Source organism: Plectropomus leopardus, chromosome 5, assembly GCF_026936395.1.
Source record: "Plectropomus leopardus strain MGB_pleo_1.0 chromosome 5, ASM2693639v1, whole genome shotgun sequence".
In the NCBI taxonomy this organism is placed as follows: Eukaryota; Metazoa; Chordata; class Actinopteri; order Perciformes; family Serranidae; genus Plectropomus; species Plectropomus leopardus.
In genome coordinates this window covers 15,234,834-15,461,745 of record NC_142180.1, presented here as the reverse complement: position 1 = coordinate 15,461,745, position 226,912 = coordinate 15,234,834, and the positions used below count along the sequence as shown (strand labels likewise).

General features: G+C 40.3%; 7 protein-coding genes across 16 annotated transcripts; 4 read left to right on the top strand and 3 right to left on the bottom strand.

The window, feature by feature from the left end:
* Positions 1 to 753: 753 nt before the first annotated feature.
* Positions 754 to 16,313, bottom strand: tdrd5 (tudor domain containing 5). 2 transcript variants are annotated; one of them, XM_042483693.2, is made up of 18 exons: positions 16,155 to 16,313; positions 14,641 to 14,884; positions 14,266 to 14,477; positions 12,525 to 12,831; positions 12,042 to 12,211; positions 11,660 to 11,743; positions 11,439 to 11,495; positions 9,611 to 9,773; positions 9,385 to 9,437; positions 8,884 to 9,098; positions 7,581 to 7,790; positions 7,380 to 7,446; positions 6,929 to 7,129; positions 5,684 to 5,818; positions 4,056 to 4,121; positions 3,545 to 3,730; positions 3,241 to 3,421; positions 754 to 930 (listed from the first exon to the last, which is right to left on the bottom strand). In XM_042483693.2, the coding sequence occupies exons 2-18, from the start codon at positions 14,882 to 14,884 to the stop codon at positions 863 to 865; spliced, it is 2,619 nt and encodes an 872-aa protein (XP_042339627.2). In that variant the 5' UTR covers positions 16,155 to 16,313; the 3' UTR covers positions 754 to 862. The 2 variants fall into 2 exon arrangements, with proteins under 2 accessions (XP_042339627.2, XP_042339630.2); XM_042483696.2 differs by lacking the exon at positions 4,056 to 4,121.
* Positions 16,314 to 18,913: 2,600 nt separating this feature from the next.
* On the top strand, positions 18,914 to 24,317 carry nphs2 (NPHS2 stomatin family member, podocin). The gene is made up of 7 exons (XM_042484218.2): positions 18,914 to 19,406; positions 20,164 to 20,267; positions 20,767 to 20,839; positions 21,913 to 21,995; positions 22,296 to 22,555; positions 23,360 to 23,438; positions 23,941 to 24,317. The coding sequence occupies exons 1-7, from the start codon at positions 19,082 to 19,084 to the stop codon at positions 24,148 to 24,150; spliced, it is 1,134 nt and encodes a 377-aa protein (XP_042340152.2). The 5' UTR covers positions 18,914 to 19,081; the 3' UTR covers positions 24,151 to 24,317.
* A 141-nt stretch (positions 24,318 to 24,458) lies between these two features.
* axdnd1 (axonemal dynein light chain domain containing 1) lies at positions 24,459 to 38,658 on the bottom strand. 2 transcript variants are annotated; one of them, XM_042483968.2, is made up of 26 exons: positions 38,430 to 38,658; positions 36,582 to 36,739; positions 36,393 to 36,496; positions 35,855 to 35,948; positions 35,048 to 35,133; positions 34,888 to 34,944; positions 34,544 to 34,652; positions 34,246 to 34,367; positions 33,694 to 33,834; positions 33,408 to 33,512; positions 32,846 to 32,966; positions 31,806 to 31,907; positions 31,529 to 31,695; positions 31,255 to 31,324; positions 29,661 to 29,895; positions 29,084 to 29,300; positions 28,495 to 28,588; positions 28,045 to 28,235; positions 27,675 to 27,765; positions 27,274 to 27,417; positions 26,928 to 27,002; positions 26,215 to 26,256; positions 25,669 to 25,770; positions 25,459 to 25,547; positions 24,969 to 25,108; positions 24,459 to 24,871 (listed from the first exon to the last, which is right to left on the bottom strand). In XM_042483968.2, exons 1-26 carry the CDS (start codon positions 38,497 to 38,499, stop codon positions 24,759 to 24,761), a joined length of 3,039 nt encoding a protein of 1,012 aa, XP_042339902.2. In that variant the 5' UTR covers positions 38,500 to 38,658; the 3' UTR covers positions 24,459 to 24,758. The 2 variants fall into 2 exon arrangements, with proteins under 2 accessions (XP_042339902.2, XP_087933715.1); XM_088077589.1 differs by having other exon boundaries at positions 36,582 to 36,733.
* Positions 38,659 to 39,998: 1,340 nt separating this feature from the next.
* On the top strand, positions 39,999 to 68,224 carry crb1 (crumbs cell polarity complex component 1). 4 transcript variants are annotated; one of them, XM_088077586.1, is made up of 13 exons: positions 39,999 to 40,218; positions 44,470 to 44,709; positions 45,571 to 45,766; positions 45,930 to 46,069; positions 47,157 to 47,336; positions 49,799 to 50,764; positions 51,946 to 52,496; positions 52,669 to 52,834; positions 55,131 to 56,076; positions 56,751 to 56,795; positions 57,471 to 57,593; positions 59,904 to 60,030; positions 65,805 to 68,224. In XM_088077586.1, exons 1-13 carry the CDS (start codon positions 40,149 to 40,151, stop codon positions 66,021 to 66,023), a joined length of 3,969 nt encoding a protein of 1,322 aa, XP_087933712.1. In that variant the 5' UTR covers positions 39,999 to 40,148; the 3' UTR covers positions 66,024 to 68,224. The 4 variants fall into 4 exon arrangements, with proteins under 4 accessions (XP_087933712.1, XP_042339898.2, XP_087933714.1 ...); XM_042483964.2 differs by lacking the exon at positions 65,805 to 68,224 and adding an exon at positions 65,433 to 65,695; XM_088077588.1 differs by lacking the exons at positions 39,999 to 40,218; positions 44,470 to 44,709; positions 45,571 to 45,766; positions 45,930 to 46,069; positions 47,157 to 47,336 and adding an exon at positions 48,608 to 48,769.
* Positions 68,225 to 68,272: 48 nt separating this feature from the next.
* dennd1b (DENN/MADD domain containing 1B) lies at positions 68,273 to 188,147 on the bottom strand. 2 transcript variants are annotated; one of them, XM_042515126.2, is made up of 23 exons: positions 187,862 to 188,147; positions 187,166 to 187,230; positions 162,048 to 162,091; positions 139,972 to 140,021; positions 138,814 to 138,933; positions 133,514 to 133,583; positions 131,681 to 131,761; positions 130,321 to 130,380; positions 126,560 to 126,613; positions 125,861 to 125,971; positions 117,037 to 117,137; positions 114,843 to 114,888; positions 113,131 to 113,232; positions 102,369 to 102,494; positions 95,302 to 95,403; positions 87,769 to 87,859; positions 86,230 to 86,270; positions 84,832 to 84,867; positions 84,326 to 84,382; positions 82,929 to 83,018; positions 74,872 to 74,957; positions 74,247 to 74,469; positions 68,273 to 73,348 (listed from the first exon to the last, which is right to left on the bottom strand). In XM_042515126.2, exons 1-23 carry the CDS (start codon positions 187,876 to 187,878, stop codon positions 72,500 to 72,502), a joined length of 2,622 nt encoding a protein of 873 aa, XP_042371060.2. In that variant the 5' UTR covers positions 187,879 to 188,147; the 3' UTR covers positions 68,273 to 72,499. The 2 variants fall into 2 exon arrangements, with proteins under 2 accessions (XP_042371060.2, XP_042371066.2); XM_042515132.2 differs by lacking the exon at positions 130,321 to 130,380 and having other exon boundaries at positions 187,862 to 188,146.
* Positions 188,148 to 191,740: 3,593 nt separating this feature from the next.
* On the top strand, positions 191,741 to 201,024 carry c5h1orf53 (chromosome 5 C1orf53 homolog). The gene is made up of 3 exons (XM_042481861.2): positions 191,741 to 192,209; positions 195,526 to 195,627; positions 198,925 to 201,024. Exons 1-3 carry the CDS (start codon positions 191,940 to 191,942, stop codon positions 198,994 to 198,996), a joined length of 444 nt encoding a protein of 147 aa, XP_042337795.1. The 5' UTR covers positions 191,741 to 191,939; the 3' UTR covers positions 198,997 to 201,024.
* Positions 201,025 to 205,333: 4,309 nt separating this feature from the next.
* On the top strand, positions 205,334 to 220,193 carry lhx9 (LIM homeobox 9). 4 transcript variants are annotated; one of them, XM_088077584.1, is made up of 6 exons: positions 205,334 to 205,726; positions 209,237 to 209,475; positions 210,417 to 210,619; positions 211,687 to 212,045; positions 215,809 to 216,011; positions 216,647 to 218,819. In XM_088077584.1, the coding sequence occupies exons 2-6, from the start codon at positions 209,296 to 209,298 to the stop codon at positions 216,899 to 216,901; spliced, it is 1,200 nt and encodes a 399-aa protein (XP_087933710.1). In that variant the 5' UTR covers positions 205,334 to 205,726; positions 209,237 to 209,295; the 3' UTR covers positions 216,902 to 218,819. The 4 variants fall into 4 exon arrangements, with proteins under 4 accessions (XP_087933710.1, XP_042340159.1, XP_042340158.1 ...); XM_042484225.2 differs by lacking the exon at positions 205,334 to 205,726 and having other exon boundaries at positions 208,103 to 209,475; positions 211,690 to 212,045; XM_042484224.2 differs by lacking the exon at positions 205,334 to 205,726 and having other exon boundaries at positions 208,109 to 209,475.
* Positions 220,194 to 226,912: the final 6,719 nt, after the last annotated feature.

Sequence of the window (226,912 nt, the reverse complement as noted above, 5' to 3'; positions counted from 1 at the left end):
TAAACAAGAGAAGTTTGAGTGACTCAGCAGGATGAGGCAAAGTATAGATTCATTGTCTGAAAGTTACACTGACATTGTCCTGAAGAGGTAAGTAGAACCAGAGAGAAGGAGAAGCACTACAGCTGCAGCATTACTCAACCAACAACACTGAAATCACAAAGCTAACCTGGCTAACAACATCATAAAGACACTCAAAGCTTCATTTGAAAACCTCAATAGAGGCTTTGAAAATGATATTCTGTTCAGCCCTAAGATCCACTGATGCAAAGGAAAAAAAACAAGAACCATCCACTACTATAACCTACTACCAAGACTCATATGACACAAGCAAAATACTAAAATATTCTACTAAATAAGATTTATTTTTTCAAAATAAAATTACATTTGTCATGACTTTCTGTAATTTTCATTTTAACAGTATTTCGAAAATGTTTTAACCCGTCCAGAACAACAATACTAGTATGTTTAAGGGAATTTAACCATTTAACAAATCGCAGACATTTTGATGGCACTTCACACAACATAAAAAGGTTTTTAAAACAAAAAGCATTAATTATCAAAATTTAAGAAAGAGCAGCCATCAACTGTTAAGAAAGTGCTACAATCACATCAATATCAAACTATCAAACAGAGCCTAACATACAATTTAACTAATCGATACTAGATTAATATTCACTTCTTATTAAAATGCTTTTAGTACTTTCACCAAGTCAGTAAATAAGTCAAGTGCTTAAGGGGAAATTATTCCAAAACTGGAAGGGTTGTGATATTTTATTAGAAGTAGAAGTTATTAGGGAATGTTCCTTCCTTTGGATTTTGACTCATTCAGGCCACTGGATTGGTGGATGGATGCGGTGGAGACCTACCTGGCCCCAAACAGAGGAAACAGCATGCCAGAGTTTCGCAGGTGGAGTGGGGAAACTGGTAGCGCTGGGCAACAGAATAAACACATAATATCAACATGAGACACAACTATTAAGCAACAACTATTACTGTTAAGGGTGTTCACTACATGTATAAAGACATCTTTACTTGAAAGTGAACTCACAATACTAAATCACCACAATCATTAAACACATGAGTAGCTTTTAGCAGTGATCTCCTCACTGGTGACTGAGAGCACTGTCAGCTCAACTGTGACTCACAGCACGCTACGTCCTCGTTACAGGCAGAAAGACAGAAAATGCCAGAGAGAAAAAAATCACAATCTGGTAAGTCAGTTGTAAATAAGTGGCTGTTGAGCTATTAACCTCATCTGCAGTGCTGTTGTATTCATTATTCATTCATCTATTATCCATAACCACTTATCCTATGTTAACACCCATGACAAAATGTCCATGACTGTTCAAAATGTATAACACAAAGATTGCTCCATCTAAAAAATGCAGTGCAATTTAAAAGTACTATTAGGTACCACAACTTTGAAATTCATTAGCCTAGATGTTATATTAGATTGTCACAACATTATTTTTTTATCTTATTTAAACTGATGATTCAGACATAATTCTAGCTCGCCCCCATACATGAAGGGAGAGATGAACGCAGGAGAAAATAAAGAAAGGTACTTGATTATAAACAAAACATCACACATCGGCACAAGAGAAAATATATATGCTGTTACAGTGAGGAAGATTTTCCACAAAAGATTAATGTAACAGTTCCATTACACACAACAAAATTCCAAGACTTTTCCAAAACCATCAAGAATTTTACCAATGCCATTAGTTTCCCAGGCCTGTAAAACCGCATTGGGCAAGACTCACAACACTCCCACTGTGATAAGTGGTCAGAGGTGTGCTCATCTGCACCCACACCTGTTCCAAGCACAATCTGAGTACATTCGATCATTAAAATAGCAAAGGAAGAACTCCAACTACTGGAGGTGATCAAAAGCAAGGTCTGCTGTATTAGGCTGCTCTTAAGGCTTCCAAGTTTTTTCTATAATTTTGAAAAAAAACAACAACTTTAAAATGGTCACTTCCAGGTTTGTTCATACTCTGAGATTCCACACTGTGTTTTCTCCTAGGAGCAGCTGAACAGGCTGAGTACTGACTCTTTAGTAACAAATAACAACAAAACTGTATGAGAAGATTCAAGAGAATCACGACAAGGGACAAAGTGCCAGCTTTGCTTTTGTGAGGCATTGTGTAATTTTTTTTCGAGTCATATTTCTGCAATGTCAGGTTTCTGAGGAAAGCCAGCATACAAGTCTAAGGGCATGCTGGAAAACAAAAACTAAAATGAGAAGGAAGTATGAAGGGGAAGAGTATTAATCGTCAGCAGATACAGACACACACTCAAACATCATATCTTCTAATCTGTCATGTACTTATTCTTGTTTCTATCTTGTGTTTTATCTGTATTTGTGCAGCTGTGTAAAGCACTTTGAAACGCTACAGTTCACAAAAGCGATTTGTGGATAAATCTGCCTTGACCCACTTTGTTTTGCTTTTTTCATTAACACTGTGTGAGCAGAGGCATGGTGGAGCAGCACTGTATCGATATCAGGACAAATGCAATGCAATGAAAGCAGCTTGTTGGGTCAAATAGCTCTGGTAACAGGTCTAATTGAATCCGTGTCAGGTTCTCAGTGCAGGTACATCCACCACTGCAAGCAGCAGGATGGAAATCAATACGTCCTCTCTGCAACCATGGACACAGTCTAATTTCATTGAAGGCTTCTCTGTCTCTCTGTGTACATGTGCAGGTTAATGAAGGTCACTGTAATCCTATTAGAAAATGAGAGTGTGTGCGCAAGCGAGGGTAAAAAGCCTTTGTATGTACATAAGGACTTTTACGACACCACATTACCTTTCTACGAATTGACGGAAATGATACTTCTCTTACAAATAAAGCTCAATGCGATGACTAAAAATCTAAAATAACCCGTTAGAGTTTCCTATTTCAATCTATGGTCTGATTTGTTTATAACGAGCAAGAATGATAAGAACAATGTTGTTGCTATTCAACAACAAATTCTCGTGAGAAAAACACATTTGCTGAAACAACTTAACACTAAGTCAAAGTGTGTCATCACTCTCCAATGAAGAGGTTAAGTGTTTATTTACACAAATCTGTTGCAGTTACTCACTTTGAATCTCAAGTTTTTAGCAGACTAAATTCTTTTGGTTGTGACTTATGTGTAGATCATGCAAGCTCTCAAGAAGTAACTCTGTGTGTGTGTGTGTGTGTGTGTGTGTGTGTGTGTGTGTGTGTGTGTGTGTGTGTGTGTGTGTGTACCCTGAGAGCAGTCATGGATTTGGCCCAGGTCAGAGGTGCGGAGGCTCAAGGTTCTCAGGATCGGAGGTGGCTTGACCAAAGAGGGGGCAGCGAGTCTGGACCGGTGCTGCCCCTCTTCTGGTGTCAGGCAGCAGGAGCTGGTCTGAATGCTGGATGCAGTTGGTGGAATCATGCTCAGAGTCTGAGAACAAAGTAAAGTTTCTTTAATAGACAAAAAAAAGACAACTATCACTTTTTAAGTGCTTTATGAAAACCATAAAGGGTGATTTCTCCTCCATAAAACCAAACAATGATATCTTCTCACTTTAAGATCAGCTTTACAGTGTGTTGGGGTTGTTTGGATCTGGATCAGATCTGGAGGGGCCAGAGGACTGGAGGTCGGACAGGAAGAGCTGGTAGGAGGTGATTTGTTGGTTGAGTCCCAGTCCAATTCACTGAAGCTGATAGTTTGATCCTTTAGGAGAGCATTGAACGGGTTGGCGTCCATTCCCTGAACAAGACAGCAACAAAGAAGATTTTAGTTTTGTCTGTCAACACTTTTTGGCAAAACAGAAAATCTCTTCACACATACAGACAAATAGCACTACTGGCTATCAACCATTTTACGACCTTTATCCTTTATTTAAATTAGGTGATGGAAATGGAAAAGCAGAGTGAATCAGCCAAAACTGCAGCTGTATTCCAAAGTTAAGTCCAGATAAACATTGATAAATCAGTCTTAAACCAATTAAGGCAAGGCTCCAGTTACATAAATGCTCATCTACTGTAGGCTTAAACTATTAATGTACATTGACATGAAATCGAGGTGGTCGTACCTGGATAAAGGCGCTGACCTCATTTTCCTCAATATACTCCAGGGCAGGCTGCTCTATGTCTTCAACCTGAGACACCAAGAAACTTCCTGTTTTCTACAGATTCATATCTCAATGACAAATCTAACTGCAAATCTTTGGTTGTACTTTCTGGATGTTGATTCATACTCCGACATGTACTACAGCAAGTGCAATTTACATCGCACATTTGTTAATATGGCATATTGTAAAGGATTTTAGCTGGTGGCATTTCATAACAATTACAAGGTATTTTACCTTAGCCTATATTGAAGTTTATTTACTGAAACAGATTATGACCATGTAAACTCAGACATTGTTCTAATGACTACAGGGTTTCTTCAAATAGCTGCCTCCATTACCATCAGAGGGGAATATTATTGAGATAAATATATTTAAAATTAAATTAAATAAAGCTTTAACCTTCAAGAAGAGGTCACATTTGTCAATGAAACTACTTCTTAGACCTTTATTTACTCTATAAATCGTAAAGATCAGCAATACAAAAGTTGCGCCTTGAGGATCTGTCAGATTTAGCAGGTGATGTTTGAGTAACGGCTCACATTCACATCAAAGTAATTATTCAGAGCAGCATGTTAAAATGTTGGGATGCAGAGAGAAAATGTTCTGAATAATGTTGAAGAGCACAGGCAGCACAGGCTGATGAAACGCTGTTTAAATTTGCTCAGGGGCATAAAAATTCATCAGCTGGACACATATTTCATACACAGCATGCCTCAAGTTAGCTTTAAGTTTCCCATTTGCCAGCTGGGATACAATTTCAATCGAGCTAGAAGCACATTAATGACATAACTATCTTTCAACTATCTCTAAAACGTGTACATAAGACAGCAGGGAAAGAACCACTGATTTAAGCTGGACTATCTGCTTCCTGTCTTTATGTTTATATAGACTAAATACAGCATACACCCAGATTTCAAAAACTGTTTTGAGTTCAGTTTCTTTTATCATGTCATTGTTGTGCCACTGTTGTTCAGTGTAGTTGCGTCCATGCTTCTAAAATAACATTTTTTATTACAGACACTGTGAAATCTCCTTTCCTCTATGCTTGGTTTAACAACCATCCACTCATTAACATAAGAGTGACACAATCTTGTAATCCAATATCCATTAAACAGCCCACTGATTGGCTGTCATCTTATTTATTGTCCAACAACAAGCTGTGACCTTCCAAACTGTGTGCCTATACATTAAGAAGCACTGGATTGGAACCCTCCCCTTTTGCCAAGAGGATGTGTGTGTGTATTTGATGTGAGTGTGTACACTCACAATGTGTGTGCGCGCGTCAGTGTGTGCTGAGGTTGTGTGGTGCTGCAGAGAGCCTGCAGCAGTGACAGTATGGCTGGTAAGATAACAGCTATGAACAGTGGAGAATAAAAGCTTTACACCAACATTAAAAGATTGAGTGAGAAAGAGGAAGTGAGTGAGGGCGGGGAGGGAAAGAAGAGACAAAAAGAGTGCACTCTTAGATAGGAAACAATTGAGACATAAAACTGCAAATCCACAAGAAATATTGAAGTAACCAAGTACTGAGATGATTGTTTTGTTTGGCTGTACTGCAACCTCAAAAATTGTGTGTGTGTCTAAAGTACCTTCGGTGAAGCTGACATGGACCGTTCACGTATGCTGGCTTGCTTTGGGGATAAAATGGCCACCTCCTCTACCTCTGGCAGGTCAACCATTCCCTCCCCCAGGTAGAGACTCACTGGACAGGGCTTGACACACAGCTGAGAGTACACAGGAAGTACACAACACAGGTTATTTATAAGCAGGTGTACAGATCAAGTACATGTATCAATATAAATAAGCTGTTTTTTAATACTTTTACCATGGCCATGTAAAAAATGTCTGTTATCATAGTTAGAAATGAACTCATACCTAACCTAAATCAAAAATATTAATGATAGCAACTATTATAACTTCCAGGCACATATCCAATACAGTGTTTTTAGCACAGTGGGTAAAAGTTCAAATGTATAAGATTTGGGGGAATATATGAGAAATGTAATATAAAATCATCATTTTGTTTACTTTGGTGTACCGTCACCTAAAAATAAGAGTCATTGCAGTTAGCAGCTCCTCTGCGACAAGCCAAACAGCATCAGAGAAATACTCATTTGTAAAAGAAGACTGGTTTTATCATGTTTTCTCCCAGTTTAAATCACCTTATCTGTCTGTTTTGGAAAGGAAGAGACCTCTGTAGATAATTTGGCTCCTGTTAAAAATCTCCTGAACAATAAACAATGAAGGAATCCTGTTTGAGAGTTCACATGTGGCACATGGGAGACGTTTCAGCTGGTTGCAATCTGCAATCTTTGCCACTAGATGTCACTAAATCCTAAACACTGCTCCTTTAACTCTCAACCACACAGATCGATCCTAGTTTGGTTTGCTGGTTTATCTTTAATTTACTTTCAAAGACACCTGAGGACCAATCAAAAACTGGTATTCATCACTGCCATGATATAAATAAGTTTGTCTGCATGTACCAATACCCACACTAGCATACTATTTATTATAGCAAAATAGATTTAGTATGCATTATAACTTAAGGGTTAAACTATATACAATGCAAAGTAACAACAGCAGAGCTCTTCAGGTTAATCTCTCTGCTCTGACAAACTCTGTGAATGGTGTTTGATCTCCATGGTAACAGATATATGAGCAAGAGGTTTTTTATGAAGAAGTAGTATGTCCCGATTGTTTTCATATTTCATGCAACAGTGCATACTATGAAAGGGCAGCTGCAATACCTACTGAAAGTGAAAAGAAATAGTATGCGATTCTGAACGCACCCTGAGAGTCAGAGAGTGTGAGAGTGTGCGTGTGTGTCTTACTGTTGCACTGGCTGCAGGGCTGCAAGCTTCCCCGTGGCCCTGGCTCAGCAGGACAGTGTGAATGTAGATATCAATATCAGTGTGTGTGTCACACAGGTAAAGCTGAAGCACATCTCCAGCGTAACAATCCAAAGCACCCACCAGGGTGCGGTCGGAGCATAGCTTCTGGAAAGAAGCCTTGGCCTCAGCAGTCCAGCTGCCCTGCAAGAGGCAAACCACAACACTCTCGCTCATACATCTCTTTCAAGTCAAAGGCCAATATATCATAGTATGATTAGTCTCAGTACAATGCAGGGTGATTTCATGAAGGAACATGAAATACTGTCTGCAGCACTACTATAATATCGGTGTTAGAAATAGACAGGCACTTGTCGTACTAACAAGAAGTTAGTTGAGGCCTTTGCAGGAGAGCTCACACTAAATATATGAGCACATATTGTATCAGACTCACATTGGTGGGTTTGATTCCAGCAAGTGATGATGGAACAGCTTGTGCTGGAAGAGCTGAGTAACATGACCTGATAAAACAGAGATGAACAGCAGAGAGCACAGCAAAAACTCACACACTGATCAGGTTAGCAGCAGTAGTGGTGGTACTAGATGGATTATTTAACTGTTTTTTTGTTTTTTTGTTTTTTTTAAATGCCCCTACTTTAGGAACTTGAGGTTGGCGCTCTGTACCACGGTCATATCTCCAAAGTCGATGTAATATACCTCCACCTGAGTGGGGCTGATGATCTGATGGATGACCACCCGGTAGAACCACATTCCTTTGGGTGACACGCAACAGACTTGACCTCGTCGTAGAAATTGCTTAGGCAGGCAATACTGCTCCGACACCTCAGGACAGGTGTAACATCGTCTGGAGGCGACAGAGAAAGAGTGGGGAAAAAATGAGAGACAGGATGTCATTGCTCATAGAGAATCACCAGGAAGCTTGATATGTAAATGTTTATGTTGAGACAGTACTGATTACATTTTGATGTTTTACAGCACAGCTTATTTCTATTATAGCAGTTTTATTTCTAGTTAAAAACTCTGTTTTAACTTCTTGTTGCACTAAAGACTGAATAACAAGGCTGAGTTTTTGGTATCTTATTTCACTTCTTTTTACTTAACGTCTAAAAAATACTGTGAAATGCATCAAGAGGAACTTAATTTGGGGGATAACATTTCAAAGATGTACACAATAAAAAGTTCTATTTTTCTTAACTCGTGTTGGTCAAGCTAAATGACTATTTATTTTGGTAAATGCAATGATGAACCCCATTTTTAGAAAAAATATAGATTTTTTTTAACCTTTTGAAACCTGAGCATATTGGCTTGATTTTTTTCAAAAACACGTGAAGGCAAAAATTGAGCAGCAAAAGAAAACTGCCCTAAAAATTGTCGAGAAACTAGTAAAAATTACAATTACCTAAAAAATCAGTTTAAAAACAATAAAACAAACACCCCCCAACACCAAAAAAAAACGAAATTTAAACTAAGAAAAGGAAATGACCTGGAGAAAGTGCTTCAGATGTATAATAATTCTGCACATAATTTATAGTATTTTTTTTCCTAGACCTTTTTCTTTAGGTTTCTTTTTAAACGATTTTCTCATTTCTTGCACTTCATGGAACATTTCTTACCAAGTTGCTCATTGCCTTTTTTTCCCATGATTTTGAAAGAAATCAAACCAATTAGGTCAGGGTTCAAAGGTTTAAATTCTTGTGAAAAGCGAGAGGAGCACTAGAAAAGTGATGTCGCCTCAGGTTTCAAAGGGTTAAATTCCCATCAGCTAAAGCAATATGGTTTGACAAAGTAAGAGCGTGCCGGGCGTGATGAAATGGTACATATTGAGAAACATTATGAACTGTATTACTAATTAACATGCAATTCAAAAGGGGAACCCTATTACTACAATAGCTACAAGAAGTGGCAGCACATTGAGCTGCCTCTAACATGTCCACCACCTCATCTCAATCATCATGTCCTCCATAGCCCGGGCCTCCTCACTCTCGCTGAAGCGGATGTAGAAATGTCCGGGCGTCTCCATGTGCTCCACTAGGACCTCTATCAGCTCTCGAGCACCATGGCGTGTTGGTGGTTTGACACGTTGGCTCTGCAAGGCATCCAAGGGTACTGCAGGGGAGCAATGCATCTGAATGGAAAGGTACGTCTGAGACATCTACAGGAGGACACATGAAAAGCAAAGTGAGAGTAGTGAATGGCACACAGCAGGTACATTACATATTATTTAGTATTATTCTGCAGCTCTGTTAAAGAGAACCAGCTGGGATACAAACAACAACAGTTTTCAGAGTTGTGAAACCTGCATTTATGGATAAAACTGACGTTTTACACAGATAGTGACACCTGCTTGTTAAGTGCAGTGAAAAAACAATCGTGAGTATCACTGGCTTCACACATGTGACGCTCTGATTAGCAATATGATGAAAAATGTGTCGTCTAACCGTTTCCTGGGTCTTGGAATTGCTACCGGTCTCCAGCTTTTCATTCTCATCATCTGCAGAAAAAAACAAACACTTAGCTGAAAGCCAGCGTTCCACAAGAGTGGTTATCTCAGACAACACCGTTTTACCGTTTTATTATAATAGGTCATTGATTAGAAAAGTGCAGACTCCATAAACACAATACATACATTAATCAGTGATTTACATGACTTTTATCTTAACACACCTGATTGTATACCGTCACTGTCCTGTATGTCCATGACTATCCAGTGTTGCCCATTTTCACCCACTACAGGTTTCAAATGGAAGATGTCACTCATGGCACTGACCAGTTCAGTGACACTGACGAAGCCACTCTGCAGCAACGGAATATCCTCACCAAACAGCCTCTGAAGAACAAAACCAAACACATCATTCATTATAAACAGAAGTGTAAAACAGCATAGCACTGAACTTGTTTAACATACAAAACCAACACATTGAAGCCAGTACTTATATTTAGCTGGTTCTTAAATTACTGAATTTTAATTCTCAAAATTGCAAGTTCTTAAGCTCCCAGCCCTGTGACCAATTTCTTAAGGATGCGTTCACAACTGACCTCTTTGGTTCGGTTAAAACAAACTCAGGTCTGTTAGCTTGGTTAGTGTGGTTCCTTTTGGCTGGTTTGAAAGCCGTCGATCAAACCCGTGTGTGAACCAAATAACTGAACCGAGACTGCCTGAAAAGGTGGGTCTCGCTCTACTTCCCAGCAGCCTCTGGTGCAGTTTGTTTGTGGTGTAAACGACCCAGCCATAGAATTTTATGAAAGCAGATAGGAGATTTTAGCAAATTTTCAAAAGCTTAACTACTACAAAATCTAACTGCTGATTGTGAAATCTGTCCCTGATCCAGGGTTTCCACACATTTTCATGGACAAACTTTCAAAACTTTTCCATGACGCTTCAAGGACCCATAATAATATATATTTTTTAAATTGTTGCCCCACTTGCCCAGTGTTTTTAAAACTTATCAGATTCAACCTGTTCAAACACAATTTCTTCTAACTGTCATACATCAAGGGAGAGAAGGTACCCTGGGAGAAAATTAAGAAAAGTACGCAATGGTTAACATCGACGCAAACAAGAGCTACGTTTCGTCAACAGCTATGGAAATAAAATTTGCCGCCATGTCACATTACATGGAAGATTATCCATGCAAAATTACTGTAACAATTTCATTACACACAACAAAATTCTAAGACTTTTCAAAACCTTCTTACAGATCCGGTACATTAATGGTTCTCTTACTGGTTGTTATCCTGGGTTTTAAGGAGAAAAGAAATCAAGCTAGAGGGTCGATAACGGTGCATTTCTCCTCCTGTATGTGATGCACTTTTGCTAGATGTTTTGAAAGCTTGCTCATGTTTCCCTCCTTACATGCAAAAGAGTTGTTGCACTTTTGTGTCGGCACAAACTCTTGTAAAGTATAACCAGAATTTGGAGCATTGTAACTGACAGCAGGGCTCCTGTGTGTGTGTGTGTGTGTGTGTGTGTGTGTGTGTGTGTGTGTGTGTGTGTGTGTGTGTGTGTGTGTGTGTGTGTGTGTGTGTGTGTCAGACAGAGTGGCAGTGCTGACCCCACCCCGCCCCTCGCACATGCTGCCATGCTCCGACAATCAGAGCTCTCCTCAAGATTGGATAGTGATAATGCATCACAGAAGAATGTCTTAATCTTACTGCAAAGTGGAAATGGAGACGGTGAGATAAGAACTGTACAAGATAACATTTACATAACCTAAATAAACAAGAAATACATTTTCTTAATTTCTGCGATACAGACAGCATAACTGTTCATGTTGGAGCTTATCAATATTGCAGCCTTTAATAATTCTGCCCCGGGGCCCATTTAATACCGGGTACCCATCCCAAGTCCAGACCAGAATTTAAATGCAACAATGTATCATTACTTAGTCTTGGTACAGACCTCATAAACCAAACTACAGATGCAACAGCACCTTAAACTCTCAAGTTACAGCGTGAAGGTGAACAGAAGAACTGCATGACTTTTTCTTTTTACCTTGTATTCAGCAGGTAGATCATGCACTGATAATCCTCCACTGCTCTGACACACAACCTGTAGAGAGCCATGAACACAAACATTTCTTTACAAGACCTGTCACCATATGTCTTGGTTTCCTTCTGTACCAAAAATAATTCTTGCCATGAACGCAAAGCTTATTAGAGTCTTGTGGTCACTACTGACAGAAGGTGTTTGCTTAAACTGGCAGGAAGTCTGACCGTTTGTAGCTTGTCCTTCAGCTCCTGACTAATGACGCCAGCGACTCCATTCTCCAAAATTCTCTGGCGAAGCTCCTCCTGCAGCTGAAGTACAATTTCAGCAGAAAGCTTACTACAAATAACTGTATACAAAATCATTCCTCTCACATTTCTTGATGATGTCATGCAGTGATATGGCAGTATTTGATGTATTTCTGCCAAGACATCTTAATGTGCCACAAAAATCCTTTCAGTTGTAGCTGCAACACAAAATTTTCTTACACTTAACACTGGATAGAGTACTGGATGATGTGTCTTTAAATAGGCGTGGTCTTGTATCCCCCCATTTCACATTCTTATGTCTTGCTCTAAAAAACAAGATGCAGGAACTATGTTTTCTTACCTTAAGGACACGATTCTCAAAGAGCCGACCATCCTGGCAGGGCTCTGGGTCCTCTTCCTGCTTCCTCTCAACCACATGTGGCCTGTTACTGACAGCCATTGTCTCTTTGTGAACAGGGTGCAAGGAAGTCTCAGTAGTGGGCTGGTTTTGAGAAGTCTGTGTCACTGGAACTTCAGTCAAGGTAAACCACAAAATTTAGAAAATTCAGACTAGTGCTAAAGATAACAACAATACTACAAAACACACGGCGCCCCTGCACACTTTGAACAGTGTGTTAGTTTGTCATGACTGATGTAATAACCCCATCAACATTTGGCCAGTACTTGCAACATGGGTGGAGTAAGTAGTTATTTAAAACTGAGTTCTCTCACATTTTCCTGGACAAATTTCAACAATTCTAATTATCTTTAACCCTTTCCCCACTTTCCCTATCAGTTGCTAGACAAATTCAAGCAAGCTGTTTAAAATGTTTAAATGCATCACCTGGAGGTATTGTTGGTGTCACAGCTCTGGTTTCTGCCCCTTTGGAGGCTGATTTGTCAGTTTTAGGCAAGTCTGACTTTATCTGCCCAGTCCTCCTCTGTGAGCTTAACGGTCTGAGCAGCTGCCTGGGCAGCATCCGATCCCTCAGGCTCAGGACTGAGCCCAGCCTGCTCTGCTGGATAATGATCAGGTCCGCCACTCCCTCCAGCATCTCTCCAGTGGAGTAGAAGCCGTAGTTGTGGACACGCAGCGGGTAGCCAAAGCAGCGCAGGAAGCTGGACTCCAGGTCAGACAACCTGAGTGGACCCTGGAAGAGTGGCCACGTGGTTACTTGAAACAAAACAACATTTTGCAAGTTTAGGGTTCTCACACCTATTTATGGACAGAATTCAAAACTCTTTCATGACTTTTCAAGGACCCATAATACAAATTTTCATGTTGGAAAAGCATATGCTTAATTGCGTCTCTGGCACTTCCCAGCCTGGTTACAGTGCAGCTACACCACATCACAACTTTACTTTTGTTGTCAGACACCTTTCACAAGTATTTTAACTTTCGAATCCCTAGCAAAGTGATTTGATTTCTTTTGGAAACATGGGGGGAAAAGTCAATGAAGAACTTGTAACTTTTCAATTTGAAAAATAATTTAATCATAAGATAGGGAAAATGTCTGGAAAACTACAGTATATTTATAATCATAATTACATATTGAAAAATATCTCACAGAGTTATATTTATTCATAAGCATTTTTTAAAAAGTCAATTTCTCTTTTGTTTTTTACATTCCTCTCCTTTGACTTTTTTTGCACAAATTTTCAGGTAATTTTCTTGGATTTTTTTTTTTTTTTTACTAATTTCTTGCTTATTTTTAAGTTATTTCTTCTCAGGTTGCTCATTGCCTTCTCTAAGTGTTTTGAAGGAAATCAAGCTGATTTGCTCAGGGTTTAAAGGGTTAAAGGGGAAGGCTCTGCAAATTTTTCATTTGTATCAAGCAGCAAATGAGTTGTTTGAGTTAATTTGCCTTATTTGACATCACACGTCCTTTGATGAATCAAACAATTTATCAAGCACCCTTAAGTCCATACATATTAATATATTATAAGTTCTGTCAACAGCTAACTTTAAGAAAATGAATTTTCTTTTATGTTTCATTACTTGGGAGGTTATCACTGGAAGATTACTGGAAGAAATTCCATGACATTTCCAAAACTTTCAATGATTTTTTTTTTTTTTTTTACATTTTCCAATACTTTTCCAAGCCTGGAAATGAGACTGCAAAATGTCATGACTCTTCCAGGTTTTCCATGATTGTGGGAACCCCGAGTAATGGAGCTACATGATTTTGTTAAAACAAATAGAAGAGTCGACTCTTCTTCTCTCAGTGCATTCAGTGCTTGGAGTTTTCTATTTATGCGTTTGAGCATGTAAACACTATATTCTAATTATGAGAAACCTGAATATGCAAGCTGAAGTACTCTAAAAAAGAAACTTAAAAAAAGAAAAGAAACTGGGGTATACATGCAGAATGTAAATAACCTAATTTTTCTGTGCATATGTAAACACCATATCCTGAATATGATCACAACCAGGAGAAACCTCAGAAATAGGTCATTTGTGTCCATGTGACCACAGTCTCTGATTCAGTAGGTCCTGTTTGAATAGCGCACTGCAAAACTCAAGTAAACAGTTTTGACATCATGAGGCTAAAAGCAAAACTTCCCAGGGTCCCTTCACGTCATACCTGTGAGAGCAGTATGCGGAGCTGTGCCCTCAGCTGGGCAGGGACAGCTGGAGGAGCCCGACCTCTTCTGGGAAGGTTAACAGGTGGAGGCAGGTAACGGTTGCGGGGTGAGAAGTAGCTGACACCTCCACTCCTGAACTTCTTGTCAGTTTTAGATATGCGCTGCTTAGCCACTAGCTCCTCAATGTTTCGGGTGCTATCGTCACTAACAGCTGCAATGGCAGACATACATAGGTGAGAGCATGATGTGTAAAAGGATTTTGACAGACAGATGTCTGAGAGGTGTTATGCATTAAATACTGCTGTGCTTTGGTTTATTTTACATCAATGCTAGATTGAGACAAATACATGTTCAAATGAAAACAAGGACCCTACCCTTTAAATATATGCTGCCATCGGGCCTGAAGTTAACTGACACCACGTCAGGCATCTCTTTCACCATATCCATGATGTGTCTGAAGCCCAGTTGTTTCAGGGGCAGGGGATGGCCCATCGTGGCAACATAGTCTCGCCTGAGCTGATCAGGGTCCAGGCCCAGTTTAGATGAAATGAGCAAGGAACGAATTTCCTTCTTTATCTTCTCCAAAGCATCTTGCTGGTTCATCTTGCCTGCTGACATCTGGAGAACATAGCAAGAGGAGAAATGGTACAAAACATACTGTCAGAGACTGTACTTTATTGAATAGAGTAAGGGGGTGACTGGGGTGTGACTTTGTTTGTTTCAATATGAAGTATGGGTGGGAATCACCTCAGACCCTATGATGCAACAGTATTACAACAGTTAACTCAAAAAACAACATTAATGCCTTTGCAAACATGTTGTAATACACTGAATATTGCCATTTCAGATACTGCGATATATTACCCTTTTCAGCTGCAAAATATTTCCCCAAAGTTAAACTTATGATAACATGCATTTCTCAGTCTGTTTATCTCACTTAAGTTAAGTTATTGCAGCAAATTGTATCCAATAGTCTGAAAAAGCAATAGATTCTAACACTGTTGTGAGCTATCAAAAGTTTAGTTTGTATTTGTATTATTGACAATCTATAATTAAAATCTATGCTATTGATCAAAAATTACCACACAAAAATATTGTGCATACAGTTTCTTGCTATGATAAATTGTGTTATTTTTAAAGAAAACATGCCTTCAAACCCAACTTATGGGTTCTGTGACTCAGAGTATTTAAAATAAATACAAAACACAACAATTTAAAGTTGAATGTCCCTCTCCTCAGTTCCTTAAAAATAACTCCCTCCACAGGGCTTAAAAGGTTATTTGAGGGGCCTCCCCTGTAATATCACCCCCCCATAAATGACCAACAGTCCCTAAATACATCCTTAACCCCAAACAGGTGGCTGAAACTACAAGGAGGAGAAATGCACAATAGTAACTCCACAATAGTAAAAATAAACTGACGAATTCTGTAATCTTGCACCTTAAATATCTTGAATAAGATTTTTTAAACCACAAAAGCACGTAGTCAAATTTGGCACTTGTATTCACCTTTAAAAAGCTGCAAATGCTGAGATGATCAAACCTCACTGTGCCATCTTTATTTGTTACCGCATGCTTGTAAAGTAGCAAGCATACTTAAAACTGCCATTAAAGGTAAAAAAGAAAAAAAAATCGTAAGATAACACACCTACACCATAAACACGAGTAACATTAGCTAGTGAAACTACCTTTGCGCTGCACAGACACGCGACGCAACTGTTGAATTAGCAAACGTAAACGTTAGCATCCGCCATGCAGAGCAGAAAACCTCCTGCAGCTAACGTTTAACCGCAGCTGCAATCCGAAATAAATTCATTCATAACTTAACACGGTCAAAACAGTCCTGTCTTGCTAAAATTGATCCAAGAGTATTGTGGATGCAATGTTACCTTAAGTCATAAAAATCTTTGCAGCATCCTCCCACGATATGTGGACCTTTGTTTCCTCCACACTCTCCACACCTGTTGCTACCACGCCGCCCTCCGTGCACGTTATTGAGTAACAAGCAGCTCAAGTAAGGTTTATGGGTTTTGTAAAAAAAAAAAAAAAAAAGGCAACAAAAATGAGCTTTGTTGTCAACAAGTACCTTATATGCAACCAAAACTTCTGCTCATGTGTAGCTTGCAATAAGTAAAAACGACCGTTTCATTGAGCCTCGCTAATAAGCTTGCACAGTGTCTTGCAGTTACCGTGACACCGCGAACACAGATCGTTTATTGCAAAAACAACGCTGACGATGTTAGGAAAAAAATAAACGAGCACGAAACTCGTTCACGTGAACTCTGGATTATTCTGATAAGCACAGCAGAATTGTGTATATAAAATGGACAATACGGCTAAAAATATGGTTTCCATATTTTCAGGACTTAAAATAAAGGCTGTACAACGGGATGAAAACACTTTAAAACCACTTTCAACTATTTCCAAGCTCTGACTCCACTGAAGAGACAGCAGCGCCCTCTGCTGTTTGTAAAGAGAAGTGAAAAAGCCCGCAGCACCGGGTATTTCCAGGCGGTCTCCCATCCACATACCTTTATTATACTGCCGAGATCAAAAGCTTTCAGGGTAGTATGGCTTTAAGTAGCCGAATTGTTACTTTTACAAACAGGCTTTTAAAGGGTGACGTAAGGTGTAATACATTTGTTATTCTGTTCATATTGGTAGCAACTATAGATTGTAAAAAATATTTTTAAAAATCTTACAAAAATTGAAAAGTAGCCTTAACGAACTGTTATTGGTCTTCACCTGCAAAATGTCACTCAAAATTAACATGAGGAGTTCAAAATAACCACAAAGAGACGCAGAAAGGCTGTAAAGAATACAAAAGGCATGCAAAAACACAAAGACATTTTTAAATTGAACGATGAAGAGAAACAAAATGACTACAGAGAGATTTAAATCAACCACAAAGTGAGGCAAAATGACAACAGAGACACAAAACGACCAATAAAATACACAAAATCACCTCAATAAGACACAAACAACTCCAAAGAGGCACAAAACTACAACAAGTACACACAAAGAGATGCAAAAAGACCACAATGGAATGCAAAGGAACTACAAAGAGACATTAAATAACAGCCACTGGACACAAAACGACTACAGAGACTCAAAACGACCTCAAGGAGAAAAAAAATTAGGAGACATAAAACAACCCCAAAAAACCCTGACACAAAATGATCTCAAAAAGTCACAAAACAACCACAAAGGGATGCAAAGGAACTGCAAAGATTCATAAAATACAAAATTAGGCAAAACAACCACAAGTAGAAATTACCATAGAGACACTCCAAACAACCACAAGGAGACACAAAATGACCAAAACAATATGCAAAATTACCTCAGAAGGACCTTATAACGGCTAAAAAAAAAAGAGACACAAAATCACAACATGTAACTCAACATTTGTGTGTGCATGTAAGTGAAATTAATTATTCAATATGTTACAATACGGTTCCCATATCCATGTGCCCAAATTTCAGGATAATGTTACTCTCAGTATTTAATAATGCACTCATACTGACATCTTCATATTGATACAAGTGCCATATTTACTCACACATTGAGCCGTGGCCCTCTAACCACCAGGAACTTGGCCCCCGGTTCAACCACAGTGTATTATCGGAAACCCTATAGGCACCGTTGCCTTTGCCTGGGTTTGCACACAATTAGACTCAGGACTTCCGTAGCAGAAAAACATCTAGGCCACATAATTAATTTTCAGTTTAATTAAGGATATATTCGGGAGGATACTTTGTGTCTTTTCCTGTAAAAACAGAGAAAAAAACTTCATCAGCTCTTTGGAAAGGAGAGGCCTGAGTCTGCACATTCCCACTGAAGATGCACCGTGACTCCCTGAGCTCCACTGACACAATGTGCTCCAGCAGTAATCTGAATTCTGGACCACAGACTTCTCAGGATGGCACTGGTTTTACAAGGGAGAAACAAAATCCATTCAAATGGACTAGAGCTATAAAGGTTTTTAATGCAATTAGTATGCATGTTTTATATTTTATATGACATGTACTTAAGTAGCATGTTCTATGCATGATTTAATGGCATACAATTAAAAATGTTCCCACAAGACACCCACTGGCATGCACCTTCACTTTCCAAAGCAATGATGTCAGTGATTTTATCAGGTCACATATAACTATATATAGTGTATGTGTTACCATGCTATATACCAAATGTAAGACCAAAATTTTGTTTTTCTACTTAGAAATGAGGAAATGCTCTGTTTATGTTTACTTTCTTAAGAGAAGAGATTAGGTTCAGTAAGGAGGACCAAAAATGTGGTACTACTGCCATTGTTTATACCCTTACAAAAGCTTTTGGGTAAGAATTAGCAAAGAATTATGCAAACAGACAATTGCTGAAATAAACTTATTTCAGCAACCCCTGGAAATTTGGATTTATGTCTTATAATGCCCTTCTGAATCTATGTAAAAGATCACTTGATGTTTTTTCACATTTCTCACTTATCATTTTCTTTTAATTTAGTTTGCTGCTTTGACAGCATATAGCCTGATTGAATATCACGCTCACAGAAGTTCACTGACCTTAAATTTGAGAAAGAGAGAGAGGGCGGCAAGTGGCACTCCCACTGCTGTCCTACTCCCACATTCCAACAGTCATCTATGTATTCTGTCTGAGACGGCAGCACCAGTGTCTCCATTTACAAACCTCCAGCCAGAGGAAGCAACTCATAGCATTAAAACTTGCAAAATGTCCTCCTGCCTCTCTGCTTTCACCCAAAAAGAGAACCGTCCACTAACCCACTGAGCAGGAACATCCAAAGAGAAGCATCACTCCTATGCTCTTTACTGCAGAGCCTCCAGCCAATATGGAGAAGGCCTCCAAAGTCCACTCCAGTCTTCCTCCGAGATCCAGAATGACGCCCAGGAAGGAGAGGGAGAGTGGAGCCTCTGTGCCTCCCAGAAGTCACCGACAAAGGCCATTGAAGGCATCATCAGTGAGGAAAGAGAGGCCACAGAAAGAGAAGCTGGAGTCAAATGAGGTGAAGGTAGAGCAGGACACAGAAGTGAAGGTGAAGTCCACCGTGGTGGACATAGACAGCGTGAGAGAGGAGGAGGTCAAGGAGGAGAACCTGGGGCTCCTGGAAGCAGCAGAGCAGGATGGTAAGTCGAGGGCATACATTTTACACGCAGTGAGGGGAGAGCTTAACAGTGATTTTACCAATGTTATGGATTGTTTTATGTCCTAGGGATGTAGACACTTGTGAAAGAATTACAGATAATTAACCCTCTAAAACCTGGGCACGTTGATTTGATTTCTATCAAAAGAAGGCACTGAGCAAATTAACTAGACATGGCCCAAAAATATTCTAATAATATTTTATAGTATTATAATAAATTACCTGGAAATAAGCAACAAAAGGTAAAAACAAACAAGAAAACTGACTACTTTTTCTTTAAGATAATTTTAAAATATTATTAAAATAAAAATAAAGTTTTCCTGACATTTTTCCCTAGTTTTTTTTTTTGGATACCTCATTTAAGAAAATAAATCAGGGCATTTTCTTATCACTGACTAATTCATTGCAGGTTTTCTTGCAGTTTTTGCAAAGTTGCTCATTGCCTTTTCCCATGTGAGAGAAATCAAACCAATCTGCTCCGATTTTTAAATGGTTAATGAAAGTCGTCTAAACTCAGCACAAAAGCAACTGATGTCAATCCAGGTTTCAAAGGGTTAAATAAATAGTAATGTAAATTCAGGCATGTGGAAAAAGAAATAAATTCATCCAGATTTTTTTCTTGATATTGATAAATCATAACTCATTGGCAGCTCTTATGAAAATGCTTAACTTTACTCTGAATTCTATTTTATCAGATCTTGGTTGTATTTCTTCATACTAAGTACTGTGGATCTCTGCAGGTCTGAAGCGCAAGAGCCTGGGAGTGTTTGAGTGGCTGCTGATGGTCTTCGTCTTTGCTCTGGTTCTCCTCTTCTTCCCACTTTCCATCTGGTTCTGTGTCAAAGTATGAACCACAGACCTAACAGAAACCAAAAACTGTTCAATGTTCGAATTATGAGTGAGATTCCTTGTAAATTTAATCAAAGGATTAAGATGAGTAAAACCAGCTAGGCACGTGTAGTTTGTGATGGAGATGTAAAAGATAGAGATTTTTATCATTTAATTTTAATCTCTGAATGGTCAAAACACTATTTCTACCTTTTCAACCTCAACAAGAAGTAAAATATTTGAAGAAATTAATGAATGTTGGGGAATCTTAGCATGAAAGTCAGCTATTTTTAATGTAGAGGTACTATTTTCACCTCATAGCCATTGTTTCATCTTGAGTCAAACACAGTAAAATTTGTCAATGCCCCACTACTGTCTGACTACACTGTTTGTTACTGAACAAAAGTACTGCATTAAAGATGGCATTCTGGTGTTGTATGTTAACTGGACACTTCAGCAAACATTGTCTTCTGCTCATATTTAGTGACTGATGCTTATCATTGTTTGACTGACAGGTGGTGAGGGAGCATGAGAGAGCTGTGATCTTTAGACTGGGTCATCTACTGCGTGGAAAACCCAGAGGACCAGGTTGTCACCAATTACTTTCATTTTTTTAGTGCAAAACAGTTAACTTGCGATTTCTGAGGTTGTGTGTCATTGTTTGAATTGCTGTTGGGTTTGCTTGGCAGGTGATCATCATACAGCTGAATCATGTAAAGTTTGGAAACCCAACAATTAGTTAAAATTGTGTTAGTCATCTGCATGCATTCTCTCATATAGTCATACAGTCTTAGGAAAATCATTTTTAATAAAACATACTTGTAATTAAAGGGGCAGTTCATCCCAAAATCTAAAAATACATAATTTACCTGAAGTGGTATTTATCACTCTAGATTGTTTTGGTGTGAGCTGCTGAGTGTTGGAGATATCAGCTCTAGAGTTGTCTGCCTCCTCATGTACATAATGGAACTAGAAGACACTAGGCTTGTGGTGCTCAAATCACCAAAAACACATTTGAAAAACTCAACAGATCTGTCTCTTTCCAGAAATCATGATGCAGTTACTCAAGACCTTGTTTTGAGTAGTTTCATGTGGGAAGTATTTTCTCTCCACTGAACTACACCCCCCAACTGGATCACCACACACAACAAAGTGTGCATCCACTTCTAGCTGACCTAGCACCACTGAGCCAACTAACGTTACAGCTCAGGTGAAGAGGACATCATTAATGTTTACATCTCGCACTGTCATGAGCCTCTTCCTTATGAGTACACGCACACTTCCTTCTGTGCAGTAACACAGTTAGAAGGTGCAGTCCAGTAGAAAGAAAATAGTTCCTACATAAAACTGCACACATCAAGGTATGTGGAATATCTTGAGTAAATAGGTCATGATTTATAGAAAGAGACATTGATGTTGATTTTTTTTGTGCTTTGAGCACCACAAGCAGAGTGCAACCTTGTTCATTATATTGAAGAGAAGGCAGAAATCTCTACAGATGATAGAGGTGTCAGAGATCTGAAACTCAAACCTAAACAATCTAGACAGATAAATAGGACTATGTGTAAATGAAAAATATGTATTTTTGATTTGGGGGTTAACAGTTAGTTTAATATGAAAACTCTGTCCTTAGATCAAACCCTTTTCCTCCCCCTCTCCAGGTCTTCTTTTCTACCTCCCAATCCTAGATGTGTGTCACAAGGTTGACATACGACTGAACATGCTGAAGATTCCTTCTCACACGGTACAGCACAGTAAAGCAAAACACTACTGACATATTCACATTCAACCTAATATGTAAAAATGTTAACTGTTAACTGTATATGCACCTTCCCTGCGCATACAGTACACCTTTCACAGTCCATAAAGAGATCAGACTTATTTGTCACTTCAACAGCAACAGAAGTTTAAATCTTTGTTAGTGTTTCTTAACCTTTTAGGATAGTGAGGAAATTAAACGCTACCCCCTGCTAAACTAATCTGTGAGACAGTGACAAGGCTTTAATTGCATTCAATTTGTGACTTCTCATATGCCTGTATGCAGGTGGTGACAAAGGACTTGGTGAGGCCGGAGCTGAGTGCAGTGTGTTATTACCAGATAGAGAACGTAGCTCTGTGCAGCACGGCTCTGTCCTGTTTGACCACAGTCCTGCAGACTGTGGTCCAAGCAGCAGTCAGAGAAATTCTTGCACAGCACACATTCAGCCACGTCCTGCTGCACAGGAGGAGGATTGGACTGCAGATACAAGCAGCGGTTGACTCTGTTGCTTGTCATTGGGGCATCAGGGTGGAGAGAGCAGACATGTAAGACTGAAGATAAAAAAAAAAACATTAATTGTGATTCCTCAGCTGCATCTGTATCTCAGTAAGTGTGTTTCAATTGAAGTCAAGGTTAAAACTCACATAACATCATGTGGCATCAATGCATTCTGGGAAGTGAAAGTTTAGGGCCCCATGTCCAGCAGACGGCCACCAAGAACGCTTCACATGTCCCAAAAGCAGAGGTCGGCGACCCTACACTCACTATGGAAGTGCATAGGCTCAGCAAATTATGCAAGGCCTCCCCCTTGTATCACAGCAGGTTTTGGTATTTACAACTTGAGTGAGAGGATTAAACCAAACTACCCCTCTGATCACAAAAAGAGAAAAAAAAACATCAGCGTGAAAGTGAAATGAGGGATCAGTAATCAGGCTAACTTCTGTAAACTGTTCTGTCTAATCAAATCTGCTTGGCCCCCCAAGGTTTAGGGCCGGCCCTGGTACAGTCTGATCTTGATGGCCCTCCTTCACTGGGTGACGACTTTTGATTGTTCAATATTAGTGCAAAAGGCACAATGGGGCGCTTTAAAAGTGAGGGCCTAACAGTATTACCTCATATTCACAGCTGATGCTTTAAATTGCTGAAAGAATCAAGATTTTTTTTTCTTTTTAAGATCTGATTTGTACAACACAATGGATTAGCAGTGCTCCTGAAAAAATGATTCACTTTCTGTGTGCAAATTCTTTTTCTTATAAAAGCTTTGATTTTTCCAGGTAAACAGCAAGAAGAATGTAGAGATTTGTGGTGTACTGTACTGCTGACCGGGCGTGTGTTTGATTTTCTGTCAGAGACGAGCTCAGTTTTCCTGTGGAGTTACAGCAGAGTCTGGCTGCTGAAGCTGAGGCCAAGAGACAACAGCAGGCCAAAGTGAGTAACTATATCCTATAAAATATATAAAACTATACTACCTTTTTAAAAATCAGATGTTTGTTTACTGTATCTTAATACTTGTTTTTGCATTTTAAATGTTCATGGTTAATGCATTTTCAGTTACCATTTCAGAAAGCGTATTATTATCAGCATTATTTGTAAAACTTGTGGAATGTAGGTAGAAAAACTTTAGTAAAGCCTCTGTGTACAATCAGAACATGTCTTTGGCTTAACTTAGTGGCAGTTTCAAAGACAGCAGCTGACAGCAAATAAAGCCAGTGGCTGATCTCTGTTCCTGAGCCTTCCAATACTCAATGCACTTTTGTTTCCATTTCCATTCTAATATTTTTTTCTGTATTTTCATCCCAGAGCGTGGCGTTGGTTTAGTATGCAGATCAATGCTTCTTCAGATCTGTAAAGTTAGGTTTACCTCTGCCAGGGGGATCATTTTTCTCAGTAGTATAAATACGTTTCCGACATCAGTCCGTCTCTTCATCAGGTCAAAGCAGCAGAAGGGGAGAGAGATGTCTGGGAGGGGTTCAGGGCCTCCCTCCGTCTCCTCCATCCTGCCCTGGTCCTTCCACTCCCTCCAGATCTCCTCAGCGTGACCCCTGACCTCTCATCCTTACCACCCCCTCCTCCTCCTGCTGTGGAGGGAGAAGGAGGGACGACAGAGGCGGAGCCAGACACAGACTCGCCAATGATGTGATAGACATGAAAGCTTATTATTGCTGAAAAGTTCATAATGAATTATTCCTAAACACCTAACAGAGGCAAATTAAAGCCAGTGATTCTCAGCTAACGGTTGAGTTTAATAGAGATTTTGATCATGCTAAAGAGTGTAACCTTGAGTTAAATGATTGTTGATTTAAGCATGATTTCAAATATGACTTAATTGTTTGGAGCTTTTGAATGTTTTACACTGGTGAGCTTTATCTATGGAGGATCTGAGAGCCTAAACTGAAGGATAAGTGAGTTTGTGTTGTATTTGAAAATAAATCTCCAAAGTTGAACTCATTTAAAAGTAACGTCTGCAGAAACTTTATTTTTTAAAGGCAACAAAAACTAATCTTCCTTAACTTGCGAGTCAAAAACACATTACAAGGTTAAACAAAACCACAACAAGCCAGCGTTGGTAATGCGTGCCAGAAGTCTTAATATCTTTGGGTGGTTTTCCTTTACTACTTTTAAACTGTGATGGAGTGCAGATGATGAATCTTGCTACGACTACGAAAATGCATGAAATACAAAACCCTATAAGTGATTTCAAATATAGCTTATAAACATAAAGTTATAACACCTCCTGATCACGTCAAATCACCGTTTCTTGGTCCTTTTGGTGCCACTTGTTTTGGTTTCAGCTGTGGTTTTCTTTGGGGCAGCTGGAGTTGTCACTGCTGGTGGGGAAAGTGGAGGTGTTTTCTTTTTCTCTGCAACACAAACAAATCCATGTACCACCCAAATGCGTTAATACTGTCTCTCTGTCTAAGTCAAAAGTTTATAGATTTTTTTTTGTTTAGTCTGTACCTTCACTACATTTGACCTCCAGACTGGGTTGACCCTGCAGTTGTCTCTCCAGGTTCTGAATCTTCTCCAGCGCTGCCTGCAGAGCTTCCTCAGCCTTCAGGGCTCGCTGCTCCACACTCTGGACCCGCAGCTCTGAGTCACTGACACACACACGGAGAGAAATTTGACCTGGATGTCCTTTTCACATCCACAATTCAGTAGAGGTCCACTCTCTATTTCTGAACAACTACAGAAACTCAGCTGATGTGTGGACATCCAACAAACTTATTTCCACAATGGGATTTTGCTGAATAAACTCCACTTGAATCTGCAAGTTGTAAAAGTTTCTTTTTGAGTAATTTTTGACAAAAAGGAAACAATTAATGGGAGACACAAAAAAGACAATAGCCAGCAAGTGTCATAAGAGGAGTCATGAAATAAAACAACAACATTGAGTTTAGGAGGACATAAAAAAACAGTGTTCCACTCAACAATAATAAAGTTAACCTACTGCAGTTCCTGCTGCAGCAATCCTACTGTGGTGAGATCACTAAAAGCTTTCTGGGCCTCATCTGTTGCTGGAGATATAACCAAATCAGTCTGATAGACAGACACAGAGACAGACACAGAGACAGACAGATGTCAGATAGACAGTTTGTTCAGTTCTATACACTGTGAAAGAATGCTAACACTGAAAAAGTGTGTAATTTAACTGTCTGACCCCGTTCAGGTAGACACTGCTCTCTCCCAGCTTTCTTTGTGTAATGTTTCCATCATAGCCAATCAGCTTCAGCACTGGAGTCTCACAAACCATTAGCTCCCCCTGCAGGTTAACAACATTAACAACAAAATCACTGTTCATTTTTTGCCAAATAGTGTGGTTAATACAGTACAAAAATGTGTAAAACAATCATGTTTCTTTTATAAGACTCTTTTGTAAAATTCCCTGTAATCCTGAAGAAATTATCTCATTTCTTCACACTGTTCTGTCTTCAATGCAGATCTCCAAATTCATAGATACTCCAAAGATTTCCTGATCTGAGGGAGCAGTCAATACAATTCAAAGAAATATATGTTTTGTAAATTGTGTCTTTTATCTCACAAACTAACTCTATAACATTCACATTGAACTATAGATGTCTGTGGTCACTGTTCCAGACTGCCCCAGGATTTTCAGAATATCAGATGAGATACCCTAAAATTATTTTTACCCTTATGTGTAGACAATAATTTAACTAAGTACACTTGATGGAAATTATATCGATACCTGAGAAGCCTCTTGTTGTGTTTCATGTCCTTCAGCAGTACACTGTGGAGACACAAGAGAATCATCACTGCCCTCATCATTAGAATCATGATTACTGTAACATTAATTTGGTTATTTCAATAAACAAATCCCAAATTATCATTATAATAAACTGTACTCCATGATTTTCAAACGAATGGGAAACAAACAGCTCTGGTCAGTAAATACAATTCCATTTAATGTCATTATTCAACCTACAACTTACAGTCATTTATACTGTGACAAGGCCATAAAATGTTTAAGCAAACATTCAACTGAAAATAGGATTAAAGATGTGGACAAAAGGTCCATCAATTTGTTAACTCACAATGAAAACCTGACTGCTCTAGGCCTAATTGCCTATTCAGTGAAATTTCAGAGGGCAGATATTGACTGAGACAGGAGTTCAAACTTGATCACCTGATCAAATAATAGACTGTCTAACTACTGCCTGTTGCCCTTTATCATCAATAGCATTCATGCCATTTCTCCTTTTTTAGCCTTTAACTCACTACAAAATGTTTGGATGTGTGAATGACCTCCACAGTGTGTCCAATAACAAGAGATGAGCTCCAAAACAAGTTTAGGGTTGTGTAGTCAAACTTTTTTCCATTTTCTAAAGAGCAATCTCACAGTAACATGGTATCATAAGTTTTTCACTTGTACTCCACAGCTGTTACAGTAATACGACTCACCTCTCTCAGTTCTGCCTCAGTCTCATCTTTGACCTCACTGTTTGCTGTAGGATCAGCTGAAACTTCCACGTTCACCTACACAAACACACACACACACGCAAAGTTTCTCATTCTTCTCACATTGACCTTGACTACAGTAAAATCTGATACAAACTCTCCTATTTTGTCGGCTCTACTTCACTGTAGCAAGAGCAACATGGCCAGTCACCTGACACCAGTTATTTCTTTAATAATAAAGACAAAACTACATGAAAATATATATTTTTTAAAATAAAATATAAAAAATAAAATAATAATAAAAATATAAGGTTTATCCATGTGGGTTGTATTAAAATGGACTCCTCACCAAAGGCTCCATGCTGTCTGCTGGAGAGACTGTGACATCACTGCTGGAAGCGGGGTTAGCCTGTCGGACAGGCAGCCCCACAGGACCACCTGTCACTCCAGAGAGCAGGATTAAACAGGTCTCCACCCAGTCACTGCACTCCGTCTGAGGACAGATAGTACAGATCCAGGTTTTTAAGGTTTATCTTACCCATGTATGTGACTGCAGTGTGTCTCCCTCTTCTGGAGCCTTGTAATAATTGAACACAACAAGCTGTTTGGTCTCAAAACTGAACATGATGCATCTCTTGATTTTTCTAGTGTATTTAAAGTAATGATTACTGGTGAAATGTAAACGTTTTCGGATCTGACGATAGCCCAGTTCCTTGCTTGTATCTAATTCTGTATCAGAACATTGTTTACCTGCAGCTTTTTGCACTCATTCATCTCATTTTCAACCTCAACTTCACGTGAGTTGTGCAGAATCCGCTCCTCCAGAATCAGCTTGCAAGATCTGGAGTCAAAAGCACACAATTCCTGATAAGTAAATCATAGAGAAAATCCCCCTCTGATGATCCTTTCAATCTTACACTAAACATACTTTAGCCAACATTCATTCCTATGTGATGTTAGTCAGTATGTGTGGTGTAAATAGGTTATCATCAAAATTCAGTTCAGTACTTGTGTGAGATAAAAAGGTGTACTTATTGTACTGTGCACTAATTGTGACTTACTCTGGTTAACAGCATATGCCTAACTGCAAATTGTAAAAACAAGTAAAAACTTCTGGTACCTGCTGATGTATGTAGAAAAAAAGTCCAGTTTCTCTGCCAGCATCTTAGCATCCTCATCCAGGGTCTGTACGGAGACATTTGTAATGTAGTAGTGTTCCTGTACTTGGTCGTTGTCCTCACCATGGTCAGGTACCATGAGGAGCAACAGATCCAACATCCAGCGGGTCTGAGCCATGTGAATAGAACTGGCCTGGTGGGAGAGGAAATACTAAAACTCAAAGGAAGCACCTTGTAATATTAAAGCAAACAAACACATTCATTAAAAATAATACAGCAAATCAAGTATTTGCTGTCACCTAAGAGACTTCCTGAAACATACGTGTTTGGCCATTTGGATGAATTGTCTGTATAATATCTGAGCATCACATTTATGCAGCTGATATGTTTGTTCCAAAACACTCGAGTGAACATTTTTGAAAATGTGTTGAGTGAACGTGGTTTGTACTGACCTGCTCACTGAGTCTCTGGTTCTCACCATCAGTGAAGTTCGTCAGGCTGCTTATGAACTCTTGCACTTTATCTAACACGTTTTCTGCTTCTCTACTATTTGAAGAAACAATCACACATAACAGAAACAGGAATTTCAGTATTGAGACATGTCATTTTAATTTCTAAGTTGTATTTTTCTATTACATTTTAGCACAAGCAATAAACACAGTGTGTTAATAAAGACATAAAATCTTAAAACTAAGATTGTAAAGAAAAAACTCCAACGAAAAACTTTTCCCAAACATATATCTAAAAGTTAGCCTCAATTTGCACGCATTAGTGAAAATTTGTTGCTGTGTTACTTTAAGACTTTCTCATAATATGTCACAGATCACAGTGTTTGTGAATCAGGAGTAAGCATAATAAAATATGCATATGTGAGTATACATAATAAAACATGTATACAATTGCTCCACAAACACACAGAATATCAAATTTTTCTTGCAGAACATTCAAAAGTTTTATCATGAGAGTATATTACAAACATATCAACAAAATGTTGATAAATGAGGCATATGTCTTTTCATTACATCCACTGTCAAAACTTACTATATGTCAGGTTTGTTTTTGTCCTTTTCATTCTCTGTCTGCATGCTGAAGACGTTCTGAGAGGCTTTTTCCGCCAAACTCTGCCAGTTTTGCAGTTCCTTCTCCAGCTTCAGCCCGTCAGAGACAGACATCATTTCTTGATGACCAATCACTGCACCAAGCTTGGAACCCCAGGACTCTATCAACCCACGCAGTGACGTGATCTGTCTGTGGATCCCTGAAACAGCATGACTAGAATCAGTTTCAACACATTAGTTATAACAAGAAACATTTCTTCTTATTTTGAACCATTAAAACAAGTAACAGATATATGGAGATTCTGTGGCTGTCTGGCTATAGCTTATGAGTGTGTACGTGTTTTTGTGTCAGGACCAAACACTGTGACGCTAACCAAAGTCCTGATTTTGCAGCTGTCATCAGTTCTGTTTCTTTGCACATTTCTATTCGGAGTACAGTCAAAGAAAAAAACTGAAGAAGCACCAAATGACAGTGAATACTGTACTTACCTGTCGGCCTCAGAATCATGGTTTCTTGATCTTTTTAAATTATTCAAAATTGTGCCTCTATCAGCTCTCACCTTTCTCTCCACTGACTTGTTCATCCAGCTGTTTGAGGAGCTCAGATAGGACGCTCTCCAGCTCTTGTAGGGCCCGCTGGCCTGCGGGGGGTTCACCATCAGAAGAGGGGTGTCTTCTGAACAGCTCAAGGCTCATATTTAGACATCTTTCCTGCACACGACCAAGCTCACCCAGTGTCTGCTGGCAGGAAAGAAGCTTGTCACCTTGGTAGCATTCACACTGGAGGGCCAATGTCTGCAGAGAAACAGAGTACAGAGGAGGACTTCAATATTAAAAAAAAAAACTCAGCTGCTGACTAGACATACTGTATGCCCCAAATATCCACTATCCACTACACATTTGGAATAGAATCTAATCTCAGACTGTCAAAATGTCCACTACCTACAACATAGACAGAAAAAAAATACCTTAAACATGCTGAAAAACTACTTTGTCCTGGTTTAAAGATTGTTTAAACATCAATTCTCAACTGAGACCTACACCAATTACTTTCATACTTATTTTTATAATTATAATTATAATTTTTTAACATACTGATTTTACCATAAAACTCACCCAGTAAATAACTGAAATATCTATAACTGTTTTTTGTATTACAAATTTTCTGAAAGTTTGTTGAAATATGCAAAAGATTAATTATCTAATTCAATTTGCACAGATTTCCTTTAAAAGCAGAGTCTTTAAAATAATTTTTGATATCTCTTTTTATCACTCCATAAATTAGAAAAAAAAATTAATCTTCACTATATTTCTAGAATAGGAATAAAACCTTAAATAAATCACCTTATGAATGATGTTTGAATGAATCCCTCTGTACAAAACCTTGAGAATATAAATGGGAATAAAACTGGAAAGGTTTGTGTATGTAAGTGCTACTGAAGTGGAAATTCCTGGCTCGGAGTATGGGGGAAAAAATAATTTTATAAAATTGCATTTCAATATTACATTTTTTAGACAAAAATAAAACACTACAGGTGAACAGGGCAAACATTTCTGCTAATAGATATCACCATGAAACTTCCCCAGTTGATTACTTACAGTTAGACATTTATTTTTTGTATTACAAGTTTTCTGAAATTTATGTGTTTAAATTTGCAAAAAAAGGCATTGTTGAACTTAATTTACAAAAATCTGGACTAAAATGAATAGTTTGGAGGAGGACAGCAATATAGTCCAAAATCTCAAACCAGTGCATTTAAAACTATGTTTTCTCCTGGGGTGTCTTGCCAATTTCCAATTGGTTTCAGACAGAGACACAGATGAGTAACGAGTGATCAGTGGTTGACTGATACGAGAAAGCCAAGATGAAAGGGACGGATGACAGCATGACATAGATGAGGAGCATCAGACATGACAAGTGATGGTAATAATGAGAGATTTGAAGCTGATCAGTTAGGTGAAAGTGAAAAGATGATGTGATTACATCAGAAACGTGACAGAGCTGAGACAGACACGATGACAATGAGACTTTTGTCAGAAATAAGAGACACAAGTGGAAGACAAAGGTGAGATACATCACATACATTCACAATAACACTGATGGGTAGGAGAAAAACATGCACACACACAGAGGAAGTAAATGTACTCTCTTACATTTGACCACTGCTTCAAATCAGCATGAATCTTTTCCAGAGATGCTTTCTCATATTTTGGGTCAGGACACCTTGAAAGAGAGTAAGAGCATCTTTGGTAGAGTACACACACAGATCAATCTTTTTCATTTGCTAATCATTGACACCACACCAGGTGTTGAGTGGGCTATTACGGTTTTCCAGAAAAACACATTATCTTAAACTGATAGCACTTTATACTAATGGATAATCATGTAACCTTACATAAACGCTTTGATATCTTAGCTCGGCCTTACTTGTTCTGTGTGGTGCAGAAGGCGAGCCACTTGGCGATGCCTTGCTGGATGGCACACATCTGTTCACACTGAGCATCCTCAGTCTTCTTCAGCTGGGACATGAAAGCAGTCAGCTGCTCTTTCCAGTAGGTAGAAAGCTCCATGATGACATTCAGCTCCTCCGTGTCCTACATTTTGATTGTCAAAGGCATAGTGTAAATGAACAATCAGGGATATATCTAAAGAGTCATCTAGGGCATTGAGTGTTTTTGCTATGAGCTAGGAACTGCATTATTACCTTCATAGTGAGGAAAAGGCTGCAGTGCTCGGCCGTCTTGAACCAGCTCTGCTCGATGATATGCAGCCGACTGATCTGCTGCAGCTTCTTCACACTGATCACCTGACAATCACAGAAAAATCAGATCCTTACAATGTCGATGAAGGTTCTCAGTCATCCAGGTCATGGTATTCATAAGTGCTGTTTCGTTGACAACTGGACTTGTTTTAGTTCCTTTCAAGGAACTGCAAGGCAACAAAACAAGGCAAGAAAGCAATGAGCAACTAAACAAGAAAGGGCCACAAAAGCAAGAAATGATTGAAAAGCTATGTAAAAATGTATTTGAAAATAACAAAAAATAAAAGTAAAGATAAGACAGAAGAAAGTGCTAAGTGATATGAATTTTTTTTCTGTAACATAATTTTAAATCTATAATTACCCGAGGGACATCTGCTGGAGCGAAACATGGTTATATTAATTTTATAAATACGTCTGTAGTAAGCTGAACAGTGAGCATGCGTTTCTCTCTTTGTTTATAAATTGCACCCTTCTCCGATGCACCTGTCATACACTCAGGTCTGTGGAGATTCTCTTCAGCAAATATCTAATTAAAAGAATTACGTTTATAGTTTTCTTGACATTTTCCCTGTTTTTCTGATAGAATAATCCCCCTAATTTTCATGTCATTTTTTGTCCTGTCAAGTCAGTAAATTTTATTTATAAAGCCTGGTATGACATACCATTTGCCTCAGAGGGCTTTACAGCATACAACATCCCTCTGTCTGTGGACTCTCAAAGCAGATAAGGAAAAACTCCCCCAAAAAGCCCTTTAATGGATCACCGTTAACTATTTTTTTTTTTTTTTGCAATTACAGAAATCAAACCAATTTTCTCAGGTGTCACGAGGTTTAAATGCTAGTGAAAGGAGACTGAATGCTACACAAGAATATTGATGTCAACCCAGGTGTTAAAGGGTTAATCAACTATTAATTATGCACACCACCCTCAAACATGCAAGATGAGTCGAATTGAAAGAAAAGACTAGATCCTGACTCACACACCTTGAGGGCGAGGCAGAGGGTAAGTTGACTCCAGCAGTCTTTCTCCTCAGTCATCTGCAGCAGCTGAGCCTCGAGGCGTCCCCTCTGCAGCTCATACAGCTCGTGGTAACCCTGGACCACACTGACAAGAGTACAAGGACCATTGTAGACAGAACACCTGGTCACATGTTGTACTTTTGCACTGTATGCTTACTGAACCTCTGTTGCATTTAGACTCCATCTCAGAGGACTTTTTGACTTAGACTTTTTGCTTCCTTGAAACACTAAAATATTTTGTGGTAATAATTAATGATATAATAACCACTACTGTGTACATTACAACATGGATGCACTGATAGCAGTACCTGATCTAGTGCATCTGTCAAAGTATCAAATAAATACTTTTACTGTGTTACTCATTTTTTGACGAAGACGCAAATAAATTTTGCATGAAATAAATCACTCATATCGACCAGAAATGTTTATAATGTTTACACTGGTGAATTTTGGAATGCACTAACTGACAAACACTTGGCTTTGACTGAATGAACAGTAGTTCAGTTCAGTCTTACCAGGGACTCACTCTGAATTGGTGTTACTCTGCTCGAGCGCCCCAGCCAGCTGCTGGTGAGCACGCTCTGCCTGCTGGGACACAAAGACATCATGGTCTCTGACTCTGACAAGTTCCCTGAGGATAAACACACACACAGAAATTAACACACTAATTTTTCATATTCATACATTGTAATCAGTGCTATTATTTAAATTTCCTGTGTTTATTATCTCCTGTATAAGCATGTTCTAGTACTTTACAGCTCAAAATCAATCCATTCATCATAACCCCACAGTCTCACACCTGACCTACATACGTGTTGAGCTGCTGGATGGAACTCTTGATGCGGTGGATCTCCTCAGTGAGCCGGCGGTCCAGAGCCCGCTGTGCCACTGCCTCAGTGTGCAGAGCCTTCAGGCAGCGGGGGATTCGCTCGAGCAGGGACTGGTAACGCTGTCTGGACACACAAACACATGAGCTGCTGCGAAATAGGCTTTCTGGGGTCATTACTGGAAAAGATTTTCTGATAATGGAAAATGTCTCTCAAACTTTCCGTCAAAATACATTTAAGAATTTACTTTAACTTAACTTTATTTCACATAAGGTGGTTTTAAGTCTTATGAAACTATCTGCCAAGTGGTGCCATGTAGTTTGAGAGAGGCTGAACTAAATTTGTTCTGTAAAAAAGGAAGGCATAATAAGCCTGAGCTTCAGCCTACACCATTTCGATTGGCTTAATCCCTCAATGTATTTTATTTGCTAAGAAGATCAAACTTCAATGTATTTTTTGTTAAGGGTAAAATGCTGATTGAAATGAACTTCTACGATTACTACTAGCAGTTACTGTCCTTATGTGTTGGCTGCTAACCTGAGTTTGGCAAGCAGCTGTCCTCTCTCAGCACAGCCCACGCTGACCTGCCTGATCAGTTCATGGAAAATAATGTTGTATATATTCTGCTCAACCTGCACCAGCTCCAGCAGACCCTCCATCTGTAAGACATTTGAATAAACTGTCTCTGAGAATATCCAAGCACTTTTGTTTTTATACACACATTTTAGCAAGAAGGAATGCACATAAATACCCAAATAGACGTAAAACATCAAACCCTGATGTGGCACCAATTTGTATTTTTCTCTGTGCATGAAGGCCTACTCCGTCTGCCTACCTGGGAGAGCTCAGTCAGCTCCTCTCTCCGCTGATCCACTCCAGCCTTCTCCAGCATGTCGTCCATTATCCTCATCAGCTGGAGCACTTCCTGTCTGCCACTGGGCCGCCTGGACACACAGATCATACATACAAATATGTACATCTACACATTCAAGTGTTTCCTGAACAACATTTATCTCTTATAATATCAGAACTTTGCCTACTTGATAGTACATAGTAGTATTCCTCCCTACCAGTAAGCTGTATCATTATTAGTAAGGCAAGGCAATTCTTCCAATGAAGACCACACCACTAAGCTTCATCTGTAAATTAAATTAAATTAAATAATATTTTTGAACTCACAGTGAAGGGAAGACCCGTAACTTCTGCTCATCATCCTGCAGCTGCACTGTGAATGCACTGAGGAAGAGAAGCAAAGTGAGAATCAATATAATTAATACTATAGTGTAAGAGTGCACAGTAAAGATGAGTAAAGTAGATGAACATAATGAGGCAGACTCACTCCTCAAAGAACTCGAGGCTCCGTAGCCCTTTGTGTTTGACAATGTGATATTCTTCTGGGATCAGACTTTCTGAGACACTTAAGTTCTGAAAGACAGACTGGCTGTGGTTATCACTTCACACTGTATAATTGTGTACATATATTGATAAATGGCAGCAAATGTGAATTTATAGTCAGCACTATTACAGTAAATCACAGCATTTGTAAGACAACTGTAAAATATTCTACTACTTCAAATGAAAAATGTATTTGAATCTTGGTTTGCCTTGCCTTTGGTAGAATGAACAATGAAGTACTATGGTTTTTGAGCTGAGATATCTTGTTTTTTTGTCACATCTGGTAGATTTTGTTGCATTGTAAAGCCTTGCTTTTGCTTTATACCACACATTATGCTGCTAAGAAAAAAAAACTGTCAGCAAAAAAGGCATATTATAAGGCCCTCCTTATTTTTGTGGTAAAGGGTTAAAAGGCCAGATAGTGAAACAGGGGCATGTTCAGTCTGAAAATGGTAGCTATGTCAGAGGTGTCAGCAGTGATTTGTACATAAATAAATGTCAAGCAGATCTTTACTTGTACTTACGTTTTTTAGTTTTTATTTTAAACTTGCTTTCACGATGTAAACATATGTTTCTCAGGTCAATTCTTTGTCCCCTTTGAACTGAACTGAACTAAACCCCACCATAACATAAGGGAATGCACTTGCATAACACAACAGGGTGTTCAGCGGACCACTGTTTTCGCTTAAATAAACATTAAGCTAAGTTTTGTTGAAGCTGAACACAGCCCAGGTCAGCTGAGGCACCTTACCTGTGTATCTCCAGTGCCACTTCTGTCAGTCAGTGGTGGGAGGGGTGTAGTCCTCCTCTGGGTCTCCATAGCATCACACAGGAACGAAATGTCCCTGTATGGGCACCGTCAAAACAGAAGAGAGAAAAAAAAAACACATTAAGTTTCTTTAGGTCATTTGCAGATTTTAGGAATCCAGATTTGAGATTTTTTGAGACATGAAAGGTTGCCCCGATATAAGATAAATATAATTATCTGATTAAAAATAAGTAACTTTATACAGAAACTAAAATTAGTTTGGTTTTAAAAGGTATCTGCTTATCATATTGCTAAACTGAATCCTAGCTGGCTTTGTATTAATCCTGTCCTCTGTTAGTGTCAAGAGTAAACATACATAAATGTGTTGCTGTAATCACTGAAAGAGTTTGTATATGAATGTTGTTGACTAGATAGCAAAACATCACTGACTGACATTCAGTTCAACTTAATCTTTGAAGAAACTACATTGTTGCAACAACATTGTTTAGGTTGTTGCATATGTGTTGATGGTTTAGCTCACCTGCCAGCTCCAGTCAAGGACGTTGGCTGCTCCAGAAAGAATTTGTATTTCTTTCGTCCAAGAGGGTGATGCCAAACAGCATCCGGCCGTCTGATTCCACAGCTCTGTAAACAAAGTCATCTTAGAAACACTTGTGTCAACTAATTTCAGCCACACAGAAATAACCATACAAAAAGGGCTTGAATGTACCTTGCAGTGCCGATGGTGTGCAGTGTGCCCGAGTGTGCTCCTGTTGCAGACAGTGGAGGTAAGGCTGACCAATAGTTCATCTGGGATGATGTGGTTGTTGACAGGAGGAAGTTGTTTCTTTCTGCTCTCTGCTGGGACTTGACAATTCAGTTCTGCCACTGAGAAAAAATCAAATCAAACAAACCTAGACTCTGACTTTGGTATGAGGGGATGGTATATTTGTATAGACCGTAGCTGTCCCACATTTTGATGTTTACATATTTTTCTTGCATCACACACAAGGAACAAGGATATATATGACAACATTTGTTTAGTTTATCAAAACTTGTAGGGAGGAAAGAGATATTGTGCATCAGATAGAATAGTATTATTTCAGCTGATAGAAGAGTATTTAGGTAATCTGAAAAGCAGTAAGTGATAGATGATGTGCACTGCATTTAAAACAAAGTGTGACTTATTAGTTTCCCCAAAGAAATACGTACTCATAGTTTTTTAAATTACACAAAATTAGTGTCATTAGTTAGTGTCAACATTAGTGTCACTAGTAACAAGGATTTTCTGAATGTTACAATTGAGCAATTGTTTTGTTGATAACTCACATTGCATTGGCTCCTTCAGTGGCGTTTTTAGGCCTGGGTGTCTGAGGCTTCAGCCCAGAGAGTTTTTTTTTGTTTGTTTTGTTTTTTTTAATCTGGATCTAAGTAGGCTGTATGTATATATGTTTTTATAAAAATAAGGATAGACTTAATAATATACTTTTTAAAAAAAAACCCTGGATGTCATAATATGTCATTTTATTTATGCATTAAAGCCTTCAAAAATGATAAAATACTGTTGATCAAAAACACAAGTTTTGTGTCGTCTGTGTTATTCAAGCAGTGCATTTTGTGTGACCGCCTGCCATTGAGAAAACGCACCAGTAATCCAGATAATGTTGCAGCAGTTAAAGGTGGTGCTCATTTTAAATATACTTCTACTACTTATACTTATGGGTATTTTTTAATTATATGTAGTCATTTAATAGTTGATTATATTGTCTATTATTGATCTAATTTTTCAAAGTAACTTAAGCCGACAAACGTGGTGGACTAAAAAGAACAATGTTGTGGAGTATTAAGTATAAAGTAGATTAAAATAGAAATACTCAAATGCAAGCGCCTCAAAATTCTCTAAATTTTAGTGATAGCCGTTGCAAAGTAATACTAATTACTCATTATTCCCCAATTTCTCAGTTTTTAGATCAATAAAGTATATCTATCTATCTATCTATCTAATTACCAACAGCTACTAATAATTTGTTATTCATCACAATTAATGATTAATCAAGAAAATAAAATACAAATATTAAAAAAACAGAAATGCTAGGGGTAAAAAAAGAAGCTAGAGTACATTTTTGAAAAGCATCAAAATAGGGCTTATTCATAAAATAAAATTCCTGGGGGAGGATACTCCAGAATGCCTTATAGAAGTCAGGGGTAGGCCCCCAAATCCTGAAACGCCTGTGGGCTCCATACATACATACATATAGTGAGATTTTTTTTAAATATGTTTTTTATGGTTAAGGGAGAGTCATACATTCCCCTCCAGTCACTCAGGGGGGCACAAGGAAATATAGCTTCTTCTTTTTTTTAGCACTGGGGAGGGTCAAAATGAAAAAAAAAAAGAGGAAGAAGTGAAATACCAGCCACCCACCTCCTCTGATAAATGAAGTACAGTCCCTTACTGTAATGTGTGAAAGTGCTGTGTTCTGTGGCAGTATGGGTAGCCTAATGCTTTCCTAACATTATCTCTTCTGGTTAAACTAACTGAGTACTGTAACGGTAAGCTAGTCTCTATCACTATCGTCACCTCTGGTGTCCAGTGCTCGCTCCGGCCTCGATGAACTTGGTGCTGAATTGGCTCTCATGGACGCAGACATCCTGGGCTCGCAGTGACGATGTTACAATAAGGTTTTGGCAAACAACTTCTGAAATTATGACGAAGTCATGTGGACGATAAGGTAGTTAATTTGCCGTAAAAACAAAACAAAAACAAACCGTCCCTTCCACTCTCCCCCAGGTTCAACTTCCTGGTTGCGTTGCCGTGGTAACGCCCAGCGCTTTCGGTGGACGCTGAAGTCTGTTAATTTTTATCAACTGGAGAGACACCTATACCTCTCGTTTTGCCTTTAGTCTGTAAATGTCTTGTTTTTAGCGTATAAATGACGCCCAAAGTATAAACAAATAATAATAATAAAGTAGTTAATTCGTAAAACAAAAAAATATATTTTATTCTATTCGAGTCCTATTTAAGAGATCATGTTTAGGCCTGCAGCATATATTTTTATAAATGAGGACACTGTCATGCTTAAGACAAACTCAAATCCTTTATGGATCTTTTAGCAAGTAACGTGTAATTTAATGTTCGACAGTGATTAATTCTATTAGCAGTTTAATGATTCAATAGTTTGGCTAGTTTATTGGTATTAACAGTTTGGTTTAAACAATCTAATATTTAAGTTTAGAAAAAAAATCCCACCATCACTTTCATCCTTAATGACAAAAGGAGACATTTTGATGTATTGATTTTTAGAGTTACATTCTTCAAACCAATAGCTCAATTTTAATAATAATAATAACAACTCCATTTCATACCACAAAAGGTAACTTATGTGCACAATAGCATATAGTAGGCATAACCATATTAGGCCTATATCAGACTTTGTACAGTTTTTTTTTTTTCAATTAGGCTACAAAAACTCCAACAAAGTAAACTTTTAAATATTCATTTTTGATTCAGGAACCTGGTAATTTCAGTGACTTCTATTCATTCTTAAGAATAAATCACTAATTGAGTTTTGATACATTTTTGGTACACATTTGTACATATTCGGATGTTGTGCTTTTTTTTTGTTTTGTTTGTTTTTTGTTTTGATTGTAGCCAGCATACAGACACAAACTGTAGCTGAATGTACTACACATTTAGAAACTTAAAGCTACTTAATGTTCACGTAGGCTAAATTATAATATTTGCATACTCTTAAATTCAAGGCCACCTTTAAGGGGCTTTCCAGAGCCCAGCCGCCAGCAATAACCACATTCATCCAAAATAGAAGCAAATGATAACCACATAGTGCTGTTTTTTCATTATTTATGCTATAGTTAAAAAGCAGGCTGTTTCCTCTCTTGAAAACAGTCACCTATGAGTCTTTAAAAAAAAAAAAAAAAAAAAAAAATTAGCTGCCTTTTCAGGGGCCCAGTCCTTTCTGTGGGCGGCCCTGCTCATAGGTACCCTACATCCTAACATCAGTTATCTTTCTGTCTGTGCAGTGCTCTAACTCCCTCCCATGTAATCCGTCACTGCTCGGTTCTGTATGGGAGGGTGTGTGCAGCCTGTTAAACGCCACGCTGTAGTCTTTTTTTTATGTGTGATGGAGGCTCTTGATGGTGCTTCATCCAGAGAAAAAGTGTGCATCAAGTGGATCTGGATTTGACAACAGATGAGTCGCAGGAGGCAGACGCAAGAGCAGAGAGCTCCGTGTATGACAGGACTTCAACGCAACGATCAGAATGGTTTCCTGTCACGATTATGGATTTAATTTACACTTTTAAATTACTTGCATGCACCGTTCTCATCTCATCACTGTCGGTGATAGAGGGTAAGTATCTGCTTCTTCTTCCGTGGCTCTAAGTTTAAGTTATTGTTTACATGTTTGTGATGCTACATGATCATCATACCCTGTCATAGTTAACTGTTAATCAGTGCTTTGTTATATATATGTATAGGATTAGATTCATGGGGCTATTTGCAGGGGACAACTTGCATGAGTAGTTGCTGCATCCCCTCATTTTGAAGATGCCTTCTTTCGCCTCTGCAATTTAAAACGTTTATTTTGTGAACACTTCACTGCAAAAGTTTCCTGAAACCTTGAAATGAATTAAAACAGAAGTAAACATTGACACCAGCTTCAGTCTTCTGATTTTGGCCATTTGGCTTGGATCTTAGCCACTCCATGCTTTGAATATTAATTAAGACCGTGAGAGCTGACATCATCGCCTGTAGTGATTACTAAATATTCTAGGACAAAAAGAAATCTCACAATGGGAGGCCGTGTAGTGACCCATGAGGGGGTGTGATGATTGGACAGTAGGGGGTGTCTGAACAAGAGATGGGACAAAAGGGGGGACGCACTATATGTTTCTGTGGCTCTACAAAACCCCTAACAATAACATGTCTTCTTATCACCACTGAAACAAACAGACAGACAGATACACCGGCAACATGCATCTGTCAGGTGCCCAACATGTGCCATTGGAGGGCCTCCAGATAGGGCCAAACAAAGACCCTCAGAAGTGATTTGCATATGAAAGAAGCCTTACATGCTGTGGGAGGGGATGTGTGGTTGGCTGGAGATGTGTCTCAAATAGGCTCTGAATCCTCTGAACTCTGCCTCAGGGGAATATTAAAAGACCAGTGGATTCCAAAAAAAGCAAATCTTAAAACAGACACCACCTGTCATGGTTTCCCTAAAAAAATGTATGGATGGTCTTTAGTGATTTTTCTCTCGATGTCATTGTTTCTGTAGACATAACATACACACTGCTGCAACATGTGCCTCTACTTTGGTCGGAATTTACCGCCTGATCCTCGCTGTAATGAGAGCTAACATAGGCATATGGTCAGAGCATCACCACCTCCATCACACCCCGTGACACTCGGGCTGTACCTCCAAGTCCAAGTCTAGACATGTTTAAGATGCTCCTGAAGACCCTGCTGACTGTCTGAAATTGGATGACCTCCACCAGTGACAGAAGATTGCTGCCTGAGTTGGTGAAGATGGAGCACCCAATATAATTGCGCTCTTCTACATCTTCATAGTCTGCACTCAGCCTGATTGTGCTCTTGAGTCATGATTACAGTTTGCGATTATCATCTGCAAGGAATATTATTGCAATATCTCTGTTCATATCAGTGTAGGAATATTTGTGGCTTCATAATGATGCTGAGTCTTTCTTTGTGCAAGAAACATTTTAGAGGATTTTTTGCAATGTGATCCATTCTGACTATTATCTAATAGGAGCAGCACTTGTTCATCTGATCTGAAGCCTCTTTTCGTTAGCGTCGTGTCTCTTTGGCCCCTCATGTACATTCCTGAGATTATGAGGATTGTTGCCTCTTAGCTGGTTGCATTTGTTCTGCCTGGAGTATGGCAGTTTTGAGATGCCTCATGGTAGCTTTTTGTCTTTGATGTGTTCTTGCCTATGTAAGAGCTGCAGGGGGCAAGTCTCAAGGTATATGATATATGATGAAGGAGGAGGAGTGAAGAAATCCATCATCATGGGATTGAGGTTTCTAAGAAGTTTGGTTTTGCAGTCACAGTGAAACTGTTTAAGTTTTTCTTAAATCTTCTTAAAATCACGAGCGCCGCCATACGATGTTCAAACCCACAAAAGTGAGTTTAAAGTTATCATATATGAAGGTAGATTTGGGCAGTAGCGCCCAAAGGCTAGTGATTAGAGGCTGATATTAGCCTACTGTCTTTCAGAGGTTGTGGCATGCTCTATTTTTAAGTTGGCGTGAAGGTAGTGGTATATTGTGAAACTATACAGTCTGAGGCATCCTTAGCTTGTCGGGAGGAACTAAATAATGCTCCAAATTTAGGTAAAATTTTTAGCAAGGTAACAACCGGTATGGCAGTTTAAAAAAGGCGTCAAGATATCTGAAGGAAAATTAGTTCTATGGCTACCCATGAGTTTCCACTTACCTTGAAAAGACTCAGTAAATGTTTTGTTCCTTACAATCAATGTACTTTTTCAAATCGCGAGGGTCCAGTGAAGGTAGTTTGAGCATCTGATCAGGACGCCTCCAAAATGTGACTCCCCTTAGAGGTTTTCTGTGCACTGCAGGGCAGACCCACAACAGACTGTGTGGCCTGGGATTGCCTGGGTGTCCCCCAAAAGGGGCTGGAGACTGTTGGCGAGAGGGACCTCTGGAGTACCTTGCTCAGCCTGCTGCCCTCATGACCTGACCCTGGATAAGAAAATGGATGGATGGACAATCAGTGATATTCTTCAGTTTAAATCTGTATATTAGTCTTGTTAAGAGAAAAAGGACAACTATCTTATTTGATCAGTTACTGACCTGACATGTATAGACACATAACACATTAAAATAGGACTGTTGTGAAACTCAAAATGTTAACTATACCTATTTTAGTCTATTCATATCAAACAATCATTAACATTAATTAAGAAAATAAGAAACCAAAGAATATCAGCTTGTGATGCCATAACTCTCCATGTTGACACTGTTTTCAACTTTACACTACAAGAGCATAAACACACTCCTGAAATTTAGTTCTGACTTTTAGTTTTGGTGCACCATCTCAAGAGAGATGTGACCTAAATTGTTTGTCATGTAGTATATTTCCATTAGATGTTATGACTCATTCATTAAAAAAAACAAAACAAAAAAAGTCATTGTTTTAAATGTTTTATTCAGTGTAAGCCTGACATAGCTTCAGTGTTAGAACTACCAGATGCAATTTGTAGAGGTGATATTGTCATATTGCATGTTTAAAAAAACTTGAAGAGAGGTTTAAGAAGTTTAAGATGTTACGGACATTTGCCCAAACTATTCTAAACATGCAGTTCATTTTTGAGATTTGAAAAATTAGCTGTCAGGATTATAGCCTGAGTTGGTGCTGCTATAATTTCCTTAAACATACTATTTTAAATGTAGTTCTAGACATATGAAGATTTTGAATAGTTCCTTTCATTCTTTAAAGGTTAAGTGTGTAGGATTTAGAGGGATATATTGGCAAAACCAAATATAATATAATAATTATACAAATTCTTGTTTGCATCCTTATGTTGTAATATGCATTCCTCACCAATAAATGCCTCTAAATCTCCCTAAATCTTATACACTGCTCCAATAAAGTTCAGATCTCTTGGGATAACACTGTTATGGTGCAGTAATGCTATATTTATGATGAAATGAGAGTCTTTGAAATATAATTTGGTTGATAAAATTTATGATCATGAAAAAGTAAACAAAAATTACAAAAAACTGTTGTATATTGTCACTTGGGTAAGGTTAACATGAACACTTCTACAAAGTCTTTAAATAGAAACAATGTTTTAGACACACAATGTGAGAATTACTGCTTTCTGTTTAGGTATGCAGCCTGTGCCTTGTCTAAAATGAGACATAAACCCAGAGCTCTGGCAGTATGGCCCTGCTGATTAAAATACACCATTAAGTGTAAAGGAGTGAATGCCTCAAATCATCGGTCGGATGCAATTACCATGGAAATAGATTGAACACTGAGGCCAAACAGCGGAATTGGTTACCATGGAAATCATCCATGACGCCTTGAGAGGCCCTTGAATTTAAAGTCCTTGTACTGACAGCTGCTAGACACAGCTAAACAGAAATAAAAGAGCTTCATGCCAGACGTGATCAAAGTAAATTAGCAATCAAGGCAATTTCTGCTCCATGGATGTATATTGATGCAAACTATTGTGGCTTGGGGGGAATAATGATGATGTTTCAACTGTATTTTCTGTGTAATAGTCACACAGTTTATTTGAAAGTTTGCCCTGCTGATGGGGAGCAACTTTTCAGATCTAACAATTAATAATTGGGGCATTTTTCATTACATTTTGCATTATTATAAATACAACAAGATGTTATAAAGTAAAATTTATTTTTGCACCAAAAGAATTTCAGTTGCAGCAAATTAGTCCTCTGATCCAAGACTACAAGAATGTATGTGAGAAGCAGCTTATTGAAAATATGTTTTGTATGAAATAGATAAATAAAAAATAAATATTTACCTGCTCAGCCTAAGAGCAGTGATGTTCTGTGATATCAATATTTTCATATTTTCCATTTCTGTCCAAAGGTGCATCATCTCCTGACCGGCTTCCTTCACTAGTGGACCGATGCTCTTCAAATCCCTGCAAAAATGGCGCTATCTGCAAAGTCAGAAAGGATGGTTACGCGTGCTTCTGTGTGCCGGGGTTCCAGGGTGCTCACTGTCAGATTGATGTGAATGAGTGTGTTTCACAGCCCTGCAGGAACGGGGCCACGTGTGTGGACAGAGTGGGCAGGTTCTCCTGTCTGTGTTCTCCTGGGTTAACTGGTGAGTAGGAAGAACAGTGCTGGGTCTCCAAAGTGTAGCTTTAGAGAAACATCACATCAGTTCAATCCCAGAGCAACAGATGGCTTTGTGACAAGAGATTTATGAGACCAAGGGACTGCTGCTATATAATGTATTCTTTACTATAATTTATTGATTGAACTGAATTTTTGTAATGTGTGTTCCATGTCACACGACTTGTATAGGCATCATGGATACGTAACCCTTTGAAACCTGGAATGACACTTTTCCTGTGCTGCATTTAGATGCCTTTCACAAGTTTTTAAACCATTGAGTCCTGAGCAATTGGTTTGATTTCTTTCAAAAGCATGGGATTGAAAAGGCAATGAGCAACTTGGCAATATACATCCTAGAGATAAGGAAAACTAGTAGATTTAGAAAACTATTGTTTTTCAAAGTTAGGGAAAATTTTCTCAAGAGCTTTATTTAAAATTGTCATAATTACATATTTGACATTATTGTTACAGAATTCTTATAATTTGAATAAAACTCAGGAATAGAGCAATTCAGAATTAATATCACACATACGTGTTTTGAGAGTAAATTTCGTGCCATAAATTGGTTAGAAGGGCGTGGGGGCATTTTACCCCATTGTACCCTACATTTTTACGAGTGCAGGGATACATGTGTTATATTGCAGGGCCAGAGATACATTTATTATATACAATATACTGTTTTTAAAATTGCAAACAGCTGCAGAAGCCTTTCTGTGAGATAAAAGAGCAATCCACACATGATCACAGCCAGTACACATGAAAGCTTTGAACATTTTTGCCCCCTGCCCTCACTCTGTGCAGCAGACCCACTCGCCCTCTGACATATGTTTTGCTTTGATGTTCACAGGGGACACTTGCGAGGTCCTGATTGACGAGTGTCAATCACAGCCATGTCTCAATGGCGGCAGTTGCCATGCCTACATCAGTGGCTTCACTTGCACCTGCCTGCCCGGTTTCCAAGGACACCGATGTGAAATCAATATTGATGAGTGCCAAGAGCAGCCGTGCCAGAATGGGGCTCTGTGTATAGATGGGGTGAACGAGTAAGTGGCCCAGCTCCAGTCACTGAAAATAAAAAAAAAAAAAACATGTTCTGCATTATGCAGATTCTTAAAAACTTTCAGTTTTTACACCTGTCAACACAGACTGGAGGAAATACTGTAAATAATCTCATTAATGTGATTTCTGCATTCTTGATTGCCTCAGCTACAGCTGTGACTGCTCTCACACAGCCTTCACTGGCAATCGCTGTGAGACACCACTGTCAGCATGCCACTCTGAACCCTGCTTCAACAGCGCCATCTGTCAGGACAACCAGGGTAACTACAGCTGTGACTGCTGGCCAGGTACATCAAGCTCTTTCTGGCTAAGTTTTCTTTGAATAGAATTGTATGTTTGAATTACAGGCTTTTAAAAGAGATTTTTTTATAAGTCAAGAGACACAGGTTTAGCAAGTAGAGAAGAGAGCAGATGGAAGCATGGGTGAGAGACGAGAAATCTGCAAACAGAGAATTAGACAACTGATGATGAAAGAGTGAGCAAACACAGAAGTATCCTTAAAGGTCCAGTGTGGAGGCTTTAGGGGGATATTTTGGCAGAAATTGAATATAATCTTATAAGTATGTTTCCTTTTGTTTATAATTGTTTTGTTTTTGTTACCTTTCAATGCTGTGGTGGCATAGGAAGCAGGTCCTTGTCCACAAAGATTACCTTGTTGCACTGCTATGTTTCAACAGTGGCCCAGAATGGACAAACCAAACACTGACTCCAAATAGAGACATTCATGTTCTCTTGTCATGAGACGAGCACCTCTGCAATGGGAGTGTCAGAAAAACACATTTTTCAAAAAAATGAAACTGCTTTATTCAGTGTTTTTTTTAGGTTTAAATCACCTGGTCGATTTGTTTTGGAGAGGACGAGACCTCTGCAGACCTTTAAGCTCCCAGTAAAAAACATTTTAACATCTGGATTTTAAGTTAGACAAAAGGTGAGCAGAGATTAGCAAGTGCTAAATTAGCAGCCTTTCTCCAACATACCCAAACAGCATCAGAAAAACGTTGATTTGTAACATGAAACTATTTTATTCAGCATTTTTACCAGATTAAATCACCTGGTTTGTTTGTTTTTGGGAGAAGGGGATATAACTTGTCTTATGGTAAAAACCTCTTGAACAATGAACACTGAAGGAATTGTCACCAGCAGAAGTTTCAGTTGGTTGTAATCTGCAACCTCACCACTAGACACCACTAAATCCCCCTAAATCTTAAACATTGGACTTTTAAAACAGCCACAGACTCCAACCATAATCAAGCTTACATTTCCAGGAAGCTAAACCAAAATTCTGACTCTTCCTCTTTGTCTACGTACTTAATATGCACTGTCAATCTTTTATATTATTCCCTTAAAAAACACTGTCTGACTTCCTCATTCCAGGGTTTGAGGGGCATCAGTGTGATATTGACATCAATGAGTGCGGCAGCAACCCCTGCATGAATGGAGGCCGCTGCATTGAGAGGTCGTGGCAGGCTCTTTATGGCAGCCAGCCTCTGCTGCCCGAACATTATGACCCGAAGCATGCTGCAGGCTTCATCTGCAGCTGTGTAGGAGCTACAGGTAATTTATTCTGACTAATAATTATGTCTCACATAGATCTGACAGTGAGTACAGTCAGGTGTCTGATCAGGGGAATGAGCAGTTTCTGACTGGAGCAACAGCAGGGTGAAAGGGTAAATTGAAAATAGAATGTTTTGTGATTACTTAAAATGTAGGCCTATAAATTTACTCTGCAAATTACATTTATTGATTATAGTAATATAGTCTACTTGCCAGCAAAGTCAGCCCGAAAATGTTGAGTACCCCCGAGTTTTATCTTATAAATGCATAGTTTGGGTCTCCAACATTAGGAAACTGCCGGATGCTAACTTGCATATGTTGGCCATTTTGCCTAATTTATCTTGTTTGTGTAAACAATCAATATAATCACATATACTGATGGTATTTCAGCCAGTGCTTGGCCAATTTGGACATTATCTGGTTGGTTTTAGGGTTTCTTTGAGGGTGATGAATCCATTTGCATAGTTAGCATCCAGCAGTTTCCTAATGTTGGGGACCCATACTATGCATTTATTACGTAAAACTGAAAAATGTAAGGTTGCTTAACCCTGTAAAACGTGGGCAACGTGAATTGATTTCTTTCAAAAACTCTAAGAAAACAATTAGCAACAAAAGAAGAAATTACCCCAAATTAGCGAGAGATTATTTTAAAAGTACAATAAAATAGCCTGAAAATTGGTGAAAAATAAAGAAATAAAATGACATGGAAAAGTGTTTAAAAATAATTCCATGAACATGATCTTAATTAATAATAATAGTATATAATAAATAATAATGGCAATTGTGATCATAAGTAGAATCAAAAGAAATTTCTGAATCTAATAATTTCTTGCAGTTTGTGGAACATTTCCTACAAAGTTGCTAAATCCCTCCTTTCCCATGTTTTTGGAAAAACACACACACACACACACACACACACACACACACACACACACCAAACTGCATAGGGTTCAAAGCTTGAAATACTGTCAAAGGCATTTGGAAACCGTACAAGCAAAGTGATGTTGCTCCAGGTTTCAAAGGGTTAACTGGAACCAATACCTCTTTCAGTTGCAAAATCAGAAAATCCTTGTTTTCCTGCTTACACAAGACTTGATCTAACAATGGAGGTAATACTGTGAGCTGCTGCCTGTCGAGAGTTGTGTTCTAAAAATTGACTCTCTGCCAGCTGCTGTGGCAGTGACTCAGTAAGGTGGCCAAATAGCATTAGTTTAATCCCTAGGATCTGCTTTGCCGGTCTCCTGACTGGAGCCACTCAGCCCTACGTTGTTGTAGAGAAGTAGACAAGGAGCAGATCTCTGCTGGGATGGTGCGCACACATACAAACTAATATGGTGCTGTTAGACAAATTTGGGGCTATCCTGGGGGAAAAAGTGACGGCATGATGTGGACACCCGCACCATGGATTTGGGGGATTTTGTTGCTTGGAACAGGTAATATTAGAAGACATTTTTGTGCTAATAGATATAATTATAGGTATTACATAATAGGTATTTGTAAGGATTTCCTGTGTTCTTGTGCCTTTTCTTTTACAAATATCCACCTGTTGTTGCAGCATTTTTCTACAGTAGTACTGTGTTCAAGTATAAAACCTGACTACTCGTTGCATTAATATTAGCTTTTAAATTTAACCATATGTCTACAGTACACATCTCAAATACTGATAATATCTATAGCAGGGGAACCCAAATCTTTTTGAATAGGGGCCAGAGTACATAATGTAAAAATGCCTGGGGGCCATCTGCTTCTTGCATCTTTTTATTATTGTCATTAAAAAAAAAAAAAAAAATTAGACAAATGGATTTTGCGCTGCGGAAATGCCTGTTGCTATGTAACTATCTGTTTGCTTGTTTGCTGTCTCTTTATGAAAACACGTTAGTTTTATCAGCGTAGTTTCTACTTGCACGTCTAGAAACTGTATTATAGTCCTGCCATCGTAAAATGAATGGAGAAAATGCGTAATGTTCTTGACTGATTATTGATCATTGATTATTATTATTATGCAGTGGGCTGCATGTAATATATTTTGAACAACAAGCCATAGGCCAGTTAAAATCAGTCCTTGGGCCACAACTGGCCCCAAGGGCGGACTCTGAATATTCCTGATCTACACAATTACACCACATTAAGACTTCCGACGGCAAACACAAGCAGACGGTGTTCAAAGGATAATACATGGACAAGTAGATGTTGGGTATACTGGTGTCTGGGTGGCGTTAACCATGACAAACATAATAGGACCTAGTACAGGTGTATGAATGTGGCTTGCTTGTAGTAAATTCCCAGCAGAGAAATGTATTGCTTTCAAGACCATTGAATAAGGAATAATGCAAACATTCCCTTTTCGGTGAGCAGAATAATTTAGAACAGTACAGAGTTTATATCTGCAATCACGTTTTTAAGTTCTCTTAAAAAGCAGCAACATAGTTTAAAAGTGTTTGTGTCTTGATTTTCTTCTGCAGGTTCCCTCTGCCAGGAGCTGATAAACCAGTGTGACCCCAGTCCCTGCCAGAATGGGGGGAGGTGTGAGAGCCACGTTGGAGGCTACACTTGCCACTGCCAGAAACAGAGTCACAATGGCTTCCTCTATGGAGGTGTAAACTGTGATGTGAGGCTAGTGGGCTGTGAGGGACATGACTGCCAGAACCAAGGCTCCTGCTCTCCTTTCTTGAAAGATGGGACTCACGGATACACCTGTTCCTGCTCACCTGGACACACTGGACCCCTTTGTAACACCCCCACCACCTTCTCCTTTGAACGCAGAGGCTACCTGCTGCTGCAAAGTCCATTAGTGGATGACGTGTTGTCCTGCAACATCACCCTCAGTTTCAAGACAACTCTGTCCAGAGCGTTGTTATTCCAGCAGAACAGCAGGGGGCATCTGCTGAGCCTGGAGCTGGACAATTGGCGGCTTCGTCTCACACTGAAGAAGGAGGCCTCTGCTGGGGCCGAAGCAGAAAGTCCAAGCCAGGTCCTGGAGCTTCCACACTATGTCACAGATGGAGAGTGGCATTCTGTTGAGGCTGTGCTCAGAAGCTGGACGCTCAGTCTGACGCTCTTGGATGATGCTGGGAGCTGTGGGAGCCAGTCATGCCACAATGTGGCCCAAGTCCAAGGCACCCTGGCCAGGCTGGTGTCACCTCCTCAGAACACTTACATTGGAGGAGTGCATCAGGACTCAAATGGCCGCAGCGAGGCCTCTCCACTTCCAGCATTCATTGGCTGCATGCGAGATGTGTTTGTGGATGGGCAGCTCGTTGTCCCTCAGGAATGGCTGAGCCACTCTGCTGTTAATGTGTCCCCTGGCTGCATCCACAGGGACCGCTGCCTGGACGTGCCTTGCCAAAACAGAGGACAGTGTGTTAACCTGTGGCAGAGCTACGAGTGCCGATGTCCGCGGCCTTATGAGGGGCAGGACTGCGAGGAGGGTATGCTTACAGCTGCGAAATGACAGACCACAGCAGGTGGTGAAATTGAACAGTCAAAAAACTGCAGGACAGTATAAAAACTCGAGAAAATGATTTTGGTTTTCTAAATTTACTAGTCCCGTCAAACAAAATGTTTAAGGAAAACTTTGAGAGAGCTAATCACCAAAAACAGATATAAGACTCACCAGAATCATTAAGCTTTAAAATAACTGGATTATTGAGATTGAATAAAAGACTATCAGATCATTCTCACCAAATTTATGTAGTGGGTAATTAGATAACATCCTCCATTGCTGATGTGTAACAGAAGATAAGGCTAATCAAACACCACAGTAAAGGACAGCAGCAGAGATCCTCTTATCTAACGCACTGGATTAAGGATATAAGGGATTCTATTTTGGAAATACACAGAACATGCAAGGGAACACCACTCAGTATTCAGACTGTTGATTGCTGTGATTAATACGTCAGAAAGAAAATGAATTAGAAAGTTGCATTTGTAAGTTTCCCCTGTAACCACTGAATATTTCCATTTTTCCATTCAGGATATCTATAGCCTCTTGAGTCCATCAAAGCAGATTACTAATTACATACACACAACATTCACTCACAGGAGCACAAATGCACACACTTGAAATATCTACACACACACACACACACACACGCACACACTGAAGCTTTCACAAGGTTCTTATATGACCTGCCCTACTCTGTGTGTCCTCTCTGCTTTATGTGTTCTCAATGTCCTGTGTGCTGTATAAGGTGACCTGCCCACAGTGGAAAGTGCTGACAGCGAACACAGAACATACAGAACATGCGGGCTGGTGGCTGCTTAGATTTCCTCCTCATGTGCCTGTTTTTATAGGGACATAGAAGATGCATAGCAGAGATCAGAAAATAGCCCCTTTTTTACATCCTTCTGCTAAAGAGAAAATCTGAATAAATAGTAATAAAGGTCTGATAGATTTGGAAGCATAAACTCTTTTTTGTAGTAGCTGGACACTGACATTAGATGCACCCCAGAGGGGTGCTAAGGGATCAGCTAAGGGATCGTTGGCCTGACAGACGTTAAAGACCCCTGCAATAATGTATGATAACCAAGCAGGACTGTTTTGAAGATGTTTTTCTGATTTTGACACCAAGCCATTTTTTGTGGTGTAATCTTGTTCACCTTTTTGCAGAACATGTGCCTGCACGCTTTGGGAACGATGACTCTCAGAGCTACGCTGTGTTCACTGTCACGGAAGATCTGGGTCCCAAGCTTTCCATCTCCCTCTTCCTGCGTACACGGAGGCAATATGGACTTCTCCTGGCGCTTCAGAACAGCAGCAGCGTGTACCTGCGCATGATGCTGGAGGATGGAAAGGTCACAGCTCAGCTGAATAACTTTGAGATCCTGAAGGGGCAGAGAGAGATCAATGACGGGGAAGTCCACTTTGTGAGTGTAGAGGTTGCGGAGGGTCATATGGCGCTGTACGTAGCAGCTCAAAAACAGAATGATGTGGAAGTCAGGACAGTCGATGTCCAAGATGGAGATACTGTGTATGTAGGAGGTCTGTTGGACAGCTTGGAGACTTCGGTGTCTGGTGGATATTTTAAAGGCTGTATCCAGGACCTGAGGATCAATGACAGGAGGCTACAGTTCTTTGGGTTGGACACTTCAGTGAGATCTTATCCTCTGCAGAACATGGGAGGAGTGACTGCTGGATGCTCCGGGGACAACGCTTGCAGTGTAAGTAAAATACACAGAGAGCTACTATTATTATTATTATTATTACTATTTGTTAACCTCTTATATTCAGCCCTTACTGACAGTGTCTCTCGTTAGTGTAGAGTTATATAGGGCATGCAGAAATGGATTAAAAAAAATTCTGCTGCCTATGTAATTAATGTGTGCTCCTCAGAGCAACCCTTGTCTAAACGGTGGGATGTGCTACTCCATGTGGGATGACTTCACCTGCACCTGCCCTCCCAGCACAGCAGGGCGGCGCTGTGAAGAGGTCAGGTGGTGCGAGCTGTCACCTTGTCCCGCAGACTCAGAGTGCAGGATGCTGAACCAGGGATATGAATGTAAGTGGCATCACAAGATTTCATCGATTAACAAGCAGAGATGTCAATGTGAGACATTTGAGACACTTACAGGTTGTTTCTCAAGTCATTTGAAACCAGTGAAGCCCAAATGAAATCACAAATATTCACTGGCAAATTGACAGTCATGCAGCAAGTCTTAAGGCTATGTTTAGACCAAACAGCAACCTCAGAGGCTGACAAACGAAGCCAATGCAAGAAAAGCCAAAAACATCTCCTTAAATGGCCACTTGACCATGAGGCTGGCTCCAAAAAAGCCACTTGATCACTATGTCAAAATGCCCAACCTTACAACAAAAATAAACATGTTTAAAATGTGGTACAAAAATGGTTTTGGTCTTTAAAGCTATTTTAAATAATCATGACAACTGTATATATAACTTTCCCTTTTAAATTTCATTAGTGTAGCTTAGTTTTGCATAACTAAGGCCATGGCTGCTTTGATTGACAAGCTGTCTGCTGTGGGCATGAGTCGGATCCTCCCTTCATGTACAAATATAGTCACCTTGGGCCACTTCTGGCTCCAAAAAATGCAACTAAACACACAACTGCCAAAATACAGAACTTTTAAAATGGCAGTCTACAAACCAGTTACGTGACATCACAGTTGCTACATCTGTTCATTGTACAGTTTATGGTTCAGATCAAAAATAGCTTTTTAAAAGCACTTGAACATCTCCCTTTAAAATTTGTGGAGTTTATTTCATAGTCAAGACAAAGTCCTGTCAGTACACAGGAATAATAATTAGATATTCAAGGTGTCCTGAGAAGGGTTCCCTGAGAAAGTAATTCTTATAACCATTTCATAAATGATATCATACCAGTTCTCCAAAGATGGGGTACCTGACTTAATCCATTTCTTTGTAATTACTTTACCAGCAGATACTCCCGGTTACATTTCAAGCTTTAATTCCATTTTCACCCGATTAAGATGGATCTTTTTTTCCATTTTGTTATTACACTTCCAGTGACTTCATGCTAATATTTAACAGCATCAATGACTTAAATTTTTTCCAAAGCAAACTTATGACGAAGTCACATTTGTCCTGTGTCATTAGTGATAATGTTTGTTGCCTATTCCCCTTGACATGGTTTCTTGATTGCATAAAAGCCCTTCAACACAGACACAGAGTTGTTTACTTCTTAGACTTACATGATATGTGTGTTAACTAATCTCTGACCTTATTTGTGGAATTGGTCATTATTGACTTAATTGGCAACCATGTAACGAGTGATACAACATGCCTGGTTATATGGCCTCAATCTGCCCTCACAGTTTACTCTATGTGCTCCGTAAAGCAGGATTGGCCTGAGGCCAGCTTATCCTTTTTTTGCTGGGATTAGTAATGATTTTCCTTGTTGCCCATCTGTCCTGTACGCCACCCTGTGTTCAATGATTAATTCATCGAGGATAGCTGCTCCTGACAGGTATTTCCGACATACGACCCCATGTTTTTGCCTAAAAGGATTGTAGTGTTATAAAACAGCAAAACACCATACTGTATTAATGCCTGTTGTTTTTATTATCTGCTGTTGCCTAATGCCTAGCATAACGAAAGAACTGTATCAAAAACTAGAATTAACACCTCGTAGTTGTCTGCCTCCGCAAAGCACTTAAGTGCACACAGTTTACATCCATTACTGTAAAAACATGGATGCTTCACACTCATCGTCAACCCGGCAGCACAGAGGATCTATACAATCAACACAGTTTTAAGGTGGACATCCAAGATTAGTGTTACCAATTCAGCATCTGACCAAATGTCGCAGTGAAGTTGACCTTTGACTTTTGGATATTCAATTTCATCCATTTATCATTTTATCCTTTCAGACATTTGTGTGAAATTTTGTCATAATTAGCATATGAATTCTTGAATTATGGCCAAAAACATGTTTTGTAAGGTCATATTGACTTTTTTCTTTGACTTCTTTCTTTGACCACCAAAATCTAATCAGTGCATCGTTGAGTCCAAGTGGATGTTTGTGCCAATTTTAAATTTTAAAAAAATTCCTCAAGGGGACATCACATTCACAAGAATGAGACAGAAGATCACATTGACCTTGACCTTTGACCTATGACCACAGAAATCTAATCAGTTCGTCGTTAAGTCAAAGTGGATGTTTGTGCGGTATTCCCTCAAGACATTCTTGAAATATTGCATTCGTGTGGGAATGACAAACAACCCAAGAACATAATGCCTGTGGCCATAGCTACCACCAGTACAGAAGAATGTGTAAATAAGAAAACACGACTGATGTTTTTTTTCTCATCTCTCAGGCTACTCCAATGCAACTTTCCTGGATGACAGCACTGTACTGTCCTACCGGGGAAATGGCGACATATCCCGCAATCTCACCAACCTCTCTCTAAACCTACGCACACGCAAGCGTAACGCAGCTATACTCCATGCAGAGAGGGGCTCAGCATTCATCACACTCTCCATCCAGGATGGTTTTCTCTTCATGGAGCTTCAGAGCACCACAGAAGACAACAGAGAGGAGGAGGAGGAGGGAGAGAAGGGTGTGTCTACAGTCAGTCTCAGCAGCAGGATGACTGTTAGCGATGGTGGGTGGCACAGCGTCCACCTCTTCATGGCAGCGCCGTGGGCACTAACATCCCGGTGGACTCTGGTGCTGGATGATGAAATAGAGGAAGCCAGCACTTCAAGGAGCCAAGGAGGCAACCTGGACTTCCTTCGGGAGGGCGTGGACATCTTCTTAGGGGGCCTGGCCCCTGATGCTGGGTGGTCCCTGACAGGGTGTCTGAGCACAGTAGAGCTGGGTGGTATTGCCCTGCCTTTTATAAACTCCTCTGATGTGAACTTCCCACGCCTCCAGGATGAGCAGTTCATCCTGACATCGCTGCAGCCACCGCTCCTCGGCTGCAGCGGGACCCCTGTGTGTGAGCCCAACCCCTGTCTGAATGGAGGGGAGTGCCAGGACCTCTTCAACACCTACAATTGCAGCTGCGCAGCGGGCTGGGCCGGGAGAAACTGTGGTTTCTCCACCAACACCTGCGCTTCCAGTCCCTGCATCCACGGCAACTGCAGCGTGAACGGGCTGACCTACGAGTGCACCTGTGAGTTTGGCTATGCAGGTGTGAACTGTGAAGAGGAAGTGGATATGTGTGAAAACCACCTCTGTGCCCATGGAGGCACCTGTCTGCATGGGCCGGACAGGTACGCCTGCCTCTGCCCCGAGAACTACACTGGACCACTTTGCAAGTAAGTTAAGGTGTTTGCTGGATAAACAGAAAAGTTGAATAGATAAAATAGCAACTTTCTGCTGAGTGCAAAAGGCTCGTGTGAAATACAAAAACAATGCCATAATAAATACTTCATGCCCCGAAGATGAGTTTGTGAACAGTTTTGAGAGCTTAGTTAGTTAGTTAACACAAAATGCACAAATAAATGCTCCAAATTGCACAAACAAGGGACCACACAACAACAAAAACAAAACCCTTCAATGTAAATGTCTCCACATCGCTGCCTCTGTTCAGCATTTCAACCACGCCTGCAGTGAGCGTCTCAGATGCTCCATTTCTATTCTAGTGTCAGCCAGAAAAGGCCTCAGTCTGCTGTGGTGTCTCACTACACACGGCTCTGTGGTTCAGCACCAGTTTCTTTCCCCTGTCATCTACCGTTTGCCTCGGAGAACCAGCAGGGGAACGCCTCCGAGCATTTATCCTGTAAACACACAGCCTCTTGCATATTGCCTCTTTTGCACAAGGAAAAAAAAACCTTTGCAAGTGTCTCGCTAAGACAAGCTGCACATCTCCCTTTACTGGGAACATCTACGCTGTAAAGTTTTCATCAAAATGACTTCTTTTTGTTTGTGTGTCTCTTGTTTGTGTCTCTCTCTGCCGCCTTTCCCCGTCTTTCCCTCTGTTCCTCTCCAGTGAACGCATTGAAGAGATTCCGTGGTACATTGTTGTCAGAAATGTGTAAGTTGTTTTTTTTTCTCTATTTCTCAGGTGTTCGCTATTTGTTTCCTGTTAGATATTTGTCTCTCAAATGTCATGTACGATGCTTTTTTTTTTTGTGCAACAAAATGCCAAGCAAAGCTAATATTAACGCTCCTTGTGACATTGTTTGTCTTAAAATGAGATACCCACTGTTGCAAATGAGTGACAGCTTTAGTTCAAAATGATTCCTGGCGTCTAAATTAAAACTTCACCCACCAAAAAGGTATGCTTTACAAAATAAAAAAGCCTGTATTTTGTAACCATTGAGAGATGAATTTGAAGTTGCCAACAGATTTTTTTTGGAACAGAGCTGCTGTGCTTCAGGCAAACAGGAGGTTATAGAGGCCACAGAGAAATGGCTGGCTTTTTCATTCCTGTACATGTGATTTGACCTCCTGCTGGTAAATAGTTGCCAGAGGTCTTTAATCTTATTATCCTGGTCCCCTCCTAAGCCTCTTTGTCTCCCCTGTGGGGAGCTGCAGGAAGCAGAACAATTCAGCTCCTGCCTGGCTGATCCTTCTGCTTCCGGCAGACGTCAAACTCTGCTGCACAAGGCCGGCTGAATGCCTCAATACCTCAGATGCTACCGCTTTAAATAAAACACAAACAATTCATGTATTTACCCTGGAACATGTCTCACTGTGTCCCTACCAGACGGCCGAAGCTGCCTGTTTCTGTGTGCGGCGATGACACCAGAAACTACACCTGCTTCAATGGAGGCAACTGCACTGACCGAGAGCTGTCCTGTGACTGTCCACCTGGCTTCATCGGACACCGGTAGGGAAGAAAAAGATATTCATATTTTAAATAAAGTCTGTAAATAAGTCAGATGGATCCAAAGCAGACTAAAAGACAACTCCTGATTCAACAATGGAGCAAATCATAAGAGGCTGTCCACACCAGGACAACTATAACAATGATGAACAATAATGTTATGAAACAACAGCAGTGCCAAGCACACACTGCACGCTCCAGCTTAGATGCACCATACATATGTGTTACGTTGTACTTTAGGTGACCCAAATCAGACCAGCAGGCAGGTGGTTCGTCCTGGTTTGACATCACTTTTCTTGTGCTGCTTTCAAAAGCTACAATAACCAATCAAATTTGTTTGATTTCTTTCAAAAACACAGGGGGGAAAGGCACTCACCAACTTGGCAAGAAACGTCTCATGAATGACTATATATATATATATATATATATATATATATATATATATATATATATATATATATATATATATATATATATATATATATATATATATATATATATATATATATATATTGATTGATTGACTATTTCAAATTATTTTACACAAAAAAGTATATCTTTTTTTAATTTTCTGTACTGTTTGGGGTCTTTTTCTTGCCTTCTCACCATGTTTTTACAAAAATCAAATCAGTTTGCTGAGGTATCAGAGGGTTTACAAAAGGTGAGCTTTAATCCTGGCAAAGTAGGCAGGTAAAACTCAAACTACAAAGAAACAAGAATCAAAACTAACCTGAAACCCATCCAGGATGACACGAGGAACACAGGAATTAATTTAGGGAGGAAATCCAAAACTGATCGCTAGAGACACGGCAGGAAACGGAGCAGGGGACGACATCATAACCACAGGGATGAACACAGTGATGAACACAGAAGAACTCGCAGGACAAAGGGAAAGACACTATTGATGGCACAAGACACAGCTGGAGAAGGTGGACACAGGCAAAAGGAGGGAAACACAGGGACTGGCTGACAACAAGGGTGTGGTAGGCACACAAGGTTGGAGCGAAAAAGAATGAGATGCTGAACAGGTGTGCAGGGAAGACTCTGACAACAGGGAAGGACTAATGAGGCTGATGTAAGACAGGTGTGACAGAAAACAGGCGGGAACGAGACAAAGGCAGGAAGTAACACATGACATGATACATGACGAGCAAATAAATCAGGAATCAGACTGATCATGATGAATGATACAAATGGATTATCACAAAAGCTATTTCCATTCATTTGTTACTGTCGTTGTTGTTATAGTTATGATGTGGACCATCGACTTGGGTTAGAACAACTTTTAAAATTATGTATTATGGGGAGACTGGGGACGATTGTAACATTTTTTGACAATCCTGTCTATCTCTTGCACATTACAAAGTAGGCAATGCTGTCCCAAAAAATAAATAAAGCAAAAGTAAGAAAATAGCCTTTCTCTGTGACCTCAAAATTATTATATCTTCCTATAAATTTTAAGAAAGTTAATAAAAGGAAAAGTCGGGGCGCCCAGTAGCCCAGTTGGTAGAGCAGGCACTCCATGTAGTCTACGTTCTCGGCGCAGTGGCTGCAGGTTCAATTCTGGCCATGGCCCTTTGCTGCATATCATACCCTCTCTCTTTCCCTTTCATGCTTAATCAATCCTGTCAAAAAAAAGCAAAAAGCCCCCCCAAAATCTTTAAAAAAAAAAAAATAAGAGGAGAAGTCATGGTGTCATATTTCATCATATCTTTGGGGTACAACACATGTGTAGTAAAATCCAGTCTGGGCTTTCTATATGAAAATGTTTATATGTAAATCGACTGCCATCCATGCAGGCACACCCAAAAAGTTCTGTCAGGTGGAGCACACCCAAGGAGTCCAAAAACAGAGCATCCAAAGAACATGTCAGTGGTCACCATCTGATTATTTCTGAGCATGGGTGTGAATGAGGTGATTCATATCTTGTCCCTGATTGGAGAATTTGAAATTGTTACAACCTTCCCCTGTTTCCTCTACACTAATGGATATAGTTATTGATATGAACGGCCCTGAGTCACACTTGCACTATATATTTGGCATCAGCTGCTTCATTCATACCTCACAGTCAGTGACTAACTTCCAATCACATTCATGGAGGTGCACAAGGTGGCCATTGAACTGACATAACTAACATCTAATGTTTATGTAAGTGTATTAAGAGGATAACATTTTCCCTACAGAGATGAGATTTTTTAAAAGTTTCCTCTAGAAGCAGAGCCTTTTTTTCTTCGAAAGGTGAAGCACTGTTATCTATAGGTGGTTACTTTCTTCAGACCAGTGTCTAACTAAGCTGTGATTCTGTGTCTGTAGGTGTGAGCAAGAAGTGGACGAGTGCAAGTCTAACCCCTGTCTGAACGGAGGCTACTGCCGCAACCTCATCAACAAGTTTGTGTGCGTATGCGACATGAGCTTCGCCGGGGACACGTGCCAGACGGACGTAAGCGACATTTACTTTTATGTGGCCGTGCTGCTGTGGCAGAACCTGTTTCAGCTGCTCTCCTACCTTATACTCAGGCTGGATGATGAGCCAGAGGTGGACTGGGGAGGCAACGACTGAATGTGTGTGTGCTGGTGTGTGTGCGTCTGCACTTGTCTTTGGGACTATCTGAGAAAGTGGGTGCAGAGTGGGGTTTGCAGGTTTGCCAGTGTATGTGTATGATTAATTGACTGATCTAAAAAAATGAGATTGACCGGTGGTTTCCCATACAGAGCACAGGGGATCAGAGATTGATGACAGCGAGCTGCACACATTAGGGTTTGCTCTAGGTTGATATCAAGTTAACGGTACCACAGAGCTGTTTCTGTGCCTTAAAATGATACTTTGGTCATCAGAAGCACCTTAATCAGTATAGTTATTTATATTATTTAATTTAATGTACATATATAAGTAGCCGTAGATCACAGATGCAATAATTTCTTGCAAAATCTACACAGAAAAAAATACTGTTTGGGGCTGCAACCAAAGCACATTTTCATGAATATAAATGTGATTCTTTGACTTTTATCTCTGAAATATTCTCAGGGACCAAAGCTATACGTTCAAACTGCTTGTTTTGATCATCCAATAGTCCAAAACTTTAATGAATGTATATAAAATCAGGGAATGGTTTCTTCATAAATTACTTAAAATAAAAGTAACTGATTAATCAAATAATCTTGGATAGTAACTGTAGTCTAAAGGGAAGGATAAAGCACTTTTCGATACAGTGGAGAACATTATAGAATCTGTGTTATTTATAATGTTTCTCATTGAAGATATCCTGTCAGTCTTGACTGAACTGAATTTTGGGAGCTTCGTACGGATGAGTGTGTGAACTATCAAAAACAGTGTTGTAGTTACAAAGGCACCTGGAGGGCCTGGAAGACGACAAGATGTCTTGCTTTGTTCTTGATGTGCGTTCAGAGCACTGTGGTGACTGAGTGACTGCTGACGCTTACTGCTGTGTGTTGTTTTGTACCAAAAGAAGAAGTTTCTGTCTCTAAACCTTCCTGAGTGAGGCAAAGATATTTTAAGCCTAAAATTCTCTGCAGCTCTGCTTGAACGGTACCTATCAACATTTGCATGCTGTTGTGGTCAACATTTCATAACCCTCTAATTCATCGTCTGTCTTTCATGGACTTGAGTGTGTTTTTGTCTGTCTTTTAGTCTCATTCTGCTGACTTCATGCTGGATGATCATGTATAACTTCTTCTTTGTCTGTTTTTCCTTCATCACATTCTCTCCTCATGTTCTGTCTCGGTTTAAATCCACTCTGTCTGTCTTTGGTGTTGTCAATAAAAAAAAACAACAACAATCTTATCAGCCTTTGTCTGTCTTCTGTCCTCCTTTCATCTCCCTCAACGTTTTTTTCTTTTCCAACACCACATATTTTGCTTTGCTTTCCAGTTTCTCCTCCATTTTCTCCTCTAGACAGCTGCTCTACAAATCCTTTCATTGATTTCCAAATGTGTGTATTAGTGTGTGTTTGTGTGTAACGAAGCAGGGGTCGAAGTCAGGTGGCTGCCGTGACACCAAACATAGACACTTGATCCGTCTTAACGAGATGTAGTGTGAGTAGATCCCTGAATAGTCAGAGTTCATAGACACACACTGAGCAAAGGCACAGTGCTACAGTATTTGCACAGTATTTGTCCATGTACTTATATGTGGTGTCAGTCAAAGACTATTTTGTCTTTGTTTGGGGTAGGAGCCAGTTTGGGGATGGCTGTTTTTTGTTTAAAGGGACAGTTTGCCCCAAAATCAAAAATACCCATTCAACCTCTTACCTGTAGCGTTATTTAACATTTTAGATTGTTGTGGTGTGAGTCGTCGACTGTTGGAGATATCGTCCATAGCGATGTCTGCTTTCTCTATATTATAATGGAACTAGATGTCACTAAATTTGTGGTTGTCAAAGAAACAGATAAAGACAGCACATTTGATTAACTCAAAAGAAATGTCTCTTCCCTGAAATCATGAGGCGGCGACTCAAGGTAAACCAAGGACCTTGTTGTGAGCATTTTCATGTTGGAAATATTTCTCTCGACTGAACTACACCTGCCTTGCGCACAGCACTGCGCAGGAGGCGTGACTCTACTGCTAGCTCACCTAGCACCTCTGAGCTAGCTAATGTTACAGCTCAGCCGAGGAGAACGCCATTAATGTTTGCATCTCAGGGAATGCCAATTACTCCAAAACCCCAATAATGTGAGAAATGTCCCATATCGGACTAAATGCCCGTTGTCCACAGCCCATTATCCCACTTTTCCAAACAGATCACTGTCCACCATTAGTTTTTTACCCACTATGTTAATGTCACGACCGGCCCCTCTCTGCTTCTGACTGGCTTGTACTTGTTGCCTTCACTGGTAGGATTGGTTAGGTGTAGGCTTGAGGGATGAGACTGGTAAGGGTTGGGATAAGAATATCATGGTATTGTGGGAGGGTGAGGCTGACTGATTACACCCGGTAAATCTTTAAAACGACAGGGAAAGTGTATTTTCAGAGTAATGGGCCTTTGGGCCATTTGTTTTTTGGAGTAAGTGTCAGACAAATGGGCTTTTGGCCCAATGGGACATTTTTCAGGATATTGGGGTTTCAGGACAATAACATGTTGAAACAAATGCATGGCACCTACATACATCTTGTGCTGTCAAGAGCAGGAGCCTCTTGTCCATTAGTACAGCTGAGTATAAAAAAGATTATGTAAAATTCTGTGGAAAGTTGATAATAAAGAGAAGGACTTTTATACTAAAAAGTCTGGAACTTTGAAAAGATGTCCACTTGATTAGTCTAACTCGGCTGGCAGAAGACTTAAGATGAGCAATGAATACATCTTTGCACAGATTGAGTGTTGTAGATTTTGACCGCTGCTTCTACGCTGGAAGCACATCAGGAAGGACTCTTTCCTGTAATGCTGAGCAGGGGGAATCAAACCCAGGAAACAGCAGGAAATCTAAAAGATATCTCTCAAGTCCAAAGAAACAGCAACTAACCAGTGCATGACCAAAACAAGGATCCAGCAAAGACTAATCTGAAAACCAGGACCTAAATACAAACCAGACTGATGAGGGGATGATGTGCAGGTGGGGAAAAAGGATGGAGAAGCTCAGGTGAGGGGAATAGGGTGATGAGGCAGAGGAACAGGCAGGGAGCTGATTGGCTGGGAAGAACTGAGGAGCAAGAGAGGACAAATGAGACTGATATAAGACAGGTGTGACAGAAAACAGGGAAGGAAGGGAATAAGGGCTGCGTTTGACCCAACAAAACATAGCAAAACATCCATTAAACAGAAGAAATAGCGGTAGCTTCAACACCCTGTTGTGTTATGCAGGCGCACTGACTTTTAATACGGTGGTGTTTATTTCAGTTTAGGTCAAGGGGCTATTTTGGCAAGAGAAACATATGTTTACATTCTAAAAGAAAATGTGAAATGTAAATAAAACATGTAAGTGCAATAAGTAAAGGACATTTATTTATAAACACATCGCTGCTGATTAGGTTAAACCTCTTACAGTCCCACCAAATGGAAGAAGACATACCTCAGAGCCAGTTTCACACATCGTTTAGAGGAAAGATGTCTGAAAACCATTATGAAAAAATGATGCAAAATGTTTTAAACATTGAACGTGCCCCTAGTGAGAAAGCTGTAGTCCTTGTACTAGTGAGGGACAGGTGAAACCAATCAGGGCGGGGCAGACAATCACTAATGCTGGACAACAATGATAGCAGCAAGCAAATACCAGCTGCACCTGACGATTGTTTTAACACTGATCTGGAAAAGATGAAGATATATCCTTTTTTAAAGAAATTGTTCTTCAGGTTTGATGTGGAAGATGTTGAACACAGAGCCCTGACGTCAACCCCAGACCTTTCCACACAGCATCAATGACGGACCTCACAAAAGCTATTTGGAGTTAATGGGAGTAAATCCTTAAAGCCATGTTCCTTTTAACCATGTAACCAATATACAGTTTTACTCCTCTCCTCTCGTTGTTCTCATGCTCCTTCTGTATGTGTATACGTGTGTGCATGAATGTGTGTGTGTCCTTTGCTAGCACAGGTAGCTCTAATGGTAAGGAAAGAGGGGGAGGAAATGGGAGGCAGTTTTTCCGTGTCGGCACTGATGTGGCCATCCTTTGAGAAAGCAGGAGAAGCAGGGAGGGAGAAATGTGCATCGCCAGCGAAAAAAGCAGCATCTGGCGCTGAAGTGCAGTTTCAGCAGAGAGCTGGTGGCATTCACAGAAGTTCAGTCTGCTTCACAGAAACGTATGAGGGCAGCTTATCTGCCAGGCACACACACACACACACACACACACACACACACACACACACACACACACAGAGCAGGCTGATAGTGCTGACAGCAGGGAAGCATCGCTGCCGTCTCTGTGTGTGTAGCTGCTCTGCCGAGGCTTCAGGGTGGCCTTGCCTTGTACCTTAGAGACTGGTTAGTTAGACATTTCCGAGTCTGTGTGTGTGGCAGTTGGTGACTGATGGCGGGTCCTGGCTGCAGGCTGCTCCGGCTCGCTTGTGTCACACTCGCTCTGACAGCTAACTGTGCTGCAGTGACAGGTAAGCACTTTCCAGGAGTCAACAAAGAACCTGTAGCAAGGGAAAGAAAGTGTAATGTCTGCAGCGCCAAGCATGAGTGCAGAAGTTATTTTTTGCCTCGGGATATAGATGGTTGTATTTTTATGAGAATTATGTTTCCATGTTGATTGCTCAGTGTAAAGTTTGCTGACTTCTGAGATTCTCTTTTTTCATAGTCTTGTGCAAGCTGACAAGTTCTGTTAGAGGCTTTAGTTTTGAAGAAGGTGTCAGCCGAAATTTGAAGTGTAATGGAGTGATACTTACAGCTGTTGTTGCTGTTGGTAACCTTGTAGCAGCCACTCAGAGTGTCACGACTATCACACCAACCAGAACTACTGATGTAAGTGCATCTGTCGCTCTGTCTTCTGCTGCTGGTTAATGAATGTTAACAATTACTGTACTGGAAGCTTTGATTCATGGGGTTTGACTCGTGAGGTCAGAAATCTGTGTGTTTGCATGCTGGGTAATTTTGTTTCTGGTTGGTGGTGAAGCTCTCTGTGTGTACGTGTGTGTGTGTGTGTGTGTGTGTGTGTATGTGTGTGTGTGTGTGTGTGAGAGAGAGATGATCAAAGGGCCACGGGGCTGTAAGTTAAAAATGAATCTTAGCAGGTTTCACAAATCATTAAAACGCTTCATGTAAAGCAGGTCTTCTTCCTGCTTTTAGAATCATGTGTGTGTGTATGAGCTATTTTTGGTGTGTGAGTGTGCAAATGGGATCATCAGGCAGCTTCTTGTGTGTATGTCTGTGTGTGTGTGATCCTCCACAGACGGTGCGTGCTCCATACAGCTCACGGGTGGCTGCCGTGCTGGCGCCGTGTCTGATTGGCTTGGCGATAGTGGTGATGCTGGGGTTGGCGCTGGCCATTGCCAAACTGCGAGAGAGGCGGCAGACGGAGGGAGGTTTCAGTCCGCGGCAACTTGAGGCTCCTGGTGGTCGCAACCCACCTGCTGAGCTGGGAAACACATCCATCAGCACTTTGGCAGCTCGTGTGGAGCGCCTGGTGTAGTGTAAAGCAGTGAGGAGAAGAGAAGTGTGTGTGTGTGTGTGAGAGAGAGAGCGAGGGGCAGAAATAAACAATGTAATATGTGTACACGCTTCTTTAAAACAAAAACACTTGTTTCTGTCTCTTTCTCTCTAGTTGACCTCTGAGGGTTTGACCTCTGACCTCTTACTGTCCATCAGTTTGGTGTCTGTCATCCTGCTGTTGGTTCTCATCCTCACCTCCGTCAGCCTGGTGGTGGCGCTAAATCGTCGCGCCACCCATGGCACCTACAGTCCGAGTCGTCAGGAGAAGGAGGGATCACGGGTGGAGATGTGGAGCATCACTCAGCCGCCACCTATGGAGAGACTCATATGAGATGCAGGCAGGGATGGTGTTAATACGCAGGGTGATAACACGCAGGGTGATAACGTGGTTTTTGTGCTGGTGATGGAGTACATGTTAGAAACACACCTTATAACAGATGTATAACTCCTGCAGCCTGCATGATCTTCCCCTCACAGTGCCGTCCTCTGAAATCACAGCTGACTTTCTTCCCATGCTGAAAGAACGGATGAGATCTCGTGGCAGTGTTTTTGTGAAATCATATATCCCAGTGCTTCATCCATCTTCCTGCAGTGTTTTGCACCTGGCTTCAGCACCCAGCAGTACATCCATCTAAATGCAAAGATTTGAGTTCAGAGTGTATTGAATCTGTCTCACCTTTGTGTCCAATCCATATCTTTTAGGATTGATGGACCAGTGAGCACAAAAGGAATATCTGATCAGAATTTGGGACACACAAACACATCGTCTCAAAGCCTCATTTTGAAACAAGCAGAATCAGACTGTTCTTTGCTTTAAGGATGAGGCTTGCATTATTCTAGATTTTTTTCTTAATGTTAACAAATTCCATAAAATGATCTGAAGATATCAAAGAAAAGTTTTTACGCTTGGTCAGCAAATAAATGATGACATATAGTCATAAAGACCATCACTGCACAGGCTTCAGCTCTCAGCATTGTCTCTGGATAACTTTAAACAGCTTATGTATGCAAACGGTGCTGCAAACAGAACTCTTCCAAGACCACATAGCTATAACATTCATTGTTTAAAACTCTCTATATCCATTGTCTAGTGTTGTATTAGACATTTACTGTCTTCTTTTGTTTGGGGTTTGACTGGCACTCTTTTAGTTACCTCAACTCATTGCACCCTCTTCTGCAGCAGCACCTGATTGGAGAATTATTTCCACCTGGTTCTTTTCTCGATGAACCCAATACTCCAGCCCAATACTTAGTGGATGGAAAAACACAGATATATGCATTTTCTTTTTCTGATTTTCTGAAAATTCAGTAAAAATTTGCATTACATTTGGAGGAAAAACCCAACTAGTGACCCTTTAGAAGACCTATGTCAGTTGCACCACAGTTTGGTCATAATAAATGCATATTTCAATGTAAAATAAAATAATTTTAATTTATCACAAACCCTACAGTGTATCTTAGATGACTTTTTGGAGAGTAGATTTGCATTTTGTATTTTTTTATTGACACCATATTCCACCCTTGCAAAGAGACCCTCACATGATGAAACAACTGTAAGTTTTTCTCTTATTGGTTCCAAATGAAGACATAAATCATCAAAAACAAGAGAAAAAAAGTAATTTTTCAAAGCAGATTGGCACTGCAGTTTCTTTTTTAAAATTATAATGTATATTTTTTAAACAGGAGTAAATGGTGCATTTGCTGGGGACTCTTTTCAGCTGCGGATGAATACACGCTTAATGCTGGACAGTGAAGCAGGACAGTGCACTAAACTACAGCATCCAGAAAAATCTCAGTTAAAGAACAAGTGTAACATTGTGCCCGCTGATGTATTTCTAACTGTTTTTGGAGAACAACTGAGCTCTGTGGCACAGTAAAAAAAAAGCTTTGGGCTTCAGCTACACAGACCGTCTTTATTTTGATCAATTCAGTGTTTGTTTTGGTCTTTTCGTGGAGTTTGTTGACGATCTGAAAAATATAGAATATCACCTGACTTGTATTTAAAAAGCATGAACTTCCATCTGCGTATATTTATTACTGGACAACGTCTTTCAGAATCATTGTGTATTTCATGTCCATACACTGAGTCTTGCTGCCAGTTCTGATTCATTTTTCTGTGAACATTTCCAGTGGAAATACTGTTGCTCCATACTGACAGAATAATGTACTTAAAGAGTCAGGTTTCAGGATAAGCTGCACTAGTCGAGAATAGTTTCTTTTAGGCTAAGTAGAAATAATAATTGTCTTGACACAGCGCCATTATACATGTGCATGTATATGCCATAATTGTGATGTTATTATGTTTCAAACTGTGAATTTTAATTTCTCCCTTTAATTGTTGGCCACTGTGAGTTGAAACTGTGCTAGTTAATTCAAGTGAATTTATTTGTTTTAATTTATTTTATGTCAACAAAATATTATCCTGGAACAGTGGGGTGCTACTAGAAGAGATGATTCGTTTTTTTTTGTATTTTTTGCCTTAATAAATAAGACAATAAACTGATATTCACACACAACTACACTGTACTAAATTAAAGTTTATACAGCTTTTTTGGTGTACAAAAGGAGTCCAAAGATGCATAAGCATTAAACAGTATAATTTATTTTCAGTTCACAGTGCATACATTGTGTGCAGTTGTACCAAGTTACTCATCAATAGCACATTACTGTTAGATTGACCTCAGTTGGTGAAGACTGTTGTTTTTTCTGCAGTGAGAACATGCAAGTGTGCACAGACTCAGAAAATCAGTAAATGCCAAAATACCAAAGAGTTATCATCATTACAATACCCAGAAGAGAGACTGAGAAATAAAACTGCTTACAGTAACTCGTCCCAACTTGTCACAACACTGAAAATATGTTTTTTTAAATGTGTGGTTAAAGGGAAGTGATGTTAATATATTTGGAAAGTTGAGTGTTCTAACTTCGTAGTACCTCTGTCAACATTGCTACATAATCTACCTACCTCTCACTCCAAATTTGTAATTTCAGGACAATTAAATTACATTTTTTGTATTCCTTTACACTCTAAATTGAACAGAGTAATCACAAGTAATCCTTAGTAATCACAAGCCTGCAGACATTTAAATGCAAATCCCCTGACAATCATGTCTTTGTTGCTAAGTATTTCTTACCACAATCCTCTACGGTTAGATTTACAGTAGCAAGTAACCAATGTACCAACGTTTTCTTCTACATTAAATGCAAGGCAGATGACATTTAACCCTACAATACCCAATGCAAGGCAGAATGAGTGTATTGTGTGAGACCCAAATCCATTGTTGTTGTTCTGATGGAAGCGCTCAATACTGAAATCATAATTAATACCAACAGAACAGACCACAAAACTAAACAAAGGTTAAAAATCATAGCATAAAACACATACAGGTACATACATGCAGATACAACAATAAGCATTGTACCGGAACGAGCAAGCGTCAGTCTCTGAAGGTGTCAAATGCTTCTGAACATGAATGGCTACATGGGACATTTGTTAATATTCTCTCTCTATATATATGTTTTTCTTCCAAAAATAAAATCTAAAACATTCAAATATAAGGTGTCATTTATTTTTTTTTACAACATTAAACACCAATCATATATTATCCATGTAAAATAAACTCAAGCCAGCAAAAATACACGTCTATTCAGTTGAAAATAATTTCTCATCAGTATGAAATCAACTAGAGAAACTCCGCTGAGAAACATCTTGAAATGCAGTTAGCTCAGAATGAGTGTTTAAAAAGAGAGAGAACAAAAAGAGCACAAACTATTCAAAGAATCACCTATTAGTACAACCCAAGAGAGAACTTAATTTACAAAAAGTAACCCAGCGGAGAAATTCAAAGATCTTGTATTAAATACAGGCAGGAAGATTCCCGCCGACCACCGCAGCAAAGAAAAACACTGAGTAACTCCAGCTGGACTGCAGCCCAAACCGAAAAATAAAACGGCTATAAAAACAATGCTAGTACCCAAGTTCATTTCAGGTCAGTTTGTGAGGACCAAAGCAGGTCTGTTTATCATATAAATACCATAATGTTCCGTACTGTGATTTAAGGTGGTCTGAAAACATTGCATACACCTTCTACAATACTGTACCTTGTTCTGATTATACTCTTACTGTATAAGGCACACACCATTCTGGTGCTCACACACAATTAAATAGATTTTATTTATTTATTCATCTGGGGACACATGAGGCTTAGTCCCACCACAAAACTTGATTTATTATGATTATTTTTCAAGTAGAATTGTGCATTTTAATGTATTTGTTAAAGAAAACTGACCTTTTTTTTGATAATTTCTTACATATTTGCATAGTAAATAAGTTTTTTTTAAAGTGTTTACAATGCATAAGGCCAGTGCAGAGTTTGTTCTGGAGTTTTTTCCTTCTCCTTTTTGGAATTACTAGGACTGATTCCTGGGCTTTTAGAAGCACGCCAAAGACTTTATGAGCAAATCGTTAACGCAGAGCAGCAGTCAAAAAGCGGAGAAATAGCTGCTATTAAACTGCCACACCGACTGGCGTCTGGCATAAATCATAAGAACAACGAACCATAAATGTAATAATCCCAACACAAGCACATGAAAAAGCTTTTTCTTCTTTTCCCCGGGTTTGTGGCGACGCAGAGAATGATGGGAACCCACAATCTCTGGACGCAGCGTTTCTCTCCACAGGAGAGTCTGTTATAGAAATACTTTAGACTCTGTACACATTACATCCATGCAGCTACTCTCTGAGGAGAACCGTATTGCTTCATTACAGTACAATCATCTACCACTGCATTACATTACAGTGTGTGACTCTAACCTAGAGGGGCAGAGATTGCATTTTCTCAGAAAGGGAGACAGACAGAAAGAAAGACTGAGTTGTGTGATTAATTTATCCTATAAACAGGAAATATGTCCTGAAAATGCACTATTTACTCCTTTTTGAGTAACATTTACAGTTCCCAGCTGTTAAGGAGTCTTTATTTTTTTTAACTGAAGCTATATATTTTTTTTGATCCATTTTTAAAAATATCTCTAATAGGAACAAATTTGGGGATCAGAACATAATGCATTGTTTTATAGGATTTTTTGAATATTTTTTTTAGCCTTATCTTTTTAAGATCACCTTTTCCACCCCACTCCAAACCACATTAGCTCTCCAAACAACTGGCAATCATTTTAAAGGTTGAGTGTGAAAGTCAAATGTGCTGAAACAACTCAAAGGCAGAAAATTAGGTGAGACAACATGAGGGGACAAGTGATGATGGTGGAGAAAGAAAAAGAAAAAGGATGTGGAGAACTGACTTTTCAACGTCCACTTAAACTTAACCTAGCATCTCTTCAGTGTGACAGAAATGTGCTGAGGAGGAACACAGGAAGAGGAGAGAGAGACAGAAGGTTTCTACATGCACATCTCATTATCTGGAATGCTATATAAAAACAGCAGCTTAAAGCACATCATATATATCAACTATTCTATTAATCCAGAGAAATACAGTGCTGTTTAAGTACTATCAACTGTTGCATTTAAGTCTGAGACTACAAGAAATTCTGATTACAAAGTACCTGTTATGGTATCAATAGATTAAGACACCAGAGTATCAAAACAAATCACATGTCCATTTAAGGCATGGTGATAAAAAAACAAAAAAATGTAAATCACACAGTGTATAAGTAGCTTCAAAGGCTTGAGTGTCTCACTTTGTTGTTTTTGCTCAAAAGGTTTAGTACCACGTGGCCAAGACTGAGTACATTTTGTTAATCTACAAGTGCAAATTTAATCTGAATTTAATGTGAAATGTTTTGAACAATAGGTTAAAGTTGTAATGATGTGTGGAAGAGATGTCATCCCTTATAATCCTCACAAAGTACTGAGCTGTTTCTAAATTCTGTAAAGTTAAGGTGGAGAATTTCCTCAGTACCTGCTGGCTACTTATATTTCACCAAGAATTTAATTATTTGTCTTTTTCAGGTATTACATTGTGAATATATTACAAGATGAAAAATACATGTCCATAAATTTAGATGATCACAGACAGAAATACTATAACGAGCAGTAAAATACTGCAAACATGTCCTTCTTATCAAGCATTGGTGCTTTTGTAACTTTGTAATTGAGTTTTGCTGCACTCCAAAAAACACAGTACACATCTCAATGCTATGGCCCTTAGTTTGTGTTTTTGAAGTGCTACTCTCTAAGCACAAGATAATTCTCTTCTCATAAAGAATAAACGCTAACTAAACTCACAAGCTGTTGTCACTTTAGCAGAGTATCCAATTCACTCAGAGGTTTTGCAATGGAAATGAAAGAATTTGCCACTGTACTAAGATTTTTTCAGGTGTTTCCAGTGCAAATCATTGTTTTTTTAATGTTTTTTTTTATTTTTATTTTTTTAATTTTTTTTTTTAACTATGTGGAGTTATTGTTTTTGAAATCCTTAGTAGTTTCAAGATACAGATCAAGAAACCAGTACTCATTTATTGAAAACAGATTAAAATATTCTTACTACACTGGCAGATTTTTAAGGAAATTTGATTTTTAGGGCTCTATTTTACACAGATATCTTTAAAAAAACGGAGCGCTCTGCAGTGCACTAACTCTTCTCTTCCTGTTCTCTGTTCTTGAGGCTGTAACTCGCTGTTTGTGTCTGCCCTTGCGACATCAAATTTGTTCAGAATGTTTCCTGAAAACTGAGTGTTGAGATTAAAAAAGATCTGTCCTCTCAGACTGTGGCTAGTTGTACTCAAAGAACTACGGTGAGTAGATTTCAGTAGAATTTATGGCATTTTACAGACACAGAGTCTTTGATGTCCCTACGACTCGTCGGTGGCTTTGCTCTGGACCTGGTGGTGACTGTTGTTGCAGTGAACCTGTGAGAGCTGCAGGCTGGTGTGGAGGACTGAGCCGAGGCAACACATGGACTCAATCTCCTCCAGGAGGCCTTGATCCTGCACCACAGCCGTCCCTGAGCCTTTACCCTGACCCAGGCACAGGCCGAGCCCAAGGAGCCCTTCCTTGGACACCTCTTTTTCCCACGGGACCTGCATAGCTGACTGGCTGTTCCTGGACGGGCTCCCCTGACCCTCCTGTTGGCCCTTGCTGCCCTGCCTCTGGAGGGCCTTTTCCTGGTAGTGCCTCACTGTCTCCTTGGACAGCACCTTCCTCCTCAGGATGCTGGTGGAGGCAGTGTGGTTCTGGGGGGGCTGAAGAGGCTCTGTGTTCCCTTGGGGATCTGAGATGGTCCGAGGCCGGCCTGCTGGAGGAGAATAGTTTTGGAGAGCAATAGGTGCTGGAGAACTGTAGGTGTGAGAGAGAGAGGGAGATGGCAGCGTAGGTGTAACTCTATGGGACAGCGACGGTGAGTAGGAGAAGCGGTCTCCTGGTTGTCGCCCTGGAGGTAGAGGGTGAGGGTCAGAGTTGAGCTGATGTGAGCTGGCGACACCAGTGTCCTGGTCCGGGGGTGAAGCTGTGATGTTGGGCACTGCTGGAGCTGGTGCCGGTTTCTTTGACACCTTCAGGCTGCTCTTATTAGGCTGCCTGCGTGGGGACGGGGGAAGGTGTTTTCCGTGGACTGCGCTGTCATCCTGGCCCATATTCCAGCTGCCCTGATCCTCGTCTACATCATCTGCAGAGTTAGATTCACTGGAAGGTGTGGCTTTGCTCTGGAATAGAGGAAACAAGGAAATGCCATTAAAGAAATACCTTCATGAAAAGACCTGGGTGTTATTAATTATCTGGACTCTAGAGTCTGCCAGAAAAACATTCCTGTGTATCTTAATGCCAGTGTTCTGAACACTGCTTAAATGCACAGTTCACCCCAAAATCAAAAACATATTTTTTCTCTTACGTGTAGTGCTATTTATCAGTCTAGATTGTTTGGGTGTGAATTGCAGAGTGTGACTGAGACTTTGTTGTGAGGAGTTTCATGTAGGAACTATTTTGTTACTACTGAGCTACATCCACCAACCTCATCACTGCACAGAACGAAGCATGCATCTGCTTTTGATCGATAGGCTTGTGCTTGTGACAATGCAAGATGTAAACATTAATAGCATCCTCCACAGCTGAGATGTAATATTTGTGTAATGTAATAAGTGGTACCAGGTGAGCTAGCACTAGATGCACACTTACTTCTATGCAGTGATATGGTTAGTGGGTATAGTTTGGCAGAAAGAAAATAGTTCCTACATTAAACTACTCACAAAAAGGTGTGTAGATTATCTTCAGTAACAGGGTCATAATTTCTGGAAAGACACATTGCTGATGAGTTTACGAGTGCATTTTTTGCTACTTTGAGCACCACAAGCCAGATGCCATCTAGTTCATTCATACTTGAGAGAAGGCAGGCGTCTCTACGGCCTATATGTCCAACACTCGGCAACTCACACCTAAACAGTCTAGAATGATAAATAGCACTAAAAAGTAAGAGGAAAAATATGTGTTATTATTTTGAATTATTTTGGGGTGAACTGTCCTTTACCTCAGTCAATGAAAAATAGTCTTTGACTGACACCACGTAAAGGAATATGGACAGAAGTCTTCTCCATCTCTCTTACATACCGGGGTCTTGTAGTCTAAATCATCCATTGACCTGAAGAAGTCCAGGCTCTTGGCAGCGCTCAGTTTGCCTTGCTCCACTGTTGTGGTGGTCAGAGAGTCCAGGATTTCCTCCAGCAGGTTCATCTGGCCTGTATGGGAGGAGTCGATGTCGAGATCTAGTGAGTAGGAGTCGTCGCTGTCCTCGATGTACGAAGGGACATCCCCGCTATCCTCTGAGGAGATCCTGAGACAGAAACAGTGTTTCATAAGAAAAAGTGTTTTTCAGTGAGCATCAAATGCTCATCTATGATATTTAATATCTAATATTTAATTTATAAAACAAGTCAACAATTACACTGTGATGACCAGTTCTCTTGAAAAGAAGTCATGACAGTGCATGACTGAGTCAATGTATGCTGTTACTAAATATGTCCACTTGGGGGCAGTATCATCATGAGTTAAAAACAAAGATTGACTCTGCTTGGAAAAGCAACTTTCAACCTGCCGTCAGCTTTTCCCTCATAAAATGAATCAGTCAGCCTGTAAAAAGTTCTCATATCTCAACATACGTGACATACATACATAAAACAACATGGAAATGGCTTCAGTGCCAAAATGTATTGATCATAATAATAGGAGTACTTACTTGCTTGCACTGTCCAGCTCATCATCATCGAGCCCGTAGCCAAGATCCCGAGGGCCCATGCTCATGGGATACTTGTTGAAGTTTTGCTGTTAATGAGAACAACACAGCAAGTGGATGTTGTTAGACACAAAGCATAATGGGATAAAACAATAAAAGTGGACCCCGGGGGCCTCTCAGCTTAAAGATACAAAGCTAGATAGAATATGGCATTCTGCTTATGTGAAGATTTTCATAAAACCGCAGCTTGGAACCTGATAGAGAAAAGATGCAGGTCTGTGTCTGGTGGGTCCCCATAAGACAGGATTACGAGCTTGTTTTAATGAGCCTGGACCCTTAGGGTTGATGCTAAATTCGTCAAATTTGGGTCTAGGGATAAAAAATCTTTAAAATCCCCTGCAGTATTTTATCAAAATCAGCCATATATGCGAACTAAAAGCTGCGTTTGCACTGTGAGTGAAAATAACTGCATTAATCTTTTGCATCAGGACACTGCTGCATGTGATTGTATTTGTCATTGCAGAGTGTTGAATGATCAGCGTGTACTGTAGTTGTCTGACACAGTGGGTTTAATAAGCCACCTGTGTACCATATTTAATGGGCGGGTTAAAGAAGAGACAGGAGCTTTACAGAGCAGGGCAGGACTCTCCCCATGGGAGCTCGAATCTGCCCCAGGCCACTTATTAACATGCCTTCCAATACGACGCACATGTTCCTCTCTCACCGCATGTTCGCTTATGTTAACACTATCTCTCACTATCTAATTTACACTCTTTGCATTTTGTCCATTTACCTTCTTACATACTGCTGCTGCACACCTCCTGTGTCAATTCTTTTGGGTGTTATATCTCAAATGGTCCTTAAGGCTCCTGTTTTTTTGTACACACACAAGCACTCACAGGGTACACTTAGCATTAGGAGGCAATGTCTTTCGTTTTGAAACACCTTCTTAGCTCCACCTCTCTGACTTCCTTTCTGTAAACTCATGTTAGCCCACATTATCAAAGCCAAAACCCTGAGAAAAAGGTTCTTTACAACCGCAAAAGTGAGCATAGCACTGGGGGGGCCGATTTAAGGAGTGAAGACTGTAGTGTTTGTGTGCGTGTGTTGTGGTTGTGGTGTAAAAGAAAAAAAAATCAGACACAAAGGTGAATAGAAGCAAGAAATGCTTAGTATGAAAAGGCAACAACAACACAAGTGCAAAAGATTCAATATGAAAATTTATTTTTTGAAAAAACGAAGGAAGGAAGGAAATATCAAGAGGTGGAGATAGATTCCTCAAAACCCCAAAGAAGGATGGGAACGGGGGAAGAAGGGGGCGGAGGTGGGGGTGCGGGGCAGTATTGGAACCGTGGACCAAGCCGGTCTTGATTAGCCGACGCAGTGCCAGCCAGACAGGCGGAATGTAACGTGTGGCTGGCCTGGCCTCATTTAGGGCCTGTGTTCGGCCAGTGTGGGACACACACACTCATATACACACAGCCTCAGTCACATACACACCCTATTACAAAAAAAGAAAAAACACAAAGAGTTAAAGTGCCATTTTCTCCATAAAAGTCAGCGGAGGAGATGTGTGCAGTAGCCACTTAAGCCTCTCAGCCATCGGGCTAAACACGAACACATGTGGTGGCACTGCTGATTGGCCGAGCCGCTCCCCTTCCATGGTAGCTTGGAGCTATAATGAAAGAAATTTCAGAGGGGGCTCAGGCCTGGGATCCCTAAACAGCCTTTAATGGATTCCTGTGTCAGGGCAGTAAATCTGGGGCCAGGCCGATATGCCAGCCAGCTAAAGTGGGCCGGTGGAGCGGAGATGCACCTGTGAGACACTCAGGGAGGGGTGGGGTTTGGACGGAAAAGGTTACACACAAACACGTGACGCTGTATGTTCGCGGTGCGTGCAGTTATTTAGACTGTGCGTTTGCACTAGAGGGCTGTGTTTAGGGAAGCGGGGCCTCTCTGTGCGTCTAGGTGTTTATTAAAGCAAGGTGAACCCAAACACAACCAGACACAGGTCATGAAGCCTGGCCCTCTGATCTCGGTTACAGCTTTGGTGCTGTCTACAAAAGGAAGTTCCATAGGGAGCAGTAAATGGATGGTACCTCACTTCACGGCTTTATCAATTTGTCATTCCCTCTCTTCACTGTGACCCTTTAGTGCCACAGTTAAGATTAAACTATTTACAACCAAGCATTTTACGATAGAAGGATTTTTTTCCCCACTTTTTAACGGCCAACATATTCATTCCAATTTACTGGTAACGTGAGATACAAAAATATGCTTTTGTCACTCCTCAAAAGCTGTCAAAATTTAACAGCATCAGTTAAATCTGAGTTCTAAAATTAGATGTCAATGCAAAAAAAAATAAAAAAATATGGAGACTGTTCAAATTTAGACATCCACGATGAAATATTCTCAACCAGTGCAAACAAGTCCCGTGTTAAAGCTGCGACAGCTCTGCTCTACCTCCCCAGGCCTGACAGGACAGGAGGGAAGCATGAAATAGCTGAACAACAGATTATCATACTGCTCCTTCATTAGCTTCTCGCTGTCGGCTAATGGGAAGCTGAAAGGTGAAAATGAAAAAGTAATTCTCCCCTCCATGACTCCCTGTCTCCCATTTTCTCCCGCCGTCACTCTGCTGTCAGTGACAGATGTCACCGTTTCTGTCTGTCTGCCTCTCGCTTCCCTTCCCTCTCCACCACGTCGCACAGATCGCAGAGAGCGAAAGGAGTCAGGAGGAGACACAGCAGAGGAGAAGTCATGAAAATAATAAAAATGGTCAGGATGTTTCCGTAAAACTAGCTCAATCCAGTATTTTGGAAGAGGGAGAAAATCCTCTTGTTGCTTAAATAAAGGATAAGATTTGACATCTGAGCTTGTCTTTTACCCTGAGGAAAACATTTCTTAATTATTATTTTTTAAATTATTTTGTTTTCTCTTTTACTCTGATCCAAGTTCCTGAGTACCTGGCTAAGGCAGTAAAAGAATCCTGATTATCACCAGGTCAGGATTCACACATAAAAAGCAACAAAAACACAACCACTAACAAGCCTTTACTCTCAATATGATTGTGAGCAAATCATAAATGTGACCAACTTATCCTTTACTCTGACCCTTTGTACCCTGGCCGTCCCCCTTAATGCAATAAACAAAGGTATGAAACATATCTAAGGGGCCTCAGATTTGATATAACAAATTACATTTCATTTCTGTGGTTATGAGGGGAAAATAGTCATCACCATCCATTTTAGTAGCTGCATTTGGAGAAACAAACTTTCCCCTCCTCTTGCCTTCCTTCCCTGCATGACCGGTTATGCAGAACAACTATGCCTCTCTGTGACAGGGCCAAACGCCCAGCGGACTTTAATAGCCGGTCTTACATTATACATTTCATATGGTATTTCTGAGTGGGCACTGATCTCACAGCTTGGCAGTGTATGTAAAGAGATGCCGGTAAAATGCAAACAAACCTTGGGGAGAAGCAGAGCCTTTGCAGAAGTACGGCCAAGTCTGTTTAAGAGCTGCTCACTCAAAAAAAAAACAGTGTTTGAGGCAAGATCCACTGCACGTCTGTCCAACTGGCTGTTGCTGAAAGCCCACTTCCCTTCCGCTTAAAAAGAAGCCATATAAAAGAAGGAAAATGTGCATTATGCTCATTCTGTTACACTAAACTAAACTCATCCAGTAAAATCACCAGTTGTCTTTCTGTGAATGGGCGCAGTGCAGTACTTTGAAGGTGCCAGGAGATGGCACTTTGGTTTCAGCAAGGAAACCAGTGGGCCTCTGAAGTGGGGAGAAACTAAACGAACTGGAGACTACAAACGCATACAAATAACCATGTAGACACACACTTACACAGCTATGGACAGAGCCACTGGACTTAAAGTTCATTGTTATACATCTCGACCATTCGTCCGACAATATTTATCAACAATATTAATCTTACATTGAATATTACCAGCATATTTGAGCTTTTTTCCGTTTACAATAAAATCAATAAATGTAATTATTATGAATTGCAACACACACAAACTGCATGCTCTATAATTTACAGTACATGCATAGGCTGTGAAATAGTTATTAGCTATTCAAGTAACCCAGAAAGTATTGTCTTTGCATATTGTTTATATTATTGCACGTTCAATCATATGAACATAGTGCGCACACAGCGACTAAGTAATGCTTTATGAGTAATACTTCAAGTTAAATGTTATATTACAAGAAATACATATTAGTATAAGCATGTTTGAACTTGGAGACAAATAATGCTGAAATCATAACCACACAAATGTACACAACACAGACACAAGTCATGTGTACAGTGCACATATGTGTCCGCTGGCCATGAACACACGAAGCTGTCCCCCCACAAACACACCCACCCATGCATACACACACACACACACACACTGCAACATGGACACACTGAAGTATCCGTGTGACTTTGTTCCTCTGCTTCACATCTCTGTCAGCTCCCTGTTTCCCCTCCACCCAGGGCTATGTGGTGTTTTCCAGGCTGGCACCTCTCCTGCCTCAACCAGGTGAGGAGTCCAGAGCCTGGGGCTGAGCCCGGCCACAAGCCTGCTGGCTGTCATTGTCCATAACGCTGTCCCAACCCCTGCTCGCCTCTGCTCTCTCAACAGCTGTCATGCTGTTGTCTCAAACCTGAGGCAAACTGCTAAATGCATGCATGCTTGTGTACATGCAGTACACACAATCAAATACATGCTTGTGTACAAAAGGGCTAAGGTACAGACACACGATGCTACATAAAACACACACAGATATACAGAATCTAAAATAAAAAACAAAAAGAAGACGTGGGACTCACACACAAAACCATACAGGAGCCAGAACAATGGTTGCTGTTTGTTGTATCAGACAAGAAGTCAGCGGTCCAATTCAGTCTTGTTTTTGTCAAACGAAAGGATTACTCCTACATTCTTAATCAACAAGCTCCACCAAACACTGCGCATCACCCACATTGCCAGATAACGGCTGAAATATGTACGCAAATGACAGCGGCACTTTCACTTTGGTACATGTGTTGGCTGATCAAATGGAATATGAATTTCATAACTGATTATTTTTTTTTTGCTATGATTAATTAAAGTAAGCTACTCCAGGATCATTCATTTCATTTCAAGGACAGACATAGAGAGGTTTGCAAAAAAAAGATGATGAATGATAAAAATGTATCAGGCTTCTTCTTTCAAACAGGGAGATGGAATGTCTTTAATCAGACATTATTTTTGGAGTGCCAGATGACAACTTCTTTCTGAATTTATATTAGCAGGTGAATGAACCTTCAGTGGTCACTTGGTCAGAGGTGTGGAAAGGACACACAGAGTTATTGGTATTTATTTTCCTGTAAGATTTATGCACATTTCCTTAAAAAACTGTCTTATGTTTGTTCTAAATTAAGTTAGTTTCCTTTCAACTGGGCATGAATATTGCTAAATAAGCAGAAACATTGCACTACCTTCGATATACATTTAGCTGCAACTTTATCAGGTACACCTACATTAGCTAAAACGAATCAGGTACTATCATTCTGAAGGTTATAATGTTTGACTGTTAAAGAGAGCTTCTGACTCAACTTGATGGTCATTTTGGAAGCTGCTTTTTTAAATTTTATTTTGGTGGTGCTGTGTTGAACTGTTGAACTGAGAGCTATTTCTAATAATACGTCTACCAACACTGATGTAATATGGGCATTATGTGAGTTCAAAAAATTTAGGATTTTTAGAATTTTATCTTAGGAAAATAACATTTTAGGATGGACATTTAAAGAGTGTCATTGCAGTGTTGAGACTGTGGACGAAGACAGGACAGAGAGGGACATATTCTAATTAATGCAGGGTTAAGAATAAGAGCAGGTATTGCTTTAAGTGTCTGTGTGTGGGCACAAGAAGGAAAGGAGATATGAGGGTTAAAGCATGTTTCCTATTTTTTTTTCTTTTTATTTAACCTTTATTTAACCAGGTTAGTCCCACTGAGAGCAATTTCTCTTGCAACGAACACCTGGTCAAGACAGTTGTGGGCAGAGCACAGTATCAAGATTTCATAGGAAGCAATCTTAAAAAAACACAGATAGAAAGGTGAGAGCTGGAGAGATGAGAGAGAGAGAACAATAGGTATATTTTCCTCCAACATGCTTTTGAACTAACGGAAATGTAAATACGATGTGCTTTAAAGAGTAAATAAATGGCTACCATACAGTGTAGCTATATTAAATAAAACACGAGGAACCTAAGAAGAGTGTTTATTTAAGTATGTACTTGCCAAATTATTTTTCAGTGGCCTTTTATAAACAAACAAAAAAATCTCTCTGAACTGGATATGAAAACTTTTTTGCGTAAGAATTAGTTATTTTTCAGCTTCAATATTGAGTTTCCAAGTAGTACACTTTAATACGGGTATAAAGATAAACCAAGCTAACAACAAAACACTGAAAGAGCCAAATATTTCCAGCAAAAAAAATACTGTTTTGAAGAGTTTCAATCTTCCAGGGGTTACTGCACACTGACAGGCCATAAATTATCAAGGCTTTCTTGGCTTCTCAATTTTCAGTCTTAGTTTCAGCTGACAAGGAAAAAAATTCAGAGATGTCAGAGTGCACTCTCCTCCTGGGGTTTGTGTCTTTAAAGTGTTGGTGTCTGGATAATTTACTAATATACCTGGGTTATGAAGTAATGCTAAAAAAAAGACAAGAATAAGGAGAGCACTGCTAAAGAGAAACTGATGGTTAAATATATATAAACACAAACACACACAAAACCAGTTCTGTGGGACATGCTAAGCTGTGTCCTGTGTGTCCCTCCTCCAGTGGTCTCAAGGGACCCGTTACTGCGGCAATGAACAGGCCTCAGTGGCAGGGACAGGGGTGTGAGCGTGTGTATATCCCGAATGTGGCGTGCAATATGTGTTTGAGGGTGTGTGCACACAACAATTGCATGTTAACTGTTAATCTGTGTGTGTGTGTGTGTGTGTGCATGTGTGTGTGTGTGTGTGTGTGTGTGTTTTGGGTTGGGCCCGTCTTTGTGTGTGTGTGCTGGCTGGGGGGGAAGGGTGTCCGAAGAGGCCTTTAGAAAAGCCCTAATTGCCGTTCCTCTCCTCTCCCCGGCCGTCACACCTTCCTCTGCGCTAAGACTTTCCAGCCTCATCACACACACAGGAAACACAACGCTAATTAGAGACAGCACAACCTCTCCTAATCACACTCTTACATGACTGTGACCAAAATGTCAGTGTGTGCATGTAGGCATGTTTTTTGTGGGGTTTTTTTAGACAGAATTGGAAGTCTACTTGCTGTTTTTATTTGGCAATAAGAGGTGGAAAAGCTGCAGCTTTGAGAAGTATAGATATAAGGTGGAAGATATAACTCTTAACTTGAGGCTGTTTGCATATGTTCAATACTGCACAAATTAAATTTCATGACACTTCCGACACCAAAAACTGTATAAGTGCACGTCTTCATTTACACTACTGTCTTATCATTTTCTATCTTTTTTCTTTTTTCTACCTCTCTTGATAAATTTATTGATGATTGTGTATTTTGTGAGTGTGCATGTGCTTGCATACTGTATGCCAGCTCTGCACACAACAAAGAAAAAAAAAACACACGTGCAAACCACTTATGGTGCACAAGCAAATTCTTCAGAGGAAATGCTGACCAGCAGATGATTTTACTGTCCGCGCTGTTCAGAGAAAAATACTGAATGTACAACATGAGTGTGTTGTAAGAAAAAAAATGCTTATCATTACATTTGGCACCCTGACAAACTACTGTACTTCCAAGAGCTGTTACAAGAGAGAGAAAGTAGGGAGAGACAGAGAGATGGAGATAGAAAAAAAGGAGTCCGGATGGAGAGAGGAAAGAAATGAGAGCAAAAAGTGGACGGAAGGAGCACAGAAGTGGAAGACTGCATCCATGTCGGTCAAGTGAAAACTGAGCTCTGGTATGATCAGCCAGTGTACATGTAGTTAACTCATTTACTGATGTGCATCTGTGTGTGTGTGTGTGTGTGTGTGTGTGTGTGTGTGCGTGCGTGTCATACCCGTCTCATCTTCTGCAGTCTCCTTGGAGACAGGCTCTTGGTGCTGGTGGGAGACCCGGCACAGACCATCATCCCTTCTTCTTCTTCTTCCTGAGAGAGAAACGATGAATGTAAATCTTGGATGATTTGTGCTGTAAATGAAATGAAGTTACTAAATCACAACAGATTCAATGTATTACTCGCTTGTTTAAGGTGACGCCCTTTGTCCTGTTTGCTGCAATTTCTCAGCCACATTTGTAAAGCTAATGGATCAGTCTGGCAATATATCATTTTTTTCTTACTGCTAAAAAAATCCCATGAGATGATTTATTGATCCTACTAACAGATATTGTGTATTTATAGTGTGATATTGCTTATTCATCTGTGCCATAAATCCAAAGGTGTTGTTTAAAAACTATTATACACATCAGTGAGCCACACTGTCCGATAAAAACTACAGTGCAGAGCTATTTGGGGTAATCAGGAGGGCTTTTTCCACTCATGATCTGTCTTTAAAGATTTAATGCATTTTTAGGAATAAATAATTTTGGATGAGAAGTAATTTATTGTTGTTTTTTTTGTATTTTTCATGGGATTTTTAGATAATAGCAAATAAATCAAATTTCACCTGCTGTATACTTTTAAAATGTTCTCTACAAGGTTATAACAATTATATTCAAGGTAACCACCACTGATGAGTTTAATTTCAATATGTTTGTGCACTGAGGTCTCTGTGCAGACATCTGTGGCTGGCAACCACATAAATGCACTGCAGATTGAGTGTGATCCTAAAAAAACACTTAAATTAATTCATTTGTGTATCTGTGAATTAATTTAAGAACACACAGGAAATCTGTTAAACTTCAAATCAAATAGATTTCAACACCTCTATTTGCCTCTACTGTGTGTGTTTGTGCACACACACGCTGCAGAACACTGCGTACTCGTCGTGTTCATCATCGGTGCCCTCTCTGCTCAGTTTCCCACTGACAGATCAAACTGCTATTGCCTTATCAAATCCATCAGGCTTATGGAAACATACACCTCGTTACATTAGCTTTGAGGAAATCACAGGCTCACTGATGAAATATGCAGACAATAAAAGAGAAAAAGGGGCCGGGGCTCGGATGACATGACAGGCCATAGCCAGAGGGGCGTTGGTTAAAAATGTACAGCCCTGAACAAAGCGCTAAGCAGGCTTCAACAGTCATTAAAGGGCCCAGCGTCAGAATCACACACTCCATGTAAAGCAGCCTTCCTGTCTGTTTCTATGAGGGGGGGTATGTCTACTGTATCTGTGCGGCTCAGAACGAAATGTGTGTGTGTGTGTGTGTGTGTGTGTGTGTGTGTGTGTGCACGCATGTTTCTACAAGCGTGTGCATGTGTGTCAGAGAGGTGTGAGGGTCCATGCTGCTCACCCTCGCTTTGAGTCTGCCCTTAAAGTCCCGGATGCCCCTCTTGGCATGACTCTTGGCCTAGGAGGAAAAACAACACACACACATACAAATACACACACACACACACACACACACACACACACGGATTACTAATCAAAACATGTTGCATTAACATTCTGTTCTGGTTTCATGTAACATCAAGAAATGCTTTGATCCCTGTGGCAAAAACACAGAGACAAAAGGCTGGATAAGAGAGCCTCGCACACTAACAGGAGGCTATAACATGAAAGGGCACCCTGACCACCTATTGTACAGCACATAAGGACATGGCACTGCTCATTAAACACCATGAACAATGCTCCAAGTCCTTCCACTGTCAACTCCAAAACAGACATGAATTTGTCTTATATTTAAGCAGACTAACTATTTTTAACAACCTGCTAAAATGTCATCTGAGGACTTGATGTTATTTACTTATAAAACAATGCATGAGGCTACATTTATTTAAGCGTTTTTGCAGAACGTACTTTTGTCACAGCTGTGTTGATGAGTGCTCCTCCTCTCTGTAACAGAAAGAAAATTATTAACAGGTCACTTAAAGTCTTTTTGGGTGATTTTCCACACATTCACGTTTATTTTAATACAGTAAATATTCATGTTACACACACAGCATGCAATAAAATTGTGATATTATATTACATATTCAACACAAATGACTGAGAGCATGCTTTGACAATCAGTTTCAGATTATTTTGTGTGAATTCTGTCACACTGTGATGCATGGTGTCCCTATCAATATGATGATAATTATTTCTTCCATACCATTGGCCTCCCGCAGTAGTCACAAAGGAGTAATTTTCAATATCAAACACAACCAAAACTCCCTGTGCAGCTGTAAATAGTACTGTAATGCAACTTCAGTGAACAAATGGTGACACCAGGCAAAGTATCATATCGCTGAGCCATGATAGGCCGCATGATTCAAAGCATTCAGGAGGTTTTTATTTAGAAGCAGCCTAAAACAGCGATGGAAGGGACTGCGTGTGATTGATTTCTACTTTGAGTTCTGCAGACTGACATTATGGCACCCAATATCTCTCTGTGCCTGTCTTCTTTTCTCTCTCTGAGAGTTGCTGCATCTCTCCTTCGGCGTCTCACTCTTTTTCTCTGTTTGGTCTTTAGTGTAAGCACAAAGCGTCAGCTAAACGGCTAAACAGAGTAAATGGCAGACAGCGTTTCAGAAGTCGGCAAAGGGAGAGGAGGAGAGAGGCCGAGGTGAAGGCCCCTCTTATAGATCCCTGTCAGTCAGGAAATGTGAACTTTAACAAACCTTTGAAGAGCACTCTAGAGAACTAATTCAGCTTTAGCTGACGGCGTGGGGAGAGAGGGAGGGTGAGGGAGAGATACTCAGTGAGAGAGAGAGAGAGAGAGAGAGGGAGACAGAGGGGGGGCTGTGACAGAGATGAAAAGAAGGAGAGAGGAAGACAGAGAGAGAGAGATAGGGGAAGAAAAGGAGAGGAGGAAAGAGACAGGAAGATGAAGAAGGAAGGAGAGATCTGTGTTCTTGGGTCGGTTCAGCGGAGTAACGCCTGTGTTTGCTGCCAGATCAACATGTCATGTCGGAGGACGTCTTGTCACGTCAAATCACTTCTGTCTCCCTCCCTGTCTGTCTCGACTGTCCTGCTGCACGCGCCGCTTCACACACACCAAACTGCATTCGAGCTGGGTCTGTACATTTAGGCAGCCCCCCCACTTCATTCCAAAGGCAACACCAGGACTTCAAACACTGAGTCGTGTCAATCACACCTTCAATTAAATATAACTTGGGAACGAAATGGGTGAAATGTAAAAAAAAAAAAAAAGAAAAAAAAAGAAGCCGTAGATAAAAGCATTTAGGTATGATATGCAGGACATTCTGCGAATACCTTCACAGTGTGCATCCATTGCTGGTAAGACCTTGAATTACCTGGAGGGATGTATAAAACACAGAGTATATGAATTAATCATTTTGCACTCGATAGCATTAGTATAAACATATTAAGTATTAACATTGCAAAGCAAAGGTAACTATGTATATTACACTGTGACACAGTCTCTGAGACACACACTCACATATTATTGTGTATTTAAAAAAAATTAGACAAAAGTATACTGAACAAACAGGTAATGTGGTTGATAAAAAATGTTAAATATAAATAAATTATCTAAAAGTAAAACATTTACTGATAATGTAAAATTAACATTAGTAACTGGATATAAATGACTTGAGAGGGCAGAAAATAGAATCACAGATGACAGTGTGGGTTTGAGTCAAGATCAGAACTCATAAGCCCATTAATATGACGGATATTTATTTGATGGATGCGTCTGGATGCCATTTCTTTTTTTCTTTGTCGTGTAAATACCACTAAAACCTGAAATATTGTGATCAAAATGATCTAATTTGTCTGAGCACTCCTGTGGGATTTCAAACTTGTGATGTCTTGTGCATAGTCTCCACATGTAATAACACTCGATCCTGCCAAAACATTACTAATTCTTTCGTCAATCTTTTGTCGCCACATTCAATCAGATTAACAAGTAACCTTTGTATCAGCTCCAATAGATTGTTTTACAACAAATGACAGTAAACATGCGTGTCAAATATTTTTTTTTAAAAATGAAACAATTCTCCACGAGGTGGCATTTTTCTTTTTACAGATTTGCTTCCAGAGACGGTACGATCATTGGTGCATTGTATTTAAAGTGCTTCATGTGGTCACACATGAGAAATTTATGAGAAATTTTACAACAGCCTTAAAAATTACTCAAACAAAAAGTAGACCAGAACCAGAAATGTTTTAAAATTAACATGTTATAAAGCACGAGCACCACAGTATTCTATATCATTTATTAGGGATGGGAATTACCAGAGGCCCCAAGATACAATATTATAACAATACTTAAGTCAAAGTATAATATAATTGCAATTTTAATGGTTTTGCAATTACATATATGGCAATAAGTTTGAATTTATTATTTTTTATCAACTGCAAATTATGTACAGTTTTTAGTCTTTCCATCTCACATCAGTCATTTTTATTGCAGCAAAATGTATCTAGTGTACTGAAAAAGCAAATGACTTTCTAGAAGCCTGCCAAAAGTTTAATTTGTATTTGCAGTATCAATATTTTTTTTAACAGAAAAAATAATACTCAGTGTCTTGGTATTAAAACAGTGTTGCCACAGGAAATATCAGGATACTGTTCTGTATGTATTTCCCCCATTCCTATATTTTACCAGATTTTTAATCAGTTTATCAGTGTTTTAGAATACGTATTTTTTATAACTTTGAAGGTTTGTCCTTGTTCTGCTTGTTGCTTTTATATTTTACTATAGCACAATAACTGCATTGTATCGCATGAAATACTGCGAACGAATGAACACAATGTGGCTAATTGACAAATGGGTCTAGAACTACTCACTTCCACAGAAGCCCCCCTCTGTGATCTCTTCTTCAAACACGTCAGAGAAGCCACGGCCTGCGTTCAATTTGGCCAGCCGTCCGTCGATGAACTACAACCATAAATTACAATGTGGTTAATAAAGAAGGGAGGGGGAGGGGGTGGTAGAGTGAGTGGACACACTTAAACAGATACAAACACATACAAACCGATTCAAACACTCAGGCCACAGTGGGGTGGTTATTAATCCTACCTGACAGAAACTACATCCCAAGATTAGGTGGGCTGCAGGTAATAGGGATTTGGTAATGTGGAGCAGGTGAGGGATTAGAGCAGCAGACTACATGCTGCACACTGTCTGAGACATGAGGAAGTTTCATTTCCTCCCTTTGTAACATGGAGCGCATAAAACTCCATCTCATAAATATGGAACCTAACAGCCAAGACAGCTACACATTTCATGAGCACAGTCACGTAAATATGTCACGCAAGTACAAGAAGTCACACACATACAATGACATTTGTGATTAACACAATAAAAATAAAGAACAGTATTCTTTAGAGATTAAGCATGCGATCTAGTTTTTACAGGCTAAATAAAAGCAGGGATAAGAGGGGAAGGAAAGCACAAAATGATGTCAATTACAGTTTTAAACACACTTCTTATCATTTTTTGGCTCATTATGAGAGCTTTGGTTCCTCCTCCGAGCAGTTTACAGGCTCAGTTATGTGACTGACAGTTGCATTGTAGTTTTTGCAGGAAAAAAACCCCACTGTATATCATCTTTCAGAATATTGAACATGAAGAAAATCTTAAAAACAATTATGTCGGTGTAGATCACTAAGTGACACATATGGTGCGCTGTTTTCCATTAGCTCAACCCAACCACATTGACCCCCAAGTTGCTGTTAGTTTCCTGTCCCATCGCTTAGAATATCAGCAAACCTCTGCGTGAAAATGATACTTTCAAATGAAAGCCAAGAGCTGATCTTGGCAAGTTTCTGGTGTAAAAAAACAAAACAAAAAACAAACAGCTACAATATCATACATTTTCTATCCTCTTCAGAGTTCATTTGTTTAAAAATAGGAAGAAAAACAATCGGTAACAATGTCATTCAAAATAACTAGTACATACAAAACATTTTGGATTTAAAACTAAAATTTATTTTGACTGATAACTGCATTTATTAACAATCCACACCTCCTACCTTTCAAGCAAGCTTTGTATTTTGAACAACAACAACAAAAAAAATTAATTCTTGAAAGCAACATATTGTCAGATGATTTCTTAACTGAACAGTCCCACTCCCACCTCTGCAACTGTGTCCAAAGTGTAACAACAGTGTAGGTTGTTTTAGGGCGCGTGTCCTCAGGGACAGCCTGCTAACACGGCCACCCGCTCCTCTGGTCAGAAGAGCCGGAGACTCATCATTAGATCATTTTAATGAGAGGTGAGACTGCAGGTTTCAACCACTGCTCTGCTACTTGGCTGGCCCAATTAGTGCAGATAATCAACCCAAATCATCACCAAGCCAAAGCCTCCACTTATCTCACCCCCCCCCTCCCTCCGCACACCCCGGCCAGATTACCTGCCTCACTGTGGGTCTTAATTGGACATTACTCAACAATGGCAGACTGTGATCACCACACTCTCACACATGCAAACAGACACTTAAAAAAACACTTGCTCACACACACGCACGTACACAAACACAAGGACACAACACAAAGGCTCATTTTAACAGGGTTACCATGTATTCTCATGGATAAAATTTCAAAAATTTTCCATGACTACAAGGACCAATGAAAAAGACACATTTTCTTGCACTTCATCCTTTTTTTTCAAACCTATCAGATTCCAAATCTATTCACACATTATTTCAGCTAACTACCATACATGGAGAAAGAGGCAAATTGCAGGGAGAAAATAAAGAACTGTACATGACAGTCAAACATTTTCACACATAGGCGCATATTAGAGATACGTTGCGTCACCAGCTACAAAAAAATGATTTGCTGGTAGTTACATTATGTGGAAGTTATCCATATTAGATTACTGGAACAATGTTATTACAAATTTCCATGACCTTTCCAAAACTTTCAATGATTCCACAACTATTTTAGGCCTGGAAAATGTAAATTTGGAATTCCACAGGTTTATTGCCCCCCCCCCCCAAAAAAAAAGTTTTTAGTTTTTGTCTTTTATTAAACAAACCCAAATTAGATGTGTAAATGAAGTCCACAGTGAGTTGAGCTCTACCCTTGGATGTAAATCCTGCTCCATCTCTTCATATCTACATGTCATCTTGTTTCCTGCTGCTGTCGTAGTTGCAGACCGTAGACAGGGAGAGTTATTCCATCTGGCTACCAGCACGCTGACTCACACACTGGTCGGTCACAGTGGTCTAAATTAATTTAAACTCAGGAATTGTGGAGCCAGAAGTTGGGATTAGGACTCTACAGGGGTTCATTTACAGAGAAATACACAGCTGAAGGAAATGCAATTTCTGCATCCTGGAATTTTAGGCCATAAACTTTAGATACTCTGGGGTATAGCAGAAATCATGTCACTCGTGGGTTTCTGGGGTGAAGTTTTTAAGTGGATTTGGGCTAACTGTACAGCTAACCACCGTCTTTGCTTATTACAACAGCATTAAAATTTAGCAACCATTATTGTTGCATTGTAGGTCTAGGCCATATGTCGCTATAATATCGATATCATGATATGAGACTAAATATTGTCTTTGATTTTGAAAACTGGAATGTTGTTAGTGTTTTAAGGCTGCATTACAGTTAAGTAATATTGTTTTCTGAATTAACCAATTTTATTTTATTTATCCACTTAGTCATTATATCCTTATTACTGATGATTATTTATGAAAAATCTCATTGTGTTAGTATTTCATAAAAGCACCAATAGTAAACCACACAATATCACTGCGATATTGATATACAAGTATTTAGTCAAAAATATTGTGGTATTTTATTTTATCCATGAAACATTTGTCAATCAAACATTGAAAAACATATTTCTTTTCATGCTGCAATACCCCCCATTTGATGACTCTAAAACATGTCACAGAGACACACATAAGATTATTTCAAATAAGTTATGAAGACCCAAATGTAAACTAAACAAGTAGGAGTGCTCTTTAAAGCACTTTGCTTGGCTTTTGAGGTGAATACTTGTTCTATTCATCACTTATTAAAATCACATCACTATTAATAATGTATATAAATGTGCCGTTATATAACCACAATATAATGTGGTTGTTTTATTTTCAAACATCCCCCTTAACACTGACATTTTAATATGGTAGTTTTATTTTTTTTAATTTTTATTACCCTTTTTTCTCTCCTGTATGTTTAATCCAATTGTAGAATGTTTTGGGACCTTACTTCATAGCGACTGCACACTTTAAATAAAATTGACTAATTGATTCCTATTGGTAATAATGAAAATTCAGTTTTTCAGTTCACAGAGTTTTGTGGAGTTAATGGAGAGAACGGAGTGGATGGACCAACTACACAATCAGATTTTAAATTCGATCATTTGGTTTTGCAAGGACACACCTTTCCCCCTTTCAACAGATGTCTCAGCTGTTGCATTCATAAACACCGAGAATGGCAGATGACTATTGACTGAAGGGACGCACATTGTCTACAAAGGCTCCTGGCGGTAAATTATCAGAGTAGAAGTCCCCCTACAGACTCAATAAAACTGTGTATGGCTTAGTTTTGTCAATACGAGGAGGAGACTTCATTGAATCAGTCTCTACTTGCACAACACACACACACACACGCACACACACACACACACACACACACACACACACAAGACAGAGTGTGTGTGTTTGTACAAGTGTGTAGGAGCTGAGGACGGTTGATAGGAAGCAGGTTAATGTCGACAGGCCTTCCCCCCGCATTCTTTTAGGAGACTTCTCCCACTTGTGTTCTGAACAGAGATGAGCTGGTGAGCCCAGCATGCGGGAAACCGTTAAGGAAGAAAAGTGTGTGAGAAGGTGAAACTGTGACATTTTAAGAGGTGTGTTTGTGTTATATTTATTTTAAAGTTGGCTTCACAGAGGCACAAGAAAAGAGGGGCTATTGTTTCTTATTTGTCTCCTGAGCACACAACTCACATGCACTCAACATTACATTACAAGTTATTAAGGTGTTCTTATTCAATATCTTACAGTAACTAATTTTTTACAATAATACATTTTAGTAGGGGTACTGAAAGTAATTAATGGACTTTAATGACACATGACAGAACACAATAGCCTCTCTGTCCATGAGGTCATGCAGCTCCAAAAGCATTACTAATGTTTTGCTGAATTTGCATTAAAAAAAAACTCCACTCTGTTCCCTCCGTAAAACTGGAATTACTTGTAAAGCAAAAGCTTTACAAGAACCGAACAACAAAATCACCTGTAGAAAAGCAATTTCCTGCTCAAACGGTAACACCTCAAACTCAGGTAACACCTCGGCATTTTGTGTGTGTGCTGCACCGTGTGCACAGTGTGTGCTGTGGTCTAACCAATTCCAATAATATGTTTTGAATTTAGCTCAAGTTTAACCCATTATTGTTTAAATATAGGTGACAGTAATAAATGTCACAATCCCTTTAAAGGCCTTTGTGTGCAAGTTACGTATTGTATTCGACACATCATTCCAGTCTAACACTGCTGACTGGTTGCCTGATAACTGAGAAATCCGACCTGTTTGTTTACACTATCCTCTGTCCTCAATCCTATTGGGAAATTAAGTACAAACTGGTAAATTTAGCTGGAGAATAAGGGAAACAAACTAACTGTGCTTTTTGTGACATAGTGAAATTTTAACCTTTTGTTTTGGCTCTTCCTGCACTGTATACTGTTATTTTTTTGTCATTATGTGTATTTTTAAATTTTACAAAAATAAAAAAAAATGATGAAAAAACTTTTTAAAAGAATGCTACTGCAAAAGGTTAATCCCTGCTCCTTTTGTAACAACAGCAATACAACATATGTGGATCTTAAGCTATTTTATATATACACTATATGGAGCTAAATGTTATTAATGTTTTTGCTAAGGCAGCAATAATGTCCAATATAATGACTACATGTTTTACTATAGGTGCATAATAAGGCATAGCTTAATATACAAAAACACATTAATATATAAACAATCAATAACAAAACAAGGAGCAAAAGCACTGGAAAAAAGTCCAAACCTCTCCAGTCCCAGGGTGTGTAGTTTCTTATATAAAAATTAATGTGTGCATGTGTGTGGCCACGCAAGTTGAGTTTTGTTTGTGTGTTTGCAAGCGGATGTGGGTCATGGCCAGAGCAGGGCTCAGGCGGACCACTGGCCTCTCTTACTTTAGTCGAAAGAGGAGTAGAGGAGATAAGCTCACCCCATCCCCCGTGCTAGAGAGGAGGAGGAGGAGATAAGGGTCTGTTTCCCAATGCTACCGCTGAGGCAGGAGCCAGCCTGGGAGGATGCTTTGAACTGCTGCTCGCTATCTGCTCTGCCTGGGAAAATTATAGACGGGGCAGAGTGTCCAGAGAAACAAAAGGCTGATTGAGGGCCGCTGTGCAGCAACTCTCGGGGGTAAATCACACTACTATCACGGGTCAGAGAGCGCAAAGAAAAATTCAAGGGGTGAGAGGAAATTTTTCTTCGGAGCCAGAGGTGTCTCTCCAATCGGTTCTAGCTCTGCTAAGTTTAGTATTGCTGAAGGGATTTGGGGGGGAAAACATATCAAGTATACATGAGTGATTTTAAGGGAAACTCATGTAACCAAACATGAATAAAGGATACCTGCTCACACACATATCCTCTACATACACTGCACATACATACACACGAACAAAGTTGATAATGTATGTAATAGTGGTGGATACTTAATTTTCTGTGCACAAAGTTAAAATTCAGGCCACATTTTTTGCTTTAACAGGCTGGTGCAAAGACTTAATGTGACCTCGATATAGTATTGCTCAGTAAAGATTCTTTTGACAGACCTGACTTATCATGGTTTTGTTTGTACACCAGGCAAAATTGAACAAACAGAGATATTAAGACATAACAAAAATGTGTTGAGATAACCGCAGTAAACATTTTCTAGAAGGTCAATAACCGTCTAATCCCAGGCCTCTCTCTTCTCCATTTCAACTGAATTTTAGAAACAGAACAGTCGAGTTGCTAAATGCTAACTTTACCCAGTTGACAGTTTGCTGAGCACAAGTGGTGCTGAAAGACATCTGTAAAAATGAAGACCTTTACCCCTCTAAATTGAAAAATCAGCTTGAAAAATAAACTGCTCAAAAATAAACTGACATTGAGAGAGGGCAGAGTAACCTCTAAGCACCTAGTCATCTTTTTCGATTTGTGCTTTCCCATAGTTTACAGGATAGAGATGTGCATCTGTCAATGTACCCATGTGCAGGCTTTATAAAATCCTACATACTGAACAAAAATAAACACAGCACTTTTGTTTTTCTCTCATTTTTCACAGGTTTAGATGAAAGATTTACTTTTTCATGCATTCAATAGATATATTTCTCTAAAGTTTTGGATGCAAATTTGTTAAAATCCATGTAAGTGAGCACTTCTCCATCTCCAAAGGCGTTCACATTATTTTGGCAGCACATCCAGCCAGCCTCACAACCTCACAAGTCAGTTGCGATGGCAAACTGCTTTCAGGTCAAGACCCTGGTGAGGAAGAAGAGCTTGCAGATTAACTTTCCTATGAGTGTTTTTGACAGTTTGCGAAGAATTTCTTCAATTGTGCGAATCAGTTGTTGCATAAGCAGTTCAGGTGGCTGGACTCAGACAATCTTGCAGGTGAAGATGTTAGACGTGGAGGCCCTGAGCTGGCGTGGTTACGTGCTGTGGTTATGAGGGCATTTGGATGTACTGCCGTATGAACATAAATGAGACTGAAGGCATCTTATGGTGGTGAAATGAACATTACATTTACGGGCAGCAGCTTTAGTGGACATTCCTGCTGTAAGTATCCCGGTGACACGCTCCCTCATAATTTGTGACATCTGTGGCATCATGTTGTGTGACAAAACTGCACATTTTAGAGTGGTCTTTCACTGTGACCGTCCCAAGGTACACCTGTGTAGTAATGATGCTGTTAAACGAGCATCTTGATATGCTACACCTAACAGGATGGATTATCGTGGAAAAGGAGAAATCCTCACTCAATAAAGATTTTATTATTGCGACCAAAACGAAAGAAAAATATATCTGTTTAGTTGAAAAAAGTTTTAGATCTTTAACTTAAACCTGTGAAAATGGGAGCAAAAACAAATGTGGTGTTTACATTTTTGTTCAGTAAAAAATTATGATCTAAGGATGAGTAAAGGCTGTGTTTTTATGCACAAGTTAAATATATTCTAGTATATTCTAGTTTTAGATTTATTTTACTGGTTGAAGTATAAGTGAGTAGTTAATGCTCTTTAAAAGAAAGTGACGCACACTATTACACACACCCACACACACACACACACACACACACACACACACACACACACACACAGTATGCAGACAGTTGTTCGTACCTGTTTGAAGAGCTGCAGGTTGACAGCCATGGACAGGAAGCTCCTCATGGTGCTCGATCGATGGTTCACAAAGCTTTCCTCACAGAAAGTGATTGGTTCCCCCTGAGAAGTCCACAGAGACATTATTGGCAAAATATTTAAATAAAAAATAATACTTATTAATTTTGGCTCTTTTTCCTCTGAACCAATCTGTTTTTCCACCAGTTTTACTTGGCTCTGAAATGAGCCACAAGAAATGAAGGCAGATGCGTGTGGTGCCTTGAAAGGCGGGGGGTCTAAACTAAACAATGTTGTTTATAATATAATTTGTAGCATTAAGACGATCACATCATGCCTTTTATTACTATGCACTGTAAAGTCTAAAGTATTTCAACTGATTTCTTCATTAGTGAGCTAAGTGGGCCTGAAAACAGCAAAATGAGGCACAGAGACAGGAAGGAAAGAGGAAGGATCAAGAAGGGGGAGGAAGAGCTCCCCTGGAAGAGCCGCTCGATCTCCCGCAGACCAGAAGACAGTGTCCCAGTAAACTCCCAAGTACTCCTCATGAGCACATTATCACATTATTACTATTTCTTACATCATGTCTGTTGGCCTGTGAGCTATAGACACGGAGGATGACAACAGAACCACTGCAGGCCAATCACACGCTGCCCCACAGACATTTTCAATTCATGTTTTCTCATAATTAACATAATTCTCACATATTTCAATGATGCTCTAAATTCTTCTGGTGTAAAACAATGTGCTTTGTCTGTTTAAGGCTACGAGCACAGTGCGGCACATAAAAACAAGTTAACAACACCGGAGACTAACCCCATTTATCGAGGATGGGCGGATGATACCAGTGGCCCGAATTACATCACAGGAATACTGCCCCACTTACATCACTAAAAGTTTTTAAGGCGTATTCTCTCGTAAAAGCAGAGTTGAAAGCAACTTGTTGTAGTTTAATCAGCATCGCAGTCTCCATCTGGCTGCTACAGCCTCGGACCATACTGCAGCGAACAAAACTGAATAGCATGCTGAGACTAACAACTAACTGCTACTGAAAAAAACTTCCAAAGTCAACTTTAAGACTGGGTCTGTGTACACAGTACAGTATCCAACAAAATCCTTTGGTTCACACAGGCCTGCACCGAATGCCAACTGCTAACGCTGCTGGAATCTTCCAACTAGACTGTTTTAAAGGAAAGAAAAGGAAGAAAGCCACATTCATTTTATCTATTTTAAGAGGGTCTTAAGGTCGCCCAGCACAAGAAAAGAGGATGCCAACTTCCTGTTAAAGAACAGAAAACTACATCAACTGTATGTAGCCAATAAAGTTGGTTTAGTGAAACAAAGTTTACTCAGAGAAACAACATGAGGCTGGGCTGGTGCTGTAATTGCATGAAAAGAGAAGGCCTTATACACCCACACCTTCATGAAATAAACACAATATTACACAAACACATTTTATTAAAACAGGTTGAGTGCCTTGCTTAAAGTAAGAGTCATCTTACGGTAAACGAGTGATAAGCACTACTTGTTAACATCCAAGACTGCAACAATCTAAGCTGCCATGGTAATTAATGTGTCATGTTGAAGTTAAGTGACTACTGGTGGTTTGTTTTTTAATAAAAACTACAGACTTGATTTTAACACATCAATTATGTATCACACACTAGCTCCAGAGCCACATGCAGCCCTTTAGCTTCTCTCCAGTGGCTGTCTGTGGCTGTGCCGAAAAAATTATCTAGAACTGATATACAGTTATTTTTCTAACATTTAAATTTTAATTTATCTTTGTTGTATGCCCAAAGTCATTCCTGAATTAGAAGTTGTAAAAATGAGTGCCCTTTACATCCAATAAAAAAAATATTTTAACATTTAGTCAACTAAAATGTGCATCATATGTCTATGGCCTGGCACCTTACTTTTTTGTAATTCTCTTTTTATTGGTTTATGCGAACATACAAAGACAAAATATAAAACCAAATGAACATGAAGACCCTTCAATTGTGTACAAAGGGAAAAAAATAGATCAATTTAAAAAAATGAAAAATAGAAAGACAGATAAAAAAACAAAATAAAAGGAACAAATAAATAGGTGGGGAAAAAATGAAAAAAGGGGTAATTGAACAAAAAAATGGGTGGCTACTAGTTACACTACAGTGTGTTTCTGAAACTTGTTCACACAAAGTCAGGTCTGATATGCGAAACATACACAATCCATTTTGTCCAGTTTTCAATAAAAGTATCCTGGGTTCGCAAATTAAAAGTCATTCTCTCCATTACATCATTCTGTATATAACATCAATCCATTCTTCAACACTGGGTATTTCTTTTTTCAGCCAATTTCTCGGATTGGGATTTCTTACAGGCCACTAATAACATTCTTAACAGGTATTTATCCTTTTTTCTCCATACGACTTCCTCCAGTCTAACCAGACACATCAGTTTAAAGTTCAAAGTAATTTTGGCTGAATCGACTGGCTCCCAGGATGTCATGAATTTTAGTCCAAAAAGGACCCACAGAGGAACACTTCCAAAAGATATGGAAGTGATTTGCCTCTTTGTCTCTGCAGGTTCCCCAACAGTCTTCCTGATTTGAGTAAGATTTTTCCTGGGCAGGGGTACAGAAATAACGCATAACATTCTTCCAACTAAATTCTTTCCAGGATGGCAAGCTTGTTGTTGTCTGAATATCTCTTTCCATTCCCCGTGTGTGATTATTAGATTATCCTCACTTTCTCATCTTGTTTCTACTTAAAGTGCATTTTCAGTATTAAGTTGTTGAAGGCCCAGGTATAGTTTTGAAATAACCTTTATAGGGTTCGTTCTCATATGCTCTAATAAATGTTTGGATTAGTTTGTTTGTTTTTCTTTATTTATTTTTCTAATAGAGTTGTTAATCTGTAAGTATCACAAAAAAGTCCTTGTTATACCTTGCTTTATGAGAGTACAGTATGCCATTAGCCCACTGGAGTACCAATCTTTAAACCTTTCTGGGTCATATGCAAACCATTTTAGAATATCAGCTGTCTTCTTCAACTTAAAACGTTAAAGAGTTTCATTCCATGTTTACGATGAACTGCTATCGATGGGCCTGGCACCTTTATCTCTAAATTCTGCCGTACCTTTTTAGCAGTTGAGTTGAGTCTCTAAGGAAAATGTAATACTGCATGGAGGGATTTGTTTGTTTTCTGTCACCAACACTGCAAATTTAAAGGATCAGTGGGGGCTATATTGGCAGAAATTGAGTATAATATTGATAACTTTGTTTTTATTAGTTTACAATCACCTAAAAATAAGAATCATTGTGTTTTCGTTAGGTCCTCTTTTACAGAGTCCGCCATGTTATTTCAACAGTAAAAAACACTGGCTCTGAAGAGGGCCATTCGCTTTTTCACATTCTCGTTGGCTGCTGTAGTACTCTCTACATGCTTGGCACATGTGAGAAGTTTCAGTTGGTTGCAATCTGCAAACTCACCACTTGATGCCACTACATCCACACACTGGACATTTAAAGTATCAAATAATCATTAGTAGCAAACTACAGAGGAGCCGCCTTGTGTTAAAACACATAAGTGGACGCTCATGTAGATCTATTAGTAATGCTAACAGGCTTATTTAGATTTAATAGGCTGTGTTTTCCTCATTTTAAGGGTCACGTCAGGGTCAAGATGTGGTCACAGACAGATTTTCTTTCAGCTGAATAATGTATTCTTTGATGGTAAAAGTTGCTGATGCCTGCACTTAACTATTCTCCATTTATGTGAGCGAGAAACTCATCTTGAAGCAGAGTTTATCAGAAACTCATTTTAAATAGTGGTACTACAAGAGTACCCTACTTGACGGATGTGTGACATCAAACTATGCCATATTTAATATATACACTCTATGAGAGACTAAGCATCAAGGAAGCCATTACATAGAAACAATTATATAAAAAAATAAATAAATCATGTAACAGATGTGTTCAATGTGCCAGAAAAAACAGGCACTTCTCTGCGGATGAATGTTCAGATCTAGGGGGAACTGAGGAAAGTAGAAATCTATGAATATGACAGTATAATTTACCATGACAGAGGAGTGGATGTGTGGACGCTGCTAAATCTATGTGCTATATTTACTTTGGCAAACCTGTAGCTATTTTCATCAGATTATTAAATGAGTATTGTTTTTTAGTGAGTTCATGATGAAAGCTGATGTAAATTAGTGTGTAAGCATTGTTCCACATAGATGTTAAACACATGTTAAACATTATTCAAACTGAATAATGTAATGACAATAACTGAATAATACCTGAAGTACCTGGTAAGAACTGAATGACTAGTAGCGGCTTCTTAAACTTCAGACTGAATATTCCTTAGAATAAACAGTGGTCACCGCAGTAACTTTTCAGGTTTTTTATGTTTCATGCTTTAATTTTATGCAAAACACCTTCTTATGCTATGTACAGTTTGTATCATTTTCTTTAATCTGTATTGTGTCTTGGTGCATGTCAGTGTTCGATGTGTTGGTGTGTTAAGTGTAGATGTTTTATGAATGACTAAAACCAAACCGAGCTTTTTATTCACATACAGCTGTTGTAAAATGTGTATTTGAATATACCCTGCTTGTTTTTATGTTATATTATGTTTCAAACAATCAACTTCCAAAAGCAAATTGCAAGTTGATATAGACAGCAAGTTCTCGTGCAGGACTCCTGCTGTATGTGAACACATTATATCGATTTTTTATACATCAGAATGTGCAATGTGTAAGATTCTGGATCTAAAACAGTCTTGGCTACTTTTAAACATGTGATGGCACCCCTACCTTCCCTACCCAAAGTCTTCACACCTGGTTGGATGATAAGAAGTGGTTATCTGCCCATTTGATTCAAACTTCCATTAATTAAAGACATTTTATGTCAAAAGTCCCTTTCTAGAGGGAGTTCGGGAGAGCCAACAGAGAGCTAATTCTGCCCCCAAATAGGACCGAGCACGCACCAGTTAAATATGTGCACTCTCCTAACCACCTCGGCTTCATCAATGGTGGTGAAAACTAATTGAACTGCTATTTCAGGTTCTTTTTGCCAGACACATGTGCTGCTCTGCACTGGTGAGAAGCACCTACTAGAGCATCAACGTGAGCTGAAATAGATTAACGAAGAAATGCCGTCCTAATCACCTGATTGCTTTTCAACTCATTATCGTTTTAAAGTATTGTTTCATTTACAACTCAGCAAGACTCCGATCAAACATCCACGCCCCTCCTTCTGTTGAGGCACACGGGCCTGTGAACCACTGCACTCGGCTCAGCGCTGTCTGAGAAGATCTTTTCCTCAGATCAGAACAATCGCGAGCAGTGATATTCCACAAATATCAGAATGCAGTGAGTACCATCAGCATCTTCATGAAAGCAGATGTGCAGTTTGTGCATGCTTATGTGTGTGCATGTATGTTAACTCCAGGGCTTTTACACAGATCCTGTCTAAAAGAAACGTGAGTGAACTGAAAAATCCTGCATGTTGTGCTCACACATACACTAACACGCACATACAGAATCTCAGTGCTCATGTCAGAGGGGAGGCAGTTTGTTCGTATACTGTCTGTATACAGAGGAAAGAAAGACAGCATCAATAATGTAGCATCTTGACTCCGGGAGTCCACAAAGTCCAATTAATCTCAAAGCCAAAGGAACAAAGGCTTTGCTATTTGACAAACAGGACATGCTGTAGTTTGCTCTGCTCTGACTCAGACTTGATAAGCAGAAAAGATCCAGAGAAGAAATGTTAGGGGGGCTTAGTAAAGGAGAGTAAAACACCAAAGGTGGCTAAAAGGGATCTTCAAAGGGAATGTCCTGACTCTTTTCAGCTCCTCTGACATTTCACTGCCTCAGACAGGCCCACCTTAGCTCTGCGCTCCAGCTGAAAATACACCTTTTACCTTCAGTCAAAACTGCCCCAGTCTAACCAGACTCCAGTCAAATTTGACTCACTTCACCTAAACGGAGATCGCTACTGTGCGCTACACAGTCTGTGGAGCCAAAAATAATATATTCATATCTGTGGGTATTTCTGCATGTGAGTGTCTGTGAACCTGTGGCCGATACTTAATCAGTAAGTGGGTGTCTTTGTGTTTATATCCACAGAGCATAATCATTGTTGAAAATGATAACTATAAATTAAAATAATAGTTATACATTTTTGTTTCTGTTTTGACAGAGACATATCTGAGATGAGTCTGAATGGTCAGTTCAGCCAAATTATAAAAAGAAAAATTGCAAATCGCCGGCCAACATTCCCGTCTTTAAGAGGATGTACCAGACTTAGTTTTAAAGCTCGGCTGAGTTTTAAAGCTAGAGCGATTATACTGTTATCATATAAAACTAGAAGATTTGAGGAATCCATGATACCATGTCATGCTAGCATCTCAGGAAGAGGGTTGAATAATGAAATTAGGCAATGAAAAAACAGCATGGCTATTTCACAGCATTCCCTTAACATCTGATCTAAATTCAAATGGGTTCTATGGGTAACCATGGGGTTTCCCTTTTACAGACATGCCAACTTGATGATGATGATGAGGAGGAAGATATAAAAGAGCATAAAGATTGCATAAAGACAGAGAGATCAACAGTGTGGTGACAGAGAGGGAAGACAGGACAGCTCAGCCCCTTCAGGTAGCCGTGGTGCCAAAAGCAAAATTTAGGCAGAGGGTGGCGAATAGAACAATGAAGCACGTTGGACTCAGTGTGCAGGGTTTCTGTGCCTTACTATTTTTAGATGACGGGGGTAAAAAAAATACATGACAAATACAGACTTGGTGTGCAAACGCTTGAAGGGAGACATTTTGTTGTGATAACCAAAACTTGGGATTATTAAAAGCAAAATTCTCTGTATGGCTAGTATGTAAAGATAATAATTTGGGTGATATGACCATTTAAACAAGGAGAGCGGGATGGATGTATCATACTCTGGGTTTGATGGTAAACACTCATATATCCAAACAGAAATGATTTAATAAAATAAGGCTCTAACAGGACACAGCAATGCTAATACACAAGATGATTGGTAGAGATTAAGGACACTGGATCCTTACGGGTTTATATCTGAGTGCGTCTCGGTAGGATCCAAACAGAGCGGCCTGCGCTCTCAGGAAGGCCCTCGCCACACCACTTCCTGTTGCTGTTGACTGCTTCTTCAGCTTGCTCTTCAGAGAGGACACCTGGTGAAAAACACAAAGACAGAGAGAGAGAAAGACGGAAAAAAGGGAGACAGAAAGTGAAGGAAAGGTAGGGAGGGGTGGGATGGTGGGAAAGGGGAGAGATGGAGGGGTAAAAGTTAAATTATCACCTCTGAAATTGGTGGAGGAAAGAGCTAGCCCATTCTGGGTGTGAAGTATCACATTTGCAGGTCATCTTAAAAAAGGAAAGAAAAGAAAGGGAAAAGCTTCAGCCTTTCCTCCAAGCTTATGTGTTGTGCTGCTGGGAGCACCTGCTGCTTTGCTAATTGAGCAGTGGAAGAAGGGGTGGGGGGGTGGGGGGGGCATAGAGGAAATGGAAACTCACATCTTCTCTCTTCCTCTATCACCCTCTCTCTCCATGTTCCCACCCCCGCTCCGCTCTCCTCCCCATCACCTTCTTGCGTTTTTCACTTCTCCCTCCATTTCTAACTCTTCTTTCTTTGCAGTCCTCCTGTTTCCCCTCCCCTGTTGGCTCTCTCGAACTCCCTCTAGAAAGGGACTCTTGACATAAAATGTCTTTAATTATTTTCCCCTCTCCTGGCTCTGTCTCCAGGACTCCAGGCGAGAGTGGAGGAGCAGCAGGCCCGAGCTTGTTTTAGGATGACAAAAGATTCACCCTGGCCACCGGGCCCTGGGGAGTCTGGAAAGGAAGTTGTCAAGAGGCTCTCCTCACCTGCTCAGCAGTAGTCTGACTGTGTTGTGGCAGTGCGAGGAGGAGGCAGAGATAGCGAGGGACTGCTGCTCTCTGTGTGGGCTGTGCCAGTGTAGCACAAAAGCACAACGTTTGATTGGGTTGCACAGGAGGTCTAGATTGCTGTAATGCAGTGTGGTGTGGGCTGTCAGCAGTGGTACGGGCTTGGATCGCAGTTTTAAAGATAAAGTTTAACCTTCAACTTCAATTAGTGAAAAACAGATTAATTGTAGATCCTCACTGAATAACTTTGCATTGTTTTATCTTATATTCTATACTGTGCACTAACATAGTAAAAGCTAAAAATGCTAGAGCACAACTCAGAGGAGTTCTGCCTATAGAACTGAGCCTGTGGCTGATGAGGATTTGGTGGTTTACTCATGGGCACTGCAGCAGAGTAAGCCAAAGCTCTCCAGGTATGGATGTTCTGCCTTCTTATGCTTGATTTCTGTTTGACGCATCCGCAATGGTCACAAGCGTCTGCACAGTCAAAGTGATGTCACATGATTAGATATGTCCCTGTGCAGGGGTCCCATGTGCAATTTACATTTCCTGGGATAGCGAAGGAAATATCCACCTTACTCTTGTCTTACCCTGTCATTCTTCATTCATTCATTACCCTTCATTCGAACATCAACCAATCCCACTCCTCTTGCCTAAAACTAATCAAATCAACCAACAAAGGCAATAAGTATAAGCCAATCAGATGGGCAGTAGGGCCAGTTGTTCCTTCCTATCCAAGGATTTGAGAATTTGCATCCTATGCAGCAGGTTTTCCACCTGTCTGTGCAGATCTAACATTTTCTATACTATACTACTACTATTAACTATACGAAACCCAGATTGGCGGAGGAAATAGAGTGCTGCAGAGTCCTAAAACACAGAAATGAGTTAGCAATTTTGCCCCTCCACTTCCCTAATCTCAACGTCAAGCAGCAATCTCCAAGGCCAGGAAATAAAGCTAACATGGAACTGCCAAAAACTGCATTTCATCGAATGGCCACTTTAGGCTGGCTCCATAAAAGACTAAATCCCCATAGACCCCCATGTTAAAATGCCCAACTTTACAGCAGAAACAAACATGTTAACAGCCTGGTACAAAAAACAGTATTGGTCTCTGTAGCTAATTTCAGCACTAATGCCAACTGTGCGGGAAGTGATTTTTTTTATATAACTCACCCTTTTACATTTTATTAGGGCCCAAAGTTACGCATATTTTATGGCAGGGCTGCATGTGTGACAGGCCACCAAAAGTCCATGCCAGATCCACCCGTCCATCTCCACAGCTCCAACCTCTTTTCCAAATGTGGTCACTTCTGGTGTGAAAAACTAAGATCAGTATTTATGCCGCCTATGATTTAAGTCAATGGGTTTTTTCGGTTAGATTCCTGAAACAAAGTCTATGGTTAACATGAGCTTATGCAATGATCATGTTTTATTCTAGTTTCTACGAAAGTTGTGAATTTAGATTTTTTTTATGCATCTTAAATAAGTCTAATAATTTGCAAACATCTTTTCAGCCTTGTTGTGGTAGAAATGTTAAGTTATGCGACCGTAGTGTAGTTTGTTTAGAGCCTAATGTTGCTTACTTCTGATGATTGGATTTATGCTGCAAAAATCATAAAAGTGGTGCTCATTTATGAAGATTATCTTGCTCAACAAAACGTATGAACGTAAAGTATCATAAACTTTTTTTTTTTGTCACAGAGCTTATTTGAGGCAGTTATCCAAAATTATATGAAAAAATCCCATTGGCTTTTTGTCAAGAAAACTAGAGTGATACTAACTTCTCAGCTGGCCTACTACAAAACGCCACTGCTTGTCAGAAATCATGTATAAGGCATACAGTGCATTTCAGTACACTGCCCCGTACAGTTTGAGAGGATATCGGTCTGCCATGAGGAGAAACCACAACGCAGTAGAAAAGATCCAAATGTTTCCTTTTTACAATTCTACATCAGCTCATGTCCGTGTAGAGAGCATAACTGAAGCTTAACTCTCCTCATTACTTACTTTACCTCTCTGCTATCTGAAGACGATGCGAAACAACAAGCTATAAGTGTGCGCACAATGACGAGGAACAGAGGAAATGCGCATATTTGGTTTACTTTGTAATCATTAGATTCAACACTGCACTGCATATTTCACCAATCCATTTCATTATCAACTTAGTATACAATGCGACATCTTGTTGTGTGTGTTCTGGTGGTTCTGTGCTGTGTGTTATAGATGTTTGTGTGTTAAATGTTTGTCTGCCTCTCTAAAGCAGTGCAGAACATTTGCAACTAATATACATTAACATTATTAGTTTCAATGCTGCCATTGGCTGGAGAAATATCTGTGGGCAGGAAGAAACGAGAGAAGAGATGAAAGCAGCAGAAAATTTGAGTTCGTGTCTACCATTAAATGATCCCACTTCTTCTGTAATGTGATAAAATTTTGATCAGGTCAACTTCAATCAGAGGTGACCAAATATATCACGCTGTGTAGCTGCAGCTTTAGAGGGATATCACGGTCTGGCGTCTGCAATTAGCCTATGTGGAAAACTTCAGGGAGGAGAAGCAAAGTGTGAGCACAGCTCATACAGAGGACAGGCAGAAAGAAAAAGAGGCTGAGAGAAAAGGAGAGAAAGTGAGACAGAGAGAGTGGCAGTCTTAAACTGGGACAAAGACAAAACGAACAGCGTGGATTCCTCTCCCCTGGGCTTTCTCACTCTCCACAACGTCCCCGCGCTGCCATTGCAAATGCTCCCAGGCATCAAACAGGAAGTTTATCACGGTTAAATTAACAAGTGTCATCTCCATATTCACTCATTGTGCTAAATGCTTTTATGTTTATGTAAAGCCTTTTCTGGAATTAATATTTCATGTTTATGTGCGTTTTCACTGATTTTTTTCATCCTCGCAAATCATTAAACTGTCTTTTTTTCGGGGGGAGAATCAAAGCGAACACAATGTCAGTCTAAGTGGGGGAGGCATACCCCAAAGACTGTCAGAGCAGACGGGATAGCGGCGGAGTTTACTCTGCACACAGAGTTCTGTACAGCAGCTTTGAACGGGTGAGAGCACTGCAGTGGCAAACACTTTTTAATGAGGTGGGGACACAATCACTTGTGTTTTGTTACCCAGAGAAAAATGGGTGATAAAGTGACATGTTCAAAGTTTCACATTTATTCACGAGTACGATTAGGCATGATGAGAAATACTCTTCTTTAGTCACATGTGGTAATTAATTAAATTGTCACGTATAACAAATATAGCAGAAGTGCATGACAAATACCAGAATATCGTTTTTGCTAATAGAAAAAAAACGAAGCACTGCCTATGGTGCAGTCCTTCACATATCAAAAAATAAATGTGTGTTTAGTAATTGGATATTGAATATGGCGCCTATGCCACAATCATCAGGTATGCCTCCACAGTAATGGCTCTGTCAAACTAATTAACTTCTACAGTTTGAGTGAAGCTAACGAGATGCGAACAGGCATCAGAGGAAGGCCAGGCTCTACAGGTGATAACCCTATTTGGCAGTGACATTTTTTAGTGTAAAGTCACAGTGGCGGTGATGAGATCAAAGGCAGAGAGTCCCCCATTGGGTCCAATTAGAACTATAGCATTGTACAGGGAAGGGGTGGCAGGAGGAGAGAGGGGAGTGGGTGGTTGGGGGAAGAGGGTGGAAAAAAAAAACTGTTGAGTTATGATATTCATAATCTATGCAGAGAGGCCTTTCCAGTACAGGTCTTCTCCCCATAGCTGTGATCTTTTCAATTTACATCAAGGGAGGATGGTCGGGGATGAAAGTGGGGCATCCAAGGCGCACAGCCCACAGAGGGCAGACATGGGGCCTCATTAAGGCCCAGCCCAGCCAGCCCCAAACAGGGTTTGAAGTGCGTCACATAAAGAGCACGGGGTCAAAGGTCAGACATAGAACAGATCTCCATTTAACTCTCCAGCTGGAGATGGTAATTAGCAGGTGCAATGATGATCTCTGCCTGACTGTAAGCGATGATACCGCTGTAGGTGACACTAGACATCTGTGTGAATGTGTGGGTGTGAGTCCATGCGTGTGTACACACAATGCCTGATGTCACCTACAGTGGGATCGTCTCCTTAAAGTCAGGCAGGGACCATAAGTACACAAACATCCATCCATCCAGGGACCAAAACTTATATCATGTATCATACATACGTGCATGTCAATCCAGAATATACAAATACTATATATACATTACATTTACACCCACACAATTATCACAAAAAATCTGGAAGTGAGCTTTACAAAAACAAAAACACTTCTCTGTCTCAAAGCTCAACCTGATAAAATTATCACAATATTTTCACTTAATGTTTCGCATGAAAACAAGCCTTTTTTTTTTTTTTTTACAAAGACTTCATAAAATATGAAACCATTGCTGTTAATTAACTATCAGACATATCATTAACTTCCACTTCTACCTTACAATAACAAAAAAAAAGAAAAACACAACATGAAAAAAATGTAAGAGCCTGGCTGAAAATATTGAATTTACTATTGAGTAAATAAAAGAGGAAGGGTAATTTAAGAATAAAAAAAGGTATTCATAAAACCCTGAATATATATTTAGAATTTTCCTCTAAATTTTCACTAGAGCATAAAAAAATCCCTCCTAAATAACGACCCTGACACTTGTCTGTTGTTAAAATAAATAAATAAATAAAAAAGTTGGGTTTTCTTCTCACAAAAAAAGAATGTTTTGTTTAAGATTCTGTCCAGGGAAAGAAAGCCATGGGGACGCAATTAAAGAACTACAAAGAAAAAAAAATAGTTATGAAAATCTCCCACTTTCTTTTGATGTGCTGCAGTCTGAACTGTACACACACACGTACACGCAAACATACACACACACACACACACACACACACACACACACACACACACACACACAGAAATCTGAACACACACACACGGAGAAGCGGCATACTCTCTCTCACACACACATACATGTGCACAAAGAGCGTGTGACTTGCAATCTATGAAATTCTTTCTTCGTTCAATTTAGGACAAATATTAGATATTTTATGATTTTTTTTTCTTTTTGCACAATAATAGGCATATTACTTAAGTTAATGGGCTGGAGTTATCTACACTCTTTTATTAATAACAACATAAGATCACTTACTTTAAGGCTTTAGTATGATACCAAATACTACAAACATTAGATTAGCAAATAAACACGCAAAAATGAAGACTACTAAGGCACGTTTCAAAACATAACATAATTCTTGGTCATTCAGTATGTTGATCTGCTGTTAAGTGCATGCAAACAATACATTAGTCAAACTAAATTAAAAAAAAAGAGAGAGTGAGAAAGCAAGGAGAAAAAGAGTCTGTGTGTGTGTGTGTGTGTGTGTGTGTGTGTGTGTGTGTGTGTGTGTGTGTGTGTGTGTGTGTTTTAATAGGGCTATCTCATTGCCATGAGATTCTCCCCGGTGTGGGGTTACTTTGTCAAGCTGACCTCTTATAGCAGCTGAGCGGCTGAGTTTTGCATACATAATTAACTACAGCTAAATGTCATCTTTCACTTCAATAACTAACGCAGTGGGTGATGCTGCTCTCTCTTTTTGACTCTTAATTCAGAGTGAACCGCTGGCAGAACGAGTATGTGAAAATGAAGTGCAGCTTTTAAACTCCACATGAGTAAATGAGGGGCTGCTAACACCGCAGAGCGAGGGTGTATGCACAGTTCAACGCCATCTAAAACAATCGTAACCTCTAAAATAATGTTCCAAATGAGCAGATCTCAACATTTACAGTTGGTAAAGTAAAGGCTCGACAACAACAACAACAAAATCAAATACTTTGGAGCTTGTTATTATATGTTGTAGACAGCGAGACTTGGTACAGCATGTAACTGAGGTGGAGCAACCGCATTCCCAGCACCGAGCTACCATCTAGTTAGTGCAGCATGTGAGGGGCTTTACTGTAGGTGGCTCCGCTATACTGAGAGACACCAGTGAAATGAAACACTCGGCTGTATCTAAACTGAAAATGGGAGAAATCTGGTGGACATACCAAAAATCTGTGAGTAGCAAAAGTTTCCTCGTGAACTAGATCTGAATGTCATTGATGAACATTCCTGGCCGACAATGTGTAGGCGTCTCTGTGTGTGTGTGTCGGTGCATCTGTGTGTGTGAGTGTTTGCCTGCTGTCGGCTGTACTCTGTTGTAGATGATGATGTAGATGTTGTTTTCTGGGAGCATCGGAAAACTGAACACCAAATTAAAGCCGCGATGTTTGATTAAGTGTGCCAGGTGATCTCAGGAGAGGCACGCAGACACAACCTCAACCCCCTCATTCATTTGTAAACCTCCAAATGCAGGCTTGAAATACAGGAAGTAGGAGTGTACGCTGTAAATTTCCCCCTTGATTGGGAATACAAATGATCAAATGTATGAAGGCTAGGAATGTATGGGTACACGGTGTCAGCAAAGTAGCGAGAGGCAGGGAGGAGGAGAATAGAAGGAATTAGGCTGTGATGTGAGAGAGAGCATCTGAAAATAAAGATGTAAGCTGCATTGTAGCACCTCACCTTGAATATGTGGCACAGAAAGAATAATACATGAAAAAAATTCTTCCGTCATTGGTTTGAGATCAATTGCCGGGATCAAACAAAAATCCGATTCAGTCACACACTGTTTGTTTTCAGAATTAACAGACTCCTAATTCGCTATTCTTGGATACTTTTAATGACTAGTGCGGTAAACAGCTCCACCAACCAAAAGCCAATTATAACTTTATCAGCACAATCTCTGTGTGGAAGAGGAACTGTGGATCTCAGAAAGAGAAACAAAAATACCTTGATCTTCCAGGGAAAAAACAGTTTTTTTTTATTGAATATTTCTTTTCAGTGTGCTTGTCAACACATTGATTTTACTGACACTAGCACAGTCTCTCTGAGATTAATATGATTTATTAATGTGTAAAAACTATTGAAACTTTCAGTTCAACTTACAGTAGGCAAACTGAAAATATGCTAAATCTGGCTAAAAATACATGATGTAAAATAAAATAAAAAAAGATCAGTTTCTCTAATAATATCGCAATGTTGATCTAAAATAACAGCGAAAACAAGAGAAAAGCACAAACTCAAACAAAGCAACAGAAAGTTCCTTGATCTACATTTTTTTTAAAATACCAAAATACCCTAGTTAAAATAGGAAATGTTTAGAATGACTTGAAAATGACAAAGGGATTTAAAAAAAATATCTAAAAACAAAAAGTTAAAGAGACTGAGGTGATTCATTTATGGCTACTGTCAAAGCCTGCCCTGTGCATTTAAAAGACAAATCCAGATCAAAAGCACAATTAATACTGGACCTTTGATTCATATGACATATCCAATTTAAATAACGTCATTCTAAAAAGATTGTTGCATCCTTTTTTGACCCGTTACCAATTACTCTGTTATTCAGATCTTTCCTTTTTCTGCTAAACGGAACCGCTACTGGCATGGTAGCATTTGTAATAGTCAATAAATCTAAAATATTATGTGTGAAGTTGCGGGGAAAGACCATTAAGGGGGCGGGCACTAGTGGTGCCGGTGTAGGGGTCCTGTCTGAAAGAGGGCGGCTAATTCAGGACAACTGTGAACTCTGAACCTGCTAAAAGCACGGCCACTGGTCAGCGGAGCCACGTAATAAAGTCCACATGTGCTCACAGCCTGCGTTGCCATAATTAGATGGATCTCTAAAGGTTTGCTTAAATCAACATCAGAGTGCTTTGTTTTCACTCTTAGTTAGACTTAAAAGACACACAAAAACTGCCTGTGGCCTTCACCTTTTTTAATCCAAATCATGTTTTTTATATTCATACAAAGTGATGCTGGGCTTTTAAAGTGAGAATAATCATTACTTCATAGGTCTCAGGGCTTCGGTTTCACGCTGAATAAAGCCGGAGTGTTAAGTAGCCAGTGTTACAGTGAGAATTACGGAGAAATGAAGAGTGTTTTAATAGCTCAGAAACAACGCGCGGCAGCTCAGCCCAGGCATAGAATCACTCAGCATTAATCAAAATTTCAGGCCTCCGTTTGACAAACTGCACAATGCCTCAAACATCTCCTTGTGTGTAAACACAAACATCAAATGCCATGTGGCATGTCCTCATCACTAACAAGCAAACTAACAAGAGACCTGGAATTCCTCTCAATTAGTACCTGCTCGCTTCCTTATTAATCTACTAGCCCCGGTGAAAAGATGAGAGGAGACAGGAGAAAAAAACGTGAATTGGAATAAAAACAACAACAACAATTTGTTGCGATAAATATATTAATGCCAGTGAGGCTTCCGTTTCAGGTGGTGTAATTTGACATGATATGCGGGCTATGTTCTGTCATTAGTAAGGAAAAATGGTGAGTGGGGGATCAAAGCGAAAAGGCTCTGAGCCTGCCACTTAATTTATCACACGGCAAAGACAAAGGCTTTTCTCTCTGCTTCTGTCGCTTTTCAAAAGCCCTGACTCCTTTTTATGACAAACTCAGTTTGCAATTTAATTTAGGGCTCGAGTCCCTGGGTGCAGAAAAGCAAGCAGGCAGGAAGTAAAAAGAAGGTACTGTAGCCAGACAGGCACACAGGCAAAGAAGCAAACAGTGGGTGCAAGAAATGTCCGGGCTGGCGGTAAATACTGTGAGAAAGAGAGAGAGAGAGAGACAGGAAGGCAGACAGGTGTCATGAAACTCGAGCAGCCAGCCAGTAAGGCATGCAGGCAAACTGGCTCAAAAAAAGTGGGCAGGAAAATGTATAAAATGTAGGAAAGATCGAACGATTGCAGGTTGTGAGGAGGCATTAATGCACACGAACAGTCGCAGTAGGCTGAGCAGTGCAAACTAGAGTGGGAGTTTGACAAGGTCTGCAGTCGTTTGGGCAGCATATTGAGTTATATATTGCTGGTAGGGCAAGCGTCCGGTAGGCGGTGGAACCTGAGAATATAGCAGTGTGGGTAACACTACATCCGCAGCCTCAGCGGGGCCTCAGAGCCTCACAGGGGAGCTTTAATACATACGCCCAGAGAAACAACTTGACAAACAGATTCCTATTTCCACAAAGACTATGGAAGACAAGCACGTGCGTTGTTTTTTATGTCTGTATGTGTGTATGTAAGAGTGTGTGTGTGAATGTGTGTAAATGTGCGAGTGACCCTGACGCCGTGGTGATGCTTCCTGTAGCACTGACCGGCGTCAGTGCTCCATTAATTAAAGAGACGATGCACTGGCAGGTGGCTTCACTGCCCACACTGGTAATTGGCCCCCTTCTTCCCACTCTCTCCCCCTAGAAAATCACCCATCTCTGCCTTTTCTTTTCTCTTCTCTGCCTTGTTCCCTCCTCCTATCTCTCGTTCTCAGAAACGTGCCAGTGGGCAGGCAGAAATGCAAGACTTTGTGAAATAATGATTAGAATGGATGAAGATGAAGGGAAGGGAGTTGCACATTTTCCCACAAGCCTCTGATGGTCGGGGAATGCTGTTTGCCTTCAAGCGTCATACGACGCGACGGGAGTTTACTTTAGACAGCCACAATCTGAGGAGCCAGTACTGCAGTCATTAATGATGTGGGGAGGGGACAGAGCTATACTTTGACAAGTTTTTGCAGGTGTGTGTTTGTCTGTGTAGGTTTTTCTGCATGTGTGCATGCGGGCGTGAGTGAGAGTATCTGAATATGAAAGTACATTGGAGGACAAGAGAATGGGTTTATGCAAGTGAGCCTGAATGTGAAAAGAGGAAAAACAATCCTTCTGTGTGTCTGGTGTAATGAGACAATAAAGGTTGAGTAGCTCTGGAAGGTGTGTGTGTGTGTGTGTGTGTGTGTGTGTGTGTGTGTGTGTGTGTGTGTGTGTGTGTGTGTGTGTGTGTGTGTGTGTGTGTGTGTGTGTGTGTGTGTGTGTGTGTGTGTCTCACCACGTCACTGGGCAAGTTGTGCAGGTCATCAAAGGGACTCTCCAGGCCGTTGGTGTCCACATTTAGAATGACCACGTCCTCCAGTGATCGACTGCGTACTCTCTAAAGGAGAAAATGTCCAGTGTTATCAAATTATTTTAATTAAAGACAACTCTTATTATCATCTCTCTCAAATCTCCTCCTGTCAATATTACTACACATCAAATTTTGCATTTATAAATTCTTGTAATATTCAAAATTAATAATATATATTTTTTCTACTTTTACATAATGCAATTAAAGCATTATTTTTAAAAGTTAACATATTTGTTTTGGCCATCTCATAGAAATGAATTATGTCCACAACTGGACAAAAAATAGAATCATGAATGTTTTAAATAAATAACAAAGTGTGTGAGAAAATAGTTTAGATAATCATCAAATCATGAAATTAGATTGAAATTCCAAGTGTGGCCCGGGTGTGTTTCCCAGACAAAGTTGTTTCTGTCCTGAAGCTGCGGGAAGGAGAACGCTCAGCGGTCACATTTAAAACCACACTGTCATCACACTCCTTTACGATTAACGATGAAATATGGCGTGTCGAAAAAAAATCTTAGGACATCTTTACTGTAACACAAATGCGCTCCCAAAATGAAGAATGGCACTGAGAGGAAACATTTGGATTGCGCAAACATTTTCCACAGCACCAAAAAACCTCATGCATCAACAACAACACAGTGATGCTGTGTTGTGCGCATTCTGATGGCGACAAATTCAACTATTATTTCAGTGTGGCGCAGGATGCAGGCAGGTGTGGGGGGGGCAGCATAGTGTGTGAATTTCTAGTTTGTCACTTTTGTGACAGCCTGTGCAGTGGAGGCTCACATGCTGATCTGGACTAATTATGTAGTGGCGGAAAGGGGGTCTGTCATGGATGCAGAGTGTGATAAATACTGCCACTGCCGCAACTGTCAGACAAATATCACACACACACACACACACACACACACACACACACACACACACACACACACACACACACACACACACACACACGCATTACAACATATGCATTTGCACAATTACATGCACACACAGACAAACAGTTACATACTAACACTTACACACAAGTGCAAATGTGCGCGTGCTTGCAACATGCATTCACACACAACAGCAGTGCTGGTGATGGCTTGCCCCCCAACCAACACACAAGGTTTAACAATGAAGTAGAAAAGCTCTTTGTTCGCAGATGCTTTTTCTGCCTTTCTCTCTCTGTCTTTTGTACTTCTGGTTAAGAATGCACACAAGCAAGACAGGGAAATAAAGAGGAAAAAACATTCTGTCAATTTTTTTGATTCAGTGTGTTGGAGGTGCCAAACATCGCCTTAGTGAAATTTCAAATATTTTATGCCAAAATTAAGAAGCAATTCACCAAACAAGGTGCAGCATTAGACCACTGACAGAGAGGAAAACTTTGAATATATAAATTTACAGCATTCTCCCTAAATGTTACTTGAGTTTTTCTTTTAAGAGAATCAATTGAAATTCATGATATCTATGCAATGTAAATTAGGAAACATTAACATTTCACTTATCATATACACTACAGAGTTTTTACACATATACATCAATTTGCAGGAACATATATAATTATGCACATGCACTATAATGATGTACACTTATTTACATTCACAGTTCTATGCACAGGCATACCCACAGACTGACTAACGTACCTCCAGCAGACTAAGATGAACTCCCACAAAGTATGGCATGGGGGCACTGCGGATGGAAAGAGGAAAACAAAGCTGTAAGCAATATCAATATCAGATGGGTACATGCAGTAAGTAAATATTTAAGGAGGCTACGTTAACACAGCACATTTTACACTCCCATCTGAAAAAGTTATAAGCTTTTTGTTGAGGGTTTGAGCCAATAACTATGTTGATTAATCTTTAGTTATTTATTGAAATATAAACTAACATAAATAACCCCCTCTTTAGTATGAGGATTTGTATGCTGTCAGCAATCTGAAAATATGATTTGACTACGATATATACTTTGTGATGGCATTTGTGGTTATTTTAGCATGTATTCAAATTATGTTTTTAAAAAAATACTTAGATTAAAAAAACAATAACCACGTATTCAATGCCCCTCATAATAAAAGCAAAGACTATTTTATACGTTAAATTTATTTTATCAACTGTACCGTAATGCAACTAACTTCGCATGAGATATCACAACTGTAATGTAGGCAACAACACTGATTATCATCCATATGTTGCTCTTTAATTTAATCACATTACATGAACAGCACAGACTTAAAAATCTGACTTAAAAACTATTTTCCCATGAACCACCATGTCTCGTCATTAGATTAACTTGTGTATGGAACAGCGCATTGATCTGGTGCTTCTGGACTGTTTTTTGAACAACTTTTCCTTTCATGTTGACTCCAAGTGTTTCAGATTTTGTTGCTTAAAAAGTTAAAATGTGATTAAAAATGTGTTTTTGTCCCAAATTGTGACACTCCTGCTATCTGTTAGCATGAATTAAACTGAAAAGACATCACAGAAAAATACTGAGAATACCAATGCCACAACTCTTACTACTAGCACTATTATGACAATAAAAACACTATTTACGCTAACAACTTATTTTTCAAGACAATAGAATTTTTCCTCTAAAAAGGTAGCAGATTCAGTCTAGACTTGAAAAACTTAAGGGAAGAAGTGTGAAATGTTTTCTTTTTACCCTAAAAAACATATTCGTTGCATGGTCATTACCATGTCATTCTTGTTTTATGTGTTTAAAATTTATGTTCATATTCAAAATTAGTGGTAAGGAAAGGCTGAATCATAGAGCACGTTTTTACCATCCACTAAGATGGATAAAATCAACAAAAACAGTCAATAATAAAAATAAAAAAAATACAAACCATTTTTATGATGAGGTTTACGGAGGAGGCAATAATCAGAGAGCTTTGGGTCAGTGTGTTCCTGGCCAGAATGATTCAGAGGCCACAGGCTTGTAATCAACTTAAAGCAACAGAATAACAAACAGGAGGCCTGTAGCTCTGAACTTTAGCCACTGTCTTCTTCATTTCATGAATATCCAGCGCTGACTTTCATCAACATCTACACAAATACATGCACACATACACACACGCAGAGCATCTAATATAATTTCGTTATCAAATCAGTGCATGAAGGACACCCCTGTGATTTAATAAGATAATGATGAGTCTTCACAGAGTGTTGGAAATCACATTTTACTGTCAGTGATGAACAGCTTTTTGAAGCTGATGTGTCCCTCATAGTAAAGCGCTGTAATGTACGCGCTATCGGCACTGATTCGACGAAAAACAGCTCCTTTTACATAAGATGACTTTCCCACTCTGCTTTATTTATTTATTTATTTTTTATATGTACATTTGATGTGAACCCATGTAGATGTGTAGACAAGCTGTTACCTCTGCTTTCCATTCAGTTTCAATCAAGTCCATTTAGATTGGTTGGACCTGAGTTAGATGGCTGGTAATGAACCCCTGAGAGGGCTGAGATGATGAGAGCGTGGTGCTAGCACTGGCATGAAATATGGAGCAAGGTGATTCAGGTCGTTCATTATGTCGAGGGGGCCACACAGGAGAAAGCGCACCGCGAGAAGAATCATGAGAACGACTCGGAGAACGTGTGGGAGAATGTGTGAACATGTGTGTCTGCACTTTTACATTGACGTTTTAGCGGCAGAGCACGGTGTTCGGCCGGCACACATGGCATGTGTTTGCGTGTGTATGTGAGTGTGCATGTGAGGGAAAGAGGGGGAGAAAGTGGCAGGAGAGAAAAGGTGCGGGTGTAAACATTTATTATGATGATCCTGATGGTGTTTGTGTATGTGTGTGTGAGTTTCAGAGGTGGTCAGCCTTACCAGCAGTAGTCCAGAAGATGCGGGGGCAGCACAGGGATGAAGATGTGCTGCCAGTACATAGGAAAGAGCAGAGCAGCCGCACCGTGGACACATGCAGTTAACTACAGAGAGAGAGGGAGGGAGAGCGGGAGGACAAACTCAACACAACTTTTCAAGGCAAAACTAAGAAAAGGAAAGACACTTCTATGGTGCATGTTTACTGGTAGTTTCATTTTTTTTACTGTAGGTTTGCGTGACTTCACTCTCAAGAATTTCCAAAAGAAAAAACTGCAACAAGTAAAAAGAAAAGTAACTTTGAGCTAAATATACTGCTCTTCATTTTTTCATTCTTATACATTTCTGCAACTCATTCAACTAAGTTTCTAAACTGCTAAACTCTATAGAAGAAGTCTGGAGAACCACAGCTCTATTTTTTTCCAAACAACATTCTGTTTTTAAAAAAAAATCTAGAGGTCTGATCAAGGTTGCTGCTGCTGTGGTGATACGTCAATGTACAATATGTTTGATTTCATTGAGTTAGCCTTTAATCTCACTCACAAACAAAAGCCCACAGTAAGAATGTGGTACACCGACATGTCTGTTGTGATGAACACAAGACCTGCAAGCTATTGTTGGAGGAAGAGACTGAACGCTGGAGATCAACCTGCTGATATAAGCCTTGTCTTAAACTCATGACAGAAACACAGCAGAGGAGAGGCAGATTGATGAGGAGGTGAAAAGACTGAGATGAAGAACGGCAACATATGCTTTACACTCAAAGAAACATGAGACCAATGTTTCCTTCATACTGATTCATTTGTGGTGGGTCATCACTGCAATAATACTGCCACAATTGCACATGGCAGCGAAACATAAAACAAATCATTCAAAGCACAGATTTTAATCTGATCTGAACACAAAAATGAGAGCAAATACAAGCCCAGCGTTCATAATTAACTGCTTTTCAATTCAATGTCAAAGAGAGAATTGTGCTGTGACCTGCACAAAAACAACAAAAGGAACCCAAAACAGTGCTGACAGTAACCATAAAAATCAGAATTAACCCAACTCCTATGACTATGAAATTAAAGAGAAAATAACCTCATTTTTTACCAAATAATGAGAGGCAATCACATGAAGATGGCATTCCCTTTCAAAGGAGCTCTCCACATTGTCAAACCAGCATTACACATAAAATTAAACTCATTGTCTCCCATTGTCTTAAAACCAGCATCCCCCTCTTGACATCTCGTCTCATGAAAACCCAGCTATAGTAATGACCTGCAACACACACACACACACACACACACACACACACACACACACACACACACACTCTGAGACACACAGACACGGCAGGAGAAAGAGGCGTTAGCTCATCCCCCAGATTAAAATAACATGATTAAATATGGAAAGAGAACAGAGGTCTGAGGGGCTCCTGCGGGACTTCATTAGGGCAAATTGCCAAAGAATGAAACATGAGTTAGCCAAGAGAGACTGCGGGCTAGGCCAATACCGCCGGGACCCCGGAGCAGCAGCCGCTGTTATACTGCTGCAGCTTCACAGTCAATGTGTGAAGCGGACACACGCTATCACACACACACGCACAACTACCAGGAGACCCCCTGCTCACTGACACACACAGTGTCACAATTGACCGGCCAAAAGCGGGCGAAGCTTGGCGGCTGAAAACCACCACTGCCAGAGGGAGAGAAAGAGTGCCCCACCCTCTGAATCCACCCCAACATCAAGCCCGGACATCTGAAAAGCTTACAACAAAAAAAGTGTGTGTGTTTGTGTGTGTCCGTGTGCCTCCCTCCCTGCATGTTTGTTTTAACTGCATTCATTTTTCATATCGGCTGGAGAAAAAAAAAGCAATGATCTTTTTTTTATTGTCTCCGTGCAATCTCTCATACACCCAGTCCCACAATAGTTAGGACTTAATCAACATTTAATTGGTGTCTTGCTCTGTGTATCTGCATATGCATATTTGCGCTGCCTGCCGTCTTCAAATAAAACACAACAATGCCACGCTCCTGTCAGGATTAATTCCCCGGCAAACAGTTTGTTTTTTTGCTAATTCTGAAAATAAATCAATGCTATGAATATTAATGTCTGAAAGTGAGGCACTTGGTGGAAGAGCTACTATCAAAACCATCACACCCTCCTGCCTTTTTCCAAAGCGAGGACGGTAAGGGGCCATTAAATTGTGATGAAGAGAGGTCAACGATCTGGCCGTGGATATACATACACATACGTACATGTGCCACACGCGCACGCACGCACACACTTAGCGGAGCGCCAACAGGCTAGTGTATTCCTCCTCTGGGAGTGCGAGACAAGCCCCAGCCATTCGCTGGTACCAGGAGGTAATGGCACAGAACACCTCGCTAACCAACTCCAATTATCTCCACCAGGCCTCAAGGTGAGCCCCCCAACTGGCATGATTTACTCTCAGGTTGAAAGGGAAAACAGGAGTCTCTCTCTCTCCTCTCTGCTTCTCCTCTTCTCAGGCTGGGTGGCTGGCTTGGGGGAGTTGGCCGAGAGGGGAGGAGAAGGGGTTACTGAAACTAAGATAATGATTTATAAAGCAAATCTAGATTTCTGTTTTCTTTTATTTGCTATCTCCAAAGCAACGGAGGTGGCAATGTGCCTGAGATAAGGCAACTTGGAGGGAACTCCAGAGGAATAGTTCACATATTTGCTTCTCTAATTCAGCTTAATACAAATCCCTGTGTCCTTGTTCAGGTTTTAGAACGAATGAGGCAAAAAGTAAAAGGAAGATAAATTGGAAAAAAGAAAAATCGTACCCCCTTTTTTTTCTTCATTTAAGGGAGGGGGGGCTTCACATGAGAGTGGGTCATGAGAGGCTAAGGCTGATAAAATATTTGCCAGGCTGATAAATAATAGATGAGTGGAGCCAAATGGCTTACACGCTCCACAAAAGACCTGGGTGCTTAATATTCCATTCAATGGAGAATCACAGATACAGTCCCCAAGAACAAATACAGGATTAGGTGCTGGGTCCAGTCCTTAGGGACCAGGGCTCTGCCCGGTAATGAGGGGCTGCCTGCCTCTTACACTGTGTGTGTGTGTGTGTGTGCATGTGTGTGTGTTCCCCTTTCCTCTGAGAGAAGCTAACCGATTATACAGCGACAGCCTGCTTCAAAAAGCAGTCAAGGTCTTTGGTTCTGCCCTGAGAGCGTTTTTAGTGCGCTGTAGCCGAGACAGAAAGTGTCCACACTAACACTGGTCTTCCACGATCCATTCAACAAGACTAAAGGAAGGAGGACAAAAAATGACAGACAAAAAGAGACAGACAAGCAGGTAAAAGTAGGAGAAGAGAGAAGTGGGGGGATCAAGTTTGCAGTGCACCTTTGAAGCAGGTAGCAACAAAGTTAAACTAAGAGGTCACACGTCAGCTCTGTCAATTACAGGGTCTGAGTGTAGGTCAATTGTTGTGTTCTATCCCATATTACAGTACATACTATAAACTATATACTAAATATTGGATTGCAGTCAGTATAACATCACTATGTTGATTTTTTTAAACGCTAACGTGAAATGAAACAATGTGTGTGCCACTGATGTCAATCAAACTGCGACTTTGGAATGTCACTACCAATTAAACTTCACAAATAGACATTAAAATGTTTTTCATGGATTTAATAGTTATTTTTCATCTTCTGCTGTGTTCACAAAGCTGTTTTACCACCATCTACAATTTGCTTTAATACTTTCCAGCTGTGAGTAGTTGCCCCATTTCCTTTGTGCAATGCATTGTGGGACAATAACGTCCATCAATAGTACTCAAAATCAAGTGCTGTATGCATGCTGGCTGAACTGTGTCACATTTGCACTTTGAATCCGCTTAGAAGTAGTTTATAGTGTGTAATACGGATATGTTTTGTTTTTCTGTAGCTGAATCATGTAACATACATTCACCCAGGTGACTAAAAACAAATCTTAATTACTTTATCAAATCTTCTGACAGCTCACACGCCTTCAAATTGCTCTCTATACTCATACATCAACATATTACAATGAGTTTGTCCCTCTACCTTCCTGAACAACTACACAACCCATCAACAGTGATGTTTCCTTAAAGAGCTGTACCCTCCAGAAACATCAGATCTCCTCAATACTAAAACTCTGAGCTGTGCAAACTGTCAGTAAGCATTGTGTTTCCACCCACACCGTTCGTCTTTACCTGAGCAACTGGACATGTTGAAGTGAAATGCAGACCGAAAAAGGAGAAACTACTACTGTGGGGGCCATCATACTCCGCTTTTGCATGTTTTTCATATAAAACTGAAGTGTAATGAAGATTTGACTGGACTGAAAGAACTCACTTCCTCTGCTTACATACTTAGATGAGGGAACCTACTGCACATGTTAAATTACAGCGAGAGCACGGTGTGAGACAAATAGCTGGCTGCTGCAGGCAAAGTAATTCAATTTGACAGGAGGAATGGTATCAACAGAGTCGCTCTTGACCTCTTCACACCAGCCTCAAACACTCATTTCCCCTCCACTAGCCTTTCCTTCCAACTCTGTCCCAGCGCACTCTCCAAATTCAATCCTCTCTTCTCTTCTCCCAGTCTCATTTCCATCCCAGTTCTTCATTTCTTATTCTGTTTTCCTCCTCTCATCCTTCTGTCCTCCTGTCCATTGCTACTTCTCCCTCGTTCCTCCTGTTGGTAAATCACCATGCTAGCATTTCCCTCTCCCCTCCCCTGCACAGAGTAAGTCACCAATTACCCGCGCTGTGCTTCTCCCTCTGTTGACAAACGCCGGTGTCAGGCCCAGCACAACGCAGGTGTGCCACAAACAAGTAGGTGGCACGGGGAGAGAGAGAGAGGGCACATCGGACGACACGGGGTAACAGCTAACGCCAGAGCCTCCCACGCATGCACACACAGTCACTGACTCTCTTGCAGAAAGACACAAGACATAAGGTACAAACACCTGTGAGTGCACGAGACACACAAACAGATGCATGCAGGTGAGACACAAACACCCACAATGTGCACATGTGCACAAACACACATTCACCACGGCACAAGTCAAACACATGGCATGGTGCTGAGATAAGTCTATTGAGGGGAAGGATGTCCCGATGTTCTGCAGATGCCCAACAACAGAGAGATGCATTAAGACACCCAGAAAGAAGGAGGCAAAGTCAGAGAGAAAGAGAGGTGTATGGCAGGGTGAGTGAAAGACAGATGGACAGAAAAATAATATGTCAGCGAGGAGGAATAACTAAGATAGAGAGAAAGTAGAGAGACAGGGAGAAAGTCAGGGAAGGAGAAGAAGAAGAACAGAGGAAAAGGCAGGAAACAGAGAGACAGCTGGCACTCTAGGGCATGGTGGATGGATAGTTCCTTGTTAGCATAGGCCTGACAGGCTGATGAGAGGGCTGCTGTCAGCCAGTGCTGGGGCCGGGGCTGTATGAGTTTGGGCGATAGGCAGGGCAGAGGCTGGGCTTGAGAGCTGGGGGGCCCTCGGCAGATGAAAGACGCGGAGGGTGGTGGGGCGATGGTGGTGGTGGGGGTCCTCCCAACTGACTAGTTAGAGGAAGGGCCGATGCAGCCCTATTATACGGCCCTATGACAAGGCTGCACGCTCGGCTGGCTCCCGCCCCTGCGCCACCGCCAACCGGCCTTTTAAAACAGTGGTACCATTCACCTCCGGTCACGAAACAGCAATAAGTCAACTGACGCATTGTTGTAAGATCATGATTTATTCCTTTGCTGTTGGCTGCTTGCGAGACGCGCCGGCCATGTACCGGCAGACTGACACACTGGGTTCACCAGGGGCTTTAACACAGGCAGCACCTAGAGCAGGCAGAATAAATGCAGCATATCTCTCTCTGTGTGTGTGTGTGTGTGTGTGTGTGTGTGTGTGTGTGTGTGTGTGTGTGTGTGTGTGTGTGTGTGTGTGTGTGTCTTTCTCTCTCTTTCCACTTTCTATTCCCTGTTTCTCTTTGCTTGGCTGAGAGGCTGGACAGGCGGAGGTGGTGAAAAGCAGCTGGATGGTACTAACGATGTTACTAACAATACCTTCTCTCATACATCCTCTGTCTGTGGCAAGCGGACTATAGAAATATTACCTGTCCATCCAGTGACTGCTAACACTCACTTTAACAAACATTTTTGACAAACTTTGACGTTAATTATATATTTTCGATCCTTTACGATATTTGATCACAAGACAGTGGCATGGATAATGAGATGGGCCCTTTGCAGTTTAGTATGTATACACTCAGATAGCTGGCATCCAGAATCATGGCAGCCATTTCCACTTGAACTAGGAGGTCATCCTACCCAACAGCAAAAAATAACGCATCACAGGAGCAGTAATAACATCAGGCCTGCAAGTAATCCCAGTGGAGATGTGAAAATACCTTTGTACTACAGTGCCTGACATATATCGCTACCAAACCCAAACACCTCTCCCTGAGGAAGGTGGATGGATAGACAGATGAGTGGATGAAGAATTGCAGAGGATGAAAGGTTTGCAGAGGTAAAGGTCTGACGTGGAAGCTCTTAAAAAAATCCTGTCGGCATAAATTTGTTTAAAAGAAAAAAACAAGCCAAGATTAGTCTCAGAGCTGCAGAAAACTGTAAATCACAGACAAATATCGCCTCCACCCCTCTTCCTGCTAAAAAGAAAAACAGCTTCACCCTTGAGTCTGATAATTTACATCTTGTAACCCTTGTGTCACAGCACAGTGTGCAGCCTAGACCCTGAGCAGAGCGCTGCTGGTCTGAGGAGCTGAGGGGAGACAGGTGATATTCTCTGAGGGCTGAGTAATTTTTACAGCTCTTTCTGATTATAGCTCCTATGGGAGACCTTGGGTACCGTTCCCTCCAGCACCCATCACCACCCACAGGCCCCTCCGGCTGTTCAGTGTTCTGCAGCCTTGTAGATACCAAGGCAGGACCAGCTACACTACAGATACAGATAGGACTTGGGTGACATCACTTCCCTCTCCCATCTCATCTGTCATAAACATTTGGCTCTGCCTCATCAGCAACTAGATAATGGAGGGGGGGTGAAGAACAGTGGGAGGAAGAGAGGGAGAAAGACACAGAGAGATTTCCTCCCTCATACAGACAAACAAAGGGACTTTAAATTATGTGAGAGAGTTAAGACATGTAATAACGGATAATTTAAGGCTTTTTGGCCATTAATATGTTGCTGTTATAAAACAAACAGTCAAATATAATCCAGCTTTAGTGTGGATTTCCCAGCTTGTCAGAGCGTGGTGATAGTGCTGCTGTCTGACTGCAGGATGCCTGGGCAAAGAGGGGTTGTAGGGGGTGCAGACAGATCAGTTCAACTCTCTCTGTACAAGCAGCGTAGCTGTGTCAGATAAATATCCTCATCGTGCTAATTAGGGTTTGATATCCTGCTGGATTATTGATGAAGAGAATCATGTTCAATCTAGGAAAGAGTCCCAACATTTGAGCTATATACTTTTTTTAAGAGGGAAAATCCCTATCTGAATTTGATATGAAGCCTAAAATAGCAACCGTGACTCTCTATAACAGCAGATTAGCAACATTTTCTGATATTATGATACAAAGTTTTTTAGGATGCAAGTGAGATAGGTAACAAAATCCTATATTATATTACATAACATTCTGAGTAGGGCTGTGTATTGGCAAGGATATGGCGATACGATATATATCATGATACAGGGGTTGTGATTCAATATATTGCAATACTGTTAGCAAATCAATACAGCAACTGGAGAATCTTCAGCACAACACTATAATTATACTATACTATACTATATACTATAATAAAGTACTTAGCATTGGCAGCAATAGCCACTATAAAAGTGTTATGACAAAAATCTGGGGATATGATACAAATAAGGAGGGTTAGTGTTACAACTCAATATTTTGTGATACTTTTAGCAACACACTAAATTGACTTTTTAATGATAATTATTGATGGTTGAATACAAGAATTGAAGCATTTGAGTACAATAAATAATCTTGTAGTTAGCATTGGCAGCAATAGCCACTAGTATTGTGTTTTGACAACAATCTGACAATCCAATACGTATCACAATACAGGGATTGGGATTCAATATATTGTGATACTGTTAGCAACAAAAAACATTGACATTTTTAAGGATCACCATTTATGGTTAAATACAGTAACTGAAACTTTTAACCAAAATAACATTGTAGTTAGCATAGGCAGCAATAGCCACTAGGGCTGTGTATTGGCAATAATCTGGCGATGCGATAAGCATCACGAGACAGTATATGACAATACTATTCGCAATGTGATATAATGATATTTATAGAAATCTAATTTTAGGAGCTAAAGGTGTGCCTCCTTACGACTCTGCCTGTTTCATAGGCCCATGTTTGTTGCCTTTATGCTAGCGATAGATTGTTATAATAGTTAAAAGAGTGAAAATTGTTATAATAGAGTGAAAGAGTTAAACGGCTGAAGACATATTAGGACTGTTATCTAATGGTTGAAAATGTAAACACAACACAAAATGAATCACTGTCACAAGTTTTTGAATGAAAACTACTTATCAAAAGTTGATTCAGTGTTTTTGATAACTGATACTGTATCACAAAAAACGATACTCGCGGATCATTGTTTTCTTAAACTCCTACTACTGAGAGCACACAGCTTTACATTTTATGACTGAAAGCTTTACCCAAACTTGAATTAAATGTTTAGGAAAACTCATCCTTCAAGCACTTGCAGTACTTGAACTATTTTCTGAAATATTTTCCCCTTGTGCCTGACAGGGCAGAGCTGATAACAGACTGCAGCTGAGAGAATGACTTGGAAGGGATGGACTCACAGTGCTAAGCTTGCTTGAGGTAATGATGATGCGCCGTTCGTGCAGCATACTGGCGTAGAGCTGGAGCATGTTGTTGACGTCCACAGCCACAAAGTACTCTGTCAGGTTCCTCTGGAGATAGACAGGAACAGAAGGATGTGTAGGTACATACAGTAACAAACTGTCCTTGCTTACAGTAAAGTGTCAATGCTACAGACAGGGAGAGTGCCAGAGTGTGCCAAACAGAGAGATACAGTACTAGCTGTAAAAGGACTCGGACTTCCATCTCTACACATGTCGTTTTGCAGTCAAAATAAATGGATGAGAAATACATTTTTAAATCTGATATAGTAACGTTATGAAAATAGATAATGTATAAATCAGTGTTGCTAGAATATTTCAGATTGATTATTGTTTTAATGTTGCTGTAGGGACCTGAGATGCTCGATGTTTGAGCTACAATTTAAATGCAAAATCAACAAGAAAGAAAATGTGTTCAGTTTGAATTCCTCTTATACCCATGGCAATCACTGAACTTCGACATTAAAAGTACGAGCACCACAGGAGATAAAACTGAAACAAGGGGATGATGCAATAATTTCAAAAGGTGACAAGTGTATCTGATTAAAAACGATTAGAGACAGAGATGTTTCCAGAAGAGCGGGATCTCTCTTTATCTCCTTTTGTCTCTTTTCTGTTTCTTTTTCCATGAATACTTACGCTCTCAGGGATGGTTGGCAGTCCATTGATATCCGGGGCGATGAAGTAGGAGTGCTGCGAAAAACACAAACATGCAGGAGAAAGATGAGGGAAGGTCACAAGTGAAGCATACCACTCACACAGAAGAGAATGAGGGGAAGAGTGGAGGGGGAAAGGCCGTTCACTTTGTTCTATGATTTATGGCTCATCTTCAGCTCTGTCTATATGAATTGCTGAGCTGGTGTCTGAACTGTGGCAATGCTTTTATCAGGCCTACAGAACAGAGAAAGCTCAATAGCAGCTCAGCTCCCCATAGACACAGACTGGGGTGATGTCTCCGGTGGAAAACTGAGTCTTTATTTAAGCATTAAAAAGGCTTGCGGAGTACCAACACACAGACAAAAGTATACGCGTACATGTGCGCACGTGTGCATCCACACAGACAGACAGACAGACAGACAGACAGACAGACAGACACACACACACACACACACACACACACAGGTTGTTTAGAGGATCACAGGGCTGCCTGTCTCACTTTGGGAGAGCAGGGCAAGTTCAGTGTTCAGATCAAAGGGGCCTGAGAGAGGTGGTGTTTGGAGACAGGTAGACAAAGCACCAACTGAAACACACTATTGTGTTTCTCACACACGCTCTCCTGGATCCTTAGTACACCTGCGTTTCGCTAGGCCTTTACTCGACCATCTGTTGCAGGTCTTCTCTTAAATCCACTGAAGTGCATACAATAGGTACTCACACAGTATTTAAAGTAAAAAATTAAAATTTATTTAGTCTTCTTAGACTTCACAATGTTTAAACTTGCAACTACTGTTTGCTTGCAAATGCAGATCATTAAAGAAATAATGTCAAGCTTATGCACGGTGTTTTCTCTAATAGTTGAGAATTCATTTGATTTGTGGCCCTTGTGGCAGGAAGAATGACATCCGACACCTGAGAGGTGGTTGCAAAACAGTTTGATTAGCTGCATTTTTAAAGGACACAATAATAAACAGAAAAAAAGCATAAAGGACAGAGGACTATTAACAGTGACACATAACATAACAACATGATTAAGAAGATGCAAACATAAAAGGAGTCATTCAAAATCAGCAACCCCACCGAAAGTATCACCACCGAGAAAGATGTCTCTCGTTATCGAGACATAAGAACACAGGAGAAGAGAGGAAGCCCGTCACAGTCAGACAGGAAAAATATGAAATTTAATAAATCCATGTTGATGTACAAATATCAGCTTAATGTGCCAAACTACATAAGGCTTGATTCTGTGCCATTCTGAATAAAGCTGAGTTAACCCTTGCCCATGCCATTATTTACCTGACTGATTCAACAATGTCCAATAACCACAATGTTTGTTTTAGAAGGTGCTGCTGTTTGGTACTCAAGGGCATAGGTTTTGTTTCTTTGTTTCAACATTGGGTGGGTGGGGGGTAGTTTAATGTAAAAATAAACATGTTTCACGCTCTAACTGCATTTTTATTAAATGTGAAAAATGTAAAATCAATTATCACGAGTAAACAATTGTCATATTCCCAGGGGATGGTTATTGTTTAAGTAGGGTGAAGCTTGGAGTAGAAGAGCATTCAGCACAAAAAGACCAGCACCCAAGGCTTTTGAGTAAATAAAAAAAAAGATAAGTTTCAAAACGACCGTTAAAGTTACACTAAAGTAGCAAAACATGCAGTGAAAGACTCTGAGGCTCTCTTCCAGCAGCAGCAGGCTACATACAAAAGTTAAATATATAAGTTCATTTAGTGCTGAATATGAATTTTTGGCAGAGTCAAACATTCGAACGGAAGCCAACCAGTTGTTTTATTTACTGTGTGCTTTTTTGCCAAAAAGCAAGAGAGAAACAGAGGTGCCAGGTTTTTCTGCCCTAGAAGGTTGTGGAAAAGAGAACAAAACAAAGCAATATTTCCTGTTTTTAATGTGCGTATTCTGAAGACAGTTACTGTATGTTGGGTTGTGACAAGTGTGTATTCTGATGTGAAGCATCACATTTTTCCTATTAAAGTAAACACTGCTGGTTGGTTTGTGGTTATACTGTAGCTGAGGGGCAGAAGTAGGCTAGTTAGCATTCAAGCTAATAAGTGCTGCTACTACAAAATAAACCACAAGATAGGAGATAGCAAGACAGCTAGCTAGTATGGCTGGTTAGTTGTTGACTTTATAAAACACACATAAACTAGATAGCTATTGGTACAAAATCATTTGTTAGATAAACTATTGTATTGAATTTGTTAATTTAAATGATCCACACTTTGATGAAGTCAAGGTTTTTTTTTTACAGTGCACTTCACTTTCAACTTTGCGTCCATTTTTTAATCAGCTCTGTTTTAAAGGGGGATTTCCAGTGGCACTTGTAGGAATACTTAAGTTTTGAAAAATGATTTAAAGACTGCAGAGTAGGGCTTACACAGTAACAGATTTTCCTACAAAAATTTTCACAAAAAGAATTCATAATATTATCATGGTATCTTTGGAAAATCTGAAAACAACAACAACAACAATAACAATAATAATAATAATAATAATAATAATAATAATAATAATAATAATAATAATAATGCTATAAGTTAATTACATATTTAACTTTGTTAATTGTGTGTTTTGTCTATTTTTTATTTGGTAGGAAATTTCACATCAAACATTTACATTACAAAACAATTATAGGTAGGTGGAGTGAAAGACAAAGCGAGAATGGAACTAAATGGAAGTGAATAAATAGACACTGGATTATATTATCATATGTACATTATTAACATAATATCGATACTTTGTTTTTATATATTACAGTTATTGTCAATACCAGTACAATGCAACACTCCTACAGCACATAATATAATAAAAAATAGATTTGGATTACCATGGTTCTGATTATACCTTGTTCATTAACTCACCTGGGTAAGTCTCATTCCTACACTGGATGGCAATGAGGGCACAGATAAGCTAATTTCAGTTTCCTCTGCTGTGCCATTTTTTCTTTACATTTAGCTAAATACTACATGCCAGATAAGTTGTTTTTAAAGTCTCTGCCTCCTCGTCATTTTTGTAAACAATACTGTTTGCGAGCAGGGTAGTCTATTCATGGTCGACTGCAGACACAACAAAACAAAAGGGCTATTGCAACCAAATATATAAACTCTAATCAAAGATCAGGGAATTGAGGTAACATCTGAGGCGCTGAACAACCCCCAAATAACAACACTTACAGTTAAACAGTATACTGCATATATCTCAGTCTTTCTTTTCCCATGCTCTGTGTGCAAAATTATGTTTCTCTGTTGGTCTACAAATTCATGGCACTGTGATAATCACAAGCCATGCTCCCCAACTCAACCCAGACTTTCATTGGCTGTTTGCTTGCTTATCTGCTTTTTTCTTATTCCTTCGAAGACATGTTTATATAAAAACATTGAAAGTGGGTTAACTGGAGAGGCATCAAGGAGATTTTTTGAGCACAATTGCCTTTGCTTTAAACATAAAGAGGGAGAAAAAAAAACTTTTGATATTCAGAGAGAGAATATAGCAGTGTGGAATGGCATTAATCATTTACAAGGTTTGATTGTTTTCCAGAGGAGAAGAAACATACACTAAGGCCCAGGATAGTTTGTTTTTGTTATATTTAAAAAGATAGCGCAGCTTATTTGGCCAAATTGGAAAGCCGTGGCTCCCATGCGATTAGTACAGCGGCGGTTTCATATTTCACAGCAGCCTCCTTCCCTCCTCCCGCTTCTGCCGTTCACTCATTCCCCTCCACTCACCGGCTCCTTGCTCCGCCGATCTCTCAGTACTTGCCCAGTGGCAATATACAACTGCTCATTCTTGCACAATGAGAGAGGGAGATAGAGAACAAAACAGGGTTCACACATGAAAGGGGACAATGATCCTTCTTCTTGGCTGCCATGATAAAACAAAAAACACTCTTTTAGGGAATAATTCTGCTTCATCAATTAAATATCAAACTGGTGGCTTCTCCAGAAAAGACATGGAGTGATCACCTCTGTTCTCCGGGGCTTCTTTTCCAATGAAGCTCTGAGATGCAGATGAAAAGATTTTCGCATATATACAGCTGATAAAAAAAAAAAAACCTGACACAAAGAAAAAAATAAATCACAAGGAATGTTAACTGACCTTGTTAACCTTCATGGAGATACATTGATTACCTCATATTAGTCTTGTTATGTTGTAAATTCATCTGTGTAATTAGATGCGTATCCTTCTGAGACCTATGCTGCGGAAAAAGACCCAGAGTTGCTTTTTTAATTGGTCCAAAAAAAGGAGCGGAGGTCCTCAAGGACAAAGGCTAACACCGAAACTCTTTTGATCCCCTAATGGTGTGGAGTCTAAACAACTCAAAAATAAAGATATTAGTGAACAAAATACCATGAGTTTAGCAGTCCAACTGAAAATCATTCTGTTCTGCTTATATAGGCCAGCTTTATGGGAGCGAAAACTGTTTCAGAGTGTTATATGTGGGAGCTACAAGGAGAGATTGTGTCAGAGTTAACACAAACACACACTGACTTTGAGGGACCTGGGTTCGTTAAGCCATTTCAGTTTTTGATAAGCAGGAGACATGACGAGTTCTGAGAGGACCCTTAGAGTTTAAACACGTCCAGCTTGGGCTTATCACACAAAAACCTGTTAGCGCCACTTCTTGTTTCCAAACAGAGTGTCAGTCCCGGGCCCTGTGTGTCTCTGTCTTCCCACCTAGTGTATCTTAACCTCCTTGTGCTCTCCACGTTCTGTCTGCTCCATCGTTCCCTCATTTATCTCGTCCATTCCAACCTCTACGTTTTGTCGATCTCTCCCGGTTTCTGCCTGCCTGTCCTATTTTCTTTCTGCCTGTTTTTATGCCATCATTGTCTCCCCTTCTCCTCTTTGTGTCTATTTCATTTTATTTCTCATTATTCCTCCCTTTTGTCTCCTATAAATTTTGTCTTTAGTGTCTCCCGCTCCACTTTTATCTTCTTCAGCCAACTTTTATCATCTCATTTCTGCAGCCTCCTTCCTGATGCAACACACTGCTATAGTAATCTACCTGTCCCGCTTCTCCCTCTTTCTACTGCGACTCTCAGCTGTCTTGCCTCTGATAAGGGGGAATAAGAGATCTATACCTACCACACTCAGGTTGACTGGCGTGAAGGGCTTTGGCACAGGCAGATCATAGAGAGAATTCAGCATGTCATTCAAGTCATTTTCCTGCGGGAGAGAAAACAAACAACAAAAGAGAGAAAAGACATAGGACACATGAATTTTATTTACTTGTTTTGTTGATGTCACGAGTTATGTGTCAATCTTAACAACAGCGCTGGGACAGGCGCTGCTGCAGTCCAGAGGGCAATCCTGCAGCGAGGCCTGAAGGGCTCCAAAAACTTCCGACTGACATATGTTTAACGAGCAATGGTGAGGTTAAAAGACGGCTGAGTGCAGAGCTTGCAGACGCTTATTATCCGGCGGGGTTGATTTACAGCCGAGAGCGGGCTGTCAGTAATTAAGCAGGGGTCCCCGCTCCAAAGACAGGGGCTTTAAGAAGCCGTCAGAGAGAGCTAGCTTGACCACAGAACAGGCCCCGAGATTATTCTTGCAGCATTTATGAGCTCCACGACAAGACTGCTATTTACGCTCTCGGGCCTCTGGCTGGAGAACGGATGGGGACAACAGTTTGCAACTTGTACTTAAACTAAACTTACTACTGTGAACACAGAGGTTGCGCATTGTTGTTTGTTTTAGATTCTTTTTCTATCCGCCCTCTCTGAGAACTTTGTTTTGGTTTTTGGCTGCGAACCATTGCTCATTTGAGGAAATGTGCACGTGCGTGAGTGTATATGCATGTGCGAGCCAGAAGGAAATAGAAACTCGAGAGGAATGGGCGGCAATAAACAGTAAGAGAAGGAAAATGGTAGGTGGGAGGGAGGGAGGAAGGGGGGGGGTGTTAGGGTGTGTGCAATCGAACAGCCTCCTGTCATGAGAGGCTCAATGCTCACACGCATGGTCAGCAACACGGCCTGGGGAAACACTTCATTTACCCCTCGCCTTAAACCCTCATCGCTCTTCTGTCTTCCCTCGTCTGTCAACATCTCCCTCTCGCCTGGAACGGACAGCGGGGTAAATAGAAACCAAATCATGCACACTAACACTTCAGTCGCCCAGGATTTCTAGCAATCTTTCTGTCTCTCTCTTCCTCACACACAAACTGGTCTATTCTACTTATCTGTCTCTCTCTATATTTGACTATCCTGCCTCTCAATTACATAAATGTGTGTGAATGTTTATGTGTTTGTAATTGTCTACTTTAGCATGCCTCTCTGTCCTGATCATCGCTCTCTAAAGGGTCTTGGAAGAAGCAGCAGCGACTACATAACAATTGAAAGCAGTCCCAAAGCTCCCTGCATCTCTCCCCTTGCTCTGCCTCTCTCCCTCTTCTTCTCTCTTCAGTCTAAACATGGGAACATCACCTACACCCTCTGCGCTAGACGCTGCACATCTCCCCAGTTTGTTGCATATTTTACATTTCCCCTCCCTTTACTAGTACAATGCAGTGAATAGTCAGGGGAAAAGACTTTTGTGAAGTGCGAGCATTCGTGTGTATGTTTGTGTGCGTGTGTGTGTGTGTGTGTGTGTTTTTTTTCTTAACGATTTGTTTTCCAGTAAATCATCAGGAATAACTTCCAGTGTCAGATCAGTGTTTGGTCTGTGAAATGTCAACATTGTTGCTGCTAACAACAGGAGCCAAGTCGAGCCCAAGACGGCGAACAAAACTTGCACACAAAAGACAACATGCAGAAGGAGAACAGAATGGAGGGAAATATCTTTACCACAGTACAGTTTTCAAAGACACTAAACTGTGTGCTTGTTTCTCAGTCAAATCAAACTGCCATGTCTTATTTTGCATGTACTTACACCGCACATTATATACATACAATTATAAGTACATCCAGGAGAGATGATTACCTGTTGTTTTGTTAGGTAGTCTGCCAGAGTATTTAGCAACTTGTAGTAGATTTCAAACCATGGTAGATAGCTGCAAGAGTCAGAGAGACAAAGTGTGTTAATGGCAAAGTTTTAATTCATTTTATAATCTGCAACACATTGCTTCACAATGTCTATAAAAAATTTCACCATCTGATGGAGAGTAAAAATGTAAACAGCATCAAGTTTGTTATATTACCGTGTGCATGTGCTGGTTATTGTCAGTGACCTATTGCTTAAAGATCAAATGCAACCAGGACATTGATAATGGATTGTGTTGCCAGCTATCTCAAAGCACAGAGTCGTTGTTACATTGGGGAAAAAAAAGTAAATGCTATCTAGTCCTTATTATGACATTTTTTGTACCCGGGGCCCTCGCATGCTAAGGATTCCTGTCATGTCTGCCCTTTAAGCCAATAGGAAGGGAGGGTAGAAGGGGAAAAAAAACAATGATTTGAAAGATAGATTCTTTAACAAAAAAAACACCATCGCTTTCATGTGACACAGTGGGATGCTATGGTTTACAAGCATGCTGCTCACAGATGCACAGACTTAACAAAAATGCAGCCCAAGATGCCTCCTGCCCCCCCACCCCGTCACCACCTCCTTCTGCCCCTCTGCTTTTTCTTCTTCTCATGCCCTTTGCATTTAAAACAAATCTTTGCCTTATGCAATTAATGTAAAATAAATAAATTCATTAACACGCTCAAAATAATTTATACTGCGGTGTTTGTGTTAAAGCTAATCACGGCGTACACCCACCATAAGCTAAAAGCATCTGCAGCATGGCTTTCTTTACAAAGTTGACATATTCTTGGCCAAGTCGACTTGCTTTCCGGGTGGATGATGGCCAACATTTTTCTTTTGGCGTTAAAAAGCTGCGAGGGCCCAGTTCATTTAATGTTATGCAATCAAATAGTAAAAACATGGTGTCCTATCAATGTATTGAATTTTTATTTAGTTTGGGGTTTTTTAACATGCAGTTTTGAACACTGCATGAATAATGATTCTAGATAAGGACTTCTTAGCATTACCATGAAATAAACAGACTCTCATATTAATGCTTCATTAACTCGCCTGGATGCAGGGGTTGAAAAATAAATTGGTGGCAAAATGATCAATCAAAAGTGGATTTGCTCAACAAATTCAGAGTATTTCTTAATGTCAATAGGTTAAGACGTGTTAAATACAAGTTTTTGGGACAATAATTTCACTCAAATTAGAAATCTTCAACTTTAAATCTACAGTTTCTTTGTTATATAATAGAAATTCATAAGAGTGCAGCTTTGATTGTGTGAGAGTTTATAAGACAGTCAAGTCCTGCTCCAGCAGTTGGCTGGAGACTGAGGAGTTTCAAGGCCATGGGTCACTGGCTGCTCTGTAGACTGGAATTAACAGACAACAAGAAAAACAATAAAGTGAACCTAATGCAAATTTTCATACCGCTAAATCCGCAAGGGGCCAATGACAGGCCGGGTTCCCGGAGGAGTGCAGCCAAGCGCACCAATCAGAGAGGCTGAGTGACCATTAGCCTGAAACAATCAGCCTCTTAGCATGCCAATATTTTGACGTCTGTGTGAAGATTCACCGCAATCAGGTCACATTCGCGGGTGAGTCTAAATCAAACACGCGTATGTTAATTCACATGCTGACCGGATATCAACCTGAAGACCTATTTCTGCCACGTCAAACTGCATACAACGCAAATATCTGCATATGGGGTCAGTTTACATTTAGCATTTACACAAAAACTTCAGCCTGATATAAAGAGTAAAGGGGGAAAACAAAGCCTGTGTATTATCTGCCTTCATCATGTGTGTTTAAAAAGCTTGGCTTCTGGACATTAATCCTTCATTTTTCAGAGCTGAAGGGGATGTAAATAGGACTCTCGCTGTCAGAGCAGCCGTCAGGCCTCACAGATCTCACAGTCATTACACTCCTACACCAAGGTGCTGTAAATCTTTTGTTTTAGAGGCAAACACATGATAGCTGGCAAAGGAAGCCAACCATAAATTATCAATATTCTCCTAACATCTTCCTAAAATAGCTTTGCATGCTTTATTCAAATGCAATAGAATGAATATAACTTAAAGATGTATTGTTTTGTTGTACTTACCCCCCCCCCCCCCCCCCGCCGTCTCTGCTCTCTCTGTTGATGCAAAGTTAAAGTTTGGAAAGCTTAGAGAGATACTCCTACTCGTCACAGTTCATTGCTCAGATCTGTTTGTGCTTCGCAAATCCTCCGATAGAGAGAGAGAGGCATCCATCACAGGAGTGCTCAGTGTGTGGGGGCCCCACAATCTCTCCTGCCATTTCAAACACATGTCTTCTCAAAGTGCCATGTACTCAAAGAATGAACCATTTAATCTGCCGTCCACTCACAGCCCGTCGTGCTCTTCACCCACGGCTCAGACTACCTACTAGCATGGAAATATCTGACAGAAGACAGGGACACAGACAGGCCGTTGGAACTTACAATTATGCCATTATGGATAGAAGCACACAAGAAAACAGACGTAGCAGAAATAAGCCTTACAAAACTGGCTTTTCAAGTTTTGGATATATCCCCAAAGAAAACAAAAATTAAGCAAACCATTCACAAAATCTCCTAATGTTATATAAACTCATATTCCTACATTTTATCAACACACCTTGGCAGTTAAGCTGTTTCACATTCTATATTGGCGTGCTAATATCTTTTTGTTGCTATAAAATACCCCTTGGGTGCCTAGCACGACACTTATTTATGCTCCTTAGATGAGTCTTAAATCTCCTTTAATGCGCAGGCACCTTAATCATAAGTCAACTTACACTTTGTAGACGGCTGAGTGGAAGATTTCATTACACCTTTACTTTCTCAGGTTAAGGGTTAAGTACAGGGAAGGAAGTGTCCTCCGGCGATCCGCTAAGTGACCACAAACTGGAGCAACACACTCCCTAAAACGTATCCTAAAGCCTCAGTCATTAAATAAAACTGAGGAAATCCTCATTTCTCTTCACAGAATTACTCATATGTTGAATAAAAAAATGTGAAGAAGATGGGGATTAACAGTATAACATAGAAACAAATTATATTTTTTGTGTGTGTTTGTGTGTGTTGTTTCTTTTTTTTTTTTTTTGTCGAGAGTTTGCCTGGAGGGTGTATGGCCTTTTCGGCCACAGCTTTAGCAGTGCGACTACAAAGGGCTGTCCACATAAAACTGTCCTACTCATTAAGGCACTTCCTCCTGTAAGCAGAGGTGACAATTTTACGGTCCCACCACTTCAACAATCACAGAGACACAAACTGTTTTAATTACTTTTATTCCATTTTCATGGGAAATTATAGAAAAGTAACTAGTGGGCCTGGGCCTTCCTGCTTCACTCTTTAAAGAGACACATTTTAACTGATAATTCTTTAAGATAAACAATTAACATTATCTGTATTTTTTTTGCTTTTCTTTGGTTAACATTTTTTTTCTAAACACTAACATTTCCTTAATACCATCCAGCATGACTAATATGGTAGAATGAAAAAAAGTTTAAAGAATAATAAACAAAGAAGAGAAACATTTGACTCAGAGCCTCGAATGCAAGAACTAAATTTATACATTTCTTGCATTTATTGGATGTTTAAAAAAAATTGCTTAAATGTTTTAGAATATTTTCACTTATCTTACTAATGAAATAAAAAATAGAAAGACAAAAAAGAACGAAAAACCTAACTGGGGAGCACACATACAATTTTAAATTAACAACAACAGAAAAAAAAACTTTCTATACGTTGTCTTATTAAAAATGAAGCAAGCCATGCAAACTACTCAAAATGCATAATGAATTTTATACATCATATGTCAAATGAATTAGCATGTCTAACTCAGCGAGAGGGACAGGGGAACCTCTGCTAATTGGCAGTGAAGCTTCATGCATAATTATGGGCCAGGCGTCTTTGCTGTCGCACTGTGGCAGTAGCCGAATAACGAGGAGAAAAGACAGAGAGAGATAGAGAGAGAGACACATAGAGGGAGAGAGCGAGAAAGAGAGAGAGAGAGAGAGAGAGAGAGGAGAAGAGAGAGCGAGAAAAGAAAAACAAAGGCCATGGAAGCTGGCCGCGAAGGGTGGGTGGTGTGGGGAGGAGGGACAGTGTTCTTCACAGCAGCTCATCAGGGCAGCGACAAACCCACGACTGTCCATCAACAGCCACATACACCCAGCGTGTGCACACACGCACACACACGCACACACACACACACACACACACACACACACACACACACACACACACACACACAGACGAGAACAGCACTTCCAGGAGTGCTGCTTTACACTAACAGAGAAAAAGAAAAAGCTTTGTGCTCCATTTCCAGTTCGTTGTTTGTTAAACTGCTTAATACATTCATTAAAAATGGATTTATTTTGTACATTTTCCTCAGTTTATTTTAAAGTGCATAAGCCTGTCCACTGAGACTACCACTGGAGTGCTCCTTCTTTGTAATGGTAAGGTAATTACATCTGTAAAAACATTGTGTCAACATGCAATTACATGGGAATTAAATGATAATAGCCTTTGTTGGAGAGTAATTATGCGAAAAAAATGCAATTTTTCTGGGTTTGGTTTCCTCATTTATGTACGCTGTGATAAGATAAATCCACCTATGAAATATCAAAAACTGCTAAACTTTTGGATAATTATAGGCACATCACTAACATATTTGTGTGGGCAGATGAGAATATAAATTTGTTATTCTGGCATAGTGCAGCTCAGTGTGAAGTGTGAGAATGAATGGAAATGCTGTCTGAAAAATGTGTGTTCTCTTCTAAGATCTGGTAAATTAATTTTTTTTTCATCACATTTAAGAAATAAATGCAGACATTAAAAAAAGCCGCTCTGAGACTGATACATGGATAATTTGAAAAAGGGCAAAACAGACCAAGTCTTTGGATATTTGAACGAGTAAATAAAGACACTGGTGTTTGAACGAGTCTTTTTCCACACATTCTCTTGATTCTGATTCAGAAAGTAAAATGACTTTTATATGTTTAGATTTGTGAAGTCTAGCATAACTTTTAACACATCCAGTTGCTTCCCTTTTGACATTTGTTTTTATGGAAGTTGTTTAATCTTTTAAAAATTTACAAAGTGTATGATGCCCAGTGTTGAAGACGGCAGTTAGATTCAGTCCATTAGGACAACTTGATTTTGAACCAAGAACAGAAAAAAATGTACCTTGAGGATATTAATTCAAATAAAAAAGCTAGCTTAAGTAAGCATGTGAATATGTGAGCGCACGTGTGTGTGTTACCTGAGCAGACATATGCAGACCCGGCAGCCTTGAGTGAGTCGACAGAAACCAAACCTCTGTTTGCTGTCGATGTCCGTCAGCACAAAGGTGAAATTCTGCCCCACCTGATTCTGGGAAACCCTGGGGCCAGACACAAGGGACACACACATTCACAAACTGCCAAAATAACATCACTTAATCACTGGATATAATATGGTGCAACATATCTATGAAATCATACATATATTTCAAATACAATATAATAAAACATAATTTAGTTTGGCTGGATCAGAAACGAACTCGTTCTCAGGCAAAATCTCACCATGAGCTAAATCTCCGGTCAAGGTCCAAATCAGATGTCACATATTTCCAGTACGGTTGTTTGAAAAACTGTAAAAAGCTTTTCGAAGCCCAAGGTGAATTTCAGAGAAGCTCTGTACGTCCTTACACCACTAGATGGCAGCAGCTCAGCTTCAGTAGAAGACTGCACAATTACCCCACTTCCACCCTCTCCTGTCTCTCTCTCTCTGTCTTTACAATGGGAATTTTAACATGTCATTTTCCATCCTCAAAATAAAGAGGCCGGTACTTTTCATAGTGCTGCCAGCCTGATCGGACCCATATTATGTAGAAAACGAACATTCTGAATCTCTTTCACACACATGTACTTTTAAACGTGCACAACACATCAAGTGGGCAGGTCACCTATGACCTCATCTGTATCATCCTTGAATGAAGCTTGTTGTTTTTATTATCATAATCATTATCATGTGTCCTGACGGTCACACCATCGACATTTTGGGGATTTTTTTTGTCAACATCTGTGTTGTTTGCAGAAACAGTGAGTGCAAGATTTGTTGGGGTTGCAATCACACCAACAAATACACACATTGTCACACTGACTGTTAGTAAATCATGTGTCTGGAGGAACGATGGTGATATCACCGGAACACAACTGTGTGATGCACAAAACACACATCATCTCATTTCCTTTTCCAAATGCATATGTGTCTAGGAGGAGAGTTTGGCATATGTAATTTGTGTGTGTGTGTGTGTGTGTGTGTGTGTGTGTGTGTGTGTGTGTGTGTGTGTGTGTGTGTGTGTGTGTGTGTGTTAAGGAGGTGAAAGTAAGCTTCAGTGCTAAAGAAACAGGGAAACAGAGAGGTAGAGGAATCATACCTTTCCACGTCAAAGGGAAAGCAGAACTTTGGTATCGTCTGAAGGACCTCCTGAGAAACCAGAACAGAGACACACACACACCTTTTTAGAGAAACACACTTCACAGAGAAAACAAATAATAACCTCGTATTTCAATGGTAAAAATCTCTTGGGCTTCTGCTAAGTGGGTGCTATCAACTGGCTGAATAAAATGAGGATTAATGTTAAACGGTGCTGATAGCAATCTGACAAAGTCTTCACATCCCAAACACTGCAGCCTAAATGCACTTAATCCAAATGAATGGGCAATATAAACCACTTCATTTGGCAGAACTGAGTGGAAAGGTTCCCCTCTTTTTTTCCGAGGATGGGGAGGGATCCTCGTTCCACAGCTTGAATAATTAGCAGTTAATAAGTTCATCGATTACCGGGTGCCAAAAGGAGATGAAAGATGAAGGAAGAGAGAGAAAGAAAGAGAGAAGGAGTGAGAGAGGGGACACAACACCAAGGCGATGGTGGCAGATTGTAGTGACAATGGGCTAAGCAGCTCTGAGGGGTTAAGAGGTACAGAGGGGGGGCTGGGGGGTACAAGCCTTCAGGGCTTTACCTCCCAACACCTCCCTTGTGGGTTGGGGGATTGTGTGGAGGGAGGGTGAGGGTCTGCATGCTCTTGAAGAGAGGTGGGAGGGGGGAGGAGGGGGCACCTTTCCACCAGCAGCATATGGATTTAGACAGGGAGCAGGAACAGAGCAGAGCACCATATGGGTGAGCCACTCCAGACCAGCCACACAGCCACCGAGTACCCGGGTCCCTGCTCTGTCTGTCGCTCTGTCTGCCCGTCTCTCTGGCTGCTAACCTGGCCCAGAGCAGGCGCCAGGCACCAGGTCCTTTTTGCCGTCTGTCTTTCTGCTACCTCTCTCTCTCTCTCTCAGTTCCAGGCTCTGCCAACCCCACAGACTAATCCTTGGGACTGGGTGGCTGTCTGCTATGCTCTGGCCTCTCTCGCCATCTCTCTCTTTCTCTTGGTTTGCCTGCCAAGCTGAGCCACTGAGCCCAAGGTCTGTCTCTTCTTTCTGATCGGAGATGTCCGAACTGAGAGTGATGCAGCTGCTCCACTATCTCTCTGTCTGCCTCGACCCCCAGAGGCCAATGTGGACGACAGGTTGGGTGTCTTCTGCTGCTGCCTACTGTTGCTAAGACCTCGCCGTGGGGAGCAGTCACTGATCCCCCCTCCCAACTGCCCCTCCTTATCAAAACTTAAAGCTGCCACCCCAGCACAACACGACCATTGCCACAGACAAGCAAGCAACAGCAACAATGAGCTGTGACAGAAGGGGGGTGTGAGGATATGGGAGTGTGTGTGTGTGTGTGTGTGTGTGTGTGTGTGTGTGTGTGTGTGTGTCATGTGTATTTGTGAATTTGAGTGTATGATGTACATGCCTGCTTCAAGGACTTTGTGCATTCAGCGTGAGAAGGTGGTTTAAGCATGTACATTTGTACGTGTGTGTATGTGTGTGTGGGTGGGTGGCTGGGTTTGACTCGGCTATATGTTTGTGTGCCTGCCCACATATGGAGCGTACGTGAGGGGCGGGGAGGCGGGGTAGGGTGGTTGTTTTTACTTATCTGGATCTGTGATAATATTGAGAACTCAACAAAGACGGAGGGCTCGGTGGCAGAGGAGGTCTCCGTCTCTGCTGTGGGAGTGTGTGTGTGTGTGTGTGTGTGTGTGTGTGTGTATGTGTGTGTACATGTGTGTGACTGTGTCTTGGCGTGTGCGGCTGTAAAACTGTCACACACATCAGAGCTGCCATCGCTGTATGCGTTTGCTACTATTATTAACCACTATGTACGCACACCAATATGTTCCAGAGAGCCCTCCCTGGCGCACTGCATATGGCACACAAACCCAAACAGACACACACACACACACACACACACACACACAAATACACAGGCACTCGCTTTCCCTGCAAATAAAAACATTTGACTTGCCAGATTTGAGAGTTGTCACAGCCCCGCCCACATCACTTGTCTGTGTTTGAGTGACAGTCTCTGGGCTGTAGAGACTCTGATCTCAGACAGGACCAGTGGGAAGTGATGTGTTTGTATGTGGGTATAATGTGACAGCAGACATGCTCTCTCTATATATATATACATTCTGAGCACCATATATACATATCAGTCTGTGTGCCTCAGGTATACTGACGCCATACAGTCTATAGACGTATTTAATCTGCTGCCAGTTAAATAGACGATGGGGTTTTCTGTTTCTGAGATCAGACAAGATCCACTCTCTTTTTTATCTCCTGATTTATAGCTACATACTCTAGTGTTGCAACTTCATTATCTACAATCATTACCCAATCATCTGCTGATAATCTTCTCTGTTAATCATAGGTGTAGATTTTGCAAAGAGATGCAGGGTACTGTCCCCATAATATTTAGATCATGTGGATTTGTCCCCCCCACAGCAAAAAGATGAAAGTACCAGAGGACTTTTATTTTGATGATATTTAAGACATTTCCACTTTGTACTGATGCAGCAAAGACACAAATTTGTACTTAAAAATTCACCAGAGTACAGAAAAATTGACGTGTTGAGTGTTGAGTGTCGCTCAACATTTCCTGGGGGAGGACCCCAGACCCCCCCACGTTTCATAGGTGTCAGCCAAGGTCTTGAAATGAAATCCACGCCCTTGCTATTAATCAGTTATTTTAGTTTACAAAATGTCCAAAAATAGTGAAAAAAACACCTCAACACAATTTCTCACAGCCTAAGATGATGTTTAAAATTGTTTTCCAACCAACAGTCCAACACTTAAAGATAATATCTTTAAGTCGGCTAATAGGAGTTGGTCTCTAGAATATGACACAACTGTAAACTGAATATCACAGACGAATTGATTCAGCTCTAATTTATTTACATACATATGATAACTACTGTTCAGACCAAAATGCTTGACATTAATATTGCAACAATATTGTAGGGCTGATTATTGGTGCTTTCAGAAAACATTTACACAATTAAATTAAATAATAGGTAATGTGAATTTGATGACTAACTGCGCAAAGGCAAATAATAGCACATCAGTGCCTCCGTTACTCTGCATGATCTACAGACTTCACTGTGAAAAGCATCTATTTTCTGAGAAAAAGTATCCAAAAAGATGTGAATATCTCAAAGTAAATATGTAAAAAAAAAAACAGCTCAAAACCTAGGTGATAAATACCAAAACTATCTGCATGGCTACACACCACTGGTAAGTGAAAAATATGTTCTGGATGAATCGCCCCTTTATACTGAGCTCCACAGTGTTTGTGTTCCGACACCCCTTTAAGTTTTAAACCAAATACACTGCTTACATGTGATATGCAACTCATAATCTTTCTTTCCCTCATCTGTCAGTCTGTTTTCTGTTTCCTACATCATACCTGTATCACTCATAACTCTCCTTCGGATCTGTAGCTCTCTTTCCCTCCCTCCATGACTGGGCCCTATACCGTGGGGATATATCTAAACAGGAATGGCACAAAGGGGGGTGTTCTTCCACAGTTTCTTAGTACAGCAAGCCCCCCAACACCTCTACCACACACACATACATGCACACACTCCCCCTGCTTGCCATTTTCCCAAGACAAAAGAAAAAGAGGCAGCTAATATATTTGCAGCTTTGCGAGGGGGATTGGAGTGGTGGTGGTGGTGGAGGGGGGGGCGGAGGAATCTGCTGCTAGGCTGGGCTTTGCAGACAGTATGTGTGTGCGCGTGTGTGTGTGTGTGCACTGTTTATCGTGAGTGGAGACAGGGGTATCACTCAGTGAGACAGAATACTCTGGGTTCCCCCAGCGGACGCTCCTGCTATCATTGCACCACAACACTACAACAGCACACAGCAGAAGCACTGTGCAGCTTTGCACCATGCCCCTGCAGGATAGCACGGTACAGCAGGGAAGAGCAACAAACTTTTCAGCACAGGGCGACAATCTCCCTTTTCTGCTCTTAAAAAATAGGCCTAAACTTCACTTTTATTCCTGCTCTACCCTGATTCTCTCAGAAGCAATTGTGGTGAGTTAAGCTATATATGGCTGAGTCATACAGGAGTATACTGGAGGGATTTAACACATGACGTGCACCTCCCCTCTTGGCCACTCACCATCACTTAAAAGAGGAAAACCAGCTTTTCAGATCACAGCAAATGGACAGAATGATGTTAACCAGTTTATTATTAGCAGATTAAATGCTAAACTCAGCATCAGCCATGGTGTTTCATTTTGGGTGTGAACTTCATGGGCAACATTCATTTTCCCATATGGCTGCAAATATAGAGGAGAGAAGCAGACGGGTGTTGTAGAGCACTGGTTCCCAACTGGTCCAGTCACAAGCTCCAGATTTCTACTTAGTCATTAGTTCAAGATCCACACATTCGATAAATGACCACATATTCAGTTTTACTTCACAATATGTAAACAACATGTTGGCTTAAAACACAAAGAAATAAAATATTTTGCAAGAATAAACAGAAGAGACACTTCAAAATAAAAGCTCTGTGCCAGAAATTCACTGGATTTCAAAATTAAGTGTGTTTTTTTTACAAACTTGACATGTTCACAAGTCACTTGTGGTCCATTCAGAATGGACCCACAACCCATTTTTGGACCTCAACCCATCAGTTGGGAGCCACAGTTGCGGAGAAATGTGTACTCATAGAGGGAAGGGATGGAGTGAATGGGAAAATTAAATAATAAAAATACGCGAAAAAGAGTGGGAGAAAGGCAGACAGAGTGAATGTCGTAAGGAGAGATGGAGGAGGTACTCTGGATGGACACAACAACAGAAGGAGGGAGGAAGAAAGGGAGGGAGGGAGGGAGGAGCAGCCCAGTTCATGCCCCTCTCCCCATGCAGCGAGGACTCCTCCCTGGGGGGACTCAGACTTTAAGCCCCTGCCCTGCTTTATATTCCCCTGGCTACTGCAGCCAGATCAATCTAGCTTGCATCCCAGTGTAACTCAACCTAGTTCAGTGCAGTCTGGCCCCCAGAGCCCTCCATACAGGCTGTAGTTTTAGGAGAAATGGAGGCTGGAGGCAGGCAAATTTGTAAATGTACCACTGGTATAACGATATTAGAAGCAGACTTTAAAAGGACTATATCAGTGTTTTTGCATGTGTTAGCCCATTACTACAGTTCACATATACTTTACATTACTGTCAGCTGTTTTCAAAGCATGCTGCACTGGTTTAGATTTCTGAATGTGTTTTTTGCCGTATAATCCATCACAGTGAACACTGTGCCTGCTTTTATTTTTTGTCAAAGTTAATTTATTATTTCCTGGTAATGCAACTGCAAGACTGATTTGAAAAGCCTGCACTGCATTACTTCACAAAAATAACATAACTCAAAATAATGCAGGCAAGATGTTCGTTGTGATGGATTACCGAACTCAAGCTAAGTTTTTGCAAGATAAGTTTTTATAACATATGGAAATAAATAGAAGGCAATTAAAGCCAGGGAGGTAGTAGAATACATCTAAACACCTAAAACAGCATGTGAACATCTTTGGAGGAGTGCATCACATGTTGGTCAGTTAATGTGCACAAGTCATCAAAGGACTGGAGACTTAAACCAGCTCTGAATTATTTTGTTCATTCTCAAGGGTAACAACCCCTCTCCAGACACATTAATAGTTTTAACTCACATCTTGTGACATCATTAATGTCATAAAATATTATAAGTGTCAGGCCAGGGCATTTAACATTCACTCATGATTCAAACTGGTGACCTTCAGGGTGAAATATGGTGAACCACTGCTGGTCCTTTGTGGAAACGTTGGGGGAAAAGGGGGCACATAGAATTAAAAAAAAAATCAAATAATTATTCTAACTTCTGTCAGAAACTCAATGTTAACCAACGCAAGCAGAGCAAAATTCTGTCGGTACGAAATTTAAGAATGAGTTGTCAGTATGATCGCTGTCATAGTAATCGATGCCCAAATCAGTATTCAAATACTCCCCTTTTCTATTCCATTACTCCATATGTTCCAAATAGACAATAAATTAAGAAACAGTAATTCAACATAATTCATTATGCATGGACCCTGCAGATTTACCAACAAGATGTTAAAAAAGTCAGTTGTCTGGAATACGTTTAAATTTGCAAAGATGGACACCAAAAAAGCGAGAGCCAGATACGCCCAAGCAGCAACCTTTAAGGCTCTACAGCTCAAACCTCTCGTCTATATATGGTCACTTCTTCTCATAACTCTATTCAAAATTCATTAACTCTGTATTATATTAGATCACGATCGAATATAATAGCAACACCATTGCAATTGTGCTGTGCACTGGGCAGTTGAACATGTGAATAGTTCACATTAATAATGTCATACCTCACAGGATATTTTTTCTCCAACTATTCATGCATATGAGAATAATCCCTGACTGATGCCAGCTCTGTTGGAATCAAAAGCATGCTTTAAGGTAAAAGTTGAGAGAGACCAGTTCCTGTTTGAGTATTTTTAATAACAGCAAGAAAAGCGGCATGAGCAAAGCTATCTTTTCCATATGTCAAACATGCAGAATAATGGAGTTTTAATGCTACAGTGGTTTGCAGCAAGCAGGGACCTTGGTTATCCAGCCAGCACTTCAACAGTATAATGACACAGTCAGCAGGGCTACTAACACATCAGCGCTGCAAACCACAGTGTCTCCGCTCACCCTTCCTTCACCTCTTCCTCCCGCACGCTCTCGTGCCCTCTTCATCACCTCCTCTCTTCCTTCCGTCTCTCTCGTTCCCTCCATCCCCCGCTCTCCGTCCTCTTTCACCTCACTCCTAAACCCCCTGTCGTCATCTTAGATTCCCCCCTTCCTGCATACCCCACCTTTTCCTCACCCTTACCAACACCCCTCGTCCCCCCTCTCGCCCCCCTTTTCCCAATTAGTCTGTCTGTGTGCAGCTACCCAGCCGATCTCTGCCCATCCTGCCGGTGCTGGTTCGCTCACCCAGCCCCTCTGGCGAACATGACAAAGAGAGATCCTCAGTATTCAAACAGACACACACTGCTTTCAAATGCCGAATGGCAGGGTCGACCTGGGTGCAGCTTTAAGCAAAATATTCAAATTCTCAGCCTTTCTTTTTAAGAATTTGCATGGATATGCATTCATTTGCAATGTGTAAAGGCACAAGGACAGCTGAGCCTTGGTTTTAGACAGCGGGTAAAAAAAAAAAAATAATGCAGAATAAAAATGTATGATGGTATGAAATCTTGTTTGGGTAGATGGGTGGATTAAAACTAGGTTCAAAACTGGTAAAAACACAAGGTCAAAAACCTAATGAGACAAACATATTTGTAACTGATGAACTGGTGACAATTATCAGTCCCCGAGAAAGAGGAGTGTGTTAGTCTGTGATCTAATATACTGTAAATAAAAGATTTCCTGAAGAACTTCCTGTTTCCTCAGTAATCTTCAAACTACATCAGATACCAAAAGGTTACTGGATGTGACATCATGACAGAAAGGGACAGAAAAAAAAAAACTGAGAGAAACACAGAGGCAAAGACACAGTGAGAGAATCTGAGATGAGATCAGCTGGGTAACTGTCAGTGTTTAGCGCTTTAATAGAGCTTTTGAAAACATTTTAAAAAACATTAACATTGTTAATGCTAAATAAAAGGTAGCACTGGATGTGACATGATGAGCAGTTTTTGTTCCTCTCAGGCAAACACAGCAAGATGCTAAAACCCAATACCAATACTATATTTTTTTTGGTCAATTTCTATACCTCCCACACTAAAACCTTTTTGCATTAACATGATTAAACCAATAAATGGAAAAGCAAGAAGAGATTTATCTACTGTCATGTAACAGACTACAGCATATTAGTCCACCGCTTTACAAGTATCTAACAATCAATAAAAGCAACTTTTCCCAATAATGTTTACCAGTGCACATCATCTTTCAGAACAGTACCATTATTTTCTAAGCCCAATAAATAAAGGCAGGTATGCAAACTAAATGATGGCAGTAAGGTCGCATACGACTTTAAACTAAAATGGCAAAGCTACAGGTTATATTTCTGTGAGAACTAAAATGGTCGATGCGAATACCAGTCAGCACTGCTACTGTTTACAGGGACAGGATATTTGGAGAGTGGGAACCAAGATTTAATGGCCTATGTTAGGACATTTTATCTGTGTCCCGAGCAAGCGACCTCTGGCCTTCCTGTCAAGGGGGGCACACATGTAAATAAAGACAATTATCTGCTGGGAATCAATGTGGTTAGTTAATTTATTTCAATTAATATAAGAGGTATGATTGTATAGATGATCATGAGGGAAAAGAATTTGAACATACATTTGTTTCAACAGCTTCATGGTAAAATCTCTGCCATTGTGGTATATTCAACATCATGCATTGGCAACAGTCAACAGTAGAAACACTTAAGCCTCATCTCATTCATATGAGCCCAAAGCGAATTTTTAGCGGGCAGCTTATAGGAGTGCAAACATCATCTCACACAGATGCAGGTAGCTTCAAACTTAAAGATGTAAAGTTAGAGAGAGAACAAGACAAAGGAAAAGAGAGATTATGACAGAGAGAGACACAGATAATGACAGACAGACACACAGAGAGAGACAGGGGAGATGGCAGGGAAGCCAGATTTAGAGATGGGGGAAAAAAAGCAGAATAGTGAGGAGAGGAGCAGAGGAACAACAGGCAGAGGCACAGCCTCCTCTGGCCGCTGCAGACCTCAGACCCTGCAGAGATTCCTTTCATTAGGCTTTAATATTATGCTGCCGGCTTGCCATTCTGACCTGCGCTCTGTGCCAGTAATAAGAACGGCCTTCAAAGCCGGACCAAAGCAACAGAGCTGCTTGAGAGGGGGGGAGGGGGGAGGGGGGTGATGGTGATGGTGATGGAGAAAGGTGGAAGGGCACATGAGCCGATGAGGTGCACTTTCAAATTGACACAGGGGCGTTACATTTTCACATCCTCACTCGCTCTGCCCAGGCTGATAGGAAAGGGAGATGGGGGAAGAGGGAGTTTTGTCTTTCTGGGTTTTTTTTTTTTAACTCCCCTCCACAAGTTTCTGTTCCTAGTGACCCCCTCTGCTGCACAGTGTCTGTGTTAAGGGAGGTTATTTTGGTTAACAATGGTCCCATGTTGCCAAAGCCCTTCTCCAGGAGGTGTAGAAGGTGGCAGATTGATCTTATGGCCTCTTCAAGCACTTGCCAACACCTGACAGGTATATGTGTTCTTATATAATCATATGTGTATGTGCCATCTCTATGGCAGCACTGTTTGCTGAAAAAAATGTGACTTTCAAATCTGCACTTCTGGACCCTTAAGGACATTCCAGATAAAGCCTTAGTTTTGCTCTCCTGTGAAGCGAGACAGCACGCATTCCACTGGCCTCAACACCTTACCTTACCCTCTTGAATTGAAACGTCACTGGAAAAATTAACATCCCAGAAGCCACTGCATTTACCCTCAGAGTTGTCCTTGCTCAAATTTAATAAGGATAAAATGATGCTTGGATTGTGTTTTTTCCCCCTCTTTAGGCTATCACGCATATGTAGTTTGAATTCATCAATTTGTGTTAACAAGAAGGATAACATCCCCTTAACCTCCTACTGTCCAGCCCCAAATTCCTTCCCCCGTCTATCAGCTGTTAATGAGTCACCTCTAATATAAAAAAATTCCTCTGAGGTAGTATACATGCAGTCCATCGTACTGCACTAATTTATTTTCTGCTTATTCCACAATGGATGTATTTATTTATGTTATGGGGTGAAGGGGCACACTGCTTGGAGAATAAGTATATGGCGTCAACAATAACAGTGTGCATTATTCCAGTGCTAATAACCTGTCCTGCTGATGTCCTTTCTACATATCACAGATGGGCTCAGACAGGGGAGAGCGGCAGTATTATGCCTCTGCCGAGATCTTCCACTGAATATATTACCATGTGATAGGGAGAGATGTCTCACTCCCTCACACACACACACACACACACACACACACACACACACACACACACACACACACACACACACACACACACACACACACACACACACACACACACACACACACACACACACACACACACACACACACACTTGTAGTGTTGGGCCAAGAGAGCTGCATATGCCCCAAACATACAAGCATGGGCTTCATTAATGAAGTGCCAGGAGGAGAGGGAGAGGGATAGAGAGAGCGAGCACGTGTGTGCGTGTGTGTGTGCGTGTGTGTGTGTGTGTGTGTGCGCACCAAGCAGCCGGGGGGGATTTCCTTCTTTAAGCTTTCAGCTCCCACTGGGCTTAGCTCGACTGTATGAACCCTGATGTGGGCCTGCCTCTAACACATGGCGTCACACACACACTCTTGCACGCGCACGCACGCACACACACACACACACACACACACACACATATACACAAAGAATGTATACATTGAAGCTCAGCAGGAGGGCAGCAGTGCAGCACTGGCTCCTAAACATTTGGTTGTGGACGTCTCATTGACAGATGTACACGGAATCTAGCAGAGAAGGTCAGGTCATCGCTGCACCCTCCTCTTCCTCCATCTAATTCTCCCCCCTTTCTCCATCCTTCTCTTCCTTTACACAACACCCTATTTGTTGTGCCATCGCTTCTATCTATGTCTTTGGCCGGTGGCTGCTGGTTGTGCCATGTATCAGGTCGTTAAGGAAAAATGGACGCCAATTAAGCCACATTGTTGTATGTGTGATAGCTCTGTTGGCAACAGCAGTATGTGGTTAGGGTAAGTCTGGCATCTGATACTGTAAATGAGCTTCCTGGTTGACAGGGACAACCTGTTTCCGAGTGTAGATGCACTCTTTTTTTCTCTGTGACTGCAGCCATTATACTTAAAGAGTTTGGCAGCATTTATACATATATTGCTATGACAATGGCAGCGCAAGTAGATGCAGCAGCATGTAGCTCCTTTTTCACAATAGACAAGCTCTTATCAACATCGGGAAACATTGTGCAGGGTTTGGACTGAATGCAGCAGACTGCAAGAGGATGGACAAAATGGCATACACTGAGCGGCCAGTCAGACCACAAAGGAGAAACGAAACCGAAAGTGCCGGACGAAGAGAGGGAAGAGAGACTGACAGCTGTTCCTCTACCAAGCCTTCTTCTGGCTAATGTCGGGTCACAGGAGAATAGTGGATGCAATGCGATTGGGACTCACTCAGCAACAGGAGATTGGCTCTGCACACATCCTTACAGAGACATGGTAAAATTCTGGGACCAAACCATTGCAATGGATGGGCGGATCTTGTTGGGAGGCATAAGGACACAAGACTCTGATGCAAATTCAAAAAATGCACTGCAGGAATTGAATGATACAACCAGCAGCAACATGCTCAAGCAACCGGACTGAATTTTCATAGTAGCTCCTGATTTTAATCAACTTATCCTTCCACTCCAAAGATGTAGCAGCATCAAGGATGAATTTTATTTCGTTTTTGAAACTTACTAATTACTAATGAATTTACCTTCTACCTTCTTCTAACTTCATATACATTACACAATACAGACGTGTGTGTGCGTTTGTTACATGTATGCAGCGTTGGTCAGCCAATCACTTGCATATTGCATGTATTAGACCCAACAAGGAGCTCTGACAAATGTTGTAGAATTCATTACAAAAAAGGGCTGAAAAATGTTTTGCCACATGACTAACAATCTCCTTGTTCCTAATTCTAAAATCTCTGTTCCCTATCTGTGGTCATGTGTACAAAAACTGTTTCAAACAGACCACAACAGTAGTTACATAATTGCATGTTTAAAGTCTCTTGATAAACTAGAATTACCAACTCGTGCTTCTATGCTTCCACAAACTAGTCAAGTTGCAGTTACAGTTTACATCCACGTCCGTCCAAACTCATATGGAGCCATGACAGTTGCTTAAAATGTGGGTGTTGCTGCAAACAAGCTACATATTTGAAAACATAGATGCTTTAGACACAGAAGCACAGAAGATCTATACGATAAGCACAGTTTCAAGACGGACACAGGATTAGTGTCACCAATACAGTATCTGACCAAATGTCTCTCCTTCTGTTCCTGAGTTACGGCGAGGAGCAATAGCCAGAAAAGGGTATTAGCAAATATTACGTCAGAGAGAAGTTTAACTTAGACCTTTTTGACATAAGATGTCATCACTTCATCATTTAATTCTACAAGACATTTGTGTGAAATTTTGTCATAATTAGCATATGAATTATGGCCAAAAATATTGACCTTTGACCATTTGACCATTCAAATAAGTTGGGTCAAAGGAATTTCCTCAAAGCGTTCTAAGGTATAGTGTTCAGGAGAATGAGACAAACACAGGTTCACAGTAACCTTGTTGAGTTTAGGTGGATGTGTGTACCAGAAATGGGGGAATTCCCTGAAGGTGTTCTTGGGATATCATGTTCATTGGAGAGACAACCCCAAAATAAAATGCCTCCAACCACAGCTACTGCCACAACAGAGGCCTAACGAGACAATCTTCATGAACTATTTAACTTTTTGTACATGCTGTGTCACCTCTATAATCCATCAAAATGGTCATTGTTGACCAGTTACGAACGAGTTAAGTACACATTCAACATCAATTTATGGCACATTGCTTCTGAAACAATTGTTCTGGGGGCAGAATGGCAGTGAAGTCAACATACATGTGTAGCTGAATCCACAACTGTCCACTGACCAAAACACACCACCGCTTTCTTTCCGCCGGTCACTGGGCGATGCTGGAGAGATGTGAGCAGCGGGCCGTAAAAACACTTCCCCTGCTCTCTTCTTTCGTCTCCACCACCCATCTTCTCCCAGGAAGCCAGCCCAGAGGTCAGTGCAATCAGGACCCATGAGCAACAAAGGGCCCTACTTAGGCGTCCGGCTCAGTGCCTGAGCCAAAGGCCAGCTTAGTGGGGCGAGACTGTCCATTAGGCAAGACCCTGGAACACCCCAGGGATCTGAGGTGAAAAGGGTTAGGAAGAAGAATAAAAACACCATCAACCCAGACACACACACACACATATTCTCAAAGACATACACAGATCATATGAGGCCTTGTTTGACACTGCTGTCAGGGTGCAGTGAAGGGGAAAGAAGAGCCCCTGTGACACGCTGAGACATCACACACATACATGTACACAAATAAGTGCACACACACACACACACACACACACACACACACACACACACACACACACACACACACATTTAGGCCTATACCTCCCTCCACACACAAACACAAAAAAAGGTATGAATTACCATCTTTTTCATCTCTCAGTTTCCCACACCTCGTGCCTTGCTGTTACAGCTTCACAAAACGGGCTGTAGCAGCACCCAAAAAGCCGGCAAAATATGCTCATTCTCAACATCTCGTCACAACACATCACTACTTTGTGTTTCCTATCATTTCTGAGGATGGGTGGGGAAGTTGGCCCTTGTGAAGAGACTCTGGCCTGACAGAGGGGCTGTACTTTTCTCTGCAGCACCATCTCCTTCACTGCTATCAACTTTCCCAAGGCCTTCTTCTGTCAACTACACTCAGCATACACAAACTTTACTACGTGGTGTCTTAAGTCATTGAGGATATCACCCATTTAAGCAATTATTGGTGTTTTACATAACCAAAATATTGCAATACCATGCTAGTGACAAGCCAACAGTAAGCAACTGCCACAATGGCTATGTTTACATTTGTTTTTTTTTTCATAGGATCACCACATATTTACACTATGTTACAAATGCCCTCAGCATGACTGGGCACTGAGAGTCTCCTCTGTGCTATGCACTGCAAGTACGGCCGTAATCAATCACAGACAATCTAGCTTGACTAAAATTGTACATACTCAACAGCCAGTCAATTGATTGATGGGAGAAAAAATCTGCACGTTATTCCTTGGTTAACTAAATCACTATGGTGCACAAGTGTACTCTACCTGATAGCATTATGAGTGCACCGAAGCATTTTTATTTTTTTCATGTCACAGACATTAACACTTGCCCAGGGCAAGTAAACTCTATGTTCAGGCACGTGGAATGCCTCAAGTGAAAAATACATTTGATCTCCAATGTAATATTATCCGAAAATAAACTGCACATTGTAATGCTTTTCCACCTGAGCTGCGTGCCTAAGCCCATTTCACAGCTGAACAAGACTAATGAGAAAAAACGGAAATACTGGATTCTACAGAAGTAAACTCTGGCAGTGATGATGATGGTCGGGTAAGAGCATAACAACGAAATAATCGACGAACCGCTCAGAGGCCCTAGCTGCATGTTTGATGTTTCTTCTGATCGAAGCATGTTGAAAGTTATCCAGTTTTGGGTGAAACACTGTAGTTGTCGTCACAGACAGTTATTACCCAGCCGTCCAATCACAGTGTAGGCGGGGCTGGGCAAATATCACAAAGACCAACCACCACATCGCTGAGCAACAGCAAGAGCAACAGCAACAATGGAATACAAATGAATACTGAACACGCATATCGAGAGGAAGCTCTATACCTTATGCCAACATCTTGCCCTGCTATGTTCTGCCTTAAACAATGCACAAGTCATAACATATCATCTCTGTAATTTGAACAGCAAAAACATACCTAATAATAGCCTAACAATAAATCTTATTTACAAAGCACTAAAATCAGGATAAATGATGTACTTTGCAAAACCAACAACAAATGGCGCGTCACACTTAATCACCCTCACTTCCCCTTAATTTTAACTTGTAAATTTGTGTATTTATGTAAACATATAACCTCTAAAACTAGGATGCCAAACTAATTTACTGTTTTTCTCTGTCCTCCATCATTTCTCAACTTCTTTCCCATTTTGTCACTTCACATACCTCTTATCTTGCTGTCATCTTTGAACCTCCCCATTCCTCCAATCTCATGACTTCTTCACCTCCCTCCAGCTTTACCGTCTACCAGTTTTTTTCTAATAAATCTCCCTTTAAACTAATCTACTTCCCATTTTCCACCTCCTTATGCCTGCCTCTTCTCCTTTTCTGTATCACGATAACCTTTGGGTACTATACAAGGTCTCACCTGAGGGTCACAAATCATTGTCTCAAGTTAGCATCTCTGGCCCCCTGCTACTGAACCTCCACACACCCATATTGACTCCTCAACCACCACTCTCACCCACTATCCCCTCCTCTCTTCAGGGTCGACACTCAGCTCCCTCTGGGCTGAAGTCACCAATCACCAGCTCTTCTCCTTTACCTCCATCCCTCAGACCACTGCTACCTCACCCACCCAATTGAGCCCCCTTCCCCGCCTCCCCCACCCAGGGGCCTGTCCAGGGCTGTGGCCACCAATCACATCATGTCAGGCAGCTTGTCCTGATGGAGCACGGTGTCAGAGCAACACTCAGAGTTGCCAAGGTTGAAGCCTCGAGAGACTCGCTGCCTCTCTTCTTCTCTCTCTCTTCGTCTGTCCCTCTCTCTCTTCCTGTCTGGTTGATGACACAGTGGGCTTTTGAGCAGAGATGGATATACAGGAATACGTGAACAGAAAATAAGCCAAGTTTAGCCTGAAGTCGTGGCATCTCCATAAACTTGACAGTGGTTAAAACTAAATAAGCACAAGAATAGGATCATTTGAATAACATATCAATAAATGAGGCAAAAAAATAAACAACAAGCATTTAAAACTGCTTTAAAGATGGCGTAAGGTAAAGTGATAGTTAAATTCTGAAGACAGCTGCTATATTTGCCTTGTTCCTATGTCTAACTTGCCCAAAGCAGATTACAGAACATTAGACATTGGAAGCTGTGATACAATGACGTGTAATACAAGGAAATATTTTTACAAACTAAAACACCTGCTGTAAACATCCATTTTTGCACCAAAATATAACACTTACACGAGGAAAATCGCCATCATCGAAGAAGCAAAGACATCACTTACTCCACCTAAGCTAATTATTCCAAAATGCAAAGTAGCATCAACACACAAGATGCTTTAAATAAGGTCTGTGACTCAGTTTTTCTCAACTGGGGAAACTTTTTCTTTGCTACAGCGATTGCTCTCTTCACCACCTACATGTTTCCAAATGCAACAGGCTCATAAAAAAGGCCTACTAGGAAATGTAGGAAGTCACAAGAAAATTGCTCATGTGGAGGGGAAAAGTACATGACTACATTTTTCACGACATAAGTACCGGAGTGTAATAAATATCACAAACTGATCATACATAGCAACATATATATGTCTGTATCAAAGCATAGATTTCCTTTTAGGATCAAATCACACCTACTACAGCCTTGCTATAAATGAAAAACAGCATGTAATGTGTTCAATTTCATGCAGTATGCAGCAGGAAGATCAAAGGTTCCCTATTAAAATGTGTGGAATGGCCATAGAGAGTTAACATCAACTTTAGTTCATAGCTGAGAGTAAAATCTATTCATTATTCAATATTTCCTTTATTTCTCTCTGGATATTATGCTGCAACCAGGCTGGTGGTTTATATGTAATTTGCAATTTCCTGCAACAGTGTCTTTAGAGGCGAAATATGAGAAGAGGTGTTTGGGAATGAGAAAGCTGGGAGTAAGAGATACAAAGGAACAGAGGAGATGGAGGGATACTGCCAAAAAATAAGAAAGATGGGCATAAAGAGAGTTATGAAGGTGGAGAAGGAGACATGCAGGATTGGAGAGTGAAAAATAAGGAAAAGATCAACAGGAACACCAACAGGTTGAACCAGAATGACGCATGATGACAATATGCCAAGAGAGAAAACACAAACTCTTATCTCCCTGTGTATGCATGTGAGGGCATGCACATGTGAGATATGCAAGTAAACTGGAGGTAAAAAGCTAACTCCTAACTGTAAGGAAGGTGCAAGAAAACACAACATGGATGGAGTGTGCATTACTAGAACAAAAAAGCGTGCAACTGCAAGTGTGTAGTGTCAGTTTTGTGAAGGTAGCAGTCCTATTTCAGCCATTTCCATCCATTTCCTTGGAGAATAGATGGGTGACAGTGTCTATGAAAGGTAGGGGGGCTTTCTATGGGCAGCATTTGAAAATGTTTTTTGTTTAAAAATGACATTGAGGGAATACAATTTATTTTTTTAATTAAAGGATAAATATAACAAGGCTATAACATGATTACAACAACTTAATTTTTCTTGGATAGTCGCAGAGAACAGTGACTGAAGTAAACAATAATAAGAGAACGAGAAAGCGCAACTGGTACACGTGTCAAATACCACAGAAAATGAGTATTGAAACCATTTAAAATATTCAAAATTGATATGTATCGACAATCAGCATTTATGAACAACATGTAAGAGCACCTCCCATCACTACTAAAATCCAGTAATCCAGTATGAGATTAAAAGTTCCACTTTGCCTCACAGCTAAATATATAGACAGTGCCAAATAAGTGGCCATGGTTGACCACAGTTGATCCACACATCCTCCAGCAGGAGTATCGTGTCCCAGTTAATACTGATTTATGCTCAGGAGTTATAACAGCAAACAAACAAAAAATCTGGTTTGTTTTGTACACATATCTCTCTTCATTAGGGATTTGATGGAAGTACACTAAGTTTCCCAGGCTTGCAGCCACAACCCCTGAGGTATTTTCTTTCTTATCTCTTTTTTTCCCATCAATGCTTAATATAATTCCTTTAATTTTTGCTCACTGAGGTGACACCTTTGTATATAATGCCTATAATATAATTTCTTTGTTACACTCACAATTACAAGCATCTTTTAAAATCTGACAAAAAAATGACCTGTAAAACACTTTACTTTTGCAACTGCAACTTAATAAACTTCAAATGTGATCCATTTTTATGGAGAGAAGTCAATTAAAGCTGAGTAGTATATAGACTTGTTTGTTTAACCCTTTAAATCCATGGTGGGCTGACAGCTGGGAAGGACATCAGGACAACCCAAAGCTAACTAAATAAACAAACAGAAAGACAAACACAGATATGTGTATGTTAGGAAATGAAAGAAAAATCAAACACATTATAAATGCAAAGGTGGCACTGGAGCCTGTCAACCTTAAAAATATGTTTTTGCCTGCAGAGTTAGAGAGGGAAGTACAGCAATGTGCAGAGGGGTGTATCTGTGTGTGCAACTTATCATTTTTAAGTACTGCAGAGCTGCTCACAGTCTCTTTAAGTTTTCAAATGGATGTCTGTTTGTGGAACTTGCTGAGTGTTTATCATATTATCCTCTGTTCTTTACAGAGGAGTGGGCCCTCTATACACCAAACTGTGGTTAGCTAGAATTAAATGGCAGAACCATTTTCTCTCTCTCTCTGTGTGTGTGTGTGTGTGTGTGTGTGTGTGTGTGTGTGTGTCACTGCGCACGTATGTGTGTGTGCGTTCTGTCTGCTGTGTTTTTTCCACAACTTTGGGATGAGATCTGAGAGGAAACAGACAGATTTCCATCTGTCTGCTTCATTTGCAAAAAAAAACCTTCTTGCGATTCAAATATATGCTTTAGCCACCTCTCTCTTGCCCTCCCTCTCTCTCTCTCTCTCTCTCTCTCTCTTTCTCACTCTCTCTCTCTTCCGTCTCTCCATCTCTCCCTCTCTATCCAAGTGGCATCTGTGGATGACCAGGGCATCAAGAGTCTCAGGGGCTGAGGGAAGAATAGGGGGAGCAGCAGGGAAAAAGAAAAAGAGTGAAAGAGAGAAAGAGAAAGAGGGAGCAAGCGCCTCTCACTTCATATTTCCCCAGCACCACCCCGACGTGCCAGCCAGCCTGCAGTCTGTTCTCCTTTGAGCTTTCTATTCTACCACAGAACAGAAAAAAAATCAATTCATATTTCCATAATCCACACTCCTGTCTGTCTGCATGTCTTTGCCTGTCCCCCCTCCTTCCATCCCTCTCTCTTTCTCCCTCTTTCTGTCTCCCTCTCTCTCTCCCCCTCTCCCCTGGGGTAGACTAACCCCTCCACCCCGATCCTACGGCCTACAAATGTCATTACGCTGAGCAACAATAACAGCCTAAACAAAAGGAGGCCTTGCTCTGAGCTCTGAGCCCCTCTGTGGAGACTGTTGGCTGCTGCTGCCATATGCTGGCCAGCTCGGGCCACAGAAAGAGACAGAGACTGTGGCTACAGAGGACTCCAGCCTTCAGCCCCACAAAGGAGGAAAGGAGCCCTAATCCTGGTAATGAGGCCTGTGAATACAGCCTTTATGTATATGGGGGAAAGGGCCAATCCCTCTGTACACAGCACGCTAACTAGCCATCTTAAGGGCCATCTTATCCACACAAACGATCTGGTCGACAACAGAATGAAAGAAAAGTAAAGTTGTGGGGGGGCTAAAAAGAGAGACATGTCAGAGAGGAAGGATGAGGCAGACCCGTGACAACACATGCACTATGTTTACACTATTTTTTATTTCATCTCTCTTGGGCTCAGCTGCTCTTTTTTACTCCTTCTCCATCACTTCAATTTCCTGTGCCTACCTCTGCAAGTGTGTAATTTCTTGCTCACACTCTCGTTCCCTCACTCCCTCTACCTCTTACTCTGATAGCATGCTCTGGTTCTTGTGGGGCAGGCAGACATCGCCTGAAGCGTCTTTCTACAAGCCCGTTTATTCCTCAAAGTGGATCAGAGAGGCAAGAGAGCTGCTTAAACTCACTGGCTCGGCTGCTGTGTTGAGAGATAGTTAGCCTACGCACATATTGTTGTCTTTCTCTCCAGTTTTTTTCTAGATGTCCATTTTTTCTCTTTGGCCCATGGATGGTCTGCTGCAGTCATCTGTCCACAGAGTGCTCCAGGACCTGTTTTGTGCTGTTGCCACTTTGGGATCATGAAATATATGTCTTTTTTTATTTTTATTCTATAAATCTGTAGTTGTCTGTCATTCTTAGAACTAACTAACTGCCACTGCAAAAATCACACACACACAAGCTGCCTGAAGAAGCCACAGCAGCGGTGAGCAGGAGTCATGGAGTCATCACATGTTGGAGCAACAACAGGAGAATGAGTCAACCTCATCTACCTACAGCGTGATGTGCACAACATAGAGTTTAATACACATATTATTACAGGCTGTGTGATTGTTTTGATCAAGTTGGATCTAGACTGTGGCTCTTTGAAGGTGAAGCCAGAGAGAAATAACAAAGACACCCTGCTGAGGTGGTGTATTTTTTCTAAGGGTAAAGAGCAAGGCTTTTAAATAAAAGAGATATCAAATCAATTTATATTATTCCAAGGATTTTTTTTCTTTTTGCATATGTGCATGTTGTCCCCCTGAGGGAGCTGATGAGACTTGAGATTGGCATAAGGGGTTTTTTGGGTTCACGACAACTTATTTTGTAGTTTTGGCCATCAATTCTATCAATAACACCCCTCACCAAGTTAACTGAAGTGACATAATTGAAAAGGGATTAAGATGGGGCAAAAAAAAAAAACATTTAGCAAGCATTTAGACAACAGACTGGTTAAATAAACCCCCATGAGGACAAAACTAGGGATGCATCGTTATAACTTTTTATCTCCTGATACAGTTCTGGAAGACCACTATCAGGTGCTGAAACACTACCAGTGTCATTTCCCAAATCTAGATCAGTATACTACAATGCGTGGAACTTATTGGATTTATTTTTATGTCAGGTAACAGGAGGTCTGGGATTGCTTTGGTACTGTAAACTGGTAACAGAAACACAGAATTCTATTCATCACCCTCATCAAGTTGGTTATGTTTTGGTTTTTTGGATTACATAAAACTACAGCCCAGTCTTTATGAAACTTGTTGTAAGGGTGCAGTATGGGCCAAAGAAAAATCCAATACATTTTTGATCAGATCTGAACCATGGGGCAGATACAGAATATATTTTTCACTTTTGTTACTATTACAAGATTTGGCCATTAGCCCTTGGTGGAGGTCTGTTCTCTCAGAGTTCCCTTGTAGGTTTTCTTATTATAAACAAAGAATCTGTATCAAAAGTGGACTGGCCATTTCATGCTGTATTGATCATAAAAATAATCTGCCAACAGAAGCTGTGCATCTCTCAGGGTAACAAAGGCGAATTAAAGAATATTACCCAAACCATTCACTGTAAACATTCATTACAGGTTATAGACAGACTTCCTGGTTAAACTTTGACACACCGTACTTACCACAGTTGTGCACACACACAGTAAGGGAATATAGTGGAAAGTTTGGGTAAACTTACTTTCAGTTTATTTCCAAATCAAGAAGTTTTGATTGGTTTGTTGTGAACTGGTTGGCTAGTTGGTTTTTGCCCCATCAGATTTTATTGTGGAAGTTTCCCAAATCCCAACTACTACTTTGAGGAGTTCAAGGCTATTACAATCAATAGAAATAATAACTAAAGATACAAACATAAGACCCGAGTTGGATTCATCCTTTACACAATGTACTAATCAAAATGTGCTTCTTAAACAATAGAGACTAGTGGGAGATACTGAGGTGTAAGCCTGCAATACTTCCCTCTGACTGGTTTAGGAGGAACATGGTGTTCCAAAAAATATTGCAAAACAGCTGCAGGTTTTGCTTTCAGCTCGAAAATGAACCCGATAATGCTATAAATGTGAAACAATGGGAAGCAGACAGAGAAGCACAATGAGAGAAAAAGCAAGAGATACAAACAGAGAGAGAGAGAGAGAGAGAGAGAGAGAGAGAGAGAGAGAGAGAGACAGAGGGGAAAACAGAGGTGTGCATTCCTGTCACGGTTGCATGATAATTACTGATTCGTCGGTTATTGAAGACCTGCTCACTGCTTTTCATTACCAGCAACAGACGTACAATGAGACAGAGAGGGAGACAGAGAAGAGGAGGAGGAGGAGGAGGAGGAGGAGGAGGAGGAGGAGAGAAGAAGAGGAAGTACTGATAGGGATGAGGAGGAGAGTAGTGGTGGTGGTGGTGGTGATAGGTGTTGGGGAGGAGGTTACCACAGGATGGCAGGGTGAGTGAGGGCATTAGGCAAGGAAGGGAGATTGGAGAGGAGGAGGAGGTAGAGGTTGTCTGCAAAAGTGAACGAGTGAGGGAGAGAGATTCGGAAAGAGAGAGAGAGAGAGAGAGCGAGAGGAAGAGAGTGAGAAAAGAATGAAAAAGCAGAGTGTGTTCCAACCTGGTCTGTGTGGTCCTGGGGGAAGCTCCACAGCACGGTTGGATCTAGAGGTAATTGACAGACAGCATTAATCAGCGGGTGAGAAACACACCGTCTTCGCTAGCTGCCTCAGAACACATACATATTAATGAGAGGGGTGGGGGCAAGGGTGGCTGCTGCGAGGCTGTGCACGCACACACACACACACGCACACTTACACTTATATACTTACACACACACACACACACACACACACACACACGGAGCAGTGCTCAGTAAAAGACAAGAGAGTGTCTGAGCAGTATGTGCTGTAAATATGCTAATCTATATACTCAGTGTAGATATGATAGCTTATATTATACACCAAATCATGCACGTTTAAGAAAGTCGTATCAACACACACTCTAGTTTATTTGCTTAATTATTCCTACATTGATACAAGCCAAGCTATTTTGGTAAAGGTTTATCACTGTAACAGGGATTTGAGATCGTTTTTATAAGTATAATAAGTAACATAAGTTCTGCAGTAGACTATTTAATTTATAGATTGACAGAAAATCAACTAATTCTATTGCCAATTATCAGTTAGGTCAGCTACTGAGTGTAAATACAGAACATAAATGCATCACAAATGGCAATTTTAATTGTATATTTGTGGGGTTTAGGCTGCTGATCAAACTAAATAAGACATTTTAACAAAAAACGTTTTGTTTATAAGCTGCAATCGTCATGTACAAAATTCATTAGTTGCAGTCAACCTAGAATAACCATTCTTGTTTTAAGATTATGCTTCAAATATATTCAGGTTATTAATGATTTATATAAATGTTAAAGAGTACAACAAATAAATGAGCGTTATTATTTTAGTACTGACAGTTCAATATTATAGCAGTGAAGATGGGCATTGTTCATTTTTTAAAAACTGATTATTCAGTATTTTTTGAGAAACATAAACTTGTGTATAAGCATAAACAAAAATAAGTAGTATACAAAAAAATATGCAGGCATGTGCAATACTTGCGCACAAATGTGCGTGTTGGTCTTACACTATGCGTAGAACCAAACTTTTACTGTTACACATTTAACTGATGAAATAAAAATCAAAGATGTCTGTAAGAAAGAAAACATAAAAGAGAGAGAACAGAAAAACAAGGTACTGCCATTTAATAAACTGGGACTGGAATTCCAGCAGTCCAGTCCCCTGATCCAAGAGGACCACCTAAACTTTTCAGGGTCCTTTAAGATCACAGGAAGAAAATGTACAAGTGTCAGAAAAAAAAACAAAAATTGCTGAAGACAGGACTGGCAAATTGACACAGGAAAAAAATATACCAAACAGCACAAAATAAACATTTATTTTTCTGCACTGTTGCCTTAGTGTCACTCTTGCAACATGCATTTCTATTAAAGCTTCCAAACCTAAACATGAGCTTCGCTTCTTGCAGGCTTAGACCATGTGGTTGAAAGGAAAGCAGCCACCGAGCCATAGCCTGAACACAGGGGTCTCTGGTAAACATGGCTTCCACAGCTCCAAGGTCACCCTGTGACCTCAGCAGGAACAGCGAGGGTTTGAAGAGACGAGCTCTCACATGCCAGGTTCACTGTCATGGACATACAAAAGGCCTACAGGCTCATGAACACACCCCCGCCTCTGTCTACACAAAGCTGGCTGAGAGAAGGTGGATCTGGAAGTACCAAACCTTTTAATAGCATAGATCTCAGAAAAACAGTAACATAGCTCAACAGGTATAAACTATGAGGCTGATTAAATCCCTAAACTAAAGATGTATGAGCGTTTTAACACAGGATAAATTTCGGTATGACTCTTTCTTTACACATATGGCCAAAAACATTAATGTAGGAAATTTATGAAGCCAGAGGAGAAGAGCCCTTCCTCAGTAAAGAGGACATGTAATAAAACACAACGTGTAAAGTAGCTTCATGGCTAACACACCAGGCTGCCTGAGAGAAAGAGGCATACAATGGACAACGGATGACAGGACGCAGCAGAATCCATCATGCCTTACATAATCCTGTTGGATAATTTCATGGGCCCCATCTTGAAAAGAGCGGCACAGGAAAAAAAGCAGCAGAGCTCAAAGCTATACACACCAACTCCGACCGACCCCCCCCCCCCATTCTCCCTACCCTATGATCTGCCACAGTTAGGGCTATTTTATGCTGATTTACTGGGTGAGAGGATGGGAACTGCTGCTGGAGTGTGATACAGGACTGAAGAAAAGGCACAGGAAGAGAAGGGAGTAGGGGGGTCCAGTGTTTGTAACTTTCGGCAGCTATGCCTACAGTACTTTCTGCAGTGATTGGCCAAGTGTAGAGGTATGAAAATAGAGGGAACTTCAAATCTCTACTTTGTCAGTATCCATGTTCACAGCTGATCTAATGGATTTTTTGTTTTGTTTTTGACAATACAGGAGTAGTAGGACTGAAATTGAGTTTCAGAAAAATGGACACACACTGGATGTGTCCATTTTTACACAGCAGACATTTAAACTTTTCATGCAGAAAGAGCACAGGTGACAACCTGTAGCTGCATGCTCCCTGTAAATGAATGCATGCATAATGATGCAGCTGTAATATTTACTGTAAGATACAAAATAGGGCCGGCAAACTAAAGATTATTTTTATTGGCGATTAATCTATGGATTAATTTCTTGAAAAATTGATTAGTTGTTTTGTCTTTAGAATGTCAATAAATGGTGAAAAATGTTAATCAGTATTTCCCAAAGCCCAATATGATGTCCTCAAGTGTCTTGTTTTGTCCACAACCCAAAGGCATTCAGTTAATTGTCATGGAAGAGTACAGAATCCATACAATATTCACATTTAAGAAGCTGGAATCAGAGAATTTTTGACTTTTTTTTCCTTTAAAAATAACCCAAAATGATTATTGATTTCAACTCAGTAGGCAATTAATTTAATAGTTGACAATGAATTGATTCATCATTGTGGCTCTAGTATAGTGCCAAGATGATTCATGAATAACTGATCAGTTAAAAAATAGAAAAATTAATAACTCAATAACAAAATTACAGTTTTACCATTTCAATTTTTTAATTACAATTAACAGTTTTGGATGAGATCACTTTTGGCAACTGCCAGCAGTATATATAGATAAAAAGCAAAAATCTTTCGATACCATCTTTGGATATCTTGCATACCATGCACGAAAGCTCCAACAGTAGCCTGCTATAAGAGCATGTCGTGTGACCAAATAAACTTCAAATCAACATACCTTTTCCCAACCATTTTAAATGTATGGCTGAACGTGTGTGTTCACAGAGTCACATAGGAGAGTGGTGGAAAGAGAGTGAGAGAGAGGCATGAAAAAAGAGAGCAGGAGACAGAAAACAGTGAGCTGTAACAACACACACCGGAGGACATGTGAGAACTTCAGAGCACCACCAAACACCTTCCTTCATCATTCATATCTCCTCTGCATCCTGTGTGCACTTTACTTTCTATCCAACAGGCTCTCATTCTTGCTGTTCTGCTCCACCTCCACATTTATCTGCCAATCATTTCACCTCTTGCTTATCTTTGGTTCCACTATATATATATAATTTTTTTTTATATATTCCTCTCATTTCCCCCGCTTCTGCCTCATTTCTGGTCTCTCTTCTCTCCACTCTATTTCCTGTGCTTGCCTCAATTTTTCTATTTCTTTCCCAACCTTTCTTTCTCTTCATCCCGCCCTCCCCTGCAGCTCTCTGTCCTCTTCACTTCTGCCCCCCCCCCTCCTTATTTTATTCACTCTTTTGCGTTCGTTCACCCCTCCCTCTGGACGTGCGGGGCGTGTGGTGGACGCAAGAGGGGGCCCGAAGGGGGTTAAGGCTGAAAGTTGAAGGTTACAAGGGTGAAGAGGACCCCTGCTGCTCCGCCAGGGGACACAAATGTCACCATGACAGATCCTGCACCGGTTAATCCACCCTCCCCTTCTCCAAACACACACACACACATACAGAGCGACGTGGCAGTGGCCAAAAAACAGAACAATTAATTTCTGAATACTGCAACTGTCAACTGTGAAATATGCAAAATACAGAGCCTGTAGTAAACCATTCTCTCTTTTGCACATAAAAAAATATTTGAGGTGCAAATGACATGCTCATAATTTTCTCTGTTTGAATGTTGTCAAAATGTTTCAGTACTTGGTTTGCAGGGAAGGGATTCTGGACAGCATGAATCCACAGTAAATACATTTTTGGCTGCAGCCTCTGTGGGATCTTGCATTTTCAAAACACAGGCTGTGAATTTTACAAGTGCATTATATGAAGGTTTTGGCTTGCTCACAAGGTCATAAAACATGTTATGCATGCAACAGACAATGGTAGGTAGCTGTCAGCTATAATAAAAAAATGACAAAATTAGAGATACAGGGGTTTTGGAGGACACAAGCAATGCCATATGCAAGCATGAAAGCATAAACACATTTAGATCTAAAACAATGCAAAAGGCAGAAATACAGTGCCATGTCCATGGGCACTCGATAAAGGTTTGACAAATGCCAATATGCAATAACCTCAGAGAACCCCAGGAATGAGTCCTAAAACCCAGAAATGAATAAGCATTTCCTCCTCAAGGTCAGTGGGATTTTTGAGTTTTTGAGTTTTTTGTTAGAACCCTGAAATAAGGTCTGTGGTTAACACATGATGAAGAGACTTTCACGTTTTGCTCTGCGACATAAAATACATAAGTTAATTCCCCACTTGTGGAATTTAAAGCTTTTGTATGTCTTTAAAAAGGCAGTTGCTAGCACGTAGCTAAATGAGACTAAACTACATCATCAGGCCAAGAACGCCTTTACAGCCTTGGTGGGAGTGTTAAGTCATTCAACCGTCATGTAGTTTGTTTATAGCCCTTAGCTTTTTACTTCTGTCAATTGCCTTTAGGCTTCAAAAATTCTTAAAGTGATGTTGACTTGTAAATATTATCTTGCTGAACAAATTGTGCAAATATCATAAACCTGTGGTTCCTAACTGGTCAAATCAGGGGGTCCAGATTTCTCCTTAGTCAATAGTTCAAGGTCCACACATAAGATAAATTAACACATATTCAATTTTATTTCACTAAATGTAAACACATGGGCTTACAACACAGTAGAACAAATTTAGTAAATTCAGTAAATATAACACACTGAAACCAAAAAAGTGCCTGTTATTGCTTAAAGACCTGTGACATGAGAACAATGGAAAGGCAGAGCTTGTTAATAGGCCAAGTAATACCAGAAACAGGGCAATAAAGTAGCTGGTGAGCTGGAAAAAAAAGAGGTTTACATGATATGAGGCCCTTAAAAAAGTCTTTGTTCAAAATAAAGTGGTTTGACATACTTGACACATTCATAAGTCACTTTGGGTCGCGGGTCCATTGGTAACCACTGGCATGTATGTTTTTTTTCCACAGAGTTCATTTTTTGCAATAATCAAAAATCCCATGGAAAAATCCCATAGGCTTTTTGACGAGGGAACCAGGGCACCGCTAACTTCTGTGTCAACCTACATAGAAATGTCATCCCTTTGGCACTCTATTGTAACTTCTAGCTTTTTTTAGACTTATCAACCACTTCCTACACTTTCATGACACCTATTTGTCCAAACATATATCTTGCAAGCCATGCTTTATTAGGCCTGACTCATTGCTTTGTTAGACATCCTTTCTGTCACCTGTCCCCAAAAACTGATTCAAAATGTGTTTATTGTATTTCCTCCAGTTGACAAAATCTACAAAGAGCTGTTGTAAAACAGTCAATTTGATGTGGCACCAGTGGCTGCACGAGTGACAAGGGGAAAACAACCTATAGCATATTTCACCCTGGTGGAGTGTAAACAGATCCAGTGGGTGAGAATTGAATTGAAATCACCTATCCAGAGTTAGATTCCTCCATTCACACCCCAGGAAATGGAGGGTGGTAAATGTGACGAAAGCTCAAAGAGTGACCATTTGGTCTCTGTTTGCAAAGTGCACGTATGTGTGTGCACAAACTGTACAAGTACATGCATGTTTACATAAAGATAGCAAGCTCAGGAGTGAATATTTACTGTACGGTAGCATGTCCATTGATCTCTAAGGGCTTCAAGCATGGCTGACCCCCAACAGTCACGTTGGGAGTAACATGTGGGAGGCCCCTGAGCCGTGCCACAGATACTGCAGAGAGGGGTGGTGGTGGTGGTGGTGGTGGTAGATATGGTGAAAATCAATGTTTTGGCTATTCCTGACACACCCCTCTTTAAAAGTCAGAGGAGAGTGAGTGTGGAGAAAGGAGGGTTAATAGGTGAAGGGTGCTGGGAACTGAGAGCAGGGCAACAGGGAAAGAGTGGGAGGAGGAAGGATGGGATGAGGGAAGAAATGGATGGCTTGCTAAGAGTGGGAGACAGAACTCTGCCGCTCCCAACTGACACTTCCTTCCTACCTACTCAGGTGGATCTTTAAACGCGATGGGATTAAACAGAATAAATTAGCAAGATATGTGTTCACCGAAACATGAGATAGTGGAGAAATAAGCCTACCCCTTCATGTCTTATTTCCTCTATTCTCTGCATAAATTTACTGGCACTTCCAAGTAGGCTAAAAAATGAAAAATGCTGGCATCTTCATCTTGGCAGAAATCTACAGTTCTTGGGATTTCCAAGTAGGCTAAAAAGAAGCTGTTGGCAGCGGATGTCATTGCTAATGCTGCTGGCTAGAAGAGAAAAAGTTGGCGCATTGCACTAGTGTGTCAGAAACCTCGCACTGCCCAGCGCAGCACAGCAAGTTATTAATCTTTGAGCCATGTTGTCACTAAAAAAGTAGAACTGCTTACTTTGAATGATGTAACGCTTTATAAAAATAGCCTTTGCAACATGGGAAAAGCATATGATAAACATAAAACACACCCACAGTGCAGAGGCCTGCGTTTGTGTTTCTATAGGATCACCTTTGCAGCTCAATAACAGTGGCCCGAATGCATGGTTCTGGCTTTAAGACTGGGAGAGATTTCAGTAAAACACAAAAAGACCTAACCCTAAATCCAGTGTGAATACACATTTAGATGAAAGCCTCTAGTTTATAATTCTCTATACTATGTGAATCAAACACAGACTTAGAGCCCTCATGGCCATCCAATGTTCTAAAGGCATAAAAAATGCACTTTTTTCACCTTATTCCATGAACGACTGAATGTGTGTTGTGAGTGAATAGGGGGCCTGTTTGTTAAGAGAGGCCAAATCCCATATGGTGAACAGCAGCTCCTCTGGTGAGAAGAGAGGCTGTGAAAGCCACCGGCAGCCCCTCTCCTCCATCCGTGCTCCGGAGATGAAGGGATGTAGCGCCTGCCTCTCCTTGTTCCTCCTTTCTCTCGCTCCCTTTGCCTCCTCTCCTCCCTCTTTCTTGGCCAGGGGTTAAACTGCTGCACTCTAACCTCCTTGGCAGTGATTTCATTCACTCCGTTTCTCTCGCTCGTTCTCTCATCTCTGAGAGAGATTTATTTCACAGTATGTAGTGGATTAGGCCCCCCTTGTACGCCCTCGGACAAAAGCATTGTTTTAGCACTAGCCTGTTCGCTGTAACGGGAGGAAGCTACAGCTACTAAGCATCCACAATGCGGCCATTGTGGACACAGGGCTGGAAGGACCCTGCCTCGGAGGCCGTCTAGACTTTGAGCCTGGGCCGATTGGAGAAACAGAGGGAGAAAATCCCATCAGGCAGTGGAGTGAAAGTTAACTAAGGTAACCTGCTGTGAACCTGATGAAGATGTCAAGCCAACATATGGTAAAAAATGTCTATTGTCAGAACAAGGAGCTTTCTTCCCTCTGAGGGAGGGTACGGTGGAGGAGGAGGAGATGAGGGGTGGCTAAAGAAGACTAAGGGGGGGCTTGCACAACCTAAAGGAAGGAATAACTGTGGTGGTCATCGTTTTACTTCTGGATCAGTAGCCTTATTCTGGCCGGGAGGAGGCCCAACCCCTACACTCACAATTAAAGGAGTAAGCAGATTAACTGGCATCTTTCAAAGGCCAGCAGGAAGAAAAACACACTCACAGACGTTTAAAACTTTTTTTCCCCCTTTTGCCTATCAAGTCTCAGACTGCACTCTGCAAATGGCATTACATTTCATGCTGATTTAGTGAGACGAGGAATTCAGAAAAGAGAAACTTCTTAAACGATGATATGCTCCTTAAGTTTACTAATACTGATTGGTCACACTGTGTTGTTACAAATGAGGACTGGGAACTCACAGGAATCATGACAGAATGAAGTTAGCCAGAATCTACCTGGATTAAATTAAAGCAGTATCGGGTCTGGGTAAAGCAAAATCAGTGATTTCTTTAGAAACACATCATAAATGTGAGAAAATAATTGCTGAAAACGTGTGAAAAGACTGGAAATTGTGTAGTGCTATAAATTGTAGTGTTAGACCATTGAAATGTTTTATACATTTTTGTGTCCAAGATTTTTTGGGCGGGCCTTAAAGCATGCTTTATGATGCACTAGAGACATCTAACAACATAATCCCTCCCCCACTAATATAAAAGAACAACAACTTGATGTAAAGCAATGAACTCTCATTAGCAGCTACCTCAGCAGCAAAAAGTACACACATCCCCAAGTCAAAGAACAAGCCACTGCGCAGCTACAGACACTCAATCAGTAGAATAGGAACATACACACTAGCTGAGGAACAAGAGAGCTGCTGTGCTGCTGCAGTAGGAAATAGTAGCTACCGTTAGCACAGAGCTCACACCCAAAGCAGTGAGCAGTAGCTACCAGCAGGCAGGGTAGCTCATTGAAATGACTGGCTGAAATGACTAAAAGCATGTTAGCGACAGATATCTTGCTTGTGTTTACGTGATTGTAGATTTAACAGCCTTTTTCACACATGTATTTATTAGACTGAAAGAGCAAAAAGGGCTTGTAGAATGTAACAAACTTGCTGCTCAAACAGTGTGAACAGAACCAAACTACTATATGACGTTAGTAATAACCATAGCGTAACTTCAGCTCCTTCAGCAGACATGCCCCCCATATATCAGAGGAGAGAAAACTGCTCAGTTTTTCATGACTTTGAAACAATTTTATATACCTGACCCAGACTTTTAATTGATATCTCTAACCTGAAAATAATGATGAAAAAAAAGCACATATAATTTATTGTAAAAGGCACTAGCAAATGCATCATCACATTGGTCTAGATTAGGTCTGGAAATAGGTCTAAATTTGCAAAGGGGAGATGCATTTTAATTCCAGTGCTTGAAATTTGAATAAAACAAAAAAGAAAACAACCTCTAAGGTAGAACCTCCTTTACCAGCCAAAAAATCAACTGGCAGGCTGCACATGTGAGAGATGCTGGCCTGGGGGATTTCGAAGCCATTTCTACAGCTACATCTGAAAAAAATATAAACAACAGCCTCAGCCACTGGAAGGAGAAGAAAGAAAGAGCTGCCTGGAGATGATGTGACCCTATTAATGCCACATTAGTTGTTCCGTCTTCCCAGAAAAATGCTTCAGTGGGATAAGCTGAGAGAGAGCAAGGAAGAGAGAAGAGGTGGAGCGAGAGAGAGACGGAAAGAGAGAAGTGAAAGCGATACTGTCTCCAGGCTAGTTGGGATGCAACCCAATTTCACAGCTTCACGAATGAGTGGCACAGCATATGGATGCAACCTTTGTGACAGCCTCGGTGTATCACCACATATCAGCGTTGATATTCCCAGTCAGATTCCATACTGGTCCAACATTATGTCAAACACTGGCTTCGCATGAGTGCATCTTCAACACAGCACACAGACAGCATGTTTGTTGGGGGGGGGTTAACCTCCTAAGCTAAGAAAAACAAACCAGTATCTCCCTAGACAGACTACTCTCCAACTCTGTCTTCACTGTAAGATGTTCAGTTGCTGCAGAACAACAAAATCAAGCGCTCATATTAAAGCAGTGATGTGCTCTAAAATCTGAGATATAACTTGAAAACTGAGATATGACCCAGATATTTATCTCCAAATAGACAGGGGAAAAGGCTGCAGAGTTTTGACTGTGACAGCGCAGGTTAATGGTGATAATTCCATCTCTGGTTGTTTGCTGGTTGGCTTAAAAACCAACATTTCTTCACATAATCAGATACTTCTCTCCATATGGTCCAACCATCTGCCTCAGTCAAAAAACAACATCTATATAAGCAGAGTAAATGAATAACTCTATTATTAAGCTAATATGCATAAAAATGCATAAATATAACCTGTACTAAGAGTGTAACCTACTTCACAAGGCAAGTTTATCTCCCGGGCACCAGAAAACACCATACTTTTACACTCAAGTGGTACTCCAGTATCATTTTCAAGCTAGTTAGAACTGAGTTTGAGAGAGAGAGACAAGGGATGCAAAACAATATTGGCATGTCATCAGTATCGACAGAAATGGACTTGAACTTGAAATATCGGACTCAACCAGCACGCTGGTTCCTGCTGATATTTTACTGCCAAAGTGAACATGTACAAAACATCAACCCTAACTTGAAGTATTTTTCTTATTTTGCACAATAAATGACTATTACATACATTAAAAAGTATTGTATTTCATTTCTCCATCTACTGGTGGGCCATCACATTAAGAGTATACATAATATGAAGTTAATTCCACTGCAGAGGAGACTTGATGATCACTACAAGTAGGTAGGACAAATAATGGATATATCGATATGTCAGCATTGGATATTGGATATAAAAATCAAATATCTTGCATCCTTAGCAGAGACTAAATGAGTAAGAAACATGAAAAAAAAAACACCATAACATTTTCACTGGCCTCCATGCTGCTTTCTACCGCTTACTAACCTGTTTAAAGGCCCATCCGGAAAAAAGGCACACAAATTTAAGGCATACTGTCTGCCACAGAGCCCTGTGCCCTATCACTGTGTTTAATAAACCAGCATACAGACACTCATTTTAGTGGAAAAAAATTATTGAGTAAACTGTTGACTTTGTTATTATGACTGTAAAAGAAGCTTTGCAGAATCTTTCTTTTTCTTTTTTTTTTTTTTGGTGTGGTCTCATGTGACAGAAATGGTAGGCTGAGAAGTCTGCCAAAATTTTGTTTTTGGATTTACAACTTACAAAGTTTAAGAACGCTGGTGTTCCGGTCATTGTCACTCAATTACACATGCTTAGGGGAGAGTTCCTTTTCTTGTCTTCGAGGTGGTAGTTGCAGCATCAGAGAAAACACTGTGTGCAGCACAGCAGCTCCTTGAGGTGTGGAGAGGATCGATCTCAGCTAATGTCATATGGCACAGCACCCAGAGGCAGCTGCGTGGTGCTGATGACAGTGCAAAGCCTTGCCTTTGGCGGCTACATGCTTGGTGCTGCCGAGCTGTGATTTGAAGTTCAAATGCAAAGGCTGACAGACAGACAGCTCTCAGTCAGGCAGTCAGTCAGTCAGTCAGCCAGCCAATCTTTCCACAGGGATGACAATACATCTGTATCTGTTAAAAGCGTACAATAGTGCCTAATCCTGAACACAGTCACAGGGGTCTCAATGCTCTGCAGGACTGATGGACAAAATACTGACAGAAAAATACACTATCAAACCCCTGAAACTTAAACACACACACACACACACACACACACACACACACACACACACACACACACACACACAAAGATTTCTCCACAATGTTACTGGCTTCTGCAGGAAAAGTAGATGTCAAGTTCTGGAGAATCATAACTTCTTAGATTAGCTTGGATGGCCATGCAAGGAAAAAAAGGGCCCTCGCAGTCCAGAAATTTAAACCAGTATCATTCATTTTCAAACCTTGCATTTCCCCAGTTTGATTCATAGTTAAATGAAGTCATGTTTGCAGGTTGTAAGACAAACTGGCTAAATTTTTTTGAAATAACAGATCTATGCTCGCATAGGCTGGCTGGTTCATTTCATTTACCTTCCTCAGCATACTTTCTTTGAATCCCATGGGAATCTGAAAAGTAGGTTTAGCAAACAAGTGATTCAGCAGACAAGACTGGACTAAGACACATCAGCAGAACTACCACCACTTTCACACACAAGCCCATGTTTGATGTGGGTCAGTAAACACACATTCTGCCCGCATTGGACCCATTAATATCAGACTGTTGTCACAGCTTTCGTTCCTTGTCATCCACATTCACACAGGACCTAGGACTGCAGTTCCATAGAGATCACCGCTAAACCAGTAATTTAGTTACAATAGACCTGATTACAGATGCAGCTGAGAACAATTTTTACAAAAGTCCTAGATCTATGGATAGAGAGCATCATATGCTGTACTTTGAGGCAAATGTGTGATTTGGGGCTAAATAAATATGTAAATAAAATTCAATTTATTTTAAAGCCGAGCAGCTGTTTTACCCTGTTGAAAGCAGATTCTAAGCACTGGCTGGATAATGCATGTTAGCCTATTCACTCTAACCACAAATACAGGTTAATCCTGCATTATTGTGTCAGTCTGAAATGGGTATTAAGTGTTTATACAACTCCTAGTCACATAGTACCCAGTTCCACTGAAGTGAGATAATCAAAAATTATTCCACATTCGTGAGGTACATTCAACAATAGCAGTCAATGTGAAGATAGATGAAGTATTGGAAGGTGAGGGAGGCATCAATGTGTGTGTGTGTGTGTGTGTGTGTGTGTGTGTGTGTATCCATCTATATGAAAACAAAGACCTTTTGGATGAAATACATGATATGCAATGATAAATGGTCTCAGACATTCACGAAGACGTCAAGATTGACCTATATTTTCTGTCTTGAAAAATAGGCCAGAACCCAAATTAAGGGCCAGTAGGGCTACTACATGCACGTAAACGCCATCATCTTCACAGTAATTGTGTGGTGTTAGGCAACGTTGAAGCAACCTTGAATGGAGAGACATAGCCTCAGGGCATAGCTGTTGACATGTAAATAGTGGGGACCGAAGCCGAAATGACAGCACAGTGGGCTTGTACGACTAGTTCTGCTTGACTTGGGTTTGGCCTTGGCCATAAAAATTAGGGTTTAAAGGACAACAGTCTAGATGTCAAGATACCAGTACTCATATCATGTCAATAAGTAAGCTGATTTCCTTAATTGCCGGGGAAAATACATTTCTGCCTTTTACGTCAGTCATCTTTTAGATCATTTTACGTCAGTCTACATGGCAGCAGCCCTGTGAGACCACAATAAAACCTGAGACTACATCCTTTGTAACAATCGCTGCCTTTATCTGCTTCTTCAATTTGTCTAAAAGTGCGATTTTAAGATCTCCTGCAAAACGAATACTCATCATTTTACATTTTATATTATTTGCCAACAATACAATACAAATAGGACGACAGTCAAAAGACAGTCAGCGCCTGCATATTTGTAAAATTCTAAATCAAAAACACTCACAGATAAAAGATTCCTGTAGGAAAATCTCAGATCAAGTGGTGTCATGTTTAATACGGTTGGAATCCTTCATGTGAAAACCTTTATGAGCCTCTGCTTTTGCTATCATTCCCACTGCAAACGACAAGATATGTGGGCAGGTTGATGTAGTCATGAGTCAACCCCAAATCCAGTTAAATTCCTGTCATTATAAAATCCTCTCAATACGACAGTCACGAAAGTCAACATATTTTTGAGCACAGCTTTTTTTTATGAAATCCAATTTGTCAGATTAACATCACTAAAGCTACATTAAAGCAGGAGCTGCACTAATCCTGTTCATTTGTGGGCTAAACTAGGCCACATTGGTATTACATGCATAAGAACCAGCCAATCATTGTTCTTTGACTCACAATACTTGTTATGTGTGCTTGTGGGGGTGTGCATGTATGTGCGTTTGGTTGTACATGCTATGCCATCTGCTGTGCTGAACAGAATATATGTCCTTCTTGGCCATCTATTGTCATCCTTTGACATGATACATGTGAAGAAGAGCTTAGCTTCAAGATGACACTAGCTGTTTTTTGGAAGCCGAATTCAGCTGGACGTTATCCTAGCCTTTGCATCATGCATTTTATTTTTAAACACATAAAATTCCCACAGCTCTCTGGAGCATAACTTAAGAGTGGTCACAAGGGAATAAATTCATCTGCCATCGCACAAAGATACATAGCACACGCACACAGACACACAAACAAAACCAAAGCCACCGACAACAATGCTGTGAGGCTGCAAGTGGGGGTGACGTGATGAAACTCTTCTGCATTCATCAAATTCATCTCATTTTAAATCATTGATCGGGTCCCTACTTTTCCCCACTTTTTCGCCATGGAAAGGGGAAGTCTAAAAATAGCCTGTGAGCGTCAGTGCCTAGAAGTCTTTCCATGTTCTCCCAGTCTGGCAGCATTAGTGAATTCAGATGAGCCTCCTGCAGCTCTCACAGCTTCTGTGTCTCTTTCTCCTGAACACTCACACACATGCGTGCAGCCGTGCACACGCTCACACATGCGCACAATACACACTGTTCACTTAAACATGTACCTGCTATCACACACAAAAAAATAGCTTGCCCCTGGAGTTCAGTACTGCGTCAGTGAGTGGGAAAGCTCAGCCAGCAACCCCCCCTCAGTATCTCACCTCTCAGTTTATAGACTACTGCCATCAGCATATCCACCAGCTCCTTCATCCTCCCTGCCCCACCCCATCTCATTTTGCCCCAGTTCTTCATGCTCTGCCCAATAATACTTGGTGCTCTGAACAGAGGAGTCCACTTACAGCTGTCCTGCTGGTGGTGGATGCATGTGTGTGTTTGCCAAAACATGAGTGTAGCGAGGTCACATGGCACCACCTGAAAAGTTCCAGCGACTTGTTCCCTCTCTCCTGTCTCCCTGTAGGGCCCGTCTGTCCCTGTCATAGCAAGTGATAATCAAAAAGGAGCACGAGAGGGATTGCGCCTTGTTTGTGATTTTGCAAACGACGTGTGATCACAAAGAAAAAGTTGCTATGTTGGAGGAAGAACAGGTAGAGACAGGTTTTAAGAAGTGTGAGTAAAGCGTGTATGTGTGGAAAAGGCAGCTGTTCCTGGACAGAATGAATTAACGGAGAATAGCAGTTACAGGGTAATTTGTGTCCAGAGCCAGACCAACAAGAACAAATCAAAGAGTGCACATTAATTTGCATTACTTTTTGCAGGCAAAGCTGAATTCTCCTGCAATTAAATAATAAGAAATGCTTTCTTACATTTGTGTGTTATCATTGCCCAAAATACTATCTTGGAATTTCAATGGTGCCCTTACCTGAGCAACAACTTACATGTCAAGTGTCTGCACTGGCCAAAAGCTGTGATTTTTACTCTGAGCTTCACCATATAATCTGAAACAGGACCGGCTGGGGTGAAATGTGAGGACAACACTTGTTTCCATCTCTTTTAAATAAGAAAAGAGTTGGAACTAAACCCAGTAAGCAGCAGGCCACCACACAGTTACTGAATGGATGAGTGACTGCGAGCAGGGAGCTACAAATGACTCCAGACAGGGACAAAAGAACAAGGCTGTAGAGCACTGAGAAAAGCAGTAACACTAGCTGGCCAACTTTGTCATCTGGATAACCACATCAGAAATCTTAAGTCTTAATGTTATATCTGCGTAGCAGAGGTGGATCCAAGTTATTGTTTTGAATAAATAAGTTTTACGTCTTTAACTCTCGCGTACAGTCCCAAGTCCTAAACTTTTAGTTTTGAGTCCTTAACAAGTCAGAATGCACGCTTTACCAAATGTAATGCCTTTCTGGGGGGAACTAACTTTATTTAGCATCAAGATGATATATTGATCACATACAATCTTGGGTGTTTCTTGTGCAGTCATTTTTTCCATTATGTACACCTGTCTCAGACTCAATCTAATGCCATGTGAACAACAGAGATATTACATTTTTATTTCAAAGAAATCATTAGTGCTTTTTAAAATCTTTATTAATTTGCTAACAGGTTTCTTCCTGCACATTTTTCATTTTTGGATTTTTGTTGACCACCATGTAGTAATTGGGTGCTCACGAAAAAATAACTGTCAAATTGCTGGGAATGACTAGCCTTACTGTTGGTTGATTCAGGAGACGGGACACAGGACTTGTGGCACATTTTTATGTAACACACTTTTTTTTTATCTTTGGGCTTGGAGGAAAAGAATTTTCATGTTCAAAGGTTCAAGTCCAAATGAAGTCACAAGTCATTGGTGTTAAAGTCCAAGCTGTGTCGCAAATATTTTTTAATTTTGTCAAGTCGAGTCTTAAGTCATCCGATTTCTGACTCAAGTATACCAGGAGTCCAGGTTGTGTGAGTTGAGTCCAAATCTCTGCTGCACATAGACTGTAAAAATAATGGATTTAGCTACTGTGATGGCACTCATGGGTCTGTGAACCTCGAGTTCGGCATTTCAGCCATCACCAACTAAGCTTTTTGGAGCCAGAAGTGATCATATTTAGGCAAGACACTGGCACAGTGGAAGAGTGAGGGGTGGATCTGACCGAGAAGCTGAGGACACTATCAGCCTGTCGTTCAAAGTGGCCCAGACTTAATTATGCTTAACTTTTGGATTCAATAAATTGTAAACAGATAAGTTATATAAAAGATTTCCCCTGCACAGTTGTCATGAACAGGGAAATTAGCTATAGACACCAAAAACTGTTTGTTTGTCTCAGTCTGTAAAGATGTTTATTTCTGCTGTTATTTTGGGCATTTTGACATGGCAGTCTGTGGGGATTGATTCACTGCTGGAGCCAGCCTCTAGTGGCCATTCAAAGAGTTGTGGTTTTTGGCATTTCCACTTTGGCTTTATTTTTCAGCCCCGGAGGCTGCCGCTTACTGCTGCATAGAATACAAGAAAAACCGTTAAAAAGCATAGCATTGAACTGGATTAATTTTGCTAATAAAATCAAAAAGCCTTGTCTTGATGTGGACATGAAACTTTTCCAAAAAAACTTCAACCGCACTTCAAGTGTATTGTCAATGATGCAGATGTAGATTTTGGCTCAGAGATACACCTTTCAATTACATTTTTCTTTCAGGAAAGTAATATCATCCACACATATTCAAGTTGCCTATTCCAATTAAAATCACACAAATTACAGTGATTTCAATTTCTCACCTAGAGCTATTCTGATGCAATTTAAACCTTTTCAGTGTGGTTCTGATCTCCAGTCAGGTGATGCAGTTTTAAAAAACCTTAATGTACTGATTACTGCGCCACATTAGCAGGGCAATTTGGACACAATGGCCCATCACATGTCTCAGTATGTCATGTCATTGAGAGTGTTCACGAAAGGAGAGGGCTTCAGAATGCAAACAAACAATCACATTAACACCCCAACCATCCCCAGTGCAGACACACAAAAAAAAAGCTGGCTGGCTAAATGTTAGACTGTGGGTCAGACATGATCCTATAGATACTCAGAGGATATTGAGTGGGAGGAGATTTCTGAAAGTTCACTAACACTGCGGTCATTACCATACCATAGCAGGGAAGTTAAGAGACTTCCTCAATTCGCTTCAGAGGAAACCAATAAAAGACAACAAAGACTTGGATGATATCTGACTCTGTGTAAAAGATCCAATTTAGCAAAGTCATATGTGTGAGACAAAAGAGAAAGGCAGAAGGGTTGCGAGATAAACAAAGTGTGAGACCCCAGGGTCCTCTCAGGAGTGTGAGCGGAGGAGTGTGGCCTCTCTAATGACCAATCAACACCCTCCTTGCTGCCATGGCATCTGTTAGTACTCCAATGGCCTCCCGTCTGGGTGTGAGCCCACCGTGAACTCAACACGCAGCCGGAATCCAATCAGACCGCAGAACCGACAAAGCGCGGGTCAAGGAGCAATTCTGACATTTTGCAGAATGTCAACGTTCAACCTTTTCTAAAAGTTCTACTACACGGGAGTTTTGCTCTATGAATACGAAGGGTGGAAATGGGAAGGGGTGAAAGCCAAAGGAAAAAAAAAGGAACATCACAGTGCTGCTTGAGGGGGCTACAGCAGAAAAGAAGCAGATTGATAACTAACTAGTGAACAGTAGGTGACACTGTGAGACCTCCAGGTCTCAGAGAAAATGTTCTTCAGTAAAAGAACAAAAGTAACTTTTCATAGCTGGACCAACTGAAGCTATAAGGCTGCGTGGATCAAAGAGCTAATTGCATACTCTATACTATTGCATTCTGGTCCCAAAATCTATGCAACCTCACTTATATTCTAACATTTAAACCTCCTGCAGCACATTTTAATAACAGTGAGGAGCAATCTTGAGATACTGGAGCAGCCAATAAATCTGTCACTTATTTCAGACAAATAAAAAAAACATGCTCAATGATAAACAACTGACAGGCACAAACATGACATTAAAACTAGATGCATGCTTTCACCCAGCCTTTAAGGCAAGAGTTTGTCATGTGCTGTGCGTGTTGTAACGAATGTCAGTCTATTATAAAGGTATGGAAAAACATTCATTCAGGCAATTTGAAGCTCCCAAATTATCTGACCTACAGAGAGAGTGTAGTATACAGATCGCAAAGCCCCCCAAAGGCAAATTTGTGATTTGTGATATTTGGCTAAATAAAAATGTCTTGACTTGACCAGCATGTCTGAACTGAGGCAGGAATGCAGAAAAAGCAAGTGTGCGCATAAAGAGCATGAAAAGCAAAGCACATAAAGAAAAGCCAGGTTTTAAACCCTTCAGTCGCCCTGTAAGGCATCAATGACAACCAAACTGCCCCCAATTAAGTTTTTTTTTTTAAAAAAACAATAAATTACCCTAATTGCAGCATGAATGTTGCAGTAAAATTGATACACCAATCTATTAAGTTTATTGCTTTGTTACTAGGAACAATCTGGCTGCAGGGAGCGGGCGAGGACAGGTAGCATCTGTCCCCACCTACTGCCTTGGCAGCATTAGCGTCATCTGCTAGCTTTGGCAGCATCTTGGAAGCACATCAATATGGCTTTATGTAGCCAGGGCCGCTAGTAGCTAGCATGCCAGTCACGCTCTCAGGCAACGCTCGCTCGCAGCCCGAGCATCAACAGAGCACTGAGCCAACAGAGCTAAGCGGAACTGAGCTCGGGCTGAACAGGGAGGCCAGGTCTCCATGGACCTGCATGAGGAAAAAGGGCCAGTGTCTGTCATCTCTCCACACATCCATAGTTAGAAGTGTGGAGCAGATATGAACACTGCCACCACTGTAGCTGTGAGCTTTATTTTCCTGTTTTTTCCTCCATCAGCACTTCTCTTATGGAATGTTAATGCTCTTGTCAAATCACAATTACAATATAATAATTAAATTTGCGGGGTGATGGACTTTCTGTTCATACCTGCACCACTGATGTTATGTTGTCACCACAAGTGTTTGCCAAAAGACAGGAAAATCAAACCGACCCACGGGAGTAATAATTGGGACTTTGTCCAGCGGGAACAAACACTGGCAGCGTTAATTATTCAAAATGACAGGCTTTTAGCTACACACTTACAAACAGCACTCTCCTTCACCACAGTATGTAAAAAAAAAACTTGATCTGAATGCCTGTGAACCAGACTGGATGTTAGGACTAAAAGGTCATACATCAATAGTAGAAAAGTCCATGTCATTCAGAGCTGAATGGGCCTGTTGGCTGAACATCACAGTTCTTCAGAAATCTTATGAGACTGTGTAAACAGCAGCGTATGTAACAGTCAAATCTGTGCAGAGCATTTCACAACGAAGTACAAACATAGACGGAATTTATTTTAGTTGTATCGATTTTAGACTGGATTGTTGTTTTGCTTTTACTGGAAATATAAAAATGACAAAGGGTGCTGAACTGGCACCTGCATCTTTGGACTATCTTAAACAATGCTTAGTTACAATGAATGCAAGTTTTAAACATCTTCCTTCAAGGTGCCCTGTGGAGTTTTCTTGTAAACAAATAATGTTTAGATTCAGTCACCAAAACACAGAGTGTGTATCCCTCGGGTGTGTACATGTCAAATGCATTTCCTGCCTCTTTAACACTTGCAAAGCAGATTCTTTAAGTATTTTAAATGCAATTAATTCAGTACTTTATTACTATGTCAACAGAGTTGACAGGAATTTGCCTCAATGCAGTTTTAAAAACAGACAAAAGTATGCAAATTTAAGTAAATAAAATATGTAAAATAAAAGTAGTCATCAAAAACAGACATAGCAATAAAGCCCCAAAGTGATTTGTGCTGCTACATTCATTTCAAGAGCTTGTTCCTTTGTGCTGCTAACCTACTTACTTTTTAAGTGCCTGTTGGCTAATACTTTCTTTACTACAACAAGTGCTTGTGTGTCAGAGTTCAAGTATCGAAACAGCCTCAGGATATGTGCTATACCTGAGGTGAGATGTCCTACACCTAAAACTCTAGAATCTGCTCCTGGAGGGTATAGATTAAAAGAGAAAGCTGCAGGGTGAGAGGAGTCAGCGATCACCTTCTGCTTTGTGCATCTGTTACATGTGGCTTACATGGAGAAGACAGAGGGAAGGTCACAGCCAACGATCTTTGACGCTGTGCGTACAACTCTTTCCAACTGTCCCCTCTCAAGGGCATTTGTGTTGCCATACCACACTGTGACTGAGAAGATGAGGACACTCTTCAAAGCAGCTCTGTAGACGTACAGCATCTACTTCTAAACAAAGTTAACTTTTTAGACTGGTGCAGAAAGTAAAGTTACTGGTGGGTGTTCTTAAATATATGGCTGTTTTTGGCTTCCCACTTAAGCATCAATCCAGCATTGTTCACATCCATGTTTACAAGCTGACAGGCTTCTTCTTTAATGCCTTTGCTGGCACACTGCAGCAGATCTTGGCATGTGATCCCCACCTGTTGTGTAAGTGGAATAGTGAGGCATCATTGGTAGGATGATGCATCACTTCCCCAACGTGTGCGTGTGATAAACAAAACTACTTAACCCGCTTATGGAAGAGACACTACATAGCGCTCCACGGGGAGGCCTTAATAAATTGCCCACCATAATAATGATCAATAATTATCATAAAAATTGAGACTTATTAAACACAAACGGATGGGCTATTGACATGACATTGGCGTTTTTGTGCAGCGCAGCCTTACTAGCTATTTCAATATGCACAAGATCAACATGATACCATCAATTTAAAGGTATACTACGCAGGATTGTCAGTAAATGTTTGTTAGCGCGGTCGCTACTGAAATAGACAACTACAAATTAATTCTGGTTTGGCATTTCGCCTTGCTCTATGCACGTTTTTTCAATGCTGTGGCTCTTGGATGCCTGCTGGTTAAGGCACGGCACCTGGTTGCTAATTTTTTATAAAGCCTTAGCCTCACCTCAGCGCTGTGGGGGCACATGCAAATGGCCCAAACACATACATGAAAAAGAAAATAAGAAAACAAAGGCAGAGTGCAGAGTCTCTTCCCCAAAATACCTGCCACACACTTTTAGTGAGTCATAAGCAACGATTAAGAGAGATTGCTTTTGTATGAGAACATGTATTTTAAGAAGATAATGCATAATATATCTTTTAAATATGTTTTATTGTTTTTCAGTACATATTCAGAACAAAAATTTGCATAATGTATCTTTTTAAAAAATTCTGTTACTTAAAACTGCCACTCCGACTCTGGTATTCAGTTTTCATAATTCATAATTCTGCACAGTTTGAGTACTGTTCTGGTGGACATAAATGACACTATGGGCAGGTCACATGAACAAAGTATAAGCCATTAGTTAAACAACAAAAAAGGTCTGCACAAATACCTATATGAAATAGAAATTTCCACCATCACATAACAACAGTCAGATGGTTTTTCATTTAAAATATGTGGGTAATTATGTGGTCAGGGATGGGTTGTGTGCTACTTAGTGAAACGCTACTTGCAGCATGTATTTGCAAGGGGGATTTAGCCATGCAAGAGGCAGCCAGAGTGACCAGGTTAGATAAAATATGTAGGTGTTTATTTCAGTTTGGCACCAACTCCAACAAATCAACGAGGTAAACAACACTTTACTGTGTGGTCACACCATGCCTGCATCACCTGACCCTAATAGTGCACACAGCACACTTATTATTGGAAAGTCAGCATAGCTCCAGCCAGTGAAACAACCTCCACAATTAAAATCAATTTCCCCGTGCCAATTTTGCTCTGTATCAGCTTTTATATTGAAACAGGTCTCTCTTGAGAATGAAACCCTGTGTGTCAATAAGTTTACCTGTATAAATACAGTTTACATAAAATAATATCTTTCTCTGAAAGTTTTCACATTGATTAATTACTTATTGATCAATTAATTATTAACATTAGCATTAATAATTCAGCACTAAGGTTTGGGCTCAGGTGTGGGCTGTCACTTAAAGGAATATTAAGATGTCAACTTAAGCTGTAAACTGTAAACTGTATGATGAGTGAGCAATCTATTCTGAGAGTAATGGAAAGTAGTGAAAGGTCATATTGACAAAACTTAATAAAAAGTAGCTGTACTGCAGGTCTGTCTGCAAACATGTGGGTGTTGTCTGCACACGTATAGCTGTCAACAGAAGGTGTGAAACCCAGTTAACACAGGAAGTTGAGGGAAAATTTATATTGACCATCTATAAAGAGCTGGGTTTTATTTGTCTGACTACAGTGCAGGCTACTCTGCAGTCGCTCATAACCAGTAGAATTAATAAAGGGGACCACCCTCTACACTATCGTGGCATGCTGAAACAGATCTAGTCTCACAACTGCAAGTCCAGGATGTGGTTAGTGTGGCCAAACAGTGAAGCAGCATCGGCAAACCCTGCACACACCATCCAGACACTCAAAGAGGACACCCTTTCAGTCACTTTAATGCATTGCATTACAAACTAGTTTGCTGATAGGAGTACACAACAACTGAAATGCAGCCAAAATCAATCTAAAATTAAACTTGTATTCCCTAAACTCTGAGGAAGAGATATGAGAAATATGAGCAAGCTGAAACCTTCCAGCACTTCTCCAAATGCTTAAATGTCCAGTACCATGTTGCTATGACAATTTAATTATAGTCTATCATGGTTGCACTGTTGTTTGTTTGCCTCTGTGAGTTAGTGGGAAAATAATGTGTGAAAGTGAAGTGGTGCTTTTTGGCAAAGTACCTAATGTTTGGCTGTAGGAGAGCCATCTCTAGTTTGTGGCAAGTGACTGTGGAGGTTTCATAGCTGGCCAAAGCTGCTCTGTTATGACTCATAGCATTAACCCTTTCAGCTCATAATAAAAGTAAGCACCACAGAACTGAGACAAATGCATGCCTAATGATAGAATTTTAGGGCTTAATGCATGTGTGCACATATAATATTCGCATACATTCAATATATTCAAGCCTGGTACAACAATAGAAGTCCATGCAGCACGGTTTCAGCATTTCATTTCATACAGATGTCAAGTAAAGCCAAGTCAAAGAAGGGGAAACTGATCAGACTCAGAGAGAAGTGACTCATTTCTCAAATGGTTATCTGAAACTGCTCCTTTAAAAAACAATCCACCGCAACCCTAAGCCTCTGCTGGCAGAAAGTGCATTTATACATCATTACAACGTCCTCAACAGGAACATTCTTACATCCAATCAAGAGTCAGCACAGGGCAAAGAGAGCACTTGGTCAAATGACTGAGTAGAATGCGTATTTTCAAGTTGACCTTAGGGGTGTGTAAACGTTGCTCTGTAGCTGTGCTCCAGGGAGCAGGAGTCCGGATATGAGTCTGACCCTGGATCATACATGAGGGGAAGTCAGTTATTACAGTGCAGACCGGTGCTTTATGAGTTTGGTTTAAAATCCAATATCAGATCTACATCCAAGGACAACTTTCAGTCTACTCTGGTCAGCTCAGCAGCTGCACAAGTGAACCGTCCACATAACACCTCTTTAACGTCAAAACCGAGTGGGCAAAATAAGACAGCTAGTGTAATGTGCCGTGAAAATGTTTTTACATGATATTTGACTTATGGGCAACACGAAATATTAATGTGAAATATAGGTTACTTTATTTCCCATATTCATAAAAGGTAGAATATGGTGTTGTTCTTCATTGGCCACAGTCATTTCCCGAGCTAGTCTGAACACTTTCTGTCCTGACCACCACTGCTGGAATGTTTGACCACTGCAAACAGCAGAGTGGTTAATGCAGCTTGCTGACCCAAGCGTGATCTTTCTAAAACAATCTTTGTGGGGTCACGGTTACAAGTGAAATGTCTGCACTGGTTAAGTTATGGTCATGCTTAATAAAAGAATAATGGAGACTGGAAAATCAGTTAAATAAATGGAGAATGTATAACAAAATCTTAAAACAGCTAACATCTCAGACAATTTTACAACTGAACTCAGTGTTGACCTTCTCCTATCCTCGGGAGTAAACTCTGCAGCACACGTTACAACACCACGGACATAATGATTCCTCTCATTGTGCAAGACTGGACTCAGTCATGCAGTGTAGCTCTGTGACACTGTCTGACTTAAAATACTGTGCAGAAACACTGCTGCGAACATTGCGTGACGTCTTGGCTGTACAGCCTTACAATTACTGTAATTACACTACAAACAGTCATTTTAACAAACACATGGTTTACAAAAAGATACAACCAGCAAGCACACATAAACTTCTTCAACAAGACAAACTAACAGCCATTTTTTACTGTTGAATGCTCTTGTTGTCTAAGGGTTTTTTTTCTAAATGATTTGTTGTTCTAAAAATGCAAGAAATATGAGAAAAATGTCTATCACAGTTTCTCAGGGTGAAGCTTCACGTGTCATCTTTTGTCTTTCCAGTAGCGAAAACCCAAAGATATAGCATTTACACATAACATAAAACTTTGAAAAGCAGAAAATCTTTACATTTGGGATGCCGGAAAATCAAAAATGTTTGGCATTCTTGTTTGATAAATGACTTAATAAATGGCTGGTTATTAAAACTGCTTAACTATGCCAACCAACTAATCATTTCAGCAATGATGGACGTAACAATCATCACAAAAAAATAATATGCACTTATTAGGGCTGCAACTAACAAAAAAATGACTTACATGCTTTTCTGTCCCAATAATCAGTCAGTCTACTAATAGTTTTCAACTCTGCCTTAATTGTGCATAACATTTAAATGTTCAGAAACACTCTCTTTTGCCTTGCACTCTCCAAGCAGGATTACAGACTAACAGCATATTATTAATGGAAATTATGATATCACCTACCCTCATTTTCAGATGTTGGACATGCCACCTGTACAACCAGATCAAATGTTCTTTCTGGATTCTCCCTGCAAAGAACAAAACACTGTTTACTCAGGGGAGATAAGGGGGCAGCTGTTGTTATTACACACAATGGGCAACAAGTGTGTACTCAGCATTAGCACGCAGCAACTGTGTTGAATTCCATTACATGTGCATTAGTGTATTAATACAGTGGACCTGCCCTACTTTAGTCACACAGTCAATATCTGGCCATGTCAATATCAGCATGTTAGCTAAAGCTGCTGGTGCTTTTATGTAAGAATGAGAAGTTTTCTTATCTCTGGCAACATTTTCTGGACAAACTCGGGTCACAGGACTCGGCGTTACACCGGTCGCTCGGTGTCGTGTCCACATGTAACCTATTTAACGCCGTCTGCTTGGCTAGCGGAGCTGCTAATTGGTGGTCAGCTAGTAGACGGAGCAACAGACTGACCCAAATGCTGTCGAGCCAGCTGGCCTGGCGGTTAAATCCACTGGTGGAGATGGCTCACATTACGGCCACACATTCCTTCGTGTGTATCACATTCAGCTCCGAGTTAACGTTACGTTGCCGGGGACCAGACGTTAGCCGTTAGCCCGACAGCTATCTAAATGAAGAAGCGACAGAGAGGGGGGGCAAAAAAAAACAAAACAAAACACAAAACTCAGGGGTCTTACTTTATTCTGCTGTCCATGGTTTAGCTACAACATCGCGACAACTCCGTGCTGTCGGCGGCTCTGCTCGGAATATTTCCCCCTCGTCCTTCCTCAGTCTCAGACGTCACTTCTTTTGCCTTATCTGACACCGGTCGAAAGCTGCCGCGACCGCATGCTGCTGGAGGTGGGATAGTGCGGTAGTTTGTGCCGTCCTCCTGCCGTTGGATGTAGCCTGAATCCCCTCAGTTCAGCACCGCGGCGTTTATTTCCCACAACAAACACCACTCCAGGAAGTGCTGTCAAAGATTTGGTGACGTCAGCGCGTCAGATGAGCACCTTGCTGCTGCTTCTGCCTGCAAGCATCCCTCTTCCTCTTAACATGAGTAATAAGCATGATACACACAGCAGACCTGAGCTGTGTGATTCATGATCCTGATGAAAAACGTATTTCCCTATGAGACTGCATTATTAGGTCAGTAACTGTGGCAATGGTAGCCTTCAGCAATGGCTCCCAAAGTGGGGTCCAGAGACCATCAGAGGTCCTTGAGAGGGCTTCCAAAATGAGCACTTTGAACCCGTATTAATATTTTTGGCCACTTGAGGATTGCCAAACAAACTGCTAACACATTATAACATTACATGTTATCATCAGTGTTGGGAAGGTGACTTTTGAAATGTAATAGGTTACAGATTACTAGTTACACTGTTACAAATGTTATAAGTTACATTACTATTTTAATTACTTTAATATTTTAATTACTCACTAGTTGTCAGACCCATGTCACCCCAGTTCTTGCCCCTCTTCATTGGCTTCCAGTTAGATACAGGTTTTGGTTTTTTTTTTTTATTTTACTTATCACTTACAAGGCATTGCATGGCTTGGTCCCTATATAGCAGAGATGTGGAGCCCCCTGTTCTACTGGTCAGCCACTTTGATCATCAGATCAAGGCCTCCTATCTATTCCCTGTTCCTATTTTAAATATTTTAAATCCAGAGGTGACCAAGCTTGTTTTTTCCTCTCATGTGCTGACCCCTTTCTTCAAGAGCACCTGCATTTTTTCTTCAGTTATTAAAGACAGTCCTTAAGCACACCACTATCTCATTTTCACAAGCTGAATAATTTTAATATTGCATTGTGCAGTGTTATGTTGGCACCACATTTCGAAATAAAGGTGGGTTAAATCAAATGCCACAAACTGACACACAGACAACCTGGTAGTGGTACTTAAGCCCAGGAATCCTGTGTGTTTCTCAGCAAATAGTGAAGCTGCAACTTGTGGTCTGCTGTGAGCACTTGGAGGTGACAGACACAATGCAAAGAGGGACGTATTTGGATTTGAGGTTCAAAAGGAGCACCACAATAAATTTAGGTTCACAGGTTAAGCCAGAAATGACCACAGCTTATCAAACATGGGTCACTTGCAGGTCTAGGGCCCAAGGCAGGAAATTTTGTGCATCAAACATTCACTTTTTTGTGAGTTATGGTGAATGTTTGTGCATCTGTTTGGGCCATTTCTGCATCAATTTATGGTGGAAATGACTTTCACTTAATCAAATTAAAAGACTTTAGCTACTTTCATGTTTTTGTTGGGGGACACAATTCCATAAGTATCAAATATTGAGGGTGATGTGTCCCCTGAGTCCCCCCTGAAATCTACAACTGTGGTTGTTGGCTTGGTTTGTGTGGGAAATGTGACTGAGTCCTGCTTGTCCCTCCCTTGTTACAACCAACAAAGTGCCTTTGAGCAAGGCTTTCAAGTCCAAACTGCATCAGATGAGCTGCTCAGCAGCCTACAGATCAGAACGTGGTGGCCATAGAAGACTGGTGAAGACTGGCATGATTACTTTATCCTGCATAATTATAGCGTGTTGTGTGTAAATGCTACTTACAGTGTAAGATGACAGTAGTCCATGCATGAAATACATGCTGAAGTTACATTACATGACTCAGTTATGTGAGATTTTAGATAATGAAAAACTGTCTGTGTCATACATGCAAACCATGTAGAACCAGCCTATACTGTATATGACAATTAAACGCTACTTCAAGACCCCACATTAAACACAATGCTGATGATTAAGCTGAGTCACTGGCTTCTTAAAGCAGAAATCCACCCTAAGATGAAATAATTTATATAATTGGGGTCAGGGTTTAATTTGGAAATTTAAATAAGAAAACTCCTTGTTTCATGGGTCCACATCCTGATTCAAAACTGTAAACCTTCATTAAATTATTTAGGTGTAATATCTCAACCAAATATTAACCTTTATGAGCCCGCAGAGTCCCAAATTGGACCAGCTCCCTGAAGTGACAAGAATGATTAGTATCATGATGCGCTTGCTTGCTTTATTTATTTGTCTTCTTATAGACGTCAGCTTTACCAGCCAAAATCACTTAAATGCAATGCCATGTAAATTCTGTTTTAGGGTGGACTTGCCTTTTATTGTTTGCATGTTTAAGCAATATTTGTCCCATGGTAAATTGAAACCAATAGCTTAGATGTACTTCTCTCCCCTCTCCAGAGAGTCTGACTGGATCAGAGCCAGATTTCTTCAGGCTGACTGGAAGGTAATTAAGTGGCAGCAGACTGGGGCATGCTGTTTCAGGCGTCCGTATGAAATGATAATGGCAGGGCTGCTGCCTTAACATAAGAGAAAAAAGCAACAACAATATGACATACATACACAAAAAGAGACATAGAGCTCTTAAGAGTCCTGAGCACTGGCAACCAGTGAGGTTTCACATTTCAGAGAACAGTAAACAGTAAACAGTCCTGGATTAGGTTCATTTAAGGGAATCTAAAACTGTGAAAAAAATACAGTGTCACATTATTTTTTGAGGCCCTGAAAATGGATTTTATTCTGGCTTTAATTTGACCTAGCTGAGGTATACAGGATTTGTATTTTTACATTGAAATGTCACTCACAAGAAAAATATTTAATGAGGGTTCCCTCTGTTTTTGAATTAATAAAAATGCAGTCTGGCCTATATGTAGACATCAGTGGAGTTGATAAAAAGTCTTGCATTCTTCCCAGGTTATAGTATTTCTTTTTTTATATTTACAAAAAAAGCTTGTTTTATAGGCTCCATAGTACTGTTTGTGTGCACTATGTTTCTCATGGTAAGCATGCATATATTTTTAACAGTGATGTGTAATTTGACTGAGGGTAAATTGACCCCACAGTGTCAGTCAAAAGACACTTGTCAGGTTTCATTACCCAGAATTCAGTTGTAGACACGTCATCAGAGGTGGCTTACAGCAGTGGATAACCTTGAAAACACTCATTAATGTCCACTCATCAACCTTGCAGTGCTTTGTCCAAGTCACTTTATTACTTAGATATTATGGAGAGGTGTCTTTGTTTGCACTGCAGTGTCATTGTAGCCAAGGAGATCAAAGCTGGGCATGTACAGGAATACTGTAGAGGTATCTGCTTTAGCTCATATCTAGCTGCATTTACAGTTATAGACTTATATGAATGTTAAAATGGCTTATGGCACAGTATCATGTAGGCTACATCATGACCAGAGGTGCATATAACGGTAAAATACAGTAGAGCAAGGTTGTGTAGAGGTAGAGCCCCAACGGTCTCCTGGGAGAGGGTCTTTGAAGTTGAAAGACCCAAAACCTCCAATGACCCCATGTCCTATCAGTGATGATGTGTCCAAGTCCAAGAGCATCACTACATGTATGTCAGTGCCGTTTATTTTATTTTATTTATCTATCTATCTATCTATCTATTTTTTTAATTTATTTTATTTAATTTTGCTATGTATCCTTCAGTAAAGTGCACTTATCTGCAGGAGCCCTTGTAGCTGCAGTGAAACAGCAGAGGCGCTGTGTGAGCAAGTGGATATGTGTGACGAGTGGTCACATGTCACCTGTATGACGTAGAAAAGCAGGAAGTGCCTTTCAGTGCAGGCGAGTGGAGGAGGGAAAAAGTAAACATGCAGCATCCGTGAACTGAACGATAAGTTGTAACTGTTTTTAAACCAGAGATGGCCTGCCTTCACGGATATCTGTCCGCACACGTTTGCACGGCGAGTAGTTTAAAGTAGTTTAACTTTCACTCCGTTTCAGATAGTTTCACAGCAGCATGTTTCACCAAAACTACCCGGCTAAAGTATTTGTCAGCAGATTGATTCTCCTTCATGTCCAGTTTAATAAACGACATGTAACAATGTCAATAGCGAAGCTATCGGAAGAAAGCTCGCAGAGAGGCAGTTTACAGATCAATGCAGGCGGCAGAGGAGCAGACCTCAGTGAGGTGGTGACAGGCAGCAGGGGGAGTGAAAACAACCACACTGGAGGAAAGTTCACAGAGGAAGAGATGACCATCCATAGAGTCCACACAGAGGCATGTGAGGTAAGATGAATCACCTCAAATCCAATGATGTCATCTTGTTCAATGTTGATTACCGTATGATTAATTAGAGCCAGACATAACCGCATGTTTTTCTGCTGGTTATAGTTTTGTACTTGGTGGGCTTACATAACTGCAGTGGAGAAATTTAGATCATTTCCTTTAAAGAAGCACTACCGAATTATAAAAATGTACTCCAAGTTAGGGTTGCAATGCGATTTTTACGGTATGATTACCAGCTCAAAAAATATTGTGGTGTCATGATATGACGGTATCAAGAATTACATAACGCTTATTATTAGGGATACACAATAATATTGGCATGTCATCGGAATCGGCGGTTAAAATAAACTTTAAAATCAAATGTCGACGGCCTGAAATTTACATTTCTGCTGATATAACAGGCTGTCAAGATGAAGCTCAAATTATGCGACTTTAATTAGTGGAAATAGGTCAAATTTGCCCTGGTTTTGGTGATCAGCAGGGTTGTCTCAGTGAGTGTCTTGCAAGCCTGTTAAGTGGGACAAATTTTACAGTTTTGTTTGAAATTTGTTAGGTAAAAATGTTTAGCATGTAACCTGGGCTTTTTAAAAAAAGCATTATAGGCTACTGAGTCTGCCATTAGTTGGCCATTGCCATAAGAGTGATATGTTAATGCCACCACAGGTGAGACATGATGTTCACTGCAATTAGGTGGATAAAAATATGTGCATATATCGGTATCTGTAATTGGCCAAAATGTATCAGAAAATATTAAAGATCGTGCATCCCTAGTTATCAATATCAGCTTCAGTAACCCTGAAAAGAATAAAAAATAAGGGCATTCTGGTTGAACCAATGTTTTATTACTAACATTGAAACTTGAAACCATTTATTCAATGGAAGTAAACCGTTGTGTGAAATGTCTCCCTTTTTAAAGTGAATAATATAAAGGTGAGATTGTCCAGGCGATTTTCTACCTTATAACTGGCAATTTTTGTACCAAGTTGTGCCTTGAAACCAGAAGTTCTGTCTTGCAAAATATTACAAAACAAAATGTATTTAATGTTAAAAGTAAAGCTGGTCATGCAAAATGACCTCTTTCAGAGCACTAATTTTTTACTGTATGTAGTTGGTTATAATGCTGGATTAGTAGGAAGGAAGCGGCATTTTAATGTCGTGGCATGGGTATGTTGACCTAATATCTGGTTACTTACTGTTTGGTGCGATCTATTAAAATGTATCATATGATCTTTATATGTGTAAATCTAAACGTACAAACTAACTGAAGCTGTCAAAAATTTATATTAGTTAAAACAAATATGTCTTTCTGAAATGTTGTAGACTATAAGTACAGCATCAGATACGAATGGCATCTCTTAACTTTACTTTAGTACCTGAGTAAATGTAAGTGTTATTACTGTAGTGCTGCAGTTAAACTCTGCGGGTCTTTTAACAACAAAAGCTGAATCCATTTAGGGCTGCAGCGGTAAACTGTACAACTATATTTATGGTATGGAAATTGGTGGTTATCAGTCTGTGTGCTCATTGGTATTTTAACATCTCCTTTTCTCCTCAATTGCCTGTCAGACTTTTTACATGAACTTCCATTAAATAAATGGTAAGTTACAATTATAATGAGGGTTTGATCAAATGAAAAATCTCTTTTTTTTCATGGGTCATTATAACTTAAAATCATTATTATGATATTAATTGTGTAATTCTACATACCATGATACTGTGAAGTTTCTAAACTGTGATATTTTCTGGGGTGGTTATCATACAGTGAACATCTTATACTGTTACCATAATTTGCTAAAATTATTTAACAACATGTCGTTACAATATCAGTTGCATTGATTTTTAGAGTTAATACCAATACTCAATATTCTCTCTACCATGTTTATCAATTTGTCATGTTATTGTTTGATTTATGAGGCTCTTAGCACACACCAGGCAATTAAGTGTTGTTTTTTGTAAAAACCATTTCCATTTTCATTTTCAAAGAAAACAGATGTCTAATGTCTATGTTAATTCAACATTAGGCCAAATATCACCAGTACAAATACCAGCAAAACAGTAAGACCATTGTTTATTGACGTTGATATCAGTCGTAGAAAGCTAATATTCCAGCTGTGGTGCATCCCCAGAGCCCACCTGTCCTCTGCGCAGCGTTCTCAATGGGTAAAATTTTACGTTAATTTTAATTACCTAAAGTGATTATCATGGTCGTATCAGGTTTCATTCTTTCCATTCTTACCTCCCTAACTATAATGTTTATTATTTTCTCATTTAACAAGGAGATTGTGGGTAGATGCAACAAAATCAAATGGTATCTGAATAAGTTGAAGGAGATTCTGTTTTTTAAACACTTTTGTTACAATTTTACTGAGAAGCAAAGCTACCCAATGCTTTATACACATTACCTGTCATATAAGTAATGATGACCATTGTTTTTGTCAGATCCTTTATATTTGCCAAATCTTCCTTGCTCTTCCATCAAACGGAGCCAGTGAGCTCTGTGGTCATGACAGTAGTGAATAGGTGTCATCTTCATGCCTTGAGGCTTATCTGTTGTAAATATTGTGCTTCTGAGTGTGGGTGAAGTTGAGGCAAGTTGGCCGCGACCTGAGGAGAGTGGTAGGGCCTGGGTGGGAAAAGCACAATACAGAGGGGGCCCAGCTATGCCAGCTTCACTATGTGCCCCTGCAATGCCATGAGAAATGACAGGCCGTGTCACCGAAAGGCCTGGGGCTTTTTTCCCTTTGCGGCCTGTCAAAGCTCACCAACTAGTGGGCTCTCATTTTGAAACAGACTGAGAGATGACATTTTCTAACTTCCTAAGGGATGACAGAGTAGTTCAGTGTTTTTCACGTACAGAAGGTGTTTGTGTGTCTGTACAAGATGAACGACTGGTCAGAATAAAAGAATAATTGTGTCAAAAAATATGTTTTGTTTTTTTTTAAGCATCCTTCAAATATGCTATATAAAATATAATATAATAAAATATATATAATAACTGCAGTGCAACCAGTTGATTAATCATCGCAGATTGTCACTAAATTGCACGCAAAAGAACAGCACAAACTAATTAGTGACATCATAAGAGTTCGACTGTCTTACATCTGTTTGTATGCATAAAGGTCGTCCATTCCCTCGTCTCCTTGACCCAAAGCAATCTGTCTCTATGTATATGTTCATATTCAGTATTATGCTCGCATGTGCCTTTGTTTTTGGGTGTGTATATGTACTGTATACAGTTATGTATGCGGGGGTCACACACCAGTATACGTGTTTGTATGTCTGACTAATTAAATAATAATATCTTCATTATGTTCAGGCAAAGAAGCAGATGTATGTCGACCCTTCCAGTGGGTACAAGGTGTTCACAGAGTATGCCCACCTTCAGAGAGGGAAATGCTGCGGCAGCGCATGCAGACATGTGAGCCCTTTGTTTTCTGTTTTAGCAGGCTGTGTGTTTTACATCTGGCCTTGGCTGTTTTTGTTTTCTCGTGTTGTCCCATCCTCCTCAGCTCTTTTCTCGTATGGACCGTGTTTTCCAATAATACTTTACCTTTACTTTACTTTACTTTACCTTGAATGTTAACTCTTTGTTAATGATCTCAACTGTTTTATGCCCAAAACATCACATAAAAACAACGTAATGTGCATGGCTTTTAAAAGCATCTTAACATCAGCTGTCCATGGTGCTGAAGAGGATGATCAAATAGCTCAACAGGACTAATTTAACTTGTTTTTTTTCCCCAAACAACAGAAATGTTTACAAATCAGTTCTCTCAGTATGACAGTGTACCGTAATATTCAGTCAATACTCTGAGCTCCTGGCTGCCTTCATTCTATATGACACATGTTATTTGTTGGAAGTATGTGTAAGTAAAGTAAGTAAACCCTAAAACGATTTGCCTGCTGCTGAGCAGGTGTTGCACTAATGCAGAAATTAAGAAATAGCTTCAAACTAGAAGCAATATTTCTTAAGGTTCCTGAAGGAGATCAATATTATCTATCTATGCATGTGGTCATGTTATTGTCAAATAAACCTTCCTGTAGTAAAATTGTAAAATCTAGCCTCGTTCACAGCAAACTGTTAAGTCGTTACACACCGTATGGATGTTTTTTTTTTTTAATTATTTTATTTTAACCTAGAAACATCTATATTATGTAACAACACCAGATGAATCAGTCAGTCATCATTGTGGAGTAGGCGGATTTCAAGTTCTGGATCAAGAAAAAAAAGAAGTTGATTTTAAAACAAAATGATTGAGAAACAAATGGTGCTACATCAAATAAAGAGTAACAGTACTGAAGCTAAAAAAATCAAATAAAGTGTTCCTTTGGTCAGATGGTGGCTAAAAGTCATGTTAAAAGAAGTATAGGCAAAAGTCCAGCTTGTTTTCTTAAAGAGACAGTTCGCTATCAATTTAAAAATGCACATTTTTACTTTTACCTGTTGTGTTATTTATGAGTTGACATTGTTATGGTGTGAGTTACAGAGATCTGGAGCTAACAGTCGCAGAAATGTCTGCCTTCTCTCAAATGTTATGGAAGTAGATGGCACTCGACATGTGGTGCCCAAAGCTCCAAATAAATAAGTTAATTAATTAATTAAAAAACTGCCTCCTTACAGAATTCATGACCCGGTTACTCGAGATGATCTACAGACCTTTTTGTGAGCAGTTTCATGTAGGAACTATTTTCTTTCTACCAAACTACACCCACCAACTGAATCACCATAGAAGCATGCATCTACTGCTGGCTCACCTAGCACCACCTATCTAACGCTAACTAACGTTACAGCTCAGCTGAGGAGGACCCAAATTACATTTACATCTATAGCTGTCAGCATAAACCTCTCATTCATGTGTACATGCATACTTTCTCTGCCCGATACAGTTGTCAGATGTAGTTCAGTGAGAAAACAGTAACGGCTTATGATTTGTGCAAGAAGACGTTGCTGTTGAGTTTTTTTACATTCATTTTGTGGTGCTTTGAGCACCACAAGCCGCGAACCATCTAGTTTCATTGTATTAGTGACACACAACAGTCGGACAGTAAATATCTCCAACACTCAGCAACTCTAACTAAAACGATTTTAGACTGATAAATAGCAGTGCAGGTCAGAGGGAAAATCTGTATTTTTGATTTTGGGATGAACTGTCCCTTTGAAGGTCACACCAACAAATTCTATTTAGCTCAGATTAAAGGAGCACGATAATAAAGTCTGGTAGATGACTGTACATCATTGCGGCCTCAGTGATGACACTCTTACATGATTTAGAGAGAGAGGAGGAAGATGGTGACAGATCAGCTGATGTGAACCAGACAAGGGCTGTGCAACATGTGGCCAGAACATTTGTTTTTTCTCCTGTGGTTTCACTTTTGCAGATATAACCAGTTTAAGCCATGAAGAACTAAAATCTGGCACACTCTATTTTTATTTAATAAGAATACAATTTAAAAAAACACCATGAGCAAATGCACAAACAACAACAAAAAACAAGAAGTGTATAAGCAGTTAAAAGCAACAAACAAACAAAACAGCAAGACAAATCAAAGCTGTTAGAGCAATAACCATTCACTACAATATTCCAATAGATTAATGACCGGTTGCTAGATTTTATGAAATAACTAAAATCTGAATTTGTTTCATATTAAGTGGGCCTATTTTATAGGCATCAATTATGTTGAGACGAGGAGTCAATGGATTACTGGCCTGGCTGGTTATCAGGCGTATTTGGCATTTTGCAGATTATCTGTCTCAGCGTTTTACTTTAATGATCGACAACAAATTTAATTAATGAAAAAGTATGCGTATTACACTCAACTAACACCAGGGAAGGCAGTCTGCAATACGTGCAAAGAAAGTGTCAGCATAGAAGGAACTTTTACTTTGTGAAATCTTAGGGATTTTTTAAAATTTAAATTCTCACTGAACTTTATAAAAACAAAGTTGCTGCATATGATGTTGAAAGTTTTGGTTCTGATTAGACATTTGCAAAAGCCTTTTAAACAAAGTGTTGGAGTTTGTTACATTCCAAATTTTGATTTCAACAAATATTTTCATTTGTATTATATATGCATATTGGTTCCAAATGTCGGTTATCTGTCTCATTAAGTACCAGTAATCGGTATCTTCGCTGAAAAATCAATACTGGTTGAGCCCCAGTTGAGACCATCCACATTAATTCACAGAGAGAATTTCTGGTTGAAAGTTCCTGGTTATGATATTAGCTTAAAGATCAATGGAACAAAAAAAAACAGCACATAGTTCACAGTTAGTCCTTCAGGTGTTTGGACTTTTTAAGATGCTTTTAACCTTTTATAAGTTGACAGGAATTGATCTTTAGTTTTTACCTCTTTATCACAACCGTTTCTGTAAACACCTTGTGAGTGGAGGTGGATATAGACATACAGATGTTGGATGGGTCTACTCACTTTACTTCTGTTGTCATGGTGACACTTGGTCCGTCTAGTCCACATCCTGTCCCATCCCTCCCTGTCCTATACCATCCTTTCTTATACAGTCTTTTTTCTTTGTTGCTGTGCTTAATCCCCTCTCATTCTGTCCTCTCTTGCTCTGTGAGCTTCAGCTCTGATTTGATTCTGCCTCATCCTGTTCTCCTTTTGTTTTGAGCGTTTGGCTGTACGCATCTTGTTCTCTGTGTGACTGAAGTTCTGCTCCACATCTAACACCATTTCATTATTTCATTTTCTCCTCTAGTGTCCATATGGCCAAGTCAACGTGAAGGACCCCGCGATGAAGAAACAGTTTAACTCTCTATTTTATGTATAGGCCCGACGTGACGGAGGTAAAACGCCTGCTCAGAATGGAACCCAGAGCACGTTGCTTGTCTTCTGCCTGTCGTTATTTGGACTGCTTGAGAGTCATTTTTAGCAGTGTACCAAGTGATGAAATATGGGTAGTGTCTGTGCAATATCTACCTCCTGTGAATCACAACTATTCTCAGGATTATTTTTATTCTCGCAGGACAGGGGAGGAGGAGAAAGGATTTGTTCACTAGAACCTCATGTAAAATAGTCTTTTATCACATTTTTGTTTTGCTGGTATTTTTCAGATATTTTCTCTCGAATGTCCAACGAAATGCCTTGAGCTTCATTTTTCGTCTCTCTTTAAGAGTATTTAATATTTTGTGGTGTTCGGCTCCTCTGATGCATTTACAAGGGTTGTGGGAGTATGGAGATGAAAACCGAAAGAGCATTTTAGATCTTCGCCCTCCAGATAAAGGGCATATAAGCGAATGGAGCTGTAGCAAGTCAGATGGAGTCTGGTGCTCTTTTGCTTTGCATCTCTTGTTATTTTTCCTCCCAAATGTACTACTGCATGAATATTAGCATCATTTACACTCCACAAGTGCTCAACTGAACTGTCTACCTTTGACTGAAACGCTGTGTTGTTAAAAATAGGCAGGGGCCAAGGGTCAGCCCTCACACTTGGCTGCTCTGCTTTTACACCACTTGATGGAATCAGGCTGTTAACAAACATGCCATGGACATCAACAGCAGCCCTCCCCACCGGACTCGCAGCTCAGCCTCCTGGCAACACTTGGCTACAGCACAGCTCCCTGCGGCTGCTCTCCTGAGCTGCAGCCTAATGAACTCCTGGGCCCTCTCATCCCAGCACTGCAACAGATCAGCTCATGTTCACGAGCACGCTCAGACGCACACATGCATAGGCAGGCTTACTCCATCACAACACCCTGTGGCTCCTAATAGGCCAATATAGAATAAAGGTTGCGCTAAACTCCGCACTCTGTAGCCCACAGTAATAGTACAAGGTGAGGTCAAGCGCTCATGCAGCACTACCTGTGCGTGCAAGAGATGTTGAGGAAAGATGTGCCACTTGATTTGTGAGTGCATGTGGGTAGGCAGCGCGATGCCTCCGGGCGCTGGCTCTGAACCTGCCACACACACTCGCCTGTCTCCGCCTGATTGGGCAAACAGCGTCAGGATGAGAGGATGTGTCTGCCGTGGAAATTCTGTCGCAGCCGCCTACTGACGCGGCCACAATTTCCCCTCGGCAGGTGGGTCCCAAAGGCAAGTGCTTAGTGATCGGAGGCAAAGCCCTGTGAGCGGCTACAAGGAGATTCATGATCCCAACAGTGCTGGGGAGGACAGGTTCTTGGGGACGCGTCGTCAGGCGGGATGAGAGGCGAATTTATTTGGTGTTATTCTAAAGCGAGGCAGCGGAGCGTGCGGCAGCAACATTTCTACAGCGGGACGGTGAAGGTGTCACACTCATCAAGTACCTGGGCCCGCTTGCCTGCCGCGGCTCTGCGGGTTTTGCCTAGGGGACTCGTCTGTCACATTAAAGTAGATGCATTGCCATTCAGGGCCTCGGCGGTCCCGCAGCCTGACCATGAAATAGGCCAACTTTCATGTCTGCCTCATCCCTCCACGTCTTCCCAATCCAGTGATGGCACAGTTTGAAATGTTTTCTCTTTTTTTATATCATGCTCTAGCATAGCAGTTGGTGACTGAGACACAAACAGCACAGCAATCCCTTCGACAGATTTATGGAGAAATTTTACTTGAAAATCCACCCTGCCTTTTACCAGCATGGTCACTCATCATTAAATTATATTTAGCTCTGTTTTTGGGACTGTTCGTCATTTATTAGAGGGGGAGGGTGCAAAATGGGGGTGGCATTTTTTCAAGCACTGGAGAGAGAGTTAGATTTTTTTGATTTGGCGTAGGGGAGGGGCATTTGACTTTAAATGGTGGTGTGTGTTTTTGTTTGTTTTTTTTTTCATCCCAGATCCCCCAAACCTGCAAGTGAGGTTTTAAAGGCATATTTTTTTCCCCCCCAAAAAATCGAAATTACACAATTTTTCATAGCCAGAAACTGTAAAACATGGTTGATTATGGTGGCAAAAGGGTCATGCATTCACCCCAGAGACTCAAGGAAAAATAATTGTAGGCCCTAGTTCTGCATAGGATCATTATATTAAAAAAAAAGAATTGCACTCTAGCCAATCCAAACTCTGATAAATAAAGTACAGTCCCTTACATTTTCTTAATGTGTGTCCTTTTAAATGCATTGTTGAATGTGTCATGTTCTTCCATAATGAGAGCGCGTTTAACTAAAAGTATGATCTTCCATCTTTGCCTGTTTAGTTGCAGTTTAATTGTTAACAATATAGTTTTTAGTTAGCATATCTTATTTTATTTGACTAAACAATAACATCAATGCCATTACTCACAAAATGCCTTGTTAATTTGCCTTATTCCTGGATTAATTTAGTTGGTTTTGGATGTATAAGGCAATGCCAGAAGAATGATGAAAACTGGAGACATTTTTTAAAGTTTTATTTCTCAATATAAGCCAATATATACACATACAGTGGTATTCCCTCTGTGCAGATGTGTTCCAAAGTTACAACAGCCAACCTGACATGTGAGGTGTTTATTTCAGGCAGTTTGAACTGAACATCTCTGACCTTCAGTGGAGCATATGCTGTGCTGGAGCAGAGTGGCAGCTATATACCGTGTGCCTTTCTACAGGACGATGGCACTCGCCGCAGAGAAAAAGAGAGCTGTCCAGTTTGGAACTGTGACCAGACAGGCTCTAGTCACAACCAGTTGACAGGCCAAGCAGCCCCCCACCCCCACCCCCCGCCTCTCTCCCTCCCTCCAACCCCCTCTCCATCTCAAACAGGCACAGCAGCCCTGCGGCCAATGGCCTCAACCACAGTCAGTTACAGTGTCTCCATCACTTTTGGCCAGACCAGCCAGGAACTGACACGGGGGTTGGCGGCGGAAAAAAAAACTTGAGTGTCAGCCGTATGATGGCTGAAAGGAACATCAGTCTCAGCAATTGGCCAGGCACTGCTTTGTACTTTTGTGTGTGTGCACGCACGTGCATGGGGGCCGCGCATGTGCGTCTTGATATTCAAGCAGCATTTGAGCAGCCCCTACATCAACGTCTGGTCCTTCTACACAGACAATGTCAGCTCGCCTCGGGGCAGCAGCCTCCACAGTGGTCATATGGACAACCAGATCCCTGTGGTAGAATTAGTGATAAAAAACACACATGGCCACTGAGTGACAGTCAGCGCACCAGATTCCTTTGGACAGACAGGGCTGCAAATAGCACAGAGGAGCAGTTTCTCCCTCAGACCGCAACTGGTGGTCAGGCTCATGCCAGGCCAAGTTGTGGCCGCCAGATGAGACCAGATAAAAGGAGAGTCAGAGGCAGTAACAGGCACCTAAGTGCCTAAGGAGCACTTTGGCCTGTTTATTTCCCTCCTGGTCTTACATCAGTGCGGTTATATCTCTGATTTCTTTTCTACACTGACAAGACAAGTGATGTAATTACCACTTTTTTTGGCTTTTACACTATTTAACCTCTAACTTAAGCTCCTCTCTGACTGTCTTCAATGAGTGGTTGAAGCAGGAAGACAGAGCATTTTACAATACAACAACATATACAAGCATCATCATCATCAGCTTTGCACCGTAAGGTTGTATAGCGATAAAGAACATCCGTCTATTATGTTTCCATGTCCTTTCTAGTGTGGCCAGATATGGACTAATACGCGCACCATTCCCCAGGAGGATACTCTGTCCCCAGAGGAGGTGGAGGGAGATGGAGGGGTGGAGGTGGCGGTGTGCTGTTTGAGCTGTTCTGGAGGCAGGGAGGGGAGGCAGGCAGCAGTTGGTGTGCAGAGAGCAGAGGCTCAGGCTGGCTAGTTAAGAGCTTCTCTCTCCTATCCTCCATCTGCCAGGGACCGGGGTTGTGATTTGAGCTCCAGCAGAGCAGAGCAGGGAGGAGATCGAAGGAGGGGTGGAGGGAGGTAGGGGGTGGTGGTGAGAGGTAGTGAGGGGGTGAGGGGAGGGGGAGCGTTGGTTGGTTGGAAGAGACAGAAAAGAGAAAGTGGAAGAAGCGGGGAGTTGGAGGAGGAGAGGGGAAAAAATGAGGGAGAAAGACCTGGAGAGAGAAAATAAGGATGGAAATGAAAAACAGGACGCGTTGGGGATTTAGACGCCTCAAAAATCTATTTATAGGCTTATTCTTGTCAATCATTATTATTCTAAATCACTGTTAGACATTTTAATTTGAGGTATCGACCATAAAAAAACACTTCTTTGGTCATATATCACCCAAACTTGTGCATTTTGATATTTCCTCTACTCCAATAATTATGAAGCCATGTCCACTGTGTGTTTGTAAATATTTCCAGGATGTCTCACACCATACTCTCACCCACCCACCCTGACTCATGTGACTGGGATACATGTGACTTGGATACAGCTTTACAGTGCTTCACTCCTCCCTCTGTTCCTCCTCCTCAACACCCCCTCCCCCCCTCACCCACTCCTCCTCTCCTTCACTCTGTCAGTGTTTAGCCTGTGGTTCCCTGCACCACAGTGGATCCTGGGAGAGCCTTCCCCACCTCCTCCTTGCTCGCCTCCTCCTTTGCCTCCTCTGCTCCTTGCTTTGGGAGTGACTGAGAGCTCCCTCTGCAAGCCTGAGTGTCACTTGAGGTGACCCAGAAATGATGACTCCAGATAAACCCTGGATGTGTGGTAATCTAACCACCATGCCCAAGGAGCCAGGCAGGCAGGCAGGCAGGCAGGCAGGCAGGCAGGCAGGCAGGCATCCCGGGTTGATGCTGTTTCTGTGGTCTCACTGTTGAACCAAAGCACGCTGCAGAGCCTGTCTGGGTATCATGCTCGGAGGACGCTGTGTGCACGGTATGTGTTGTGGTGCAAAGTGAAATGGATCTCAGTGCCGTTGCATTATTGATGAGATACATTGTGATGTCAGCCCAGGCGGAAGGAGCAGAGCAAAATGACTGTTAGCAGTGTGGCACAGTGTCATTTATGCAAGCAGCACAGAGGTGTAATTAATTGTCACCCTTTGCTCTGGAGCATTCACAAAATACAAACCCCTCTATTCACTTGTTGTCAATTGAAATCAGTCCATCTACACCACAGTGTGTTCTCTAAGTGGCCAGTGTTAGCACGTTTAGGACATCCTGTCTGCTGGATGAGCTATCTCTGTTATACTAAGAGTAAATATGAAATTCATTCGGAGGCAGGGTACACTGTTTAAACTGTTTTGCATTTTGGTATCAGTGTTGTTATTATTTAATGGCTTGTTGTCACATTGTGTAAGCCTATCAGGTGAATAATAATCCAGTGAATGAAATTACACCAATACAATGACAAAAGCAGCATTATATAATAAGAATATTGAATATTTGAATTGAGAAAAATATAGTCTTGTTATTGGTCAGGCACAATCAAACCATCTTCAAAGCATAAACAATATAAATATTTACTTAAAACTTGACATTATTAAACAGTGGTGAATTTTTCATCAGCAACATTTCTTTATTCATTAGATGCTGCAACATGAGGCCAAATGTGTGCAGAATGGTTCCTGGCTAAATACACTCAATACTGCATTGAATTTATATGAAGTTTGTCAGCTTGATTTTCCAGGTGAGACGGATGAAGGGACATACAGTTAAGTGGAAACGAAAAAATGAGCCCAAGAATTACAATATTTCGATATTTTTGGAGTGTTGATTTATATTCTAATATAACAGTGGAAAAAAACAGAACAGTGATTGAGCATATTTAAAAAAAAATACATTTCAATTATTCTCAGGTAGCCTTTTAACGTGTGTGCATCTTTTGATGACGTTGAAAGAAAAAGAAAAATCAGTATAGTCTAGTCATTAAAAACTGCCATACCACTGCTTGGTTTCGATTACTGTCACACGTTGAAATGCGTAAAATTCAGAAATTATTTCGCACTTTTATTTTGAAAAATGATTTCATCAATTTTTTTTGCACGAATACCAAACCCTTTATTTCCACAGCAGGCTTTGTTTTGTCGTGCTCCATGTCTTTGTCACATTGATTGATCTAGTTTGACTATAGATCTAATTATTTATCAACACAAACCTCTGCTGACATATACCACTGAAATTAGAGCTGTAACCGTATCCCATCTCACTTAAATATCATGAACTCGTAGTGATATAGAGCTATATGTGCTTCAAACTTTGCAAAATGCGGTTAAATCGTCTTTTGGGGATAAAATAAAACTCAAAAATTCTTTCATTATAGACGGAAAAATACGGCGTTTAAGGGGGGAAAAAACATCTGATTTAAAACACTCCCTAAATGTTGCTGTATGTAAAGGTAGTTGTTCATTTTGCGCTCACCGACTCCAGATTAGTTAATTCTGTAATTTATACATCACATATTCTAACCTACATGCTGAGTAGGCCATTGGCTCCTGGTTTCCTATTTTCTGTGCGTTGACTGTGTGTGTGTGTTGTGCTGAGGGCTGCCTGCATACGGGAGAGGAATATTTAAATGTCTTGTGTTTTAATTGACGCTCGAACTAGAAGTGTAAGCTCAGAAACGAGGAACAGCCCCCATCTACCGGCAGCAGCGTCTCCTCTGTCTCCTCTGCACAGCGCGCACAGTCCGGAGCTGCTCAGCCTGCGCGCTGCACAGGGATCTCACACACTGCACAGCCGCAGGTAAGAGCATTTTTTTCTATATATGCTTGGGAAAATAACAATATAAGGTTGGCTTTTTAATAAAAGCGTGTGAAGCAATGCGCGACTGCTCTGATGCATGACAAATACAGTGACATGGCTAATAATCTCCGGGATGTGTAGGTAAACCAATCTAAACTCACTCTACCTATATTTTTATTTACAAATGTTTAAACAAATATTTTTTCTCCGATAATATTTTTAATTATGTTAACATATAGCCTAACATAGGCGTTTGTGAGTGGAATCAAAACTATTGCAAGCTGAGCGGCGAGGAAATAAAAAACGACGCTTTTTAAAATAAATACCGAAAATAAGTAATTTTGTTTGTATTGTTGGCTTAGATGTGATAATTTATTTTCTTTATTTAGATGAGAAAAATCAGTGACCCACTGAGCATCCTGCAGTGTGTTCACACGCCATTTTAAACATGGTTGTTAACACTGTTTCTATTTAACTTTTAAAACGCGTCAAAGGTTTAAATGGAGCTCAAAACAGCACGAATGAGCAACCAATATTATTTGGTTTTAAAAGACTTTAGTGTAACAGGATCAGAAATCTTAAGGGCAATTAGGGCAAATCATTCTCAGTAAGCAAACGAAAAACTGACACAGAACCGCCCAGATTCATTTAATTCAATTAATCTGAAGACAGTAATGAAATATGATGGTTAACATACATAATGTGGTAACTTAATTAATATGATATATTAAGAAAACGTTTCGAGGGAGAAATATTATTTAAAAATTGAGTAAATATTGTCACTTTTTAAGCATCATTTCGTGAATTGGTTTTGGCTTCTCTGCAGATTTTCTCCAATTACGAACTGAAAAAAAATAAACAAACTATATTTAGGCCTATTAATATTCCAATTAGATCAACAGAAACGAAATAAAGCCAAAACACAAAAGACATTACTCCCTGAGCCCCTTGGTGTTCGCTGACACATTGTTAAACCCTCTTCAGTCAAATGAAATGTCACTGCTGGAGGCAACGGGTCAAAACAGTGTTCTTTGTCGACATTACCGACTTGATTGATGTCTTGTTTTTAAAAAAAACGAAAGTGTGATTACTGTATTTATATTTTACAGTCTCATTAAGTCCATTGAAAAAAATTAGACGCCGTTATTTTCCGTAGAAAGAGAGAGAGAGAGAAATCAGCAGACTGATTAAATATCACACAGAGCTGAGTTGATCGGTCCTCTCGGGGTGTCTTTGTCCAGGTGAAATGAAATCCGTGTGTCCCTTTTGAGTGTCTTTTCAGCGCTCTTTGGCTTGGTGCTGAGACACTGACGGATCGCAAATTAACGTCAGGACAGCTGCAGGTCCAGCGCGTCCAGGAGGGTCCAAGCCTCGTCTTATAGCGCTGTTATCAAGGGGCCTCCAATTAAAGCCAACACAACTTCATGGTGGTGGTGTGGGGAGGCAGGGATGCAGGGAGGATGTGGGGGGTGGAGGGGCTGCACATGATAATGTATCACGTCTTGAGATGAAGCATCCACACCTGCAAACCCCCTGAGCCTCGGTAAATCTATTAATGTGACCAGAGCCGAGCCGCACATCCAGCCCGTGTTTCTATATGGCGGAAAATCTTGAGCCATCGACCTTGCAGAGGCCAGAGCTCGTTATCCGGCTTTCAGCTGTAAAGACTCGCCTTGTGTTTGTCCAAATACAGACCTTGAGCTGCCTCGTTTTGGTTTGTTGTCACCATATTTGGCCTGGACAGTTAAGCCATTCAGTCTTATTTGCGTAACTGAGTTTTCTCACCCTTTAAAACTGACACAGATCGTGATTGCACCGCCACAGTGGCCTCTTTAGATTGTCATAAGTAAGATATAAGGAGCGTGGATTTGAGAAAATATGCAAAAACTGGCGGTGATTTTCCCTACTTTTTAGCTCGGCTGCATTCACACCGCTTGTTACACAGCCTGTAAGATAAATAAAAATATTCTTATAGCTGCGATCCGGTTTCTGTTTTGATCGAATCAACTCTTCTAAAGGTAGACGAATTTTTTTGGCCCAATTAAAGAAACAGAGAAAAGACAAGAGGCTCTTTAATAGATGCTCCGTAAAGAATTAAACTTGTTTTAAATTTTGATCGAGAGAGAATTCTTGCACACAAAAAGGCTGAGTATATATATATATATATATATATATATATATATATATATATATATATATATATATATATATATATGTGTGTGTGTGTGTGTGTGTGTGTGTGTGTTTAGGCCTCGTCAAAATTACAGAGCATCAAAATTTAGGGGGGGGGGGTGGTTTGTGATTACCTTATTTGAGAAAATAAGTTATAACGGCGTATGATGCTTTTATTTCTAAACAAAATCTCATTCAGTTGTGTTAAAAAAAAAACGCTGTCTCCTAAATTGTTTAATACAATCTGTCCCCGCCCTCTAGCCTATCACTGATCACTGCCCCGCCCCAAACAATACACTTATAACACACACACACGCGCGCGCGCGCGCCTATTATGTTATTTTGGGACAACCAAGCACCTCATAAAGCAGGAGTCAAACCTCCAAAACTGTAAGGTTTTGAAATTGCAAAAGCTCAAAATTAAATCAATGAAATTGTCTCCACAGTCATGTAGGAGAAGCATGACTCTCCTACCTGACCTCTGTAGGAGAACTGCAGTTATCCATATTTCTGACCCTTTTAATAAACCCAAAGGAGTTTATTGTACTTGAGATGCATATTATTTGTTTAGATTAATGAATAAAATATTTACACCCAAAGTACTCTGAGCCAATTTCAGCTTTATGGAACTTCTGACTACACTCCAGCATCCTCTCCTGTAAATGGGGGAATAAAAGTAATGAAAATGTCAATACCATAAAGTAGTGGTCCTTCGCGCAGCCAGAATCTGGAGTTTTTGAGGGAAGAGTGACAGCTCTTTGTTGGTGAATAGAAATCAGTGGCGATGGAGAGAGAGAGAGAGAAAGAGAGATTGAGGGAGAGACACCAAGTGAGAGGAGAGAGAGTGAGAGAGAGAGAGAGAGAGAGGGAGAGAGGGGAACTCCTCCTACCAAATTATTCAGACTGGGCAGGCTTTGCTCTCTTCACAAATAGGACACGGTTCTCAAATCCAGGCAGTCCCAACCTGACCTCCAAGCACCAAGGAACCCCTGACTGGGATAATCGGGAGAGAGAAATCACCAAAAAGAAACAACAACAAAAAAAACTTTGTGTCATTATTTTTGGCGAGTGTTCACTCTGTAGCCCCCCTCCCCTCCTCCCTCCCCACCACCACTTCCACACCGGTTTGTCGCGTCATTTGGACTATATATTTTTTGCTGGAGGAGAGACATTCACGGGAAGAAGGAAAAAGCTGGTGTACCACCACCACCAACTCCTCCTGTCCCACCCATGTTGTAGTTTCTTCGTGCTTCTTTTCTTCCAGTTGCCTTTGCACTGTGGCGAGGAGGTGATCTGAATCTCTGGGGCTGTGTTGTTGTTGTTTTGTTTGCCTCTCAGAGCCTCAGAGCCCATTTGGATGCGCTGAGAGAGCGGGGCGCAGCGCTGCAGTACAGTATATGGAAGTTGTGGGCTGCAAGACAGAGGCAGGCAGTTGCACGTTGCGTCCAGGACCGGGAGCCATGCTTTTCCACGGGATCTCCGGGGATCACATCCAAGGGATCATGGAGGAGATGGAGAGAAGGTCGAAAACGGAGTCGCGCCTGGCGAAGGGCATGCAGCTCAACGGCAGAGAGTCGGTAAGAGCCCCGTTGACCCGCGTTTGAATTCATGTTAAAAGTCGTTTTAACCTCCGTCACTGCGTAAACGGCGACCGTGGCACCGTTAACCTGCTAGGAAATGTACAGTTGTTCAGTGGTAAGTCAGAGACCACTAAGAAGGATTTATCAGTTACTTCTTTGTATATAATTATGGTAAAAATCTTTTCTTTCAATTTTAAATCCAAAATCTATTTTCTCCTCTATAATTAATATCCTATGATTTTAATAGCTCAAAATTTTCCTGCTCAAAACATAAACTCCGTGCCTGCAACTTGACATGCAGTTGTCTCAAAATATATTCGAAATACACACATTTACTTTTGGCAGCAAATAAAACATTGTACATTAAAACAGTAATATTTAATTTATGTGGACACATATTAATTTTAAATCTGGTAATTACACATTTATAAATAACTGTTGACAAAAAAAAACACGGTGAAATATTATTATTATAACACATTTGTGTTTTATTCTTTTAACCAGAAAAATACTATATTCACTATGTATATATTTTAAAAAGGCTTGTATTTAATATTTTAATAACTTTCACACCCAAACTAACAGTTTGTTCTTTTCTTTGAATTTGTCTACAAATAAAGGGGATATTAAACTAATACAATATTAGGTTAGCAATACAAATGTATTTCTTTCTCCTCGATATTGAGATTTTTTCAGTTTCATAGATGTCGTTTACTCCTTCATTTGGGCCGTAACACACCGAGCCTGCGTTTCTTTAACGGCGTGTTGAAATTGCTCTTCAAAAGGCCTTTAGCTACTTGACAGATAAAACTAGTTTAAAATCATGTCCAGAAATTTACCAAAGGCCTGTTGTTTCTGTTTTAGTATACTATATTTTGCATTAGATTTCCCCGTCAGGAGGTAGTTACCATGCGCTCTCTCCCCTCTCTGTGCCTCAGACCATGCCTTCAATGAGCCCGGAGAAGCCTGCTCTGTGTGCCGGCTGTGGCGGCAAGATTTCGGACAGATACTACCTCCTGGCCGTGGACAAACAGTGGCACCTGAGGTGTCTCAAATGCTGTGAATGTAAACTAGCGCTGGAGTCGGAGTTAACGTGTTTTGCCAAGGATGGGAGTATCTATTGCAAGGAGGATTACTACAGGTAAGAAAAATTAAGGTTACACATTCATAGCTTGTAAATTTACAAGACAGCTTTGGAAAATATTTGGCTCTCTGTCATGCGCACACGCACGCGCGTGTAATCACCAAAAGCTGCTGCTTTACAGGAAAATTCCTTTTAAACTTTTAAATGAATTTTTGGAAAAACGAAGAATAAGAAGCACAGCCACTGTTATTAACCCTGATTCAACAGGCTCCTGTTGTTCATCTGGAATAATTTTGAAGCTTTCAGTCCAATTAGACGTGATTCTTGTCTGAATAGAATCCCACTGCATGCTGTTCACTGAGAAAAAGTTCTGACATGATTTTTTTTTTCTTTTTACTTTTATTCGTTTGTGGTTTAGATGTAATAGTTTCTATAGCTCTGAGTGTAATATAAACTACATTAGCTTGCATGAGTCAGCCCAGGAACAAAGGACTACATCGTTATATCCTTCATTTATATATTTTTTTTCTTAAAAAAAAAGTAAAATACAGTGGCTTTTGTCAGCATGTAAAGTGGCCTAACATGACTTAATATGGAAATAATAAATTAAAAATGCTGTTATGGGTCAGATATGTTGTACAATATTTTAGCATGGCTTTACACAGCCATGCCATAATGTTATTTATAAGCATAAGAAAACAACCCATGAAAGAAAAAAATGCTACTGGCGAAATATGTTACTCTCTTACAATACCATACCTGTAGCCTTTTGTGTTTAATGTCAGCTTAACTGCCAAGAGGTTAGTAATAATAGGCTGGTTTTATCATTGAAACTGTACTGACTTTTTGCTTATTTAATAGAGACGCACATGGAAAGTATATTTTTACTCCAAACAAAATGTGGCCTATCGACCAGCCGTCACTCAGTTGCAGGCCATATGTAGCCATACAGCCTGTTACAGGCTGTGTCAGACGGTCTACACACGCCTCACTGAAACACACGAAAAAATAGTTAGCATATTTTAGCCTCTGACAGCTCGTGTTAGCTTATTTCGCCCTCTGCCTTTGTGTTTGTCCCATTTGGTCTCTATGTATGAGGAGTCTTGACGATTTGTCTGTTCCAGAAGGTTCTCAGTGCAGAGGTGCGCGCGCTGCCACCTCGGGATATCGGCCTCGGAGATGGTGATGCGGGCGCGCGACTCCGTGTACCACCTGAGCTGCTTCACGTGCACTACTTGCAACAAGACGCTGACTACGGGCGACCACTTCGGCATGAAGGACAGCCTGGTGTACTGCCGGCTCCACTTCGAGACGCTGGTACAGGGACCGGACTACCATCAGCAGCTCAACTTCGCCGAGCTGGCAGCCAAGGGGGGCGGCCTCACCCTACCCTACTTCAACGGTACCGGAACGGCACAGAAAGGGAGGCCGCGCAAGAGGAAGAGCCCGGCCATGGGGATAGATATACCCAGCTACAACACAGGTGAGACAGCATGCTGCTCGGAGCTCAGAGCAGAGCCTCGCATCAATGACATACAAACACATACACAATGGAAAATCATTTGTAAATAGGCAGTCTGAGTTTTTTTGTAACTTACTTTGTTTAGGTGCAAAAGTAGGCTGGACGTCTGCCCTGTGGTTAGGCCTATATATAGAGAAAGTGAAACGTACAGCAAAACACACCGAGCTTTTTACCAGACTGCACTCTATACTAAACTGTTCCTCATATAGCTCAGAAAACAAAACAAAACAAAACAAAACAAAACAAAACAAAACAAAACAAAAACAAACAAACCTATGGTCCCTGGACCATAACAAGGGAACATTTCACTGCTTTGTGATTTATGCATTCCTCACTAAAATGGTCCTCGGACTTTACTGATCAAAATATCGTCGTATTGATTTATTTTATTGTTTTAAAATATAGCAGCAAAAGTATTAAAGTTACTTTAAATCAACCTCAAATAAATAGAAAATAAATAAAGTAAATAATTCAGTTAAAAAAACATCTCCTTTGAGGGGCAGGAGGGCAAGGGGAGACAACACGATTTTTTTTTGCTTGTTTGCTCTGTGATTTATATTCCTTGCATTCCAATAAAAATGAAAAATCTAACAAAAAAAAAACAAAAAACAAACAAACAATGAAATAAAAAATCGGGATTTTTTCCATTGCGCAGAAGACCCTCGCTATTTTTAGTCCAAACGGTTTCTCAACGCCCCATCTCCATCAGCCGTCTGAAATGGATGCATGTCTCCTGCAGGCTATGCTAATATAGGTGAGCACTGCGTGCGTGTAACGGCGCCCGCAGCCGTGTGCTAATTGATCTACAGCTTTCTGTCCACGCGTCTTTGACGCACCGTTGTTGTGCATTAAACTGTGGCGTGTGTTGCGCGGAGAGTGATCGAAATTTGACCGTTAACGTGCATATTGAAGTCTATAATTAATATGAGCTAATTTAGGTCAAAATAAATTTGTAGAATGGATGTGACGGGGGTACATGAAGTCTGGAACTCATGCGTAAAAATCGTGGCCAAAATCATTGTTTTGCACGTCTTTGACTTTTGTTGGATGGCAGAAAAACTGTAATCACACTCATCATTGAGAAACTGTTAAATGTAGGTTTCATCTCAAATCTTGCATTGAATCGCTGAATGTTATAACCCGACCCCCCACCCCCCCTGCAGCGTCCCCATTTTGTTGTCGCTTTCTGCGAATTAGTGTGCGGTTGAGAAAGTTTGTCATTGTGCGCCAAGTTTCCTCTGTTCCCGGTGAATAGGGAGGAATAAGGGTAATCTGCGCGTTAATTGTTCTCCGTTAATTAGAGGTGACGTTGGAATCCCTGGCCTCCCGTGCGGCGGTCAGCACAGTTCTCAGGGACACAGCAGCGCCGTGCAGAGGGGCCTGCTGCAGGGAGAGGGGCCAGCGGCTCCAAACACAGCACTGTACAGTCCGCGCTCCGCTTCAAGGGGCTTTGGGTTTGTTATTCGCAAACAAAATTCCGAGAGATTATGCAAATCCTAAAATTCTCATGGATGCCTTAATAGGAAAATTACTGTTCTAGAACTATGTTTTTTTTTTTAAACATCAGAATATCTTTCCTACAACAAACTTTTGAGATGAAATAAAAATAAGAAATATTATGCTGCTACAAAAGGTAAAAAAAAATCACACAAAAGAAAATCCCACAGAGAAAGACATAAAATACTGTAAGATTTCCCCGTGAGCTCATTATTAAGCACCACAGACACAGTAAAGGTCCCAGTGGGAATATTATATTTTTCATTTGGGATGTTTAAATAGAATAGACTAGTGTGAAGTAGAATAGAATAATGTCCTAATTTAAAAAGAGGCTTTCTGGCTTCTTTAAGCCTAAGTGCAATGCCTTTTTTTGTGCATTTTGGAAATGTTAATTATAATTCTTGTATGATGATTTTTTTTTTTTACCTCATAACAGACAGATTTAAACTAAAACAACAAAAATCAGAACATAGAAAAGAAAAAAGAAAATATATTTGTATAAAAAATGGAATTAGCAAACAACTAAAAGATATAGTTTATATTTTCTTTTTTCCAACATACTCTTTTCCCTGTTTTGTTCAGGTTAATGCATCGTTCTGCAGATCAGGAGATTCAATATTCATGACAAATAGAATGAGGTTTTGTTTGAGGTTTTGTTTCTGCTTTAGCGAGCACATTCATGTTTGTTTTCACCAGGGAAAGGTGTGGGTCTACTGAGTATTGCACACCACTCTGTAAAGTCTTGTTTGGATATAGAGACCCCTAGTGGGTAATATCAAGTGAAACACAATCCAGTGAGGGCTAGAACACAAGAACATAGGTGTCAATAATTGTCATATTAAAGGTTCAAATAGGTGTCACAAGAAAAATTCTCACATGAAAATAAAATCAGAATTCACGGCATATTATAAGACAGCGCCAAACATTAAAAATCCCACAGTTTGATGAATCAGTTTCTGCCTTATTCACATGGATTTGTAATTGAATTCAATAATTCATTTTTAAGAAAGTGTTTGCACTGTATCCTTATGATGAAATCTTGGTGTAAGTTATTTGATATTTTATCATCCACTGAGCAAAACAACGGGTCAGCATTTTGGTTACAAGGAGACAAGAAAATCAATACAACCTACTATATAATTTAGAAATCCTATGCTCTTTCTTTGGTGCCCAGATTTCCACTCCTTCTGCACTAAAGTAAGCGATGAGATTTTAGTAAATGCTAGATTCTATAGAAAAATCTAAACAAATAACAATGGATTGTCACTGATTGTATTTTGTTGTATATTTTGGTTGCAGTCATGTAAATGTTCTATAGTCACATGCTAATTTAATTTGCAAGTATTTATTTGGCATTGGAATTTTATCTGTTCCCACAGTAAAGAGTTATGTAAGCATTTTATTTCTAAAACAACACCATAGTGAAATAAAGTGCTAAGATTATATTTTTCTTAAATGCACCTGCAAATGTTTCTGAAGCACTGTTAAGAAATACATTAATTTAATTTAGTGGATACGTTTTTTGCATTTTGCCGTTTTAATATTCATACAGGACTAAGCAACTGACAAATGAGGCCCATTAGGACTATTAGTCTTTGCAAACACAAGCAAATAGTTTTTAGCCTGATCCCGGTATACGGTTATAATACATCATTTTTCATTTAAAGAAAGAAATGTACTTGCATTTTTTAGAAAAGCTACAATAATCACAATTTCCAGTGTATTATAGTTATTTCAGTTTAGTCAGTTCAGTGAGATTCTTGACTCCCATTTGTCCATATATTCCAATTTATTGTGATAAATATAACAAACTTTAAATATTTCTCATGATGGCGTATTATAGATCTGTTAGGATAGCAAGTCAATGGAAATACGGGAACAATCAAATTCACGTCATAGGCTTAATCTAATTGTGTCTTTTCTTTCCCTGCAAAACTGGAGTTTGTAACAAGATATTCAATTAAATATTGAGCCTTCAGACGATGTAATATTCAGTCAGTGACCCTTGCAAGTCGTCAGATTTAAGCAGTTTTATGATTTGAATAATATCATCTTGATAGTAGAGGAGTGATTTGCTTTATTACCACTTAGTTGTCACTTCTTTGTCAGTCATTTAGCATAATATCAAAATAAATCCAGATGCAAAGCACTAGTTTAAAAAAAAGAAAATGCAGTTGTTGCATTTGGACTGTGACCCACCCCTGTGCCCTGCTGTCTGCCCTCTCAGGCTGTAATGAGAATGACACCGATCACTTGGACCGGGACCAGCAGGCCTACGCTCCAACACAGAAGACCAAACGCATGCGGACCTCCTTCAAGCACCATCAGCTGCGGACAATGAAATCCTACTTTGCCATCAACCACAACCCAGATGCCAAGGACTTAAAGCAGCTGGCCCAGAAAACAGGCCTCACTAAGAGAGTTTTACAGGTAAGCAGAAAGCCATTCTTCTTACTGATCTGATCACCCCATATCTGTGTCTGCACCCTACTCCTCCTCCACGTCCCTCTCATCTCACACCAGTATAATCATTAAAGTCATCCTTTTGATTTTATTTGTTTGTTTGGTCCATTTAGTCATTAGATGTATATCCAGGGGTTTTATCAGAAATCGTATAAATTCTTAAATGTTATTTTTTTCTGGGAAAGAAAGGAGAAAAGTCGTTCAGAAGCGTAGAAACTTAAGTGTAAAACTGTAGCTGGTATTATTAATAATGAGAGTGCACATGTTCTATTTATCTGTGGAATAGAAAAGGGTGTAATTTAGCTCTCACAGATAAAAAAAATTAAAAGGAAAGGATTATTGTTTTGATTTGCTATTAAAATTCACAGTTCTGTAACTGCTAACTGGTTTATTGTTATCTGCCCCTTAAGATCAAAATAATGTATGAAAAATGCCATTTAAAGTTTTATATACACAAGAAAAGGGAAAGTTGATACAGTAATAGCTGTGATAACTTGATATGTAAAATACTGTACAAATGATTTGATACTTTCTTTTTTTTTATATATATAAAATTAATCTTAAACACAAAAAGTAAAAGCCACACTGGGATTGGTTTGCAGGTTTGGTTCCAAAACGCAAGAGCCAAATTCAGAAGGAACGTTTTGCGACAGGAGAATGGAGGTGTTGATAAGGCTGATGGCACCTCACTCCCTCCACCCTCATCTGACAGTGGGGCCCTGACCCCCCCCTCCAGCGCGGCCACACTAACAGACCTGACAAACCCCTCTATCACTGTAGTGACCTCCGTCACCTCTAGTTTGGACAGCCATGATTCGGGGAGCCCTTCGCAAACTACCTTGACAAACCTTTTCTAACAAGCTATCCCTAGCAGACTGATTTTTTTTTATCTGGTTTTATTTTGTTTTTGTTTATTTTATTTTATTTTATTTTATTTTTTCTTTCCTCAATTTACATTTTATTTTTTTAAGTGACACCTTTAAATCTACCAGAGACAGCTCCCTGGAACAGAAAGTGCTGTACTGTGTACACAAACAAGAACAACAAGAGCAAGAAACAGCAGCGACCACATTAAAAACACAAGGAAATCATTTTAATGTGTAGCATTTGAAACCGCATGGCAGCCGTGTCTGTAGTTGACTAACAGTATGCTGAGACTGATTTTGGACAGGATATTTTTGAAGCTGACGGCATTAGAACATTGTCATGGATCCCACAATTCATCGGAAAAAAAAACTAAACTTGAATCTTGTCTGGAAAGCTAGATTTTTACTTGATTTGACCTTATTTGTACATTTGTATTGAATTATGATAAAATGATCCCTTCCTAATTTATGGTTAATTGCTAAATTTTAAAATAATATGAATATTTTGCCCTCAGAAACATGTATATGTATGCACTGTGTTCGCACTATCCAATTTAAAGATTTCTTTTTCTGTTTTGGAATCATTTGGGAAATAAACTTGTAGAATGTTCTGTATATGGGCAACTCCAGAAAACAGGCTTTAATTATTTCCGAATGTTTCGGTCTTAAAGACTGAGTTGGATGGAATCAGACTTCGAGATATCCCACAGAGCTACATGTCTAAATTGCATAATAAGCCCCTAACCATCGCAGCTTATACGGCAGGTACATGCTGAAACCACACACATTTTTGTCTTGAGTCACAGATCTGCTGTGATAAAGAAAAAGAAGCTAAGCCCACAATCTGTACAGTGGTAACTGTTCAACATGTAATGCAGTCCCATTGATAGAAATGGTTTGATAATTAGAAGTCAGCGGGAGAAATTTGGATTGGAGAACAGTTAATGCACGCTGTTGCAATCGATTGTTTTCTTGACAGAGCACTTTTTCAGATTTGTTGGCCTCATAGATTAACTGTAGTCAAATGGATAAATCCTAGTAAGCATATTCATAAACCCACAGCTAAACTCAATTGCACAGTGACAATATACTGCCCAGTGAAAAGTGCATTATTGTTTTTATCATGTTGCTCAGGGTAACAATGTGATTTTAAAAAGGGAAAAGGAGTCGGGGTGGTGAGAAATTAAGTGATTGCGACGTTGCAGACTAGATTTGTAGAGCTGACATGAGCATTCAAATGACCTCAGATAGGTGGAGTCGTAAGAGGCAGCCAGTGGGAAATCATTGTCCATGTGTTCTCCTTTTTGGCCATATTTATACTTTCTTTAATGACACTTGCCACTGAACAGACCAAAAACATGTTTCTTCTGGCTGAAAGATAGAGAGAAAAGAAAGATCTTCAATGGAGTTGATACATTTCATTGTGAGCGTCACAATTTGTTCTATTGTAGAACAAAGTGGTACTCTAGATCTACTTATTGAAGTAGATGCCTAACTCAGTTCTACTATGTGCCTTATGCTATAACTTGGGAGAAAGTTTGTGAAATTCAGGATATATGTGTTCTTTGTTAACTGATTCACATCCTTTTGACGCCTCACTAGTTTTGTACTGTTTTGCATCTTATTTCCGAAGATCTTTTTATGGTGTATCCTGTTAAAAAGGGGGCAGCGATGTCATAGAAAGCATTTGTGCACTCTTTCAGATATAGTTGGGTAATCCAAGAACCTTATATATTGATCTTCGTGTTAATAGTTGAGTACAGTAAGTGTTCTATCAAGATTGTCCATGTTTCCCTGTTTCTTGATAAAGATGGTGTATAGAAACTATTTCCCCTTAAATATTTATGGACCAAACGGTTGTTATATATCTTATTAAATTTGTGTGAATAAAAAAATACTTTGCTTTAAATGGGTTTTATTTTTCATTACACTTGCCATTTTTTGTGTTCTATCTTGAATACAATTTTTCGTTTATCACATCAACAAACGAGAAAGCATTCAGTTCTTAATGACCAGTTAAACGTCCTCATTTTGCTTCCATTTTTAATTTCTATTTCCTATTTTATGATGTTTATGGTTTTTAACGTAATGCCCCATGGATTTGCATCTAAACCCTGCAGTCAAAAATATGAAATTGCTTTTTAATGCATGAACATGGCTTTAAAATTTAAATCAAAGGAATGCTGCAAAGCATATATTGATATATATCTATATACATATATATAGTATATATTTATGCATAACATATTGGTAAACCTAAAATGAAGTAAGAGTAAATGCAGACCTCTTAAAGCCAGGTTGCTCTGTAGTTAATATATTCTTACTCTATCATTTCTTTCAGGGAGAACAAATCTTGGGGCATTACAGCCATACATCCCGACGTTTGAAAATTCCCTAAAGTATTAACAGAAGGGGAAAACTTTGATGGGAATTCCTCACCATTGAAGACAAAGACAATATTAGGATAAGATGATAGCATATTGAGAACAAATAAAAGACCAACATAAAACCTGTTTTAGTTGCAAATGTACATCAGATGATTTTTTAAAACAAAAGTTTGTCCTGAATGTTCGAATCCATCAGCGGAGGAGACCTCACAATGTATGATATTTATGATATCAATGTGAAAAAAAAAACAACTTTCTTTGTTGGAATGGTTAAATGCACAAAACTGATGATAAAATGTATTGCAACATAGTAAAAAAAAAAATCACAGAAAGGTACAGGATGTGATTAGAAGACAGCAGGCATCCAACATGACAACAGTGTGAAACAGAGACGGTATGGATGCTACTGGTACAAAAACACACATGCACACACGACACATAACCTTTCTCCCACTGCCTTGCTCCTATCTAAGCACAATATACACATTCCCACAATCTTTGTTCTCCAACACACACAAACACACACGCAATGTTACACACACATACACGAATGCACACATGCTGCTGCCCCCATGCACCCCACCCAAGAATCAGCTTGCTAAATAGAAGTTTTCTTTTGTCACAAGTGTCATTTCATAAACACATGGCCTCCTTGAAACTCGGCAGCAGGATGCCCATCAAATATGATGAGTGTATGAAGAGGACTGCAGAGCTGGAGCTTTGCCATCTGGCTGTACCGAGGGAAGGAAGTGAAAAAAACAAAGCAGATAAAGAAGAGATTCTCATTTTGCATGCGCCTCATCATCTTGTTAACATTTTTCCTTGAGATGTATATTATTTCCTTTGATTCATTGTATGATCCATTGTCAGCTGCAAAATAAAGCATATGAAAATGATGTCCCTGATGCCCATATAGTACCTCACAGTGGAAAAACATTTCTATAAATTATATTACAGCTGCCATTTTTTTTAATATTTATGGTATAAATCAATTCTTTTTAGTTCTATTTCACTCAAACTAAAAAGTGATTTAAAAGTATAGTCACATGTGCACATGCACATACATGTTTTTGTAGGTTAACAAAAAAGGTGGACAATAAATTTAAACTGTAACACAGGTAAAAACATAATTGCTTCAGTTAGTTGTTAGTCTCATTACTTAGTATGAATGCTGGGTATGTAATGTAAAGAAGGTGTGTTGTGGAAAGAGAAAAAAGAGAAAGAGAGAAAGAGAGAGAGAGTGAGAGAGAGACTGAAGCCACATGGGGACCAGTAAACAGGCTGGTGTTGAATTCCAACAATGTGGGAAACAGCAAACACTTCAGTCAGTCCAAGAGGAAACCTCAGTCGCTGGGGTGCCTGTGCGCTGTGGCAGCAGGGCTGTGTTCCCTGGGTCTGATGGGAGGACGGTGGGCGGGTTGACACCACAGAGCTACAGGAAGCAAGGGCTGGAGCAGAAAACACAAACAAACACAGCCAGCCCCGCACAGTTTTTGGAGCTGCGAGATGAAAATTCTGGACAGCGTCATTGCCCTGTGTTGACAAGAATTTCAGGGGTTTGCTGCTGGGCTGGCGGTGACTGGAATGCATCTTATCGGAAACATTTGTGTGTATGTGTGTGTGTGTGTGTGTGTGTGTGTGTGTGTGTGTGGGTGTGTGTGTACGTGCGTGTGTGTAAGCAATGCCTAATCAGCCACTATCTTGCCAATAGGATCGCTTCAACATATTCCAGGTATGTTATTATTTTTTTAATTTCCAGAAATATATTGTAAGGAAGAATGAAAAATACATGTTGTGTTCCCTTGTGACTATGCAATCAAGCATTTGTGCACCACATGTATCTTTGGCCTGTTAAAGTGGAAACAGACAGGTTTTTTGCTTTAACTTGTTCTGAGGTAGATGTTGATTGCACAATGTAATGGATGTAGAGTAATGATAGCAATTGCGGTCAGACCGGTCCCCTATAAATGTTGCTTTAACTATGCAATTCTGTCGGAATGCAGGTATGATCTCTTGGGAAAATGAAGGTGTGATTATGACACAAAGGAAGTGCGTCAGCCATTGTGCAAGCAAAACAGGACGAAGATAGCGCTGTTGTTTTCCCTGATAGCAATCCCCCCGTTTCCATAGAATATGTGCATTAGTCTCCCCATGATGTGGCAGATAACTTTAATTTAAAAAAATCAATGCTCAATATTTTCTGTCTGGAAACCCCCATCTCATATGTGCCCCCCTAAATGTTAAAACAAAACGTACGCCCTTACCGAATGTCAAAGAGTATGAATGTAAGTTCTTTGTATTTCTATCTCCAGTATTGAAAATGGCGGATGTTGGCACCAGGTTTTGAGGAAAATGAAAAGCGATCTATTTCAGAAGTTGTATGTTTCCACTTTAACTTACTGCAAAACCACAAAATTCAGTAACTAGTGAGACAAATCTTATTTTTTAAAGATTATTTTTGTCTTTTTGCCTTAAGTCAGTGGGACAGTTTAGGTGTAAAAGGGTAGAGAGAAAGGGGACAACATGCAGCAAAGGGCTGCAGGTTGGAATTGAACCCTCAGCTGCTGCAACAAGGTCACAGCCCCAGCACATGGGGCATCTGCTCTACCAGGTGAGCTACCAGGCACCCAAAGAGAAATCTAATTTCAACCTGCAACCCTTACTGTTCCATTAATCTCAGTGTCAAAAAATAAATACAGTGCTGCCTGTCTATGCAGAGACCTCAACAGGTAGAAAAGGAGGGCTTCTGCCATCTGACATCCTCCTCCACCTCTCTTATCTCCTCCCCCTGTTAAATGACAGCCTCTGTGTACTGTGACTGCACAAAAACAATGCTGACAGGGATGACTGTTTCCTGTCATACAAGCAGCCTGTTTATAGAGTGCAGGAGACTCTGATATGTGACACATTGAAAAGAAAAGATATGAAATGCTCTCCCATATAAGCTCAAATGTAAAACTTGCAGAAACTAAAAATACACACTTTTTATGGACAACACATGAGTAGGTTTTTATTTAATTCACTGACAGCAAGGGTTAAAATATTTGCAGCATTTTAAATGTATAAACAAGGAGAAAGTACATTTAACTTACACTGGGTTCATGCCAGTTCATTAGGGTTTTAAAAAACTGCTCAAACTTGTGACATTTACCACTGAAGCCTGCCTATTTGGTCAGCTCTGCAGAAAAAAAAACAGTGTTACAAAGGTCAGACTACAAGGACGAGCACTTTCTTCTGTCTGACATCACATACAAATATTAGGGGAAATCTCCAGTGCCCATAAATCATGTTGACATCAGATACCACTCGGCAACTGCCACATAAACCACATCAACAATACAATCACATCCTCTAGCGTCCAACATGTTGTAGGTATCAAAGCTATTCTCCGTAAACAAGAGGTTGCAGCTGTTGAACTAAATCTGGGTGGATATTTTCACCATAGCTCTACTCACTACAACATCACTACCTTCTACAGCTATATAAATTCCCCAGTGTGATCAGTATACACCAGGTAAAGTGTATGTCTGCAGGCACACACACACACACACACACACACACACACACACACACAAACATGGTCACATGGACATTACCACACATTATACACACACAGTGACAGGCGACAGGGTCGAAACAAAGTATGGGATGATCACTGAGGCATAGGCCACACCTGCAGTTTACATGATGCCCTGATAGTGTTGTTTCTGTTGTCACTGCTTCTGTGTGTGTGTGTGTGTGTGTGTGTGTGTGTGTGTGTGTGTGTGTGTGTGTGTGTGTGTGTGTGTGCGTGCGTGTGTGTGATATTCTGCCAGTTCCGCCTCAGTTCCCTCCTCTCATTGCTAGGCGCCTATTTAACCTCACCTCACACACCAACCACCCTGCTAACACAGATACACACCGGCACTGGGACACACACAAACACCGACGCACACAGGCAGATGTCAGAGGGGTGACGATGTGAATGAGACACAGCTAAACTGCAATGTGTGTGTATGTGTGTGTATTTTCTGTACATGTGTGTGAGGCTGAGGCCTGCCCTGCTGGTTGATGCAGAGCAGGTGGAGAGATCCTCTGTGCTGGGTGTTTGCCAAGAGAAGGAATACACTAACGTATACACATCCAAGTGCACACAAAACATCACACAAACACACAAAAACAGCCACTGAAAAGCAGGTTTTATAGAGCAGTCTAGGCAGAAATTATATGCCAGTTTTGTCCTTCACATTATCAGACTACCCCTCCTGTGCCTCATTTACGCAGTGCTCTCCACACGCCATAAATCCTTTATTTCTTTGTTGTGCTGTTATTCTATATTTAAAGGTATTTGTTATGTGACGGCTCACATCTAGACAACCTTGAAAATGCTGCGATCAAGGCTGATAACTACGGGTTGCAATTGCACTTTGAAGACAAAACAACATTAATTAGCATTTAAAATGGAAATGCAGGCGTCACATGCATACTGCCTCCAAGTTCACCTGGGTATATGAAGAGAGAGACAACATTTCATACATATTTCCATCTGTAATCCCTTCCTCTTTCCCTCTGATAGCTGTGCTCTGTGAGGTACATAAACAGGAAGCTCATCTACATTGATACGGCATGTTTCAGTGTGTGACAGGTCATCTTTGTACTGGTGGAGTGTAACCTCTCAGTTCTTGCTAAACCTTCAGGATGCACGCAGCTCCTCTCCCCTCCATCTGCTGGTCTCTATGAAGTCTGCACCGGATCACAGGAGCTTTGACTGCAGCTTCTGTCTCTACCACATTGCAGTCATACCTAACCCCTGAGCCAGATCAACAACACAGAGGGAAATAAAAAAGACATGAGTGAAAACATCAACATTTTTTTTCTTTTTAAGTGTCTAAAGTGTGCTTTCAGCCCCTGGGTGCAAAAATTCTGCATATTTAGCAATGAGAAACCCAGGTAGCATTGCACTGAAATGTGTATGTTGAAGAAAACAAAAACTGAACTATGCATGTGTTATAGCAGGTCTTGTTTGCAATAAGTGTTGGTCTTTATCATTGCAATACACTTTTGATTGGAAAATAGCCCTTTTCTTTGTATTCAGCAAAGGTCAAATTTGGCCTTAAAAGCTTTTAGATGTTCTTTCATAGTGTTTGCATTCATAAGCAAAACGCATTTATGGCCACATTCTCATAAATCCAATTTAATTATCATTGCATTGCATTTGTGGGCAATTTTTGCTCAGAAAAAGGCCCCATATATGAGCACGGGTTTGTACTAATGCATCAGAGTTAAATGTCACGCTTACAGTAAAATGTCTAAAGCGTCTCTATAAATCCGGCAATTCAACCTTCTTCATTTCCCCTGGAGGGAGAACCTTTTCCATCCTGGTTACCTGCAAGCGACACCAGAAAGTTTGAAGGGGAAGCGAGTGAAAAAGATGACAATACTCTCTTCATGCTATAAAAAATATCCCAGAATCAAAAGGAAATCCATTCTTTTAAATAAACAATATCAGCAAAAAAGAACACAAAAAGTTTGCTATTGGTTTAAAGCACCAGATCAGTGCAGAGAGCCACTTTTAGAACAATGGAAATTCAACACGATTATTAAACAGTTTTCTACCAAACAGACGTGGAGGCATGCGTGTTGAACTAGAGGATCTCTGGGTGCAGCTCCCCTCGCAGACTGATGCATTACTTTTCATCCATCCATCTAATTATTCCCTCAGAAACCTGAAATTTGAAGATACAAAAGACCGTCCCTATCTGTCACTGAGCGCCATTGATCTTATTGAAAGAAAATGTGGGTGTAGAGGAAACCCAATATAACTCATGCCATTAAATTCCACACAGCATTATTCACATACAGAATTGACAGATTTCTGTGAGACGTTTCTTTTAATCTTCAACTGTTGTTGAAGAAAAAGGGGGAAAAATCCTACACTCCAGGCATCTCTCCCTTTCCATATTTGCAGTGAGGTTAACAAAAAAGGCTATTGAAGTGTAGCAGAAAAAACACAACCCCACCTAACTTGTTGATTATTAACAATGGGGATGGGAAGAAGACAGATGTGTTTCCTGTGTATCAGCAGTGTTTGAATTGTCAGTCTGAAATCAACGATGAAACTTTTATCAAAGCAAAGTAAGCTGATCAATTCCAGATGCTCTCGCTGTCCATGCGAGTCAATCTGCGATACCATTTTTGTCAATAAATTCTCATGATATTCCCAGGAGCACGCCGTGGGTGTGTGTCATGGGATGTGTGGGTACTCTGCATGCATGTGTATAATGATGGCAAGCGGGACTGTGTGTCGAAGTGTGCGCTTATAACTGTTGTGTTCAGGAGAATCCATTAAGCCTACCTCTGTCTCTCCTGCACACAGACACACTCACATAAGCGAATCATCATTGTGTATTCTAAATGAAGTTGGTATTTTTTAGTTTTGTTGCAACTTATGTGTCACCCTCAGTTGGTGAAAGTAAATAAGTGTATTTACTCTGCAGCAAAAGGTCTTATTTTCATTAAAATATACACTTATACTATTTCTCTTTTTAAAGGGGAGAAATACCTTTTGTACTACACAATATTTATCTGACAGCTTTTGTTAATTTGAAGATCAAAATTTATATATATATATATATATATATATAATGATAATATATAATATAATGGAGTTTAACCCTTTGAGACCTGAGCATATTGGGTTCTTTCAATAACATGGGGAAAGGCAATGAGCAAGGAAAGAAAAATATCCAAAATATAGTTTAAAAGAATAGACAAAAAATATCTTTTTGAATAAATTTGTGTTTTTGCTTGGTTTTGTGTCACATAGTGGTCCCTTTTTGTTATTATTTTGTATCTCTTTGTAGTTCCTTTGCATTTTGTTGTATCTATTTGTGGTCATTATGTGTCTCTTTCTGATTGCTAATTTGAGTGACATTTTGCAGATGAGGGCCTGTGCTCGGGAGGCCCGTTCAGTAATCCATCCATGCCCTCACTTTCATCTTCACTGCAAGCTCAAATTTGTTCATGTGGTTCAAAGCTCAGCAAAAAAATAGTAAGCTGGCCATTGTTTCAGTTTTTTTTTCAAAAGTCAAATTGTTATTTCCATGTTAAAGGATTAACTTAAGTATGTAAGTTACAAAATTAAAACGCTGATTGCACATTACCAACTGTGGTAACTGCCCCACACCCTGAGGTGCCCCAAAAGCCTGAAGTTCAATGTAAATAATTTCATGTCATTTAATCAACTGCAAGATTTTATTAGCAAATTTGCACAACTAATCAAATAAAGTTGGTCCTGCATTATGACCTTATGTTGTGTAATAAAGTTGTTCTTAACTCTTCATGTCGAGGACCCCCAGATTGACACACATTATGTCTCTGACCCCCATTTGATAAGATTTCACTTCAAGGACCTCCAACTTAAAAGATTAAAGCCAAGAACTATTACTCACATTGGTGTATGATGAGGTTTTTTTTTTTTTTAATGAAAATTTGAAATGAGGACATTTCATTTGAAGAAGGGGAAGAATGTGAGATGATTTTTTTTTTTAGAAGTTTTATTTTTTTTGGCAGATATTATTTTATTCTCTGGTTTATTTAGATAAGTAAGTTAATTTCATTGATGCTAAATTCACAG

What these genes read in the sequence shown, in the direction of transcription:
- tdrd5 (XM_042483693.2), bottom strand. Translation starts at nt 14,884, where the DNA reads ATGTCAGCAGGCAAGATGAACCAGCAAGATGCTTTGGAGAAGATAAAG. An exon ending in TGAAGGACAAGCTACAAACG is followed by an intron (nt 11,496 to 11,659) that starts GTCAGACTTCCT and finishes GGCTCTCTACAG; the next exon opens with GTTGTGTGTCAGAGCAGTGG. An exon ending in ACTGTAAAGCTGATCTTAAA is followed by an intron (nt 3,422 to 3,544) that starts GTGAGAAGATAT and finishes CTTTGTTCTCAG; the next exon opens with ACTCTGAGCATGATTCCACC.
- nphs2 (XM_042484218.2), top strand. Translation starts at nt 19,082, where the DNA reads ATGCTCTTTACTGCAGAGCCTCCAGCCAATATGGAGAAGGCCTCCAAA. An exon ending in GGAAGCAGCAGAGCAGGATG is followed by an intron (nt 19,407 to 20,163) that starts GTAAGTCGAGGG and finishes GGATCTCTGCAG; the next exon opens with GTCTGAAGCGCAAGAGCCTG. An exon ending in TGAAGATTCCTTCTCACACG is followed by an intron (nt 21,996 to 22,295) that starts GTACAGCACAGT and finishes GCCTGTATGCAG; the next exon opens with GTGGTGACAAAGGACTTGGT.
- axdnd1 (XM_042483968.2), bottom strand. Translation starts at nt 38,499, where the DNA reads ATGTCTGCGTCCATGAGAGCCAATTCAGCACCAAGTTCATCGAGGCCG. An exon ending in ACCAGAGACTCAGTGAGCAG is followed by an intron (nt 28,236 to 28,494) that starts GTCAGTACAAAC and finishes CTCTCCCACCAG; the next exon opens with GCCAGTTCTATTCACATGGC. An exon ending in GGAGGTCAAATGTAGTGAAG is followed by an intron (nt 24,872 to 24,968) that starts GTACAGACTAAA and finishes TTTGTGTTGCAG; the next exon opens with AGAAAAAGAAAACACCTCCA.
- crb1 (XM_042483964.2), top strand. Translation starts at nt 40,149, where the DNA reads ATGGATTTAATTTACACTTTTAAATTACTTGCATGCACCGTTCTCATC. An exon ending in GTGTTCTCCTGGGTTAACTG is followed by an intron (nt 44,710 to 45,570) that starts GTGAGTAGGAAG and finishes TGATGTTCACAG; the next exon opens with GGGACACTTGCGAGGTCCTG. An exon ending in CAGCTGTGTAGGAGCTACAG is followed by an intron (nt 47,337 to 49,798) that starts GTAATTTATTCT and finishes TTTCTTCTGCAG; the next exon opens with GTTCCCTCTGCCAGGAGCTG.
- dennd1b (XM_042515126.2), bottom strand. An exon ending in ATCGGCGGAGCAAGGAGCCG is followed by an intron (nt 126,614 to 130,320) that starts GTGAGTGGAGGG and finishes TGTTTTTCGCAG; the next exon opens with CACTCCTACTTCATCGCCCC. An exon ending in ACGCACTCAGATATAAACCC is followed by an intron (nt 95,404 to 102,368) that starts GTAAGGATCCAG and finishes TGGACTTCTCAG; the next exon opens with GGGGAACCAATCACTTTCTG.
- c5h1orf53 (XM_042481861.2), top strand. Translation starts at nt 191,940, where the DNA reads ATGTTTCACCAAAACTACCCGGCTAAAGTATTTGTCAGCAGATTGATT. An exon ending in TCCACACAGAGGCATGTGAG is followed by an intron (nt 192,210 to 195,525) that starts GTAAGATGAATC and finishes CATTATGTTCAG; the next exon opens with GCAAAGAAGCAGATGTATGT. An exon ending in GCGGCAGCGCATGCAGACAT is followed by an intron (nt 195,628 to 198,924) that starts GTGAGCCCTTTG and finishes TTTCTCCTCTAG; the next exon opens with TGTCCATATGGCCAAGTCAA.
- lhx9 (XM_088077584.1), top strand. Translation starts at nt 209,296, where the DNA reads ATGGAAGTTGTGGGCTGCAAGACAGAGGCAGGCAGTTGCACGTTGCGT. An exon ending in TGCAAGGAGGATTACTACAG is followed by an intron (nt 210,620 to 211,686) that starts GTAAGAAAAATT and finishes TGTCTGTTCCAG; the next exon opens with AAGGTTCTCAGTGCAGAGGT. An exon ending in TCACTAAGAGAGTTTTACAG is followed by an intron (nt 216,012 to 216,646) that starts GTAAGCAGAAAG and finishes ATTGGTTTGCAG; the next exon opens with GTTTGGTTCCAAAACGCAAG.